Raw genomic sequence first — 288,358 nt, 5'->3', positions numbered from 1 at the left:
TGGCAAAGTTGTAGGGAAGCAGGTACTTTCCTCTATTTTTGTGGGTGAGAGGATCTGTATTGATTTTTCAGGAAAAAGCATTTCTATATCTCTTAAAATTAAAAATGTGCCATTACCATGGCCCAGCAGTGACATATTTAAATGTAAAGGAAAGTGACAGGTGTACAGGGAGAGCTTCAGGAGGTTCATTGCTGTCTTGTTTATAATAATGGAAAATATCAGACCCAATTTAAATGCCTCTTAACAGAATATTCATTCAATGGACTACCCATATCCATGTAACAGATAACCCTAACGAAATGGAGTAGGTAGATTTATATGCACTGACATACATGGATGTTAAAAACACATTGGAAAGTGAAAAGCCATTGCAAAGACCTATGCACAGTATAATATAATTTAGATCTGGAATCTTAACAAACAAAACTATATAATCCTCATGTACGTATATATATATAGGAGTAGAATTCTGTTAGGATGGGGAGTCAAGGAGGGCGTTTACTTTACTGGTATTGTTTGATTATTGCAAAATGACATTGCAATGTAACATTGGAGTAATTAAAAAATTAAGACATGACAAAAATAAAAAGGAGTTGGATCAATAAAAACCATGGTGGCAAGGACTTGCTGTTCTGTATGGCTGCACATTTTCATCAAAGCTTTGTCCATTGGATAAGCCCCAAATTCTCTTGTTCCTTTAGTGCTTTTTGTATTGATGTGAAAATCAGATATTTTTTCAGACAAAAGGCAGTAGAACATCTTTGAAATGCAAAGCAATGTAATAGTGCAGTACTTCAGGGTTTTATTCAACTGCAAGGTCAATATAAATCAACACTGTGATGAGGCTTCCAGCAAAGCTATCTTTATCATTAACTGAGTTAAAAGAGACGGAATGTTGAACAAGTGAAGAAGCAGCCTCTCTCTCCTCTATGCTACTCACACTCTACCTGGAGTGTTACATGTGGTGTGTGTGTACACTAACCGTTTAGGAGTGTACACTAACATTTGAAGCATGTGCAAGGAAAGAAAACACGGCTGTCAAAGGGCTTCAAATGATGTCCTGTGGGGAATATGAAATGAACGGGGAGTTATTTAACCAGGAGGAAAGAATACTCAAATGACAGCTGATGGTTGACTTTAAGTGTTTTAAGACTGCCATGCAGAGGACCACAGGGCCTCATTCTCTTTGCATGCAAGCTATAGAAAATGATAACTACTATTTCACAAAACACCAACATGTGCACCTCTTCTCAACCCTGTGAGTAATTTCTGTCCTATCCGACAGCTGCGGCAGAGACTAAAAATATTTGTCTTGCCCTTTTCTGTAGGGTTATCCCTGAGAAGTGGCTGCCAGCCAAGGACTAGGCTTCCCCACCCCAGCTGAAGTTAGATGTGGCCCTTTGACTGGGTGCTAATCAAAGGAACATTAGTGAAAGAATTGGTAGCCACTTCTACACGTGACTCATTTAAACACACACACACACATGCAGACACACGCAATCTCCTATGGACTTGCGTCCATGTGCTTTTCCCCTTCTGGTTAGCTACGATGAAGAAAAGTTGCAGCATAACCTTGGAAACCAATGCTAACTATGATGGAGCCTCCATCAACCTGGATCCTTGACTGACCACATGGAGAAGGGCTGCCCCACCAACTTGTTAACCCACCCTGTACGGTGATGTAGTAAGAATTCAACTGCTAATGCGTTTGTACCATTGTACACTTTGAAGTCTGTTGTTAAGGCAGTTAGCCTACCTCAATTTCCTTCAACAGACTCAGAAAGTGAAACTTAACAGATGAGTGTCGGGAATCCAATGACAATCAAATTATCAAGTGGTTCAATGGGACTGAAACTCAGGCCATCTCATTCTAAATCCACATCTTTTTCTCTTGTACCACCCTGCCCTGCAAACTAACTAGGATCAATGTTATGAATGAAAGGGACAGAGATTACAGCTGTCAAATGATAAAACTAAAACAGTTTAGTAATGAGTTTGGTGCCTTTTATTGAAGGGAAGACAATTCAGGGATCAGAGGGTGCACCACCTCACAAGCAGTGGAGCACTGTTCCTGCAGGATTTGGGGCAAGAGCAAGTTTTATAGAGTGTTAAGAGGTAACTGGTAAACAGGGCATGACTGGTGAGGAGCTCGGAGATTTCCTTATAAGACTCGCAGGTCCTATTTTCCATTTACCTTTCTATGGCAAGGTGGCTAGTTAAAGCTGAGCTGCAGGATTGTAATTGGTGTATGTCAGGTTTCTTTGACACATATTTCCCATAAGTACAGGCTAACTTAGGTTTAGATTTGTGATTAACTTAGATTTAGATGGTCAGCCAGGCTACTGGGGTGGCCTCCATTTTGTGGGTCTCAATATACAAATTAATTTTATCACAGCTCAACATAGAAGAGTTGTGTAACAGGCCTATTCTTACATTTCTTCAAGAGGTAGTGTGTGATCCCTCCCAAGAGGTGTTCAAAAGGAAACATTAGAGAGAGTAAAACAGTGGATGAGCATCGTAGCTTGATGATTTAATGTTTCTTCAACATGGGATTCCATGATTCAGTGCACACTTGAAGCACTCAAATGATATACATTATACAAACACTAGGCACTCGGCAGCAATTTGGGAACCCTATGATCTCCTTAACAAGATATAATGGGAACGCTAGGAACTGAGCCAGAAAAGAAATGAATAAGAACTTTCACTATGGCAAGTTTCAACAAATTTTTTCATTTGGAAGTTTGTAAGATTGAGATTGAATTAGAACTTTTTAACGAATATATGGATGATTCTTTGAACAAATAAAGTTCTTGGATAATTTGTGGACTATGGAAGAGCTTACACAAATATAAGAACCCATGCCTCTGACTATTTGTCTTGCTTACTGAGATGATGGTCTTATCCTGAGGATTATGAGTAAGGGGGTCAAATGTCAGAGCAGATCTCTATGGTCGGTAGGGGTGAGGTTGATACAGGGATGAGGGCTGTGGGAGGCAGCGAAGACTTCAAGTTTGAGTAAGTGGACCATAATAATGTCAACAGGCTCTTATAACACACCTTGGATTGGATTTGAGGCAAATTCATTTGTGCATGCAACCTCCCCTCCCCTAGCAAAGCTGAACAAGGCAGCTACCTGCCACCTTCTTCTCTAGAGGGAAAAAAAAGGAAATAAGAGGAAGCAAGGAGGGTGTTGAGGTAGGCATGAAATAGACTTTGCTCAAGGGCAAGTGACTACTCTAAAATTTTTGTCCTTAACAATTATTGGCACTTGTCCAGACCTCACCAATAAAGAGATAGGTGCAAAAATTTAGGTATTTATTCAGTACTTAGTATATAAAATTCTGAGGTGATTTATTCACTCAACGAATACTTTTTAAACCTCTACTATATCTTAGACATTAATCTAAGTACTGGGGAAGCAACAATAAACAAAAAAACCCCACAAAAATTGCTACACTTAAAAAGCTTAGCAGAGAAAGAGACACAATAAACTAAATAAAAGATGCAGTATGGGACCAGCCCAGTGGTATAGTGGTTAAGTTTGCACGCTCCACTTCAGCAGCCTGTGCTTTGCAGGCTTGAATCCCTGATGCGGACCTAGCACTGCCCATCAGGCCAGGCTGTGGCAGCATCCTGCATAAAAATAGAGGAAGATTGGCACAGATGTTAGCTCACAGCCAATGTTCCTCATAAAAAAAAGATGCATAGAGAGGAGTGCAAAAGAGGAACTTAAATCTGGACAAATTTTAGAAAAGGTAGTCAGGAAGCGCCTTGCTCAGACTGGAAGTTTTGAGCAAGTTGTGAAGGAGGTGAGGGATTGAGCCAGACAGATAGTTGGAGAAGCTCATTCCAAGTAGAGAGGACAAGTGCCACGGTCCTGAGCTGTGCTTGGCATCAAAGAGCTGTCATGGCTGTAGGAAGAAAGTAGAGGCATTAAGGAGAAAGGACTGTATGATAACAGTAGAAAGATAACGAGAGTCAGAACAAGTAGAACCTTGAGGGTCTTAGTAAGAACTTTTAGTCTGGTTGCATTGAGAACTCTGGAGGAGCTTAAGCAGAGGATTGACAGGATCTGACTTATGATTTAAGGAGATCACTCTAGCTACTGTGTCAAGTAGATCTGGCAAAGCTGGAAGCAGAAAGATCAATTAGATCACTGCAAGAATTTAGGCATAGCGGTTCAGTCCCTGATGGTTTGGTCCACTACTGTAGGAGCAATGAGAACGGGATGAATTCTGCATATGATCTTAAGTTAGAACTGAGAGGATTCACTGATAAGCTGAATATGGAACGGTAAGTGAAAGGGAAGAGTTCAGGAAGATATCTCAAGGTGTGAGGCTTGAACTGAAAGTATAGATGTTAACAAAGAAGAAGAAAACCTGCAGGAGAATTTCTGTCCTTGGGAAAAGGGAAAAGGGGATTGAGAAGACGAAATACTGAACTCAGTTTTAGTTACATTCAAATTGGGGTTACCTCTTAGACACTCAAGTGGAGATGACAATTAGACAGTTGGCTATACAAGTGCAGATTTCAGATGAGAAATTGTAGTGGAGATAGGAATTTAGGAGTCATCAGCATAGAGATAGGTATTTAAAGTGATGTTACCGGATGAGATCACCTAGGAGTGACTGTAAATAACAAAAACAGAAGACGCCCTAGGATTGAGCCCTGAGCTCCTACAACATGTAGAGGTTGGAAATGAAGAGGAAGCAGCCTAAGAGACTGAGAATAAGTGATTAGAAAATTAGAAGGCAAATTAGAAAATGAGATGTCTTGAAAGCAAAATAAAGAAACTTCTCCAGGAGAGAGATCAACTGTGACAAATGTTGCTGGAAGTTCAACAATACATATAGACAGACATGTGACCTTGGATTCAGTATCAGTGTGGTCATTGTTGATGTTCAGAAGGCCAGTTATGGTGGAGTGATGGGGTAAAAAACTGATTGGAGCAGTGTCAAGAGAGATGGATGTAGAATAACTGGTCACATGAAATGCAGATATCTTTTCAAGGTAAGAAAAGAAATCAGGTGATGGTTGCACGGGGAAGTGGGGCCAGGAGCGAGAATTTTCTTTAATATGGGATAAATGCACTGTATCTGTATGCTTATGGGAAAGATCCAGCAAATATTTTTTAAATTGTTTTCAAACTGAGAAGGGAGAATTGCCAGAGCAACCTGAGAGAGCTGGAAAGAAAGAAAAAGATCTAGATTTAGTGTGTAAATAGAACATTTGACATTGGCGAGGACCCTGAAGAGTCTATCCTTACTAATAGGAAATAAAGTAACTGGATGAGCCCAAGTGTAGCAAGGTGGGCAGATATGATGGGTACTGTTTATAGAATTTCTATTGTGATTGCCTCACTTTTCAAGTAAAGTAGGAAGCAAGGTCAACTGTTGAGAGTGATGTTGGGGAAATATGTAATGGAATTTTGAGAGAGGTAAAAAAGATTGGTAACCATCATTGGGTTCTTGCTTCTAAATGGGCCAGCAGCATTGGCATTATCCAGGAGCTTACTAGAAATACAAAATCTTAGCTTCCTCCACACATCTACAAAATTAGACTCTGCATCTTAATAAGAATCCCAGGTGATTTTATTTTTGCCCATTAAAGCTTGAAAGGCACTGACTAGAGGCTAAAAGAGGGGACTTAGGTATATAGGATGCTTTACAGGCAGCATTAAGGGCCAACTTGAGGTTGTTGATGAGTTTAAAATGAGATCCATCAGGATATTTGTGTGTTCTCCAGCCAATTGCAGCAGTGCTGGTGGAGGCATTGAGTACATGAAGCGGTGAATTTAACCAGGGATGTAGTTTTGCCAAGAGAGTAGGTGATGTATTTGCAAGAAAATGATTATAATAATATTATAATAATAGATAAATTGTAAAAGATAATAGTAACCGACCATGACATCTGAGTGGAAGATGGAGGGAAGAGAAGACTTGGGGAGGCAGTGAAGAACAATAAACAATTGGTGGGATCAATGCATTAGATATTCTGGATGGATTGGAATATTACTGGAGCTTAGGTACTACAGGGGAGGAGCTGAAAAGTAGAATGAAATGTCATACCATTATTGGTAAATAATGTGGTCGAGCATATGGCAGTGATATAGAGTGCCTGAGATAGAGAGTAAAACAAAACCACTGGAGCAGAGGAAGTCAGGAAATTAAGAGGAGGGTACTGGAAAGATCATCTGTGTGGCTACAGAAATTATCAAGAATTATGACATCAGAAGCCAGCCCTGGTGATCTAGTGGTTAAGATTCAGTGCTCTCCTCACCACAGCCCGGGTTCGTTTCCCAGTCAGGAAACCACACCACCCACCTGTTGGTTGTCATACCGTGGCTGCTGCGTGTTGCTGTGATGCTGAAAGCTATGCCACCAGTATTTCAAATACAAGCAGGGTCACCCATGGTGGACAGGGTTCAGCAGAGCTTCCAGACTAAGATGGATTAGGAAGAAAGACTTGGCCATCCACTGAAAAACTTGGTCATGAAAACTCTATGAATAGCCGTGGAGCATTGTCTGACACAGCACTGGAAGGTGAGAGGAGGGACCAAAAAGACTGGGCAAGGTTCTGCTCTGCTGTACACAGGGTAGCTAGGAGTTGCAATCAACTTGACAGCAATAACAACAACAAGTGATATCAGTACTGTTGAAGAAGGTGACATCACGCTAGGAGAAAACGTTTCCAAAGAAAGACAGAGGATAGCCTGAGGGCGGATGGCAAATAAGGAGAAATGTTGGGTTATAGAGTCTGATGAGATAAGATTCAAAGCTGACTGCTTAAGATTCAAGAGAAAATGGTCTGGAAGTGGCAGTGCAGAATAGTGGGTCATCTATCCTGCCTCCAGGTGCCATGACAGGAGACTTGTAGGAGAGCAAAGAGACACCCCTTGAAAGTGCTGCAGGGAAAGAAGTGCCATCAGAGGAGGGCAGATTTCAGTTTGAACAAGAAGAAGCGAATGTTTGCTGATGAGGCTGAGAATATGAATTTGCTGATGATTGACCCAGAGCTCCAGTGGGCTCCAGGAAAGGGTTTTAGGAGATGGAGAGGGAGGACAAGGGTCACAAAATACAACGGGGGCTAGAATCTGGTTTCTGGAGGATGAGTAACAATGTGGGAAACCTGGATGTCTAGTGATGCTCAACCTAAACCAGGCAAGAAGCATAGTGATAAACCCCAGGGGTCCCAAGGCAGAGGGATGAAGAGGCTGCTAAGGGGAAAGAGGGAAGAAGGGAGCTATTGCCAGAAGCAAGAAGAATTCTGGAGTTCCCACTTGACTTATGCCATTGGAGGCAAGATGTCCTGCAGAAGAACGGCCTTCCTTTGAGGTCTCAGGCACCTGCTTGGCCCCTGCTGAATGGAGCCATGCAGGGCATGGATTTCCTTCAGGTATGGACCGTCTCTGGACCTATGCATATAGCAGCCCACGAGGGGGATGCTTACAAAGTATAATTGGTTCAGTTAAACAAACTTTAGAACATCAGACAAAAAGCAGCGTATCAGAAAGAAAGAAATGTACCCAAATAAACTCATTACAGGGAAGAAAAAAATGCTTTAGTTGACAGGCGTGTTGGTACGCATGCCGAAAAGGAGTGAAAGAGTCAATTATAACAGTTTATTATATCCTGCTCGCTGCCCTGTTTTAGCCATTGGCCTACTTTTATTTTGACAACATTAATTAGCTGTTGTGACTCTGTTGATTCTGCTATTGAAATGGCCCTAAGCTTTCTGACTATAAAACCTTATGGGTTTTTTTCTTTGCCTCTTAGTTAATCCCAGACAGAAGCTGGACACTCTTGGGAAAGCTGGAGAGTTCCCAGGATCATGCAGAAAAAAAAAAACAAAAACATGACAAGCACTGCTCGGTGATGGAGGGGTAAATGAGAACCTGAAAACCTTTCTCCTTATTCTCCTTTTCTGAGGCCTGCAACACCATCTTTATGATCTTAAACATGATCCTATAGGTCAAAAAGCTTTCTAACTCCCTCCAATTATGCTTTTTTCAAACTGTCAGAACAGTGTGGATACTTGGAATTCAAACCCCAAAACCAAGCAAATAATTCCATCCTCTGTGTTTAAATCTCACTGGGACTTTATAGTTCCTTCCCTGAGAGAAAAATTCATGTTTTTAAAGTGCAGCTTACATTTCATGTTGAAAAATTGCAACAAACACAATGAAATTTTTTACGACCGTATAAAAAGTGTTTGATATAGTGTTTGATCATAACCTAAGGGAATCAATGCACCTTTAAAAAGTAACTCTTGGGGCTCTTCATGCAGCAAATTCAATCATTTGATAATCTACTCATCACGATTCTATTGTGCACTTACCATGTGCTGTGCTCATCTGACGGAACTAAAGAGGCTCTCAAAAGAGTGGTCTGCAGGAGCAAAACTTATTTCGTTTTGAAAAGACAATGTAAAAAAATAATACAACTCATGAACTATGTATTTCCCAGGTTTTTTTCAGGGCATCGTTATCACGTTAAAAAGACACAGTTATCAATTGTGCATCAAGATAATAATGCCATAAAAATGAGATGAAGAGATTCTCATTTGTTCATGGAAAATTTAGCAGACTACTATGTTAGAATTGCTATTTAGATGTTATCAGAAAGCCTGTTCAAACTAGTCTAAGTGAAAATAATGACATTAAAAAGTGAAAGAATATATTGGCTCACGGAACTGAGAAATCCAAGAGTAGGCATAGCTTGACCCAGAAACTTAGCACTCTTTCTCTCTTCTTAAACTTCTCAACCAGTATCACTGTTGTCTTATCCTTATTCTCCCTAACTATAGGTAGGTTTCTCCCAAGAGACCTTGTAAGAGAGCTTCTTGGAGCTCCTGGGTCATATCAACACAACTGAGGAACATCAAGGAAAAGGGGTAACTTCCCTCCCCTCCTACTCATCCCCATCATCTACATATCAATCCCAAGAGGGGTTCTAGCTTTACCTGTGTGAGGTATATTCTTAATATTAGGCCAGTTTCTTTTCCCAGGAGATGAAATATTAGTTCATTCAAGGTCACTGTAGCCAGGATGGGCAATGGACACTGACTGACATCTCTCCAGAATTAAGGGAGTGGTAGTGCTCCCAAAAGAAGTAATGCAGGGGAGGAAATAAAAGCAACATACATCCACTGCAAGCAACATGGCAAAAGGAATCGAAGCAACCTGGATATCCAACCTGGATAAAGTAATTATGGTACAGCTAAACAACAAAGCCCTATGCAGTTATTATAATTACATTGTCAAAGAATCTGTCATATCATAGAAAACATTCACAATGAATGATTATGTTTAAAAGGTAGTTTACTAAACAGTAAATATAATAAGATCCTAATTAGATAACATTTTGATGTTACATGATGAAAAATGTATATATTCTGCATCCAGAGAAACAAGACTGTAAGAAAACACACTAAAATATTAAATGCGGTCATATTTGAGAGACAAGGTTATAGAGATATTTCATTCTTAGTTTTGCATAATTGTATTAGCCACCTTTTTATAATAAAATGATTTACCTGTGAAGAAGTAAAAAGGGCTACCATTGTTAAAATGCAAACCTAGAAGTCTGGGTTTATTTCCAAAGGAAAATGTTGCTGTGATAGAATCCTTGCAATTTTTTTCACAGACACACAAGACGAGTGAGCGTGTGTCAGGTCCTTTTAAGGTGGGATCACAAAATATTCACTCATAGGCTCTGATCTGAACCCTGAAGAATCTTATTTTCAATTTGATTCCCCACATAGTTCAAAAGTGGCAGGATGAGATGAAAGCATGATTAGAGGCATGTCTAAAAGTTGGCTTTACTGGGGCTGGTTAGACCTTCTTGTGCCGGGATTCTCATTTTGAACTGCAAGACATTTTTCGGAGAACTACTCAACCACAGAAACAAAGATGTTCTTATTGTCACATTATAGCCTCAATTTCAGCAAAATCAGTGCATACAATAACAAATAGATGGAGGAAACAAAACAAAAAAAATCAGGGTAGGTCCTGCATTGATTAAAGCTTAATATTTTGTCTGGGGGTCTGAAATAATTTTTTCAGAGAAAATAATTGTCAAGACAACTGGTGTAAAACAATTTTTTTTATCATGTACAAGTTTTAGAGCTTCCCTATTGCTTGATGCTTAAAAATCCATACGCCAACAGAGATTTCAAAAGATGTATATACGTTAGTTCTGAATTGGTCCAAATTTTTTATAGAGGGATGTGACGATCAATATTTATGGGATGATCTTTTCTGTCCTTACAACTCTCCCCATATCTCTTTGTAATGCTGAAATATTTACTGGGTCCCTATGGCGTCACGGAGGTGGACACTATAGTATACCAATACAATATTGGGACGAGTCCTTCTTTACACATGAGATGGGGATATTAACATGTTTGAGTTGTTTCTCCACATGTGAAGTTTTGGAGAGAATGATATTTAAATAAAAAATTATTATGTAATGCAATGTAGCTAAGGCAATAATGCAAAAATAATGCACTATGTGAGCAGATTGGAGGGAGGAATCAGAAATGCATTTAGCTGTAAGTGACATGAAAATCAAACTACATTGGCTTAATCGATGAGCAGTTCATTTTTCTTCTATAATAAGAATTCCAGATGGGGTAGTTAGGGATTGGTTCAGTGGCCCAGTGCTGCCAGGGATGATGTCCTCACTTTTTCTTTGGCCTTTCCTTCAATCCGAGCTCTTCCAGCTCTCAAGATTAGTACTAGACATCATATCCTCCTTCAAGGCAGAGAGAAGACAGAAGGAAATGGGCAGAACCAGCTGTATCTATTCCCTTTATCAAGAAAGCAAGCATTTTCCCAGAAACTCCAGCAGACTATTGCTTACAGCTTACAGTAGGTCTTTGTTTCCTGTTTCAAATCTTTTGAGCCAATACTGCCACAACCAGCTTCACACAGTTGTGACCTAATAGGACCCATTTCAGCTGCACTATGTATCTAGCACTTTCTTCCTGGGCCTCATTAATACAGGACCTAGGAAACCTGTGGAAATCTGCCACACACTCATGTGCAAACTGAAACGAAGAATTAACAACCTATGAGAACAATCCTTGACCAATGGGACAGAAACCAATGGATAAATTCTCCCCGTTTCCATTCCTGGTAGACAATTCTGAGGTTTTTTCCATATAGTTCCCCAGATCATCACAGTGCGATGGGGCCCTAGTTGCCAAAAAACATGACTAACTTGAAAATTCACCATTGGGAGTCTTTCCATACTTCTGTTTCATTCTCCCATTTCCCTTACTCCTGATCTCTAGCATCAATTCTCAAATAAATTTGCTTCATGAAAACCTTTGTCTCAGGCTCTGATTTCTGGAGGAATCTAGGCTAAGACCCATCTCATTGGCCAGACCTTCTTTATATGACCATCCTTTACTCCAAGGGAAGCTGGCAGGGTGAATATTTAGTTGCAGACATTTATATCTAAACAGGAAGTAGGAAGTAGGAGCTATTGAGGGAAGATTTAATGGAGTAGATCATACTTAAATAGGTCCCTGTAGATTGAGTAGGAGTTTGCTAACAGTGAAGGGATAAAAATGATTTTTGTAACTGTCTACATGAAAAGATCAGTGTGAACATTGGAGAGGAGAAGATACAGAGCTTAAGTAGGAATTGGTAAGGGATCCATTTTGACTCAAACCATGGGCAGAAGAATATCGGCACCATGAGCACCAGTAAATGAGTCTGGAGAGATAACAGGCCTGCTTGGATGGGCATTGTGGCTATTCCATGGTCTTTCCCCTTTAGGCAAGAATGAATCTTCAAATCTTTATAAACAGGTGATCATTCACTTGACATGCATTTATTGGTTGCCTACAAAAAGACATGTCTTTATCTAGCCACCAAGAATATAGTAGTGACCAAAACCAAGGTCACTTTCCTCTTGGAGCTTACAGAATAAACACATCAAACAAATAATTCAGTAAATATGTAATGTAACATGAATTAGTGATAAATACTATAAATACCAAAAAATCAGTCTCTGGGAATAAAGAGTGAAAGAAGATAGATTTTAAATAAAGCAAGCAGGAAAGGACACTTTAAGGGTGTGGCATTTAGATGGCAACCTGAATTAAATGAAAGAATGAACTACATGAAAATCTGGAGGAAAAGCATTCCAGACAGAGGGAACATCAAGTCTAAAGGCCAAGAAGCCCAGGTGAGTGGAAAAGAATGATGGAGATAGTGTTCAGAAGAAAGCCAGAGACAGAACATGTAGGGTTCTGTATGCCGGTGGTAAGGATTTTGGATTTTATTCTAAGTGTATTGGGAAGACATTAGATGATATTGTGCAAGAAAGTGATGTGGTATAATTATATTTCAAAAGATTTCTCTGGCTGCTGGGTGGAGAACAAGGTGACATTGAAGGAACATAGAAGGGATGTAAAAAGGGTGCGGAAAGAACAATTGGGAGATTCAGTAGTTTAGGTGATAAATCCAGGTAGGTTAGTATAGGATGGTAACTGGAGATGCCAAGTAATAAATATTTTAAAGACAGACTTGAGAGAACTTACTGCCAAGCCACCTGTGGGGTATGAGGGAAAGAGGGTAAATGATAACTATTAAAATTTGAGTCTACAACCAAACAGGGTTCTAATTGCTCTACATATATTGACAGATACAATCCTCATGACGACCCTATGAGATATTACTATTAGCATCCTATTGTACAAATGAGGAATGTGAGGCAGAAGGAGGTTATGACTTCCTGAGGACACAGTGCTAGTATTTAGTAGAGGCAGGATTCAAAGCCAGGCACCTGACTCCAGAGTCATCATCCTACCTGCTGTGCTATTCTGAGATGCCTATTAAATCTCAAGGGCAATATGGAGTAAACAGTTTTACACAGGAATGTGGGGCTCAGGAAAGAGGTCAAGGTTGATGATATAAACTTATGACTCATTAGACACAGATAATAATTAAGCCATGGGACAGGATAAAATCTCCTGGGGCAGGAGTTGGCAAACTTAGTCTGTAAAGGGCCAGAGAGTAAATATTTTAGGCTTTCTGGATCATATTGCCTGTCACAGCTACTCTACTCTGCTTTTGTAGCTTGAAAGCAGCCATAGACAATGGTAAATGAATGTGCGTGACTATGTTCCAGTACAAGTCTCTCTACAAAAACAGGGAGCAGGGGCAGATTTGGTCCCTGGTCCTAGTTTGCCTGCATGGTCCTAGGGAGAAAGTGGCTAGAGAAGTGAAAGGGAGTTAGGACGTGCCTCATTAGTGAGAGGAGGAGCCTGCAAAGAGACCAGCAAAGGACACTGAAGAGGGGAGGTGATGGAGGTGGCAAGAAAACCTGAGGGCAGGGCAGGGGGGAGGTTCTCTGGAAGCCAAGGGAAGAAAGGACATCGATCACAAGAGGGCAAACGAGGGTGACCAGAGGCTAGAATCACAGAATGAGAGAGGCAGAAAGGACTGAAGTTATTCCTTCAAAGACCCTAATTTTTATAGATGAGAAAACTGAAGGTCAACGGGAGGAAATGATTTTCTCAAAGTCATTTCAGGATTACAAGACCTTTTCTAAGGCATTAACTTTAACAAATATTATGTAGTTTAGCTTCAGCTAAAATAAAAATTTTGCCAACAATAGCACCATCTTGAATGAGGACCACAGTTTGGTTCAACAAATATTTGCTGCATACCTTCTGTGTGTCTATAGGTGTATATGGCTCTGAAGACTGAATTATGTCCCTTGCCCAAATCCGTATGATGAAGCCCTAACTCTGCAATGTGATGGTATTTGAAAATGATGCCTTTGGTTAATTGGAGTTACCAGATTGAGTGGGGCCCTCATGATGAGATCAGCAGCTTTATAAGAACAGGAAGAGAGAGAGAGCACTCTCTCAGTAGTGAGGACACAGGGAGAAGGTGTCTGTCTGCAAGCCAGGAAGAGGCCTTTCACCAGGAATTGACTAGCACCTTGAATTTAGACTTTCTGCCTCCAGAACTGTGAGAAACAGATGTCTGTTGTTTAAGCCCCCCAGTCTGTGGTATTTTGTCATAGTTGCTCCGGCTGACTAATACACCACGTGTGCTCTGAGGACTTCGGCTAGCAGAACCTAACCTCATCTGGGCATCAGGGACAATTCGAGAAATAGCTTCTCCAGACTGTATTAGTGCCCCTCCAAATGTTTCTCCATTCTCTGGTCTGTTCTTCACCACATAAATACTCTCCTCTAAGTGGTGTGATTGTGTGTTTAGCCGTCCCCCAACCTCACCTTCTCACAAGGTCCTTGAAGCTGGGGTGCCACATTGTTCGTGGTCAACTTGGTTTGCCCTTCGCATAACAGAGTCATTACTCAGTAAATTCTAGTTCAATGAATGAATGACAGTATGAATAAATGACTCAATGATCAAATGAAGCATTAATTGGAGATACTTAGTCGAAGAAAGAATTTTAATACAGGCAAAGGCAACAGCTTGAGAAAAGGCATGAACGTAGGATGCAACATGGTGCATGCAGGAAAAAACAGGGAGACCGGAATGTCTGAGGCAGGAACTTGGGGTCTGAGAAAGATATTATGTATCAAGTAGTATTCCAGGTTATTTACCATATTAACTCCTTTAATGCTCATAACAAGCTTTTGAGATAAGCAGTATTATAACCTCATTTTACAGAAGAGGAAACTGAGACACAAAGTTGTTGAGAAACTTGCTCGAGTTTACACAATCCGTCAAGCTGTGCTAGGAACCCAGTCAGCCTCCAGGCTCCATTCTAGAGATGAGAGAGAGGAAATGACCACACTGCTCAGGCCCTATAAGACCATGCTAAGGAGCTTGAATTTTAGTATGTAGAGTATTGGAAGCCATTCAGTTTTGAGAGCCACTTGGTCAGCTTTCATTTAAAGAGATATTTGAAGGGAATAAGACCGAAGGTGCAATACTTCATTTAAGAAATGTTGGGAAGCCAGGAATTATAAATGAGGAGACTGATTTTGGAAATAGCTGTGGGGTAAAAATGACAGGGCTTTGTGCCCATGGAGAGTGAAGAGTGTAGAAATAGGATGAGTCAACGGTGATACTTGGAATGATAACTTAGATGACTGGGTGAAGGGTGAGGCCATTAAGTGAGACGGGGGATCCAGGAAGAGAAAGCATTAAGAGGAATATGATACATTTAGATTTGCCTGTGTTAATTTTGAGGTGCGTTGGGGCATTCACATGCAGATATCCAAAAGGCAGTTGAATATAGAAGTCTGAGACTCAGAGAAGAGGTCTCTTCTAGATTTAAAAAGTTGAGAGTCATCAGAACATAGGTGGTAGTTAGAACATGAGAGTAATGAAATTGTTATTGTCAAATTTGTGTGCATGAATATTACCTGTCAGTGCACATACAATTTTGGAAGCCCAATTATTAAATGCCTTCCACTGGGGCTTGCTCAGTTAGCTGAACCTGCAAAACATATCACAAGATGCTAAAGTAGCTCAATTGCTTTCAGCCTCTAAATGTGTCTCCAAAGGCCTCAATAGGAAATAAATAAGAGTCTGCCTATAGAAATGCCCCCAGAAAAGCAAAATGAAATAAAATAAAAAATAAATAAAACAACAATCTCTCCTGCTCTGCCAAACTTAAATTATGTCCAGATAGGGGTATAATTATGATGGTTTTCCAGTACTCTATTGCAGGACTTTTTTCTTCCATAAATGAATATAGGTTGCCTCAGTTTGCCTCAGCTCTATAGCTTTGATTGTCACCAATAAAAACTTTATATGTGGCATTAGGAGAGGGTTGTGAGGAATTTCTTACAAAGGCAGATTTAATTAACGTTTCCAGCTGTGTGGAACTTTCCAAACCCCAGGCAGTGAAGTTGGATATACTAAGTAGGAGACCAGGCTGTCTTCATCCTTTCAAACCTAACAGCTTTTGATCCCAGCTCAGGAAAGTGTTGAATTTGGGTAAAAGCAGAGCAATGTTTGAAGCCTTCGTCACTGTTCCATGACTCACTTCTTTTTCAGCCATCTTCAAAATTAGGTGTTCTAGTCAATTCTTGGGCACTATGCTCTGAACAAGACACATGTCTCACTGAGAACAGGGCGCTGTACCTGGTAAGGAGGATGTGGGAGTTTGCTTTCTATGTCATTAACCACATGGCTTTAATCCAGGAGCAAGATGGCTGAGGCAGCAGAAAGACTGGATCACAATAACAGACGTCTTCTCTGAGGTTTAATGTACTTTAAAAATCATCATACTCAGTTTCTAGAAGGGCTTCTCAGAGTAAAAGAACATGGAGGCTTGAAAACAAGAGATGTGTTTGAAGCCCAATGTAATGCTGACTTTTGTGATTTTAAGTAAACCGTTTAACCATTTAGGACTTCCATATTGTTTTTTAGTAAACCATGACCAGTTCTGTATTCCAGCCTTATGTACTATAGAAGCACTTAGCTATTGCTGCATAGCAACCATCCTCGGACTCAGAGGCTTAAAACAGTAATTATTTATTATTATAGTTTGTGCAATTGCAGGTCAGCTGAGGACTCTGCTTAAGTTTGACTTGGATGGGAGAGCTTTGCGGGACAGTTCTGCTCCATATGTCCCTCATCCATCCCCTGAAACCAACAGGCTAGCCTAGCAATGTCCTCCACATGGTGGTAGCTGAAGTACACGAGCACAGCAGAAACCTATGAGACCTCCTGAGGTCTGGACACAGATTAGGCACATAGTCATTCCAGCCTCATCCTAATGGCCAAAGCAAGTCACACGGCCCGAGTCAGAGCCACTGCAGGGTCATACAGCAAAGTGCATTCAGACTGGCAGGTATTCCAGAAGGGATGGAGAATTGGGACCATTCATGCCATCTGCCACATTTAGAATACTAGTTAAAATATAAAAGTTCTTCTCCAAGTTTGAAAGATTGTGTGAATATTGTATAGTATAATTAATCAAATTTCAAATAAGCATACTTAATCAGTTTTGTGTACTTATCTTTTACCCGAACTTTGAGAAAATAAAAAAATTCTAATTTTTATAATCTATAGTTTAATTATCTGTTCTGTTTCAGAAGCAGAATAAATGTTCTTTCATCATTATCATAACACTTTGAATTTATATAAAACAACAACAAAAGTCCTTGGTATTAAAACAAAAAGGTTTGTATTTTTTCAGTAGGCCGATACAGAATGTGCAAAGACAATCTCAATATCTCCTGTGTCTGTTAGTAAATTACCTGGCTGACACCTGCTGATGAAGAAACATCATCTTTCTTATTTTACCCACATTTTAAAGGGAGAGAATCATTGATACTTTTTTTCCCCAATCCAGATGTGACAGGTGAAATTCTCTCCACTTCAGTATCTCTGTGTCTTTCCATTGTGCATCTCTATGCACAAAATGCTTGTGAAAGGATAGGGCGTCATAGACAGAAGCAGGTCAGGCATTTGAAAAGATAGCTAGAAAGAGTTTAAGCAGCATTCAAATCTCTATCCCTATGCACAGCTTGCTTGTCCAGCTTCACAGTTAATTAAATGTTTTTCTAAAATTAAAGAAATGAGCAATGATCCAATCAGAGAATTTCTTTATTTTGGATTCTTATATCCCCTTCCTGCTCTCTCAGCCTGCCTTGCTCAGGGCTAAGGGATGGATATGGGTAGCTTAGCCACCCCCATACCATCTAATTCTACTTGAGGGTGGCCTTGGAAACCAGCCAGATTGCATTGTTATCCTTCTGTCAATTACAAATGTGCCAGACACCCAAAGCATTGGGGAGGAAGTGCAATTATTAGAAGCTACCCAAGAGAATATGCACAATGTCATCTCTGACTTGCCAAGTGACCTTTAGAAAATCAGATGTGTAAAAGAGGGATGATAAATTGTTCTCTAGGCCAAACATGCAAATGAGTAGAAACACCAAAGATGGAAAGAAATTAGAGCAAAGAGAATTCCAAAGAATCCAATTTTTGTTTATAAAAGAATTGTCTTCTAATACAAAGGAAATCCAATCCAAATAATGGCTAGAGTCCTTCCCCAGATATTGGTCATAATTTACCACCTATCCCTATTCATGTTTGCTAATCCCAAATGCCTTCCTCCTGCCAAAAACCCATGTCTCTAACACCCATTCTTCCATTGTTTTGGTGAAGCATTAATGGTTTCATCAAATAAGTTCTAAGATTCCTGATCCTGATGCCAGAAAAACATTTGTTTTCCCTTGGATGTAGGGTTGTGGGGATCAGAGTGAGAATAGAAATGAGAATGCAGACAAATCCATTTATACTATGTGTCTATGGTGATAACAAATCCTCTGGTCTGATTGGGGTCCTCCTCTGAGCGTACTATGTTTCCAGAGCAGGTATTAAAAAGGGGAATTTTCTTTTCATCAGCAGAGGACTTACCTTCTCAGAGTCTGTGCTAGTAAGCGATATTTTGAGCTATCAAAAGAATTGGATAATAAGAAAGCCAACACGAACTGACCGGTGTATTGTAGTATTGACCACTTTCTTTGGCACCTTACGTATGTATCATTTAATGAGCATCAAAATGACTTAGTAATTAAATTCAAACAAGATGTGAAGGGCACTGGTTATAACTCTCTACCATGGACAGAGCCAGTCTGAGCCTCACTGTACATTGTTCTCAAAGGATCTTGGTCAAATTTTTTTGAAAAAGCCTGTGAAATATTTGGTGTTACCCACAAGCATTATCTTAGAATTACATGTATCATTCGTGTTGCCAGACCCTTGTCCTTCACATATGTATACTGGAGTACTGCAATTCAATTCTGAAACTAACCAACAGGAGTTAGCATTAAACCACCACAGGTTAAAGGGCATGGTCCTCAATAAGAGTGCCCTCATTTAAGATGCCAGCAGTGAGTTTGGGGGTCCCCAGGCCAACTGTACTTCTGACCAATTGGCTATGGAATTGGGAAATTCCAACGACCACATTCATGTTCAATAATTAACTGTAAAGACTCACAGAACTCAGGAAAGTGCTGTGCTTACAATTACAGTTTCATTATAAAGAATGCAAATCAGGACCAGCCAACTTAAGAGACACACATAGGGAAGGTCTGGGAGAATCCCAAATGCAGAGCTTCCATGCCCACATCTAGTGGAATCAGGGTGGATCACTCTCTCAGCACATTGATGTATTTATCAACCAAGAAGCTCCACCAGGCTTTGGTGTCCAGGGCTTTTATTGGGGTTTCATTACATAGACAGGGTTGATGGAATCATCAGCCACCTGGTTGAACTCAATCTCCAGTCCCCCACTTCCACCCTTCCCTGGAGTCGGGCTGGCTCAAGGCCCCAATCCTCTATGCACATGGTTGGTATTTCTGGTGACCAGCCCCCATCCTGAGTGATCTCCTTAGCCTAAACTGAGGTGTGATCCAAGGGGCTCATGAATAACAAAGTCACTTATTGTTTGGGAAATTCCAAGGATGTGGAGCCTCCCAGTAAATAAGGACAAAAGTCAGTCAAATTCTTTATTATGAAACATACACAAAACATAAGTTTACATATATAAATAAGTTTAAATCTGTGCATGTGTGTGTGTGCTTTATATATCTATATATAAAACTGGACCCTGGTAGCAATTTAGAAGAAAGAACGAAGAAGAAAGCAATAGAGTTACCAAAGTAGAGTCAAGCTTAATTAGACAGATAAAAATGTAGACAAAAGTGTAGATAAAAATCATTACAATATTTCTATCAGCAGAAGCAAATCTTAGGCAGTGTTTCAACAGTCTTAGGCCAACTCAAGTTCAGTAATGTGATAGAAGCACCCAGAAGACCCAATAACAGATTATACTCATGGCTAAAGTTTATTCCAGCAAACTCTACAAAGCAAAATCAGTAGAAAAAAGCTATGCATTGGATGGAGTCCAGATATGTCAGGCATAGGCTTTGGCGTCCTTCCTATCACCATCCCAGGTTCTCTTGGAAACATGCAAGGAACAAACATCCAGACCTTCTGTGTTAACTCCTCAAAGGCAGTTACCGCAATTGAGACCTCTGAACTTGTGAATGTCATGGACAACCCCAAAATCCTAAAATTCTAAGCAGATGAGATTGGAAACGCAGCTTCCAATCTCAACTTAAATGCCATCTCTTCTGAGGAGTCTTTCCTTGACCACTCACTCAAAAACAGCACCCCCTAAGCTCTCACTTCATGCAAGTTTATGTCCTTCTTTACACTTATATTCATTTGACACTTTCTTACTTTATTTGTGTCTACTTATTTTCCGTTTTCCATGACTAAACTGTAAGCACTGTGTGAGCAGATATGTTACCTATGTTGCTCTCAGTTTAATCTCTATTGCTAGCATCTGGCTCATATTAGGTGCTCTGTGAATATAGGTTGAAATCGTAAATTAGAAGTCCTATAAAGGCTGATTTTAAAATTGATGGTAGATTTTCTATCCTTGAGCTACTGAGAACAGTTTAGAACATGCAGCAGTCCCATGCCATCCTCTGAGTCTTTCCAGGTACCATATTAAAATGATCAAATCAATGTGGCTAAACGGGTGGTCCATGGACCACTTACTTTGGAATTATCTGCTTATCTTGGTAAAAGCGTGGCTTCATGAATTCTACTTCCTGAAACTCTTATTTAGTGGATTGAACATTGCATTTTAACATGTTTTCCAGCAATTCTTCTGTCCACAAAAACAGAAGTCCTGCCTTAAATCCCATAGTGCTAATTGCCCAGAGGAATAGTGGCACAGGAACTGAACTATGCAGGTTGGAGAAAGTCTGCATATGCAATATTTATAGGTTCCAAGACAGAATATACATGAACTGAGTCATTTTTTTAAAGGGCATTACTTCAATTTGGAAGGTCATCGGGCACAGAGTGATCCTCCCTCTGACTCTTACTAGATGTAAAACGTTGAATTTTTAAGCATTCTGAACCCTAACTTCATCTTCTGTCTAGTGGGAATAGAAATGTCTAACTTGCAGCATATTTTAAAAGGTTAATGAGATAATGCATGCACAGCACTTGGCATAGGTTCTGGTAAAATGTAGCTTGTGAAATGGTAACTTAAAAACCACAGGGATTTGTTAGTGAGATTCCAGGAAATTAGAAGCCAAAACCAGTAGTCTGTGAGCTCAGGCCAAAACATTAAAATAAAGACAGACCAAAGCTGTCCCACCACTTGGAAAACACATCTGAGGGCTTGTATTCTTAGAGTACCATAGCTATTCAACTTTCCCATCTGTCTTTATTTTTGTCTGTCTTTCTGTCTTATTAGCTCCATCTTCTATTATTTTATGCTTATTCCCTGTGAAGACTAGCATCATCTGGGTCAAAGGCCACACCTTTGTACTTCGCATTTCATAATACTTATCACACTGTACTGCAGAATCTCTTTCTTTCCATTACCCTCTCTGAGCTTCCTGACACAGGGACATTGTCTATTCATGTTTATATCTCCACCACGTATTACAGTGTTTGACACATGCAGACATGGAATAAATATGTATTAAATGAATGAATAAATAAATTAAGAATGAGCGATGCTCTAAAGAACATATGGTCTGGAGTGTCTTCTGATTCGATTAGGGGGCTGAACTAGAAAGGCACATTCTCAGAGAAAGTAGGAATGAGAGGAGGTGTCCTTTCTCGTCTTATGAGATTTCACCCTTTCGGAACTAAACTTCTCCCAAGTTAAGAGTAATGATCTAAACCTGTGGTGAGAACTTGACATAATTCACTTCTTCCTACCCTAGAAATCAGCACTTTTAATTCAGAAGTCCACCAGACACTTTTCCATGTGCTGATAATACAATGATGGTGAATTAAATAGAAATCGCTGCCCATGTTGATCTATCACTCTAGAAACAAAAGAAACAAGACTATATATAGTCTTATATCCTGCTCATCCTTCTCTCTGCCTTAATCCCTACCTCTTCCTCTGTTTTTATAGTAGTTAAAAACCCTGATACGTGGGATAACTTTGTGTTTGCTAGTCATTCTCAATACTATCTGGAAATTGTCCATAAAAAACAAGTGCAGAAATAGTCATCATCAGAAGAGAAAATATTGAGTAGCCTTTGTTTAGATCTCCACAGAAGCCTCAGGTTTTATTGCAATATAAAAGCCACTGATGTAGTGCTTGTTTGGTTTGCTTAGCAGGAACACAGCATAAAAATTCCTTGAGCAGAGAAAACAGCTGGTTTGCCGAATCTGCACATTTGGCTGTACAACTGGCTCTATCAGTCGCTTCGGGCCAGCAATATTTTTTCCTGACAATTTACATGCTGCTCCAGCCCAAGGTGTCTGAAATGAAGCCTTTGCCTATACACAGTTAGAGAAGAACTTGGCTCCAGACCCTGGTCAGAACTCTGCTTTGAAAAGGGAATTCACACTGATCCATGGTAATGTGATAAGGTTGTGGCTTTTCAGCACAGATTTGTTATGCAAAGTCCATTGTTTTATCTGGCATTATGTAAAATATAATGTCAATAGTCCATATTGTCCCCCTTAATACTGTTATTCACGTTATAGTATTGTGCCCACCTTGGCCGATTTGTAATCCGGAACCCCACATGCACATTAAGACAGAGATAACTGTGGAGGAACATGATTGCATACAAATTGTGCTGCGCTGGCAGGGAGTCACTTCTCTGCTCCTTTGGAACAAAGCATTTCAATTCCTTGGGTTCGGTTTTGTTTTGTTTTAAAGAAAAAAAGTCAGGCAGGTCATTTTCTTAAATCTCCAAATTTCCAACTGCTTAGAAGGCAGATTTCATCAAACTAATTAAAATTTCTTTATGGCTAATCAGTTTAGGGGCTCAGTTAACTTCTGGAGAATACTTAAGTAGAATTTTAATTTTATCTGATTTCACTGTAAAATGGAATTAAGTAGGTGTATTTGAAACCAAATACGAGAATGGTATATGCTGTCATAAGGCTTGCATTTCGTTTTGTTAAACAATTGATTTTCCATATTATTCTTAGGTCCCAGGGTACAATGTGTAAATATATCACAGTGAAACATAAAATGAGCTAGAAAAATAATTGAATTTTATAGAAATTCTCTAGGGTGGTGAAGATTTATGACATCCGTTAAAATTCAGAGATTTTAAAAGCAATCAGGATTATTATAACTATCTTTAAATTGGGAGAATAACAAATTGTATTGTGAGAGACTCTCATACAAAAGATTTTATCATTTTTTAAAATTTGAAGTCTGTAATCACAGACTTACAGACAAATTGCAAATCTGTAACAACAGACTTACAAAAAAATTGCAAGTACAATAACAGAGAACTTTTTCCTGAACCATTTGATAGTAACTTGCAGACCCTACGCCATAGAACCAGCTAGTATCCCATAAACAAAGACATTCCCAAACATCACCACAATATAACCATCAAAAGCAGGAAATTAGAATTGATATATTCCTGCCATCTAATCCTCGGATCTCATTCAAATTTCACCAATTGTCAATAATGTTCTTTACAGCCAAAGGATCCACTTTGGAATCACAAACCAAATTTGGGTGTGATTATATATCCTTGATTTTCGAGCAGTCTGTCTATCTTTCCTTGAAGTCGTGACCTTGACCCTTTTGAAGATCACAGGCCAATTATTTTCTTTTTTGTATTTTTTCTCCCCAAAGCCCCAGTATATGGATGTATATCATAGTTGTAAGTCCTTCTAGTTCTTCTATGTGAGCCACTGCCACAGCATGGCAACTGACAGGTGGGTGGTATGGTTCAATGACGAGGAAACCAACCTGGGCCTCTGAAGTGATGAGAGTGTCAATCTTTAACCACTAGACCATCAGGGCTAGCTCAACACAAGCCAGTTACTGTCTAGACTGTCCCTCAGTTTGAGTCTGTGTGATGGCTCCTCATGATTAGACTCAGGTGATGCACCTTTAGCAGGAATATTACCAGAGTGATGCTGTGTTCTCACTGCATCCCTACGTAGCACATGATTTCTAATTCATCTCATTCAATTTGTTGATTTTAATCTCTTGATTAAGATGGTGTCTACCAGATTTCTCCAATGTAAAGTTATTGTTTCTCTTTATAATGAACAATTATTTTATTGGGAGGTACTTAGAAATCATATAAATAGTCTGTTTCCCATAAAACTTTCAATTAATTAATTCATTTATTTATATCTGTATGATGGACTCCTGGTTTCCAATGTTATCCAGTGGCTTACCATCTGTTATGTGTATTTGGTTTTGCTCTGTATTGTCTCATTTGGCCAATGAGAGTTCCTTCTAGCTGGCTTCTGCAACCTCTTGACATTTTTTGAGTGTTCCTTGTTTTCTGGCACAATGATATGTTTCAGGACCACGCTGTAGTTTCTTTTTCTCCTTCAGCACTGGAATCAGCCATTTCTTTACAAAGCCCCAGAATGATATTTAGAAGCCAAGATCTGGGTGCTAAGTGTTCTCATTGCTATTGGTGTGTCGCTGTTCCCAGGTCCTCTAATGAATAGAGCTAGGCAATATACATGTGTATACACAAAGTACATTCACATTTACATCTACATTTATTTCCGTATCTATCACATATGTTGAAAACCATGAGTTCACAGTAATACCTCCAATTTCAATGCAACACCATAGAGTTCAACTTAGTTCTCTTCTTTTTTTAATTTGTGTCTCCCTTTCCCTGACAGTGAGAAAACAGGCTCCTGTCATTTTTAATTTATTTATTTGATTGATCAATCTTCTTGTACCTCACTGATAACCTGTCTTGGCGAGCACTCTCTCCCCCATACAATTACCCTCTTCAACCCACTTGAACTGAAACACCCCATGCTTGGTGTCCCTTTATGTGAACACCCTCGTGACCCCAGTTGGACCCTAATACCCTCACCAGGCATTGATGCCTCACCTTTCTGCATTGATGCCCTCCTTACCCCAGCCAGGCTCCAACATGCTCCACAGAGTAGTGCTTCTATGTAGACATCCTGCTTGCCTTGACACCCTCCTCTGGGCCACTGTGGCCCCCTCCCACTTGTGGTACACAGGCTTATCTTGTTCTACTCTACTTAAGGCTTTAAGATTAAATTGTTCTAGAAGAGAAAGTAAAAAAAGAGGAGGAAAAACAAAAGGGAGAGAAAGAGAAAACGGAAGAGAAAGAGCTAAGATATCTTTTGAAGTTCCATTTATCTCTGAGGTCATATATTTACAATTTACAACACAATATCACATTGTATTCACATACCAAGTTTGTCATGTCTAAAACTTCTATAACCTTGGATATTCCCATATTTTCCTGGAAAAAATTGAATATGTCTTTCTTGAATTTGTGACATTAAGGAGTGTTCAGCTTACACAGTTTGCTCGTATTTTGCCAGCTCAGTGTCAAGAAGTTATTCAGATGGTAGAGATCAAGGTACATTTTAATAATAAACCATGAAAATATAGTGAAGAAGACTAGAGTAAGGCTAAGCTATTATTCAGAGACATGCCAATTTCCATAGTTCATGTTGATATCTAGCTCAGAAATATTAGGAAAAGGTCTTCATTTTCCAACATTGGTTGGTAGTCATATGCAAAAAGAAATAATAATAATTAAGAGCAAGCAGATACAGCCATAATTTACAGCAATCTGATTTATTTTTAATCCACACTAGCATGTTATAAAGCAATTTATCACGTCAAACAAAGCTGTACCGTTTCAGAATGGGTCATTTAGCATATTATATTATGGCATTTTACTTATTAGAGCTTTGAAACTATTAAGAAACCTTCTCAGCCAGCACTTTTTATTTTTGAAAGGTCCTTGTTTTTTTTTTTAATTTCCAGTGAAGTGAATCTATTTCAATATTTAATCACTGTCTGAATTTAGCAGGTATTGAAGATTTATGATCTTATCTCATTTCTTTATATTTACAGTGTTTTTTTCCTTCATGAGTGCCCAGGCGGAACAAAAAAGGAAGAATAATAAAATAGCTAAGTGGAGAGGTGCTATCTTCTATTTAATTTTTCTACAGTGTCGGGTTATTTTAGGAGGAAATTAAATTCTAATGTGATTAGTGTCAAGTTCATATCACCTAAAAAAGGTATTACATCAATTATAACTATTCTTCACAAAGTCAAGTTCTTGATTTATGATTTCACTTTATTGGGTTTGGAAACACTTCCTAAACATGTAATTGGAAGAGAAAAGCTCGAATCCCTAGGCCTTCTTACTACAGCAGTGTTTTCATTCCAGTTGAAACACAGCTCGCAAAAGATCTCTGTTTTTTCACAAATAAGGGGAAACAATGACTTTAGAGTCTATTGAAAATGTGTTCACAGAATTAAAATACTGGCAATTTTTTCCTCCCTCTCAATGCATGTCTGGCAAGTTTAAAGTATTACCCCAGTCATCGAGAGCATCCATCCGTCTCTGGCCCTCTGCTGTCCATGAAGTGGTAAAATAAGAATTGGCGAAGGTCGATATTTCTCCCCAGCCACTGAAACAATAGTCTCCATGCCTGTGCACATGTTTCCTGTACTCTTCCTTATTATTGTTCCACTTTGAAAGGTTGTCATTTTAAAGCTAAAGATGTAAAAGGCTTTTGTTTCTTTCAAATCTTCCAAACCCATGCAAAAAAAATTTAGCAACATAGCAGACTTCATTTGGTATTCGTATTGTTGATGGTATTGGTGCACAAGAGATGAAATACTATCTGAGAAAGTGCTTTGTAAGACAATAGGGCTTTGCTAATCTGCAGAAGTGGGTGAGGACTTGAAGTGAGTAAGATTGTGTTGTTGCGCATTTGGTGGACTTAAATTATGATCACCTCGTGCTAGGACATCCAAGGTCCTGATTCTTTCCCATTTCCGTGCTCTCTCACAGGACCTAGGGAGGGATTGGACCTTATTTCCAATCTTATCCCTTCCACCAAGTACTTGTTGAAATTCACTAATACTACGACCCGTTTTTGTGGAAGCCTCTTTTCTAAAACTACAGGCAGGTATTTCCTGGTGGTGTGTTAATGGATGTTAACAGATGAATGGATGCTACTCTATTAATGGAGTAAGGGGCAAAGTGACTCTGCCTTAGTGTAAGAAGGGACACTAATGGTGGACATTTCAAGTCATGTAGACTTAGAAGGCCAGCACTTAGAAAACAAGATGCTTCTGGTAGATTCAACTACTCTACTAGCAATGAATGCCAGTTCTAGTAGAAAATACCTTTTTACATACACACTAACAGTGTTCGGTTTTATCGTGGTAAAATACATGTAATATAAAACTTACTGTCTTAGCCATTTTTACATGTACAGCTCAGTGATAGTAAGTACATTCACATTGTTGTGCAAACATCACCTCCATCCATCTCCAGAACTCTCTTCATCTTGCGAAACTGAAACCAAACAACTAACAGTTTTCCTGGTCAACATGACATACAGTTGCATGCCCAGAGGAGGCAGTAGAGCCAGATTGCCTGAGTTCAAGTCCTGGCTCCCCACTTTTACTAGCTGAGTGACTTTGGACAAATCACTTAATCCTCTGTGCCTCAATTTCCACATCCACACGATGCAGAATCAACAAATAAAGTCATAAGGATAATATTAGGAACTATTATTTTTAGTGGCAGAGCAATACATTTGTTTAAAAAATAAGGAAAGGGGTAGGGATACACTGCAGCAAGATTTCTAGATCCAAATCTTGGTCCATCCACCACAATATGTGAAGTGTTAGTAAAGTTCCTGACCTCCTCACTGCTTCAGTTTCTTCATCTGTAAAACTAGGATTATTATTACACCTACTTCATAGGTTTACTAGAAGATTAAGGAAATACATATAAGAACACTTTAACATCATCTGGCCCATAGTAGGAGCTCATAAACATCACCTATAACAATAGAAACGTCTACATTCAAATAATAACACAATCATGCATCGCTTAATGACAAAGATATGTTCTGAGAAATGCATCATTAGACAATTTCGTCATCATGCAAACATCAAAAAGTGTGCTCATACAAACTTAGGTGGTATAGCCTAGTACACATGTGGGCTATATGTTATTAACTTTGTGGGACTGCTATCACATATGCAGTCTATTTTTGACTGAAACTTTGTTATTTGGCACATGACTGTGTATTAATCAATCTACCCAAGCCTGCATAAGGAAGAGAACAATAATAATGATTCCTACCTAATGCATTACATTGTCTGTTAGCCCATGCTTTTTACTTTATTTTTTTTAAAAGCAAAGATAAATCAAGTAAATAACTCTCTTTTTAATGTAAAAGGCCATTACAACAAAAGTACTACTGATGAAGAAAAATATAGATGAATTTCTTCAAAATACATTAATTTCAGAATTGATTTTGAAAGGGCTAATTGTAAGTTTCTTTCTACATGTGTTCTGTTCACAGGTCGTAAATGTGGCTCTAGTCAGAAAGGACCACATGCAAAGCACTATGGATTCTCTGCCAGAATGAGTTTGTATGGTCATAGTAGTAGCTGAAGCGTTAAGTTCTGTTAAAGTGTTTAAACAAGTAGACCATTAAACTGAGGTGGCTGTAATGCCTTAGTGACCAAACCTATGTAAGCCAACCAAACCCCAGCCAAAGTCAATGCACTTGAATTGAAGAAAATGAAACTTAAGAACAACTAATCACAAAGGGCCAGTTGCACATTCTCAAAGAGGGCAACCCACTTAAGCTGTAGCGAATCAAATAGTAGCTTTGCTTTGCTTCAGCGTCTTCTCTGTAAAATCTCGACCCTCACTCCTGTCGATGGAGTGCTCCTCACCACCTTTGGTTTGGCACTGTTCGATTCAAATCCATGTATGCTCAAATAAACTCTAGAAAATTTTAATGTGCCTCAGTTTACCTTTTAATAGTTCTTATACCTTGTTTGAAAGCAATGTTTCTCACAATTGATGGGCCAAAGGATATTTCTGTTTCTTGAAAGTAAATTATGACCCCTCAAAATAGGAATGTCAATGAAATATTTACCATTGATGTGAACTGAAATGTTATTTAGTTTTTAAGTTTATTTGAGTGACAGGGTGGAGAAAAAAAGGCAGAGACTTGTAATTTGAAGGATTTTGTCCACAGTGCGTATATATTATTTCCTGTTAGACTCAGAAAAATAAAATATAAACATTGTGGCTGCTGCTCTATGGAAACTACTCAGATTTCTTCTACGTAGTATTCATTAATCATTTATGAAGGATCAGATACAGTGTTAGAAACTTTACCTGTGTTAACTCATTTAATTATCAAAACAATGCTGTGATGTAGAATCCATTATTAGGTCCATTTTACAGATGAAGAAACTGAGGACTTGGATCCAAAGCTTTGAATACCCTTCCCAAGAGCCCTTATGGTACAAAATCAGGCAGTCTGTCTCCAGAGTGTTCTTACACTCTACTACTTCTCTATATTAAAGTTGGGGCATTTTGTGAGAATAAATTTTCTATTATCCTTAATGATTTTTTTTCTCTTATTTCTTCTAGCTGGGCAAATGCACTATACCTTCAAGAGTTATGTGCATATGTGTAGGTGTGTGAGTGTGAAATTTATAGCTGGAGACAATAATGTCGTCTATTTGCTGTTCAATGGTATGTGAAATCAGCTAGCTGTCTTGGTCTAGTGGCTAAGACACAGGTGCTCACATTACAAATAAACAGTGGCACAGATTTAATGGGCATTTAAGTTAGCAAGCACTGGGAAAAGGGGAAGAAAGGTAGGCACAGTATAAATTGAATACCTTCACCCTTAGCAGAGGTCTCTGTTATCTGGAGTCACGGGTTAGTAGAATAAGGTTGCTCCTCTGTTTGCTTTATGAAAGATTGCCTCTGTAAGTTTCTTTCTTTTTTTTTTTAAGACTTTATTTTTTAGAGCACTTTGAGGTTTATATCAAAATTGAGAGGGTGCTACAGAGACTTCCTATGTACTCTCTGCCCCCACACATGCATAGCTTCCCTTACTGTCAACATCACTCACCAGAATGGTACATGGTTTACCAACAATGAACCTTCATTGACACATCATAATCACCCAAAGTCCAGAGTTTACCTTAGACTTCGCTCCTAATGTTTATATTCTGTGGGTTTGGATAAATGTATAATGACATATATCCATCACTATAATATCATACAGAGTATTTGCACTGCCCTAAAAATCTGTGCTCTGACCATTCACCTCTCCCCTCCCCGCAAACTCCTGACAACCACTGATATTTTTACTATCTTCGTAGTTTTGCTTTTGCCATAATGACTTATAATTGAAATCACGCATGTAGCCTTTCAGATTGATGTCTTTCACTTAGTAATATGTATTTATGTTTCCTCCATCTGTTTTCATGGCTTGATAGCTTATTTCTTTTTAGAACTGATTAATACTCTATTGTCTGGATGTACCACTGTTTATCTAGCCATTCACCTACTGAAGGACATCTTGGTTGCTTCTAAGTTTTGGCGATTATGAATTGCCATGTTTACAGCTGCTATAAAGATCCATGTGCAGGTTTTTGGGTGGACATACTCCTTTGAGCCAATACTAAGGAATGTGATTGCTGGATTGTATGGTAAGAGTATGTTTAGTTTTGCAAAAAGCCTCCAAACTGTCTTCCATTCTGTATCTTTCTTGCTGTATGACTTTGTAATTGTACAAAATATGCAAAAATTTGTCCCCATCTCACAAATAGAAAGAGTGATAAGGTAGAGAGGGAGGATAGAAAAGTATCTCTTAGAAACTGTTAGTATATGGTTAGTCCTGAACAGAAATATTTGTGAGGTCGATCCTGTTGGTGACCAGTGTCTTTCTACACCCTCATGGCAATTGGTATGACTTTGATAGATTCAATAAAAAGACCTCTGGTTGACAAGGAAACTGAAGATGGTGAAGGCATTCTGGCAAGCTACACCATTTCAACCTAACGGGTTAATTCTGAAACCCTCTCAGCATCAATGCAAAATTTTTCTTCTATAAATTTCCACATACAAAGAAAGGCGAAAGGGAAGGAAACAGCCTTTTTAGTCAGAGTAATTTGTTAGCATTGCTCAAGACTGTGCAAGAATGTAAACTAGCACTTTTGTGAAACGTCTTCTTTAATATATTCAAATCAGTTCTTCCAAATCCTCATGTTCTTTCTGAGCTGATTTAGTTGCACATTGCTCCTGGGAAAGCACCAAGAGGAAGGATTGTGAACCACATACATCTGTAATCCACATGATAGCAATTTGGTGTGAAAGGTTTGACAAATATTGGCAGACTGATTATTTACCAAAAGCTATTACTGCTTTTGGATCAAAAGGGGACAATTTATTAATGAAATTGGAAGACAAAAGCTTCGTTACCCTGCTATTATTAAAATGCAAGAAACCACCTGTTTTCTTGCATTTTAATCTCATTCAGGGTTCTCATTAAGAATAACAAAAGCATGGTAATCAAGCTGCAACAAATGGGAATTGGCTAGTTCTATACATGCCCTATAAATTATCAAATAGTTAATATAATAGAAATGTGAAGGCTTAATTCATGATTGCTATTTACATACTTACATGCAAGAATTCATTAGTTTTTAAAAATTCTTTATTAATTTCCAAAAGCCATCATTTATCTCTATTTTTAATCCATTTTTACTAAATAGTACTATGAATATAGTTACTACTTATTAAGCACATAGGACATGTCGTGTAAATGCTTGATAAGAATAAATTCATTTAACCCTCAAAACAATTCTACTTGAAGAGTAATATTATTACCCCCACTTTTACAGATGATGAAACCGAGGCACAAGGTAATTAAGTAACTTGCCCTGGGTCATGCAGAGGTAATTATCACAAAAGGGGTTAGAAGCCTGCCAATCTTATTCTAAGCTTTCACCCTTGATTTCAAGCAAAATGCATTATGCATTCAACAAATATTTAAGGAGCTCAATTACTATTTTCTGAATATGGAATGGGGAATGACAATTGTTAAACTCATTGCTCAGGACTCTGTTTATACCTTTTCTGTCAACACCATAACTTGCTTTTTTAAACCATATAACTACATTTTTATTAGGTTATTTCCTATACAATGATCTCTCAAAGACATAACAAGGAAAACAGTTGAATTTTACAAAATACTTTGGTTTCACAAATATTTGGGGATAGTAGAGGGTGGATATTGGGCTAGCCAGTCTTACTGCTTTTATTTCTTAATAAATATCTTCATTTCTTAAGAAGACTTTGGTCTCCTTTAAGCAACCAACTAGAATATGACTCAAGAAAATTGTAGTGAAGCTCTATCAGCAGTCTTCTAAAGGAATCATATCATATCAGGAAAATACCTTGGAATGGAGCCATTCAGAATTTCCCTCATGCCGCATTTAATCTCTAATATCTTTGACAAACCCATCTAGCCAATGAGAGCACTTCTTCATAGTATAGCCCTTTCCTTCTTTGATTGGTTCTAAATGTTTTAATGTATCCCTTAAATGAAGTCAAACACCCGTTCTCCTAGTTTCCACCTGTGGTGGAGAAACTCTAAGAGGGTCCCCATGATCCCTTTCTTCTCCCCTTGAGTGTGGGTGGGACCTGTAACCTCTAACCAAGAGAATCTAGCAAAAGTGGTGGAATGCCCCTTCTGTGGCTATGTTATATAGGATTGTTACATCCATCTTCCTAGGAGATTCTCTCCCTTGCTGGTTTTGCTGGAGATGACCACATGCTGGCCTTTACCAAGAGCCCACAAGAAATCAAGGTCCTCAGTCCGACAGGCTGAAAGGAGCTGAATTTTGCCAACAAACACATGAACTTGGAAGCAAGTCCTTCCCCTTTGAGCCTTGAAAAGAGACCCCAGTCCTGGCCAGCACCTTCATTGCAGCTTGTGAGAGACCCTGAAGCAGAGGGTCCTGTTAAGCTGTGCCCTGATTCCTGACTCACAGAAACTATGAGATAATAAGTGCGTATGGTTTTTAGGCATTAAATTTGTGGTAATATTGTTATGCAGCAATAGATAACTAATAAACCACACATTGTGGTTTGAATGCTAATTCTCCTTAAAAAGATTCATGAAAAATGAGAAAATTATATTAGTATTACTGGTTTTACTACAATAACAATGGAATCTGCCGTTTACTGAGTACCTACCATGTGCCAGACATTTTCACGTCACTAGGTTCTTTACACAAATCATCTGCTTCACATTCATAACAACCTTATAAGGAAAGCATTATTATTTCTAGTTTAAGATTCTGAGGCTCAGAGGACATAAGTGAGTTGCCAAGATCACACAGCTAGCATGTAAGGGACCTGCATTCAAAGCCAAGAAGCACTCCTTATTTCACTGTGCCACCCTGCTTCCTTTTCATTTGGTTAAAAAGAAAAGTTATTTAGTGTTTATTAAAAATTTTCTCTATGGCAAACATAGTTCAAGGACTCATGGCTACTGGAGCATCACTGTCATGCAACAACACGACTTATTTGGATAGGATGGTTTACTTCTCACCTCTCCTATCCCCACCAAGTCTTAGCTACTAGAGACTAAACATTCCTCAGATGTCAACCACTTCTACCATTTCACACACAATGTGGTTTTGGGTTGTTTTTACTTTCCTTTGCCTTCCTCTCAATGTTTTCAAGTTTTTATCTTTTCATAACCCATTAACAATATGGTATCTTAACGAACACATAAAATTGAACTACTATCCGCAAAACTAATAGAAATAAAAGAACTTACCCAAATCACAACGAAAGTCATTTCCTTTTTAAAAATTGTCCTAAAGTTGACAATATAAGTGAGTAAAGAATGTGAATATGAGTAATATGATTGATAAGCTTTATAGGATTAATAGTTTTACCTAGACTTTTTTAACTCTAAAAAGAGATATAACATATTTTTAAATACGTGAACCACTAACAAAAAAAATACTTTTGTATTAAGTCAAAAATAAAAATCTCAATATAGCCTCCAAAGCAGAAATTATACAGCTTAAATAATTGAATCAAGAGATAATAAAGTTAGACGCTAAGGATTAAAGAATAGCCAAACATCATGCCTTGAAAAATTACACGTCCACACCTCTAAATGTTTTGAAAAGAAAAATTAAATATATATATATATATATACTTGCAAGTGATTTAGAAATATAAACTTGTAAGAGCACTACATTCTTCCTTGCAGAATGAAGCCAAGGTGGCAATGAGAGGAACGCGCATAACCTTAAGAGTAAACATAGATAATAGAAAAATTAAAAATAAATAAAGCAAGCATGCAGTTCAAGAAGGTAGGAGAACAACAAAGGAAAATCAAATGCAAGGAGGATGTTTTCATAAATGTAAAAGCATAAGTTAACTACACTTTACAAAATAAGACGCTCCAAAAAGAATATGAGACACCAGCTGCCTGGTGACAAGGACAAAATATTTCCATCCAGCTATTGAATTTGCTGGTGCCACTGGTTATATTTTTGTGGGGTTTCAGGCTATTGCTGTCCCATATCTTGCACACAGAAACAAGCACAGTGACTCCTCAATTGATATTTCTTGCCATATTTTAATATCAGTGTATGAGGAAAGCTTAGAAAACAAGTATGCTGTGTGTTAATGACTTTTAGACCCCAGGGATTTCAGTTGTTAAAGACCTTTCTTCATTATCAGCAAAGAAAATTGGCATTCAGAAAGAATTTTGAAAACCAATTATTCTTAATTTTGATAATTATAAACTGGAAAATAAATTTTTAAACATCATTGTTCCAAATATGTTCCCACAAAATACGCTGGCAATATATTCACGGATCTATTTCCTTTCTCAAAATGTCTTCCTTTGAGCCTTTTTTCCTAACGAAACATTTCACTTTAACATGAAAGTCATATCGTGTCTCATCTAGAATATTTGCAGACAATTGTCTGCATTTATCAGGAAGCACATATTTAAATAGTATGCAGCATTTCAGTTTTCTTTGTGAAGCAGAAGTATTCATCGTACTAGTTAAGGTTTATATTACCCTGCAGCAAAGCAATTTATCATCCTCCTACATCAGCAACTTCTTTGATTATTAAAATTCCCTTGCAGAGGTACACTTAGGAGCATACCAAGCTGCTATCTAATGAATTTTCTTTATTATTTGACCTGAAATGCAGGGAAACTATATATTAAGACACACGATTTGACAACAGTGATAGAGGATGCAGAACCAGATTAATTAAATTACTATCCAGAAATACCTTACCAGAATTTAACAGACTGCATATGTCATATAAACAGCCCTCAGGAAGCACTAGTGTGAATCATTTTTCCTTCTTTAGAAATGATTTTTTTTCCCCAAATTTAGGCTGCTCTAACATGGTAATTTTATGAAGTTCTAGAACCATCCATTCAATTTTGAATAATAATTATAATTAAGGGGCTATGTAATTGACTCAAGTCGCTAATGACCACTGTCTTCCCAGTTGTTCAACTGTATTTCGATGCATATTTGTTAAGCATTCTTCTGTCTGACATGTGCTAGCTTCTTTCAGAGACGTGGAAGACGTTTAAATGCGCTTCTGGCTTCAAGGAGTTTGCAATCTAGCCAGAGAAGGAAGATTTACCCAGGTAAACTAAAAGACAATCAGATAAGGAAGAAAGTAATGAAATAGCCAAATGTAATCTAATGGGAAGTCAAGAAAAGAATGATCAGAGAATGCAAAATATCCTCTGCTCATGGGCTCTGGCAAGTAACCTAAACAATGAAGCAAATATAGTCCTAGGGGGTGGTGTGTAGGGCAGGAGAGGAGATGAGGGTGGGGATTGGATGAGGGGGAACAGCTCATAAACTGAAGGCCACAAGTTCCATCTTAAGGAAATATCTAACAATTCTGCTTCACTCAATGTATTGCCTTTTGAGAGGGGATCAATGTTGCTATGACTTTGTGGTTTTTCGAGAACCACTGGCTATTCTGAGTTTCATGTGAAAATTCTCGATTTTAATATTCAACTAAAGCTTTTTTTTAATTCTAGGCAGTCAACAAAAAGTGAGTCTACAGACATCAAAGAGTAAATAATTTCTGATTTATGTGATAACCATAGGTAGAGAAAATTTATGCTCTTTGAGGGTGGTATTTAGCAAGCTCATCTAGAGGCCCCAGCCTTGCTCACATCAAGTATTATTTATCACAAGGAGGATCGGGATCTGTGGATATTTGTTAAAAATGGCTGTAAGTGTGTATCAGGCTAGCTCTTGGCCCAGTAGAGCCTCTCTCTCTCTTTTTTTGTTTAGGAAGATTAGCCCTGAGAGCTAACATCTGCTGCTAATCCTCCTCTTTTCCCTGAGGAAGACTGTCCCTGAGCTAAAATCTGTGCCCATCTTCCTCTACTTTATATGTGGGACGCCTACCACAGCACGGCTTGCCAAGCAGTGCCATGTCTGCACCCGGGATCCGAACCAGGGAACCCCGGGCCCATGAAGCAGATCCTGCCCACTTAACCGCTGCGCCACCGGGCTGGCCCCAGCCTAGTAGAGCTTCAGCTTTCTTTTCACTATCCTTTGCATGCATGGTGCTTCTACAACTAGATGGTTGTACAAATGGTTGTATATTTCCATATCAGCAAGAATATCTTATCATTTTAGAGCATCAGTCATCAACTTTTGCTGCATACTAGAATCACCTGGGAAGTTTGAAAAATTCTAACGACTAAGATGTACTCCTTATCAATTATATTAGAAACTTTGGGGTGAGGCCCAGTCATCAGTATTAAAAGCCTTTCCAGTTGATTCTAATATGCAACAAAGTGGAAGAACAGGTGGTTTCGACCAGTGGTACTCAAGCTTTGCTACACATTAAAATTACCCAGATAGCTTTTAAAACCCCAGAAGCTCAGGTCACACCCTGTATCAGTATCTGTTGCTGCATATCAAACCCATCCTATAACTTTGTGTCTTAAAATAAAAACCATATTTGTTTGCAATACGAGCTGGGCTCAGCCAGCTGGTTCTTCTGCTCCTCTCTCCTGGGGTCACTCATGTAGTCATCTGTCTGAATGACTGAATGTGGCCTCACTAACATGCCTGGTGGTGGCAAATCGTCAAACAAGGACACTTTGTTTCCTCTCCATGTGGCCTTGGATTTGTTCACAATATGATCTCAAGTTTCCAAAAGTAGCCAAAAAGAGCAAGCCCCAGTGTGCAGGTCTTTCCAAGTCACTGCTTGTATCATGTTTCCTAATAATCTATTGGACAAAACAAGCCACATGATGAATCTGGATTTTAAGGGGGGAGAAATAAATTCTACCCTGTCATGGGCAAGTGGCAAATGCTCCTGCATAGGGTGATAGGAGATTATTGCAGCCATCTTTGAGAACAATCTACCATACCTCTCATTCCAATTGAATTAGAATTTCGGGGGGTGGAGCGTAGATAGCGGTATTTTAAGAAACATTTTAGGTAACTCCGATGTGCAACTAATTTGCAGACCAGTGATTTTGACCAGTGCTGCTCGAACTTCAGTTTGCATCTGAATCACCCTGAAATCTTGTTAAACTACAGATTCGTGAACCACATTCCCAGAGTTACCGATTCAGTACCTCTGTAGTGGGGGCCAACACTGCCATTATAACAAGCTCCCAGGTGATGCTGATGCTTCAGGTCCTCTGTCTATATTTTGGATAGCATTAAATTAAACCATGGTGCAAAATTAACTATGTATATATAATGGTTTCTATTCATTTGGCTAGATCCCTGTTTCCAGTTTGTCAATTCTACTACAAGTTGGAACAGTTGAACTTTCCATGCTATACACTAGGACTCAACTTGCCCAACGGTAAGGGGAAGGATAAGAAGTCCAAAGTCAGTGGCTCAAAGTTGAGCATCAGGGAATCCTTGATATCATTCCTACTATAACCTTTCACCTTGTTGCTTGTAACTCACTGCCCAACTCCCCTCTCCTTTATCTCACTACTTGGGACCCTGCATTGAGGCTATCTTATTTCTAATATATCTGATCCTTACCTCTGTTCTCAGCTTGAGAACTTGGATCTTGCATTGTTCCCCAAGTTCATTCAAAGAACTAACCCTTCACTGTTACCCTTGGAATTCTTCCTGCTTTCTTCTACTAGAGTCACACTGCAACCTGCCACCTTCACATTGTATTTGCCTTCTGGATTTGGTTGTGCTTGTTGATGGTCACTCCCTTTTCTGGTTATTTTCCATTGGCTATCGTCAGACCCATACTCTGTCTTTCTCTGCTCTTTTTTTGTCTAGGGAGGCTGATCACTTGTGCACTGCATCACTTGGGCTCTCTGGCTGGCTGGCTTCCTGTACACCCATGGTTCCCAGAGTAGGGTCCCTAAACCAGCAGCTTCACCATCGCCTGGGAACTTTTTGGCTAGAACTTCACATTTTGTGGCCCCACCCCAAGACTTCTGGATCAGGAACTCTGGAGATGAGATCCAGAAATCTGTATTTCAAGAAGCCTTTCAGAAGATTCTGATGCACAGTAAAGTTAAAGAACCCTGGCCGTGTTGGCTGGTGGCAGACACTGGAAGGAAATCTACAGACAGACGAAGTAATAGGTTTCTTTCTTTCCATGATTGCTTCTTTCTCTGGGTCCATTTTCTCACAGGCTCTATGCCTCCATAATTACAGCTCTTGTCTTGTCCGGCATTGCTGCATGGTTATATCTTACTGTGGTCTCCAACAACATCATTTCCTCCTCTCCCCACTTCTAGCTTCAGCATGCTAATGGCATCCTACCATTGTTCAGCTCTAGACCTGAACATCCATTGTTGTTTCCTTAAACCCCATCTACACATTCATTGGTAAATAGTTCCTTCCTTGTATCATCTGACTGGACTCTGTTTCCTGCTGGAATTATTAGATAATGCTACCTATAGATTTCTCCTCCTTAGCCTTCCTCACCTTGAGCCATCCCGCCACAGCCTTAACCCAGACCATGATGGATGATGGAGTTGGGATAAATGTCATTTACTTAAAGGTTTAGTTTCTTACAAAGGCAATAGAAAGAGCAGAAAGGGATTACAACTCATGACACCAGGAAGACAGGGGCCTTCCTAGAGTTACTGACATCTCAATGTCTCAACATACAGGCAATTTCTCACCTAGTGAGCGCATGCACACAAAATTGTATATGTATATTTGTGAGTGCATGGTACAGTGCAGTGTATAGGTGTGCATCCCACCCCCCAAAAAAAAGGAAAGAAAAGAAAAAAAAAGCACTTCTGGCAAGATGAGAAATGAAACCCTGAAAATCTTCTGGAAGCTGCTTCGGATGTCAGAATACATTTTTCCGAGAAACAGTAGACTCTAGTTCTAAGAGCTCCTCTGTTTTGGGGGGGAGGAAGGTAAGATTTAGCAAGAATGTCAACTGGATCATAAACTCAACTGGATGTGAATACAGAGGATTTGCTCCCAAGTCCAGTGATCTTGCCTGGTCAGCAATGTTGCGCTTGATTTTGTTTGTTTGTATGTTGTTTGTGTCTTAGTCAATTAGGGATGCTATAACAAAATGCCACAGATTGGGTAGCTTATAAACAACAGAAATTTATTTCTCACACTTCTGGAGGCTGGAAGTCTGAGATCAAGGTGTCAGCATGGCTGGATGTGGACCCCCCCTTCCCCATAGGAGACTTCTGACTGTATCCTCGTGTGGTGGGAGGGGTGGGAACTGTCTGGGACCTCTTCTAAAGAGCACTAATCCCATGCATAAGGGCTCCACCTTCATGACCTAGTCACCTTTCAAAGACCCCACTTCCTAATACTATCTCCTTGGGCATTAGGTTTTCCATGTATGAGTTTTCAGAGGACACAAATATCCAATCTATAGCAGTTCGTTTGTCTTGTTTTCTTTCTCATCTTTTCCATATGAAAGCCCTCAGAGCTGGTCAAAGGTAATAAACCTCACACAGCAGATTATTTCTCCCAAGGCAGGTCATCAGGAAAGGAAACTTTTTTTCCTATAAGCACCACCAATACTTAAAATGATAGAGACCTATTTTCTCAAGAATATTGGGCAAAGTTGCTGCAATTATGAGTCTCATTTAGTAGATGAGGAATCTGAGAGCAGTCAAGGGAAATCCTAGCAGCAAACATATAGCAGGAAATGCAAAGCAAAAGAAATTATTATCATGGGGCTGGCCCAGTGGCGCAGCGGTTAAGTGTGTACATTCCACTTCGGCGGCCCAGGTTTTGCCAGTTCAGATCCCGGGTGCAGACATGGCACCACTCGACAAGCCCTGCTGTGGTAGGCATCCCACATATAAAGTAGAGGAAGATGGGCACAGATGTTAGCTCAGGGCCAGCCTTCCTCAGCAAAAAGAGGAGGATTGGCGGCAGTTAGCTCAGGGCTAATCTTCCTCAAAAAAAAAAAAAAAGAAAGAAAAATTATTATCAGAATATCAAGGAATCATATCTCTTATAGCATTGCACTCTTTTTTCCTGAAAAATCTATATGTTTTTGTTTTAATTTACCACTCTCATTATTTTAGTTTTACTCTGCCAATATTTCTTATGACAATGTTTCCTTTTTAAGAATTTTTAATTGTGGTAAAAAAACACAGAGTATAAAATTTACCATCTTAATCATTTTTTATGTACAGTTCAGCAATGTTAAGTATATTCAAATTGTTGTGCAACCAGTCTCCAAAACTGTTTTGTCTTACAAAATTGAAACTCTATACATGTTAAATGACTCTTCTTTTTTCCCTCTCCATATGTTTTTTTAAGCGCATATTGTGTGTTTTCCTTCTTTTGTTCCTATTTTATGCTCTTGAGTGTTTAACTTTATCACGTATTGCAAATAGCCCACCAGCATTAATGTGGATTTTAAATAAATATTTCTCTCTACTGAGATACATTTATTTTACAAATATTTTTTAAGCTTAGACTCTTCAAGACAGCATGTCTACAGTGGTGAGCAAAGCAGATGCATTTCTTCTCATGATAGGGCAAAATCTGAGAGGCAGTGCTGATAAGAACATCAGAGATAACGAAGACAATTACACTGACCAACAAAACAGTGTAAATAATAATGAGAAATAACAATACTGTACATCCCAGCGTTTGTCTTCTCAAGGGAATGTTATGAAATTCTGCCTCTTAAATCCACCCTTGAAATTCGTAATTGAACATATCAAGGATAGACTTTGTCCATCTACTTTAATAGTATTCTCACTTGCTCTGGAGACCTGGCCCTGCATGACTCTCTGATTTGTGCAATCAACGGCTGCCTCTGGCAGCTCCATTTTGCAAAGCTATAGAGTTTAACTTCTGCCTGGGGCCAGGAAGAGTTGAATTTTAGGCAGACATTATCTCTGCACAGGTATCTAATGCAGCCCAAGAATGTCAACACAATCCTGAAATGACTCAGCCCATTTACTACCATGGCTATCACCATGGGTAATTATCACCTTATTTCTCCAGACCCTATCTCATCTACCTATTAAAAAGAAAAAAGACAAACCAACAAATAACAACAAAGAAACCCAGTCTTTGAGATGCTTCAGAGCAAAATCCTGGAATGAGACCTCCAGGTTCCCATTCAGCTCTCACTCTTACTAATTGTGTGACCTTGAGCAAGTTATTTAACCTCAACTTCCCAATGTAGACTCAAGCTTGTTTATATATGTGAAGATCTTCAAATAATTCCTGGTCACTACCTAAGTCCTATAAGCACCGTATAAGTATTTGTACTAGAAGGTCAGTGATTTGGTGAATTAGAGAGCAATTTGCAGCCAATGCCCAGCTATAATTCACCATATTCCCTGACTCCAGTTCATGCCTGCCTACACTCTCTTCAGACCCTAAGTTTAGTTAGTTTTTCATTCCACTTAGACAAAACTGCACTAAGTAGAAAGAAAAAGTTCTTAGCCAGTAATAGTATTCTTGAGACCAAAGAATTCTAAGCAGAGAAGGCCAGATACCATCTTGAAGCCAGATCACCATCATAAGGAGGGCTTTGAGGCACAACCTGGTTACCAAGCTCGCAATGTCTTCATATCTATTCTTTTCCTATTTACACCAGGCCCCTAGCAAGAAAGTCCTTGCTGTAAAGTCCTTACAGTCCACTGTAATCACTTTCTATAGCTATGTCCACTGTATGACCACTGTCATGAGACAATTTCTTCTGGACCCAAGTATATCATTCATGATTCTCATCTACAATGGGTAATCTCCAAGATTTCTTCTAATTAAAGTTCCTTTAATTTTTCTAATTCTTTGTATAACAAAAGGCTGTCACAACACCCAAGACTTCTGTGTGGACATATTAATAACATTTCTGTCTTCAAATCTGAATTTGAAAGTCACATCCTCTAAAAAGCCTATGCTAACTCCCACCTTGGTTAGGTCTGGTTGGTATATGTTCCTATAGTAGCAACCTGTACCTCTTCTTTATTACGCTCAACATATTTGCGTTATTCATTGCACTTCTGTCCTCCCAATTAGACTCTAAGCTTCATGAGGGTATCAGGCTTGCCCGCTTTACTGACCTTTCTTGTGCTGAGAACAGCTCTAGCTTTGGTCATATTTGCCAGTATCTAAAGCATGCCTTGATTTTCATAAAATTTCAGTATTTTCAAGTTTCTACCAATTATTTTTCTTTTGATTTTTATTACTACTTGCTATTCATAACCTTTATCTCTAGATTAATTATGTAAGAGAGTCAAGATTGTGGTTAATTTTATGATCAAATATGAACTGAATTCAGGGAACTCTTACAGAATGTTACCTGTAAAAGCTCCAGTGGCTTTGCTATTACACTGTAATCTCAGTTAAACATCTTACTCTCCACCACGGGAATCTTGCTTTGGCAGGATCCAAACAGAATGACCATAAATCCTAATAAAATGTCTTCATGGGACTCATTAGTCCAGCTCCAGTGCCTCTCTTCAATATACAAGAACTGTTAATTCCTCCTAGGTTCTTCCACAGTTTTAAGGTATCTGTGGACTCTTACCTTAAACTGTTTATTCCATGTACTGCCTCCAAAATTCTTCAAAGTTTATGCCCTAGATGTAAACAGAACATTTTTACAAGACAATAATTTCTACAGAGATATGACTTTTTCAAACACTTTATCCTCCTCTTCTAAGAGCTTTCCAGAAAACTAGAAATAAGAGGATTATTAATATTGTTATCCTTGGGGAGCTAACTATGACATATTTGTTGACTGTTCTCTTTTGTTTATTAAAAACAAAGACATCAACAATTGTAACAATAGCAACTAACCTTTACTAAGCACTGACTAAATATCTAGGATGTACTTGAACTTTATGTTTTTTGATAAATCTGTATAACAATTCTGTAAAGTATATATTAGTATTCATATTTATGCATGAAGAAATTGAACTGCATACAAGTAGAATTCACTCACTATGAATTAGTTGGTAAATGAACAAATAATTCAAAACCAATTCTTTCTGAGTCCAGGGTCCATGTACTTTCAGTAAGTGCTACCTCAAGTGTGTAAAAATTATTTAAAGTTAAAAAGACAAACAAACTGCCTGAGGACTTTGTAAAAATTCACAGATTGCAATCACATAGTGACTTGATGTTAAGTAAGTAAGGACAGACTCACTCTGAGCACAGAAGTGGGACCAGATTATTCAAATGTGTCTTCTACGGTGTCTTCTCACAGAATGGAAGAAGACAAAAACAGCAGTTTTATGCTGTCCTTATGTGGTGCCTGATAGAGTCCTATAACTTGACATTTCTTTCCATTCCTATTCTAAACTTAGAGGGATAATAACATAGGCAAAAACAACTGTTATGAGAAGAGAACAGTTTCCCTTTCTCCAAAAATTGATGTGTTAAAATTAATAATAGGTGAAGAAAAGCAAAATTCTTGCTTACAATGAGATAAGGCAACAAGCAAGGAAAATAATAGGCAACAACCAATGATAAGTTAAGCATTTTGTTAAATGCAAAAAGAGAAACCATAATTAAATTAAGAAATGATGGGAAACAAAATATTTAGTTACATAGTTAATGTTAGAAATTGCAATAGTTAGGCATCTGCTCAGCTGCAAAAGCAGACAAACCAACTACAAATAGATTGAAGCAGTTATTCTAAAGCATGGCTGACATTGGAATTACCTGAGAGCACTTTAATGACTGATTCCTGGGCCCCAGCCCTCTCTGTTTCTAATGAAATTGATCCCTTTCAGTGCCATTGCATAGGTATTTTTCAAAAGCTCCCTTCAACATTTTAATGTCAGCTTGTATATCAGTTATCTATTGCTGCGTAACAAATTACTCCAAAAGCTGGCAACTGAAAACAACAAACATTTATTATCTTACATGTTTAGGTCAGGAATCTAGGTGCAGCCAAGCTAGGTACTTCTGGAGCAGAGTCTCTCTCAAGACTCTAATCAAGATGCCAGTTGAGACTGCAGTCATCTTGAGGCTCAACTGGGGAGGATCTGCTTCCAAGCCCACTCATGTGGTTGTTGGGTAGCCTCAGGTCCTGTGAACTGGGGACCAGAGGCCAGAACCTCTCCAAAGAGCAGCTCACAGTGTGACAGCTGGTTTCCCTTAGAGTAAGCAAGCAAGAGAGCAAGATAGGGTACCCCAAATGGAAGCCACCATCATGTGTAAGCTAATCTTAGAAGGGACATCCCATCACTTTTGATGTAGTCTATTCTTAAGAAGCAAACCAGTAGGTCTAACCCATCCTCTAGAGGAGGAGATTACACAAGGATGTAAATACCAGGAAATGGAGATTATTGGAGGACATCCTAGAGGTTGCCTACCACAGCCAGGAATGAGAATTGGCTTAAATAAAGAGAGGTTTATCTTTCTCACGTAACAAGAAGACAGAGAGAGTTTCAGTAGCTGAAAATTGTAAGGGCTGCCAAGAAAGGAGCAGAATGGTAGTCATCTGTTGGCCTTTGATAGGAAGAAGGGGAGAGAGGAGAAACAAGAGAGCCTAAAGTTTTGAGTATCCGTGAATGGTGTGTGTGCACAGTGCATACATTTCTTTGTATCTTACTCTTTACTTTGTAAATTAAAGTATGAATTAATGCTGGTAAAATAAATTTAATTTAAAAGCTAATCTGGAGAAAGTATTTCGCATACCTTCAAACTTGTCACAACATACTCAGGAATTGCAAACAACTTGGAGCAGCTGAAAGAGTTGTGAGCAAGTTCATGTAGTTAAATTTACAGAAAATCCCTCAGATTTTTATTTTCAGTTTTATTTATTCCTTTTTAATTCAAAATCCTAACAGGATTAATGAATAATTCATTCCACAGCTTGAAAAATACATTTGCCTCAATTTTTCCCCAAAAGGTAATGTCAACATTTTAGCATTTCATAAAAGAACCTTCATAATCTGGCCATAACCTTCCTCTATGGCCTTGCTCCCTTCCACTTCTATGCTGTCTTCTTTTCAGCAATTCACGTTTTCTGAGCACAACATCCTCTTCTCTGCCTCCCTGCTCCCTCTCTGCCTGCAGTGTCCTTCTCAACTCATCTTTCAAGGTCTGCATCACATCATACAATCTCAGATGCCTACAGGGACCAGGGAAATAATGTAAATGAGAGGAGTGTGCTGGTGGTTGCATATTAAACATAGAGAAATAACACTCGTAACAAGAGATATGCTCCATTTCATTTTTTCTTCATATTTTCTCCATTCTTGATCATTTCTTTGTCTTCTCATTTTGATAGGAACATAATGATAAGCATAGGCTCCTCGCCCCCATGAGGGACATGGCTACAGTACCGTCATATCTTCTATTTCCTCTTTAAAAATTTTTTCAAGAGTCATTAGAAATTCAGATTTTAATCTGAAGTTTCCCATTTTAAAATCATGGTTTATGTAAGTATGTATTCAGTTGTTTAATTGTTTTGATGGGGGAAGAGAACATTCTATTTGCCAAACTGAATACATCTGCAATCTGGAGCCAGCCTGAAGATGGCCAGTTTTCAAGCCTAGATCAAAATAATTTCCACTTTAGAGTCTTTCCTAAATGCCCAAACTAGGTAATTACTTCCTCCACTGTTCTCCAGGAGCAAAAGACCGACCTTCAAAGTGGCACTTTGTATACTGTTCTACACCTGTCATCTACATATAAGCCCTCGTCTGGACTGGGATATTTGAAAGCCGAGTCTACACATTTTGACTGTGTTACCAGCAAGCACCGGCGTTATCTCATAGTTGACGCCTTGTAAATGCTTGTTACATTAATGCATCTTGAATGAATAAATGAACCTAATAAAGAAATGTCACTGATGCGGAGAGGACATGATCTAATTAGAGAACAAATAGGTTTTGATTTAGTAACAAAAAACTTGAAGGAGAAATTTCCTGGTTGGACTCCTTAGAAGAAGCGTTGGACAGCTGCTCAAGAGTCATTCACTTCACAAGCATGTATTGAAAGCCTGTGACGCATCAAGCACTCTTCTAGACATGGGGAATTCAGAAAACAGCAAAACAGAAAAAGAAATCTTAGTGAGAGGGGACAGATCAGAAGTAAAAGCTGCAAATAGTCATATTTTCAATTGTTAATGTGTGTCCTGGAGAAAAAAATAGAATAGAACAGGGATGGAGATATATGTTAGTGAGAATGTGAGAAATGGGGGCATGTGCAAGTTTAAATAGGCTACTCATGTTAGGTCTCTGTGAGAAGAGAGCGTTTGAATAAAAACTTGAAAGAGATGAGGAAGCCTACCAACCAAGTGGATATCTCAGGGAAGAGTGCTCCAGCAGAAGGAACGACGGGTTCAAATCCCGAGGCAAACGTAAGTCTGTTCAAAAACCAGCAAGGTGGCAGGGGTGGCTGGAGAGAAGAGAGTGAGGGAGATGAGGAGGACATGAAGTCAGAGACACAATAGCAGGATAGGAGGAGGAGCATGTGAAGATCTCTTAGGGCCTCGTAAGCCATTTTGTGACAACTTTTTTACTCCAATTTGGATGGAAGCCATTGGAAGAGCAGAAGAGTGACATGATCTGGCATATTTTAATGGGATCATTCTGGCGATTCTATTGAGATTAGACTGAATGGGGACAAGAATGGAGCAGAATGACCACTTAGACAGTGACTGAGGTAATGCAGGCAAGATGACAGGGGCTTGAACCAGAGTTGTGGTCACAGAGATAAAGAGACTGATAGAGAATTTGGTTTCCAATCTCATTAGCTTACTAAAACAAATTAAGACTACATTCCTTGCAGAGCAGTTGGGTCACAACCTGATCTGTCAGCTGAGCCCAAGTATATCTTCTTTGTGATCCTTCTAATTTCAGTACAACCAAAAGGAGAATGAAATTGCCTAATCACTTTCTGTTTGCATTGCCAACCGTGAAGAGCACTGGGGATTTTTCTGATTTTCTCCTATAATCTATTCTCCACATGGAAGCCAGGATGAAATTTTCATAATGTGTATCTGAATATGCCTCCTCTGTGTAAAATTTTAATATTTTCCCATTTCATATAGGATAAAACAAAAGTCCATATTATGGCCCACAGGACTCTTTTTGATCTGAATTCTCACTATGACGCCAAATCTTCACAATCTGTGCTCCAGCAAACTGTCCCTTTGATACACCAAACCCCCGTCACACCAGGGGTTTATCCATCCTGTTCCTTCTGCCTGGGCTGCTTTCCTCTCTCTTCTTCACCTAGCTAATTTCTTCTCATCGTTTTATATCATCATGGTGCAGTGCTACTCCCTCTGGAACAATTTCTCTAAGACTCTTGATAGTGGTGTATTCTCTTACAGGCTCTGGTAACACCCGCACTTCTCCTTCCTCACATATGTCACAGTTGTCATTTTTTATACATTTGTCTGGTTATTTGATTAATATCTCTTCCTCTTCACATCCACCCTCCCCCAACTAGACTATAAGCTCCTTGAGAGTAGGGTCTGTGTCTCCTTTTCTTCACCACTTATTCCCAGCATTTAGCACAATGTCTAGCACATATATATTAGATGAATGGATGGATAGATGGATGAATAAATGCATAATCTGATTGACAGAACTTAAGCATTACCCATCTTGCTATTTCTCACCATTCAGTACGATTTGTATTCTTGGAGGCGTGAATAGAGAACAACTGCAAGTGTTGATTGTTACAAATGTGCTGCTGTAAAGCTGGGCTACAATGACAACCATTTTGTTCTGTCTGGGGATAAATAGGCATAGTTTGAGTAATGGCAATTAGAGCCAGAATTCATCTGGTGAATCACAGTGACCACCACTTGAGTAAACCGATGGGTTGTAATCATGTCTATTCCTCATTTGGAAGCCTGGGGACTAATACTTTTGTTTGCCTGTGTTTTCTCCCTGGCACAGTCTGTGAGCGCAGAATGAAAAGATGATTATCTTCAGCCAGCATCTCATACTCTTTGATTTTCATCAAGATTTTCTCATTTTCACATCCAGAAAGCTGAAAATGATTTATATCTAAGATTGATTCAATGACATTTTTGCAACTGGTTGCCTTTAAAAAAATTACATACCAGAGCTTTAAGAAAAAGTAAAATCTTGTAGTAATTTCATAAAGCAAAAAGGCATTAGTTCTTTCTCTTACAAAAACAAATTGATGCCATTGTACATATTTTAACTAAAATGATTTTACACACACTAAGATAAAATATGTTATCCAAAAGAGCTAAAGCAAAACTCCATTACAAATCTTATAACTTTAAAAATTCTATCAATATTTGATTACCCAATTGAAGAATGATGTCTTATTTTTAGGCATTCCTCATAAATCCTACCCCTTAATTTTCCTGTAAACATGTTGGTGTGTTTTGCTATGAAGCCAACTTTAATGTATATTTTTTATGGGACTTTGGGTCATTTTTGAAACCAGACTAATAAACAGCAAAAGCAATTGGTGCTGATAAAACTTAGAAGAATCAATGTGAGAACAAAGGGAGAAGAAAATAATGTGTATCTGCTGAAAGCAAAGATACTGGCGAATACTGATTAGGAAAGTGGTCTGGGAGTTGTTGTAGAAAACCTCTAAAGCATGCAGCTTAATGTGCAATTGCAGGCAAAGGGCACAGAGAATGCTAGATCATATGGCTGGGGAAAGACAATATAAATCAAATTTGGCATCATTAATCTAAGCTCGAGTGTTAATGTCACCTAAAGAATAGTTCTCTACTTTGCTCCTGGTCAAGAGAGGCACAAAAGAGTGCATTTGATGCTGAAATGGTGCAGTAAAGAGGCAGCGACAGCAATTTAGTGGTCTGAGGTTGGCAAGCAGGAAAAAAAGAAGATTCACAGCTCTGCTGGTAGCTGCAGACTCAGACGGGTGTCACTGCCCTTTCTTTTCAGATGGGCCGTTGGGAGTTAAATAAGCAAGAGATATCATTGAGTTCACATTAAACTGAACCCCAGGCCACTTGGGCCAGACTCGGCGGAGACTTCCACATTCCAGAAAACCCTCAGATTTCTACCCTGGCAGTTTAGCCAATCTTTCCCCAGAGGATGCTTTGCTATCTCCCTTGACAAGTATTTCTGTTTGTTTTCTTTCTCTCTTTTATCTGTGCCTTCTGTTATTGGTTTATTATAAGAACTAAACAGGATAGTAAATATAAAATAATTAACACAATTCCTGGTCTATACTAAATGCTCAATTATATGTATTACTATTCAAACAATTACCCATTCTTTTTACCATATCTCATTCCAGTCCATTTTGCTCTGGCCATTCTTCCAGCATATTGTATTATAAAAGCATAGATTTCAGAGCCAAGAAAAAGTACCTACTGAAAACCTCATTTACAGTTGTGGAAATTGAGTCTCAAGAGAAAACATAATGTGCCCAAGATCACACAGCTGGTGTTTCTACAAGGATGTCTCTTCCGTTTTCCCCAATGCCCAGCTTCAATCCTTAGCTCAGGTTTTGTATATAGGCGATAAAGACACCAGGTTCTCCCAACTCTGTCTTTGAGGTGTTTTTCCTATGCATCATGCATCCCATCCCCATCCCACCATCATGCTTGAATTATTGCAATTTCTTCCTAGCTCATTTCCCAGCTCCTCTCTCTTCTAATCCATCCTACTCACCATCGAAAGTCACACTTCTGGAGCCATTTCTGCTTTTGCTCAAATCCTTCATTGGTTCCCACATCTAAATTCACATAAATCTAAACTCCTTTGCCTCACTTTGAATACTCATCATCACTGAGTGTCTCTCTTTTTCCTACCACTCTTCTCCAACACATCCTTCAACTCTAGATGGCCAAGTGTTCTCAACATATAATAAATAAGCAAAATTATATGCATTTGTTAAAGTGTTACCACCACTATATTATATTATATGATACTATATTATGTAAATTATTATTATATTACATTTCTTTCTTCTCTAAATTCTATTCATTCTCAATCCAAGGTAATTTGGAATTGAAAAATTGAATGAAAATGCCAGAAAACTCCAGGAAGTGGTATGCATCCATATATACAAGCGTATATATTTTTTTCTGAATTAGTATTCCTAAAGTAATATCCTTCACCACTTTGTAAATAAAAACTTCATATGAGTGTAGATTCGAAACAAAACAAAAATCAAAGCAATTCTTATCTCTGAATTTTCTCTACTTGTGGAGTTAGTTCTTCGATATAAAAAAATAAATTGGATTTCTTTAGCTTGATTTGCTTTTGATAAATCATAATTGGCTGTTACCAACACCTTGATATTGTCTCTGTGTTTATAAACTGACTTCTTAAGGAATTGGTGCAAAACTTCTTTGAATCCTTCTGGTAACATTACTCTTTTCACCTTTGCAAATCTGAGTTGACAGTGCTCCAGGATGCTCCAGACAACAAGATGCAAAACCAAAGATTTCCCTGTTGGACTGGTTATCTTGTCCATACAGAGCCAGAACCATCAACAGGTCACAAATCTCCTTTTCTGGGGACTTTTAGCACACAAGCTCTTTCTAAAGTCTCCATGACTATGTTTACTGTTTGCAGATATTACACAAAATATCACAGTGCTGGATACATTAGTAGAGGACTCATTTGATATCAATGAAGCTAACACATATAGACAAATTTTAAATAATCTTTAAAATATTGATAATATTAAAGTCATTATTGACTTCTTCCTAAGCAAAGACAGAGGTAGTTTTACTCCACCTGAAAGCAAATTTTGAAGGTGTAATTTTTTAAGTTTGTAAAATCCTCAAGCAAGTGTTATAAAGCGTATTCTGGGATGGTGTGCTAACATAGCAGATTATTCAGTCTTTTAATCTGAACCAGACTGATTCTTGAAGTCTACTCCATGTGGTACTCTCTTTCCAAGTTCTTGCTTGCCAAGCAAATGACCTTGAATTGTTCCCAGCTCCAGCCTTGCAAAGCAAAAGCACTGATTCCAAATGAACACTGAGGCGATAAACTATAAGATACCTCTTCGAAAATTCAAAGGGAGGTTCTTAACATTTTCTCTGACATTAGAGGAGGTGTGCCACTGTCTGAAAGCCAACCTTTCAGTCTTTGAATGGGAGCTATGAAAAAAGATATATATATCATTCCTACCAATTTAGTAAAATGTATTTTTATTTTGAGATATGACAGTACTTTCTGGGTTGTATTTCACACTGGAGTGCAGCAATATCGCCTGGATTTTATTAATGTGTTTATTAATTTGATTTATAACTAATGCTATTCTGGGCTTCTATTTTGAATGCAAGGTAAAATACTAAAGAAATTTCTTTTTCTTTATGATATAACTTCAAATGTGCCTGTACGCTTTCTGGAATTAGAATTACAAATTTGCAGGACATTATTAAAGAATTATTTAAATATGTAAGACATAAAGAATCCTGATAGTTCAGAGTATATTTTTTACTGAATTAAATTAAATAAGTTCTATCCAAATCTTATTTTATTCAGGAATTAGAACCATCAGTGACAGAGCACTATCCAGTCTGGTGTCCTGGATGGAATCCAGGCTCAGTAATTCTGTAACCATGTTACCTTGAGTAAGTTATATATTCTCTCTCAGCCTCAGTTTCTTCTTCTGAAATATGTGTAACATCTGTTTACCACCTTGGTCAATTGTGTGCTGCACATAATAGGTCTCAATAAAATTAGCTACTATAACTGTTATAGTGTTATTTTTTCCGTTGCATGCACTCTCATCCTCTGTTAACCTTCATTTGCCCTTTGTTTCTACCCATTTTCTTATAATTCTGCATTTTTTTACTTGTTCTTCTCCTGTGTTTTTGTTTAGCTCCTCAAACATAGAGAACAAATTATATTCCTATTTTTGATGCCTCTGTACAATGTCTAAATTATGATAGTCAATGCTTATTTATTGAAGTCTAGATTAGCCATGAAATTTAGATGTGGATCACAACCTGAATCAAATGTTACCTGTAAGGGAATGGTAGTTTTAGCACACTTTCCTCTCTTCTTTGGAGAATGTTGCAGGAGATTATAAGGGCGCATTTTGAACTAGGTTGGGTTAGCTGTTATACAATTTTAGGTATAGATTTAGGTATAGATTGTGTCAAGAATAGGCACTCAGGCAAATCAGATCAATAGACATTTCCCAAATTTTCTAATCGACTCTGCAAAAAAAGTTTTCTCTTCCCTCATCTGTAAAAGATGAAGAATAATACACTTAGTTCACAAAATTCTTTTCATTAGTAAGTGAATATTAAAGAACTTAGAAATGTCCTGGCATAAAGTAAATTCTTAGTGAATATTGTAGCTGAACACTGGCTACTATTATTGTTATTATTACTGTTGGTATCATCTTTCTTCCAAGAATGCTAAAATAGTAGGTTAGGGGTTTGTAGCTGCAGAGGCCATCTTAAGAGCCCATTACACAGGGAATGTCTGAACAAAAAAATAAAGCTAAGCGAAACAAATCCTGGAGATTATAAAAGAGATAGTGACCAACGGATAGTGCTTGCGTCCATAAATCCAACGATTCCTGAAAGCCAGGATACAGTATTGCTATTCCCAACCAAATAAATGAGCTGATAAATTTCTTTTAAAACAAACAAACAACTAATGTGAGCTTTGTTTCTTTCATCGCCACCAAAATATTATTGAATGATCTCTTTACTAAACCACATAGCCATCAAATGGACAATTCTCTTGCAAATTTGATTGATTTGTAAGGCAAATTTGATATTCAAGACTGGATCTCTCTTTGTCTCCCTTTTCTCTCCCTCTTTCTCACATACACACATACAAGCACATGCAGGATTTCTCTCTCTCTCTTTTTTTGGTGAGGAAAATAGGCCCTGAGTTAACATCTGTGCCAGTCTCCCTGTATTTTGTATGTGGGTTGCTGCCTCAGCAGGGCTCGATGAGTGGTGTGTAGGTCCATGTCCAGGATCCAAAGCTGTGAACCCCAGGCCACTGAAGTGAAACACCAAATTTAATCACTATGTCACTGGGCTGGCCCCCTGCAGGATTTCTTTTGCCTGTATTATCCTGAATTTTTTTCAATTAAATACTTGACTTTATCTGCATAGCCATAACGCATTAACAATGTAAATGATCCTGATACAGAAGAACATTTAGAGTCATTACTACTGTTTCACCTAATTAGGAGACCCAGGATGACCCATGAGGATCCACAGTTACTATCATCAGGACTGGATATTCTGGATATTCACATTCAGTGTAAACAAAGGAAACAGGAACTCCTTAAAAGAACATGTGGAACTAAGAAAGATAAATCTGGTCTAAGCATGAGGAAGTAAGTGGTCTTTGGGCATGAAATTGTGATTTGTATCTTCTGCATATTGCATAGCTTGGATCATTAAGCAACTGAAAATAAACCTTCATCTTTCCCTTGGCTACTTGCAAATTTCAGAATAAATTAAGCTCAAATAAGCTATGTTCAGAAGATTCCTAAGTGAACAATGTTCTTAATAATTTCTACATGAATGTCACCGTATTTTAATTTGAATTTATCTTGGATTTATGTCCACTCAAGGTAAAAAAAGATGATTTGCCATTAAGTAATTTCCATGTTAACAATGCTCATTGTTTCAATGAACACCCACACACCTTACAAACCTTGCAATCAAAGGTAATGTTACCAGATAAATGAGAGATGTTTAGTAATATTTCTATTCTATACCTTTTCTCAATAATAATATTTTACTCAACACATATATTCATGTAATATAACAAATTTCTTCTTCGAACGTCTCTCTATATAATACTTGGACATAGTCTGTAATAGCCGATACTTGATATAATCTGTAACTACAATAATCTGTAATAGCCGATTCTGTGAAAAAAAGCTAATACTTCTCAAAACATGTCAGCTAAATTTTCTCCAAAATTACAAAGGATTTGAAAATCAGTATTATAAATTGACATACGAAGGAATTAAATAAATATAAATATTTATGTTATTATATTACTATTATTTATATTGTTATTAAGTAAATATACATATTTCCAAAGGTATGCATCTGACTAGAATTGTTTTAAATTTGTTATGAAATATCATCTTGAATTAATTCTTTCACATAACAAATCAGCACGAAGAATGTTTCAAATTGTTTGTGAAGAACTAGTCTGCATTTAGCTTGTGGATCCCAGGCCAGGACATTTCCCCAAAAGCAGGAGCTTTTGTTTTTCATTGCTTTCTTTCACTGATTCCCCTCTGTCTCCGTTTATGCTGTTCTCTCTCATTTCTGTTTTTTCCTCAGGTCGGTTGTCTCACTATATCGTTTTCTCTTAAGACAGTTGGTGGCATTTGAAGATGGGATTTAACTATTAGCACAATCTTGCCTTTGCATGGCTGCCTTTCCCCCAAGGACCTGGCTTTCCTTTGAAATTGGCTTTAGATCTGACAGGGCCTCTGCAGTTTCACATTACTGCTAGACCAATAGAGAAAAACAGCCAAGAAATTTGATCAGGTTATCCGACGGTAAGAGGAAAGGTTGGTTTGGGGAAATGCTTAATTTCTATGATCCAGCTGGGATTTAGAAGCTTGATTCTCTTGAGGAAATCAGAATCCGGTTTTCCATTTATCCATCCAGTTTTTCCGAATTACCAGCTCTCGGTGGTTTTAAAGATAAGGGAATGGAATGGATTCTGAATATTGAATTCAATTCCTGACATGAAGTTATCTTAAAACACCGGTCAAAACAGCAAGCCCCCACATTTCCCTGCCACAACCACCACCAAACGATCTATATCTTTCTGGGGTCTTTAGTAGATTTCCTCTAGAAAAAATCTTGGAAGAAACTTAAACACTTCAGAGTAAGGGACTATGTTAAGCAAAGGTCAGGAAGCAGACGGTAAGTTAACTGAGGAATGATTTTCAGAATTTTATATTCTTTTTATCTTATTTTTTCTTGTTTCACAGAGGGGAATGTTGGACAACAGGCTGCTTCTTTAAGCAAGAAGGAGAAAAGAAATCTGGCATCCTTTCCGTATATCGTTAAACAGAGGATGAAGTAATATGCACAGACTCTTGAGTGCTATTACGGCACGAGCCTTTGAAAGTGATCAACATCCACCACCATGCTTTTTCTGCTTTGTGTTTTTTAATGTTAAATATTTGATGAGTAATAGATTCAAGAGAAAATAGTTTAATTTTGTAAAGGTGTAATATGTGTTATGTTGCATCCATTGTCCAGCACCCTTATGACCTTTTAATACAAATTTAAGTTACACATGGGAAAATGGAGGCAACATCTCTTTCTTTATTTGCACAGAGCCAATTTAAATTTGTCATTCTCATTTCCTCATTGCAGAGAGAAGGAGCTGGCCTTATGAGGTTTAGCTTTGCATTACTCAGAATATAAAGGCGAATGTGGGGGTGTCACACCAAATGCAGGTGAAGAGGAGGATGCTAATTAGGAACCATCATTCAATGTCATTTCTACATTAGATTAAGAAAAATCCATTAGAACACTCTATCTTATTTTTCTCAAGAGGTCAAGATCCAAGCTACTAACCTCATCAAAACAAACAGCCATAATCACTCTTGATCCACTTCACCACAGTTCAAGCTAAATTTAAGACTCATTTGCCTTTCACCGACATGTTTTCTAAATGCTTTGTAAGCATTTCGTCATTTTGAAGAACTCACTAGCACAGCCCACATACATCTTTGCCCACACGCATTTTTGTCAAACTAAGACAGTTCATTAGAAATGTAAAGATCCTCTCTTTGGGCCCAGAGACTAGTTTTCCTTCTACACACTGCCCAGAATTCACTTGAGAAAAAGATATTTCATGAAGTGAGTCTTTAGCTCTTGCTAACTTTTAGTTTGCAGAGTTATGTGCAATGAGGTGGGAGAAAAGGGTAGCTAATTTGTTGTAGGATCTATTTCTATCAAGGTAATTTAGAAGAGTTTCTGAATTTGGTGATTTATTCTTAATAATATAAATATTTGCTGGAAATGCCAAAGGTCCAAGACAGGGGTTGAAAAATGTTTTCTGTATGGGGCTAGATAGTAAATATTTTAGGTTTTGGTTGCCATATGGTCTTCATTGAAACTACTCAACTCTGTCATTATAGCACAAAAGCATACACAGAAAATGCATAAACAAATGAGCATGACTATGTTCCGAAAAAACTTTATTTACAAAAACAGGTGGCAGGCCACATTTGCCCTATAGGCTGTGGTTTGGAAACCCTTCCTCTATCATATTAGGTAATTTGTCATTTTGCAAGAATTTCACTCTAGTGCTCAGATAATTGTGCATGAGCAGTGAGTATAGATGACTGCCCAGCAGTAACATCAAAATATGGCTTTGCTATGCTGTAATTTAGCTGGTCACACCACATGGAGTATCAATTGGAGTACAATAAGAACAAAGCTACCTTGTGAAAACTGACCTTGGAATAAAAGGTAACTGCTTTAGCTGGTTAAGAAAGTAAAAAGAAAGTGACAGGCCCAAGAAAGTGGTGAAATATGGGTAGAAGATATAACAGTTAATTTCTCTTACTTTGATTGTCTTAGAGGAAAGGGTTGGCCTTTCTTGCCTGTAAAGATAACCTTTCTTGATTTCACTATTTCTTAAATCCTGAGGAATCTTGTATTCACCCTTATTTTTAGCTACCATTTCCACTTTGCCCATCTCTACTGGCCAATCTCCTTTATATCATAAACGCTTTCTTTGGATATTCACCCTTATTTTTAGCTACCATTTCCACTTTGCCCATCGCTACTGGTCAATCTCCTTTATATCATAAACGCTTTCTTTGGATATTGCTATCTCTTCCAGTATGTTTTTCAGATCTGCCAAATTGTACAATAAAGCATGTGTGAATCAGACAGATCCAACTTCGAGTCCCTGATCTTTCACTCTCTAGCCCTGAGACCCAGCCATTCGCTTTGCCTTCCTCAGGCTCAATTCTTCATTCTTAAAGTTGGAATAATCACAGTATCAGACTCACAGGTTTGCTTGTTTTTGCGTAGATTAAATGAATTAATCTATATAGATTACTAAATTCAGTGTTTGGTACCTGGTAACAGCTTCAGAATAGTTGATTCATATTTAAATTTTTTTCAATAATCCCACCTTTAATGCAATATGATTTCTAGAACCATAATTCTACCAACATTTCACCAAAGTCAGCAATTACTTTGTTTTTTGTCCTAAAGCCTTTTATTCATTTGATATTGTTAAATACCATTTCCTTGACATAATTTTCTTCTGTAATATTCATGGCATTGTACTTTTCTGTTTATCTCTTACTTTATTGATACTTTATTCTTAGTATAATTTGATGGCGTTCTTCCTCTGACTCCTAAAGTGTGGTGGTAGACATGGTTTATTTCTGCACCTTTTCTCCCTGCACTCACACTCTTGAGGATCCTTTCATAACTGCAGCTCTCAACAACCCTGAAAACATGTGAAACAAAATCCTGAGGTGCAATGCTTCAAAATCCCACATCTGCGACTTTATGATTACCTGATATGTCCATGAGTATGTCTCAGCCATATCACAACATGTCCAAAACCACAATGTTGACATGGTCTTAAACTTGGTATATCTTTCTAACTTGCCACCATTGCTTCAATTTCTCAGGCTTAAAACTTTTAAGTCATTTTCTACTCTCCTGCTTCTTCTCCTCTTATACTCATTCAGCTCGCAAATCCTGACCTTCCCTCAAAATATCCTCCCTTCCCCATCTCCTTTAGAGGCACCTCAGATCTCATTTCTGAATTAATTTCTGCCCTGGTGTCTCTCCATGTGCCTGCCCATCTCCATTCATGCAATGATTCAATAATAATTAAGGCCCTACTACGGGCCACGTAGTGTGTGGTCTTCATTATGAGGCATACAGGAAATATCAATCCACTCCTGGCTTTTTAGAATGTATGCTTTCTTGGGGAACACTAGACCTTGATCGTAAGCATATACTATGGAATCAAACTGTCTTACTTGGATCTGTCACTTCTTGTAAACTTAGACAATTGACTTAATGTCTCCATGACTTATTTTCTCATGTGTAAAATGTGGATAGTAATAGTCCATACTTGATAGATGCTTTGTGAGTACGAATGAGGTGGTGGCACATGAAAGCCTTAGCACTGTGCCAAACATAGAATAAACCCTCAATAAACGTTAGCCCTTATTATTCTCACTATTATTATTAATTAAAAACTGAAAGGAAAATTGCTATGACAAGGCTATACATGTTAAGAGCCCAGATGAGTCATCTAAAGCTTGAGGAAAACTGGGGTGAGCTGAGGGCCTTCTGGAGCCAGCTTACTAAACACCTGATGCAAACACAGACCTTGTGTTTGTGAGTGGTGCTGTTAAGATTGAATAGGGTGGATGACGGCCTCAAGTAATAAGCCAAGATGGGTGGAATTTCTCCTGTTCACAATGTAGAGTCATTTTAGACTTTTGAGTAGAGGAATAATATTTGATGGGATCAATGTTTTAAAACAACTTAATAGCTTATAACAATCCTCTTATTCCTCCATTAAGGCCAATTATATATATTTTTCTCATTTATATATTGCATTGTCCCGAGTGAGATAAGAATGAACTATGTCTTATTTCCGGGTTCTTATTTTTGGGACATAATATGCATTCAGCAAATACTTGATCATTTATTGAAACATAGCTCCTTTGATTGAAGCAAATGTTTTCGGAATTTTTGTACCACTTCATTTTATGAAGATACGTTCATTTTGTCGTTTTATTCCATGCTTACATGCTGTACCAATAAATCAAGACTAATTTATGGTTAAAAATGCATGAGGTGCTTTGTTACAAGATGAAAAGCCTGCAGGTATCAGCCAAGTCATCTCCACTCCTGTAAAACTGAAGTACAAAATCAACTGATTACAACTCTGAGATACAGTCTTCGCAATGATTAAGAATTTGATTATTCTACTGAATTCTGCTTATATATGAACATCACCGCTGTTTTCTCCATCCTGAAAATAAATCACTTAATTTAAATGGAAACATCTTATTTGGCTCTACTTTGGTGGTTTTGTTGTGTTGATCAAAAACTATGATTATAAAGACCAAAGAGCTATTTAAAATAGTTTATGTCTTAGAATAAAATATATCGGCCAGCTGCTGTGCCAAGCTGGTATTTACTGAGGGCCTTAATGAAATGGGTATTTGGAAGAATTAGACTGTAACTGCATTGATCCATGAGGGAAGACAAATCAGCCTGAGGGAATGCATTTTACCTGGCATGGGTAGTGTGTACCTGTTCTAGGAAAGATCCCTTTGTCTTTGGAGTCTTAGCATTGGCCTGACAAAGAGGTGAGGATCCTGCCTGTGCTTTTCAGCTCATAGCAGTATGTTCCACTTCTAATCATTTCCTGAGTAGCCTGCAAGCAGTACTGTCATCAGAGCTACATTTGAGATGAAAAGGATTCCTAACATGGCACATAGTGAAAATCTCCACAGGGCACCACTTGGTAAGGATTAGGCTGTTCTGAAGGCAGTGAATCTCTCCAACTTTAGACACAGAAAGGAACTATTGCTTCCTTAAGGTATTAGTGATCTTTGCTATTCTCAGCTGTACTGCTTTAATCACAGAGGAAATTTCTAAAACATTTGAAAGCTCCATTTATTCCAAATATTAGAAAATTAATTATTCTGGTTCAAAGAGAGGCACCATATTTTATGTTTACCTATGCAGATTATGTAGGTATGTATGAATGTGTGATGTACATATATACTGGATGATGATTCAGGTGGCATTATGGGCAATTCCTTTCTCCTAAGATAATTTATATGAACAGTGGTATCATTGGTACAATTTCACCAGATCCTTCACTTGCAGGGCCCAAGAAATGCTTGCGGAGTCTAAGATTCACAAAATGTGTCTGATTGTCAACTGAGTGTGTGTGTTTGTTTTCCAATTCCCTTTTAAACTCTTAACGATCTTCTTTTCAGATTCACTTTAATGCTTTGACCCCAGAATACCACATATTTTATTGATAATGCTATTTATTTCTCAAGCAAGGTGAAAGAAAGGCATAGGAATTTGTTTTCTCGATGAAGCATTTTTTAGTATGCATTACACGACTTATTTCTTTTCTTTTTCTCTCTCCCCATTACTTTTGTTTATTTAGGGAAGCAATGTTTGCTAGTGTTTTAAGCTTGTTGTTTTTCTGGCTTTACTTTGCCCTTTTCTGATTTTAATATGTGTGTAGTTGCCCCATTTAACACTTTCTGTATCCTTCTACTGAAGTTCAGTCTCTTGGGAATCAAGAGCAAAAACAAAGTCATCCATCTTCAACAAATATACAAGATTACACCTACCAACAGTAGTAAGTACGAAATTGGTGATGCTCTCCACGATTAGAATTCCATTTAACTACCAGTTCCCAAGGAGTTTCATTCATTTGCCAAAGGATATGAACAAAACCATAGTCCTTAGAGAACATATGTTATTTTCCCTCTTTGAAATAATTCTAACAAAGGCCGTTTTACCTTACATCTTAGATCACATGATGGTGAGAAAACTCTATAACTTACAGGATAGGAGTTTATTATGGTAAGTATAAAATAGAACAAAACAGTTGGGCTTCTACAGCATTTTATGGGAAACCTCTTCTGACCCTTCAATAAACAATTCCTTTGGTAAAGTCCCCCATTTTACGTTGGTTTGCTCTGTCATCGGTGTAGAGTTATGGCTCGAATAAATTCTTGTTGAGGGTTTGAAGGTTGGCATGGGAATGCCTTTCTTTTCTTGATCTTATAATGGATGGGTGTAATTCATCAATGTGAAACATATGCCTTACTTTAGTCACAAACTTTTAAAGCAGTTAATTGCCAGTTATCGCCTTCAAATCTGGCACCAGAACTTGATATTTAAATAATTTGAGTACGAATTGGTCAGTAAGGCTTTGCAACTTACCCCTAGTAAATATATTAATTTATTATCAAAATGAAAACTATTTCGATAGCATTTGAAGTTTTTCAAAAGCCTATTGTCATGCTTCATTAGATATCTTGGTGAGCATTTTAGATTTTTACTATATCTAAATTTTGGAGTCTGTGTGTGGATTAAAGACATAACTAGGCTGCCAGATAATATCAGTTTATAAAAACTTTGCATTTTATTTGAGTAGCATTTAATGGAAAATTATCTTTTCTGCATGCACATTCGATTTGTGGTACTTTTATGTGTGTTAAAAAAGTAGTATTCTCCAAATATTGATTTCATAAAGAAAAAAGTTTAGGGATATAAAGCAAACTTACTTTTATTTATTCTGCCTTGTTTTCTCTTTTAACTGCACGGTCAACACTTAGCAATGCCTTGAAAACTAACAAAAATGCATTATGCATTATGCTTTTACAATTTCTGGTTATTAGGTCATTATGAAAAATGTAAAACATCACCTTGCTTCTACTCATGATATTCAACTGTTGTATGAAAGAACAGATATGACATGATATTGGATGAAATACCCTAAGAGAAACTTTTTCTTGGTTCATAATAATTGTGTCTGGTTCTCAAACAGTCTCCAAATAATTATCAGTCTAATTTTGAGAATCAAAAACAACCTGCTTGCAAATGTATCTTTCACTGGATAAAGCAAAGAAAACGTGTTGGACATACACGAATTGTTGTTGATCACCTTGTGTGTAAGATATCATCAATTAATCAGTCCTAGCTGTTTTCACTGCTGACGGTTTTCTCTTGGACATGCATAACAGAAAAAACACATTACACTGGGCACAGCGTTGTTTCGTACTTCCTCTTACGCAATTCATTCAAATTTAGATAAATTTTAAGTTCTTTTATTTTATTTTTAAGTAGACTAGCTATATTTATTTCACTTGGTTTTCAAATGCAAATCGTTGTCTTCTGCATTCTAATTAGTAAAGAGCCTTGTGACTAAATCATAATTTAATGATCTCTTCCTAGAGACATAATGATGCAAAATTTAGATCTGAAAAGAGGATTCTCATTTTTATCTAATTGGGCTGATCTTTCTGCAAAATCTCTGCAGGCTTCTATAGTTGTGCTAATAATAAAACACTGGATGAAATCGACATTATGAAGGATGCTATATTTTTATTCAGGAAATATAGATTATGGAAACATATCTTCATATAGGAAATGATATTTTTATTTACTTGTGATAATGTGCATTTTCTCTTGAGTTGGGGGAATTGTCCCAGTTTTATTGGAAGCAAGAGCTAGGCCTTTTTGGCTTAAATAGTCATATATTCTTTAAGAAAATTGAAAGAAAAATAGTCTTTTATATTTACTTACATATTTACCATTTCGAGCACTCTATTTCTTTCTAAAGATATGAGTTTCATCTGGTATTGCTTCCCTTCAGCCTTAAGAACTACTTTTAGCATTTCTTGTAGCACAGCTCTGATGGCAACAACGCTCTTTACTTTTCAGCTGTCTGGAACTATCTTTATTTGGTCTTCATACTTGAAGAATATTTTCATTGGATCTAGAATTCTAGGTTGATTCTTTTTTTCTTTCAGCACTTTAAACTTGTTATTGAATTGTATATAATGTGCTGTTTTTCCCTCTGTCTTCTTTCAAGGTTTTCTTTTTATCTTTGTTTTTTAGCAGGTTGATTAGTGTGCACGTACGTGGGGCTTTCTTTGTATTTATCCTGTGGAAGACTTGCTGACATCCTTGAATCTATGCATTTCTGACTTTCACCAAATTTGGTAGTTTTTCTGTCATTATTCTTTCAAATATATTTTTATGCTTCATCTTTCTCTCTTCTTTGGGGACTCCAATTACGTGCATGCTAAATATTTTGAGGCTGTATTCATTTTTTTCCCCCAATCTTTTGGCTCTCTGTTTTTCAGGTTGGAAAATTTCTATTGATCTAGCTTCAAGTTCACCCACTCTTTTCTCCAAACTGCTGCTAAGCTAATTGAATTTTTAAAAATTTCAGATATTACACTTTTTTCAAATCTAGAATGTCCTTTTGGTTCTTTTTTTAAAGATTCTATTTTTCCGTTTAGATTTCCTAGTTTTATATCCATTTTGAGAATATCTTCTTTTATTTCTTTGAGCATAATTATAATTGTGCCTTAAATTCTGTTTCCACCAAGTCCAATGCCTGGGACATCTCATGGCTGATCTCCATTTTCTTCTCTTTGAGCAAAGATCATGTATGTTAAATCATATACTGAGTCATCCTGGATTATTTTCTGGGGTTTGTAGAGATTCTGGATTCTGTTATGTTCTCCAAATAATGTTGATTTTGATTTTATTATCTGGCAGTAAATGTAGCTGAGGTCAAACTACAGTTTCCCTTACAGTGGATGGTTGAAATCTCAGTTCAGTTTCTTTTGGCCTCAGTGGAGCTTTTTGGAGGTTGTCCTACTAATGCATACTTCAGAGGGTCACCAGGGATAGGTGGTGTTTATATAGAACCTGAGGCTCCCTCTCTCTGGCTCTCTCCTTGATGGGATTTCTCCATCATTTTCTGGTTGGTCTGGTTGTGCAAACTGTTTCTTTAAGCCAGTAAGTCTGCAAGTTTTCTTTCCTTATTTTATCCAGTGAGCATGAACAGACTGAGTCCTGCCCTCCAGCTCAAAGCTGTGAAACCGGAAGCTCACCCAGTGCCAACCCCTTCTTCCAGGTGTACACCCTCTCTAGTATCTGCCTGTTCAGGGTCACTTGCCAGTGCTTTCATGTATTGCATTTTGTCTATATTTTATAGTTTTTATCTGCAGGAAGGTTGGTCCTGAAAGGAACCATTACAAGAAACTCATAACTTTACATTGAAAAGAAGTTCTCATGTTGTAAGTCTTTGAAAACATAATTTTGGACTGTTTCATCATAGGGTTAAGAACAATTTATTAGGTTGAACAGTGTGAAATTGCCATTTTTGCAGGTCAGAAGTGATCAAATAGTGACAATTTCATTTGATTCAAACTGATAACCATGTTCTTATGTGTCTATAATTTTATCATTGAATATCCATGGGCATATAGAGTTAGCAGTATTTCAGGTTATTTACATTATATAGAGTCTTAGAAGTGAAATGCCTGGGCTCAAATTTATGGACATCTTTAAACTTATTGAATATAATTCCTGATGCTATTATTTAACTTTAATATAATATATAATATATTCTTTTTCCCTAAAATGGTTGCATTCATTAACAGTGTCTAAAATGGCATCCATCCTAAAACTGGGTAATGCAATTATATTCGAGCTTTGCTATTTTTTCATTGGCAAAGAATATTATCAAGTTATTTAATTTGATTTGTTCTGTGTTCATTTATTAATACCTACATTGAATATATTCATTATGCTTGTTAACTTCTTCATTTCCTCATCGGATAACTGTATCAGAACATTTAAGACTTTCATCATCAAAATTTCTCATTTATTCATTAAAATCGACTTAATTTTAGGAAACTTTTAAGATGGCTTCTATATGCAAGATAGTAAATTTTGCAAACTTGTTTCATATTTATATTAGTGTAGATGGACTGAGCTAAAGGAAAAGGAATATGAGCCAATAGATTTTGCCTGTTTGGAGGAAACACTATATATGAGCAATATAAATGTTATGTAAAACTCATGCCTGATTATGTGCCCTTAAATATTTTCATATGAGCTGGCAATAAACTACCCGACTGAGAAGCACAAAAGATATAGCAGAAGATAGAGGAACTAATGCCTGTAAGATAGTGCAAATCTTTCTTGTCAATACAAGCAGCAGATTGGGAACCCTTGCTGTGGGCTTATTGTACTGTGGCATGGAGTTTTGAATGGCTTATTGGGTTTGTCTGTTTGCCATATTCTGAAAAACAACATGAAAAAATAGATTAATTTAACCCCTGAAAGAAAATAAATCCAGTGCAATGCCTGTAAATAATTGAGTTATGGTTTGTGTTAACACAGTATATCACATGCTAGCAATTTGTGATTCAAACGCATGTCTTGTAATTAACTTGTTTATTTTGCAGGAAAAAAGTCAATTGGAAGTGTGAATTATGGCCCCTAAACACTGCACGGAAAGGACTAATTTGTCCATGGCTCTTTCTAAAAACACTATAAATATGCCTCCCCCAAAAATGTGCCATTATATTATGATTTAAAAAATAAAATGCCCACACATGTCTAGATTTATGCCAAACTTTAAATTAAGAATGCCTCAAAATAAGGATGGCAAATACCTAGCATATGAGAATCATATTTTGTATAACATTAATAGATCACTTTGTCCTTTTCTACTGAACTCAGATTCAGGGTTGGAATCCTTTGGACACAGTATTTCACGGAGTCACTACCAATCATATGGGTTATCTCATGAAAGGAAGACTTTTTGACATGCACATCCCTTTTACTAGACAACATATCCCAATATAATAATCTTACTTAGGAATCTATAGTGAATAAAAGGAAACTGATTCAACTATTTTATGTTAAAATTCCTTTCCCTTACCTACCTACAGAGTCAGATGTATTCCAGTTTCAGCTTTTAATAAACAGATTACTTCCAGCTTATTTGAAGACCATAGGTTTTGAATAAGAGTGTCAAGTATCTGTCTTTCTCCTTTTCTTTTCCCTATGGTGGCTTTACTCTCAGGCATGCTCTTTCTAAGTGGTGACAAGAAGCAGCTAGCTTCTCCTAGCTTACATCATGACTGCTGAGCAATCCTCAGTTTTTTCCAGATGGCTTAAGCATAAGTCTACGGTAGGTCTCTCATTGGCTCCTTTTGAGTCTGATGCCTTTCATTGCTCTGATCACCATAGACAGAGAGAAGGAAAATATTGATTAGTCATGCCTGTGTCACATACCTGGACCAGAAGATAGATAGGGAGCATTAGAATTAGCCTCAACTTAGTCACATAAACATAGGAGATGTTATTCACTAGGATTGGCTGAGCTGTATGTATGTAGATAAATGCTGGGCAAACAAAAGAACAACAGGTATCCACTGTAGCTGGCACTTTTATTTTTCTTGACAATTCTGAAATGTTTTGATGTTAGGGATTATGGTTGTATTAATTAGGGGAAAGGTTAAACAACTATAATAGAGAGACCCAAAAAACATCAATTCAAAGAAAAGAGTTCAGTTCTTCACGGTAGTTAATGAGCTCTGATCCATAGAGTCATCCAGGGCCTCAGGCTGATGGGGCTTCTTTTGTTATCCTCAACATGAAGCTTTCGCCACTGTGGGCTAGTTATGAGCAAAAACGGGAGTGACTCTAGATTATCTTTAAATAGATGACCTGGAAGTTGCCAACAGCATTTCTCCTCATGTCCCTTTGGTGAGAACCTAGCCTTGGGGCCAAACTCGGTCACAAGGGAGACAGGGAAATATAGTTTTCAGGTAGGCATTCAGGAAGAAAAAAAAAGAACAGACTGGTGGGAGCACAGGGAGGGAGGGAGCAATCACTAGCCTGCCACAAGCTCTTATATTGAGGAAACCCACTAGGCCTCTCCTTTTTCTCTTAACATGTTTCCTTTATACTGAGATTGGGAAAACCTATTTCCAAAATCAGTTGGACAAAATAGAAGAAAAGGGTAAACTAAGACCTTCATTTTGTCTATTTGTCTCTAAAGTTCAGCCCTTATTCTTCTGGTATCACTCACCACCTCACTATTCAGCATTACTGTTTGCTGTAGCAGAACTGGAATAAATCAAATTATCTTCCAAGATGGCATTGGCCTGTCATATTTTAAAATGATGCACCATTAAGAATTAGGAGATTTTCAATGTATTCTAGGCCACTAACCAGTTGTGCAACCTTGAGAAAATTTCTAAACCTTTCCTTCCTCAAGTATAAAAAGAAGCTATAGGGGGGCTGGCCCCGTGGCCGAGTGGTTAAGTTCGCGCGCTCCGCTGCAGGCGGCCCAGTGTTTCGTTAGTTCGAATCCTGGGCGCGGACATGGCACTGCTCATCAGACCACGCTGAGGCAGCGTCCCACATGCCACAACTAGAAGAACCCACAACGAAGAATACACAACTATGTACCGGGGGGCTTTGGGGAGAAAAAGGAAAAAATAAAATCTTTAAAAAAAAAAAAAAAAAAGAAGCTATAGGAGAATATGTTATATGAAGTCCCTTCCAGATTGAAAAGATTTTGTATTACGTCGGAAATAGAGAGGTTAAGATGAAATTTCCATCCTCCAAAACCACCAGGACTTTTCCCAACAAATATGAATTCATACTGTAAACCAGTCCTCAGGTCTTTGAGAGATGACTTGGCTGCTCAGAACTTTGGAGCAAACCACCAATAGGAGAGTAAGCTAGCCACAATAGGCAGTTGGGCATTTCTATAGGTGGACGGGAAATCTTTAGGATCTCCACAAGTAATCAACAGATGCCTTAAAGCATGAGATTTGGTAACACTTAGTATTATCTCAGCCACATAAGCATAATATTATTAATGGCCATAAAATTACCTAGACTTTTTCAAATCCAGTGAAAGTATCTAGTTCCATGACTTCCTAAGGCAGAATCACATGTATTAATGATCCACGGCATGAAATACAAGATTTTACCTTTTTATTGGTCCAGAATTATTGCCCTTTGATTTTTGATGCATGTCCTTTTGTTCTTGTATTAAAGGACAAGTTAAAGGAGTATCGATTCTGTCAGTTTAACTCCACAGAGTTAATATGGTCTTCTTTAGCTTTCTTAATATCTAAGCTGAAGGTGGCCGCTTTGCACTTCCAAGCTTGCTTTGAGGGCCTATCCCTCAGCGGAACATCCTGCTTTCCTTTATTACAGCAGTTGGCCAGAAAAACTCTGTCGATGTGTGACTATTCGGAACTGCTAGACTGAAATGCCATTTCCCAAACTACAGCTCTTCTGCTAAACAATTTTTCTAGGAATGATGCCATATCACTAGCTGCTCAGCTTTGCCAAAAGGCAATACTCCTCCAATGGCCCCAGCTCTGGGAATAATACCAAATGATGGTTCAGGCTGGGGGTGGGCAAGAAATCAGGAGTCAAAGCTGAAAAATACCCCAGCTTTTAATACCTTTTCTCTTTTTTCCAGATGACTGGCCTATCTCTCTCACCTTCTGCTTCTATTCATGAAGGAACCCCTTTCTTCCCTTCATTTGTGGTTTGATAGTTGCATTTTTATTTTACACGACCTTCCTCAATTGTGAGAGATAAATTCACATCTTTCAAAGCTAATGCAATCCAATTTTCACGTGACTCATAAGAATCTAGTCTTTCTCCAGCACCCATGTGCAACTGCGTGATGCCTGATAGATGAGAGTTGTTTGTGGAACGGGAAATGGGCCTGAACAGAGTGTCAGACAGAGAACGAGGGCCAAGAGCGGGTTTCTGAGCAGCCGCAGAAGGTATCTTCAGCAAACATCCACTCTGGCTGAAGGCTGCCTTCTGGTCTCGGGTTCCCTCCTTCCTGGAAGCTGAGGCAGCAGAGCTGTAGCTTCCTTGGGCCAGGAAAGCCTAGATTTGTTGCCTGCCCTTGATAATGTATTTACTAAAAATCTGAACCTATCCTTGGAGATAACAGCTATGAGGTGTTTTTTGGATATGGAAATTTAAATCATCTTTTTTGCATTTCTTTAAAAAGATGTCCTTTAGTTGGCTAAAATACTTCCTATCTTTCTCTCAAATACTGTTTTCCTTTCTTCTTTCTTGGTTAATCATTTGTGCCACGCCCCCCAACCCCCTTTCTTTCCTTATCTACCTTTTTCCTCTCTCCCTCACTTCTTTCTCAAAATTAGTTGCCTGGGGTAAAGGGTACTTCTTTCGTGCTGACTTAATGGCTGTCCCTAGTAAGCTATGAGCTCACTATTGGGCTGTTATTTCCTCATTTATATGAAGTGTTAGAGGCTCAGAAATATGTTATTTCCCTTTCAAGAAAAATCCATATTTAACAACTGACCCTTCATCTTTTGTTTCAGGTAATGTGCCTTCGTATTCTCTAACATGTTTTTGGATATTTGATTTAAAAAGAAGCAACTGGCTTTGTATATTGAGTTTTCCACTGTACCCTAGTATCTAGAGTGACTGATAAATAGTAGATGTTCAATAATTATATATTTTAATAATGATCTTAACGTCAAGCAAATAAATCCTAGAGAAAAGGAGAGATAGATGTTTAAGAGGACTCCGTTGGTCTAGCCAGGATGGAGTTTTGTGTCTTTGCCCAGGGGATGTTTGCCCAGAAGGTGGTAAACTGAGACCAACTTGGCTTTGTGTCTCCTTGACCTTGGACATGTTTTCCTACTGGCACAGTATTTTCCCTGTTGGAATTTTATTCAATATTCCATCTTTGTTTCTACTTTAGAAAACACACCATGTGAATAATGATGCCTAAGGCAAAGAAATTACTCTAGCAGTACAATTTAAACTCAGGACAAACCCTGTCCTCACTTGCATTTGCAATTTGCAACGCACTCAGTAAGAACTGTGCCCACACATGAACTGACAGAATCGGGGCTGCAAGGTTAGCAATTATTAAAATTTAAAAGTCCACTTATTCATTTTCAAAATATTTTATTCAGCTGCTTCTGAAGCAGAAGCCTGAGTTGCTTTCCTTCTTGCCACTCACTACAGGGGCATCCAGCTCTGAGGGTAGCTCATAGCTCTAAATGTCCTCATTGTTCCACGCACTAGATGAGAACAAAACCAGACTGTACGGTCAACCTCACTGCCTTAGTGGAGTAAAAACTAGAAGTCAATGATTCTCTTACCATCAAAGAGGACTTAACTGCAACAGAATTTTTTTAAGTGGCATTGTGTGAAAATTTTGCAAAATAAGATCATGATGGGGAAAAAAAAGAAAGGGATATATAAATCACTTATACTGCAAAAGCCTGTAACGTTCCCATACTAATTTTGGAATCCTAAAATAAAATTCACATTTTTGTGTGGAACTGATAAGGCATCAGAAACGGCCCTTTGCCTTGGAAATAAGCATGCAGGGTTTTCTTCCATCCTATCATAGTGAATTAATACAAAATAAATAGGAAAAACGTTGGGGAACAATATGGTAAAATTATAGACCATAAGCATTTAGACAAAATTTTTAAAAATGGTAACAGTGGAAGGTGCTGAAATTTATGTATGTAATAATTTGGCAGCTTATAGTAGAAGCATCTTTTGTAAATTAAATAGCAAGCCCCACCGTGCCTCTAAATGAGGAAGGAAAGCAAAAAGAATATTTTTAATAGGTCCATGGCATCACATCCCTCCAACGTGCCGTAATGGGGGAAACCAGACTGGCGACTCGTGTCTGGAATATGTACAGAATGGAATCATCAGGAGGGGGAGGGGTGTCTTTAAAATCTCTCTTTTGCGGATAAAAGGGGTAGCGATTCCACCTCTTTTGAACATAAATGCTGAAAACGACCAGCAAAGTTTTGGCTTCGTCCCTTGTTTTTTACCATGAAATAAAAGTCTTCCGCCTGTAACTCTCCCTGTCCCACGGGAGTGTGCAAAGGGAGGGAAAACAAGCGGCGTGGGTGAGGGGTGGCGGAGCAGAACCGAGGAAGAGAGGAGAGGCGCGAGCCAGCCTCTGCCAGGAGGGCGTGGAGCCGAGCGCAAGCCAGAACAGGTCCTGCGTCCTCGCGGCCGGTGCCAGCGGCGGGCGGGGCGCGGCCGGTTCTCCTCGGAGCGACTCGCGTGCGGATCAGCCCGGAGCGCCGGCAAGAAACTCCCCTGGATCCGCGCGGTGCTGCCGGACCCTGCACGTCCTCCTCCTGCTCCAAGCCAGCTCAGGGGGAAGTTTCCCCTAGGGAAGGTACCGAACGGATCAGAAGCGACTCAGGTGTTTCAGAGGTAGGGGCGATTTGCATCTGTCTTGCTAGCTCTGGGGGGAAGAGCCAAGTCACCGATAGCCAACTCTTAGGGCGAGATGTAGGGAGGATTAAGGGTTTGCTCCTGGGAGGAGGGGATCAACCCCATTGTGGACAGGAAATGGTGCGCAATCAGGGCTCCATTCTTGCCCAAAGTGGGGTGGTGCAGGTCCCTCAGCTCTAACCCTGGAAGAGACACCCCCTCTCCCAGCCCCGCCCCCTGGTGGCTGAGGCTGGATTCAGACAGCTCCGGGTCAGTCGGATGGAGTAAAGGCGGTCCTCGAATCCTCCAGCTCCCACTTTCTCCTCCAGGTCACTGGTAGGTTAACCCTGTCATTCCTACAACCTCCCTTACCCCTACCCCGCCCTATTCTCTGAGGAGAATTCCACACCCTCCTGAAGGTTCCAGCCCTCTCTCGAGTGGGTGGTCGGAGGTCCAGCTGGGGTGGAGGTCAGTCCTGGCCTCATTCCTCCCTGCTCGAGACCTACTCTTGGGTCGTAGGGCTCAGTTCCTTCCCCTCTCCCCCCATCCCTATCTTGCTCCCACTCTCAGGAGAGGATTCCGGATCCCAATGGGGTTCCGTGCACGCAGCCAGCTTCATATGGGGGATCTGTGGACTGGTGGGTTGAGGGGGCGAGTAAACGGGGAGGGTTAGGAGCTCCACCTCCACAGACTGCCGTGGGGGCGAGAGGGCAGGCCAGGGTCCTGGTTGCCATGGCTCCCTGGTAGCCGAGCTGGGGGAGCTAGAGATGCCAGTCACGGATGGTCCCTGCTTCCTCTTTGTGCCTCTCTCTCTTTTTTTGAGTGAGAGTGTGCGTGGGGAGGGAGCAGGGAGAAAGTGATTAATTTGGAGAGCAGGGATTGGAGCCGGGAGGCTGGGGAAAGCCACCCCCTTCTTTCCCACTCCTCTTGCTCGCGGCGAGCCGCACTTTCTCAGTCAGGGGCAGGGCTGAGGAATTCCTGCAAAAAACCAGGGGTCGGAGAAGCCGCCGCCGCGCCGCCCAGGTACCCACGCCCGGAGCCGCGCCCTGGGGCGAGCGCGGGGTGGTGGCCGGGCTGTCAACCGGGAGGGCGGGCAGGGGAAGCGGTGGGAGGCAAGTGGCCGAGGGCAGGTTTGTAGTCGCACAGCAGGGCGGCGCAGCGCGGACGGAGCCGCCGGCTCAGCGCTCAGCGAGGGTCGCCGGCCTCAGCCCCGCCCGCGGAAGCCATGGAGAAGCCCCCAAGCCGGCCGGTGGCCACCCGGGCACGCGCGTGCGCTACTGCGCGCTCGCTGGAACGCCCCGGGCGGGAGTGGCGGGGGGCTGGGGGGATTGCGCGTGCGCGCGGAGGTGGGCAACTAGTGAGCCACCTGGACCCGCTCAAGGCAGAGTCTTTCTGGGTGCCCACGTGGGATGGAATTCCAGCTCCACCATCTCTGTGATGTGTGATTTCAGACGAGCCATTTAACTACTCCGTGCCTCAGTTCCCAGTTCCCCCTTTTAAAGAATAGGGATAATGTCACTACCCTTATTGAGTCGTTGCACGACTGGAATGAGATAATCCAAATAGACAGTTTAGCCCCTTGTCTGATGCGTAATAAACATTCAAAAGTTATAGTTGCTGATGGTGTTACTGTTATGAATTAATCCTCGGATTAATTAGATATGGTGGGTTCTTCATTCTCTGCATCGTTATTGAAGACAAAATAGTTTTTTCTAATTTTAGAAAATATCAATTAATATTAGTATTACTGGCCAGTCCAACTCCTGCAGAACTGTGGATTGCAGCAGATTGGAAGATACAAACTGACCAACTCCTGGTCAAGTTGGCTTGTCAGTATATTGATGAAGAGAGAAGCTTAGAAAGCTATTTGAAGAAACTTTTAGTGACAGGAAAAAAAAGAGTTTATTCTATGACTTTGTATGTAAGGCTTTGTGTTTCCTCTTTCACGTGCTGATGTTGCAGTTGGATTTGTCTTTTCAGTCTCTTTGTGGTAGACCACTCTATGGCTTTCATAATTTAATTTGATTCTAGAATCTAGCGTGTAAACCACCTTTCCATTTCATGGCCTTAAGTGCTGCTGTGGATTTACCTCCAGTAATGGCAGAGCATAGTGCATAATCATTCCTTGCAAGCTCCTGAATATTGTCCATGAATAAATGGAGACAAAAAGTTCTTTCTGGGCAGGTGTGAGTACTGGCTATGGCAGGTCATTAGAAATCTCTTTGGGGGCATGTTTGTATCCACTCCACTGAATGAGTGCAGGACTATGATGATTAATATATGCTTTCCAGGTTGTTCTCTGTTGCAAATATACTTATGGGTCCTTTTCTTTTTAAAGAAAAGGCTGTAGATGTCTATTGCTGCCTCGTGGTTATACAGATACTCCAATTTACCTGGTCATAAGCAAACTCACACCATGGAACTAACTGCAGGTCTGATAGGATTTGATATTGCATATAATATATTTGTTACCTTTAATTTACCCATTAAATGAACTGGTTTTCAATAAAAATTTAAAAACTCATTTGCTTATTAAAATATAGGCGTGTCTTGGTGGATCTGAAGCAAGTACAACCAGACACATGTCAGCATCACAAAGCTCCTTATAATTTTTACAAAATAGACCTCATCTAGGAAAATATTGGCTGGACAGAAGCTTGATTTTGTAGTGTTACTTCTGAAATCTTTGAGGATAGAACGCTGTTTGAGCCAGCATTGCTTTGTTGCAATAATTAGGCTGATTCATTTTTATGGAGAATTAAATAAGAGTAATGATGAAGACTGATTTCGGATTCTACTAGTCTTTATCTCATAAAGGAAAATTAAGTAATAGAGGGGCTAATGGCATCAGATTTGAAGGAATGAGCATCAGGAAGCCCTGTGAGTATCAATTCAGATAGCAGAGTATTGCTTCAAGTTTGACTTTTGCATGACAGCACCCCGTTCTTCACAGTGAATATGTCATCTTTAAAAGGTACCTTGAGGAATTAGCGTGACAGCTTGCCTGAAATTCCTGTAATCATTTACATATTGTCTCCCAGGAGCATTGGCATTAACTGTTTCATTTATTGGAAATTATTTTGCCCTTTGATTTATGACAGCCAACAGTGCCACAGAGTCTAATGTATTTTAGAAATGAAAATTTAGCTTTTCACTATTTTGTATTTTCCCTAAAAATCTAAGCAGTGATGCACATGGAAAGCTTAAGGTAGGCCAAAGACAAAGGGTGACAGAAGGAAACCGTGACAGATCGGGAGTGTTGAGTCTGAATTTGGGGAGCTAACTGACATGTAAAGGTATAATCTTGAGGACCCACTTGTCTCTATAGTAAGGCTGTTTGCAATGATGTGCTGTATTATCTGATTCAATCAGTGCTCCTTGTTATTTTTTCAAATCGAGACTGAGAATACTATATTTTCAATTATGAACATTTTGATTACAGCTTCATTCTAACTAACTAATTCAGTCTGAAGAGAATGCAATTATTATGGTGATTTACATACAATATGCTAAGTTAACACAGCTAATGAGTGAAAGCATAATATTCCTTCTCTTCATTCCTGAAAAAAATATTGTGCTAAGCGTTCTTTCAAAGAAAAGAGTACATTATTCCCCAGCATTTTATGTCTACCTACAAGTAGAATTGGCATTGAGCCATTTTCTCTGCTATTAAAATGACGTCTCTCACATTTTGGCGATCACATGCTTCTCACCCTTTTTAAGGGGGGATGGAAACAATTCTCAATTTAATTAGATATGGTGCTTTCTCCTTTCTCTTTATCTCTATTGGAGGAAAGATTCTGTATTTTTCTAATTTTGGAGGCTGGTTACCACCTTAAACATTACTAATTACTGCAGTTTATTTTATGTGTTTTGCAATGGTGTAGTTAGTTAATTATAGCTTTCTCATTAGCACCATGTAGAGAATAATGAATTAACACATCCCTTTGATAAAGAGAACATCCAAGTTTATCTTCCGAGAATAAAAGTGTTATTGTGTTACCGAAAGTCACTATAATTTTCCCAAGAAACAAATTGGTTGGAATTCTCTAGCACTGGGATAAGAAGCTTGATGAATGAGTTGGATTGATCACAAACAAGTGGGAGTAGAGCTGTGGTTGCTTGGCAACCTAACATTATTCTGCAATTTCTTCTGGTATATTTATCCAGTAAACTAGAAAATTCTGTTTTGTTAACGAATGTTTTTAGTCAGTGCACAAATAGACCATAACTAATTGAGATTTTATGTATTGTGGATAAAAAATGATCCTGCTTACCTTCCCATTGTGTTTAGATAATAAAAATACAAAGAGACAGCATATTCTGTTTTCAATTTTTTTATTTTCTGTAAAAAATGTTAATTTCATTTTCACATTAGTTTGTTCCTACCAAAAGATTACAGCTTGTTTATCTCTTTGGAAGTGAAATGATTAGGAGCGTGTGTGTGTGTGTGTATTTATTCACTATTTTTCAGTAAGAATCAGGAATAGAGTTCGAACTAAGATGAATTCTTCAAAAATCATGGTATGCTGGTTAAAGTGACAATTTGGTAAATTTAGGGAGGCATAAACATCCAATCCAAATGATGCTGGCAGATGATGATAAGAATAATAAATGTATTGAATTTGGCAAATATACAAATACACTCTATTCTTTGACCAGGGTTTCTTCTCCGGGTGGTGTTATATTCTCTCTTCCAATGTTTTGGTGCAGCTCGTTCCCCTGTAGTTTCAAAGGAGCTCAGCAAAGCCATTCGTTGCCTATCTTCTAAAATCACCTCTCCCTAACTCCAGGGACTACAATTTGTCATTTCCTATTCAGCCTATGAATTTTAGTATGCATCACAATCATAAAATTCTTGAGGGCACACGTTCCTTTTACTCATCTCGTAAATCCTTACAATGTCTGGCACAGTGGGAAACAAACTGGTGTGGTGGGTAATGCAGTGCTTGTAATAATTAGGTTGCCAGCGTTCTGAATCTAAGTCTGCTAAGTCCTGGCTTGTGGCCTTGGCTAAGTCATTTTAATCTCTTTAAGACTGATTTCTTCTATAGAAATGAGGGGTGATATCCATACCCAGCTCGTGTGCCTTATTGTGAGTGTTATATGGGGCAATCTTTGTAGACAGCTTAGTAGAACTTATTAAGCATTCAATAAGTTCTGGCATTTTACCATAATAGTTATTACTGTTCTGTTCCATACTCAGTGTATGGATGGATAAAGATAGAGATGTGTGTGTATCCCTATGTATGCGAATAAATGTGAACTGTGATTGATGATGCAATCAAATGGAAAACTGTTGATACCTACATCAGTTATAGACACATATACTAGCTGTGACTGTTTCACATCTCTGAAAGATCCTAAGAGTAGTAGTTCTCAGGCTTGGCTGAAATGAGGATCACCTGGAGAGCTTTTCAAAAGTACCAATCCTGATCACTGTCATCAGAATCCCTGGGATGGTGACCAGGCATGTGGATGTTTTAAAGCTTGTGGTGAGATTCTGAGGTACCGCCAGGGTTGAGAACCAGCACCTTAGATTTGGGTAGGTCTTCTATAAGATTCTGTTGGCCTGAGACATTGACTCATAGTTACCCTGGTGTCATGAAATGTGGCTTGAGAAGAAAAAAAGCTTTGGCAAACCTCTGAGATTTTTCTTACTAATCCCTTTGGTTTAAACAAGCACTTTATTCTCTGAAGAGCTCAAATGAGCTTTTCATTTACTGTGTATTATTTCATTTTTCAGCCAGATATCTCTGTGAAGATGGTAGGAAAGCAGTCATTATCCTGATTTTGCAGATGAATGGAGTGAACCATGCTGAAATTAAATGATTTGATTAGACTCATACATTTAGAATAGGCCCTAAGATATTAAAATTCCTGTGACTTTCGAGTTGTGGATGTTCCTGTGTTTTGCCTTGCGATTTCAAATGAGGGAGGGTGAATTATTGTTTTGGGACTAAATAATTGTGTAAGGAAGAGCTGTGTAGATGAGAATTTCTACCTTTCTTGTTATAATCATATATTGGAAAAAGGAAAAGCATTTATTTTTTCTAAAGAAGAGGAACCATAGTCTATTTAGGATCCAAACCAGTGTCAATTAGACCGAACCCAGCCTACATATGTGTTTTCTTTGGCCTAAGGAATATTTAAGAAATATTTCAGCCAGTGTTTAAAAACTGGAGATGTCACGTAAAAATTTGTATTTCTGACTTATCTTGAAAAACTTGATGTTCCTGCACTATTGGACCTGAATGCCCAGTGGCAGAGAATACCATAGGCTGGGACCGGGTACGTGTCCTCTTGGCAGTCTTAAAGGACCCAAAGTTTTGTGTGTTCTCTGGGTAAAACCTGACCTCCTCTTGCTTTCACTTTGATTTTTTCTTATATATAGGTCATACTCAAAGGGGCAATGGAAGGGAGTTTAAAGAAGGGGCCACATCTTTTTGGACAGGGCTGCGGGAAACCGACAAGAGCTGCTGAAGCAGTCCCGGAGCTGTTGCTGTCCCTTGTCCAATGTGACAATAGAAGGTGGTTACAGGAAGGAGAAGAGAGCTCTGAGGAAGGGCTACCAGACAGGACCTGTAGCTTTTGGTAGAAACATAGCCACTAAACATAGGAACATAGCCAACAAACATAGGAAAGTCACAGGACACTGCTTTCCCCCTGTCCTGAGATCTGCTGCTCCTTCCTCAGAATGGTCGAACCACCCAGGAGTCAGAGAGCAAGGGAGCCTGGTCCAAGTGTTCTGCAGAGGTCAGTTGCCTCTGCACAGAGCAGGACAGAGGAAAGTGGAGAATGGATCTGAATCTGGTGTTATAATGGTAATTCTTTTTTTTTTTTAAAGATTTTATTTTTTCCTTTTTCTCCCCAAAGCCCCCCGGTACATAGTTGTATGTTCTTCGTTGTGGGTTCTTCTAGTTGTGGCATGTGGGATGCTGCCTCAGCGTGGTCTGATGAGCAGTGCCATGTCCGCGCCCAGGATTCGAACCAACGAAACACTGGGCCGCCTGCTGCGGAGTGTGCGAACTTAACCACTCGGCCACGGGGCCAGCCCCCTATAATGGTAATTCTTAATGAAGAATATCCAGCACACCTTGAAAGCTTCAAATTTATGGAATGTGGGTAATGGGAAAGGACAAAGCTCAAATTGCCAAAGGGGCAAAATGGAGAATCATTAAATTTCCGTTCGGGGCCATCTTCTCCCATTTTCCTTTGTCATTTCTTTCTCTGCCCTGCTTCATTGCCCCAGGTGGGCATGTTCCTTCCCGGAGGTGGATTTCAGTTGCAGCCTCCAAACTTCAAAATAGATTTGTCCGTTCCCTTGCATTATTGCTGCTTTCCAAGATGAGAGCTGATGCAGCAGAGAGACTAATGCAAAAGGCATATTATGGCTTCTATGGTAACAATTTTGTATTTTTAGCAGAGGTTTCTGTCTAACAAAAGCTTTTGCTGAAAGTGGCGATTCTAATGCTAGGGATTGCAGGTAGATGCCTAGGTAATGGAGAGACCCTCCAATAGCAATCTGGCAGCCTAAAGTCACTGTAACCTGGACAATTGGATCTGTAGATGACATAGCGGTAGCAGGGCGAAGAGGATGGAGAAATAGATCAGGGATGCATTCGTAGCATCCTGACGTGAGGAATTTGTGTTTTCCGGGGCTAAGGAATGTTTCCCCCAGTGTAATAGAAGGTAAGTGTGTAAGAAGAATGTGGCAATTTTTGATCATTTGATCCTATTAGAGTTGATTGTGAATTCAGTTTGTTATTGCATTGAAGACCTTAGCTAAAAAATGTAAAGTGACAGAGTATCAGCTTATTATGGGATGTCTTATATATTGATGTGTTCGAAGGAAATAACATCTCATGTACAAAGGTTCAAGGTGAAGATAAATATTGACCTTTTCTGAGACTATGACACTCGATATTGCATTTCCATTGATTCAGAAGATTACTCTTGAAGATTTCTGTTTAAAAAACCATAATGTTTTGCATTATTTGGGTGCTTAAGCATTTTAGAGAGCTTTCCTGTATCATCTTATTTGACTTTTTACAATAACATGGTGAGCAAACAGAGACAGTCGTTAGCCCATTTTTTAGAGGAAAAAACTGAAGCAAGATCAAATAGCTGGCTAGGCAGTGGTAAAACCAAAATTAAAGCTCAGATATACTTATTCATAATGCAGTTCATAGTCTACTTTACTGCTTTTAGTGTTCTTTATTTGAAAGATTCACTGATGGTGAATCTTTTTTTAAAGCAAATTCAGAGTTTTTATTCTAGTTTAGTTTATTAAGCAAATAAACTGAGGGATGTAATGAGTCTAGGGAAAATATCGAAAACTTCACTGGTTATATGTCCAAGGTTGAATGTAGCCCTGCCCAAAGATCGGGAGATTAGATTTTCTACAGCTTCCTTAATTCTATGATGATTGATTGATTGTAGGTTGTGTGAGACATTAACAGTGACCAATCATTAAAAAAGCTTTTGTTGAATAACCCCTTTGTGCTATAGACGCGACTAAGGTTGTGCCAGGCAGATGCTTAAAAAGCTGCCTCTTAGTGAATGTTTATGATGTATTTTGTAATCTTTGCATCAGTGACTTGAGGAAAGTACTACTATTCTAATACCCATTTAAAGCTGGGTGACACAGACATAGGGGGGTCTGTGGCCAAAGTCACACAGTACGGCTTGGAAGTGGCAGAGCCAGAGTTCAAACTCAAGTATTTGATTCCCAGCCGCAAGCCCTGAACTGCTGTGCTGTGCTGCCTTTTAGTCCACCATACTCCTTCAGCACCATGTCTTAGTTTGGGCTGCTGTAACAAAGTACCATAGACTCAGTGGCTTATAAACAACAGAAATTTCTCATAGTTCTAGAGACTGGAAGTCTGAGGTCAGGGTGCCAGTTCAGTTCTTGTGAGAGTCTTCTTCCAGAATGTAGACTGCTAAGTTCTCATTGTATGGTCACAACAAGAATAGCAGAAAGAGCACGAGAGAGCTCTCTGGGCTTCATTTTATAAAGGCACTAATCCCGTTCATGAGGGCTCTACCCTCATGACCTAGTTACTTCCCAAAGGCTGCAACTCCAAATAACATCACATTAGGAGTAGAGTTTCAACGTAGGAATTTTGAAGGAGACACAAACATTCAGTCCATTGCACACCTTTTCTCTTCTCTCTCAGATTTCTCATGCAGTGTTCATCAGTGCCCCCTTGATGAGCAGGATTCTCTGATTATGGTCTTCACCAAGGGCTAGCACGCATCCCTGTTGTCCATACAGATCTACCTGTTCTGTGTCTCATTATCTCAGGTAAACAGGTGGAAAAAGAGACATAAAGGATTCCTCCTAAGGTATTACATAATAATGCATATTATCCAAGGAACAATGGCATTGAAAAAGAGGATTTAAAATCCTTAATGCAAAGGATTCATTGTGAGGGGCTTCCATGCGGGAGATATATTGAGAGAGGAGGACATTTGTGTTCTATCCAAAATCATGCCATAAAAGCCTTTGATGTCTGACTCTTCCTATAACAGGCCCTGGGCACCAGTATATGTAAAAATCAACCTTCACCCTCCCCAAAGCTTTTGCTTGCCCTCATTACCATTTCTTATTTCTTGGCAGAAATGTTTCTGATGCTCTACAATATCAATATGCATGGATTTCCCTCACATCTGGGTGTTATATGTAACCAATTATATTCCATGGTTGGCATTTCCACAAAGGTGTGAGTATCTGCCACTCCAGATTAGGATAGAAAAAGTTAGTAATGGCAGATACCATATCCCAGCCTGACTGTTGTTGAAAATGACACTTTATTAGCAGCTGTCACTTACGATAAGGCTTTGGAGGAAACAAAATTAACTCTATTCCAGGCATGGTCAGTATATTTGGAATTTTTGAGAGATATTTGGTTTTCTGGTTTGGGGTATTTAGCAGCAAATGTTAGGTTTTCTGTAATGTGCGAAATAGAAATAGCATTCTCAAATGCTGAGTGACTCCAAAAGACTTTTTTTGCGTAACAGTGGCAAAGATATGTTTGCTTTCTGCTTTGGCTAGACTGCAGATCCCATTTCCTTGGACTATATGGACTAGATTTGCTGTAAGTCTTTTGTTTGAGCCATGCCTGCTTGTCTAGAGTACAGCACTTGGCTTCTCGAGAAAGACGTTTATTTTTGTGTTATAAATTCAGAGACTTTGTAAACTTGTTCTGTAAAATGCATCTGCTGACACAGCGGAGAATTCATTTGTTAGCTTAGATTGCTTAAAGCATTATACAATGGCAAGAAATTGGACACACTGCCCACAATGGTAAGCAAAAAAACAAAAATAACAATTTTAACATGTATAGACTACACCAGAATTAGTAATAGACTGCTTTGGGTTATTTGTTATTGTTTACTAATTTGAGACATATACTATTAACCGTACAGGAGATCTGAGTGAATGGATGAAAACAGAAAGCCCAAATAAAGGTGTTTAAATTTGACCTTGACCCCATTGTAACCTCTAGCAATTCTCGGTGGAGTTAGATTTCAAAGGGTCTCAACAGACCGCTCTTTCTATGCATACAAGTTTCTGCATGTAATTGATTTGGGCTGAATAGATTTTGAACACAACTGATTTGCTTGAAATAATGCTAAAGGACCAGCATTGAGCAATTCAGGTGCAACTCATCTATGCTTCTGTGAGTCAAGTTCAAATAAATTGGATTTGACCTTAACCACTATCCCCTCAAAAAAGGGCTGGCAGTCATCAGTGTGAATGCCATCCAATTATGTATAAAAATTGATATCAGTTGTTTGAATTGGAAATTGACCTCCACACATAAAACCTCCTTTTGAAAACTTGCTTCCTACCTTCTGTTTTCCTGCTTCACCAGCTGTAAACTGAGGATAGAAACATTTACCGCTGCCTCCCAGTGGCAGTTGGAGGATTAATGAGCTAATATTTGTAAAGTGCTTTGAAGATAAAAGTGCCAGCTATTATTATTACTAATAAACCATTTTTCTCCAGTGTAATTTTGGACAGCAGCCATTAAAAACCCATTACTTTATTTAACAGTAAAACAATCTGCTACAGCCTAGTATTTACTGCCTCAATTAAGTGTGCATTCCACTTCCTTTGCCCCTCCAAATTCAGATGAGGAGGGACAGAAAGGTGTGTGTCATCATTTCCCAAGTTCATTTAAATAATGAGTTTAACAGACTGGGTGCTTATAGAGGAGAGTCTTTTGATTATCTGAAAACTAGACTGTGTCCTTAATGGCAGGTTAATTTGGCTGCACATTTGCTTCTGTGCCCTATGAAGGGAACGGAATGCTCAGGTATAGGTTTTTATTCAACTGGATTTACATTGCTTTTACTGTTTTGGAAGATTGCATTCCAATATCTTTTCGGTTATTTAAAACCGATTCCATGAACAAAACAAGTTTATGTGGGTGGTTGTATGTGTGTACGTGCATGGGGCGGGGGGGGGGGGCTTGCTGTATGCATTGCTCACAACTCATACTAAAATTGAAGTGGGAAGGAGTTATGCAGCTATTCCCAATCCACAGATATTAAAAAATAAAATCGTAGGTCTTGAATTATAAAGAGTTGTTTATTAATCTGTAATTAATATGTAGTATTAAATCTCCTTAATCCCAATGTATTTTGACCTATAGGTGTCCTAAAATATTCAATGATACAGGGTAATGTAACTATTTCTCACCTATTGCCAAAATAATGCTCATGTTCCCCTATGGTGTTTTACTACCACAACTAAGAGTAAAAATATAAAATAAATCATGACTATAATGATAACTATAACATTGGAGTTTTCTCACCAGTACCTCCATATTTAAATCCTAGGCCAATATCTAGAAGGTGAACAAAAGAGGCCTTGTAGCAACCAAAATCTCTATCTCTGCAAAAATTCACCAAAACACAAGCGTTTCATTATGGAAAGACCTTCCTCCTACACTGACTATTTACTCTTAATTTAGAAGCATTCTAATAAACATAATTGTCTGTTTTAATTTAGTGGATGACAGAGTATAAACTGCAAGTTAGAACAGATGAAGGAAATTTTGCAGATTCATTCACAGACAAAGGAAGTTACAGCTAGCTTCTCTTCAGCAAGAGAGGAGCACAGAAAGACTAGAAAGAGACAACTCAGAAATCATAATGACTATATGGGTGGTCCTGAGTCATTAACAAATTATGAATTATTTAAAAAAAATTGGTATATCACCTACAGACATACAGATTATTTATCTGAAAATCATGTGAAACCCTCTTTCCTAGTGATCTAGGAAATCAGATACAAAACAGCAATAATAAAATCCCCAAACCTTTTACAAGATGTCCTTCTAGAAGCAATGCACTAACTATCCAAGGTATTATTGTTTGCAGATAAGATTTTATATCACCCACTGCAAGTGTATCACAGTGTATTTTTTTTTTATTACTATCACTTAGGGAGACCATGCTTTGTAAATACTATCACCATTCCATTGACTTCTGAAATTGAGCTCATGCTATTTTCATCATTTATTTTGTTGAATTGTGTATGGGGAATTCACCATATGGCTTAAAACTGTTTAAGATCTCAGAAGGTATGTGTTTTGCATATGAGATTCTTGGGGAAATACGCAAGCTGCTTATCATTTGGAAGAAAAGTACCTGGACGCTTATGTGTAGCTAAAAGGGAAAATGATGAAAAATGATTCGAAAATGCGACCATGTAGCAATTTATGTAAAACGTAAAGGGACATTGTTCAGGTTATCTATGGCTACATGACAAACTAACCCATGATTTCAACAACAACTTAAAACAGCAACCATTTCATGAAAGCTCATGAGTTTGTGGTCAGGAATTCAGGCTGGGCTGGGTGATTTCTTCAGCCTTACCTGTTGACAGCTGGGGTCACATGCTAGTGTTCACATGGGGGCTGAGCTGGGCTGGTGGCCCCAAGTTGGCTTCCCTTGCATGTCTGGTGCTGTGGCAAAGAGGGCTGAGCTCATCTGGGCCCCTCTTCCTTTTCATGTCGTCACATGGCCTCCGCATAGGTCTCTCCAGCAGGTTATTGGACTTCTTACATGATGGCTCAGGGCTCCAAGGGCCCAACTTAGAAGATTGTCATTTCTCTTAGAGGCTGGGACTGGAACAGGTACAACATCCTTCCCACTGTAATCCATTGATAGAAGCTGTCAAAAATCAGTCCAGATTCAAGGCGAGCACTCAGGCAACTACCTTGCTGGAGGATTCTAGTAGATAGGGTAGGAAGAAATCAAAAGAAAGTCATGTTAATAAGCAGAATTACTAAACCCACTGTGACGCCATATACTCACCACATCGTTACTTACAAAGTGGAAAAAAACATGGAACAAGTAGAACCACCCACTGCTCTAAGGGGGAACTTCTTTCTCTTCCCCACTTCCAAGGATCCTAACGCCAGGAGAACACATGACTGAGAAAGGAGTGTGATGGGAGAGTGAACTTTGGCTAGCGAGAGGTGCCTGTGGGTTTGCCTGGAGAGAGAGGGTAGAAGTGAGAAGAAGAGGGTGACAAGTTGGCTGAGAATGCTTTTGGCTAAGATTCTTTAGCAGGATGGGCTTTTCTGATGCTTTATTCGTCTGATCCATTTACATTTATCCCTACTCTTTTCCATTTAGCTTGGAAGTGGCTTGGGCTTGGGAGAACCAGGAGTACCTCATGAGAGTGAGAAGGGCCATGTGAAACCCAAATGCAAGGAAATGGGGAGTTGACTACATAGAGTGTGTAAGGCACCAGGCTTGAGGAGGGAGAGAAAAAAGCTGCTCCATTTCCTTCTATTTATCCATTACAGCCACAGATAGCAAAGGATGCAGGCTTCTTACCCCGAGATGATGATTATGCATTTGGCTGTGGCCCTCCTTTGCCTCCGTCCAGAAGCATGACTATAATGAAGGGGTGCTCATAGATAGTGAGTACCAACATCGTTTTTATATCTTCCTGCAGTGCTATGAGAGCTCAGAGCAAGAAGCCGGTCAAGAATGTACAGCAGAGGAGCTTTCTTGGGCTCTTTCTTTCTCTCAGATGCTCGCTGATAATGGATGAAGAAAACTGCCGCCATGCCTGATACGGGTTCAACTTGTGTTCTCATTGCCTTTACTTCTTTATTTTCTCAAATCCTCCCCTCATAGTCTTCCTTCTATGGCATGTCCTTTTCTCTCGGCACTTGGGAGCCCTGCATGCTGTCACTCTCACATCACTGAAGCATTCTCCCACCCTCTGATACACGAGTAGATGTTTTTCTTTTGAAGTCTTGCCGAAAGCACTTGCAGAATATTGCACTATATTTTTCATATTTCAAAAACGATTTCAAAATGCAATATACATAATCCTAAAATGCTATGGTGAATTGAAATCTATACTGGTAATGCTGTAAATTGCTTTTGAATGAAAGATACAGTGAGTATATATCGTTTAATTTGATACTAATAACAACTGGCTATTTAAGCAAAGTGGGTGTTGTTAATCCTGTTCAGAGAGTTAAAGGAACTCATTTGTGTGAGAGTAAAGCTGGAACTCACTTAACTGATCTTAACGACAAATCATCTAGCCACTGATAAAAGCTTTCCTTATTCCAAAAATGCAAGTTTTCTGAACAAGTTTTGTTTTCAGATGAAATAACCTAAAGTCTTATAAATTTTCAATTCTGCTTTCTTAGATTTTAGGAAAAAAAGGTAAGAAATGGTAGAAATTGGTGATGGTAGTAAACTGAGGGTTCTGTAATGTGTTTGCATTAAAAAAACCCAAACTGTTGGGGCTATTGAAATACAAGCAATCCTCAATTTTTCCAGTTTTCTTTTGGCATAGCAAAATACATTTTTACTATACCAGAGAGCACCTTTCTGCCAGTCTTACTTTAGCAAATTGCCATTTTCTGCCCTCTATATCCTTTCTCCACTTTTAAACAACCACAAAGCCTGATTCAACTTTCTCTTGACACACTGAGATTTATTTCTCATGGGCTTTTCTGGAAAGTTCCTTATTCAGTCTTCTAATCACTAGACCACTGCAACCTTTTTCTCATTGGATTTCTGCCTTTTATAGTCACTCTTCTCCACTAAGACCGAAATGTCACTGTTAAAATCCCCTTTCTTGCTTGTCACTTTGACCATGATGTCACTTCCTGAAAATTTCCCCTGGCTCCCCACTGCTTTGTAGGCCAAGTAACTGTCACACTTGGTTTCCACATTCTGCTGGCTCAGCCTTCATTATCCCCCTCTACTTTCCTGTATCCTTAGAGACCCTCTTCTTTTACTCAACAACTTGCTGCTCCTGTCTTCTCAGAGCTCCTGGCTTCTCAGACAGATTTCCTGCTGTCCTTTCTTCTTAAAATAACTGATCACTCAATAATCTCTGATTCTCTAAGACCATACTCCCTGAAACACACCATCTTTACTATTTTTGTCATCCATGATTATGGTGCCATCTACTATAATTTACTTAAATTTTTAATTGACTTTAAAAAAATACATTGACTTAAAACGGAGATTTTATTTCACTACTCTCAGTGAAATACCAGTGTCAGTGGGAAACAAGGAAAGGTAACTACAAATATTAATACACTGAAAACAACCCTAAGTGGTTAAATTCTAGTTAGTGTTATTGCCTGCCAAAGGTTCTGGGCTTGAGTCATGCTCTTTCTTTATAAAATAGGGAGATTAGTAAAGTTAAAGTGCTGTTAATAATATATTAGAACCTGCCTGAGACTTTCAGAGTTTTATAGACAGAAGGATTAAAGGAGAATTCCGAGGGGAGGTTCACTTATGTCATGCCCAGAGCTCTTCTTCAGATCATCTCAGTACTGAGAATATTGCTCTAGCACATGCAGCCCCACTCAAGGAGGGTGAAGACACCCTGAAGAAAAACACTCCTCCTCTCTCTTTATCCTGTTATATTCCTACATTTAATCATTGAATGAAAATTTAGGAAGTTCTTGCTGTGCGAAAATCATGATGCTGAATAAGTGAATTCCAAAATAAATTAGACGTAGTTGTTGGCCTGAAGATGTTTACGGGTTACCACTGAATACTTGCTCATAAAATATTGTCAATATGAGCATATATGCATTTTTTGGAGACTGACAATCCTGAAATGTTACAAACCTTCAGTCTAATTAAAAAGCTTGGACATGTACTAGAATAAGTATAATGCAAAACAGAGGATCAAAAATGTCATAGAAATCAATGATCATTTCTTTGAAGCAAAATAGATGTTCAAGCCTATTGAACGAGCTCTTAACTTTTAGCAATATTTGTCACAGTTTAATCTAGTGCTGTTTGAGAAAACTTTCTGGTGTGATGCAATGTGATATGAATACCTTTCTTGAGTTCTAATAGGCCTTCTCACGTGTTATAAAATAAAAGCCCTCCCTAATTTTGAGTAGGCTTAGAGAAAGTCAAACATAGGTGGAAGATGGGTACCTTCACAGGAGCTGTGTTTAGGGAGCCAGCCTAATGCCTGCTTAATTGGCAGAGAGGTCAGGGGTGTGGACGTCCAGAGCCATCATAAGGATGTTTGGTACCAATGACCTTGTGAACTGCTTTTTAATTCGGGGATGACCAGGAAATCAGCTGCTCACAGCAGAAGAGCACAGCATCTTCCTTATTTTTCATTTGGGTTAATTTCTCCTCTCTGTTTCAGAGCACTGCTAACTCTGTGTTCTCTGGACAGATTCTCAGTCCTGGAATCTAAGATAATGTGGAAAAGGCCATTCTGTGGTTGGTTCTCTAGACATGATATGCATGTGAAGTGAGAAAAAGGGGAAAAAAAGGAAAGTAATCATAAAGACTTCAAATATTAGATCTGACTATGAAATATCAGGATTCTCTTAACTCTTGTTTACATTTGTGTAATCTTCTTACATTTTTCAAGTGAAAATATTTTGTGCATTGTCTAAAAGACACTGAAGCCATGTGCTGCATTGTTAATATTACCTTCTTATTAGCCATAGTAACACTTAAATAATTGACTTGTTGAATCCTTTATACAGTGTCTTTTAACTACATTTACAACTGTACATAATGTCACTTTTTGAAATAGGTATGGAAATGAATATCCACAGTATTGACTAGTGATGGATGTTCTTGCTTCTGATAGCACCTTGGATAATGCATCCCTTTCTTTGATTGCTGTAGATTTTTCATTTATACCTAGAAATGCAGAAACTATAACTTATTCAAAGTTCAATAGGAAGAAGTGCTTGTGTTATTAGAGTATATAAAGTAATAGTATAATAATATGAAATATTCCAACTTTATCTTCTGAAGTTACTCCTTGCAAACATTAATTACATACACCTAATAAGTAACAGGACAAGGCATAATTTAGAAACTATAAAGTTGAGAATTTGAATAGATAGCATGCATCTACACATATGTATGTATACATAACTGTTTTTTTTTGCAAATCTCCATAACCTCACTTATGTTGAATTCACTCTCTTAGGCTATGCTTTCTCATAAAAGCATTCATCATCAAACTGAAAAGCTCTTAAAATTATGATGGATTTGCTTATACCACTGTATGTTTATTAAGGGCAGAAAGTGACGTCTATTTTTTGGCCACATACTAGGTGATTAATTATAAAACTGTTCTGTGCATTGAAGCATTTCTCTCAAAAGCTTTACAACTTGGCTATTGACAAAGGTGCCATTGCCATCTATTGAAAGATTCAATAGTGAAATTTACTTTTGAGCTTACCGTTTTATGATTTCTGAATTTTTTCTAAGCATTTTTTCAGCATTTCTAAACATTTCTTATTTATTGGTTCCATAAATCGGTCAGTTTCATCAAATTTGTCAACTGCCAGCCTAAATCTTTGGAAATTGGTATAATGAATGTTCAGAGTGGAAATAAATGCCTTTAGAGATATTTTAAACCTAAGAAATCTTAGTTCCTTCTTAGGCATAAGATGCCATTGGCCACCCAACGAACATTGCTGGCGGTTGCTTTTGATACTGACGAAGTGGACCATAGATTTCAGGAAAGAGCTGCTACATATGGCCATTCATACCCAGATAACTAGCATTTTCCCATTTTCCAGCATTTTTCCCATTTAGCAGTGGTTTCTGGATGCCACACCCAGACTTTCCTTTTCAGCGATGTTAATTTATGGAAATGCCATGATAGAGGCTCAAAAGCTAACGCCAAATTCAGCAGTGCAGAAAGACTCCAAATCACATTCTTCTTCTTTGTCAATATTTTCACTAGGGCAATGTTAGATATTAAATCACCTGGAATTTGTTATGTGGCATTTCAGCAACCTTTTGCTCAATCTGCTACAAGCTGCTTATGCTGATTAGCAGTTTAAAAGTCTGCAGAGGAAGGAAAATTTTAGTAGCTTGATTTTTTTTCCTTTAGCCCTTCATGCGTCGGGGAAGAAATTTCCTTCTGCGCAACTCCTGAATAATTTGGTTTGACCAGATTCATGCTGGAAAAGAACAATATCAGAAAAAACTCTCTTATGGGTCTGTAGCTATGCTCTCAGATACGCAACGAAAGAAGGAACTGTATCTTCAAGTGAAGTGTGTGTGTGTGTTGTTCTGATTCCAAGGAGTCATTTATTCATGCATCAGATATTTATTGAGCTGTTTATAAATCCCAGGCACTGTGCTAAGCATTAGGATGAAGACAAATTCTCTGCCCTCCCAGAGTTTACCGTTACTGAAAATGTCAGCCAATAAATAAGCAAATAAAATCATTCCAAGAAAGAGACAAAGTATTGTGATAGAGAAAAATGAGAAGAGGAACTGACTTCAAAAAGGGCTCTCTGAGAAGGTGACTTTCAGCTGAGCCAGAAAAGGAAGGCAAAACAGGAAAAGAGCCAGAAGAGCAGAGTTCCAGGCAGAGGAGCAGCAAGTGGCAAGGCAGTGTGGAAGGCACGCAGTTGGCGTGGTCTGGAACTGACAGAAGGCCAGGACCTGGAGCGCAGTGAGCTGGGAAAGCTTGGCACAGGTCGGGTTAGGGCAGATCTTGGAAGGCCTTTTAGGTCATGGATGAGAATAAGGATTCTAAGTACAATATAGGAATTTCAAAGGAATCCAGGCAGTTAAGTAATTTGACCTGATTTATGTTTGTAAAAATACCACTTTTGCTGTTGCATCAAGAGTGAATTGCGATGGAGAGCAAGATCAGTTGGTATTCCACATGGGAGATGAGAACAACTTGGACTTGAATGAAGTAGTGAAAAAGGAGATTTTGTAAGTGAGACTGTTTATTGTATTTTTAATAAGATGATATGGGTGGTTTGGGGGTTATTGTAAGGAATGACATACAGACCCTGCAAGCAGGAAACCTACGTAGGAAACAACCAAAGACGAAGGAGTTGTGAGATGACAAGGTTTAAGATAATGTGTTTCCATGCTGCTTCGTGGCAGAGTGAGTTCGGTGAGCGCCAGGAGGGCGCAGGACTGGGGCAAGTGACATTTAGCGAGCTGCTGCTCTGAATGAGGGCATGTGATGCTGAAAGAACAGAGTTATACTGCACTGGGAGAACCTGCTCATTAATTCTTACAGTGGTTTCGTGTTAGGTTTAGAGATGAAAGACACTTTCCATTCAATTATTGATCATAAGCGTGATGTGTGTTGATTGAAATGGCAAGATAATTGTATCAAATAGAATTTGGATATCTTTTCCCTTGCTATATTTTAATGTATTGTATTTAAGTTTCCTCAAGTCAGTAGAGAACACATTACCCACCTCCCCCTTCCCAAAGAAAGAACCATTCTCTCATTTAAAGGTTTACTGGACAGAAAATAAATTATATTGATTTTAACCCAAATGCCTGCCCTAATTTTTGGCATGTATGATAGTCATGTCAAATTCTGCTAAATGTGTTCTTCTTCTAGGAAGATTAAAGTTTAGGCTTTGGATGTTCATTTTCTAATTTATGTGAAAAGATATAGTCTATTAGTTATGCAGAGAATGACATAAAGAACAAAGAATAATTTTTAAATTGACAAGAAGAAAAGACAACCCCATTTAAAAATGGGCAAAGAGAGAGAACACAGTTCAGAAAAAAGAAACTCAAATGGCCAAAAATATATGTAAAGATACTCAACCTTACAAATAATCAGGGCAATGGCAATTAAAATCACAATGAAAACAAATTATAGTTCATCCAAACCATGGAATACTACTCAGCAATCACAAAGAATGGCCTATGTGCAATAACATACGTGACACTCAAAAGCATTATGCTAAATGAAAAAAGTCAGATACAAAATATTAAACAATGTATGATTTCATTTATATGATATTCCAGAAAAGGCAAAACTGGAGGGACAGAAATAAGATCAGTGGTTTCAGGGATGGTGGGTAGGTGTTGGGTGTTGAGGTGATGGGAATATTTTATATCTTGATTGTGGTAATGTTTAAACAACTCCATACTTTTGTCAATACTCATTGAATTGTACGTTTAAATTTGGTAATTTTAATGTATGTGAATTATACCCCAATAAAGCTGATTTTAAAAAGTCACAATGAGAAACTGTTTAACATTTATTAGGCTACAACAATGAAAACATCTAGAACTGAATGTTGTGAAGTCGGGCAATAGAAGCATTCATGCTCTGCTGGTGTGAGTGAAAAGTGACATAACCCCCCTTTGGAGGAGGAATTCACAATATAGTTAGTAGAACTGAAAATATTTATACCCTGGGATGCCCCAGCCATTCTATTGCTACATAATTACACAAGAGAATTACTCACACATGTTCTCAAGAAGAAATATACAAATATGTTCCATGTAACCATTTGTAAGTGCAAAAAAGTAGAAACAACCTACATGTCTATCAAAAGGGATGAATAGTTTAAAATATATAAAATATTTAATATATACATGTTGACTTCTCTAGAACAGTTCAAATGAATGAACTAAATCTAAATGTAGATTTTGGAAAACAACAGTTTATGGGAAAAAAGTAAGTCTCAGATTGACACCTTGTGTATGATACTGTTGAAAAACAAAATTCAGCTGAGTACATTTTAAAGATCTTGTTGGCTATATTCAACAATTCATAAATCTTGCAGCATCCCATCCAGCAGATAGAAAGGAGCTATGAGGAGCTGTACAAAATGAAAGACTTTTATAGGCAAAAAGGAGCAGGACAAGAAAGTTACACTAGCAAAAAGTAGATTGGTTGTGGCAAGGTCACTTTTCCTTTTTTCTTTTTTGAGGAAGGTTGGCCCTGAGCGAACATCTGTGCCCATCTTCCTCTATTTTTTATGTGGGATGCTGCCAGAGCATGGCTTAATAAATGGTGCATAGGGCTGTGCCTGGAATCTGAACTGCCGAACCACAGGCTGCCAAAGCAGAGTAGGTGAATTTAACCGTTACACCACCGGGCCCCCCCCAAGGTCACTTTTCTTTAGAGGATGGCAGTGGTCTATCAGGCAGATTACCTCACTAGCACTGACCTAGTGATTACTGATTGACTAGTTTAAGATGTCATTTCTGGGAGAGGCCAAAACTATAATTAAGTCAAGTCTGGGTTTGATGACGTGTGGCTTAGCGTAAGTCATTCCATTTGGCGTCTGTTGTCTTGTTTGTAACAATACCAATTATGTGAATTACAAATCCTCATACATTATATCGTTTTTGTAGAAAAATAGAAAAAATGTATAGCTCACACACTAGATTAATTGTGTTGGTTTTTTTCTGAGAGTAAAGAGAAAATGGAATTCAGAAGGGAAGCTTAAGGGGCTTCAACTTAATTTCTTGAATTTTATTTTTTAAAAAGTGAGTTCAGAGACAAATATGACAAAATGTTAAAATTTGTTAATTCTAAGTGGCAATTATATAGGTATTTTTATATTATTTTTTCTGTATTTAAATTTCCTTATAAAATAAAAACACCTAAGCTACATTGCAAAATTGCAAATGAATTAGTTTTGAGTCCTCAACTGTGGAACCATTATCACTGAAGACTATGTATAACTTTGTTTCAGTTCCCAATTACCATGCTTATCTGTCAGAGTGTTGTCATGTAATTGACCCTAAACTTATTCAAAGGTTCATTGTGCTTAGATCTAAAAGAAAGCTCATGTCTTTCCATTTTTGATATCGTGGTAGTTGTGAAAGACTAGACAAAGAGTCATATCAATGTCTTCTTCACCAGAGTAGAGGGAATCCACATTTGTAACACTCCAGTACTCCAGACATTCATGCAAAGCGTTATACATTAGTAGTACTTAGTATATCATGTAATCTTCCCAATGTTCTTATCAGTTCTGTAAGTGTTCTTACCATTGGAATATAGATGAACACATTGTTGAAGAGAGAGTTTAAATTATTTGTTTACTATTAGGTTAAGGAGACTATCAATGCTATACTTAATTTATACAAGGTATTAATCCATTGTACCTTAATATTTATTGACTTAATTTATGAAAATATTTTATATGCTCAATAATAATATGACTGCATATATAACAAATCTTATTTAAAGACTTAAGTTTCTATGAGAAGCAGCATAATTTTAACTGAGGCTTATGAATAAAATAGTACTTCATCTCCTTGCAAAATAATTAGAATGAAGACAGCATATATTTTGTGTGAACCCAAAAGAAGTACCCAAAATTGGCCCCCCCAAATGGGAATATAAGCTCTTATCTACCACATTTCTGTATTATATGACCTGTATTAGTTTCCTGTTGTTGCTGCAAACAATTACTACCAATTTAGTGGCTGAAGACAACACATATTTGTTCTTGTACAGTTCTAGAGGTTAGAAGTCCTACCTGTGTCCCTCTGGAGCTTCTAGGGGAGACCCTGTTTCCTTGCCTTTTCTAGCTTCTGGAGTCCACCTGCATTCCCTGTCTCATGGTCTCATTCTTCATCTTCAAAGCCAGCAGTGTAGCATCTTCCAGTTTCTCTTTCTTTCCCTGCTCTGTTCTTATATCATCTTCTCTGACTTTCACCCTCCTGCCTTCTTCCTGTAAGGACCCTGTGATTATATTGGAGCCGTTCACATAATCCAGGATAATCTCTCCATCTCAAAATCCTTAATTTAATCACATCTGCAAAGTCCTGTTTACCATGTAAAGCAACATACTCACTGGTTGTAGGGATGAGGATGTGGATGTCTTTGGGAGTCATTATTCAGCCAACCACACCACTCTTCAAACTATTTTCTGGTTGAAATATCCTTAAAATTAAGTGAACTTGGTGAAAGCTTTCTGGTCCATCGCTATCACTATATGATATAAAACAGTGATACTTCAGGGAAGTGTTATGGGAACACAAATCTGTATTATGAAGTTAGTATTAGAAGGTAAATTTCCTCTAAGTATTGACACATAGAGTTAAAATAACTTTTGTGTGGGTCCTATTCCATCCTTTTTTTCTTTTAAGGAGTAATCTACTATTCAGACTGTGGTTATTTTTGTACTATCACTACTATTATTGTACTATTATTGTAAAGAATAGAACATATCTCAGAAGATTGTTGCAGTTACTAAAGTACTATTATTATTATTATTATTATTATTATTTTGCTTTATCTCCTCAAACCCCCCGTACATAGTTGTATATCTTAGTTGCAGGTCCTTCCCATTGTGGGATGTGGGACGCCGCCTCAACGTGGCCTGACGAGCAGTGCCATGTCCGCGCCCAGGATCCGAACCCTGGGCCGCCACAGCGGAGCACGCGAACTTAACCACTCCACCACGGAGCCGGCCCCTAAAGTATTATTTTTAAAACTGTTACAACAGTGACTGGCATGTAGCATCTGCTAAATACTTACTTTCTGCAATTGTTAATATTATTTGTCCATTGAAGTATCGAAAACCATATTGGCTACAGCAAATTGCAGAATATAGTGGGAGAGAAAAGTGCAAAAATTGATTATAACAACTGAAAAGGACTGTGTTAGGTACTAATTGACCAGAAGATTAGGTTTATAAACCTTTTATTCATTCAACAAGTAATACTGAGCAATGAGTATACACCAAGTTCTCTGTTAAGTTTAGGAACAATAGTGAGCAATTGGACCTACCCTCAGAGAGCCTTCGGTCTGGCTCAGTAGGTAAACGATTAATAGATGAATAATAAGCATAAGTTGTGCAGGGTACCAGACTGTCCTTTATTTTATCTTTAGAGTTAAACCAAATTGAACGTCTTTGAAGTCTGAAAATGAATATAAATTAGAGAGCCATCCAGTAAGATGGAGCCTGAATTAATTCTTAAAGCATATCTTTTTTTTCCTCTTTATAAGACAGCTCATAAAGCAAAAGTGAAACCTGGCTCAAACACAAAATAGTTCAATTACACACAAGCATACACACTGGTAGTCACACACTCACAAACACATACACATCCCACCATTGTCTAGGAACTAAACAACAATTGTGCTTCTCCAGATATCTAAAATCCAAAGTGAAATAGTGAAGAATTGGTAATGAGGGATGTGATTAGTGCTTGCTGCCTTCTTTTAAAGTGGAAATAGTTCTATGACTTAGAGAAAATTTTTTACCCTCTGGTTCTTATTATTTTTATGTTTTCCCTCATTTTCCAAGATGCTTCCTCCTCTCCCCAGTGCTTAGCAGATAATTCAGTAAAGAAACTTTCTGAGTAGACATCATATGGGAGAGTTTTGAAAACAGCATAAGAAGGGTGTCTTAGTCCTTGTCAAAATATTTTCCTGTTGAGAACAGGGAAAATTTTTGGTGAAAGCTGAAATGCATGTCAGGTTAATTCATGCCTATTATTTCAGGTAAATAATTTCACCAGGAGTCTTCATAGGTAAATTAATGTTTATGCTGTACAAGAAAGTAGCAAGTGTAGATATTACCAGGGTTTAAAAGGAGTGTAAATGTTACCCACCCATCTCCACCCCCTGCTCATCTCTCACTTTAAATAACTACGATCTGTGAATGCTCATCTCGTCAAACTAAGCAGGGAATCGTCTCGTAAACCGTTTTTCATATTTTTCTGTCTAACTGTTCTTATAGAAAAGCTACATGAGACGAAACGTAGGGAGACAGGAAATGATGTATTAATCCCTAGAAGGTAGACCTTCTGGGGTTGGGGTCTAGAATAGCACGATGTGCATGTGCAGTTTAGTAATGAAGCTGAAATATCAGTGCTAGTTCCTGGGGCTAAATGGGAGAGTATTGTGCTTCTGAGCTAAATGAGAAAAACTAACAACAAAAACCTTGTCTTTTCTCTAACATTCGTAATTACTGTTATATGAAAATAAAGGTGCAAAGGCTCATATCATCTTGAAAAACAGTAGGTGATATGTGTGTAGAGAGAGGATATGAAAGGCCAAAGTGGATAAAGGATAGAAATCGAAAGTGATCAGAAACAGACTGAATTCTGGAGATAACAGCATGTGAACACTTGCTATAGTTTTAGTGCCGACACAGCCCAGCAGAAATGTCAGCTGTCTTTACTGCTTAGGAGGCTTCCAGATTGTTCCAAATTGTTCTCCTTTATGCATCTGGGCCATTCTTTTCTGTTCCTGGATTTTCCTACTTTTGTCTCTTCCCACTTTTTCCTATCTTTCTGCTCCTTGAGATACTGACAGTCCTTGCTTTTGGCCTCCCATTGGTAATTTTGTTACAGTATTTGCACTTCTGCTATATTTCCAGCAGTGGAGCCAAAGCAAAGGAAACTAGCCAATACTTGTGCGCGTGGGTGTAGGTGTGGGTGTGGGTGGGTGCAGGGATTGTAACCGTAGGCTGGGTTCTCCAGGCTGTCCACACTGGCTTGAGGAAGATGATTGACAGCGTTTCTCTTTTTCTCTCTCATGCTTATTGCAATTAATGTCCTTGAGTATCTATCTGTTGATGGATCGATCGATTGATCCATACCTGAATCTGTTTGTTTTGGCATAGAGCTTTTCAATGGAGGCGAGCAAAACCTGAATGCATTTGATCTATAACAAGATTGTTGTCTGGATTAAAGAATCAGGACTCAGAAGAAGTTAAGACCACATGTAATGATGTTTTTGGAATGTATAGTTTTAACAGTAATATGTTTTCTTCTTCAAGGGAATTTCAATTTAATTAAGTATGTAATAAAAGCACAGAGGAGTGTTCGAAGAATCATTTAGTCTCAATTCAGGTGGTATTGCATTCAATCTAAGAGTTGAAAAAAGTCTCTTGAAGACTTACCCCAATCACCAGAACAATATTTGAACCATTGTTCTGCTTAATCTGTGCAAAATTGTCTATTTAGATGTTGAATGTTCAATGGGATACCTACGCATGACTGTAGACATCTTTTCATATACTCAGTTGTATGAATATATGTATCTGTGTAACGGGAAATATTTTAAAAATGATTATACCTAAGTGGTTACTTTATTTCTATTTGTTTTTGTAATGGAATAAGGCAGATTATAATTTACATAAATTGAATGCACACGGGACTACATATCTTCGCATGGTATATAGCGTGGTAATACAATTTTAGAATGGCTCATTAGCCCCTGTGAGAGCCCAGTGACATAGGATAGCAATAGATTGCTATCAAATTCAGGAAGATAAGGTGGCATCTTTTTCATGTAGATTTCTAAATCCTCTATTACTTTGAAATCAGCTCAATAGCATATTTTAGAATCAAGATAGGCTGTCTTCTGGTTCCCCATGATTGATTTAATGGTGGATTTGACCATATGTGTATCAGATATGGAAAGTAATGTCTGTTAAGTAGAATAAAAATGTTCTTTTAGGGAGAATAAAAAAGTGATTTAAATCTTTAGGTTCTCATGGGATCTCATTAAAGTTCTCTTTCTTTAATACATTGTGCAGCCTAACAGTTATCAGGAATCCTGCAGTGCTCATTGCTGATACGTTAGTTTACACAGGATTAATTGTGTAATTTTGCAAGCAACCAGCACAGTGAACATTGATTTTTGCATTAGCCCTGTGTGTTGTTTCTAAGGAAATTCTGCTTTCTATTTTAAGGTGGCGTTCCATTTCACTTTTTATTAATTATAATTTCTGCCAACATGGTTTATGCCCGATGCAATTTATTGAAAGCCTTTCCTAGTCTTTTCTTCTAATTGTTATGTCCTTTAGAAACTTCATTAATTTTGAGCACTGATGTGTAAAAAATGACAGGAGAAAATGCCATTCACAAAACGTTCTCTGACCAACCCGTTCCCCTATCGATAAGTGGCCACAAATCTTTCCTTCGAACACAGAAGCAAATTCAGTTGCATCCACTCCAGGTAGACTAAGTGAATAATTAAGGCAAGAAAGAACCTGAGAATGTTACAGTGCTCAAACCAAAACAACGCGAATGTCCAAAGGAGAGTTGACTATTCAGAACTGAGTCCATTTTCTAGAATATGTAGATCTCTAAAGCCTGGTATTTCCTGAAATATTTGTGGATATAGAAGGTTTAGAGTAAAGGATTTTTTGCTTGAAGTTTCCAGATAATTAGCTCAGCTCTCAGCTCCTAATTTGTTCACTCTTTGTTGGATTATAAATTGCCGTTTGAGATTCCAATGGGATTGGTTATCGCTGGGTTCAGATATACTTTGTAATCTTCTGTGTGGTTTTGAGAAAAAAAATAATGTTGACTGAATGCAATTTAGACTTTAGTCTTTACACTTTTCTCATTTTCAACTTGGAAATCAATTACGTGCCTGCACCCCTCCTCTTACCCCCACCCCGGACTTCATTAGATAAAATTTTCCTCTCTCCATTTCATTGGTCACTCCAAGGCAAGGAGCTGAACCCTTCTTAGTTTTTGTTGCTTTTGTTTTGTTTTGCTTTGGGTGAATCCTCCCCCACTCCCCACACACCCCAAGTTTCTGCAGTATTATAAAGATCCAATGAGGAGATGTACAAAGTGAATACTTTCAGTATGTGCTGACTGACCAACTGGCCTCTATTGGAAAAACCCTCTTAAACACTTTGTTACCAGAGCTTCAAAAAGGGGCTTGTGTCTGAAGGATCAAAGGATCTCTTGTATAATAAATTCGGACCATTCAGTATGTAATGAAGAAAATAAAACATGTCTTTTAAGCTCCTATATGATGCCCAGATTATGTGGAGAGACTAAGGAAGTGGTGGCTCTCTTTAGCTTTTGTGTCACTCACATTAAACAGAAATAGATGAAAGCAAAGGCTTAAAACTGGCAAGATACTAAGTAGGAAAGCTGTGCTGCACAGCTTGTTCACTGGTTCATAACAAACCACTGGCTGATGATTTGAAAAAATGTTTTCCTTTCACAGTAAAGGACTGCGTTTGTTTTGTGTCATTTTAAACTATCCACTTTCACAAAGTCTAAACCAGTTGTTTTTTAAAAAATTTTTATTGAGGTAACATTGATTTGTAACATTGTATAAATTTCAGATGTACATCATTATATTTTGAGTTCTGTGTACACTACATCACGTTTACCAGCAGAAGTCTAGGTTCTGTTGGCCACCGTACAAATGTGCTCCTTTTGCCCTCCCCTGAACCCCGTTCCCTTCTGGTAACCGTCAATCTGTTTTCTGTATCTAGGTATTTGTTCATCTCCCATATATGAGTGAAATCATATGGTATTTGTCTTTCTCTGTCTGACTTATTTTGCTTAGCATAATACCCTCAAGGTCCACCCACGTTGTCCCAAATGGAAAGATTTCCTCTTTTTTCTGGCTGAATAGTATTACATTGTGTATATATACCACGTCTTCTTTGTCTATTCATTCATTGATGGGCGCTTAGATTGTTTCCAAGTCTTGCTATTGTGAATCAATAGTGTTGCATATATCTTTTTGAATTAGTGTTTCTATGTTCTTTGGATAAATATCTAGCAGTGGAACAGCTGGATCATAGGGTAGTTCTCCTTTTAATTTTTTGAAGACTCTCCTTACTGTTTTCCATAGTGGCTGCACCAGTTTATATTCCCACAGCAGTGTACAAGGGTTCTCTTTTCTCCACATCCTCTCAAACACTTGCTATTTCTTGTCTTTTTAATAATAGCCATTGTGACGGGCATGAAGTGATACTTCATTGTGGTATTAATTTGCATTTCCCCAATAATTAAGTGATGTGAATATCTTTTCATGTGCCTGTTGGCCATCTGTCTATCTTCTTTGGAAAAATGTCTGTTCAGCTTCTCTGCCCATTTTTTAATTGGGGTTTTTTTTTTTTAAATGTTGAGTTGTATGAGTTTTCTTTATATATTTGGGATATTAACCCCTTATTGAATATGTAATTTGCAAATATCTTCTCCCACTTTGTATGTTGTCTTTTCATTTTGTTGATGGTTTCCTTTGCCATGCAAAAACTTTTTAGTTTGATGTAGTCCCATTTATTTTTTCTTTTGTTTTCCTTTCCTAAGGAGACATTCAAAAAGATATTACTAAGACCAATGTCAAAGAGTGTACTGCCTATGTTTTCCTCTAGGAGTTTTATGGTTCCAGGTCTTACATTCAAGTCTTTAATCCATTTTGAGTTAATTTTTTGTGTATGGTGTAAGATAGTGGTCTACTTTAATTTTTTTGTGTGTCCAGTTTCCCAACACCATTTGTTAAAGAAATTTTCCTTTCTCCATTGTATATTCTTGGCTCCTTTGTCAAAAATTAGCTCTCCATAGATGTGTGGGTTTATTTCTGGGCTCTCAGTTCTGTTCCATCCTCTGTATATCTCCTTTTGTGCCAGTACCATGCTGTTTTTATTACTATGGCTTTGTGGTATGTTTTCAAATCAAGGTGTGTGATACCTCTAGCTTTGTTCTCTTTTCTCAGGATTGCTTTGGCTATTTGGGGTCTTCTGTTCTCCCATATAAATTTTAGGATTCTTTTTTTGGTAGGGCTTGTGTTGAATCTGTAGATGGCTTTAGGTAATACGGACATTTTAACTATGTTAGTTCTCCCAATCCATGAGCACGGAATATCTTTCCATTTCTTTGTGTCTTCTTTAATTTCTTTCAACAATGCCTTATAGTTTTCAGTGTACAGGTCTTTCACTTCCTTAAACCACTTGTTTTTTTGACATAGAAATAGGGTTCTGACACTGTTGAGAAAGCACTAGAATTGGAATCACAATACTGGGTTCTACACTTGACTTTTGTCACATGCTATGTGTGACATTAAGGCGTAACTAACCCTCTAAATTTTCTTTTTCCTCATTTATTAATGAACCTAATAAAATTAACACACAAAGTTGTTTCAAAGATTAAATGAAAAAAAGAATCTTTGTCAGAGTGCTGTAAAACGTAAGATGTTATATTGTTCTAATATAGTCAGTTTGCAATAAAATTTGATTAAACAGTTACAACAGATTTATGTTCTCTGTTTTCAGGCTGAACATTCTCTTTTTACATTGAACTTTGTCTTGAGTAATTTTAATGACCCAAATCAGAGATGATTTTTGAAACCATTGTACTTGTGTCCTATATATCGTATGCATGAAGATGTGTGTATGTTTCTGGAGAAAGAATCCTTAGCTTTTTCCAGATTCCCAAATGTATTTGTGATCCTAATGGGGTTAAGAACTCCATAATTAGACATTCATCACCAATTTTCATTTCATATTAATTGGTAGTCCTACTACTGTAGTATTGGATACCTGAAGACTTAAATTAGGATATTGGTTTATACCTACTAAGTGCTTTTGTCTAACTGAAATTCTGTGAACCAGAATATCTCTCTTTCAGATTCCCTGGGGGAGAAAATCAATGCAGACTGGAGATCTGAATAACTTTCCCCAATATTTCTAAAAAGTAAAAAATTACCTTGGTGATTTCCCATAATTAAGGCAGATTTTTTTCTCTTTTCTCCTTCCTTTCCTCTCTTTTTTTTACGTTAACAACACCACCACCATCACTACCACCAACACCATCTTTTCCTCCTCTTTTGCTTGAAATGTATGGATAACTACGGATGCACAATTTCATGGAGAGCTGAAACAGGCCTGAGCCGTAGGTGAACTAAGTTTCAAATTTTGCAAAATAGAGTTGCATTAAATATAGTTCTTTTCCTAAATATTGACTTAATATCTAAAAAAGTTTCTATTAATTGAAATTTTCAACTAGGAGTATATCTTTAGACTTTATGTCCTATTCTCTATCACCCCAAATGGATCTCATGCTAAATGTGTTGGGGTGATCATCAACTATACTTTCAGCTTTCCTAGCCCAATGTAAATTTTATCATAATGAATACTTTTCAAAGCATCACTAATGATTTTCTACTCTGTTCATGTCAAAAATCTCTGGACCCACTCATATTTCTGATGGATTTGCTGATCAAGTTTCGGCAGAAGTGGAAGTCATGGCAACCATTGTTAGTTGATCAGAAAGTTATGCTTAGAATTCACATATTCATCTCTTTAACCGAGTGTTTGGGCATCTACCATGTACTGAACTCGTTGTGAGGAGGCACTGGGGAATATTGGTTTCAGTCTACAGATTGGCAGGCTGTTGCAAATTATTAATTTGGTCTTTTGAGTGACACAGTTATGTTTGTATATCATTCTGCTTGCACACAGTTCCCTGGAGCTCTTCATATAGAGTTATTTGATTTGGTTCTCATTAAAGATATTTTGAGCGTTGCCATTGAGTTTGCATATTTTGTTCCGTATTACAATTAATAAGAATTAGCATATCATAATAAATTAGAAGTTAAATAGTTAATATTTACAGTCTATCAATAGCTACAGTCTACTTCAATTTGTGAACATCTTATGATAGCTCTTTGTAGCAGTTTTAGATTTTCTTTCAGTTAGCAGAGTAACTTATTCATGCTCTGCGGATTTAACTATTTGTTTCTCACAGTTTTACAAGTTAGGTTTTTATGCTTAGGTATTTTTTACAGAACAAATCTTCCGTTTGCTAGTGAGCGTATATAAAATAATAATTATTATTATGTTAGACATTATCTCTGTTTTTTTAAGTCAAGGTATTGGGTTTTCTTCCAGCTTTATTGAGGTATAAATAAATAAATAAAATTGTATATATTTAAAGTATACAACATGATGATTTGATATACATGATATCCATTTGATATACATGATATCTGTATATCTATACATTTGGTAAAGATGACATTTTGATATAATTACCACAATTAAGAGAATTAACACATTCATTACCTCACATAGTTACTAATTTTTTTTGTGGTAAGAACACTTAAGATCTACTCTCTTGGCAAATTCCAAGTATATAATATGGTATTATTAACTACAGTCACCTTCCTGTACATTAGATCCCCAGAACTTATTCATTTTATAACTCAAACTTTGTACCCTTTGACCACATCTCCTACTTCCCTCTCCCGCAACCCATGGCAACCACCATTCTACATTCTGCTTCTGAGTTTGACTTTTTCTCATTCTGCATATAAGTGAGATCAAACAGTGTTTGTTCTTCAGTGTGTGACTTATTTCAATAGCATAATGTCTTCCACGTTCATCTATGTTGTTGCAAATGGCAAGATTTCCTTCTTTTTTATGGCTGAATAATGTTTCCTGGGTGGGTGGGTGTAGCACTGTTTCTTTATCTATTCATCCATTGACAGACACTTAGGTTGATTCCATAGCTTGGTTGTTGTGAATAATGCTGCAGTAAACATAGGAATGCAGTTTGCCTTGTGATACTGATTTCATTGACTTTATCTCTGTTACATGGTTTATCATTTATAAATTCTTATTGCCCTCTGTGAGGGAGGTGAGGCAGAAGTTGTTAACCCCAATTAAAAAAGTGAAGACGTAGAAGTTCAGAAAGGAACCAAGGAGCACTTAAAATTTTTCCTCTAAGGTAAGGGCTGAGCCTAAGCCATTCCAGACAAAATCAGTTTGGTCTCTTCTTTCCTCCCTTTTTTCTTTCATTCCTAATGAATCAAGACATCCAGTCTGCTTGAAACCTTGAGTTTATCTGAGAATACAGAGGTGTAAAACTGGAGTTATCTTCCTGACACATGAATCTGATCTTGTCATTTCCTACTAAAAACCCACAATGGGTCTTCTGTTGCAGGATGAAGTTTAATTATCTAAGCATGACCCCTGGGGCTCCTCACACTGTCATTGCAGTCCCACTTTTCAGCCTCATCTCTATTTTGTCTATTCTCTGCCCTCACCTTCAGCCTCCCTCAACTTCATATATCTTGTTGACTACGCCCCACTTTCTTAGGCTTCTGAGTTGCTTCTTTTGCTATTCCCACCTGCTACCCTCAAACTGGAATGCCATTCCTTTTTTTTCAGCTTGATAAACTGGGCCATGTATTTACTTAGTTCAAATAACTATGCAGCTTTTGGGAAAAAAAGTGTTTTTATTTCTTATCACGTTTATTTTGATTAAAAAAAATCATGATCATTAAAGAGCATATCTATTAAATTAGATCATCTTCAATCTCTCCTTACCCCTTTCTTTTCATAAGCAGTGCTAGCAATTTGATGCATTTTCTTCCAGTGGTATTTCCCAGGTAGATATAGATACGTAGGAATATTTTTGCAAAATTGAGCTCATGCTCCATATAAAATTTTGTAGTACTTTATTTCACCTAATATTATGACCTAAGAAATATTTCTTAGCAGTCAGTATTCTCTGAAAATACAATTTTTTAAAACTACAAAGTTTTTTAATACATAGTTGTATTCAGAATACTTAATTATTTCTCTATTACTGATCATTTAGGTTTTTACCCAAATTTCATTGTTATAAATTATACTGAGTAAACATGATTTTACGTTAATGTTTGAGCATATCTTAATATGCTTAATCTAAACTCAAGCTAGATTTCTATTTGTGTGAATATTGGGTCAAGCATAAGAGCATAAAATGGTGTGTGAGATTATTCAATAGGGCAAAATGTTCATAATGTTATGTAAAGATAAGCAGTGTATGAGTTTTACATATTTGTGTGTATATATACATATATATGTGTGTATGACTATAGCTCAATTAGTTGAATATTGATATATTAATTGGAGAAGGGCATGTACTAAAATGTTAGTAGCATTTATGTTTGACAGATGATTTTTATTTTATTATATATGTGTATATACATGTATATGTATGTATGTGTATATATATTCATATGTGTGTATGTACGTGTGTACATATATTTGTATTTTACCAAATCTCTACAGTGAACATTTATTACTTTCATAATAAAACAAAAATCTCCACACAGTTATCTACTTTAACCAACTGTCATCACCTACAAAGCCTTTCTAACATGAGTTCATGGATAGGAAATGAGTTTCTTGTGGGTGGAATAATAATACCACTTGAAAATTTTTGCAAATTTTCTCCTGAGGTTCACTGTGGCATGAGACCTTAAGTAGCTATCAAGACTAAAATAGAGACAGTGCTGAAAATGTGTATTGAAACTTAGTCTTATTTCAAGGGAAAGTCAGAAAGTATAGCTCTGGGAGTGCTTTTGGGAAGATAAGGGAGAAGCAGAAGTTTTGAGGCCCACAAGCCAATGGTACCAGAACTGGGGAGGCTGGGCAGGGGTTGAAAGCCGCTTGAGCAAATACTCTGACCAAAGCAGCAGGTGGAATGGTTCAAGCAGGAAATTGGGAATAATATCCTGGGATCAGATTTGTTAAGACAAGTTCCTATTTCGGGGACATAGGGCTCCCCATTCATGGGCGTGCCTCGACCACAGTGCCGGACACAGAGTAGTCAAGTAATAAATACTTGAATGAATAAACAAAGACCCCCTTGTACAATGCTTTGGGACAGAAAGTCCTAATAATAGCAATGTTAACTTCTTTTCATACCTAAATGTGCCTGAAAGATTTTCAGGCAGTTTTCATACATATTTCAGTGTGAGTTTTAATGATTTGTAATTCCATTCTTTAGTCATGATGAAAATATTTGCGTCACTAAGCTTGCAGCCACAGAGAACAAGAAGCTGCTTTAAAAGTGTTCTGATGCTGCGATCATACCTTTGGCAGTATTTAAGGCTATCCAAATGATAAAGCTGCAGTCTAGAAAAATGGTTTTGTAACTTTAGACAATATGTAAGCTCTTTGGACCTTAGTTTTCTCATCTTTAAAATGAGGACTTTAAAAAACAAAAAGTGTCTACCTCATAGGGTTGTAAGGATAAAATGAATTGATAAAATATAAAACACAGAACAGTTCCTGATATACAGCAAGCCCCACATAAATATATCCTATTATCATCACTAAATGAGACTGCCCTTGCCTTACCTTGTCCACAGTGAACTGATTTGATCAGGCTTTCGTCAGAGGGGACTTGCTTCTCTGATGTATGAGATTATTGTCACATACATTTTGGATGATATATAAAAGCAAAGTGCTCCTCGATCAATTATTTTCAGAATTGCTACTGCAGATTTGTAATGGACATTCCTACTTCCTGGGGGGACAATCTCCAATTGCAATCTCCAATTGCATTAGAAAGTAATATAAAATCAGAACTAGATCTTGTTTGAGATCCAAAAGATTATCTATTTGATTTATTCTTAACTTAAAACATTGACATTTTTGCTTATTGCTTTCAAACCTGATTTCCTTTGATACTCATACTACATTCCATAGTGCTGAGAAAACAAGGACTGCCCTGCCCATCATACTCCAAGGTGACAAACAAGGGAATAGCAGATCTAGAAGAGAGTCTCTGGTCTCTGGGCTGTGGGGCTTTTAAGTTGTATAGTTTGGAAAAGCATCAGCTCCTCCTCTGGTGACCTTGGGGCTGGAGTCCAAGCTTTGTGGTTTGGCTACATAATGTGGCTGAAACTTGGTCTCCAAGGTTGTTCTGCCACCTTAGCATTCATGGTTGGAAGACCGCAGCTGGTGTGATGAGGCGTCTGTGCCTGGTGAATGCGGCCTTGGCTTCAAGTCCTGCTTCACCACCTTGGAATTCTACTACAATAAAACTGCCCTAAACTCTTGGCTATAGCTGGTTTCCCAGGAACTTTGTCAGAAAACTTCCTCTCTGAGACTCTGATCTATAAGAGATTAATCATGAAGACTCTTACCTCTCAGGTAATCAATAGAGTAAATCATATCCACATTTGATTGTAGACAAAATAGGAGTTAAGTAATTTTCCCAGGGTGACACAGCTAGCAAGTGGCAGAGCTCATTCATTGAAGCAAATAGTTAGTGATTACCTACCGTGTGCTACAGGCTGATGCTGAGTCAAATCCCAAATTACCTGAGTGTAATTGATATCATTGGTCAGATCCAAGTCCTTCTAGGTCAGCCATCTATAGAGAAGGGAAGTGTTCTTGAGAAGGTATGCTAGTTCTCCATGATATTCTCAAATAGTGAGTTATAAATTCTCCTTTCTGCTAATAGACTGAGTCCACTCGCCAAAAATATGTCTCAACTTTTCTGGAAGCTATTTGTTTCTTTAACATATATGACCTGTCATAATAATAGAATTTTATTGTGTATGATTTGCCTCAATTTGTTTTGAGGTATCTCCCTTCTTCCAAGTTGTAACTGTCCAACGTTGTAGAAAACATGATTATATTCACCAATCCTGTATCCTTCAAGATTTTATTTATTTTGATCTGTTCTGTGTATTCATCTTTCCACACTGAAGATTTCTGATCTTCTTAGCCTTCCCCTGTATAAGAATTTCATAATCCTAGCCTTGTGAATATTTTGATTGCCATTCTCTGGATCAGGGACATTTTTTTCTTGTAATCAGACTTTTGAGGCAAAAATAAACTCTAAAAATCATTGTTAACTTTCTCATTTTGTAGATGAGGTTACTGAGCCCGAAACTGGTTAAGAAACTTGTTATTAATAGGCAGTGTTCATAATAGACCTAGGAATAAAATTCATTAGGTCTTGTCTTACCCTGGAATATTCTTGGCTGATTTCACCATATTATGTGATTAGCCTCCTTAAGACAGTTGAATGTATATCTTAAAACATAGTAGGAGATAGAGAAATAATTATTATAGACTCCTTTTCTCAAACTCATGGCACTTTACATGAATGATGCCATAGGGAAGGCAGGCTAGTGTAGATAAAGTCATGGGCTTGTAGTTGCATGGACTGGGTTCAAATCTTGGCTCTGACATTCATTCTTATTGTGACTTTGTACAGGCTACCTAACCTATTTGAATTCATTTCATCTTCCATGAAATCATGGTCAGTGGTACCTAACTTATAGGACAGTTGTGAGTGTTACATGGAATAATACATAAATTGCTTAACATAGCATCCAGCACATAGTATGTCTTCAATTGATTTTAGAAAAAAATTCACATATGATCCTTAGTACAGGGGTCAATAATTGTTTTTTAGTAAACAAATACTGAAACTAGTGATCACATTAGGGACTATTTTCTTTCAGAATATTCTTTCATGAGTATTTGTAGAAACAAATTCAACATCTAAATCTTACTTGTGTAAAGTTTTGCTTATAAATAATTTCTAAAAGCAAGCATTTACTGTTTATCATAGTTTTTCTGGTCCTCATTTTGTTGTACATCATTGTACGTTAGGGTGTTGAAGAATTTCTTTTGTGTGCTCATTTTTACTGTACAGCCACCTTATATTCTAGAGAGCATTGTGTACATCATATATCAATTTCCTTTTTAAAAGATACTATATTCATTCAGCAAAATTGAATTGAGCATCTGGGAACACATTTTGAGGGTATGGACCTCCACGATTTGAATCAAGAGCTTATTCCTCCCAAGTAAATGTTAGTTGATAACAGAAAAAGAGGTGTTTTCAATCCCAACTTGTTAAGAATATTGATCCAAATATTGACTAAAAGCTGAGATACTCTCAGTCTATTATTTAAATCACTAGAAAATCTCCAGTGTTTAAAGATTAATTGAGATTAGGTACAATTTTTCAAAGAAAAAACAAAGAGAAAGGAAAAAATAGACACTCTTGATTCCAAATACATACACACACATGCACACACACACACACACACACAGAATAGTCATTTTCATTCAATCTACATTTATTAAGCAACCAATATTTAACAATTTGACAGCCACTGTGCTTGGGTACTTAGGAGGCAAAAATTAATAAAACAGTTTTTTTTTTTTTTCCTGGCCTTGAGGAATTCATAAGCTTGCAAAAAACATTGTAAAGAAATCCTTTTCTGTCTTGTGAGGAGAAGGTATGTAGCTGCCCACACATGTGGCTTATACGGCAGCTGTCAAGGTTCCTATGTCACCATTTGGAGTAACATGTGGTTTCTTCCTGTTGGCTCAGTTTGAGTGGGGACTGGTCAAGTGTGCCTCCAGGCCTCATTGACTGCCTCTGGGTGATGATGGGGATCTGTGCTGCCCCTCTGGTCCGGCAACACCTTCTAGGTCCCAGCCTTGAGCTAAGCATTTTGTACACGGTAGTCATAGCCTTCAAACATGTCCTGCAAGGTAGATAGTATTATCCCTTATTTACCCATGAGACAGTTGAGTTCTGAAACAACAGCCCAAAGGCCCATTTTGCTTTAACACACTTCTAAATTCTTCAGATTCTCCTTTCAGCATTTGGTGGGTATATTGATTCATATCTCTTATGTAGCAGAAACTTAGAATTTTGAAAAAGAAACAAACTTTTCTCTAAGAATAGAAGATAAGATATTGGTATCACTATTGATGGTGGTGAAAGAAAGGGTAAAAGCTTACAGATTAAACAAATTCAAAGGCTTATATGTCTTGCTAAATATATAAAAGTAGAATGAGGAAGACATTTTGTTAGACTGCGGTAGTGTAATTTGTGTGTGCATATTTCTATCCTTATCATAATAATGTTTGCGCCAATACAGCCAATATATGTATATCCCAAATTATATAGTTATATAGTGTGCTAATCTTTACCATAAGAAAACAGAAAAGAAGACAGAAATTAAGAATAATGAGATAAAAATAATGTTTACACACATACGTGTACATAGATATTTTAATATCAATTATATATATGTTTAAGTATTATGTGTTGCATACCAAAAGATTGCCTGCCTACCCCGTTTTGGAGCTCATACACCTATAACATAAAGGAATAAAGGAGACCTAGTAATCCAGAGATAACTCTTCATGTATACCCACACCAAACACCCCCCTACCCCTCCACACACGTACACACGCAGTGATTGGATTACTAGCAAAGAGCTTATATCCATGATTAATGTGAGTGCCTTCCCAACCAAAGTTGAATGAAGCAGATGAGAGCTCAGCAGGCATATGCGGCTGCTGTGAGCATACAAATAAGTCAGATCAGTAGCTACAGTCTCAATGCTTAATGCCAAACAGCAATCTTGAAAATGCTAAGCGAGAGTGTGGATAATTCAGCACAGGCACTGATCCCTGTTGTCATGGATGTCGTTGATAGTGGTAAGAAGGTGGGACCCATTGGGAAGAGCCACCTGCAGTGGCTGTATACATGGATCAGTTTAGAGAGATTTAAGATTGGAACCATAAAAGTGGCTCCCTGGCTGTAGAATATACTCGATTTCTGACATTCTTTATCATTAGGATAAATGAAGGACATCCTATATTACATCACTTAACTTTAGCCTCAGTAATGGGGCAGGACAATCAGCAAATCGCATTTGGAATCAACATGTGCAAACATTTCATTTTTTTCTTTCCCCACTGAGTGACTATTGTAAAACATAGAGGATGCTAGACACAACAAAATGCTGGCGAGTTTCTGTATTCCTCTACTTAGGTAAAAAACTTCTATTAATCTGTAGAGCTCAATAAGCACAATATACTCAAGCAATATGTGTCATGGACCCACAGGTTAGGAGCCATATTAAATGCTGTTTGGCGCATTGTTAGTAGTCCATAAACAATTTTGTTATAATAATGCAAATAATAATGGTGCCAGAAGTAGGCCTAAAGGGATTGAAATGAGACCACTAAACAAAAGTATACAGGGCATAGTCCGAGCAGTGTGTCACTTGGTCAATTGGAAAGCAGTGGGGACTATTCTTATACTTGCCAGGGTGGAATTTTTCTTTTCAGTATATTGGTGTGTGGTTCTCACCAGAAGCATTGCAATCTGTTTATAACTCTTTGGCAACAGCTCCTGGAATAAGGCCAAAGAGACTGTCAAATAATGCACAGAAAGGAAGTGAGTTCCTTGAATATTTTAGCCAGACTTCTTTTTCTTAGGGCCAAAGATATTATAGTTTCATAAATCTCTTTAATTAGCAATTTCTACCAGACTGAGTTAGAATTACCAGATAGAACTTAGCTCTTTTGAATGATGCTCATTAAGTTAGGACAACTGGTATGCAAAAAAATCTTTGACTTATTTCATCTGTCCTTATGCTCACCAGAAAATCTTAGCTTTTCAAAGGTGTACTCGTGGGAGAACATCCAAAAAAACCTTGTAAGCAATCTTTTAGACGTTGGGAGCCAATCTTCACATCATGGGATTTAACAGCAAGAGCATTGTGTATATTGGTTGAAACACTTCCTTCATTTCACACATTGATGTTTTAAAAGATAGGAGGCTTGAAGATAACACACCTGGGTAAGAATTGGCCTCTTGAATTGAAGGCTTACACTAACTCTGTAGTTCATAGAGTTCTGATATTGGAGAGTGCTTCCTGTTAGAGCTCTCATCGTTTTAGTCTATACGGTTTTATTTTGGCAGATTGGTCACAGCATCAGACAAAAGCAAGTGGCTATCATGAAAAACAGTTCATGGAGGACCACCAATTCTTACAAATTGTGGTCTGTTGCAAAATACTTGAATTTGTGAGAGAGGACATGTCAATAATTCTTTCGATGAGAAGTGTAATTATATAGCTGTTTTCTGCATGTCTGCCCTCTCTGCTTCATTTATTCATAGACAGAAATCTACAAGATGCCTTTTTATAGCAACAGAGCAATGCTATTGTTTAGGTATTTGGGAATTTTTTTGAGGGGTAGGGAGAAAGAAAAATTAAATCAATGTTTTTTAACAGGGAAAAGGTAAAAATTAATTTAAAAGTGGTTCTTTAGATAGGAATTATCTCTAAAATTACAACTTTCAAATGTGTCTGTAGGTGCTGTAAACTGTAAACAATGACCCTGTCTTAATACTGCAGGCACATTGTAGTGGAATTAAGGGGAACAATTTACTGGTAAGAATATTTTCCTTAATTGGTCACTTTATACATTCTTGAATGCATTTAATTATTGCAATGCATGATAGAAGAGTAAAGCCAGAGGGAGTGACACAGAATATGAACCAGATATATAATAGACTGAGGGTTTGTTTGGTTTTTTTGGAGTTCCATTAAAATGCTGGCTTATTTTTGAAAGAGCAAAACACTTAACTAAAATTGTTCCTCTTGTTAGCTGACCTCTTGGCATATGTGAAAACTGCATCTCGATGATATTTATCTGTGTCATTTTTAATATAAAAATTAATTTCACCGTTAGTATCTCAGAAGGTCGGCTTCATAGGATGCTTGAAGTTTTAGTGATAAAACCTGTAGTTTCATCCATCAAAAAGAGCTCACCTCTTCATGGTCTCAAGGGCTTTCAGCTTCAGTAACTGTCCCTTGGATTTGGATCCATGTGAAATCTGATCTGAATCCTTCTTTGGAGTTTTTTCAAATTCTTTGTGCAGTACCAGGCTGAATGGTAACTAATTTCAAAGAGTTTGGAAGAGTGAGAAAAATTCTGCTTTCAAGGACCAGACACAGAACTATGTGGCTCGGGGGAAGCTATTTAGCCCTTTAAACCTCCATTTCGTAAGTCATGAAATTGGAATGATAGTTGTAATTGCCTGTAGGTTCAGATTAAATTAGATTATTTTGATAATGCTTATTAGCACTGTGTTTAGTCCATACTGTTGTTCAGTAAATGTCAACAATTAGTATCATTATTAATTTTTAAAAACAAAATGATTTGAGGAAAAATTGGTATGAATGAAAGAATAATATTATTACTTTCTCAAGACGATATTTTATTAATAACAGAATATGCACTCCTGAAGAATTAAGATACTATTTGGTACATGCATAATCTTTCTATATGCTAGCTGTTAACTGGGACCTTAGTGACTGTAAAATAATAAAGAGAAGGTGGAAAGAGATGGAACACTTTGACTTTATGACTTGTTGTTAGCATACCTACTGCCTGGTAACCAGGAGCAGCCTTCTAAATGAATCCGGTGGGAGGGCAAGAATAAGTCTATGAGCAAACTGTGTGTGTGCCTGGCATAACTTTTGCACTCTTAGTCTCATTCAATGGAGTGTTTTTGCCCCTTCACTATATTTAGACCCTCCCTTTGGAGCTTGCTTCAAGAGGGCTACTCTGCACAGCTTTCCAACTCCTGCAGTTAATCTGCAGGTCTGTTAGAAGATTAAAAGACATTTGAGATATATGCTTATATTCTTAGAGAAAACTCTTCCTGAAATCTGATTAATCAAATCCTTTGATGATGATTGGTTATGAAGGGTACATTTATCCCATTAGAACACTTTTATGATTTCATCCTAAATGAATTTCTAGTTCATAAGAAGCCTAGGTAAATCTTTTCAGAAATTAAAGAATGAAATATAATGTCCAGGGTATTAAATTTTTTTTCTTCCTCCCCAAAGCCCCAGTTCATAGTTGGATACTCTAGTTGTGAGTCCTAGTTCTTCTATGTGAGCCACCACCACAGTGTGCCTACTAACAGACGGCTGATGTGGTTCTGTGCCCTGGAACCGAAACTGGGCTGCCAAAGCAGAATGCATCAAAATTTAACCACTAGGCCATTAGGGCTGGCTCCAGGGTATTAAGTTTTAAAAAAGATGTTATCATCTACCTTGAGGAACCTTAATTGTGATTGTGTCAGATGATGTATTAATAGTTGTCTTTTGACATCATGAAAATGGTGGCAACCTGCAAAACAACTGCTCACTCATAACAATGCATTCTTTCCTTTATTTTATTGAATTATGTTTATTTTCTTGTGTTCCTCTTGATGATTGATCAAATTGTTATTTAATTCTACAAAATAAGTTCCCTTGCTATTGCTCTTCAATGGGGTGCTTGAGAAATTCAGCTGTGCAACTTCTCAGAAGTATTTATGGAATCATAGTCCTAGGACACACACACACACTTATGCATACTCACTCACACTCATATTTAAGCACTAATTTTCTTTTAAGAATCTTTCATTTGAAGGGATTTCCCACCAATGCAGTCTCTCAAGAATTAAAAAAATAGAGTGAAACAATCCCCAAGGCTCTGATTAGACTATAATATATGAATACTAATTTTGCTGTTATTTTTTTCAACACCTGAATTTATCTGAACTTGTTCACAGCACAGTCTACACTTTAAGTGTCAGAAATTTGATGAGCTTGAGTTTGTACATAGCAGAGTAATATAGATTTATCTTTACATTTCAATTGTTCCCACACATATGTATAATTTATCCAAAGATGATGTTATCCATACATCTTAACAGAAGGCTTAAGAAGTTGAGTGACAGAGACTATGTTTTTGTAGTAGAAGGTCACAGAGAAAATATGTGCTCTGTTAAATATAGTGAGTCACCTTGGGTCATGCACTGAGACTGGTTGATGGTGCTTATCTCTACACACGGCTCCTCCTACTGATTTATGGATTTGGGTGGGTTCTTTTATATCAAAGACTAGGCTGCATGTCTTGAGAGGAGATAAGAGAGAGTAGTATTTTCATTTAAGTCTTTGTAAAGTGCTACCATGTGAGAGAAGACTGTAGCTGCCTTCCCTTGCTGGTCTGTGAAGTTTTCATAATGGTATTGATTATTTTCCAATGACATCCACATTCACTGTCAGAGAACACTCACATGCTTAGTTACATCAGAGCATGGCCCCAATACTCTGGGAAGGGCAACATGAAACAGCCCCTCCTTTTTGAAATGTTCTCAGTGCAATGTACTACATATGATGGTTAATATATTTTTTTTCTTTTGAGGAAGATTAGCCCTTAGCTAACATCCACCGTCAATCCTCCTCTTTTTGCTGAGGAAGATTGGCCCTGAGCTAACATCTGTACCCATCTTCCCTCCAATTTACATGTGGGATGCCTGCCACAGCATGGCTTGATAAGGGACATGCAGGTCCATGCCCGGGATCCAAACCGGTGAACCCTGGAACGGAAGCGGAGCGCATGAACTTAGCTGCTGTGCCACCCACCCAGCCCCTGTGATGGTGAATTTTATATGTCAACTTGACTGTGCTAAGGGGTGCTCAGATAGCTGATAAAACATTATTTCTGGGTGTGTTTGTGAGGGTGTCTCCACAAGATATTAGCATTTGAATTGGTAGATTGAGTAAAAAAGATTGCCCTCACAAATTCAAGTAGGCATCATCCAATCCAGTGAGGGCCTGACTAGAATGAAAAGGCAGAGGAAGGGTGAATTTGTTCTTTGTTTCAGTTGGGACCCCATCTTCTCCTGTGCTCAGATATCAGGGCTCTTGGTTCTCTGTCCTTTGGATGGTGTACTGAATTCACACTATCAGGCTTTGCCAGGTCTCCAGCTTGCAGACATCAGATCGTGGGACTTTTTGGCCTTCATAATGGTGCAAGCCAATTCCTATAACAAATCTCTCTTTATATAGATATATGTCCTATTCGTTCTGTTTCTCTGGAGAACACTGTGCACACGGAACTCGCTTGGCTGATCCTGCCTCTGTCTTGTTCTAACTCTGTTTACATGCCCTACATTCAGTTTCAAGTAATTATTTACACATTTGTCTCCTGAATATGTGTTTGAGGGCAGGGTCCATGTCAAATATATATTTGCATTGTTACCACTGAACAAGAACCTGAGGCACACTAGATGCTTTATAAGGATGAGGGGTTAGTGGGAGGAAGAAAGAAAAGGAAGAACGGGGGAAGGGAAAGATTGTCTTGATAGATCGCTTGTTGGGCACCTGTGCTAAATCTTGGATTGCTTTTCTGGGTTTTGTAATCTAGGCAATCTTGCTAGGGGTTTTTAGTCTCAATTAAACTTGGTTTCTGAGGAACTTTATTGTTGCCTTAACTCTCCTCTCTCTGATATCCCCACCTGGCTAAGTGGGTCCTGGTCTTGTTGTTGGTGTTGGCCTATGGTTCATTAAATTTAGGACCATTAGGAAGTAAAAGCATGAAGTACTGCCGAATGAGTATTATGCAAAATGAAAATCACTCCTCAAGAAATCCTAAGTGGAAGCCAAGTAAAATTGGTCTCCTAGGAAAGAAGTTCCCCTCTCTTAAATAATTGTATTAACTTTTCAGCATCTCTTGAAATGGGACATTCAGAGACAATAAGATTCCATAGAATGCCGGAATATTTTGAATGAATAATTAATGTTTCATATTTCAAAATGATGCTACTAAACAGTATCCTTTTACTCTTTCTCTTCCAGGATATAAGTACATCAGAACTAGCTCCATGCCCTTGTCCCAGAATTAATCATCCCTCTCCCTATTTGATGTTTACACCTTTTCAATATTTATGGGCTGTTATGTTCCTTTATTGGTGTTTACCCACTCTAGGGACCTTCAGAAGCCTTGCATCCCTTCCTTAGCCAAGCCCTCCACTCCCTTCATCATTCTCGGCTGTTCTTTGGATTGCCTCCAACTTGCATACATAATTTTGGTATTGAGGTGCCAAAAATATGTTTGTTTCAACTGGAGTGTTATTGAAGTTGCTTTCACTCAAATCACGTATACAAATAAATGCAATCTCCAAGGCATGAAAATTAATGAGGGATCCAACGGGAAGCTGAGATGTACAAATATGTTGTTAAAATGCTACAGGTAGATTTTAAATTACTAGGGAAATGGCATCTCAAAATCAAAAGATTATAGAATGAGCGCTGTGTGAAGAATTATTTTTTAAACCTAGGTCTTTGATCATTTTGCAGATTTTTCCTGTTACTGCCAGTCTGTTGGTTTTTAAGATTTTAATAGGGTTGGGTTCAGTCTTCATATCCATTTTCTAATTTTTTATTTACTTTTTCTTTCTTTGCAATTTCAGAAGACAGAGTTCTTTATCAATAGGAAAGCAGTTGCTATTGCATTGCAGAGAAAAGACAAGTAAAATGACCATTAAAATATTGAAGATGAAGAGACTGAAACCCAGTAAAACTTGGGTGATGTTTTTAATAAATGGACACTTTTATCTTATATTGATATTTAAAAGGACTTTTTAAGTAGTAACGTGACATAGTGCGCCAATAAAAGATCCATGAAAATATGTAGCACAACCAAACAAATGACTGAGAGTAAATCCAATGAAGAGAGAAAATTGTGTTTCCTCAACAAAATGCCATTTTTGCCCGAAGGCAATCCACGTTGGGTAAAAATGCCATGTATAACATTGACACAAATCATAGGCATCTCCCCTAAACCGCAGATTTTATTGAACTGCACACGTGCACAGATTTGAGGCCTTGGGCAGGAAGCACAGCAATGAAATACATCACTGCTATCAACAGCTGAACTGGGGAGGGCAACAGGAGCAGACGTATCTCAGAGCCTAGTGATGAAGCAGGGAATTAAGAAGTAAATCAAAGCTTCTGATCAAAGGCTAATTTAGCCTGTCATAAATGATGCTGCAGTGGAAGGAAGCCTTATGCCCAAAGATCAAAGATTAGTGCCTCCACATATACCACATATTCCTACCTCACGGAGGAAAAAAGAAAGAGAAGGGGAGAAGAAGAAAAAATACGTCAAAGCTTACTAAGAACCCTGTGTATTATAATCTCCTTTCTTAAGGACAGCATGCACTATTAGAAAAATGAAAATGAATCATTTTTTTAAATAATATGTGTGAGTTCTACTTTTGTGAAATAGTCAGTCACTGGCACTGTTGACTTAAGTCACTTATTTGCAAAGAGACCTTAGGCAGTGCTTTTACTCTGCGGTTGCTTCCCCTTGTGTGTAGCCGTTCCATGGCTGTGTTAAGATTCTTTTCACAACTGTGAACAGCAGGTAAATAATTTTCCATTTGAGAAATTGTTTATTAAATTTAGGTTTGGTCAGAGACTTCAGTCCATGTTATCATGCTAATTGTTAACTTCTCCTTACCCAGTTGATCAACCCTTAGGTGATTTTTGATGTTTCAGTACATATTGAAAGTGTAGCCAGTTCCTTAACTGTGTACAATATCCCTTTACATGATATTCTCCTTTCATCCATACTTTATATATTTTATAACATTTTAAACTTGTGCCGTGTGTAAAATAACAGTGAAAGTAAAATAAATGTTCTAAATAGCTTTCCAGTTATCTAATATAGGATGCTTTTTCATTTGTAGGAATTACACAGTTCTTTTTTTAAAAAATCATTTATTCTACAATTATTTTTGTTTAATTTGTAAGATCTGGTCAGTCGAGGATACAGCAGCAAAATAAAACAGAGACAGTTTTTATGCTCCTGAAGCTTATAATCTATTAGGGTAGACACATATTAATCAGATTACTGTGCAAACAAATGTAGAATTGCCATTCTGATAAGTGATGGAAAGGAGAGTTAAATGGGGATTTGACCTGTGGAGGTCAGAGAAGGCTTCTCTGAATTGATGGCTGATCAGAGATAGGAAGTAAATTGGACAAGAGGGGAAGGTAAGAAGGATCCGTTTGATGAGAGAACTTTCTTACTATGCTTTCATTTTTCTTGGGAGCGGCAGAGGTGGAAAATCAGTCCAGCTACAGGGCAGAGAACAGTGCCATAGATAGTACACTGATTAAGAGAATGGATTTCAGCACCAGAAAAATCTGAGTTCCAGGCCTAATTTGACAACTTCTCAGTTGAGCATTTTGGGCAAATTAGTCAATCTTTCTGACCCTTACTTAAGATGCTGATCATAATCCTTATCTCAAAGAATTCTCTCGATAAATGCTAGCTATCATCATCATCACCATCATCTTGGGGTGCCTTACTGATTTGTACTATGATTTTAGGCATACCATTTCATTACTTTGAGTTTCACCTTCATACTTGTATAAAATGGGAGGTGTTGGATTAAATGATTTCAGGATTCCTTCTTGCTCTAACTTTCTGTGATTTCCCCTGCAAATTTGATGCTGGAAATTTCAATCCAGAGACGGGAAGCCTGTGTGCTGGCAGGTTAGGGAAAGTTTCGCTTTGGGAAGGTAGACTTTGAGAAGAGGCACAGTTCGGCTTTTTATCCACTTTACTTATATTTCTTTAATCCACATTTTAGAAGTTTCTATTGTCTTAGATTAAAAATTTTTAGCGCGTATTTTTTCTGCTAAAAGCCTTTAAGGTATTTCGATGAGACGTTTAATTTCTTGTTATCATTGGTTTCTCAAATCATTCCCTGTGTAATTGTCACATTTTTACAGTCTTATTTAAAATGAATTTAGTTTTCCAACTAAAAATAACAAACTGAGCTGGAAATTGAAATCCAAGGCCTGTAAAATCAAATAATAAAAAATGAGGCCTCTGGCCAAAATTTTCAACCACCACAACATCTAGAAAGACCACTAGAAAATTGTTTTCTTTCTTGAATGTAAAATACATAGGAGTACTTCTAAGATTCTTTTGGTCAAAATAAAGTTTTATAACATTTGTAAACATAGAAAAGGGAAAATGATTTATACCTATTTATTTAAATACTTAAATATTTGGTTTGATTGGAGCATCTTCCTTAATCTGTTTATGCTTTACTTAAATTACTATTGTTTCAGCTTTACCGTTTACTTTTGACTAAATTATGTTAGACATTTAATCTTTTTTTGATAGTGCCACAGATATAAAGAAGAATACGGATATATATATATATTTTTTTTCTATTTGATATTTTAAAACCTCACCCTCATGTTTTGCACGATAAATACTGTAAGTGCTTTCTTATTTGTCCTTATTTTTACCCTTAGGGAATACATATTAAACATGCTAAATAGGTAGCACAGGTGCTACTGTTTCTAAACTATAGGTTAGAAAACTGAGATGTTGACTCACTGAAGGTCAACTGCATATTTATTGAACGAGAGCTAGATATCTCCTGTCTTCTAGACTAGTATGCATTTCCCAGGGCCTCACTGATTTTCCAATGTAGTATAGACCCCACCCAACTGAATGGAAGCATGCAAACCCCTGATGTGAATTAGATCTGGTTAAATTGGTCAGTCGTTGTCTGATTGGCCCGAACAATTACAGCATTAAATGGTATTTCATGTTGATTTCCCTTGCTTTCTTTTTCTTATAATATTTCCCATTTTGTCGGCCTCTGTATGGTTATGCTTTTCATTTGTGAATGTCTAATTATCATGCCTTCATGTTAGATGGAAGACCGATTAGCATGGATTAATTAAGGTAATGAAATAATTATACTTACTATAACACAACTATATAGTAACCATCATTAGCATGGCCTAATTATCTAGTGGTTATGAGCATGTGCTTTGGAGATCTGATTGAAGTGGGTTTGAATATGACCTTCAGTACTTACTAATAATGTGTGCTTTTGCAAGTTACTTAATCTCTTTGAGCCTTAGTTTTCACAACAATAAAGAGGAGATAATAGTCCTTACAGAGTTTATTTTTTACCAGGTAAAATTAAATGTGTATTTTGCAATCATGCATTGCTTAATGATGGAAATGCATTCTGAGCAGTGCATTGTTAGGCTTGTTCATCATGCAAACATCATAGAGTGTACTTGCACAAACTTAGATGGTATAGAATACTATACACCTAGGCTGTACAGTACTAATTTTATGGGACCACCATTCTATATGCAGTCCCTTGTTGACCAAAATGTTGTTATGTGGCTCATGACTTTATTTTATACATGGTAAAAGCTACATAATTATTATTATTGCTTTTATTACCCTGGCCACAATGGTGTGTACATATCAAATTATGAGCTAGTCATGCTCCCTTAGTACCATCGTCTTAGAGGATGGGGCAGGTAACGAAGTTTGATCATTTTGGTCCTTCCCTGGGGATTTATTGAACTCAGGCTGAATAACAGAGCTGAACTTAGAGAATGATGCTTCAAACAAGACTAAGCAAGATAGCCATGATGGTGTTCGGGATACAGAATCCAGAGGTCTCTGGAGCTGGTTCTCCCTCTGCCTTCCTATAGTTTTTATTTGTGGGTTAATAAATTTCCCTTAATTGCGTTAGTTTGATTTGGGTTTCTGTGATTCACTAATGAAATCCAATAATGCAATATCTTAAGAAACACATTTTTTCATCCTTTAGTTAACATTTATTACTCCCAGCAGTGTCCTATTACTTATTTATTTACATAGTTATTTTCTTCCTTCCTATTACTAAAATGTAAGCTCCTTTTGGACAAGAACTTGCAACCTTTTTCCTTTTGGTATTTGAAAATCTCTACCACCTGGTAGGTACTCAGTAAATATTGGGTGAGTAAATGGATCAAAGGAGAAGGAAGGAATAGTCCTTTAAAAAAATCCTCCCTAATCAAAATTGCATCCATATCCTTTCCAGAATAGAGTTGCTAAGACAAAAATTTAACATTTGTTGAGAACTTAATGTTGAGCCAGTCATTGTGTTAGGTATTGTATACCTTTTGAGGTCATTAGTATTATCCTCATCTTACAAATGAGAAAATGAAGGGGCGGTGAGATAAACTCATGGTGGATGCTGTAATGCCGTGTCCACATCAGCCATTGAGAACTAGCTGCTGCCACTGCTACTTGGAGTGCTGCCAGCAACCAGCACTCACATGTCCCCCACCCCAACCCCAGGTGAAGAGAGTACCCCCTTGCTCAAGGCCATGTCTCCTTTCCAGGGCAGCCCACATCTAATGCCTGATGTGGAGGGATAAAAGTTCTGCACCCTCAGCCCAACTCAGGATAGCTCTAAGGGTCATGCCCACTTCAGAACTCCCTGTAGGGTAGGCTGAGGCCTCTCTTTACACTCGATCACAGCTCAGCTTCTCCCTTTGTCCAGTTCAGCTTCCTTCCTCTCCCTTCCCCATGTACTGATCTCAGATCCCTCATTAATAGACCAGTCTGCTTCCCAGGGGAACTGACCTGCGATGGTAACTTCTGAAGATCCCTGCCCCGGCTAGTGACGAGGCCTCTGAGGCGGCAAAGTGGGCTGAGACTCATCGGAGCTGGGAAAGGTAAAGCTCTGAAGTCTGAGCAGAGAAAGAGCTAGGCGCTTTCTATGGTCTGGTCTTAAAGATAACCATTGTAGCTGGAACACAGGGAGCTAGGAGGAGAGACGCTTGAGAGGGCGGCAGACACCAGACCATGCAGGGCCTTATAAGCCATGCAAAGAAGCTAGACTTCTATTTTCAATTGTTTCTAGAACCCTTCTTTCCATTCATGAACCAGAATTTGCCTTCCAATGTCTTGGCTACAATGGTTCTGCCCTTTGGGGCCCCTTTCTGCCCTATGAAATCGTATTTGAATTCAATTTTTCTTTCAGAATGCTATTCATAGACCGTTTCATTCTTAACCTTCTCACTGGCTTCCTACTATAATTATAGGCTCAAAAAGCAGTTGTTTTCTGGGAAAAGGATGTTTTGAGCTATTGGATGTGACTTAGTCAATTGTTAAAAAAAAAAAAAATCTCTTTATCTATTAAAATGGCTAGAGTTCCAGTTGCTATGATTCAAAGGGAATGGGGAAGATTTCTTAGAGTTGAGAGAGCAGACTTCAGAATCAGGAATTCAACTGGTCACAACATCTCTTTAGAATTTAATTGTTTAGGTTTCAGTCTATTTCTTTTTAGGTAAAGTGGTGCTGATTTCCCATTTAGAGTAGTGAAAGAATCTGTTATCTTAAGAAAATTTAAATCTAAATAGAAAAGCAGGTCAATTAGAAATAAGTGCAAGTGATGCACAGATATGAAAAAAATCATGAATGTGTCATTTGAATGGATTGAGAAACAGTGAATTTGTTTATTTTATTACTATTTTATTTCACTTTGAAGAAGATAGAACCTGGGGGAAGGCCAGCAGGGGTGGTTCGGAAAGAGGCAGCATGTTTGGGGATGTGGTTATTCATCTGGGGAGGCCATTTGGGAGATGATGATGGATGCTGGGGGCGGGGGGAGGGGAAGCCCTGAAAGGACGTGTGGTGCTCTTTTTAAAGGCCAAGTGTATCAACTTAAAATGTGCACTTCCGCCCACATGGCTGTCTGTCCAGGCTGCACTGTGAGAGTAAGAGGGCGTATTGTTTCATGGGGAAATCAATCATGCTATTATGAGTCATGGAATTACGAATCATGCGTCATAGGTTCTCTCAGTCAGTAGGACCACAGCGGTCCTTTAATTTAATCATCCCTTTGGGTCTTGAAGGCCTTTGTGCTACCATGCCAATACGTGGTCATCCACCTCTACTTTATTCGTCTAACAAGATGTCTCCTTCCTGAAGCTTCCAAGTCCATATCTGTATAACTCAAAACCTGGAGTTATGTTTGTATAAGCCTCAAATCTCTCTCCCAGGAATTTTCATTTGTTTTTCCCAATTCTGCCCTTTGGGACCATAGAAAACAAAATCTAATCCCTTTTCTATGACCTTAGATGTTATATCTCACTTGAGTTGTCTCTTTTCCAGGGAAACATGCCCAGTTCCTTCAACTTTTCTTTCCATGAGAGAGTGTCAGTCTCCCCTCTCATCTGGGAGCGCCCCTCTGAATAAACTCAGTTTGTCTGAATCAATTTAAATTGAAGCACATAGACCTAGATAAAATTTTCCAGGTGTTCCAGGTGTTGAGTGGAATAAAGTGAGACAATCACATCCTTTATTCTAGATATTATACTTCTTTACTATACCCTTCAATTACCAAGTTTTTGACAATTTCATCACATTGTTCTTTAACTAAGTCTGTTTTTAAAAAATTCAACAATTAAACCACACCTGCTTTATTTTAAACTTATGCCAACCTCTTTCTAACCAAAATATGTAAGATGTGCCTGTTGTGTGTTTGTGGGTGGTGGAGGGGATAGGAATTGTAGGGAAATATGAATAAACTGTTAATACTAAGAGAAACTGGAAATTTGAAGACATATGAAATACCTGACACCAAGTTCAAGCTGAAAAGCAAGGCATCAGTTTTACTTTTCCTTAGTCTGCTTAAAGGGAGTATTTCTCCAAGTTTGGTTCCTGAGCCATTTATGTCAGCAACATCTTATCAGAGAGGCCTGGCCTGAATATCTCGCATCTTGGTATCACATCCACCATTGCTTGCTATTGCTTTGCCCTCTTCAATTTCTATTCATAGTTCTTATCACTACCAAGCATTTTATATATTTTTCTTTGTGTATTAAAATGCTTTATGAAAGCAGAGACTTTGGTTTTTCACCACTGTATAGCACTGTGGTACTTAGCACAGAGCATAATATTGGTCACAATAAACAATTGTTAAATGAATAATTGAAAAATAAGTAAAAGAGTGACTTGGGCTGTTAATACATATGCAGATCCCTGGGTCCCACTCTGGACCTGCTGAATTAGAATTTCTGGCAGCAGGGCCCAGGACTTTACTGATTCGTCTACATTCTAAAATTTTAGCATGACTGTTTTTTCATAAGTACACACAATGTTCAATACAACAAAAGTTCAAAATGAAGTATAAAGAGTAAACGTTTGAAAAATCAAAAAATGGCCACCCTGCTTGTCATTCTTAAAAGAAGATATAAGTCTGCATCAAAGCATTAGAATAGAATCATTTCCATCTTAGATTTTTAGTCATTTTCATATTACTGATCACTTGGGGATCACTACCTCCCAAACCATAACATTTGCTGTAACTCAGGTTTGTTATTGAAAGAGATAAAAGTAACTTAATAAGGGGCTGGCCCCGTGGCCGAGTGGTTAAGTTCGCGCGTTCCGCTGCAGGCAGCCCAGTGTTTCGTTGGTTCGAATCCTGGGCGCGGACATGGCACTGCTCATCAGATCACGCTGAGGCAGCGTCCCACATACCACAACTAGAAGGACCCACAACGAAGAACATACAACTATGTACCGGGGGGGCTTTGGGGAGAAAAAGGAAAAAATAAAATCTTTAAAAAAAAAAAAAAAGTAACTTAATAAAATCCTGTTTTGACTGTGATGCCGCCATAGCCTGAGGATTCATTCCCCTTCTAGATCACATTCCCAGGACAGTATGACAGCAAAGATCTGTACATGTATGGGTACTTGCAGACCACTGGAACTTACCAAACAAGACCCAGGCAGATCATTTTTAAAAGTTACTTCATTGACACAGCAAGGTTGTAGTTTGTGAAACTTGTTCAAATTGCTCATCTAAGAAATTAAATAGTTAGGGATGGTGGAAAGAAAAGATCTACATCAAGGCTTTCCACAGAAGGAGAAATTCTTATTTTCCTATACACTTCATTACTAATAAAATAAGAGAGAAGAGCAATAAGAAACAAATAGGATTAGGAAAGCCAGATGGTTTTTAAATGGAATTATTTTTCTCAGACTTTTCCACAGGCGTCAGCAGCTCTGCAGCCACCGGCTTGCTGGGAATCAGCCTGGTTTTTGGCAGTTTGAGAAGCCATACTGTCTGGTCCATTTTTTACTTATTAAATTAATCGCACTTAATTTGTTTTTCAGAAGTAAATGAGAATCTTATGAATGATGAGCTAAGCTGTTAAATCCCACAATGGTTTGGTCACTCAGTTCTACATCCCAGCTAGCTGGACGGGACACACCCCAGGTTCCTACTTTTGATCATCGTACAAAAAGAAGGTCCAGGGCCTGGTTCAGGGGCTGGCCCCGTGGCTGAGTGGTTAAGTTGATGTGCTCCGCTTTGGTGGCCTGGGGTTTGCTGGTTTGGATCCTGGGCGCAGACCTACACACTGCTCATCAAGCCATGCTGTGGCAGCATCCCACATAGAAGAAGTAGAATGACTTACAACTAGGATACACAACTATGCACTGGGGATTTGGGCAGAAAAAAAAAGGGGGGAAGATTGGCAAAAAAAGGTCCAATATTGCATAATACAAACATAAGGAAACAAAATTGCACACAAAAATTAGTCATGCAGCTACCCACTGACAGATTATCTGCTTAGCGTGATGTTTATTTAATTTTTACCTCCAAGTAAATGTTTGGATCTTATAAAAGGAAGGAAGGTGGAAGGGAGGGAGGGGAAAGGAAGGAGGGAAAGAAAAAGGGAGAGAAGAGAAGGATAGAGAGAGAAAGAGGAAGGAAAAAACTTCTCATATTCAGAAAATGGTGTTATTTTTCCCTCATGAAGCATCATGGAATAGGTACGGCCAGTTGCTACAAAAATTGAGCATTGAACCGAGGTTAAGAAATCATATTCCATCCTTGAATTTCATATTCACTGCCTTGTGCCCTCAAACAATCACAAATTTATTAAGATTTCTTACTTGTAAAATATATGAATTGGAGCTGAATTATAACAAAGCAACATTTCAGCCTTAAAAACTGTATGGGTCTGATTTTTAATATATCTGTCAAATTTGAAACACAAAGAATAGAATGTGTCAAAAAATAGAAGCCACAAAATTAAAGATTGGCTCTAAAAGGGCTAAATCAGTATTTATTAGAATAAATAAATTTTGAATAAAATAATAATTGTGAAGTACAATTATTGCTGGACTATAATTAAGTCTTTCATATTTAAATAAAAAGAAATTGAACAATATCTATTCTCATTAACTTCTTTAAGTCAGTAATTTAGTTTGAGAGTTTTAATAGCTTGAGTATTTTCAGGGCCAAGATCTACAGTAGTTAGAAAGCAGGAATCACATATTTAAATGCTAAAGGGTGAGGTATCTGGAGAGATAGGAGACAATAGGGAGTAGTGGGGACTTGTGCACTGAAGGATACAGCCTGTTCTAAAACTAGAAAGCTCTGCTCAGCTCTGAAAGAACATTGACATGTGCCAAAGCAAGACTAGACTTGTCAGACTTTCTATGTTTTTAAAGAAAGGACAGAAATCTAAATTTTAATGTTAAAACTCCTAATGTTTGAGAAATGGAAGCTAACTCAAGCCTTCAAAAAAGTCGCTGTGCAAGCTAAACAAAACACCTGTGAGCAGCGTTTGTCCCCTTTGATTCTAGGATTTCTGGAGTTGCCTTCTACCCATTCACCTACCAGGTGAACTGCTATCAGTTGTCAATCCTTACTGACAGTGTTTTAATGATCTCCTTTAGATATTTAAAGAATATCCTTCCATGTGGAATTCAGAATGGCCCTGAAACATGAAGACCATATAATATTCAGTCCAAAATGCTGTGCAAAGTGAAGCAAACTTAGAGAGTAGATTCTTCTGTAGATTTCTCTGCTAAATGAGCTGCACTCAAGTAGAATCCAGATGCCCAGCTCCTAAGCTCTTCTGGAATGGGAACAAGCTGCTCCACTGACCCGCTTCTGTCCACTCTAGTGCCCCGAGACCAGTGATGATTCATCACATGAACTCTTCTCCTTCAGGAAGAGCTAATTCAGTCTCATCCCCAGGGTGGTATGGATGCGTTAAGAGGTCATGGCTCTCGGAGTAGTTAATGAAAAGAAAATGCAATGGATTTGCTGAGCATTTTACTGAAAATTTCTCATTTATACCATGATGGTTCTGAATTTTGCCAATTCCTTCTTTGTACTATTGTGGCAGGTTTCTTGCTTGTTATTTTGTTTTCTTTCAAGGAGGAATAGTGTTAGAGAAAGGAAATGTTCATTTGTTACTGGAAACTTACAGTGATGGGATGTGCTACACAAGACATCTAAGAGGTCCCTTGTTTCCACTTGAATTTGTCATTGCTCCAAATCACTCTTGTCTATATGTCTGTTTCTGTATCTACCTAAGATTTCTTCAAATAATTGATTTATTGAGTCAGTTTTCTCAAGACAAGAATTATATTTTTGATTTACGCATGTCTTTGCTTTTGTATATCTTACTTTTAGATTTTTATGATTCTTGAACATAGAGAACATTCACCACATCTGTGTTGGCTTAGTGGATGTTGAAAGAGTGATTTTTGTGATGCCATATATTTTTACATTGTTCTTAGCCACTCTACAATTGTGTAAGCTATGCTTTTTGAATATATCCATGTGCAGAGCCAAATGGTGGTAGTGCAAAGTGCTAATATTGACTTGAAAAGAATGACCTTTTCTTGTGTGTTCCTGTCCAGTGATCAGCTTATCTAAGATGGATAGTATCAATAGGCTGCACGGTCAGTGTCTTAGGATGGATTTGCGGAAATTCCCTGTAGTTTTTTGTTGTAGTTTCTTTCTCCCTTGGGTGTTTTGCTCTGGCTCTCTCATTCAGACCTTACTATAAGGATAACCAATTAGTAGTTAAATGAATTGAATGGGTCTTTTTATGTACTCCATTCAAATGACACTAAACTCATTGCCACATGAATAGAACAAGTGAGTGATTTCTTTATGCACTTTTAAAACAAGCCCACACCGTAAATGATACCATTCATAACCCCTGCCTTTATTGCTCTTTCCTACACCTAGGGAATCATTTTGCAAATGAACTTCTAGAGCTCCTGGTTGCATTCCAGTAGAAATAAGAACTCAGTAGTAATAAGAATGTATAGTTTTTCGAATAAACAACTAACTTAGAAAGGGAGAAGTAGTTTTGGAAAACAACGAATGAGCAACAGTGACAATATTTGCTGGCAATTTGCATCTGTAATAACTCAGGACTGTCAAACTAGCAACATGCCCCTGACCTGTATCATTTATGCCTGCTACGGATGTATATCGGGGATGTACTATGTGCTATACATTAAGATTGCAGAGGTAAATTCTCACTTCCTGTCTTTGAGACACTCAGAATTTGGGGGTATTTGGGAAGCTCAAAGTCAATGCTCAGTATCTAATGCTCACAATGAATGATCCTTGGTCTTTTAACAAAGGACATTCTGATTAATAAAACAGCTTTGGGGTTGTAGGGAAACTATGTCATTCTGGAAAACAAAGACTTCTGCCTTTTTAAATAATGGACTGTTTGCATAGAAGACTAGAGTGCTAAGTGAATTAGACATCTAGAACTCTGTGTAAATGTTCTTTTCCAGTCGCTGCTTCCTGGTTCATAATCCTAACCATTTTGAAAGGCCTTTAGTTTGGGTATTAGGAAAGAATTACAAGTGAGGTACAGCCTTCAGTAGTAGTTATTTTGTAAATTTGCTTGTAATGACATTGTACCATGTGACGGAAGCATCATGTCTATCTAATGTTCACTGCTGCTACTGCTGCTGCTATACTGCTACTGTGACAACCGTTTACTCGGCACATTTACCATGTACCAGGCATTGTGTTTCTCTCTCATTTGCATAATATACCTTATTTAACTGAGGGGTGGTTTGGCAAAGTAGCTAGGAGATTGGGCCCTGGGAACAAACTGCTGAGGTTCATGTTCTGGCTGCCGTACTTGCTAGCTGTGTAAACTTGGCCAAATTGCTTAACATTTCTGTTTCCCAATTACCTCCTCTGTAAAATGGAGACAATAGGCTATTGTAAATAATGCTGCGATGAACATAGGGGTGCAACAGACTCTTGAGATATCTGATATCAGGTTCTTAGGATAGATACCCAGTAATGGGATGGCTGGGTCATAGGGTATTTCTATTTTTAACTTTTTGAGAAATCTCCATACTGTTTTCCATAGTGGCTGTACCAGTTTGCATTCCCACCAACAGTGTATGAGGGTTCCTCTTTCTCCACAACCTCTCCAACATTTGTCGTTCTTGGTTTTGGATGTTTTTGCCAATCTAACGGGGGTAAGGTGATATCTTAGTGTAGTTTTGATTTGCATTTCCCTGATGATCAGCGTGGAACCAGCCTACATGCCCAGAAACTGATGATTGGATAAGGAAGATGTGGTATATATACACAATGGAATACTACTCAGCCAAAAAAAAAGACGAAATTGGCCCATTCACAACAACGTGGATGGACCTCGAGGGCATTATGTTAAGCGAAATAAGTCAGTCAGAGAAAGACGAACTCTATATGACTCCACTCATAGGTGGAAATTAGTATATTGAGAAGGAGATCTGATCGGTGGTTACCAGGGAAAAGGGGGGGTGGGGGGAGGGTACGGAGGGGGAAGTGGTGTACCCACAACATGACTAACAAAAATGTACAACTGAAATCTCACAAGGTTGTAATCTATCATAACATTAATAAAAAAAAAAAATGGAGACAATAGGAATATTGGCCTGATGGATTGTTATGAGATTAAGTCAGGTAATATACACTAAGTGCTTGGAACACATAGTAAGCGTTCAATAAAAGTTTGTTATCACATTTTTATAATATCACTCAATAATTCCCATGATATCTTTATATCACTTACTAATCACCGTAACTCAAAAGAATGATGCTTTCTCATTATCTTCACTTTATAGATAAAGAATTGAGGTTCATACTAACTTCTTTAGTCAAAAACTACTGAGTTTCTTGGGCCAGTGGGTTGGTGCAGTGGTTAAGTTCATGTGCTCCGCTTTGTCAGACCAGGATTTACATGTTCAAATCCTGGGCATGTACGTACACCACTCATCAAGCCATGCTGTGGTGGCATCCCACATACAAAATAGTGGAAGATGGGTACAGTTATTAGCTCAGAGCTGGTCTTCCTCAAGCAAAAAGAGGAAGATTGGCAACAGGTGTTAGCTCAGGGCCAATTTTCCTCACCAAAAAAACCAAACCAAACCAAACCAAAAAACCCACTGAGTTTCTGAGTTGAAATGCAGACTCCGATTGATCTGATCCAAAAGCGTAGGCAAAGGATGAAATGTGGAGGGAAGAAGATAGGCCTGCACCTGAAATGTTTCTAGAATTCCATACAATAGTATGTTATCCTCACATTCATTCAAAACTTGTGTGTGGGAGGTGTGGGGAATATAATGCTGGAATCTTTTGAGAATTCACAGTGAAGCACAAGATTTAATGAGGTGGAATTTTAAAGTTTTTTAAACTTGATGATTTCTATAAGGTGGGAGTGGAATGGAAAATGAAGTGGTAAATTTGGATAAACAGTCTAGGAATCTTCTGGAATGGAAGAGATTTCTCCTCAGTGTTCAAAGTTCTGGAAACCTCTTGAACCTTGGTGAAAATAGCAAGCCTTCTAAGGAAAATAAACAAACAACAAGGAATTCCATGCAGAGAGAAAGAAATGGTACCAGTGGATCTGTGAAAGGAGGTGGTGTTTCTCGGTCTGTGCAACTTGTCTCCTAGGAGTAGATCATATTCTTAGGGGCAGTTGTTAAAAGGTCTGTAAAATGTAGTAAAGTTAGTAACCATGGCCAACTTTGTTGTGCAGTATCTTCAGTTAACCATAAATGCTTAGGGAAAGATCCCTTTTTCTTTCATTTTGAAGAATTATGTAGCTTAGTCCGGTCTTGGTTCCAGGAGCCGTGACAGCAACAGGAGCAGCAGACTTAGCTCAGGCCTCCATTTCTTTGGGTCTATAGGGGGCACTGATAGGCACCTACAGCAGTGGCACCAGTGAATGGCAAATGAAGATATGTCTTTACCAGGGGCAACTCCAGAATTTCTACATAGGAGAGGTTCAATATCAGCAATCTGGTGAGAAGGGGGCTAGGGGCTGACCTTGAAGCTCTAGCTATAGCACAGCTGGCATGCTATTTTTACTTAGATTATAAGTTTCTTTGGGATGTCTTGGAGTTGGTGGAAATTATAGGGGAATCAACCCCTTTCCCTGAGGTACAGGTTGGCACCACAGCCTCTCTTTCTTTATTCGTGAAAACGTTAAGCTCTGGCTTTGGTGCCAGAGCTTATATACCATCCTGAGATAAAGAGGAGGGAGTAGGGGTCCGGGGTTTCAAAGAGGAGGATGACAATTTACAGGAAGATGAAAAGAGCAAATGTTTGGTAAACAGATATTTGCCCTGCCATACAGATAATTCTTTTTCTGATATAAAAAGTTACCTCTAATAATAGTTCTCTCTTCCTTATACAGGCCCCCTATCTAAATTCTTTTAGGCAGTTAACAGAGAAGCAAAAAGCTTTTGTGAGTCCTCTGGGTCTTAATTGCCTTCAACTCAAAACAATTTACATGCCAAGGTGGGGCATTTTGGGGTGGCGTATGGTGCTCCCCCTCAGTAGCAACCTATCTGATAGAGATTATGTAGTTTTCCTTCAACAAGAAGTTAGGATGAGGGGGCCAGCCCATGGCCGACTGGTTAAGTTTGTGCTCTCTGCTTTGGCAACCCAGGGTTTCAGTGGTTCGGATCCTGGGCATGGACATGGCACTGCTCATCAGGTCATGTTGAGGCATCATCCCACATAGCACAACCAGAGGCACTCACAAGTAGAACATACAACCATGTACCTGAGGGCTTTGGAGAGAAGAAAAAAAAAGAAGTTAGGATGAGATAAAGTTTGATTTTCATTTAGAACAAATAAGGTAAGAGCAAATGGGCAAATGGCATAGTCTGTGAACAGATGTGAGCACAGCGTGTATCCTTGAACGTAGCAGGAGTGGGAATGGAGGTTCTCTAAATCAGCAAGGCAACACTCGCAGAGTTTTACTTTAAGACACTCTAAGATGCAGTCGTTTATACTTCATATCATAACAACAAAATTTATTAAAACAATAGTTACTTATCATAATTTTTCCCTGATTATCTTAGGGTCCAGTGCTATAAAATGAATATTTGTGTCTCCCCAAAAATTCATATGTTGAACCTTAATCCCCAATGTGGTGGTATTGGGAAGCGGGGCCTTTGGGAGGTGATTTGGTCATGAGGGTGGAGCCCTCATGAATGAGATTAGTGCCTTTATAAAAGAAATGCCAGAGAGCTCCCTCACTCCTTCTGCCATATGAGGACACAGGAAGAAGACAGCTGTCTATGAACCAGGAAGTGGGTTCTCGCCGGACACCTAATATGCCAGCACCTTGATCTTGGATTTCCCAGTTTTGAGAACTGTGAGAAATAAATTTCTGTTGTTTATAAGCCACCCGGTCTATGGTGCTCTGTTATAGCAGCCCAAACAGACTGAGACATCCAGGAAATCATCTCACCCTCCCCCTACTTGAAATTCTAAGAATTAAGTCCACTGGAAGCTGTCTAATCACAAATCATGTGTCAGCACCTCCACAGCATTTACCTGTATAATCTGTCCTCATTACTTTTCATATTGGTGAATCTGATTCCTTGTTATTTCCAGTATGTATTTCATATTTCACAGCGGTAAGGACCCTATGCTCTATTTACTTTGTGCGTCTTCACTGTATACAGTGGGATTTAAATAAATGCCTATTGAATAATTGAACAAATAAGCGATACCATTTTTATTAAGGCAGGTTTACTTGGCAGCAAGATCTCTTTTCAAAATTATGCTAAGAAGAAGCATCTTGCCATCATTTCCCTGTGGCACGGAATGTAATGAGAATTTGTTTCCTTGCCCTGGTAGCAACTTCCTTTGCATAAGATTGAAGTTAATGACCATGAGGTGATTTAGGCCTTAGGTTGGGATTATTCAGTTTCCTCTATTTTATGTTCATATTTTAGTTCCTATTTACTTCTCCTTAATTTCATTAACTTCCTAAGAAATTTCAGTATTGATAAGTTTCTAGTGACTTATGTTACCTTAAAATTATGAGCTTTTTCATTTTTTGTTATTTTGCAAGAAGCAAAGAAGCATAATCTGTAAAATTTCTTCTTTTGAGGCCCTAAAATCACCTTATACATTATATTTCATGATTTTCACTGATTTAATATTAATACCTAATTAAACCCTTGTGTGTATCTCAAAGCCAAGGCAAGATTCATGTGGATTTTCTCCATTAAATGGCTGTATACACCTCAAGAAAAATGCTAAGTATTGTATAGCTTTTTGGACACAAATATCCTCCCTATGATTTAAGAAGTAGTTTGTTAATAAAATAGATTTAAAATGTGAACTATTTCCAAGAAAAAATTAAAAGCAAATTGAGTACATTTTCTTGAAGGAGAAAATGTAACAATTATCATAGAAATGCATTTGCCTTGATATTGTCATATTTAGCAGTGAGTTTGATCAAAATGGTGTGTCTTTCCTATGGAAAACCTTTCATTGGTTTTATATCACAGCTGGTAGTTTATTAATGCATATTTGTTGTCATTATCACGTTTTCTGTTTATTCTTGCTCAGAACGTGTTTTGCCCCAACAAATGTTCAGTAGATACAATACTTTGCATGGAGAAGACAGTAGATTTCTCAAGCTTCTCTATAACAGTTGGTTCAAACAGGGAGTAAAAATAATTTGGAATAGTAAAGTATAAGATTTTCTAGAAGTTATAGCAGTGACATGGAAAATATATTCAGAAATGATGACTAGCTTGTATTCTCAGGACTTGTTTTGAATTTAATTCCATAATTAATGGGATTGTTAGTACACCTTCCTTTTCTTTTACCCAAGATTACTATACACACCATAAATACAGGTTGCCAAATTTATTAATTATGTACTCAGAAGCAGCTATAAATCTTACAGTTTTACTAAGCACACAGAAAACAATTATAAAAATCTTTGGACTTAGACAGATTAGGATTTAAATCCTGTGTCCATTATTAGGAGTTAGTTTTAGGAAACAATTCACTCAACCCCTCTTCTGATGTTCTAGAACATAGGGTATAAAGAGAAAGCTGTTTCAGATGGTGCTCAAAATATTAGCTTAAGTTAGACTTCTCGAGTAATGTTGAGTGTGAAAAGGATGTCGAGTGAGACTTTGTATTTTTGTTGTTGTTACTTCCAAATTGGTAATTAGAGGGGCTGGCCCCGTGGCCGAGTGGTTAAGTCTGTGCGCTCCGCTGCAGGCGGCCCAGTGTTTCGTTGGTTCGAATCCTGGGTGCGGACATGGCACTGCTCATCAAGCCACGCTGAGGCGGCATCCCACATGCTACAACTAGAAGGACCCACAACGAAGAATATACAACTATATACTGGGGGGCTTTGGGGAGAAAAAGGAAAAAATAAAATCTTTAAAAAAAAATGGTAATTAGAGCACAAAGTTGAAAACAGAGATTAATTTAGTGTATTGCTTATTAAAGAAAGAAATAGAATCTTAGGGCCAGAATCCTTTCTCAGAGGCTTCCTAAGCGTTAAAAGAAGCAGCCAGATTTGCCCAACCATTACCCCAGTTTGCCGGCTTGTGCACAGAAAGATGAGGGCAGGAAGGTGAGAGCGGCTTTTTGAAATCTTTTAGGCTTATGGAACATGCATTGTTTGTGATAAGAGGGGATTCCTTTTATAGCCCTTTTCCCTTCACAAAGTCAAGTGAAGGGGTCCAATTTAATCATTTGTACAGACTGATGTGCCTGAAGGATGAGAGACAGGTGGTATGTTCCCTGTTTGGTTATCTGAATCAATGATGGACTTCCTGATCTGTTCCTGTGCCAGTGTGAGCAAGGCAGGAGAAAAATGGGGAGAGATGGTAGAATGGGCCAGTAGAGCAGACTACACTTTCACCATTGGGTCAAGCAGGAGTGAATGAATGTTCCAAAGGTCAAATAGACCTGGTATGAAGTAGCCGGGCTTGAGCTGTCTTGCTGGTACTTCATTTAAGGGAGTACCTTAAGGGGCTGCCACTGCTAAGAGCACAATGACACCAGTAGCAGGAGGCTCTGGGATCTGCAGTTAGGAATGGAAGCTGGGTGGAGGTAGAAGTGCCTGCGACTTGAGCAAGAGCTGACCCAACAGAATATCCAGGTTAGAAGAGATGGTTATAATTTCAAGATGCTAGAGAGAGAGGAGGAGTATAAGACGAGACCACATTCCTCTCCTCAGCTATATTCCAGCTATAGTTCTGGCCAGATGTGAGGAAGGAGAGGGCATTTTGAATGAGCCTGAGTTTTAATCATAAAAAGTGACTTGAGGCTTTGGAATGACAAGATATCATAGAATGATGGGAAAGGAGAATTTGGCAAAATAGTATTGAAAGTAGTGTTTGAGGAAAATAATGAAGTCACTTCAGGCTGATGTTCCAACTGAGGTGAGGATCCTCAATAAACCAATTACAGCTGGATTGGAGGACTCCACGAGGCCTCCTATTTTATTTTCTTGAATGTAGACCCTTGTGCCCATGGATTATTTCTAGCCACTCATAGGCAGAGAGGTTGACAGGAGATTGCAGAAACCTGCTTGATATATTTCCCACAAGGGAAATTCTCATGAGATGAAATGAAGGGATTTTGTGAGGGTGGAGAAAAACTGCCAGAAATTTTTAATTTTGAATGGATATGGGCATAAATAGAGAGCCAGGGATGCAGAGCTGCAAAGGCTGATATTTTCATGCTAAGCTGTGGAAATCGGGAAATATGTGATATGCTTATCTGACAAATAGATTCAGAGGAGCAATAGAGAAAGGAAAGGAAAATCAAAGAGAACATTGATGAATGTGAGTAAGAGTATTGTGTGTGAGGAAGCATCGTAGTCTTCCTTTTAATACGCATGCTGTGTTTGAAACAGTCTTATGAAAAGTCATCTTTCATGTTAAGTGGAGATCATGTTTTCGTGGCATTTCTATTTGGTAGTCATATCTCTAGCTATTAAAAATCACATTGTGATAAAGCACTGGTTTGATATGTGCTGACTGTGAAGTCATATGGTAGACATTTTTTGCAATGTAGCAGGATTTCAACAGAACTGGATAAATGAAATTTTTATATTCCTAAATAACATGCATACAAATAATTTTACCAGTTGCTATGAATACAGGGAATTCTTATATCCATTAATTACTTTAAAATTTTCATTGTTTTTGTGCCTTACCATAATATTGCTACTGTTATTTAAAACATATTTCATTTATACAAACACATGTAGCCATGCCAAAAATATTGGGGGAATTATTTATTCTTTTGAAAATCTCAGGGTGTATGTATGTTTTGGTTGTTGTAGTTGTTTTATTTCTCTCATTACCTTGTTCTTTGTGAGATTTGCACACTCTCTTGTTCTCTTTTAAGTCTTAGGGGTAGTGACAGACATGTTTCCAATTCACATTTTGTTCGTTTTTATTCCTATCAATACACTGTTCATTTCTGAATGAACTTTGTGTTCTTCTTCCATGTCTTAGATGTAGTAATAGATATATTTCTGATTCATAAATTTCAAGCCTTCTTTCCTTTCCCTTTTCCTCTTTCTCAGAAGCATTTCAAGAACAAGCTCCATTCATTACAAGATACTATGTTTTGGTTCTATGGAAATAGGAAGATGAATTAGACATAGGTTCTTCCCTCAGGTAGCTTATATTGTAAGTTAGTGCATTAGCCATGACACTTGCAATTGCAAGAAGCCTAAGACAAAAGAGAATTTTAAGTCTCATAACTAGAAAGACGATGGAGTTGTTCAATTGTGGAGAAGAATTTAGAAGATCAGGGAAGAGGTTATATTTAAATAGTTCAAAGCAGCAATCAACACATTTTGTGGTTTTAGGTCCAAAGATGATCCCAAAGATCATCCCAAAGTTGACTGACTGCTCAACTTGTACTCCCAACTTGATTCATCCTCTCATTCATTCATTCATTCATTTACTCCCTACTTATTGAACTCCTATAATTGCCAGGCATTTGGTGCTGGAGATATAGAGAGGAATAAGACAAAGTTCTGCCTTTATAGGTGTTATAATCTAATCTAGGGAAATAACAAACACCAAACCAATAAAGAGGCAGTAAAACGTCAGGTGGTGATATTTCCTATTAAGAAAAGTAAAAGTGGGGACATGGGCCACTATGAAATAGAAATGCCAAGGAAGGCCTCTCTGGAGTGGTGACGCTGGAGCAGAGACTTGAATGAAGTGTTAACTCTGCGAGTATCTGGGAAGGAGCCATCCAAATGAAGAGAACAGCAGGTGCAAGGACTCTAGGAAAGAGACAGCTTGGCAGATATCCTAGGAACGGCGAGGAAGTTGCAGTAAGTTAGATACTTAATGGAAGTTTTGTGCATTTTTCAGTCTTTTGGGCATCGCTGAGTGTACAATAGCTAGAATTTGCTCCGTGGATTTTTCATGACCAAGAAGAGTTTGCGCCTCCTGTGACCACGTTATTACCCTCTGAAAGTGGTTAGTTTGCCTGTCCCTGGTGAAGAGAGAGTTCCTCATCTGGAAACCTGAATCAATATGTTTTAGTTTAGCAGTCTTGTTTCCACAAGTATTTAAACTCTTTAATTTCTTAGAGATAATAATCACTCCCAAACTTAATTATTTTCCCTTAGCCTCTGTTATCTCCTTTAATCTTATTCAGGAGCTAGGTCCTCTGGACCTTTATTGTTTTGCCATTAAGCCTCATCAATATTGGCTTGGAGCTAAATTCAGTATACTCACATTCTTTCTTGTCTCTTCCCTCTCCCACTTTCTTCTGTAGATGGACAAAATCATATATGTTAGGAAATTATCAGATCCGTGAGTTTGATGTCAAGTTCATGCTTTCTATCATAACTTCTTTCAAAAAATTTAGCCCTATTGATCTGAATACTTCTTGTCTTTATATTATAATCTGCCTGACTATATTTAAACTAGAGGTAGCAGGATGGTAATATGTGTAGGTTTGTAGCCTAACTACTTTTATGTACTCTTGCCTATGTAGTAGTTCCCCATACTGTACCCAGAGATTCTTTCTGAAATACAAATTGATCATACCACCTTTCAGCTTAAGATTACTCTCCATTCCTCATTGAGTAAAGACAAGCTCTTTATATGGTTTACAGAGCTTCAGTAATAAGGACCCAAGTAACTTGCAGGCTCAACTCTGACCAAATGCCCCCTCTCTTCACCAGCTCCCATCCACTGACCTTCTTTTCCTCCCTCATATTCTCCGTGCCCTGCCCCTCACCGCAGAGCCTTTGCATGTGCTCATCTATCTGTGTCCACTACACTTCTTTCCCTCTTTGCCCAACTAGCTCCTGCACATCCTCCTCTATCTCAAGTCATGGTCACTTCATCAGAGTCCTCTTCCTAGGCAGATGGATCTCCCCCCTCTAAAATAGCACCCCTTGCCTCTCTCTCTTAGCATTTATCATATTTTCAGTTTTATCTTTATTTGTGTGATTATGTAGTGAATGTCTGTTTACCCCATGTGAGTGTAAGCTCCATGGCAACTGGAACAGTATCTATATTTGCTTACCGTTGTGTCCCAGGGCTTAGCACATAACAGGTACTTAAGAAATATTTGGTGTGAAGAAACAAAAATGAGTGAGTAAGAATGAATGTATGAATGAAAAATAAATGGATAAATGTCCACACCAGATCTGCTCAATAGAACTTCCTTCAGTGATGGAAATGTTCCATATCTGCACTGTTCAATAGGGAAGCCTCTAGCCATATGTGGTTGTTGAGCACTTGAAGTGTAACTAGTGGGACTGAGAAACTAAATTTTCAATTATATTTGATTTTAATTAATTTAAATTTAAATAGCTACCTGTGGCTAGTGGCTACCATGTTGTAAAGAGCAAATCTAGACAGTACTGTGCCACATGCAATTCCTGATTCCTGTAAAACTTTGTGCACTCACGCACACACATTTTGGGTGATATTCAGACATATTACTATTTCAATATAAATGTGTTTACCTAAGTTAAACCATGCTCAAATTAGAACATTCAAAACTGTTAAGCCAACTTTAAATAAGCAGAATATGCCCACTATCCAGATAAGTTAAATGAGGGAAGAACTAATTTTCAAGCTCATCAATCTTCTAAACTCAGATACTGCTCTAGAACTTTCCGGTGCAATCATCATTTGGTTTAATATTTTACTCTAGTGCAAGGTAGGCTGACACTTATGTTACTAATAGCTCCCTTTCATTGTAAGCAGTGCATGGTTTGGTTTTGAAATCCCCGAACATTGATTTTCAAAATTTAAATAGAATAATTTTGACTGTTTTCAGGAGCACCTAAGACATCTGCAATTGGAAAATTTCTGGCCACAGTTTGTGAAGTATAAGGTATATTCTGCCTCAATCAATGCACAGTTTTCTCTTTGTGTTTTTTTATTTACATGAGGATTTACCAAATTGCTGATGTGCAACAAACATTATTGATGCTTTATTGAACTCCTTATGCTTTCGATGTAAACCACTGTGATCTTTCTAGTATCTTCATTTATCATTCTAGTGGACCATATAACTTATCCTCAGCATTTTTGTGAGACAAGAAGCAATATTGGGGCTGGCCCCATGGCCGAGTGACTAAGTTCACGTGCTCTGCTTCGGCAGCCTGGGGTTTCACAAGTTCAGATCCTGGGCATGGACCTAGCTCTGCTCAAGCCATGCTGAGGCAGCATCCCACATAGCACAACAAGAAGGACCTACAACTAGAATATACAACTATGTACTGGGGGGCTTTGGGGAGGAGGAGAAGAAGAAGAAGAAGAAAAGATTGGCAGCAGATGTTAGCTCAGGTGCCAATCTTGAAAAAAAAGAAAAAGCAGCAGTATTTCCCTATTCTAAGTACTTTAGGCAGTAAGTTCCGTCAGCATGGACTCCAGTCTGGTCCTGCTCACCACTGTATCTTCAATGCCTAGCATAGCACCAAGCACAAAGTAGGTGCTTAATTCTTGCAACAACCTGTAGGTTGGGCTTATTTGACCCATTTACTAATAATGAAACTGCTCCTTAGAAGGGGGGGATCAGCGATCACCGCAGTTTACATAGCTGTTGCGTGATAGGGCTGGGCCGGGTTCTCAATCACTGCCTGATTCATTATCTAGTATCATGTTAACATTCTATCAATGTATTTTGCTATATTAAAACAAATTGTTATTTAAACTTCCTATTCATTGGCCAGATTTCCATTGTCAGATAGAGAAAATAAATTAATCATTTGCAGGACAGAAGCAAATATCCTATTTGCTTTCCAGTTATATGTGGGTGTTTTTAACTTTGATAATATTACTTTCTTGTTTCTGTTGGTGTATTTTGATGGCAAGAGTGGGTCCAGGTTTGCCTCATCTCTCTGGAAAAAAAAAGCATACCTTTTGAATTGTGTTAGTTGCTATGTAGAATGACACAATTTTGTCAACTGTAGTGAAACATTTAGTAGTTTGCTGCAGAGAGAGCTAGCAGATGGTTTATATGATGTCATAGACAAGGAACAATGAACATTAGGGACCAGGTGTTTTGCTTTTTTTCCAGTAGTCTAATTTTGTATGTATTCATAAGAATGTTGAATGGGGAATTTAATAAACTTATTATTGTTCTATAATGAGAAATCTTTGTTTGCTGAAATAGAAACAAGGCCATTACTACTTTCAAAAGGATACTTCTTATTCCAAAAAGAATACTTGTGTAAAGATAAACTTACATAAAAGGCAGCTTGTGTAAAATGTAAACATTATTAGCAATAATATAAAGATACTATTAACTGAATATGTATATATATAAAAAACTTGCCAAGCAATTTTCTAAGCATTTTATATTTTAGTTCATTTAATCCTTAAAACACTGTTATTTCCTCTCAATAGATGAAAAAACTGAGAATTTGAAGGTTTAAGGAAATAACTCGTGTTCTAAAAAGGAGTAATCAGAGGAGTTGGGGTTGAAGACCTATTGGACTCCAAAGTCTAAATCATCTGTTTATACCATTCTTTTAAAAATAAATAATTATATATTCATTGTCATGATTACTTTTATATTTTCCCCAACAATATAAAATGTCGTGAAGGTAAAGATTATGTCTGTTTAATTCATCACTCTATTTAATGCATGCAGAGTCATGCATCCTTTGACAGGGCTGTGTTCTGAGAACTGCGTCATTAGGTAATTTCGTTGTTGTGTGCACATCATAGAGTGCACTTAGTCAAAGCTACATGGGATAGCCTACTACACACCAAGGCTCTATGGTACTATTGTTATTGGACCACTGTTGTATATGTGGTCTGTCAATGACCAGAACGTTATGCAGAGCATGGCTGTAATATATATGATGTAGATACATTGTAGATCCTCAATAAAATATGTTGAATGATTCATCTTGAGTTATGAAGGCTGGAGTCGTTAAAACATTAAGATTGCCATAGCCTTCTTTCAGAGAAGTTTTGGAGGGTTGAGGATGGGAAAGGGCAGAGTTTAGCATACTTGGGAAAAGTTGGTGTTTTATAAATTTGGCGGTATAATTATACCTAATGGAATCCAATGACTCCATTGTCTTTTACCATGAGGTTTAAATAGGAGGCAATAGCAAGAAGAACTTAAGTCCCAGGGAAAACTTCATGACTGGAAAATTTGTCATACATTGATTTGGAAAGGAATGCCACAGCATCACAGTGTGAGGTTGAGTATGGACTCTGCTGCAAATCCAGAGTATTTTACTTAATAGCTGCTGACTTGTTAAAATGACTTATCTTCGCTGTACCTATGTTATCTTATCCTAAAGTTGGAAATAATAATAGTACCTACCTCACAGGGTTGTTATTATTAAGATTAAGCGAATTACTTGTAAAGTTCTTAGAACAGTGCCTGGCGCATAGTATGTGTTATAGTGTTTGTTACATATATAGTCATTTCAGGAAGTCATTTGTAATATTTGCTAAGTGCTTACTGATCTTAAAAAATGTATTGAGCATCTGCTTGGAAATTGAAGGATATTATTTGGTAATTAAGGTATTCCCAGTCCTAGAATTAAATGATAATGTCCACATGCTAGGATCATAAAGGAATTCTGGAGAAAATTTGTGTTTAAAAAAGCAAAATAAAGAACCAAGAATTAACTAGTGCACAGATTGTGAAACTAGAGTTTAATGGTCTATATCTGTATGCACATGTAACATTAATACACTTAATTTCCTTATTGGCAGAAGAACATAGCATTGAATCCTGTGTAATTTCTCATTCTCTACTCTATCACATTCATATTCACATATTACTCTTATCCTTTTCAGGACCAAAGATTGCTTGCATTTCAAACTATAATTACTGTACTTATGATTTATTTCTCTTACCTTGTAGTGTGAAAATTATGCTAAAAATGGCATTCAGAACTTACATGTTGTTTTTATATTAGGAATTCAAAGAAAATAAAAACCTTGTTTATGTGACTTTATTTCTAAATGCTAAATTTGCTTATTCTTCCTTTTCCCTGTTTGCCCATTTCCTCGTGTTTTCTTTGATGTGACATTTGGAATTGGTGCAGGAAAGAGAATTGACTCGGAAGTCAGTAAAGGAAGCCTCTGACACATTCATTTATTATATGATGCAAATGTTTTGCTTTGCTCTTTTAACATCTTTCTTTTCTATAATGAGGAATTTTACAGTTACTGTTTACAAATTTTACATTTGTGCACGTTATACAATTATATAATTTAGTTACCGTGTGGGCATTTGTGTTTTATTTCATGTGGCAGAGACATGGTGTGTGCGTGTGTGTGTGTTGAGAGGAAGCATGGTTGCTGTAGTACTTTCTCAATTCATGACTGAACTCTTGTTCTAATTCAAGGAAGAAATAAAGAGCTCTTTAAAATTATAATACTGAATACTTTATTCACCTTCTCTGTGGAAATTAGTCCAGGAAGCAAATTAACATGACAAGACTATCCAAACAGAATTATTTTCCTTAATTTCTATGTATTTCACCACTACCTTCTATGATTTTAACCTCTCTAGATATTCTCTCTGGGGATGATTTTCCTTATTGCCCAGAGGAGATCCCACTGAAATCATTTACTAGATGTTGCAATTCTTCCCACAATCCCCACTGCGCTAAGTGGCAACTGATCTGGGAGCTGTCATGTTTGGAAAATACCATGATGCCACGAGTTAATTTCATACCTGTCATGAGATCTTTGCATGAGATCCCAGGGGGCCTTTCAGTGTGTCACAGTACTGCAAGCCATTCGTTAGTTCCTTTCAAAGCAATGACCCATGGCCAAGAGATCTTGTTGCAACATATGGCGACACCTGTCACCAAGTTTCGTGATTGGCATAAAATTAACCTGTTTCCTCTTTGATTTGCTGCCTTGTTTTTACAATATACATAAAAAGGATGAGAAGAAATTGTACTTGGAAGCAATTTACTGTCACTTTCAAGAAGCGTAATGGTAGATTTGGGACACTATGGGGACCTAATGATTTTGGGACCTAATGAACAGACCATGTCCTTGCAGAGGTATGCACACAGTTATTCAATAAAGGTGGTATTTTATGACGTTCTGAATGGCAGTCTGCAAATTTCTGATAGTAAGTAATGTTTTAGTATCTGAACTCCCTTAAGGATAGGAACAAAGCAAGAATGATGTTATTTTGAGTCTTGTTGTGGAAGAAAAATCCAGAAAGTCTGAGTTCCAGATATGAGTTTGCCCTTGACTTTCAAATGGTTTCAAGTAACCAGAGATTCTTCTGACTTCTCTCGATATTTCTGATGCCCAGAACTTAGTGTTCTTACAGTGACATGCATAAAATGAGCCAATAGAATAACAACATTCAGAATTATGACATATCTGAGAAAAATAGATTAATGATGTTTACCCTTTAGATCTTTAGCAATTTATCAGTTACTTTTAAGGATAAGGACAGAGAAGAAAACAGTCAACCACTTGTCTGTGGATATCCACCTTAGTAAAACAGGAAAAATGTTTTGGGTAATGATTTATCTATGAAGGAATTATCTGGTTCCTTGCATCACCATATGGTTTTTGATCATCTTCCATATCTTTTTATATGCCTTAAGCTTCTTAAAATGTTTATTTTAATTGAGGGGGACTTATTTTCTATAGCTCTTCTCTTTTTCTCTTCTTGATTCAGTTAAATGCTTCTTAAGTTCTGTGAGTTTTAATATTCAAATATAATAAAGAACAAAGATGGATTTAGTCATATTTTTCCTTTTTTCTCTCTGCTGGTTAGTTCTGAGGATGAAATGCTGTTGTTCCTCTCCAATTTGGACTAGTTTTTCTGAATTCCAGAGTAATCAATTTTTCCTGGCATTTCTTAAATGGTCTTTATTATTCGGTGAATTCCCTTTGAAAGCATAAACATTAGTCCTTGTTGTATGGTCTCAGAAATTGATGGCTGCTATTGTCAAAGGATGGTAGAGTTGGGATGATTGAGGGAGTAGAGCAAAGAGCTGAGTTAAAACAATGGAGGCAGGAGAAGATACTACTGGAGACAAAGAGAGAAGAGGGTAGCAATTGTGAAATAATCTGAAGGAGGGACTGAGGATTTAAAGGCTGCTTAAACTTGATTAATAGATGCTGTAAAAATGAAATGCTGAGCCAAGGGAAAAAATTGCGCTTGAGAAGTCCCTTGAAAATGTGTTAATACCTTTACTTGCCAAGCATTTTTTTTTTCCATACTGAGTATAGAACAATTACATGAGAATATAGGCCTATTTTTCTACATTTTTTTTAAACTGCTAATTATGGTTATATTGGGATAAAATCAGGTTTCCACTTGCCAAAGAGAAAAGAAAAGAAAAAGAAGTAAAAAGAGGTCTATAACTGATACTATATTGGTCTTACGGAATATTTTTGCTAAGTTAGCATCAAGACAAAATTTAAAAATAAAACATATTTAAAACTATTATTTTAATGCCAGTAACAGTGATGACAATATGTATCTAAAAGAATGGGAGATTGTGCAGGGTTTTTCAAGACCCTGTGGTGTTGAAATGGATGGTATATCAACCATTTTCTAACAAAATATGTTAAGGAAGTCGAAAATCAGTCTTCTTAAAAAAAGCAAACAATCTTTGGCAAATCATTTTATTATTAAAAACAAACTGAGGACCTGCAAAATAATTTAGATGGCAGTGAAAATGCTGAAACATTTTTATTACTGGTAAAGCCAATTCACATCTGCTTCTGGTATTTTTACTACCTGTGAACAGGGTCTTACATGTGAGAAAGACAATCTGAATCTGTTTAAAGATAAGCATTCAAGAATGGACACAAGAGGCAAGAGTCAGAGGTTCCACCAATTTCAACCATTGCTTGGACCAAAGTTAACTAAATTGATTTTTCTATGAGTCAGTGAAGGGTAAAGAGATGAACTAGAAGAAATTTGATTTGTTGGTTGAATGGTTAGTTTAATAAATACCCTTATCTCATGGGTAATTAGAATGGAAATCTTTCCTCCCTGGTTTTAGGAGTTAACTATTAGTAAGTGCCCCTATTAACACACAGACACACACACTCACTCACACACACACACACACAAACACATGTGCACACACACCCTATAAAACTGTTGACTTGAATTTTCCAATTAAGAGTATTACATTCTCTAAGCCAGTGGTTCTCAACTGGGGTCATTTTGCCCCTCAGGGAACATCTGACAATGTCCGGAGACATTTTTGATTGTCTCAACTTGGGGCAAGGAGTGCTACTGGCCTCTCCTGGGTGGAGGTCAATGATTCTTCTGAAAATCCTGCAATGCATAAGGTGTCTTCCTACAACAAAAAATTATTCAGTCCAAAATTTCAGTAGTGTTCATGTTGAGAAACCCTGCAACCATTTTAGGTAACTTAGTCTCCCTAGTAATTGTTCAGTACTTTTTCTTCTCTATTTCTACTTGCCAAGAAATTACCTGGGAACCTGGGAATTTACATCACTTCAAGAGTGCAATACAAAGGGGGTTCATATCCAAGTATTCAGGCCTGAGCTATCTTCTGGTTCCTTCCTTGCCTTCACCACCATGCTCTTCTATTAGACTTTAATGTTAAAGTCACCCAGTCATGACCACCATCCCAGCCCCTTGTAAATTACAAGATTGGTAAAATTGTGAACAGGTTGGTTCTCCTGACTACCAGGGCACAGAAATCCTCCACTTTTGATTGTCTACCTCAGATCTTGCTACTGCTGCTAGGCCCTTCGGAGTCTTGGTCACATCAACTATCCAATTCAGTAATGGTGTCCTGTGATGGTTAATTTTATGTGTCAACTTTGCTAGGCCACAGTCATCAGATATTTTGTCAAAACTGATTCTAACTGTTTTTGCGAAGGTATTTTTGGATGAGATTAGCTTTTAAATTGATGGACATTGAGAAAAGCAGATTACCCCCTGTGATATGGGTGGGCCTCATCCAATCATTTGAAGGCCTTAATAGAACAGAGTCTGCCCTTTCCAGAGGAAGAAGAGGAAGGAAATATTCCAGCAGATTGTCTTTGGACTTGAATTGCCTTCTTCCCTGATTCTCCAGCCTGCTGGCCTACCTTGCAGATTTTAGATTTAACAAGCCTCGACAATTGCGTGAGAGAATTCCTTAAAATAATTCTCTCTCTTTCTCTCCCTCTCTCTACACCTGCAGTTGGTGCTATTTCTCTGGAGAACTCTTACCAGTGCATATCTGCTCCATCTTGGTGTAGTGGCTCTGTAGCTTTTTATTCGGCTATGCCTGTGTCCTCCCACAAAAGTTCATGGAAACTTCTAGATCTCTCCAAGTCTTCCGTTTCCTTGTTGGTGTTTTGCTTAGTTGTTTTATCCATTATTGAAAATGAAGTATTTACATCTCCTACTATTATTGTTGAATTGTCTATTTCTCCCTTCAATTCTGTCAGTTTTTGCCTAGTGTATTTTAGGGATTATATTTTTAAGTACATTTATGTCTATAACCGTTATATCTTCCTGATGGATTGCCTTTTTATCATTAAAAAATGTCCCTCTTTGTTTCTAGTAACAATTTTCTTAACGTCTATTTTGCCTAATGGTAGTTTAGCCACCCAGGATCTGTTTTGGTTACTTTTTCCAAGGTATATTTTTTTTCTATCATTTTACTTTTAGCCTAGAAACATCTTGAACCTGAAGTTTTTCACTTCTAGACACATAAAGTTAGATCAGTTTTTTTAAACTATACTTCCTGTCTCCACGTTGAATTAGAATGTTCAAGCCATTTACATTTAACATAATTGCTGATACAGTAGGATTGATGTCTGGTATTTTGCTATTTTTTTCTATCTATCTATCTATCTATCTATCTATCTATCTATCTATCTATCTATCTATCTATCTATTTTGAGGAAGATTAGCCCTGAGCTAACTACTGCCAGTCCTCCTCTTTTTGCTGAGGAAGCCTGGCCCTGAGCTAACATCTGTGCCCATCTTCCTCTACTTTATATGTGGGACGCCTGCCACAGCATGGCGTGCCAAGCCGTGCCACGTCTGCACCCGGCATCCGAACTGGCGAACCCCGGGCCGCTAAAACGTGGAACGTGCGAACTTAATCACTGCGCCACCGGGCTGGTCCCCCTATATACCTATATTTTCGTTTTTCCATTCCTCCATTACTGCCTTCTTTTGTGTTAAATAAATATTTTCTAGTGTATTATTTTACTTCCCATGTTATTTTTTTCTGCATTTAAAAATTATTTTCTTAGTGGTTGCCCAGAGGATTACAATTAGCACCTTACCTAAAACAATCTAGTTTAGATTAATACTAAGTTAATTGAATAGTATTCAGAAACTTTACTCAAATTTATCTCTGTTACTTCCTCTCTCCTTTGTGCTGTTACTGTCATCTAAATTATATCTTTATACAGTGTAAGCCCAACGATACAGTTTTATAATGATTGCTTTATAGCATTGTCATTTAATCAGATAGGAGAATAAGAGAGTCACCAAAAACACATATGTGATGTCTTATTTTTCTTTTTTATCAGTGCTCTTTATTTCTTTGTGTAGATTTAGGTTAACGTTTAGTGTCTTTTCATTTCAGCTTGAAGAATTTACTTTAAACTTTCTTGTAGGGCAGATCTGCTAGCAACAAATTCAGTTTTTGTTTATCTGAGAATGTCTTAATTTTTCCTTAATTTTGAAAGACAGTTTTGCTGGACGTATAATTCTTGTTTGACCATCAGCACTTTGAATATGTCATCCTGCTGAAAAACATGGAAGACTTTATAAACTTGCCTGTTGTCCTTACACAGGGGCCATGATATTCTTCTCTGTATCACTTCAATTTTAGTATATGTGCTGTCAAAGAAAACGTTCTGGGTCCCTCCAAACTACAAAAGAAATAAGGAAGACTTGTGGGAGGCAACCTCTGCCTCTTTCTTTATGTACATCCTGCCTTTGCTATTTTTAATTTATGGAACATGCTATGTAGAATGCCTCACCTCTTCAAGGTAACAAAATATTTTTACTTCCTGTTCAATGACCTAAATATAAGCCCTACTATTTGGGCATTTGATTGTTTTTAACAGCTTCTGCTCCAACTCTTTGCCTGGATTCCAGTTTTCTATCTTATCACATACAGAACCATTTCATCTACACAGGTAGCACACCTCTCACTTGACACAGTGATTTTCATTTATGGGAAAGGGATGCATGCCTTTTATTTGGAAAAGACATTATTATATTTATTTCATGGGGCTCTTAACTAAAAACTGGTGATCAGTTCCTACTTATAGCCATTCTGTTCACAAATATCATTAGCATTTGATGCCAAAATTACCTTACAGTCTCTCACCAACGTTCATTGTGTTTTTTTTTATGCAGTCCAATAGTTTACTCTTTAAAAGAGAAGATGTATAAATTTCCTGCAATTAGCAATCACAAATGGTTTATTTTAGTCCACACAGAGTGTTGTGACTGCTATCTTTCTATTTATGTATGCATATGTCTATCTATGAATTACCCATTCATCTATCCATCCATCAATTCATCCTTCCATCCATCAATCTAGCCAGCCAACCATCTATTAGTAAATCTGTTTACAATCTGTCTATAACATGTCTTTTCTTCACAGGAACTCAATTTGATGTTAGCATATGGTAATTGTCTAATAAGTATGTGTTAAATTTATATGAGGAATAGAGATGAGTATAAAACATTGGCATTATTGAAATTCTGGGTTGGATAATTCTTTTTTGTAGGAGACTATCCTGTGCAATGGTGGCTACTTAGCAGCCATCCAATAGATGCCCGTCTTACCCTCCCAGTTGTGACAACCAAAAAACATCTGCAGATGTTGTAAAATATCTTGTGGAGGGAAAATCCCTCCCTCCCCCAACCCAATTGAAAAACACTGGTATAAAGGAATTCTTTCCTTCTTTTATCATAATATGCATGCTCTTTAAAATCAGTATTTAATAATGACTAATGATGGGAATATTTATTGGATGAATGGCTATATCTACATAGGTGTTTTCCAAGTATTCACTCTCTTGCTCTTTGATTCATGCACTCACATATCATTCAGCAAACACTTATTGTGTACCTATTATGTGCCAAGTAATGTGCTAGGTGGTAGGATATATATATATGTCCCTGCTCTTATGGGGTTTACCAGGTTTGATTAGAACCAGAAAAAAATGAACAAATAACTACACAAAAGATATAACTGATCAGTGCTTTGTTGATAACAAAGCAGGAAGTTTTGAGGGAATGATTGGCTTATATTACATTAGCGGACTAGGAAGGACTCTTTGAGGTGACATTTAAAGTGAAACATGAGTAGTAAAAGGACAGCAACCAGAGATGTGAATGAATTATTCATATTTGTTGACTTATTTCTTATGGCACACAAGGTTTATGTTAGGAGTGTAAAGAGATGATCTTTTGGGAGTGTATTGATTTATCTATCTATACGTTTGAACAATCCTGGAGTGTTTGTGTGGAAACCATTTCCAAAGTAATTGGAAAGTCTGGCTACTTATTTTGTTTTTGTTTTGGGGACGATTAGGCCTGAGCTAACATCCTCCACCAATCCTCCTCTTTTTGCTGAGGAAGATTGGCCCTGAGCTAACATCTGTGCCCATCTTCCTCTATTTTACATGTGGGACTCCTGCCACAGCATGGCTTGATAATCGGTTCTAGGTCCAGATCCGGGGTCCGAACTGGTGAACCCCAGGCGGAGCGTGTGAACTTAACCACTTTGCCAATGGGCCGGCCCCCTCGCTATTTTTTTAATGAGAGTGTAGAGCCCTACTAATGTAAAGGGATTCACTCTTGTGACAATGCCATGAAAACTGGACCATTAAGAAGCAAATGTGACATATGCAGACCTTGAAATATCCTATGTGACAAGAACTAGGAATTATTCTGAAGTAGAAAAAATATGATTTTTACCTTCATGACGTTATATACCACTGGGGAGATGGGAGTCACCAGAGGAAACTGTCAGTTTTCCAAAAGGAAATTGCTGAAAGAAAAATCCTGGCCTGATATATTTAAAAGAAAGCAGAGAAATAATATTTATCTTGAGAACAGCTTCTCTCTCTAACTTTATTAAATCCAAAGATATTAATTAGACCTTGCTAATTTTTCTATAAATTTGAATAGGATTGAGATACCCGTTTTAAGGTAGGCATAAGTGTGAATAAATTGGTTTGTATTTTGGATAATTATATGTAGTGTTGGCAATATAAAACAACTATAAACTTCTGAGTATATAGATTCATTTATAATTCCATTAGTAGTAGATAATGAAATTAAGTATAAAATGTTGTAGAATCTATTCTATCACTCTTTGACCAATCACAATAATATAGTCTGATTTTTATGCTCATGAATGTTTTCTGTATAAATGGAAATCCTAGATAAACCATTTGGCATATGCTTGCCTTTTAAAAACAGGTTTGTCTACTGGAAGTAAAAGGCTGTTTGCAAACTTGATTGAAATATTAATTAGAATAATGGTTTCAGTATCACATTATCTTTACCTTTTATGCTAGATGCTGGATCAAGTCAAAACTGGAGCCACAAGTTAAGCATCTTGATAAAATGCATTATTCTATAATGAAAAGAGATGAATTACAAAATAAGATAGTTCTTATTTGAGGAAGACATCATTACAGCTGGATCACTTGGGCATTTCAGTGAAACCTAATGAAGTCCCTCCCACCATTTTCTCTGTAAATATCATTGGCATTTAAAAGTAATGTCACCAGAGAAGCCAAAGTATATTTTTATACTGCAATTAAGTAATTGAGTACAAAATTCAGTACAGTCAGTGGGAACGTGATCAGAGGAAGAAAGGGAGCCAGACAAGATAATCATTTCAATTCTTTCCTTAATTTTGCTTTCCAGCATAGTAGTTAAAAATCACAGACTGACAGGTCCCACTGTGCGTGGGAGTATAAACCCGACTCTTCCACAGCTGTGTAATCTCAGACAAATTGTTTAGACTCTCCCTCATTTTCTCAGCTGCAAAATATGGGTAATAACACTTCCGGTCTTTTGGGTTGTGTGAGGATTAAATGAAATACTATATATAACATGCATATCATGTAGCTAATGCTTGATAAACAATAGCTTTAGTATTCACGATGTTTATCTCCTCCAAAAGTGACTTAACGACAACAACAACAATGATAGAAACCCCAGGATTTTTCTTTGCTTTTGTAGTCACAGCTCATTGTGCCCTGCCTTGGTGCTTGAGGTAAGAAAGAAAAATGGTTCCAATGAGAGGAAGCAGTGTTTCCAGTCTTGTGATGACTTTTATTCAATTTTCCCCATTACGTTTCTCTCTGGAAGTTTTTTTTCTCTTCCTACTTTCATAATTGAACATAAGTATAATAATGAAAAATAAATGAACAAAATTCATAAAGTTCATTAACCCCTTTTTCACAATTCTGGTTCCAAGTTAGAAATCCCTTTCTACGGAAGACCTCCTTTAAGCCCCTGTCTAAGATGCTCATGCCTACCCTATTCTCCATTACAGGACCCATTTTGTCTCCTGCATGACACTTACCACAACCACTCATTTTTTCATTTGTATTTTCTTTTGGCCATCATTAGAATATAAATTCCAATAGGTCAGTAATGAAGTCTGTCTTGTTCATCACTGTCCTTGGGTAGTAGCTCTGTGCCAGGCACATATAGCCACTCAGTATATATTAACTGTGAAAGATCTTTTCTTTTCCTTCAAATCACAATTGGCGCTTGGTAGATTGTACCTTGAATTGTCTTCTTATCTTCTCTTGTATAAACGTGTGCTGAGACACTGCAAGCAAGGGACTTTGTAGTTATTTGTTGCAATGGAAACGTGCTTTGGGGAAGATGAGGGAAATGCCTCTTTGTAATCTTAGAGTCTATTTTAAAATGTCTTCTACAGAGATTATAAATGCCAATCTTTGATTTGGTATAGTAAACCCTTTAGGCTATATTTACAATACCTGGACCTGACTGGATTTAATAAGCAACTGTTTAATTTACTGATAGCATCCTATTTATTAGTATGTGCCTCCAAGTGCCAGACATACTGAAAAAAGATCATTTTTGTCCTGGTACTATAGTACATAGATATACTCTCTACTGGTATCCTTTAGCTAGTTTTATTTTACTTGAGTTCTGACTGAACTTTCTTCTCTTCACGATACAGGAGAAAGCAAAGCTAAATTGGGGTGACCAAGTCAATACACTTCATGAAATTAGTGTATTTTCCACCAGAAAGTTGGTCACTACTTAAAGATTTTACCTTTATTTCCCATTAGAGGACGTTGGTTAATCTGGTATCTCCTTTCCCAAACTCCAATCATCATATTAAATTCTTGCATATTTTAGGTGCCAGACACATAGAGAATTTACATGCATACATACACAATTTACATACATGCACAATTTACAATATAGCCATAAGGCAATTAGCAATTGGTTACAGTTTGCTGCTAATGAGGTCAATGTTACAGATTTACTATTCCTCTGAGTCTATTTTTTGGCCCGGTTCCACTGCCACAGATTCTACCCCGTCCCCTGGGCTACTGTTCCACAAATGCTGTTTGTCACCGGAGGGAGCCATGTAGGAGGATGTGAGTGGTTCCCTGCCAACCCCCCGCCTCTACTGGTCAAGGGTCTCAGCATTTTCCTGACAACGGCAGGTCTGGCGTGTGTTCCATCTTTGCATTCTCTAGATGTCAGGCTTTGTCCACATGATGGACAATAAAGGTTTCTTAAATCATCAGGACCATCTTATAGAGAGAAGACAGCTTCTTATTAAACAGTTTGGGACAAGCTTAATTGTGGAACTGAAAAGTATTTTAGAAAATATTTGGAACTTCATTCGGTCTCATCTTACTGGATGAAGACTTTTCATTTTTTTAAAAGAAATCAAGTCTTTTCTGGTTTTGTTAGCCTCCTTTTTGCTTCTATTTCCCTATTCCATTCTTTTGAATACCTTTAATCAATATCTCTTCCTTTGGAAAACAGATCAAATGACACTGTGAAGTGTGATCTAGGAGAAAATGTGTGAACTAGAAGCATAGAATTCAAGCCAAAAAAATAATATCTTGACATCATACTTTGCTTTAATTTCTTGGTCTTTTTTCTTTAAAAGAAACCCCACTTTTTCATATAAAAGGGAGTTATGAAACAAATGTTTATATAATACTTTGGGGATTAATAATGCACTTGTCGCCAAGTTAATTTCTTTTTACCTTAAGGACATAAAAATTTTATATCATCTTTAGTTTTGTGAATGTACTTATTGATAATATCTTACTTAATCCTTGGGTTTTCTTGCTAATTTTCTATTATGGATTAGGACAAGTGGCTTTATTCTGAAACTTATTCACAAATATGAGAGAAGTTATAAAACCTAACTAAAAGCAAAAGCATTTATAATGGCTTCTCATTATTCATGGTAGTTATGTTCTATAACGTTGCTGCCAGCACTGAATTAGTGAATACTGAAACTTGCTCCTAGAGGAAATACAGGGTGAGGTTCCTGCAAGCCTCTGGTTACAACATTTTCATCAACCGATCAATATATAACCTTGTTTTATTTGTGTTTTTGTTTAAAGACATCTTATTTAACACATAGAGTATATATTGATTATTTATTAACATTGAACTCAAGGCCTACAGCACTATAACTCATTCCATGAATGAAACTTCTCTTTTATAAGTGTTTTCCCTGTGAAGTGCATCATAGCCTTCTTACTTAGGAACACTAGACAGCACTTCAGCACTACACTTTTAAACAGTGAGCCATTTTAAGTAGCAACATCACCAACGAGAGACATAAAACAAGGAAAATTAAGTAGGCCATGAAAAGAACACTGATTTACAGTATGAGAACTGAAACAAAGAGGCAGAGAATCACCTTCTTCGACCTCAGCTGGAAACACGTGTGTCAGGTGACTCAAATTTTTCAAGGCTCTGTACAATGTTTGTGAATGACCGCAGAAGTGCTGTGAGTGTTGATTTTGGGGCTACAAATAAATTTTGCAACTAGGTGAATTTGCAAATGTGGAATATGCAAATAATAATGGCTGACTGTATATAAATTTTAGTTTAGAAAAGAGAAAACTTGTTCTTCTTAGTCACTTAATGAGCCCATGAAAGACCTTGGTTTAATACTTCTTTCCATCTCTTGGTTCCTTATTTGCTTAATTGAGTGACAAATTCTATTAGTCATGCCTGACTAATGTAATTTAGGAAGGAGGCACATCTTCATCACTCTCTGCTTCCAACCCCTGGCCCTATACCTAGAGTATAGTAGGCATTCAGTTAACGCTTGTTGAAGGAACGTACAGATCCCTACCCTCGTTTGTAAGAGGAACTTTATGAATTTGTGTGAGCATCAAATGCTAATAAGGTGAATCTAGCTCAAAAAAATGTCTAACTGCACAAAAAATGCTAGCTATGATGACAATTTTAATTATCTTAAATAATGCAGTAATTGGCAATTTGATTAATTTATAAATGATATATGGTTTAACACATTAACATAGGACTTTTTTCTGCTTTAAAAGAGGGACTGCCTGTTTAAGGCATGTGTTTAAACAGAAGTAATGAACTAGTGACTTCTTAATGCAAGGGCAGAAAGAAAGATCGGTTAACAAAAGGAACTGTGTTAATTTTGTAGTTAACAAAGAGGAAAGACTTTTGTATCTATTTATCCCCTGGAAACACAAAATGTAAACTTATAACAGATACTATCAGAAACATCACCCTAGTTCTATTTTCTTATTTTTATAAATATGTTCTACCTGGGTCTTTTCACTTTTGTGGTCACTTGCAAAACAAATTGGATAAGTAAACTACAGAGGTTTCCTCATGTTGACTTTGGGTTTATTTTTCACTGTTTCTTCCTCAGAGGGAATTAAGTATCCATCAGTACAAAGAAGCCCTTTTCCTCTGACCATACACTGGACTTTCCTGTAGCAGTGTTTTTATTCGACCACTGATATCAATTTACAGAATAAATAATTTGGTTCATATAAATAATCAGTCAAGTAGGAAAATCTTCTGATTATTGCTATTTTCAATCAATAACATACTACTATGCTTTAAATAAGAGATTCTTCAAGGACACTTGTTTTCTTTTTTGAGATATTGACTGCTCCATATTTGCACAGGCTGCCTTAGAGGTGTTTGGCCTATGCTTTTTCAAAATACTTGTCAGCAAATGTAATGAGCCTTGGTCCAGTCCAGCAGCTTTGCTAACATATGTCTGCAGAAGGATTTTTAACAACCTGCTGACTCGACTGGTCCTGTTGAGCCTCACAGCTGGAAAATTGTCTCTAGCAGCTCAGCTTATGAACATAACCTTTGCATGTTTGGAAAAACTCCTTCTGAGGCAGGATTTATACTTACCCGTGAATCTAAGTGCTTATTTGGGTATCAGTATTAAAGAGGAGGAAGAAAAGCTGACAATGATTTGTCTTGCACTTTTCCTAATATTAAAACTATCTGTTATTTGTATCTCATTCTTTATTGCATTTTCTGCTATGTATAAGCTCTGGAAATAATAAAAGGTGTTCCTCACAAATTCACACTTCAGAAATACTGACTCTGTATTTTAAATCCTATAAACATATCTAAGTGGCAAGACATATGATTTTCATTAAAGATGCTTTAAGTCAGGACTGTAAAAGGCTGTGTTGTTACTGCAAATAGGGCAACTGTTGCTTGAATGGGGCCCGATGTTTTAGACACTGAGGGGCTATCAGTAATATGTGCACATATTTAATCCTAAAGTTTTGTTTGCCTCTATCATATACTCACTTATTGCTGTTTTACTTATGGGAATCAAGAATTAGCTTTTATAGTCATTCAGTCCATCTTTTTAAAATAATACTTTTGTAAATACAAAATTATTATATTGGAAACATTGTCTATAGCCCCATAGTGGAAATTAATATAGCTAACATAATTAGTAAGTTTGTTTCACCACACCACAGGAGGTAAATCTTGTTAGGCGGAAAAAGATTGATATTCTCACCTAAATGAAGTGCCAATGCTTTTTAATGATTTTTATCAACCTGACTTATGGGTTTATAGTAAGACCAAATAAATGTTTATTGGTTGGTCATTTGGATGTAAATACATAGATATATCACACTGCTTTTGGTTAGTTTGTAAAATAAATGTTGTCCTCCTTTTAAATAATGAGCTATTTATGCATTTATTAAAGTTTAGAAATGCTGAGGCAGAAACTATAAAGGAAAACTTGCTCAGCTAAAAAAGAAATAGCTTGAATTCTAAACTAGCTGGATCTTTCCCCATCTTTTCTTGAAAAAAGAGGCAAATGTAAAAGAAACAAAAACCAATAATTAGGGAATATTCATTCAGAAATCAAAGGTCAGGTGGGATATGTCCTAATGTTTGGTGGGATACTGTCTAATCCGCTGCATCGTTCACCTCTGTGCTCTTGTCAAAGATTCCAAAGGATGCTTCCGAGTGCTGTGACTTGAAGATATTGTCAGATACATTGATGTGCGTTACATTGTGCTTCCTACTGCTATTATGGGGAAAGGTTGTGGAAGATTTTAACAATAAAGGTTAGAATCAAGTAAGTTATTTTTGAGTCCACTGAATTAACCAGAAAAAATTAATCAGACCCATATTACCCTTGAAATATTTACTGCATGTGCTTAGAAAAACAAACAAATTAGGATTACATTTTGACTGATATTCTAAAATCAATGACCACAAACAAATTACACCAAGATTCCTCATTATATATTTGGCAACTAAGAAAAACCCTTTTAGCCAGTCTGGTGATGTAATAGTTAATTTTGCACCCTCTGCTTCAGCAGCCTGGGGTTCGCAGGTTCAGGTCCTGGATGTGGACCCACACACATGGCTCATCAAGCCATGTTGTGGCAGCATCCCACATACAAAATAGACGAAGATTGGCAACAGATGTTAGCTCAGGGCCAATCTTCCTTACCAAAAAATGAAAGAAAAACCCTTTTATTTTCTTTCTTTTTTTCCCGTTCACTATCGTTACTGGATTTTGAAAGGTAGTCATTCCCTAAATCTTTTAAAAATAATTCTTATTTTTATGAGTATGAAACCATTATGTTAGTAACAGTACACCACAATGGAAACTAGTATAGTCAACATAATTAATAAGTTTGATTTACCACATCCCAGGTTGAAACACATCTTGACCTTCAGGAGTGAGGTTGAACAGAATTCAGCTTTCAAACTACTCATCAGTGAAAATGGATGACAGTATATACCTAATTGGCATAGAGTTACATGCCATTAATTTCTTCCTTTTTATTGATTCAATAAACATTTATGGAATGCTTACGGTGTGACAGGCACTATAATGCTGTTCTGAGATATTTTAAATTACTTATTATTATTATTATTGTAATTGTAGTTTTTAAAATGAGATTTTATAGATAGATGAAACTTTGGCTGTTTTTTCCTTTCTCTCTCCATTCCTCCCTCCCTTCATTCCTTGGTCACTCCATCTCTTCACCCCTACTTTCTTCACCCCCCTTGCTTCCTTTTTTTCTTCCTTTCTTGTGTGCTGTAGTCATAAATATGATTCCACTGAGTCATTTGTGTTTGTAAGGCAAAATTCGCCTTCTGATCCCCATGCCTAATTTAACAGGGTTAAGAGAGAAAGTTGGACTTTGCATTTCATGGGAGGGCCTATTTGAGTGATAAGGAGCTAAAGGTCCAGCAGAATGACTTCTGTTATGTAAAGTGTTACCATTGTAGGGGAGGAAGACTTTTCCTCTACCTAATGTGGGTTCGTCTTGCCGGAGAATGAATTAAATTCACATGAGACAGAATAGCAGGAGAAAATTAAACAAAGCTTTATGAGGACCATGGCCCGGGGCCTTTCTTCCCAAAGGAAGAAAGGGCACCGAAGAAGTGGGGTGCACAGAGTGGTTATATACCCCCAAACAGGATGTTTCACATGATTGAAATGTTCCTCCCACAATAGTCACAAGATTGCCCTGTCGGCACAGCACTTGATGGACACAGCAGGTAGTGGGTCTGCTATCTTGGAGGGCATAGCAGGAAGCAAGTCATTGTCTTGAGCTGGGTGGTCACAGGTGAGCGTAGTAATCAGTTCCTAGCCTAAGGAAAGATGCTTAATCCTTAAAGAAATGCCAACGTTGGGGAGGGGGAGTCAGTTACAAGAGGTTACCAGACAAGCACAATAAACAAATGCAGATTTAAGTCCTTGACTTCCCCATTGATTAAGAGTTTCTAGAGAGAAGGTCATCCTTGCTTCTTTCTCGCACAGAGAGGGAGGCACCTTTACCAGATAGAGATTTCCTTTACAATGTAAATGTATCCTAACAAAGGGCAAGTAAGTTCCACCATCAGAACCTCCTTCCCTGTCCCAGTTTATCAAAAGCAACCAGCCCAATAATCCTCATGCCAAAGAGACATATCTTGGTGTGGCCAAGACCAGTCCCCCAAACCATATCAAAAAGTCTAGGGAAGAAGTCGAAGAGCACACAGTATTTAACTGTGCGGGGGTTTCTAGTTCCCCAAAGCCACAGAAGCAGCAGCTGCTTAAACATTACTTGCCCTTTGATGAATGGGCAAAAGTGCCGAATAGGGGAACAGAAAGTGACTTACTTGTATAAGACTTAAACAAAAGTAATGCCACCAACACCAGCAAAAAGCATGTTAAAAAGTAGCGTGAAGTCATAAGAATGAGGTCATGGATGCAGAATTATCAGATGTTTTGTTCTTTGAAAGTGTGGAAGAGGAAAAATAATTTTCCCTCTACCCTTCTAGGTTCTTGGCTGAAAATCTCCTATAATAAAAGACGGATTAACAGGAGAAAAAGAAACAGACGCTTAATAACATGTGTACCTCCTGTGTACATGAGAGAGACCCAGGAAAACTGAGGAACTTCCCCAAATGGCGCAAACCACCACTTTAAATACCATCTCCAACTAAAGACAAAAGAAGATGTTAGGGATGGCAAGTCAGTTATGGGAGGTGACCAAGAAAAGCACTGTAAACAAGGGTAAGGTTGTTATGCAGATTTAAAACCTTGCCTTCTCCATTGATAAGAATTTCTAGATGGGGCCGGCCCCTGGCCGAGTGCTTAAGTTCACGCTCTGCTTCAGCGGCCCAGGGTTTCGCCCATTGGAATCCTGGGCACAGATATAGCACTGCTCATCAGGCCCTGCTGAGCTCGCATCCCACATGCCACAACTAGAAGGACCCACAACTAAAAAAATACACAACTATGTCCTGGAGGGCTTTGTGGAGAAAAAGGAAAAATAAAATCATTCAAAAACAAACAAACAAACAAAAAGAATTTCTAGAGATATGGAGTCATCCTTCCCTTCCTGGTACCTAGAAGGAGACACATTTACAAATGGATATTTCCCTTATAAATGTAAATGTCTTACAAAAGGGTAACTTCTACCCAATTTTCTGAGCTTCTCTGGTGTCTGTGCTTTCTTAAAAATAATTGGCCTAAAATGATCTTTATGCCAAAGAGGTATATTTTGGGGTGGCAAGTACTGCTCCCCTCAAAAGTAAGTATTTTTTTGTTTGTTTTGAATTATCTGTCTCTATCAGGATCCCTAAATAAAAACATAAAGGAAGATGTTAGCCCTACTCTAAAACAGTGAAAAATCACTTCTCTGCCTTTAGATATGCAGTTTCAACTGGAAGTATTATAACGTCAATTAAACACAATTTGCTAAGCAAATGAAAAAGGCTGATAAAGTGAAGCAATGACTGTGGCTTTTCTTTTGTGCTTCTTTTACTAGTAACTACTTGCTACTTAGCAAATGTCAGACTGCTTATCTAGTGAACAGGTGTGCTCTGTTTCACTGATCCCAGGCTGACATTTTGAGCAATGATTGTCAGTAGATCTGTGCAGTCATCTGCTAACTCTAAGTCTATTTCATTTGGTTTGAGTTTAGAAGATGGAGCCTCCTTCCTGAGGGAGGGTGGGAATTAGAATCACACCACGACTCTCTCCAAAGAAATACTCCTAATTCCCATCCAACTCTTCATCTTTTTCTATCTTTGATGTGGGGAGGAGTTTAGGCCCCTTCTTAGTGAATGCTGTGATTTATCTAGCACATTCTTTGGAATGTATTTCTTGAGTCTCTTGGTGTCTCAGCTGAAATTTCTACTTTAACATCCTATTATGCACTTCATTACTTAATTAATAGACACTTATTTGGTTTTTTTCTAAATTAGAAATTACTCCTGGCATTGTCATTGAGTTAGAGTTGTACTCCAATATAAAGTTTTTAAAAAATTTATTTAAAGTAAAAATCCCCACCAAAAACAGTTCCCCATTTCTCCCATCCCTCTGGCAACCACCAATCTGTTCTCTGTATCTACAACCTTGGTTTTCATTTTAATTAATTTGTTTTAATTTTTAGATTCTGCATATAAGAGAAATTATATAGTATTTGTCTTTCTCTGTCTGACTTATTTCACTTAGCATAAAGCCCTCAAGGTTCATCCATGTTATTGCAAATGGCAAGATTTCATTCTTTTTTATGGCTAAATAATATTCCATTATACATACCACATTTCTTTATCTGTTCATTGATCCATGGACACTTAGGTTTTTCCATATCTTGGATGTTGTAAATAATGCTACAATTAACATGGGGTGCATATATCTTTTTGAATTAGTGTTTTCGTTTTCTTCAGATAAATACCTAGAAGTGAAATTGCTGGATCATATGGTAATTCTATTTTTAATCTTTTAATTAACCTCCATACTGTTTTCCGTAGTGGTTGCACCAATTTACATTTCCACCAAAAGTGTACAAAGGTTCCCTATTTCCCACATCCTTACCAATACTTGCTATTTCTTATTTTTGTTGTTGTTGTTATTGAGGAAGATTTGCTGTGAGCTAACATCTGTTGCCAATGTTCCTCTTTTTCTGCTTGATGAAGATTCACCCTGAGCTAACATCTATGCCAATCTTCCTCTATTTTGTATGTGAGCTGCCACCACAGCATGGCCACCAATGAGTGGTGTATGTCCGTGTCCAGGAATTGAACCTGGGTCACTGAAGTGGAGTGTGCTGAACTTAACCACTAGGCCACAGGGCTGGCCTCTATTCTAACTCCAATATATACATTTTTATTTTATACCTTTTGTAGATATGTTGCAAGTGATGAAAACTGAGCTCAAGCTATTTAATGCAAACAATGAAATTTATTATTTCATATATGAAAACTGTGAAGAAATGGTTGGACTTGGCCTTAGAGATAACTGGTCCTAGGACTTGATTGCTTTCACCTCTCTCTCATTCCCTTCTCTGCTCTCTTTGTGTATGTTTCTTTCTTTTTTTTTATTGACGTTCCATGAGTTTAGAACCATGATCCTTGGCAGTTTCTGACTCATGCTTTCATAGTTTAATGCCCACAGAGGAAAAGAAGCTTTGGAAATTCTCAGGGACTCATTTTGATCACCCACACTAGGGTCACACATTCATCTCTTGGACCTATCACAGTGACCTGGAGAGGTTAAATGTTGTGGATGCTGCAACTTACACCATGAGCCCATTCCTGGGACAAAATGAATGGGAAGTCATCAGAAAAAGAAAAAATGGGAAGAAGGGGGAGGCAGACAGAAATAATAGTTGTTCACCATATCGTGAACAAAACACAGTAAGGGAAAATATAGACTTAAATTAGAGCAGAATAGTTAAACCAATGTACATATGATTTCTTTTTAGGTTTGTGAAATATACATGCATATAGTTATGTCAGTAAAGTACATAGTGAGGTCTAGGGGATAGAGGGAAATGATAAGAAGTGTGGGAATGAAAGACCATGCATTACAGAAGACAGAAGTGTGGGGAATCTGGAAGTCAGTAGGTAAGGGCAGCATCGATGGGAGATGCACCAAGTGAAGGCAGGAGAAGAGAAACCTGGTTAAAGGATGGGAGATAAATATGAGGGAGAGAGACAGAGATAATGAGAGAAAGGGAACAGAGTATGACACAGGTACAATAATAAGGGAAGAGAAAGTATCAGAAAAGTGTAATTTGTGGTGAGAAAATTCAAGTGGTTATTATTGTTATTAATTATTATTATTATTATTATTGTCTTTTCGTTTTTTCTTTTTTGCCACGTGAAACATTTTGGCATTAATAGGAGGTATACTTTGAGAATTGTGGGTAAAATTGATTTCAGATATATAAATGCCTTTCAATATGGTATGAACAAATATAATAATAACCATTCTCAAAGAATAGTGCTATTTTTAATCAACGGAAGACACAACATCATATTTTTTAAAATCATCCAATACTTCAAATGCTGTGACGAGAGAACAAAACTGTATCCAGTAATGCGTGAATGGTGTGTATTGTAGAAGTACTTGTTCTGATAGAACGCTTCTAATACTATTTGGCTGCTACTTCTTCCTAGGTTTGCTTTGTATCCCATGGAGATGATCTGACCTTAAGCTTTTGTTAGCTTCAAAGAGAGCTCCATTCTTGCCTCATCTCTGCAGGACTAAAGAAACAGACCCTCAGACCCTTGGTTAACAACAGGAAACCAAATTGATTTTAATACTGTGAATTCTCTACTCTGATGCAGGAAATGTTATCTTGGCCATCTCAGTGGGGTAGTGATCATGGAGCTGGATTAGTCTTCAAAATACAACCTGACTCCATAGGTCTGGTATAGTTGTAAGGTCCAGAGGTAGATGGTATTAGGTGGCCCACTTGATAATCATCTGTGACTATGTTAATCGACTCCTGAGTGGACTTGCTATTTCCATCTGAGTGCATACAATCAATTTTCTTCACTGTTTTCAGTAGTTGTAACTCCAGAAGGAGACAATATGGCAGCATATGAATGTTGGTTAGATATATTCAGTGAGATCTCGCTCAGAATTTCCGCCCATTTTGTTAAATAGGCATAGAAATGTGTTCTTTTAGGAAATATCTGTTGGAGACAAGATAATACAATGGGTCAAATTGTTACCAACAGACACCCATGAATCATGGATCTGACCCAGCATCCAGTTTTACTATTAATTTTAAGGATACAGATAACCACGAGGCACAGGGCCCACGCGAATCTCCCAGCTTTGCCTGTGCCTTGTGATTACCTGAGGGAGAAGTCCTTGAACCCAGTGAAATCCTCAGTTCTGTCTTACTGCGTCAGAGCATGCATTGGGCCCACTTTTATGTACAAGGTCTCTAAGTGATATGTGTCATTATTTGTACAAAGAGTAGGTCATAAAAAATCCCCATTTTCTATTCAGATAATTGCATAGCTTTTTCCAATAGACAATGTCCTATAAACCACAGAGTACAAATTTGTTTACCATGGGCAATGCTAGACAATAAGCATTTCACAGCTAAAGACTCTCTCACTAATCACTGCCATTAACATACTTGCCAGTAAGTCTGTCATTGTCGTGTTCAACTGTAGATTTGACTAGATCACCTTTTTTATTTTTAGGGGAGTGGTCCCTTGGTAAAGGGAGAGAATGAATGGCAGACCTGCTGCCTAGCCATATGCTTCCTAAATACCTTCTTGGTGACACAGAGATTAGTAAAACAGCCCCTGTCTTCAAATATTTTTACAATCTAAGGAGAGTAACACAAAACCGGATGGTCATATTAAAAAAAAGAAATAGCATTAACAGTGCAATGGTAAAGTGCTGTAACATGGTTGAATATTACGAGGTGGGTAAAGTCTTAATAGATATTGTAATTGGTACAAGTTTCAGGTTTATTCACTCTGCTGACACTTACTGAGTAATTTTCCATGTGCTACACACTATATGAGGATAAATATGACAGAATTCCTGGTTCCCATGAGCTTTGAGTCTTGGAGGAGATACAGCCAGGTAAATAAATAATTAAAACACGTGGCATCATACTACGTGAAATAAGTCAGAGAAGGATGAATACTGTTCTCACTTATATGGATTATGTTCTCACTTACATGTAGAGCCTCAAAAAGCTGAACTCAGAAATAGAGAGTAGAATGGTGGTTACAAGGGGCTGGGGGTGGGAACAATGGAGAGATATTGGTCAAAGGGCCCCAACTTCCAGTTATAAAGTGAATAAGCTCTGGGGACCTAATGTACAGCATGGTGACAATAGTTAACAATACCGTATTACATACTTGAAGTTTGTTAAAAGAGTGCATCTTAAATGTTGGCACCACATATAAAGAATAAGGTAATTATGAGAGGCAATGGAGAGGTTTAAAAAAATGCATATTATGATAAGCATACTTAAAAAAAATCTAATGGTTAACTTCAGGAGATCAGCAAACTTGACCTCTTGAAATGCAAGTGTCATCATTGTACAGGTTAAATCTTGAGGGATGAATGAGCACTTACTGAGTAAAGAAGGAAGATGACAGGCTTTTCAGGAGAAGGGAGTGAGATGGGCAAAGTCATAAGGGAACATAATGGGCATGGGAGCTGTGAATACTCACCATTGGTTCCCTTTTGGGTGATTATGAGAGAAAGTGCTAGAAAAGTAGACTGGGGTCAGATGATAAATGATGCCAATAGGAATGAGCTATAATAAAAGATAACATTGCTACCAATTTTTGAGAAATTGCTATGTTCCAGGTACAATCTTAGATACAAATATGGTGTCATTGAATGCTCATAACATACTAGGAAGTCATAATATTTTGATTTTATAAATGACAATCTAGTCCAACAGCTGATTAGATATGATGTCAGGCTTTGCATCCAGAAGTTACTGAAAACCCATTTTCTCCCCATGGCACTATGTTAGCTCTGTTGGCTTGGAGGTTTGCTCATTGTACTAACCTGATAGGAAAGCAATGATACCACATCAGCAACAATGGATGGCTTCAGGAGGATGATTAGTTACCTGTCTACATTTACGTGCCTCTGCAAACACCCACAGTAACAACAATTAAAAAATACCCCTAAGAATAGTGAACTTGCTTGGAAATATGATATCAAAACAAGTCTGCTACTGCTTCCCTCTCTATTCCATCCAGGTTGAAGCTCCTGGCCCTTTAACACACAGTCTCTAACTATCTCTTCCTTGAAGGTTTCAGTAGGGGAATAAGAAGATCATTACTGGGTTTCAGAAAGATAAACTGATTAAGAATTTGAAGAAAAATGGAAGATTAGAGAATCTGTGGTTAGAGAAAATTGTTAGATGCCTGCAGTAGTGTTCCAGAAATGAGGTAATAAGAGAGAATCTGGAGAGGCAATCATAGATCAATTGATAGAAAGTAAAACTGATAAGACTTCTGAGTGCATTGACTGGACTCAAGCTTTCAGCCGAGATCACTGTTTGGCAGGCAGGTAGTGATGCTGCTGAGATAGAAATTGCCATAAGGAAATAAACACATCTTTGGATTTGCTGAGTTAAAAGAGTCTGAATGTTGAGGTTTGTGTGTTTCAGATGGAAATAACCTATAGGCAAGCAGAAATTTCATGTGAAGCAAACATAGGTGCTGGGGGGAAGACATGGATTTCAGTGACATGGTTCAGTTGACTTTGTGGGAGTGAATGGGAGAGCACGTTCAATAGCAAGAACTTGTAGCACATATTCTTGGGATATCTACTAATGCATGGCCATGTCTTTGGCAATGCCAACATGATGGTGAGCAAAGATTGAACAGCCCTTGCTCTCATTAGTTTATAGTCTAGTGAGGGAGATAAGTATTGTCAGATTTCATGCTAATGAGTGTATTGTTCCAAACTGAGATAAATGTTCTGTTGACTGTAATAGACAGCCAGTTATTTCTCAAGAAAAAATGAGTTTATTTGAGATCAGCAAAAAATTGCAATTCGGGGTCTGCACACATGTTAAGCCATGTGCAAGTCCTCCCCAGCAAGGGGAGGAGAAACTCTTTTATAGAGGGGAAGAGGAAGTTATGAGGGCTGTTGTTAACAAGGAATTCCATGTGTAGTATCTTTTCGTTGGCAGAGTTGTGACAGTCTTTCATTGGCTGAGCTTCTTGCCGATCAAGAAGAGGAGGTCTTTCTTCTTGTTCGGCTCTGCTTTTGATGTAGGGTGTGAGAGCTCCCCCTTTTGGCCTCCTGACTCCAATTTAATGAAATTTTTGTTTATTAATTTCTGCATTTTCCCACTTTCGATCAAGATCTTTTGCTGAAAGTATTGCTCATCAAGAGCCAGGTTTGTCTGGTTTCAGCAGCCTTTTGTCCCTTGATGACAGGAACAACCTTTGCTAGGTGTCATGTCCCACATCAGATGGAAAGTGAACAGACTGGAAACCTACTGTGGTCACATTTGAGTAGCAAGGAGGGATAGAAAGGAGAACTCTCAGGCAATTTCCTCTTCTAAAGTCCATATGTTATCAAGATCATAGGCATTGGAGATCATCTGAAGTGTTATGTCATCATCAAAGGTGTGGCAGGCAAACTTCCAACAGGCCTGGTCCAAAACACCTTGGAAAAGCTGTCTCACCAGATGTCGTCTGCTTTAATTCCAGGAAATTTTTACTTTTAAGTCACCAGATGATGTGCAGGTCCAGTGAAGGTTTGGTGCTTTCTTAAATTATTTCACATGAATCCAAGAGTCTGTTGCCTGGAGTGTTGTGGCACAAGAGTTAGTTAACAGCACCTGATAGGGGCCTCTCCAGCAAGGTTGAAGAGAGTCCTTCTGGAGATGCCTTTTCCAATAGACAGAATGTCCAGGGTGCAAAGTGTGATGCTTAAGGTCTCTGTCTCCCTGGGGCGCACTGTGAAAGACTGCCTTACCCAAACATGGTTATTTTTCATAGAGGCAATTAGGCCTTTGCAGTATTGAAGTTTATGTCCTTTTATCAGCTTGGGTTGAAAGAGGCAGGAGACACATGCACTGGGCATCCTGTGGCTATCTCAAAGAGTGAGAGCCTATGAGTTCCAAAGGGGACGGCTCTGAGATTTAGAAGGACCAAGAACCATGCTTTTGGCCAAGGCATTTGGAGGGTTTCTACCAATTTCTGCCAATTGAATTTTAATAATATCGTAGTGCGTTCGACTAAAATAGAGGATTGAAGGTGGTAAGTGCAGTGAAAGTGTTGTAAAACTGGCCAAACAGCACAGACTTGTCAAAGTATCTGGCTGGTAAAATGGGTTGCTCAAACACTGCGAAGCTTGAGAGGAATTCCCAAGGTGGGGATAATCCTTTCCAAAGGACTAGCCACAGAGGAGGAGTGACTTGTTTGCAAGGGAAGCCTTCAGTCCAGTGAGAAAACATACAAACCATGACAAAAACATATTTATATCCATGCATGGGGGAAGTTTTATGAAATCCTTTCACCAAAACTTAGATGGTTCATTAGGCAATTTAAAATGTCCAGGAGAACAAACTTCCCTATGTTGTATCTTGGACCAGTGGGACAAGTGAGGTAGGCACTTTTTGCAGCCTTATTAATATTTCTCCACCAAGATTGATTCATGAATACTATCATTTTCTCAACAGACCAATGATTTAATGCATGTACAGTGGTTAGGTGTGGGAATTTTAGAGTCTCCAGTAAGACTGGGTTATTATGTGGCCCAAACCTGAGGTTTCTCTTTCTATCAACCTAACAATGTTGAATTTATAATCTTATTTTTCCTTTTCTGAGGCAAATTATTGGGCTTGTCTAGCCAGTTTTTCAAAGTTATCATTTGGGGAGCTATCCCTTAGGACCATGACAGAGGCTTGGCTGCTGTTTGTCCCTTTAAGGGCTGCATTCCTTGTGGAAATGTCACCAAGGTGATTTCCTTTAGCTTTCAGAGAGTCAAGTTTAGAATGCCGTTGGATCTTAGTGATAGCTAAAGTGGGAAGTAAAAGTATAGCATCTAATAATTCCTGATCAGAGGGGCCATTTTTAATTTTATTTCTACTGGAAGTAAGGAAGCCACCTTGCTTCCACAACATTCCAAAATCATGAGCTATGCCAAAAGCATATCTACTGGCATTATAAATATTGGCAGTTTTGCCCTTGGCTAAAGTACAAGCCCATGTAAGAGCATATAATTCAGCCTCTTGGGCCGAAGTAGCCATAGGTAAATGTGCTGCCTCAGCCATATCAAAAGGAGTTGCAAGAGCATACCCAACACTGTATTTGCCATTTTGAGTAAGAACCATCAGAAACCATGAGAAATTGGCATCACCCAAAGGAATTACCTGCACATCATCAAAAGGAGTCAGAAGGTGATCGATCAGCATTAGGCAGTTGTGAGGGACTTCGTAGGTAATGGAGGGAGGAAGAGTAGCAGGGGTAAGGTTATTACAATGTACAAGAGTTCCATGAGGAGCAGTGAACAAAAAGATTTCATTGGAGGTGAGGCAGCTGACTGTAAAATGTTGAGTGTGATGAGAATTCAGGAGGGCTCCTGCTGCGTGAGGTACAAAAAGGGTTAAAGGGATTCCACAATGATTTTCTCAGTGGCCTTAACTACAAAGGTCAGTGATAGTAAGGTCTTTAAGGCAAGGGGGGCATCTCTGTTCCACAGGCTCCAGTTCCTGGCTATAATACCCTATGGTTCAATGATGGTACTTGAGTTTTGGGGTGAGTACCCCAAGAGCATTCCCTTCCTTTTCATTTACAAAAAGGAAAGAGAGAATCTGATTATTGGGATGTCCAAGGGCAGGTAGGTTCATCAAACTCTCCTTTAAGTCTTTGAAGCCTATGTCATTCCGTTCTTCCCATAAAATTGGGTTGAGTTTGTTGTTCTTTAAAAAAACATACAGAGGTTTGGCCATAAGGGAGAAATTTGAAATCCAATTTCAGCAATAACCAACTAGCCCGAGAAAACTTTGAAGTTGGCACTGAGTTTTGGGTTTTGGGTAATTTAGGACACCATGAAGCCTATTTGGATTTGGGTGTAGCCTTTGTTTTGAATATAAGATGCCCTAAGAATCAAACCTGGGTTTGGGCAAACTGCAGTTTTCTCCTGGCAACCTTGTGTCCCTTTAAGGCTAAAAGCTTTAGCAAGTGGATGCTGTCTTCCTGTGAAGAGGCTTGGGAAGGCGAGCAAGGAAGCAAATCATCCACGTATGCCAACAAAGTAGAACCCCACGGAACTTTATATCATCCAGATCAACCTTCAGTATTTGTGAGAAATAAGAAGGGCTCTCAGTAAATCCCTGAGGCACTACTGTCCAGGCAAATTATTTTCCTTCCTGGGTGAAGGCAGAAAGGTGTTGGCTAGCTTCATCAATTGCAAAGCTAAAGAATGTGCTGCACAAATCAGTTACTGGAGAGAATTTGCTTCCAATGGGGATGGGTGTTAGTAGCATATAAGGGTTAGGAAGAATAGAGTGTTGAGGGATAACAATGTTGTTTATTGCTTGGAGGTCCCAGACAAACCTCCTTGGGTAAAAAAGAACTCTTACAGGGCCTGTTACTGAACCAAAAGGGGGTTTGCCTCCTGGTGAGTTAAAATCAGACTCCTGACCAGAAGTAGCTGTCTCACAAAGTACAACTTATTTGCAGCAAATAGGAGGCCACGTGGAATCATTTTCAAATTTGTGGCTGTCCCTGAACACAGGAAAGAAGGGGCCTTTTATTTCGGATGGGGAATGAATATTCAAAAAGGAGAGGTGGGCATTTGCTTGCGCAGGCTCAGTTGGAAAACATGCTTCCATATGCACTGCCAATTATGGTAATAAAGCCTAAGCTCCTCCCAGAGAGGAGACTTTATCATTAAAAGTGACAAATGACGCAAAGGTCAGAGGTGTTGCTCTTGTGGTGGGCCTTGGTCTGGTTCAGGGTGATTGGTGATTGCAGCTCTTAAACAGTTAAATGCTTCCAAACCCACCCTGGAGTTCCTCGGGCAATTAATCAGTGGCAGGACTAGTACAAGAATAATCAGGCCTTGAGCCTTGTAATCCTCTATTATGGGCTTTCTACCTTGAAGGGCTTCTTTACTTAGAGGATACTGATTAATTCTGAGAAGAGGTTTTGAGGCATCCATTGGAATCTTGAATTTTACTAATATTGGTTGAAGATTTTGCCCAAAATTAGGATGGTAGCTGATTCAATAGGGACAAATGATCAGTGCTTCCAGAATCAGCTCTAGTACCATCAGAGACAGAGCAAATAAAAGATGTTGAAGGGTAATTTAATTTACCTGGTTGGCTGTTTTGTTGAGGCTACTGTCAAACTCTAGAATTAGTTTCATCTTTTGGGAGAAAGAAATTCCAGTGTGATGCTTTTCCAAGAAGTCTCGGCCTAATAAATGAATAGGAGCAGAGGAACTAAGGAGAAAAGGGTGTATCTCTCAAAGGGCCTAACAAAAGCGAATAGGGTCAGGGAAGGAACCTTTTGAGTTTTATTAGAAATCTCCGCTCTTTGAGCTGTTTTAGTACTCTGAGGCAGGGGCTGCTTGATAATAGTGGGGTTGAGTACCAAGAATGTGGCTTCTCTGTCAGTTAGGACAGAAAGCAATTCGTCTCCAATCTGGAGAAATGTTTCTCCAAACTAATTAAGAGGGAAGATTGGGAAGAGCCCCTGTATTTCCTTGGAGCCCCCATCACTGAGAATTTGGAGGACATTGGAAAGGCTAGTGAGAGGGCTGAAGGGGCGTGAAGCACTTAAATTTATAACCATCATGTTTCCAATGTCCTAGCTCTTTGCACTAATAATGGAAACTTGGAGGTTTTTTTGTTTCATTTAGGGGATTTCATCTGCTGGAGTTGAAGACTGAGAATTTTAGTGATCTTTCTTTTAGAAAGATCGAGAGTATGAAAGAAGTGGTTTGCAAGATTAAATCTGGAGTGGACATAGTTGCCCCTTTCGTCCTAGACCTTTTACTAGTAGGGAAAGGTCCCAGTTCAGCCCATTAATAAACAGAGTTAAAAGCTACCTAGGTGGAACCAACATCTGAAGGGAGACCAGAATTTTCTTTAAAAAGAATCTGAAGTCAACTGTAATAGTCATGAATATGTTTATCAGGTGTTTGTGCACAAGCCTGAATTTTGTTCCAATCAACATTCTTTGGAAAAGCCCTCAGAATTGCTGAGGAAGTCATCTAGAGATTGCCTGAGGCTTTTTATACAACAGTCAGTGGGTTGGACTCTCTGTTGTAATTCTAGAGACCTTTTAGGAGTTTCCCAATTAGCGGTTTTTGTCCATTGCTGGGTCTGGCCTTCAGTGACAAGCATATGAACTAGCTGACAGAAGTCAGAGAAGCTAGGTTGAGAGGTTTGAATGACTACGTTAAATTCCTCAGCAAATCTGTGAGCATCTTCAGTTATTTTGGGAAAATCTTTCACTATGCCTTGCAGTTCAGATTGAGTCCAGGGAATATAAAAAATTAAGGGTTTAGCCTTTGGATCTTCAGAAGGCTTAATTTTAAAGGGACAGGTTCTCATAGGTTCAAAGGCAGAGGGAGTGGGAAGAGGTTCAGGGAAAAGGAGAAGTTCAGAGAGAGAGTTGTCATGGGGGAGCTGAGGGTGTAGAGGAGGTGTAGATGGTATAGAAGGGAAGGAGGAAGATGGTGCTGGAGGCAGGGCTTTGAGCATGAGGAGTCAGGGTGTAGGGGGAAGAATGCACTGATGGCGCTGATGGCGCCAGAGGCGGAGCCTGAGACGAAGACGCCAGGGAAGAGGGACATGAGGCTCTGGAAGCCATTTTCTCCTTCTGTTATCAGTTGTTTGCCTCAGTCAACCTTAGAGTTTTATTTTGTAAAGAGGCAATTTTAGACTCCTGATAACATTTGGAAGCCTCAAAATACCAATCAAAACAGGGGTTCCATTCAGTTTTGGAAATTACAGAGCTGCGGTAGTCCAATTTGGTTTTAACATAAATAAGTTTGGGGAGTTGAAAAGTTCCTCACAATGGCCACTGGTATTCTAACTTACTTTTGGCTAAATCGGTCCATTTAGTTAGAAATGCACATGAGGAATGACCTCGGTTTTTAAATGTAAATCAGTGGGAGTCCCTGCGGTGTGGGGAAGGGCACCCTCAAAATATTTAGATAAGTGGAATCCCATTTCTTAGAGGTTTTTCTCTACAGCAAAGGAATAATTCTCAAATAGCCTAAATAGCTCAAACAGCTTGAACAGCTCAAACAGCCTGCAGGCTTCATACCAGCCAGTTCCAATAGAACTGTCTGATTTCAGTAAGGTGGACTAAAGGTCAGATCAACGCACTTTCAAGGAACAGTCTGGTTCCAAAGGGAGTTGGATCGAAGATTGATCAAGGCAGTTCTAAGGAACAGTCTGCTCCCAAGGGAATCAGGCCAAAGGCTTGATCAGCACTGTTCCAATGAAACAGTTTGAAAGGTTAGTGCAGTTTCAGTAGAAACTCTCCAGTTCCGAAAGGAATTAGACTGAAGGCTAGCGCAGTTCCAAGGAACAGCCTGATTCAAAGAGTTACTCCAAAGTCCCCCCTGAGAACTCACAGACAAACAAGGCCTTAACCAGAAAAGGATGAAGCCCTAAAATTGCAAAGAACTGGAAGCTCAGATCCAAGAGAAAGACTTACCCTCAAACTTTAGGGTTGGCAAGAAAAGCAGTGAGCTCAATGGGCTTTGTTATAGGTACCACACCTGTGTGCTTACCAGCCTCAGAGACATTGGGATCCTCTCTGGATCCCAGCACAGGGGACTAAGTGTTGATCTTAAACAAATAGATAGTGAGTTATCTCTCCAGGAAAAATGATTTTTTTGGGGATCAGCAAGAATTCCACTTTGAGGTCTGCAACCATGGTGAGCCATGTGCAAGTCTCTCCCAGCAACAGGAGGACAAATTCTTTTATAGAAGGGAAGAGGAAGTTGGGAGGGCCATTGGAAACAAAGACTTGCTGTGTGGTGGCTTTTCATTGGCTGGATTGTGACAGTCTTTCATTGGCTGAGCTTCTTGCCTACTAAGAAGAGGAGGACTTTCTTCTTCCTGTTGGGCTCTGCTATCCATGTAGGGCTTGGCTTCCCAATTCCAATTTAAAGAGGTTTCTGTTTATTAATTTTCACAGTTTTGATAGGAAAAGTCTTGTTTCTAGGAAAAAATAAATAAGCAAACAATGTAACTAAAGCCCTGTGATATTGGAAGGCTTCCTAAGAAAGTTAAGCCAGGTTGAGACCTGAAAGATAAGGAGTTGTCTAGGCAAAAGGTGATGGAAGTGAAAAGTGCTCCAGACTAAGGGACAAGCATGTGGCAAGAGAGAGTTTGGAGTATTTGGGAAGTTATGAGCAAGAGGGAGAGTGCTGAGAGATGTGTGCAGGATCCAGACCATTCAGAACTTGTGGAACAGAGTAAGCCATTTTATTTGTGTTGTAAGAGTGAGATGTCATTAAAGGTTTTCCTTTTAAAAAATCATTGACATAGATCTTCTTTACCCTGATCATACAGTTCAGATGGGGAGGGCTGAGGAACCAGAGCAAAAATAAGAGAGGTTCATCATCTCCTCAGAAGGTTTGCATTGAGAATGGGCTGAACATCATGAAGCTGTTGCCACAGCTTTTCTGCATGCACAAATATGCACTGTTGGCTTAGACTGCAGACCACTTTGTTATATCATCTAGGGCTTCAGATGGCAGATGACACATCTCTGGAGAAACTAGATTGTTCTGGCTGTACAAAAAGAAAAAAACAAATCAGGAGAATGCAAAAGGACACTGTTTTTGCTGATTAAGAGAATTCATTGCCAGGCTCTTACTGGCAATTCTAAGTCAATAAGTAAGCAAAAGTGACTTGAGGGAGCCAGCAGTTATCTTTTTTTTTTTATTAATGTTTTTTTTTATTAATGTTATGGTAGATTACAACCTTGTGAGATTTCAGTTGTACATTATTGTTAGTCATGTTGTGGGTACACCCTTCCCCCTTTGTGCCCTCCCCCCACCCCCCTTTTCCCTGGTAACCACCGATCAGATCTCCTTGTCAATATATTAACTTCCACCTATGAGTGGAGTCATATAGAGTTCGTCTTTCTCTGACTGGCTTATTTCGCTTAACATAATACCCTCGAGGTCCATCCACGTTGCTGCGAATGGGCCAATTTTGTCTTTTTTTATGGCTGAGTAGTATTCCATTGTGTATATATACCATATCTTCTTTATCCAATCATCAGTTTCTGGGCATGTAGGTTGGTTCCACGTCTTGGCTATTGTAAATAATGCTGCGATGAACATAGGGGTGCAAGGGACTCTTGGGATTTCTGATCTCAGGTTCTTAGGATAGATACCCAGTAATGGGATGGCTAGGTCATAGGGTATTTCTATTTTTAACTTTTTGAGAAATCTCCATACTGTTTTCCATAGTGGCTGTACCAGTTTGCATTCCCACCAACAGTGTATGAGGGTTCCTTTTTCTCCACAACCTCTCCAACATTTGTCATTCTTGGTTTTGGATGTTTTTGCCAATCTAACGGGTGTAAGGTGATATCTTAATGTAGTTTTGATTTGCATTTCCCTGATGATTAGCGATGATGAACATCTTTTCATGTGTCTATTGGCCATATTCATATCTTCTTTTGAGAAATGTCTGTTCATGTCCTCTGCCCATTTTTTGATCGGATTGTTTGTTTTTTTGTTGTTAAGCCGTGTGAGTTCTTTGTATATTATGGAGATTAACCCTTTGTCGGATAAGTGGCTTGTAAATATTTTTTCCCAATTAGTGAGCTGTTTTTTTGTTTCAATCCTGTTTTCCCTTGCCTTAAAGAAGCTCTTTAGTCTGATGAAGTCCCATTTGTTTATTCTTTCTATTGTTTCCCTCAACTGAGGAGTTATAGTGTCCAAAAAGATTGTTTTGAAACTGATGTCAAAGAGTGTACTGCCTATATTCTCTTCCAGAAGACTTATTGTTTCAGGCCTAATCTTTAGGTCTTTGATCCATTTTGAGTTTATTTTGGTGTGTGGTGAAAAAGAATGGTCAATTTTCAATCTTTTGCATGTGGCTGTCCAGTTTTCCCAGCACCATTTATTGAAGAGACTTTCTTTTCTCCATTGTAGGCCCTCTGCTCCTTTGTCGAAGATTAGCTGTCCATAGATGTGTGGTTTTATCTCTGGGCTTTCAATTCTGTTCCATTGATCTGTGGACCTGTTTTTGTACCAGTACCATGCTGTTTTGATCACTGTAGCTTTGTAGTATGTTTTGAAATCGGGGATTGTGATTCCGCCGGCTTTGTTTTTCTTGCTCAGGATTGCTTTAGCAATTCGCGGTCTTTTGTTGCCCCATATGAATTTTAGGATTCTTTGTTCAATTTCTGTGAAGAATGTTCTTGGGATTCTGATTGGGATAGCATTGAATCTGTAGATTGCTTTAGGTAGTATGGACATTTTAACTATGTTTATTCTTCCAATCCATGTGCATGGAATGTCCTTCCATCTCTTTATGTCGTCGTCAATTTCTTTCAAGAAAGTCTTGTAGTTTTCATTGTATAGATCCTTCACTTCCTTGGTTAAGTTTATCCCAAGGTATTTTATTCTTTTCGTTGCAATTGTGAATGGGATTGAGTTCTTGACTTCTTTTTCTGTTAGTTCATTGTTAGTGTATAGAAATGCTACTGATTTATGTATGTTGATTTTATACCCTGCTACTTTGCTGTAGTTGTTGATTATTTCTAATAGTTTTTCTATGGATTCTTTGGGGTTTTCTATATATAAGATCATGTCGTCTGCAAACAGCGAGAGTTTTACTTCTTCATTCCCTGTTTGGATTCCTTTTATTTCTTTTTCCTGCCGAATTGCTCTGGCCAACACCTCCAGTACTATGTCGAATAGGAGTGGTGAAAGTGGGCCCCCTTGTAGCAGTTATCTTTTGAGTACCATCGTCCTCCATTGAATGGAGGTGAGTTTTGGCTGCTCAGAGGAAGATCTTTTTGCAATGATGTGGCTCTTTGCTGAGACTCAGCATTGTCTAGTTAAAAGTATAAAGAACAAAATGTAGAATTCGATCTGTAAAAATCACTGTTTCTAAGGAAATGCATCATTGCCATATAGTAGTAACCATTATTAGGCAATTACTATATGGAAATTGGCTCCTTGCCTGGAGCTCTTCTTCCAAAAGGAAATCACTCTGGGTGACTGGATGGGAGCTTTTATTTATCAGTTACTCTCTAATAAATTACACTGTAGTTATACCTGATCATGGATACATTTTACTTCCTATTTGACCGTTAGCTATGTTGAATTCAGAATCCATGACAAACCACAATATTTATGAAAACAGAATATCTCTAGAGCTATTTACTAATGCTATGTTATTAATCTTATGTTAGTGGCAAAGAATGAAAGTTTGAGTTCTCTCATTCAAAAGAAAGATCTCTATAACAAGGAGGAAATTAACATGGCTAAAATCACTTAGTTCATATCAAGTTTCATCGAAAGATTTACGTAAAACTTTTGTCACTGTCACTTGCTATGACTCAGGATATTTCAATGGATATAGTATTATCTTTGGAGTTATAAAATATAATGTGAAAGGAAATTCTTCTGGATTAGAGTGAATGTTCTTTGTACCTAGAAATATCCAATGAATGAATTAATGTTAGGAATGTTGAAAAATTTAAGAACATTCATAATACTGGCAGTGATCTCTATCCTAATGATAATTTTATAGCCAGAGAAGTTTATCTTTCACAGGTTTCCTTCAATTATTCTTTTCCTGAAATGGAATTATAAGAACTAATAACTTGTGACTTTCCCAGGAAGGGCCCCATGGTCCTTACCTGTAGTTCTGTAAATATCACTCTATAACTTGCCTTTTTCTCTTAACAGAATACCATAGATATATGATAACATTTATGTAACAATAGATAAATTATATGCTGTGTTATTTATTTCTATGTAAAAATGTCTGACAGTGTTCATGCCTTAAGTGTTACCTGGGGATGGGGAGGGAGAGGGGAGATGTGTAATCTTTAACCTAATTATTAACTATTAATCTAATTATTATATTTAATATTTTATATCTTAATATCTTTATTTTCGTTTTGAATTTTATGGGGATATATTTTTATTGTAAAATAAATAAAAACTAATTAAAAGTGGTATGTGATATGGGGCCTGACCCCATGGCACAGCAGATAAGTTTGTGCACTCTGCTTCAGCGGCCTGGGGTTCACCAGTTCAGATCTAGGGTACAGACCTACACACCACTTATCAAGCCATGCTGTGGCAGGCGTCTCACATATAAAATAGAGGAAGATGGGCAGAGATGTTAGCTCAGGGCCAATCTTCCTCAGCAAAAAGAGGAGGATTGGCAGTGGATGTTAGTTCAGCTAATCTTCCTCAAAAAAACAAATGGTATGTGATAAAAACTGAGTATGGTTTAAAAAATATTGTTGATATTGGAATCAAAGGCATAAGATTATTTTATCTTGTAAACATATGTATTTAAGTAAGCTGCATAACTCTACCCTAGAAAATTGTATCTAACTGGTTATTATACAAATAAAAGAAGGAAATCAGTTCAGAATGCCATACAAGCTGATACTGCTTTCCTCTTATTATTTCTTATTCATGGAAAGTGAGTACAAGATGTGAAGTATTTAGAAATCTAGGTCATCAGCCCAGGATTCTGCATTAATTCTTCTCATAAAAGTACAAAGGATGATCAATCAACTTTGTCAGCTCTAATGTCATCATCAGAGTGATGATGAACCAAAGGAGATTATAAGCTATTTATAAATTTCTCTTAAGTACCAAGAAATCATACATTGTATAATATAACTTGAATAGAATAGCATTGCTTTTTAGGATTTGTACAGTGGCAAACTTAAAATATCTGACATACCTAGGCATTCATACATCTATTAGACTATTTGTAACACAAATATCTATACCTTTTTTATGAATTTGACTAAAGAAATCCCACTTTGATAACTTCTAGACTGTGCTTATGCATAAATATTATTTCCTTAATATGCCCAGATCTCACTGATCACTGTTGGTTTGCTTTATTATGTTTCACCTGAAAATTTTGAATTGACAAGAAGTATATTTTTATGAACTACAAATTTGAAGAGAAAATAAGTCTAAGGTTTTAGTATTACTATATGACCATTAGCATTTTTAACCAATAAATTGCCTTGGATGCTTTTGCCTCAGGGAATAGAAAAATAAATGTGGAGACAAAACAGAAAAGATGAAAAAATAACAAAAAGTGTTAAATAGTGTAGGCAGAAAATCAGAAGTGAGATACCCTAGACTATGGACTAATTATCTACATCATAGTCTTGTCTTCCCTGAAAGAATCTATTAGTGTCTTGTTCATGTGCTTGATATTCACTAGCAGTTGATTGTGATGTTGACCCTCCTAGCCACAATAAAATCCTTAAGTGCCTTTGGATGATTAAAAATAAACCATACTCAAGTGCCAATTGTTGAAATTCAGTCCTTAAAGCCTTTGAAATGACTTTAGGTTAAGGTTAATGGTGTATAACTTAGATTTATAAAAATATCTTTTTTGACAATGCCTCTGCATAGAAAGTTTACAGCATGTAATCATTTCTTGATATTTACATCCTGACTTAATCCAATTTGTTCATTTTTTTCATCATTTGGTTCTTTTTGTGTTTATTGGTAGTTTCCAAGACTTAGAGCAAGATGAGAGTTTTAGTTCTCTCTTATAGCCTGGCTACCAGGTGCTATGTGACAAGGACAGTCTTAGGCTGAAGTTTCCCAGGTTAAAACACGTTTATTAACCATCAAATGTATACATGTGGTCAGACAGATGTGCTCACACACGTGCACACACTATACACAAGGTTGTACCCTGTATTCTGTCAGTTTGATGGAGTCCCAACTGTTAAACCATTCAGGCATTGTGAGAGAACTCTGCAGGAAAGCTTCCCTAGAGGCAGATGAGATGATGTTCTAGCTGCTGGATTCAGCTACCCTTCCAACCGGAGTCAGGAAAAAAGCTCTCACTATGCGGGAATCAGTGGAATCCTAAGTCTAGAGTGCAATGAAATTTTCTATAGGCTGTAAGCCTTGCTTGATTTTTATACCATATTTATGCAAGGCTGTGCATGTCTGGACGAACATTTCTAGCAAATCCATCTGCTTCCTGAACATCACTTGTTTTACTATGTAAGATTTTTCTAACTTCTGTTATGGTGATTAACAAGCCATCTGATATTTTTAAAAAGAAACATAGCTGAAGTACTTGTAGTAGCCAATTCTGCTACATTTGATTAGAAATTAGAAATTTGGAAGAGTTTTGATTAAAACCTTTCAAATATTACCTAACTTCACTACAGAATAGATTAAAATTGTCACATCTGTGTAACTATCACAGTCTATGCTGAAGTATTCTAAAGTAAATTTTAGAAAATGTAATATTTTGCTTCTGTTGGCACTTGTCAGAACCACTAAAAGCTCTGAATAAAGTTGGCCTCGAGTAGATACTAACAAAATTAATCACATTCATTGAAAGTTCTACTTCTATTAACCTTTATTATTGCCACAGGCCTAGCAATGTTTAGATCAATGGTTTACATATTCAAATCCATATTTACTTTAATAAGTAATTCAGAAAATTTAATTTCTGATTTGTTGTTGGATGAATGGGAAAAAAAGAATTTTGAGTTGTATTGACATTCTACATTTATGCAGAATATATTCTTTTATGGGCATATGTATGAAATTCATTCATTCATTCAGAAAGATTTATTGAGTGTCATCCACATTTTAGATAGGCACAATAACTATGAATAGGATCTGGTGCCTGCCAGGAGGCATACTACCTCCTACAAATATGTACATAAGGCAGGTGCAAAAGCAAGACACAAGTCCTTGTTTTAGTTTTATAAGTAGGATGTGTTCATTGAAAACATTGGATTAATACAAAGTAGAAAAACAGATGAAAACCATCCCAAACTTAGGCATATTTTAAAAATCAGTTTTCTACTTATTTAAAAATGTGATCACTAGTTATAATAAAACATTTTATAGATAATTTGCCTTCCTTTTTAAAAAATTCCAAATTTCTTGCTTATGGTTGATTTTTATCATTGGTTTCTAGACTCAATGAGTGCTATTTTCACATGTTTTTTATGTCATTGGTCTATTAATGAGAAATAAGGAAGAGAACTTTTAACTTACCTGGAAGTACCCTATTTCCTTTCAAAAATTTCTTTCTTGATACTGGGCAAAGTTGAAATATATCAGGAATAAGTAAAGAGGGAATAAAGACAGGGGATAGTATTTAATGACACGAGAAAAGTATAGAAGGAGAAAAGAAATTCTAAAAATTGAGCTTTGATCTAATTGCCAGCTGGATATCAATAGTTTATTTGTTAAAGGCTGTTAGCATTCTTTTGTAATTTTAAGTACTATGAAATAGGGCTGGGAGACGGGAAAAAGAAAAAAAGAATTATGAGGGTGCTTTCTTTAAGAACTTATTTCCTGAAATTGATCATTGGTTATAGTTCAGAGCTCTCATATAATTTCTTTCTTACACTATGGAAATTCTTAAATTTTAGAAAGTTTATTGTTTGATTATTTTACATGAGAATATAATCCACAAATGTTTAGACTCAAATTAGAAGTGATGCAAATTTCTTGGTGAGACAATTTTGAATGATATAAAGTTCTCGATTATCTACTTGCAGATAACCTTTTTTCCTTGAAGAAAATGCTCTGTTAGTGTATTTTGGCCAATTTTTTTTGAGGAAGATTTGTCCTGAGCTAACATCTGCTGCCAGTCTTCCTCTTTTTGCTGAGGAAAATTGGCCCTGAGGTAACATCCATGCCCATCTTCCTCTACTTTATATGTGAGATGCCTGCCACAGCATGGCTTGATAAACGGTGCATAGGTCCGCACCCAAGATTCAAACCAGCAAACCCTAGGCCAGTGAAGCAGAGCGTGTGAACTTAACTGCTGAGCCACCGGTCCAGCACCATGACCAATTTTTCTAGGAGATTTTAGTCAAGAACTGACGGAATTAATCAGTAGGAAACTTTTGTAGTTGCTCCATATATTTCTTACTTGATTAATTTGATGTGTTTTATTCTAATAGTAAGTAAACATCTTTAAATTTTTAAGATTATTATTACCAAATGGTTGTAGGTATAGTTAAGGACAATAGTTCTAGAAACATATTCCTTTGGTTTTAACTTCAACTCAACATTTTGTTGTAAGATTTGGGGCATTCAGTATTTCAGTTTTATTATATATAAAATGGATATTGTGTAGAAGGAAAAATAATTTTCCCTCTACCCTTCTAGGTTCTAGATTAACAAGAGAAAAACAAACAGATGTTTAATAACATGTATACCTTCTGTATACTGGGAGATACCCAGGAAAATTGAGTGATTCTCTGAAGTGGCCCAGGCCACCACCTTAAATATCATTTCCAGCTGAAGACAAAAGATGTTGGGGAAGGGGTGGCAGTTATTGGAGGTGACCAGGAAAAGCACAGTAAACAAGAGTAAAGTTGTTATGCAGACCTAAGTCTTTACATTTTCCTTTTATAAGAGTTTCTAGCAATTGAGTTATCCTCTTCCTGTTACAGAGAAGGAGACACCCTTATGAATGGAGATTTCCCTTAGCAAATGTAAATGTCTTTTATGTAGGGTAATTTCTACTTAGTTTTCAGAGCTTTTCTTATGACTACTGTTTCTTAAAAGTAATCAGCTCAAAATAATCCTTATGCAAAAGAGGCATATTTTGGGGTGCCATATTCTGCTCCCCTTCAGTCCTGTCTTTGAAACTTCAAATAAGTTTTACAGTCCAAAAGCTGAGTTGATAGATTGCTCTGTATCTCCTTGAACCAGTCTCTTAGTCCTGAGAATAGGTCTGTTCAGTTCAACAGTTGTGCCTCATTGAGATGCAGGTAGGCTCCCAAAGTTAGGTCTATGTTGTGCAAGCAGTCAGGTTATTTAATAAGAGACATTTCTATGGAAACAAAAGAAAAGCAATGGTTAAAGATTTGAGCAAATTATAAACCAGTCTGAATCCTGAGAGCAGCCAGTCTAGATGTGAGGGTTGAAGCATATTTTGCAGTTTGAATGTCTCTGATGATGTCATAGGTGTTTGGACAAACTTTCTGAATGGCTCATACAGTGATAGGCATGAAGATTGTCTAAACATGAGCTATTGTGGTGATTTCTCTGAAGTTCATATCAAGTCTTTCACACTCAGTTTGTGAAAGACTTCACAGAACAGCAGTTTTAGTTTTCAGTGATTCCGTGTCAAAAAGATGGGAGAAATTTGGAAACATTAGTTTGGAGATTTGTAGCCAGATATGAGGAAACTAGAAAAATTTAGGATCCAGTCCAGTTTACAGTTAGAAAACAAAACCTCAAAGACAATTAACAGCACTAGAATCTAATATCCACAAGCTATATTATAGTTTCTACTGAAACATAATTTTTCTCTCTGCAGTCACCCATTTCTATCAAAAATAATAATAATCAGACTAATTTGTTTGCAAAATAAGTCTAGTCTTATTAAACTTGGCCAGATTATTTACATAAGTGCAGCAAGAATAGTGGCTGGCCATATAGGCTCTTTTAAATCTGCTGTCCTGGAACTTTTCATAAGGAATCTCAGATTGAACTTTTAAAAGCTTCTCAAGGCTAGGAAGACAAGCCAAGGACTTGCCACCAGACATCACCTGCAATACCTATAGGTTGAGAGAATTCCTCTCTTCTCAAGGTCCTCAAGCTCCTTCTGAGGTTCCTGTAGCTGCCTGGAAGTGACCTTCCTTACTCACCTGGTAAGGCTATGAGGAACCATGTAAGCAAGTTACCAGGCTGATTTTTCTAAAGGCCTTTATTGACTCCATGAAGTCAACTTTAGTTTTTTAATCTGTTTGGTCATGTCTTGTTTTATGCACATCATTCTCAAATATGACATTCTGGTCCAACCCTTGATAATATAACCAATGTTTCCAATTGTATCCTGTTACAAAGAGAACAGATTCCTGTTGAACTTATGCAAATAACTATGTTGCCATAAAGAATACTCTTTAAGTTTCCAAATTCTGGGGGGATCAGGTAGGGAGAAAAAGTAATTATTTCATCTTTGTTCACCTAGGTATATTTTACCAAATTACTGTAAGTCATAGGTGGCTGAAGAGAAAAGAGAAAAGATTTTGCTTAAATCTGGAAAAATAAAATATTAAAGAATCAGCAATATTTTAAAGAAAAGCTCATAAAAAATTATAATCATCCTCATTATTTCATTTATCCCATGTAATTAATTCTTTTTCTGCTTGAATTCAGTTTTTCCATTAGTTCTTGAAATTCTTACCCAGTTCAGTGTTGTATCTTAAAGTTATCAGAAAACTTTATTTGTCAGAGAGCTCAGAGTCCTTTCCATGAATCTCCTTGAAGATGAAGCAATTTTGCAAAAGCATCAGAGTAAAACAATAACTGTAGATAACAAAAGATTTTAAAATGACCATGGTTAAAGATCTGATGAAGTGTCATTACAGTGCTATTGACAAGGAAATTTGGTTATTTCTGTGACATACATTTTAAGATAATAACTAGAATTCCAAGTGATAATGTTTTACCAGGGCATGTCAGATTTCTAGGAATTTCATACAATTTTGGGAACACAAGTGAATAACATATACGCACACAAATATAAACTAGGAAGATTTAGCATCACTTATTTGACAATGCTTCCCGTGTAATTTAACATATCAAATAAACCTAATTATTTTAACATTTCACCCCTTTTTTTTTCTTTGGATAAAGAGAGAGAACAGATATTTTGAGATGTTCCAGGAGCCCTGTGGAAAAGCCCAAGTTACAGTCAGGTCAAAAAGACATCATTTAGGATTTGATTTGGGGAAGTTTCTCAAAAATATCAGAAAGTTTTGGACACTTGACTAAAAAGGATCATAGATCATTATGAAACAAAACTTATTTACTTAGCCAAAGTGACAAAATATTTTAAAGGCAAATATAAAAGTTACATAGTTGTGAGCAAAACATAACTTTTAATATTGAAAATACTCAGTTTCTTTACATATTCAAAGCTCTAAAAAAGACAACATGAAACACAGGATTGTTTTCTTTTTCATTTTCTAAGGAAGATTAGCCCTGAGCTAACATCTATGCCAATCTTCCTCTACTTTATATGTGCGTCACCACCACAGCATGTCTGACAAGTGCTGTAGGTCTGCACCCAGGATCTGCTCCTGCAATTCCGGGCTTCTGAAGCAGAGCATGCTGAACTTAACCACCATGTCATAGGGCTGGCCCCAAGGAAATTATTTTGATAAAACACAAAATCTTTGCCTACTAGGCAGATTTCTTAAAAGGTAAAGAAAAGCCTTTTACAATCTGTTGTAAGAGTAGACCGATAGACCAAGAAAGAAAATTGTTTCAGTTTTATGTACATATACTTTTGATATTAAAGCTTATTTAATTAATTAATTTATTTTTACTGAGGAAGATTCACCATGACTTAACATCTGTTGCCAATCTTCCTCTATTTTGAATGTGAGCCACTGCCACAGCATGGCCACTGATGAATGGTGTAGGTCTGTGCCCAGGAACCAAACCTGGGCCTCTGAGGTGTAGCATGCTGAATTTAGTCACTAGGCCACCGGGGCTGACCCTTAAATCTTATTTTTTAAACCCTTATAATAACAATTCAATGTTAGCCAGCTTGACCACACAGGTAAGATTCTCTCTTCCCAACTTTCTATACCATTTTCCCTTTATTCTTCTCTTTCCAGTTCCGAGTAACCAGTTTTATGTTAGGTCAAATTTGTTAAATTTACTTTCTTTTTCTTTAACAAAAATGTATTTCCATACCTCACACATTTTCTTAGCCAAAAACACTTCCTAGTTTCCTTGCGTACTGAGTTGTTTCCCTTATTATTTCTAGTAGTTTTAATTACAATATTACTTAGAATTCTTAACCCTTAGAACCCTTAATTTCTAGTGAAAACTGATAAGCAATTGTGAACTGGATGTTACAATAACATTCTTTAGATTGGGAAATTTATGAATACATAATTTCTAGAAATGTATGTTTCTTCATAGGACAGTCTTTCACTGTGGAACAGGGCATGTTTACTCACAGATCCAAATATCTTTAGTTCTTTTATGCTAAGAAGACAAATGTAGATAAATCTATGGACAATAATTAATGTTTAAGAATTTTATCTTATTTGGAAATAATCTAGATAATCAATAAATTTCCATCATTTACCTTAATTGAGCAAGATTCTAAGGGTGGAAGTAAAGATTTTTAAAGCTATTTTTTAAGTACCCATAACATAAAACATGATTATTGCTGAAAAGTTCATGTAAAAACTCTTACTTACTTGTTTCTAAATCACTTATTCTCAACAATTATGTTTAGACTACCCACAAAAATTTCGTGAAACATGAGACAAAGTCAGCCATCATCCCAAGCTGTTTTCCTTGCTGACAAATTTTGTAACAGAGATAAAAGAAGTTATTTGACTAATAATCCTAGATAAAATCAAAGCCATATGTCTGCCATGTATTTAGTGCTGATAACTCTGAAAACGTATGTTTTAATTAAACCAACAAATTTAACCTGGCTATTAGTTACCAAAGATTATCTCAGATCATGTTAACTTGGAAAGCATTTGGATTCGTTTCTGTATTTCTGAGTTTAGAAATACTTAATTCCTGTAAGCACTTATTTTAAGTCAATTAAATAGAGCTCTTTTACAAATTAATTTTGGAAATACCATCTGGAGGTTGAAAAATGTCACACATCTACAAGATACATATATAGACACCTGTGAGCATACGGACAGATGCAAACAGAGACCTTATAGCTGTCATCATAAAAGTTTAGCCATGAGTCAAGTACGATAATATAAAACCCACTAGTTTATAAAAGATCAGGTGGATACAAATTTTATTTCTGGCAGTTGCAAAAAGTTAAGTGTACCTGCTCAGATGGCTAAAGTTTTTTTTAATAATAATTGTGGAGAAGATACTTAAGGTTTCTCTTGCCCAATTTCCAAGTAGCTTTTTTTGTTATTCCTGATGAGAGTCATTGTCCTAAAGTTTGAATTTTGAAAAATGGCTCTTAGTTCCTAGAGAAGATGACTTAGCAAATCTATATCACAAAAGAAGAGAAAGTGTCTAAGTTTTCTTCAAGGAGTTTTGGAATATGTTTGTCTAATATCAGAGGCCTAGGGTACTTACTACTTAACTTTTTCTTTCTTTTCCTTAATTGTAGGACAGCTTGATTTCCAATGTCTCAATCTTTTACCATATCTACAAGCATTTTGAGATGAATAGTGGGGGCTTGGAGATGGTAAAAGGGATAGGTGATGGACTTTAAATTGATTGTGGAGCTGCAAGTCTGGTTTTACCAAGATTTGCAAGAAAAAGGTAGTTATTTCCCATTCCCCAAAGAACTGGATTGCAACCTGAACATCAAGGAGCTGACCTGTCCATACAACCAAATTTGCTTCTTTATATCAGGGAGAAGATTTCCATTCTAACCAATAAGAAAATCAAAAGATTCTTATGTTTTAGAGCTCTAGGTTTTATTTCTTTTTTAGTGAGGAAGATTGGTCCTAAGCTAACATCTGTGGCCAATCTTCTTTTTCTTTTTCTTTTTTCTTTTCTCCTCAGAGCCCCAGTACATAGTTGTATATCCTAGTTGTAGGTCATTCTAGTTCTTCTATGTGGGATGCCACCCCAGCATGGCTTGATAAGCAGTGCATAAGCCTGCATCCAGGATCAGAGCTGGCGAACCTCAGGCTGCCAAAGCAGAGCATGCAAACTTAACCACTCGGGCATGGGACCTGCCTCTAGAGCTTTAGGTTTTAATGCAGCATGCCTTTAAACAGTCTGTATGAGGCTTTCAACAAAGGCCTTTGAATGCACTTCTTTGAGTGCACAATTCAAACTTAGACCAATTCACCTTAGGGAGAAAGCCTCTATTACTGCTTCTATTAGCCTCTGAATATCAGCTGCCAGCTGATCCATTTCCTGATCATCTTTTGAAAAGCCTGGGAGAAATTCTGGTAATCTGTTTTCTCTATGAAGGGGGGCATTTTCCACAGGGGTCATCTGTCTTGTCTGTTAACTACAGTATAATTATGTGTGGGAGGAATATCCCTCAGCAGCCAGTCAAGGTCTCTGTGAGTGGGGTTGTGAATGTTTCCTGTTCTTTCTAATTCTTTCCTAAATTTGATATGATCTTCTGAAACTGGAGGTAAAAAGAGTTTTATAATTTCATTTTGGTAAAGGAGCCCTGAAGGCTAGCCACCATACTCCTCTTTTCCATTTAATCTCTCCATATGTGCCAGTAAGAAAATTATTTACGATTAGAGCTCTCTGAAAAAGTTTTTTTCAAATATAGATGTTTTTCCAGTTCAAAGGATCCATCATCTGGCCATTGACAAGTAGGATATTATATTAATCTCAATAGCAACTCAAACCAATAAGCCTTTTATGGCTTAATCGTGGACACCAGGGGCCTCCCCAAAGAGAATGCAAAACATGTAGCCTTCAAAAGATCCAGAAAGTTCACTCTCAAGGTTAGCCTAAGAAAGTAAAGACCTTCATTGTTACAGGTGGTAAGAATGATGTAGTGAATATGGTGTCTCTGGTTTCCCATGAGAACCTGAGACGCCTCCAGTCACAGACCTGCTAATCTGTGACATGGGGCAGGAACTACTGGAATGGGACTTTTCTAGCAAGAATGACACAATGAAGGTTGAAACGACAAAGGCTTCTTATGAACTGGGAGCACTTATGACAAACTCCCCTGAAAGCTGGCATAGTCAGACAAAGTGAATACTTCATCTTGGATCCACAGCCTGTTTGTTTGCCAGATGCATGTCAGTACATGCATCCTCTGGCTGGCAGAGACCAGAGAGAATATTCCCACTAGTCACAAAGCCAAGCCGCCAAGACACAGAACAAGATGAAAGGAAGACCTCATCAGACCTGTGTTTTTCCTTTTATAACAAATGACACAAAACACAGAGACAAAAGAAAACAATGACCATCTCTGGGAGGAAGAGGATCAACAGAAAACAGGAGTATTCATAACAAAAATCGTTACCAAAGTTGCCATACCTAAGCAACTAATTTTCACACACTTATTTTCTCCTGCTAATCTAAATTTGGAAAGGAGGAGACATGGTGAAATTTTTACCTTCCTTTCTTGGTGGGGCATTACAGAGTGGGATCCAGGAGAGCTGAGTGGTAAGAATTCTTACCCTTCGCCACTTCTGCCAGTTTTCCAGGATCCCATCTGGGGCTCTAGAGTGAATATGGTGTCTTAGCAGGTCCAGTTGCCAAACTGTGGGGGAGGAAAAATAATTTTCCCTTTACCTTCTAGGTTCTTGATCGAGACCCTCTTGTAATAAAAAAGACAGATTAACAAGGGAAAAGCAAAAGTTTAGTAACATGTATAACTCCTGTGTACATGAGAGATATACAGGAAAACTGAGTAACTCCTGAAATGGCCCAAGCCACCACCTTAAATAACATCTCCAGCTAAAGACAGAAGAAGATATTAGGGGAGGGGTGGCAGTTATGGGCAGTGACTGGGAAAAGCACAGTAAACAAAGTAAGGTTTTTAGGCAGATTTAAGTCATTGCCTTCTCTACTGATGAGCATTTTTAGCATTTGAGTCATACTTCTCTTCCTGGAACAGAGAGGGAGACATCCATACAAATGGAAATTTTCTGTAGTGAATGTAAATGTCTCTTACAGAGGGTAACTTCTACTAAGTTTTCAAAGCTTTTCCTGTGTCTCTGTTTCTTAAATATAATCAGCTCAGAATAAACCTTATGCCAAAGAGGCATATATTGGGGTGGCATATTGTCTTCCCCTTCCACATCATTATTGTAATATTATATCTACATCATGAAGATGTTATGAGAATTAAGTGAGTTGTTTATATGGAAAAGCAATTATGACACATAAAAATTGTTCAATAAAGGTTACAGGCTGATAGCTATTATTAGTATTGATATCTTTTTGTTAGCAGTTATCATTTGTTGGTGATGGTTCATAAAGCAGTTTCTTCCATGTGTGGATTTTGATAAAAATTATACACACAGAGATACACAGATTTTCATAGTCAAGTAAGTTTGTGAAGTCCTAGATTAAGCAAAATCAGATTATTAGCCTTTATATGCTAATGTGCATTGAAAATTTTCAGAGGTACATATAGCAGTGCATATAGCATGTCCCCAGTTCATTGACCACATAACCTTCTTTTCACCAAGCACGCTAAACACCAGTGTATCTCACAGTGAAGGTAGGGGCACTTTTCAGGCAGGGTAATTTTTCATTGTGCAGGACTGTGTTGAGCACTGCAGGTCATTTAGGATCCATGATTCCTACACACTAAATGCCAATAGCTCTCCCCAGTCATTGTGACATCCAAAACTGACCCCCACATAATACAAACATCCCCCAGGGGAGAGATACCAGCCTGGTTGGAATCCAGTAGGCTAGAGGAATACAAACAAGTTTTGCTCTCTTTTGAATGGCCATCTAAAATCCTCTAGGAAAGAAGATAGTGGAATGCTTTTGGTGACTAAAACTCTTTAATGGTTTGAGAAGTGGTTATATGGATTTATACTTATGTAAAAATTCACTGAACTACACAGCTAAGTTTTGTGTATTTTAGTACATCTATGTACCTCGATTTAAAAGAAAATCCCCAAGATGATCATCACTGGTATTTAAGGTGTTTTGTGAGAAATTACTCAGAATGACTTATGTGTTGGGATGTAAGATCATTTTCTCCATCCCTGCAGTAAAATGATCTTGATTTTTGGTACTTTTTCTTCCTTTTCCTCTATTATGAAAGTATTTGAATTAGATGTCTTTATAGCATACTACTTGGTAAGAATTTTGGATGCACAGGTAAACAAAGGGGAAAACCAAAACAAAAGGAAGATTGATTAAGTTATATTCCTGTCAGAGCTCAACCACAGTATATTGCTATTTAATTAATAAATGGTATATTAATGATATTAGTTTAGCCAACATAATTATTAATTAAAGCTGACATTTTTCCAATAAAATCAATTTGCTTATAATAAAATTTACATTTCTTTGATCTTCTGCTGGGAGGATGAATTAACACTCTAAGCAATTCTTTTGTCTTGTCACTTCAGTGACATGAAAGAGTTTGAATGGAGATGGCCATAATGTACAATACTGCTTTTGTTTTCAGAGTGAAAAGCCATTAACAGTTATTTCAGGATTACCGTGATTATGATACTTGTAAATTGATTTATGGTCTTAGCTAAGCAGGCGAGTGAACAAGGCTTTTAATTTTCTTTGTGTTTATCCTTTCCCAGTTTCAAGGTGTTAAGTGATTCAGATCATACTTCAGGCTTATGGAAATATGGAAATATGCTGGACTTCTTCCCCTTAAGACCTAATTCCTGAATCAGGGGAATAGCCTGACAGTTGCATAAAAAGGAATTTCATAAAGGGACACTTGAGGTCAGAAGGAAGTGAAGGTGACATCCAACTCATCATGAAAATGTCAAATGGCCTTATGAAAGACACTTGCTTGTTGCAGCTCACTGATTCTTAAGCCCTTATTGTGTGGAAAAAAACATAAAATTTCCACAATTCCAACTTATATCACTGTCCCAGACTGTTATACAAATCCACTGAGTTATTTTTAAAACTACAATTTGGACGCCAGTGTTATAGTATCTCCATTCCTGCTGACGATAATAAAAGTTGCTGATCTATTTCAAGCTTCCTGAGTAGAAAAATGTTGTTTAATGATTATCATGCTCGAAGTTAATTCTGATCTCTAGAATTCATGGCGGCTGAGACAACTTAATGCTGTTTCTTAGTGAAGAGGAATGTCAACACAGCACTTTTTTTAGCTGTTTACATTCCGTGCAGGACAATTAGAGAACCTTAGTGTCAAAGGTTTTGAGTAAATACGACACCATTACTGTTAAGTATAAAAAAAAGTGGTTATTAGGGAATGTTTATTGTTCAGAATGTATTAATAGCTGGAGACCTTTAAACTGATTTTAAAATGCTTTGTGTTTCTGTTCAGTTTAGAAGGGTAGGATATATATGCATAATAGTCCAAAGTGACAATGTAATTTTAACCCATTTTATCCCTTTTTGCCTTTCTGTACTTTATTATTGAAATTTAAAGCGGACTCCAATGGAAACGTAATGCAAAATTGGTGAATTAAGGATCAAAGCATGAAAGAACTATCAAAAGACATCCAGAGGATATACTATCAGCTACTCAGAATTAAATAATTACTATAAATTGGGCTTATATTTTACTTATTTGGACCTATAAAGCAATAAGGGGCAAACATTGTGTTAAATTAAATGCTTGTTTTAGTGAATACATACATTTATGTTCCAAGGGACCCCAAATTTTCTGAATCTGGTTCACACAGAAGAGGCTGGATAACACAGTAGCCATAAGGGAGTCTTTCTGTCCTTTTTGTTTGTTTTAAAAGTATGCCAATAGGTATTCTCATGACTTTGCCCACCTTTTGCCTAACGGAATCTCCTTACTGCTGTTGGAATATTTTAGGCTTGTTTTTTATTTCCATACACTGAATAGACATTAAACATGTCTGCATTACGGAAATGTTAAATTATACCCTAAAATAGATTAGTGTAAAGAACCTCCATATATATATATTGATTGCACAGCTTCAACAATTATCAATATTTTATCAATTGTTTTATTCTATACCTCTCTGCATCAATTGGTTATTTCTGCTTTGCAAACAACACCAAAACAGATTGATTTAATACAGGAAACATTTACTATTATCCCTAATTCTACTGTTTCTTCAGACGTGCAGGGGAGGGAAAAATATCTTTTTTCCTTCTACCCTTCTAGGCTGGGTCTCTGTAACAAACAGCAGATTACCAGGAGAAAAGCTTGGAAATTTATTTGATGTAAGTTTTATGTGATACAGGAGCCTTCATAAAGAAATGAAAACCTGAAGCATTTTTATGCTAGGTTTGATGAGGAGTGGAAAGTCATGGAAAAATGCAGTAGAACAAAAGGGGTCTGAGCTAAGTGTAGTAACCCGTGAGAAGCTAGGCAAGGTCTATTTGCTTAGATTCTGTAAATTGTCCCTCCATCTTCGCAGTTAAGGAAGCTCCTCTTCGTGCATGGATAGGAGGAAAACCTCTTACATGAGCGTTTTATGACCTGCTTCAGGGGAAGATCAAAGAGTTTTTCCCACATCTGCCATTTGTAAAATTCCTTCGCCTTAAAATATTCAATATGCCAAGGTGCTGTATTTTTTTTTAATTTTTATGGAGTTTATGGTAGTTTACAACCTTGGGAAATTTCAGTTGTACATTATTGTTTGTCAGTCATGTTCTAAGTGCACCACTTCACCCTTTGTGCGCCCCCTCACCCCCCCTTTCCCCTGGTAGCCACTATTCTGTTCTCTTTGTCTACATGTTTAACTTCCACATGTGAGTGGCGTTGTACAGAGATTGTCTTTCTCTATCTGGCTTATTTCACTTAGCATAATTCCTTCAAGGTCCATCCATGTTGTTGCGAATGGGATGATTTAGTTCTTTTTTTATGACTGAGTAGTATTCCATTGTAATATATATACCATATCTTCTTTATCCAATCATCAGTTGATGGGCACTTAGGTTGCTTCCACGTCTTGGCTATTGTAATTAATGCTGCAATGAACATAGGGGTGCGTGGGACTTTTGGAATTGCTGACTTCAAGTTCTTTGGATAGATACCCAGCAGTGGGATGGCTGGGTCATATGGTATCTCTACTTTTAGTTTTTTGAAAAATCTCCATACTGTTTTCCATAGTGGCTGCACCAGTTTGCGTTCCCACCGGCAGTGTATAAGGGTTCCTTTTTCTCCATAACCTCTCCAACATTTGTTACTTTTTGTTTTGGTTATTTTTGCCATTCTAATGGGTATAAGGTGATATCTTAGTGTAGTTTTGATTTGCATTTCCCTGATGATCAGTGATGATGAGTATCTTTTCATGTGCCTATTGGCCATCCGTATATCTTCTTTGGAGAAAGAAGATTCTTTCTTTCTTTGAACATGTCTGTTCATGTCTCCTGCCCATTTTTTGATGGGGTTGTTTGATTTTTTTGTTGTTGAGTTCTGTGAGTTCTTTACATATTATGAAGATTAACCCTTTGTTGGATATATGACTTACAAATATTTTTTTCCCAATTAGTGGGTTGTTTTTTTGTTTCAATCCTGTTTTCCCTTGCCTTGAAGAAGCTCTTTAGTCTGATGAAGTCCCATTCATTTATTCTTTCTATTGTTTCCCCAAGGTGCTGTATTTTGAGGTAGTATGTGCTGAACTCCGTCAGGTGATTCTACTGACCTTAGCCAGTCCGGACTGCTGCTGACCAGGCTGGCTCATGCATCTGTGTTCAGCAGGCAGGTCTTCTGGGGCTGGCTCGTCTAGGATGGTGACCTCTCACATTTGGTGGCTGGCTGGCTGTTGACCAAGATTACAGAGGGTGACGTGACATTGTTTCTCATCTTCTAGCAGGCTAGTGCCCTCTAGACTTGCACAGGGTTTCAAAAGAGAGAATAAAAACCTGCAAGTCTAATTGAGTCCTAAGCTCAAACTCATTCTATTGATCAAAGACTGGCCAGATTCAAGACGTGAGGAAATAGCTTCTCGTTGGGAGGACCTGTAAAGTCATACTGCAAAGCATGTGGATACGAGGGAAGAGGAATTGAAGACTTTCTGTGAACAATCTACCACACCCCCCCCACCCCACCTTTTTTTCTTTTTTAGAGTATTTTAATCAATTAATACAATTTTACTACTAAGTACTTTAGTGAATAGTCTTTTATTTATTAAGTTGTAACAATTTAGTAACTCTAGTAGAAGCCATACAAGTTAACCATACTCTTTTGATCAGAATATTATTACTAGAGGCTATACCCTAATTACCACTAACAACAAAAGTACTACCATCACTGTCACTATAGTAGTAAATTTCATTTGTTATTCTGTGTCAAACATACATTACCTCACTTAACCCTCATAAGTGTGCTATAGGGCAGCAACTCTTACATTCATTTGTAGAGATGAGTGAGAGGTTGGATAGTTAGTAAGTGATGACTTTGAGCTCATTATATACTGACTCCATCTTCCATAATCTTATGCAGTATGCATCACTCTCTTCTGTTAACTGGTCAGCAGGCCACAATAGCTTTGCATTTATTTGGGAAGTCAGGTAGAATGGACAAAGGTTAAGCCAACTCTCTTTTCCATTTCTTAAAGCAGAAGATGAATTTAAGTGAAGAGAGTAAGTTGTTTCTAGATTTACCACAGTAGAACCAAGTTAAGAACATCAGAGGGATCTATGAGGTCAATTTATAATATTGATGATGTGTGTATGTTAGAGGCTATTGTTTTAGAGAAACAAAGAGGTTTATTTGCTTATTGTTGTATTAGGAGTAGTCCCATGTGGTATGCACACCTGTCCATTTTTCTCTTTCTGTCTCGAAGCCAGTGTGTTATTAATCCATATCACACTGTTCGTACTAGAGAAGCTGAGGTACTCAGGAAGCCTCAATTGTTAATGACACTAAGACATCTATTTACTTTTGAGTTAGATGTCAAGGAGGATTTTCTTTCCAAGGATGAGCTAGGATAGTAGGAAGAGTTAACCCAGTTTGTCCTGATCATGAAAATTCACTGATTCTCTTTTGGGTTTGAAGTATGTCATTAGCATTAAGCAATCAGACATCAGCCTTATGTGACTAGGCCTCAAAAATATGTTAGTATATTTTCTTCTTGTCTTAGTGTCAGCTCCATCCTGAATTTCAATAAGTGCTTATATCTTTGAGGTCTGGTGTGAGGCATTAAACTCATATTCTTTGAAGAAAGATAAATGGGAATATGATTTTATTGCTATCTTTCTATTGCAAAACATAATTACTAAACAGTATGCCCTTTATACATTCTGACAATGAAATTATGACTGACTTACCCTTTTCAATCTGAAAGCTATTTTCCGTCTGTCGTCATCATGTAATGGAGTCTTGCTTGCAGGGGTTCACATTTTAACTTCCAATAACTTTTATGTAACAGCCTCTTAACGTATAAGTCTCAGGTAAATTGAAGTTAATTTCTGCAGGAGAAAAGGTCAGCAGTAGAATTAACCATTATTCATATTTTGTAAACTGATGGTATCATCAGTGTTTGTTATATCTCTTAATTTATAGTCTCATTTTCAGCCAGGGTTCAATGTGGCATCCTTTGATGGGTGAGAATTTCTTGGATCAAGACTCTGTAGTTAAAACTATTAAAGTTCCAAAAGTCAGATCATCACTATTGAACAATTAGTATCTACGAGGTATTTTACTATGACAATTAGGGACTACTAAGCTGACTAGCCTAAATCAGGAGATTAACTGAAATTGAGCCTGTTCTCACTTATTCAACTGTCTAGTACTTTTATTCGCTATATCAGGGTAGGATGATAGATTAATCTGGAAATGTGGTCTCCTAACAGCATCATGGTTTTGAAAGCGTTTCTCCTTACAAATAGAGGACAGCTCATTAAACAGATACATGAGATACCCTTAAAGAAATCATCACTGCATATTAATGGAACAGAATATTAAATAATAGATTGCAGATAAAGAGTAACATATAACTATAGATAATGAATTTAGATTATTATCAAAGTGTTTCAGAAGAGAGAAAGAAAAGGAAAATTCAAAGGACAAGGCATTAATATTTTCTCCTAACTTTACATCTTATAAATAGCTAAATGGTTCAGTGTCCCCCAACTTTGTACAAATATGTAGAACTCAGTTTTTATAGTTAGGCAATGTTCTGCTTTTTATAATGAAAGCAATTTTTTCCACATTTTATTTTGTTGCTTGGAATAATTCATTAGATCAGGAAGGTGGGTGTCAATTAGCATAATGTCACATTTGAAAATATTTTTAATTACCAATGTAAGTTACTTGTCATTTTAGGAAATATTCTGAACCACACAAGGATAATTTCTTTCCAATTCCCATTTTACAGACAGATCAATTGAGATCACAGTAGAGTAATGTCATTACTCTGATTCAAGAACAAAGATTCACAACCTATTTTGGAGACAGGAATGGGATTATTTTTCTTTATGATCACTATAACTTTTTTCAAATTAAAATATAAATAGGATTACTGTCTCTTCAGGCTTTCAAAATTATAAAATAAAACAGCAGTGTTAGTTATTACTTTAAAATTGACCTGCTTGTATACATATGTGAAAGAAGCCCGTCCTTAATCTCTTCTGATGCAACTTGAGTTGAAATAAGTAAAGCCAAAATACTTGGCATTAAATATAAATTTAATGGCATGTCTGACTCTATACTAATTAATTTTTTTTCGCTAGTTCTAAGTGAATAAATAGAGTAATTGATTTTTATGGAAAAAGAAAATCATGTACCTGAAAAACTAATTATCACATTTGGGAGCAAATTCATTTTTAAGAATACATTATAAACAATATTTCAGTCTAGTATCACAGTGTTTCAGAAAAAAAATGGAAGCTTAAGAGAAAGTAAAGTAAAATCGACATTTTAATTTTTATTCTACTTCTGCAAACTTTGGTGTGAATAAACCTGTTTAAGTGGAAAGCGACTGATGCCGTTATTTTCTGCTTAGTTAAAGTGGCTGGTCCTTATTCATTTGTTCTTCATTCTTCTACTCCTTATAGCTCATATTTACCTTCTATTAGTGTGAAAACTTTGAACATGAAAAGTTATTTTGCCAGAAAAATCAAAGATTAAATTCGTGATGCTTAGTAAATGACTCAAATGGGGTTAGATATCTGATATAAAGAGTTGATTGAAAAAGAGCCACCTTTTGAATGAAATGGACTAAATGAAGTTATTCTCATCGCCACTGACACTCATTAGCGTGTACTAGAGTGCCATCGAGTAAAAGTTGCTCTGACTGAAACATAACGATTCATTGGAATGGTTTATGGTTTATAAGATGTCATATATCAACTGTGCCTTAAAAATAAAGAGAAAAAACTAGTTACATTTATGTGGAGTTATTAGAGAATAGTTTCATAAAGAGGAAAATTAATGCCAACAGAAAAACGTATTTAATTTTCATTATGTTGGTATTTTTTAGAATATATAAACTTAGAGTATGTTATTCTGTTTGTTTTTTGAGTTTCCAGGTTAACCACGTTCTCCTCAACTTGAAACCAAAAGTACAACGAGATTTTAAATTTTCATTCTTTCTGGATTGCCTCCTTCTTGAAGAACAATGGAGATGCTATTAAATGGAAGAGGTTTAATCGTATCTCTAATTTTCTTCCTGTTAAAATTCTCCACAGCCATTGAAATACCACTTTCAGGTAAAGTGACAGCATTCAATACCTACTTTATGGAATTTCATATTTGCATTTTAATTTTTAAGTAGAATACTTGTAGATTGAGAATGTGATTTTTCTATCATATTTCCATATATTTTCCAGCAATCTGTCATCAGAATTCATCTCTGCCTCTTTCCGTTTTTGGATGGCTTATATTTGGCTGTTTGCTATAATTATTTTGCAGCTCAATCTTTCTGCCTCTCATGCAAACTTGGCACATAATCTATAGACCAGGTGGTATTTTGCCATGTAAGATAGTCTGCAATATTACCAACAGCTATTACTTTTGCATACTCAGGTTAGTTTATTTTAAGGAGAATTGTGATTCAGAAATTACTGGTATTCAATAAATAATGACAAAAAGAAAGTGAATAATCTTTGTATTCTTTTTCAAAATGATTACATATTTAAGAATGAAAACAATGAATTAGAAAAATATTTTAGAAACATTGTTATAGTACACAACTGAAAGTATAAGATGATATCTACTGAAAATCCAGAGCATTCTTTAGTGGGAATTCATATCAAGAGGTTAGTCAGTGGTTTTATGGAAATATATATCTTAGCATCTGTTGGTAAAAATGGATAAAGACTTTTAACTATAGTAAATCAGTTTGAATAAGTTACAGTAATTAAAAGTTCAAAATATAAGACATCTGCAAACACAGTTTCTGTAATAGTGTATCAACTATGTCATGTTGAGGTTTGGGGAATTTCTCTTGTGTTATAAGTACATGAGATCTAAAAGACCCTTGAGAGATTATTTAGATATTTTTATCCATATAGTTCAAATATTGTCCCTACCATCTTTTCCATATATAATTTAGAGAGTTATAATACAAGAGGCATTTGTTATTAGAATTTTAGCATTGGAAATAATCTTTTCAGATCATCTATATTCTAGATAGTTAGTCATGACCTCAGAAGGTTGAGTAAACATTAAAGAAGTGCTAACGCTGAACTGAAATTTTCTTCTGACGTACTCAGACAGTCTGAATGTGAATAGAAAGGGAAGTAACCCTCTTACTGTATAATATAATGTGTCTTCTGAGGGCTGCCTTAAATTACTTGATGTGGCAGTTCCACATCACACACTTTGGGCAACCTTGCACTAGTAGTTCAACCCCAAGTTAAGAATTCCTTCTCTACCATCCTTGACAGAGGCTCAAGTCTCTGTCTCAATATTCCCACTTCTTCAGGATTTCTGCTTCCTTGTTCTACAGATGTACAGATTGAAAGTTCTCTGTATATCAAGCTGAACTCTGTTAGCCTACACACAATATATAGCAGCCTAGTTATCGAAATTCTGGCCAAGACCCTGAAATAATTCATCTTTAATAGATTTTTTTGGTTTGAGTATGCAATGCCAAATTAAGAGCAAGTTTCTTGGTGATCCTTGCGAAAAGGGGTTAACAATTTTACCTTTTTTTCCCTAGTAGCAACAAAGATGCACTGAGATTCCTGACCACATTCTCTTAGAATCTTAGAATATACATTTTCTCTCCGTCTTTTCTTATTTAGTTCATCAATGGTGAAGGGTGTGAAATTGTGTATTAATCCATAGCAGACATTTTTATTCTGGTTGTCTCAGTTACTCATGCATTTTCATGCAGTAATGTCCTTAGACAACAATTGTTATAAAATATTAATGACATGTTTTCAGAACAACTGAATATTATCCATTTATTTCAGTACTCTAGAGCACACACTAGCAAATGCAACTAAGGCAGGTATCCAATTTGAATGTCAACGAGGCTAGTGTCTCTGTAATTGGCCTAATTATGGAAGAAGGGATTTATAATGTAGAATATATGTTCTTATAAACACCCAAAGGTTATTAGCTCCATCCCCTGAACAATTAGCTATTGCTGAGACTTTACAACCTTAGCAAATTTCAGAAAGAATAATGTTCTAATAAACAAGTTGTTCACAAGTTATTAGCTGATATCTTAGGGACTGTTGCTATTGTGCATCATCCCTCACCATTTATAACTGTAGTAAAATTTAAATAATATCAATTTACAGTAAGCTTAAGACCTGATCTACTTAGAAATAGTAGTAATCAGAAACAAGGTAAATGTCAATGAAGATCGGAGTGTTTTTGCATGTTGTTAAAATGTTTATGAATATCCAAGGGATAAAGACTGAACTTGGGCTAATGTCCCTAAGCTAGTAAAATTCAATTATCAGATGAAAGGTAAAGAAAATTGAATTTTAAAATTGACAATGGCATGTAGTTATTATTCTAGGCTGGCCGTCAATGCTCAAAATGTGATTTGTGGCCCTCTCAGGGTCCCAGAGACTCATTCAGGCAGTCTAAGACATCGAACATTTCATAATAATACTATGATGCCATTTTTGTCTTTCACTGGATTGACATTTGCACTGATGTCACAAAAACAATGGTGGGAAAGCTCTTGTTGTCCCAGCTCAGATCAAGACATTGGTACCAAAATGTACCAGTACTCAAGGTATTTTCCACGGACATATACTCACAGTGAAAAAGAAACAAAAGTAAAAACAGAATAGCTTTGCTTAAGATTACCCTTGTTGAAGCAGTTAAACCTTATTGATTTTCTTACATATCCATCCTTCAGTATATTTTTCTTAACGTACGTTCTGTGGGATGAACTGGGAAATATACATAAAGTAATTCTGCTGTGTGACAAAGTCCTGTGATAGTCTCTGTTCCCTGATTGTGTCATTGTTTGAGCACCAAGCTGAATGCCATTTTTACTTAAAAGTACAACTGACAGACAGATTTTGGTTACTCTGACAGGTTTATGGCAGATATTTTCCCCAAAATGAACCAAGTGAGCCTGTCACTTCAAGGGAAACAACTGGCAATATGTGTTGTCAATGATAAAATTTGAGTGTTTAAGTAAAAATTAGAATTGTGGAGAACTTGTATTCTCCACTCTGAGCTTCACAGCTTCCCCACATTTAAGACTTTTCTGGTTATATCAGTGAAGATACTAACAAATGTGAATTTTTGATATTATATAATGAAATGCGTCAGTATTTGGAAGATCTGCATAACTCAAAGAACCAATATTTGATGATTATTGTGTGATGTTACAAAATCATGTACGAATTAAAAAGAACCCATGGATAAAACATTTTACTATAGCAGAATATGAAAAGTTTATTAAAATGGTTTTAGATTCCATATTGCAAAAAATGTTTAAGAAACTACCACTTGTTGAGTTTTGTTGTAGTATCCAACAACAATATCCACAGTCATCAGAAATGACTATAAAATATCTCAGCCGTTTTCAAGCTGAGGCTGGCCCCTCGCCTGTAATTTTTAAGAATGTAAAGGGATCCTCAGGCCAAAAAGTCTAAGAGCAATTTATATAGCCTGAATCCCTAATGTTACAAATGAGAAAACAGAGTGGTTCAGGGCCTGGCTCGGTGTCTCGGGGTTCAGGGTCCTATTCATAACTCCACTGTGGAATATTACTCATGTAAGTTAGGCTCACTGCATTGCTCCAAATTGCTTTTCTCAAAACATCTTTGCCAAAGTCAGGCTTGTGCTTCTCAACCATTTGGACTTCCTTATGAATTCAGTCCTGTCCCCTTAGTTGTAAGAACTGTACTAAAATGGGAAGGTATCAATTTGAAAACTATTGAGCGCTCATTGACAGGAGATCTTTGTATATATCATGATCTGTGCCCTATTTCAAACTTAATCCAAATTTGTGTCTCCAGCATTAGTACACTTACTTAATAGTCACAGTTCTCACAAATTCCATCGAGGTGCCTGACTTCATGAGAGATGAAGTCATCTCCACTTTTCAAATTGGTCTTGAAGTTTACTTGTCAAATACTAGCTAAGTTTATCACAAGGTGAGGAGGTATTTGAATATGTAGAATCCTTTATTAAAATGCCATTATTTATTAGCTATTATTTTTATATTAATGTTTATTAGTGTTAAATTCTATAAGGGGGGAAGAAACTTAACCTCAAGTCCCCAGTGGTTAAATGGGAAAAAGATATGAAAGAGAAATTTATAAATGAGAAATGACAAGTAATAAACTCAGGGAAAAACATTTATTAACAAATGCCATAAATGGAAATAAAATAAAAATAAAGAGAATGAGGAGGTTATATTTTCCTTTGTAATAATTAGTAAAATATTTTATCATTTTTATTTTTATTTTTATTTTTTGTAAGGAAGATTGGCCCTGAGTTAACATCTGTTGCCAATTGTCCTCTTTTTGCTTGAGGAAGATTATTGCTGAGCTAACATCTGTGCCAATCTTCCTCTATTTTCTATGTGGGATGCTGCCATAGTTTGGCTTGATGAGCAGTGTGTAGGTCTGCTCCCAGGATCCAAACCCACGAACCCCAGGCCACTGAAGCAGAGCATGTGAACTTAACCACTATGCCACTGGGCTGGCCCCTCATTTTTAAATACTAGTGTTCATTGGTGACAAGAATGTGGGAAACCACTGTACTGTACATATCTTGTTTCTGGTAAATACCCCCGTGAAATGATATTAACATTTATCCAGAGTGATTACCATTTGTGTCCATTCCTGGATATTTATTGTAAGTCACTACGTCAATAAAGGAAAAATATATATGCTGGAGGATGTCTATTGAAGTACATGTTACCTGGAAGGAGAAAAATGTAAAAAAAAATCTCTGTCCAATAATAAGATAATTATTAAATAAGTTATCACATATCAATGGAAGGAAATAATCGAATAGCAATAAATTAATTATAATGTCTTATAAAACTATAAAGAAAAAAAGAACTATCAAAATAACTGAGCTAAGTAAAAATGCATATACTCATCAACATAGACTAAATGTCAATAATTTAAAAATAGATATTTTAAAGTTGACATGGAAATTTTTATTCTGCTTCAAAAATTGTCACATTTTTCTGGGGTTAAATAAAATAAACATATATGGCAACATGAAATGATGTCAGTGAAGTGTATTAGAATTAAATACATTTTGCAATGAAGTCAGATTTGTTCTATAATTTTTACTCTTTTACGGTTCTTTTACTTATCGATATAGAAAGTATATTTAGTATTTATGTTATAGCTAAATTAACCTCACTCAGTTTTTGAAGAGCATTTTCTTTAAATACATATTTTAATATTTAGTTCAACAGGTTCCAACCATCATAAAACAGTCAAAAGTGCAAGTGGCCTTTCCCTTCGATGAATATTTTCAAATTGAATGTGAAGCTAAAGGAAATCCAGAACCTACGTGAGTAATCCATCAAAAATATAGTGGTTTAAATGTATAGAGTCTTTTTGCTTCTTTTTCGCTCTGACCATTATATACTTGTTGGTCTATAAATCTATACACAATTAAAGGTAAACGTTACCAAATGAGTGGTAGCCATGTCTATAAAAATAAAGTTTGGTTATTTTTCATATGTTCTTCTGCCAGTCAAAATTATTTTTACCATAAAATAAATTCTTATGTTAAATATTTAGCATAGGCTTCGGCACTGTGGAAATATTCAATTCCTTACCTTACAAGTGAACAAGGTGGCTAAAAAACAGGAGATCCTTTATTCTACTTAGTGAAAGGTAGCAATTATTAAGCCAAAAGTTAATACGTTTATAAACGGTATTTTATACATATTTATTATTGCATGTCCTTAAATGTGACGCATATCTTATTCAGTGAATAAGTTGTTACTTTACCTTTTTTAAGTTGTTATAGAAATATTTGGTCATCCCGGATGGCAGAATACTATCTACGTGGTATATTAATTACTATCCAGTGTTTTTAAATTAAATAATTGTTACTCTAGGTGATCCTAATCAGTGATGAAGTTCTTTCAAAGTACCTCCTGTGTTTTGGAAGGGAGAAAGAAATGTGTGTTTATTAAGAGTGACGAGGGAGAAGCTGTGGGGAGAATTTCAGATTTTAAAGTTCCGGGTGATTCTAAAATGGGCAGCAAAGCTACGTAATTTTATTGATTTGCTTAATTATTTTATATCCATTAAGAACATACATATTTAATGAAAATTGACTATTTGAAATTGTATTGTGACTAACATTATTATTGCCTGATGATTTGATATTTTAAAAATCATTCTTAGTGTATCATTAACATGCTATATTATCATTATTTCTGTATTTTACCAAATAGAATATATTCTATCAGTGTATGTAAATATGGATAGAATTATACAGAATGAAGAAGAATTTAGTCAATCAATGTGAATATAGATCAATATTATGGTTTATATTAATATTAATTAACCAAATTATTATATCAAAAGATAAAATCATACAATCACCAGAGATGATTAATGATTAAATGTATTTATCATGTCAATATCCAGCATCGAGTTTAATTGTGAAATACTACTAGCATGTACTAACATGTCTAATAAATTCAGAAATAAGAATGGAGTATCTGCTATTAACACCATTATTTATTTTTCTAGAGTCATGTCCAATACAATTGTGTAAGAAAATAAAATAAAGACTATAAATATTAAGAAAATATGATTAATAATATTATATTATTATTAATTTGATATTCTATCTGAAAGTCCAAGAAAATACATTGGACAAAAACAAGCTTTTGTAAATACGAAGTGTTGCATTAAGTGGTCAATTATAAATAAATCTTTTTTAGAAAAGCTTAATTAGATGCTACACAAAGCAGTTAGAAAATAATTAGAAAACAAGAAGAGAAACATATCCATCACAATAGCAAAAGGAACAGATTGAGCGATGTCAACAGTGACAGCAATATCAAGAAAGACAATATCTAAAACTATGTAACAAGAGCTATGTAGGATCTCAACTGGGGGAGGTGTCCATAAAATTCTGTCTAGGATCACAAAAGAAGATTGGAATGAATGAAAAGGCGATGTAACATATTGTCAAATGGAAGTGTTTAATTCTGTATATGTGAAGTGATCCCAGTCAACATAGAGGAATTTAAAAGAATAGATTCTATATATCCTTTTGGAAGGAAAACATAAAACATAGAGAGAGAGAAGTGAAAGAAGTTGCTGGTGGAGAAGGCAGGCATACTCCTAACAAAAATATATGTCCCAGGGGCCGGCCCCGTGGCCGAGCGGTTAAGTTTGTGCGCTCTGCTTCGGAAGCCCAGGGTTTTGCGGGTTGAGATCCTGGGCGCCGACATGGCACCACTCATCAGGCCATGTTGAGGCGGCATCCCACATGCCATAGCTGGAAGGACAGACAACTAAAAGTATACACCTATCTACTGGGGGGGATTTGGGGAGAAAAAGGAAAAAAAAGGGGTTGGCAAATTGTTAGCTCAGGTGCCAATATTTGAGGAAAAAAAAAAAAGATTGGCAACAGAGGTTGGCTCAGGGATATACCTGTATCCCATGGAGGTTTGTTATTCCTGTTGAAAGAATCATCAGATACATCAGCGTAAGAATTGGTGTCCTGAAACATACCCAAATTTACATGGGTCACACTTGTATATAAAATGCTGAATAAAATCAAACTGGGAAGTCGTTATTTGTCTGTTAGATTGATAAAGATTAAAAAAAGCTTTTTACAGCCTTGTCAATCCATAAATATGACAGTGTCACATGCTGGAGTGGGAATTTAACTGTGTATATTTTTTCCAGAAAACAATTCTGCAGCATTTATAAAAGCTATAAAAATTTTCTTATGTTATTGGTTTATTGATCTCACTTTTAAGGAATTGGCCTGAAGAACTGTTTGGACCTAGAGAATTATTTGGACAAGCACCAAAAAACAAATATGTGGGACTGTTTACCATAGTATTGCTTATAAAAGGGAAAAAATGAAAATAGTTAAGCAACTTAAATAGTAACCATATGACAGAAGATAATATAGTCATAAAAACTGTCTTTACTAGCATTGTAATAACTGGAAAAACTCCATTGTTGAAATTATATATTCATGTGGTCTCAAATATGTGGCAAATATATCTAAAAATATTGATGGAAATGTGATTGAATTTAATAGTACTTGTGTGTTTTTGAATTTTGAGTGTGATCTTTATACATACACACACATTACATATTTATATTTATTATAGTCTCCAGAATATTAGTAAAAGTCCTACATTATCTTTCTAATTGGAAAAATTAAAAAATAACTTTAATTTAAAAATAGAACAAAGCCTGCCTTCAACTTATATTCTCCCAGTTTGTAATAGCTTTCTTTTTTTTTTGAGGGAGTTTGGTCCTGACCTGACATCCGTGGCCAATCCTCCTCTTTTTGCTGAGGAAGATTGGCCCTGAGCCAACATCCATGCCCATCTCCCTCTATTTTATATGTGGGATGCCTTCTACAGCATGGCTTGCCAAGCGGTGCATAGTTCCACGCCCGGGAGCCGAAAGGGTGAACCCCGGGCCGCAGAAGTGGAGTGCACGAACTTAACCAGCACGCCACCAGGCTGGCCCCTGTAACAGCTTTTTTATGGCTTGTGTTTTAGTCCATTCAGGCTGCAATAAGAAAAATACCACAGGCTAGGTGCTTTAACAATGAATATTCATTTCTCACTGTTCTGGAGGGTGGGAAATGCAAGATCAAGGCACCAGCAGAGTTGGTGTCTGGTGAAGGCTGCTTCCTGGTTCATAGCACGTGGAGGAAGACAGTAAGAGTGCTCTCTTTTCTAAGGACACTAATCCCATTCATGCGGACTCCACCTCATGACTTAATCACCTTCCAAAGGCCCCACCTCCTAATCCCATTACACTGGAGGTTAGGCTTCAACATATGAATTTTAGTGGAACGTGAAGTTTCAGTTAACAGGAGCTGGTAAGATTTCTCAGATTCTTCTGAGGCCCTTATTTGTATTTTATTATATTCTATTAAATATATGTGGGTTTTTTTTTTTTTTTTACCATAAACTGTCTTGGTTTTGTCATTTCTATACATTTTTTTAATCAATACTTTAAGAAATATATTACGATTTTTCAAGATTATTAAGTTTCATTTTATCTTACAGATTTACGTGGACTAAGGATGACAAGCCTTTTAACCTCTCTGATCCTCGAATAATTGTATCTAACAACTCAGGAACATTCAAGATCCCAAATGAGGGGCACATATCTCACTTTCAAGGGAAATACCGCTGCTTTGCCTCTAATAAACTCGGAGTCGCTGTGTCAGAAGAAATAGAATTTATAGTTCCAAGTAAGTATTACAATGGAGATTTTGTTTTACAAACATTTTTGTGAAGTGTTAAGTAGGAATTATACTGGGCTCTAACGAAATGACACATTGTCAATTTAGTCAGCTTATGTGTGCCTTAAATTTTATTTGTAAGAGAAATTCTCTTCCAGGTCTTGATACTTAGAAGTGGATGACCTTGAAAGTGAGGTAATTTTGTCGTGTTTCAGTAACTTTATATCTCACATGGGGAAAAATAATATCCACTTTGCCTGATAGGATAGGAATTAAGTTACATACATTATCAGTCAGCTTCAGCTAAGTTTTACTGTAGCAATAAGTAATCTCCAAGCCCCTGTGTTAACACAAGCTTATTCCTTGATTGTGGGATTAACTGTGGGTCTGACAGCTCTTCAGGGCAGCTATTCTCCAGGCAGGTTCCTCGGTGATCCAAGCTGATGGAGATACCATTATCCTGTGACTGTATCATATGAAATTCATGTCACCATGGCCAAGAATCTGAGGCAAACAGCATGGAAAATTGCTTCCAATGAGAAGTTACACTGGCAACTTCTTTCAAAGTTTTGTTAGGTAGGGCAAAGCAAGTCACACAGCCTCACCTAACTTCAGTATTATGAGTGCCCATTAGGAGAGGAGAACCAGTAATTGATATATATTGATAATGTCTTCTGTACAGAATAATCGTGGAAAACTGTAAACTACTTTAATATTAAGGGTGTTATTTATCAATAATTGTCACCAAGAGTAAGTGACTTCAACATTACCATATTCGGCCTATGTGCATGGGATCTCTGATGACCAATTTCCATATTTGGTCATTTATTTTTCCTGGTCTTAAGCTGGCTAGCATTACATGATTCTAACTGAAGTCTTGACAGAATAAATTCCTATGTATAAGACTGTCATTAGCTTCTATTTGGAAATTTCTTCTTGCAGAGTTCTAGACATTGAAGGAAGTCAAAGTCATAGATGTTGCAGGATGTGAATACTTTATGCTGGGGGACAGAATGTACACAAACTTCAGAAAAACAAACAATAAAAAGCACATGTGCCTTATCCTTACAGTTGGGGCAGGAGACTGGATTTAAATTAGAATACAGATCAAATTTAGACTCTTCCAAGTAAAGTATACATCTTAAAGTTATAGAGTAATTATACTAAAAGTAAAAAAAAATGTGAATGATTATCAACCTATGTGGTGAGAGGAAAAGGAAGAAAAAATAAGAAAGGAGAGAAAAAGAAAGAAAGGCGAGATAAGCAGAAAGGAAAAAATGTAGAAATAAATCCAAATATATATCATTAATTCATGATGAATGTGAGTAGACTAAATGCTCCAAACTAAAAAAAAATCTGTAGACTATTTGCAATGTAACACACCTAAATCATAAGGATATAGAATTTTTGAAGCTAAAAAGATGGAAAAGATATCCCAGAAAAATACTATTTAAAAGAAAGTAAGTATGGCTATCTTAATATCAGTCAAAATAGACTTTATTTTAAAAAGGCTTCCTGGAGATTAAGTCACGAGACATATATTATATTCAAATGTATGAAGCAAAAATAGAGCTACCAGAAGAAATAGACAAATTTATCATAATAACAAGAGATAGTAACGTCTCTCTTTCATTATTTGGTAGCTCAGGCAGAGAAAAACATCAGTAAGCATGTAGAAAATTTAAAGAACCCTATTACAAGCTCCAGCTAATGAACATGTATAGCATATTGTACCTAAAACTGCAGAATACATTTTTTTCAATATTTGATGATGTATTAGCTTTGAAGAAAATATGACCAAAATGCAATTAAGTTGAAATCAGTACTAAAAAGAAAACCAGAAAAGTCATATCTTTGAAAATTAATAAACGTATTTCTAACTAACACATAGGTCAAATAAGAAATGGCAAAGTAGAATAGAATATATTTTGAAGTGACAATAGTAGAAATTCTACATAGCAAGACATGCTTGAGGCACCTAAAGTATTATGTAGAGGGATAATTTCATCTTAAAAACATATTAGACAAGAAGCAAGGATGAACATTAATATCTAAGCTTATTAGGTAACATAATTTTAGATGAAAATGAATGAGCTCACTTAAGGTAACAAAATAAACTCAAAAGAAATACAGTGAAGGGAGAAAATAATCTAGGAGCAAAAAACAAGTCCAGCAAAGAGGTGTGAAAACTTTGTAGTTGAAAAATATACATATTTATGGAAAAACAAAATTGTCTCAATAAATGGGAGAATATCATTTTCATGGACTGGAGGACTCAGGAATGCTAACATGTCATTCTCCATGAATTGATAGATAGAATAATTGAAATCAAAATGTCTATAGTTTGTTTTTTGTTTGTCTGTCTGTTTGTGGAGTGTGACTAACTGATTCACAGGTATATTTGAGGAATAAAGGGCAAAGCTTGGTAGAAACTCTTGGAGAATAAAAACAAGTCAGTGGAATTAGGCTTTATCAGATAACAAAACTCAATGTAAATCTCCAGTAATTAAGCAAGTCTGGCTGTGTGCAGGGTTAGACACACAGGCCAGTGGAACAGCACAGAGAACTTGGAAACAAGCCCTCATATCTGAAAATGTCGGAAAGAGCTAGCATGGATTTTCTTTCTTTTTTTCAAACTAAGTGATGTGGAACAACTGATTATCCACATAGGGAAACATTTGTTTGGAGTCCTACCTCACCTCATATAAAAGATTAATTCCAGGGGGATTAAAGACTTAACTGTGAAAGGGAAAACTATTTTTAAAAATTAGAGGGGGCCACCCTGGTGGTATAGTGGTTAAGTTTGTGTGCTCAGCTTTGGTGACCCGGGGTTCAAGGATTCAGATCCCGGGCATGTACCTGGCACCACTTGTGAAGCCACGCTGTGGCAGAGTCCCACATATGATAGAGGAGGATTGGCACAGATGTTAGCTCAAGCAAAAACAGGAACATGGGCAAAGGTTGTTAGCTCAGGGCCGATCTTCCTCACAAAAAAAAAATACAAACCAAAAATTAGGAAATGATTTGGACAATGTATTGATGACCTTGAAGTAGGGAAGATTTTTTAAACAAGACATATTAAAGCTCTATGGAGGAAATCATTAAGGATACATTTGACTTCATTTGATCTTTAGATCCTCTTTTCATTGAAAGACCTCAAGAAGAAAGTGAAATGTAAGACACAAGCCAGAAAAATCATTGTCAATGAATATAAATAAAAATAATAATGGGTATTTGTAAATAATTTTACCAACCTCTAAGAAGAAATCAGAAAATGAAGTGGAAAAAGACATAAACTTCCACCTCTGACTGGAATGGCCAATAAGTATATGAAAATGTGCTAAGTATCGTTAGTAATCAGAAATGGATCAGTTGTAACCCAGGTAATAACAGCGTTTGAGCCCACAAAATTAGGAAATATAGCAAAGTCTGAGACTAACAATTTTAGGTGGGAATTTCCAGCCGTCATAACACATATCCACACTGATGAGAGTATAGTTTACTGCTTGGTCTGTGGGACACATTTTGTCATTGCCTCCTTAGTTGAAGATGCTCTTATGACCCAGCAATTCCATTTCATTGCCCATATGCATGTACCCCTTGTCCATGTGCATCAGGAATATTTGTGGTAGCATTGTTTATATTAAAAAATATACTGGAAAAAACATGAGTCCACCCATAGTAGAGTGAATAAATGAGTTGTGGTATATTCATACAAAAACACTACTCACCAGTGAAAACTGATGAACCTTAGGATTACATTGAACCATAAAAACAAATTTTAGAAGAAGAAATATAGTGTGATTTTATTTACATAATTTGAAAATATGTAAAAATAAATAAAATATTGTTTAGGAGTATACTTTTATGTGGGAAAATTATAGTGAAAAACAAGAGAAGGATAAAAACAGAGTTCAGGATTCTAGTTACCTCTAGTAGAATGGGGAGGGAATAACATCTACACCAGCCAGAAAGATAATGGTGATGTTACATTTTTGTGTAATCATTGGTGGGTAAAAGTCTTAGTTGTATTTCTTTCATTTTTTATTCTTTACTTTTATTTTATAAATACTGTTTTTATATACACAAAATTAGTAAGGATGTAGCATACTGACTTGTCTGAATTAGATGTACTGGATTATTAAATAAGATATGATAGCATAGTAATGGACAGAGCAGCGACATGTAAGCTTGGAAATTGGTCACAGGAGTTTGGATTTGACATGACTTTTAATAGGAAATGCTCATGAATTCTGGATCAGAAAGTATTACCGTGAAAATTGTGGTTGGGAATAATAAAACGACATTATCTATCTGTCTGTTTGTCTATTTATCTATCTGAAATAAGTTAACTGAAATAAGATATGAGAGAGAGAGCGAGAGAGAGAGATTAAAAACCTGTTGTAGCAGACAAGGCGTTAGAATGATCCCCAATCTGCCTTCTAATGGTTGCTATGGAGACACAAAGGAAAAGGTGGTAGCTAGACCTATTGCAGAGAAGGAAGCGGCACAATTTAGTAGAGGATTCTGCAATTAAAGGATTTAAAGAAATATTTTCTCTTGTTATCGAAGCAGACCAAAAGTGAAGACATGAACAATATAAGGATAATTCTGGCCAGAATCTGCTAGTATTGTAGCTAAGAGATAAAAGCTGGATCTGAGCTGTGTGGTGGCTGTTTCATTTTTCTGCTGCTGTAGGAAAGAGAAAAATAAATTAGGTTTCTTATGCATCATTTCCAGTCTCTCCGGAAGTTACTTCATAATATAACAGCTTTCTGTAATCATTTATATTTTGAATAGGACCACCACCCTGGTTCTTAGGAGTTTGTACATCAGAGATCATTTAAAGCTTCGTACAACCTTGACCAATTGATTCTTCTCTCAAGCTGTAGAGAATTGATTTTTCTTTTATATTGATGGAAACTTTGTGATTCAAGTTTTGGAGTTTATATCTCTTATTTCTTAAAGTTTTCATTAGACTAATCTTAAAGGCTTTAGCCACTTAAGTTTCTGCATGAGTACAGTAGCTGAAAATTTATTATTATTACTCCCTACAAACAGAAACCTTCATACACAATGTTCAGTTTTCTGCTTTCAACAATTTTGTAGTTGAGTTTTCTAGGGAGAGAAAGAGTGAAAGGAAAGAGAAATAAACAATCAAACACAGCGTACTGTTTTCAAACACAGGAAAAATTGTTTAACTAAATGGATTTCTAAGATGTGGCATGGAGAGTTAGTGAATTATTCAACAAATCTTAAGTTCCCTTGATGTGCCAGCTACTTTCTAGTAGTTTGAGATAGGGCAGTGAACAAAACAAAGACACTCCTTACTTAGATCCTGTGGATGTGGTGAGTGGATCTGGGAGAAGGTAAGCTGCTTTCTAGCCTTCATTATGACAACAGTCAGTAGTGTTGAAATGATGATATAAATAATTCCATTTTGGCTACTCAATACTACCCATCCTTCAGGGCAGAGATTATCCTTCTCCACCTAGCATTCCCAGTCTATCTCAGCCTGTACTGATTTTTCTTTTCTCTGATTTTTTAGACAATTTTTTGAGCTATTATTTATACATTGTAAATTTTGCCTATAGTAAGTGCACAATCAGTGACTTTTTCATAAAATTTTCAGTATAGCCATCATCATAACCCAATATAACATTTCTGTCATCCCCAAAAGATTCCTTGTACCCATTTGTAGATACTCTCTCTTCCCACTTCCAGCCCCAGGCAATCACTAATCTACTTTCTGCCTCTGTAAATTTATTTTCTGAATTATTTCCTATAAATGGAATCATACAATATATGATCTTTTCCATCTAGCTTCTTCCACTTAGCATGTTTTTGTGGTTTATTCACATTGTAGCATATATCAGTAGTTCATTCCTGTTTATTGTTGAATAATATTCCATTATGTGGATATACTACATTTTGTTTACCCATTCGCCAGTTGATGGCCATTTGGATTATTTCCAATTTTGTGCTATTCCAAATAGTTCTGTTAGGAATATCCACTTGTAAATTCTCTGGAGTTTTAAAGGGATTTAGTCATATTCTGTTTAGGAGAGTCTTTTGATTGTTGTATGTATCAATTCGCATCCTTAAAAATGAGAAAGATGTCATGCTATCCTATTTTTCCTCTACTCTATTGTCTTGTAGATACCACATAAATGCGTATTATCAATGATTGATTTATTGCCTCATAGGTTGAGGAATAAAAGAATGAATAAAAATAAAAATGCAATTTCCACACACTATTAAAGTACCTTAGAAATGGCAGACTTAGGGATAAAAATCCTCTATATACTCTTTTAACGACAACCAATTGGAATTACTAGCCTGCTGGGTTTCTACATTTGTATAGCTTCCTCAGATTCCTGAAGACAATTTCCTTAAAACATACACCAAATCTTTACTACTCTGATTTGGGTGGGATAGCATAGCAAAAGCAGGGTCCAGTAGTATATGCTAATTTCTTCTGCTGACATATGCAAACCAACCAAAGAAGATCAGTTTATTCAGTTGAGAGTGCAACTTTGAGTTTTAAAGGTTTAATTAAGGCTGAGGATTTTGCTCTCATCCGTCAGAGTATGTGAATGACTAGAATGAAATGGGCTGATTTGGGCATCCTTGCTTAGTGTGAATTCATTATGAGCTCATGGACTGAAAGGCAATGTTATTTCTCTGTTGTCCTAAGTGGATTAATGGAGTACTCTACAGGAAATGGGAATCAATTAAATCTCTTTACAGACGGAAACGAGTTAGGGGTGATACAGCATGTGAGCTCAGTAGCATGCATTCATGATAATGATGCCAGACTGTAAGCAATTTGCCAAGTACATTCAAGGGAAATGTAAGGCGCTTTAAAGCTCACCAGGCCAGTCCTGTAAACAGAGCGAGAAGTCAAAACAGATAAAGCTCCTTGACATAGGAAGGTTAACCTAATGAAGAGGGGAGGGGGAAATAATTCATTAAACAAATGATAGGTTCTACACGAAATACATAATATTTCTTCCTCTCTGACCCCGTGCCTACCTCCTCTTGAAAAAGTTAATTCCAAATATTTGCATAAAATTAGAGTTGTTTTGATATAGTTGTTAGAATAGAGGCTACAGGGAAAATCACAAACAGCGGTAGAAGAAAACTCTGTCCTTTTGCCCATCTCATCTCTGTACCATGTGGCTGGATGTATCATGCCAAGTGAAAATATTTGAATAGTAGCCAATATATAGTGAGTGATGGTTAAGTGCCTGGCACTATTTTAATTGATTTATATGAAATGGTTTATTTAAACTTTGACACAAATCAATGAATTAGGTGTTATTACAGTTTCCATTTTATGAAAGAGGAAACTGAAGCCGTTAAGTAATAGATGCAGGTCACATAGTAGGTGATGAAGCCAGGATTTAGCCCCAAGCGGCTGGCTCCAGAGATCACATGTATAACTATACAGTGTTGCCTATGCTTTGATCATTCAGGTAACATCATCTAGATGAGCTGAAAGGCAGATGAGCTGAAACGCATTGTACTTCTCTGTCAAAAATGCCTTGTCAGTAGAGTATGAGACTCAGTAGAGTATTAGATAGGTAGGGGAACATAGGGAGACTTGATTTTATTCCTTGAGTGCCAGAGAAAGATAATCTGTAGAGTTACATAACTTGGTAGTCGTTATGTTGTCAGTACATTTTTTATTGAAGTGGTTAGTGAGCATGATCTATATTTATTTAAATTACCCTGATGCCATTTCCTTATTAGTCTTCACTATTAAGCTTGTTGGTGTGCTGGGATTATACAGCTTACATTTTATAGTATCCCTTCCCTTAAGAAGCTTCTAACCCAGTGAGACTTTTGAGGAGCCCGGAGAGATAAGTTCAAAGGATTCTAGGATGCCAGAGCAAAGTAAAAGGGGCACAGAAAGATAAAGATATCAGTCTGAAGCTACATAGCCAGTTGGTTATTTTTAGGTTCTGGGCTACAACTCAGTTAATCCTATAGATAAAAAATCTTTTCTCAGAAGTCTTCTATATTTCAAATATGACGACATTATTTTTTCAGTATATTAGATTGAAAGAATTGAGATGATGTGTTTCAGAACTCATTGCCAACACCTCAAGTTGTAGAGCTCCTGAAGATTTGAGATTTGTAGGTTTGCTGTGTGTTGATAGTTCCAGTAAGAAGGCTGGTGTGCAGCCAACTTGTCTCTAGGGAAGTTTTTTCATGCTGGATTCCAACTGGGGAAGTTTTCAGGAGCCTATACCCTTGGAGTTGTTACCGGAAATTTATCTGCTACCCTGAAAAATAATTGTGGAAGCCTGTTGGAGAATAGTAAAGAGATGGCTGCTGTGATATGCTTTATTTCCTGAGGCAGATGGACTGGTAGTGACGTTATATAGAAAGGAAATTGGCTTCATCTAGACTTGGTTATGGTGGGATTTCCAAACATTCTTAAAGTCCTGCTTGAGTAGATGCTGATGTACAGGTAAGATTCTGATCCCTTTACAGAGAGGTTATTCCATGGTCAAGCTGAGTCTCACTGAAACACTATTAAGCTGTTTTTGGTGTTGATGGGGTACTCATTTGAAATAAGTTGGCCAGCTAAAGCAGTGTAGTTGCCTCAAAAATGAAAAATGCTTGTTTACAATTTACTTTTAAGCATATTGTGTCTGTCCAAACTCAACAATGCTAATGTTTATCACCAGAGAAACACAATTATGAAAAGTCATTGGTTGAAGTTATTTTTAAGTGGAGTCATTTCTTTGTTCGGATTAAGGAAGACTTCATGCCTGCTGTTGAGTTACAGTAATTAAATTTCACATTTACCTGTGGATGTTAAAATGTTCATTTTCTAGCATGGCATCAGACTCACTAAATAGTTTCAAAGTCAAAGAGTAAGGCCTAAAAAAATCTGACAAATTAATGTCCTTCGCAATATCTATTCTCAGACATTAAATTATTAAATATATAAATATTCTTCCCTATTTCCAGATATTAATTTCATCTTTGGTTAAAAGCTGTTCCAAAGATTTATGGCAGTGATAAAGGGTTTGGTAGACCTATAAATTTAATTTTTTTAATTATTGATGGCTTAGAAGCCAGTTGAATTACATATTTACATTTTCAGAATTAGAATTTTATAGTCTAGATTTAATTAATGCAGGATGGTAGTGCTTCACTGGCAATGTTATCTGTTTGAATCGTTAGATTTTTCTGAATGCTCTGAGAGGGCAGCTCTGCAATGCGAACTTTATACATCTTATTAGTAGCTGCTTTACGATAGAGCTCATCCGGGGAACTATGTATTTATATTGGACACTGTAAAGTTTGTTTGTTATAGAACAGGATTGCATGCTGTTTCTATTTTCTCATCTGTTTCCCTTCTTGTGTTGGCCCTTGTATCTGAGTGTAAACAGATACATTAACCACTCAACAACACTGTTAACTTCAATGCCTATGAACACTGGGCTTTAGTTATAATAAGTTACACTAAACAAGTGATTTGAATTTGGAGTTTTGGGTACATAATGGTTTTGTAAGTTACTGCACTTTACTTGGATAAGGTATACTTTCTACAAAATGACTTGCATAATAACTTGCTCTCAGTCAAAGCTAAGGCTTTCTCAAATAGATGACATTGATATTTTATCTACAAGATCTTAACGTAGTGAATGTACTAAACATGTTTTCCTGCCTTTTGATGGAAATTTCAAGCTGCCTAGAGCAAAAGCATGATTCCAAGACAGTGGCCATCTCAAATGTGTTTCCAGACTTGCGGGGGAAATCTCCAGGAATGAAAAGACCAAAAGGGGATCCACTGAGGACTGTCACATGACTGAATGTGTACAGAGCACTGAAGCCTGCCTTCTGAACTTGCGAAGGCACTATAATAACCATGCTGTCCCCTGCAATGTTAAGCCTTCAAAGGTCCTTGAATTTAAACAAAAAGCAATTCATTGTAACCAGCTGGTACATTGATAAGAGAAAGGGCAGCAAATTCTCTCAACCACTAAGGAATTGGAGTGGGGATTGAGGGGCGAGGAAACAAATATATAGGAAATTCACAAAGCTGCTCAAGAAGAAATTTTACAATAAATGAGTATATCTTTAGATTTCTAAGAATAATGATAATCTTTTGTGAACCACAGTTTAAGAATGAAATGCAGATATGGAATAACCCCTAATAAATTCCATCAAGTCAGGAATATTGTAAATACCTTTTTAATGGTCTTCTCTTCCATAAGAGCCTGTGTGATTCTATAATGCAAATTCCCCGAACAAAGTTGAAAGATACCAATGTAATGTTCAGGCAGAGTACATTTCGAATATTCTTAAAACTATTTTATAAATAATTTCATAAAAATATCCAATATTACTGCTGGATTTCAAATTCTGCACAATTCCAACTTTTATTACCATTGTAACTGAGTTGCTCTTTTAGGAAACTGAATCCAGCACGGGAAAGAAACAATACCTTGAAATATCGCGCAGTCTCCTCTCCTACATCAGTTCCATTTCATTTGCAATTTCAGTGGGCCGGCCCCATGACCAAGTGGTTAAAGTTCCATGCCCTCTGCTTCGGAGGCTCAGGTTCACGGTTCGGATCTTGGGCATGGACCTACTCCACTCATCAGTCATGCTATGGAGGCACCCCACGTACAAAGTGGAGGAAGATCAGCACAGATGTTATCTCAGGGCTAATCTTCCTCAAGCAAAGAAAAAAAAAGAAGAACAAGATTGAAACAGATTATAGCTCAGGGTGAATCTTCCTCTCCCCCCGCCCCCCGCCAAAGGAAAAAAGAAAATACCTTACAATTTTATTTACTGGGAGTGATTTCAATGTGGATGGCTCTCTTCACAATTTCAAGTGTTCATGTTTGGCTTTTTGTATACATACCATTTTCCCCACATGGGCTTTGAATTTTTTTATTTAGGTTGGTTAATGCTCCGAATGGAATATTTGCCAATCCCATTCAACGGCTTCATAATAAAACAAGAGACAGAGAAATGTCTCTGCCTAAAAACAAATCACAGTGTTTGGAGAACAAAGATTTCACATCTATCAAAACTTCAAATGAACAAATCCTGTGACTCAGGGCTTACCTCTCTGCATAGAAATATGCACAAGCATATTGTTCCCTTATTGATGTCACATAGCGAAAATATTTGTTGTCCACATTACAAAATGCAGAAGTATTTTTAAAGTTATGTAAGGATGGACTCCAGATTCTTACCAGTATTTACCTGTGTAGGGGAGATAAGGGAACCAAGATTTGGGGTGTTGAATTTATTAAAATGCTCTGATTTTTAAAAAGAGGAATGCATTAAGATATTACTTATGACAATAAAAGTTAACTTTAAAATAACGTCTTAAAATGATTTTTATACCAGATGTTCCAAAATTCCCCAAAGAAAAAATTGAGCCTCTGGAAGTGGAGGAGGGGGATGCAATTGTCCTCCCGTGCAACCCTCCCAAAGGCCTCCCACCTTTACACATTTACTGGATGAATATTGGTAAGTAACATTCGCTTCCATCAATAGCGGGACATTTTAATTTCCTGCATCATGTCAGATAGCATACTAAAACCAAAGATAAAAAATTAATACAAGGTTATCAATGTGGAATCAAATAGATTTTAAAAATTAAATCCATCAATAGTCTCCTCTAAGTCCTGAATATATACTTAAGCGTGTACATGAAAACCCTAGAAAATCACTAAATATATCTCTTGATTTTATCATATCTGAAAAGAGTAGAGGCTATTGATATGATAAAGTATGCCCATGAAGAAAATACTTTCTATAATCCAAACAGCTCACTTACCTTTGAGATATTTTGCATGTTAAACTTGAGGATGGCTTGTGTATGTGTTGCTATCTTTATATTTCTATTTTAATAATGTTCCACCCGCTACACACAGTGACCCACAGAGAAATTAGTATTAAGCTTTGTGTTTAATTTGCTAAAAATTTTTACTAACTTTCAAGTTGAAATTCCAGCTTCTTGTAAAGCCCACTTCTGGCATGTTCCTTAATAGTGCTCCCTAAATATTTTCTCATTGTGGCTCAGACAGAAAAATGATAATATTTGTACAGTACTCAGAAGCAAGAAAAAGAAGCTATTCTTGGCTGCAGCCAAATGTTCCAGACTCCATTTACCCTAGAACTTTCCAGGCTGCATCCAGAAAAGAGAGATTAATATATCATATACAACTTTTGGGGAGATATGTTTTAAAGAAATACGATTGTAAGAAAATAAAAGTAATAATTAGGCCATTATTTGAATTGGACCAATTTTCAAATAAGCCAGTACACACCCATTGAGCAGAAGTAGAGTCCTAGATAGTAAAGAGAGCTAGAATGCACAGACTGGTTGTCCACCAGTAGACTTGTTTGGTTGATGGTGAAAAGCTTTCTCCCAGGAGTTTTGTTGTTGTTTGTTTTTTACTTCTTGCACACTCATTGCTCCTATAGTAAGACCAAACTTGAGAAGAACAGGAAGAACAGACATGAAAAATAAAATAAAATGAAATAATATAAAAGAAATGAAAATGAAAAAGGGAGATGAGGCACAATAAGGAACAACTACCCCTTTTAATGACAAGATATTTCTTTCCAGAATTAGAACACATTGAACAAGATGAAAGAGTATACATGAGCCAAAAGGGAGATTTGTACTTCGCAAATGTGGAAGAAAAAGACAGTCGAAATGATTACTGTTGCTTTGCTGCATTTCCAAGATTAAGGACTATTGTGCAGAAAATGCCAATGAAACTAACAGTTAACAGTTGTAAGTCCAAATAATTTATTGTTTCATCACGAATGCTGAATACAAATGTGTCTATAATTTCATTCTGGCCAAAGCCAGTTAGAGCTGGGTTGGTATTCTCCACCATTGTTTAGTTCAACTCTAGAGAATTCATTCAGATGAAAGAGACATCTGCAGCTACAGATCTACAGTAGCTCTGTCTCTCACAGCCAGAAAATCAAATCTCAATTCACAGTACAAATGTATTTCATTTGACGTCTGCAGGATCTAGTCATTTTCGGTGGGTGAAATACACAACAAAATTCCAGAGTTTTCTAAGCAGATCTCAGGCTTTGATTCACTGTGATCTTGGATAAATCAGCAGGCTGAAAATGTGGGAGAAAATAACAGTCAAAAGTAAAAAGACACAACATTACAATTTTTATCACACCATGCGTTTTTGTCCTCAAATTGGCACAGTTGTTTGAATTGCTTCTCTTCCCTACTTGATTCTGCAGACGCCAGTCTGGGTTCCCAAATGTGAAAAAGTCGTTAGTGGGAGAAAGAACCATAAGTTTCAAAGGGCAGAGATAATCCCCAACAGTTCATTGACTGAATAATTGGCTCTCCTAGAGTCAAAAGTTGGCATTACCATTCCATTGTCTAATTTGGTTTGTGATTTTTTTTCATTGTTATGTGTAGCTACACCATGCCAGGGCTTCACTATAGCATCCTTTCAGCAGCCTCAATTCTCTTTAATGGAGCTATAATTTGTATCCTCTCCACCTGGAATTATCTGTGGTAGTTCCAAATTAAGCTCATTATAATTATTTTTTCAACTGTATCCCCAAAGATGATGTTCTAGTGAAGCATGGTTATACCTCATTTGTAATTTTCCTAAGAGAAAAATATGACTTTCATTCTTTATTGGTATTAGCATCTACCATTATGTTTGTGAGTTTTTTTCTTCCATTTTTTTTTATTTCAGTAAAGCATGTTAATGACTCCAGTTCATCCACAGAAATTGGTTCCAAGGGTAAGTTGATCACATATAGAGTGTTGGCATTTATTTTCACCATTAGTAGCTCATTGTCATCTCAGAATTTGAATTTTTTCTTTAATACCTTCATGAGTTTATTAAAATACTATTATTTTGGTTAAGGAAAACCCCTTAGCATATAGGGTTACATTGCCTCCCTCCCTCTTAAACATATGCAAAATGAGTGATATTTATAAATAGATAACTATATAATGTAACTTTATATTTATATATGATATAATTAACATATATAATAGACACACATATATGTAATATATACCTATATATCTTTACTGAAGTAATTATTTTGGGTTTTCCAAAATGTCTCTGATGGTTGGTAAACATTTTGGATGATAGTTGTTACACAAAGAAAGGAAAAAGAAATGGTTGTGTGTCAACAGAAGTTGAGAAAGCACTGGGCTTAAGAAAGTTAAAATTTTTTCTTGTAAGTTTCTCAGAATACTTAATATGCAGTTGTCCATTGTGATTCTCTGAGAAAAAAATATAGTTTGCAGCATTTTCCAAACTCATCTGTTATGAAATCTTTTAAATTTTTTCCCATAGAACATCCACCAGAGCTAGTATTCTGTGGAAGATGGCTGAGTAAACCTGAATGATATAATAGGCTGTTTCTCTGTAGTGAGAAGAATCATTTACATGAGTGCAACAAATATCCCTTCTATCATTGGGACCAATGACCTATCTTAGATATCTAATACACTCACAACATCACAGGACTGGATGGCAACTCCTCTTGGTGCACCCTCAGTTTGAAGGTGGACTGATTAAGCATACGTCCTCAACATTATTTTGAGGTCAATAGCTCAAACATATATATTGTATCTTCACAGCACTCAATAAACGTCATTGCGCATAGTGCATGTTCAAAAATTACCTTTCAATAAATGAACACTTGTAAGGAAGCTATAGCAAGGGATACTCTGCTACTTGCATCCTTTCATTCCCCTACTCTTATAACAGAATGTCAGCTGTTTACTCTTTTCATATCATGTCCAATCACATTGACATTGGATGCAGAAAACAATTTTGTGAACATTTGGAAATGAAATCAGAATGTGCATTGAAAATGAAAGTCTCCTAATTTGCCCTTGTGTTTGAAAAGTATTCTTAAAAACACAAGAAATGGGACATTTCCATATGCAGTTAGTGGCTGTGCTTGCTGATCATCCCCTACAAGAGTGATTATCTTTGAGGGGCTGAGACTTTAAGTAGAGTCACCTGAAGAGCTTGATAAGTTCGTAGATGGTTGATGTCCACCAGAGGCTTCCTGAATCAGAATTTCTGGGTTCAGGGCCCAGGAAGCTGTATTGTAAAAAGAATATTATCAAATATTTAGGCATATTAAATTAAATAAAAGTACACAGCCATCAAACATGACCAGGTATGACTAAAGGATAGAATATAAAATCATAGGCTATCAATTAACTTAGGGGCTTTCATCAAGAAATTAATTATCTTGAACCATGTTTGAGCTTCTGAATTTGAAGATGTGGTTTAAATCATAACCTTCATAAAACTTGGTGCTACCCTTAGTTAATGAATCTGAGGGACAATCCATGCTTCATAGCAAGAGGGGAGTCTATTTAAATGGAAATGTATTAAAATGTGTGAAGTGTGTGTGTGTATATATAAATACATACATATACACAGATATATATATATATATATATAAATATACACATACTCATAGATACATATGTTTAAGTATGTTTTAAGAGAGATTTAGTGCCAAAGAATTTTAACTCTTTTAGTTTGAAAAAATATGAGTTTTTGTGTTCTGTTTTATAGCAAATTCAATCAAGCAAAGAAAGCCCAGACTGCTGTTGCCTCCTCCTGAGAGTGGCGGTGAATCTTCACTTACCATCCTCAAAGGAGAAACCCTACTGCTTGAGTGTTTTGCCGAAGGCCTGTGAGTAACTTGACCCCTGTGCCTGACTTTGTCCAGCCAGTTCTATAAAGAATAAGGTGTAACATAAGCATGTGCTTGCAGACACGTTTTAAAATGATTTCTTAAAAAAAATATCCTGTTACTACATTTCTGGAGGAAGCAATTTGCACTTCACTCTACAGATTTCAGGCTGTGACTGAGACTGATGTATAATTAGATCGCTCTGTCAATTTGTGGTAGTGTGAATGGAGGTGACAATGACAACATTCTCCTTAGCTGAGTCAATAGGGGGATGCTATCCTTAGAGCATGAGGTTGTTAGTAGTCAGCCTTTTGCTATTGGTGCCGGGTTTTTATGTCTCTGATGCTTGTCCCACTCCTGCTTGTTATGCTATGAGCTCTGCTCCTTTTTCAGGTTCCAAGGAGCTCTATTTATCTATTATTTCACCCTGCTGCCTTTGCACACAAGGAGGTCCAGACCATGTAATTTAAGAGAATTTCCCATCAAAATATAATTAACTGAACTTTTTCACATCTGAAAAAGCAATGCACATTTCCACATCCTCCAGAGAAACCCTAAGGAAACTTCACTTGGTCACCTCTTAAAATTGCTACATTTATTGAATAACTCTCATAAGTCTATGTAAACAAGAACCATTTTATTTAATACTTGGTCATACAAGTTGGCCTTTTTCCTACCCCCATCCCTCCTTGCTTACCATCAAATGTGGATTCCTACTGTTGGGAATACCATGGGAAAATACCTCGCACATTCCCAGTACCTGAGTTTGCATAATCAGTTTGTAAGCCTGATTACAGTGATCAGGCTGATCAGTTTGAAGGGTTTGCAAATTCTAAGCCACTAACCAAACTCCATATGGCTAGGAGTCTGGTTGGAGGACTTGCATCTGAAATTTGAAAAATTGTGTTCATTAGTAGTTCAGTATATATTCCTAATGAGTAGTTTTAAACCGAATTATGAAGAAAAGGAGCAGATTTTAATGGATTTACAACCCCTAAGCTTTGTAAATTTCTCCTTCAAGCAAAATTTCTCTTTCACCAGCAAAAATATTCAGGGTGCATATCCGCCAAAGTGTATTCACATAAATTAGATGTGCTGTGACATGGCCTCTGTTTGGGAAGTCCGGTCTCTGAATTATGTGAGAAGATGAAAGCCGCAGGGTTGGTTTGAATCATGATGGTAACCACCTGCTCTATTGTTCTTCTTCATATGTGTTTACAGTGGTACAAATTAGATTCTTTCAGGATTCATCAGTGTTCTTGGTTGACTCTTTGGGCATGGCGAGCATTTCAGTAATTCTCTTTTCTTGTTCCCCATACATGCCATAATTTCTCTCTTGAGTTGGCTGGCAGCTGCCTGGCTTGTCTTCAAAATAGTAGAAATGCTCTCATGTGCTTTTTAGAAGATGCCATGTCATGAAGCAGTATATAAAAAGACAGTGGAGATAACTATCTGTTGTCCTTGGGACATGAAGATTCCTGGTGCATTGTCAGAAGGGTTTTCACCTGAGATGGTTTCTTCTTACTCCTACTGGGTTTGTGTTGGGCAATCCTATCTGATCTGGTCCTCTTTCAGATGAAGGTGATACATTGCCAAATTTTTAGAATACTTTAAAAAAATTTTCTAACAAATTCTTAAACCATAAACATTCTGCAGTAACAAAAATAATTATAACTGAGACATTGCACTCTTTATTATGTGTCAGATACTATGTTTTGCACTTTCTGTACATTAGCTCATTTTGTCCTCACCACATTTCATGGCTATTACTAGTCTCATCTGCAAATTAGGTAAATGAAGCCAGGGGTTTGAATTCACTTCTCCAAGCTTAGTGTGAAGTGGAGCTGGGAATCCATCCTGTCTGTCTCCAGAACCTTAGGCGACCTCTAATTTAACTTACCTCAGCATGTTTCAACCGAAGGAACTGTGCTGTTCAGTTACAGGGGAGGGACAAAGTATGGCAATTTCTCTGAATCTGAAGAACTGGCGTATAGTAGATATTTCAGTAAATGCTTAGTAATAATGAAAATGTTGATACTATTAATTAAAACAGGAAACTTGCACAGCGAAACTACTGTCGAGGAGTTTAGATTCTATGGCTTCTGTAACTGAGGTAGAAGTTGTGAATCGTTGAAACGATATTGTGAATCTTGTTCAGAAGAGAAAGGTGTTCGTTCTCTGGAAGAAGTGCAGACAGTTAGTTCCTCAGTGGAAAGAGTGTTTGTGAACCAGTTCACACTTTGTGAAAGCTTCGTTAAGATGAAAGAGGATATGGTGCCTTCCCTCTGCTGACTGCTTTCTCTCTGTTTTGTAAATTCATGATTTTAAGCTAGGTATCATTCTATTGCAAGATACTACATTGTAGGCAAGGGAAGTATAGGCATAAAAGTTGGCTGGACAGGACCTGAACAGAAGTTTGAGATTATGAGATAGTGTATATTTGTGTATAAAAATGGATTAAATGGTATATTTTCCCTCAAGGTTTCATTGCTCAAATGCTTAGTAAATGTTCCTTGAATTAAGAAAAAAGAGGAAAAAAATGTGGCAAGACTATAGCTAGACATTCTTGCAATGGTACAGCTATGTCTTTAAATAAATTATGTCTCATGTTCACCTGATGCTTATAGATAATCATTGTATTCTCTTCTTCTAAAGGATAGGTAGTAGGGGATTAGACTAGTTTTTGAGGACTGACAAAAATAAATCTTGCAAAAATGAGTTGCTTGCACTATTAAAGCATAGACTCATGAAAAACTCCTGTTTGGGAGCAAGTAAGGTCCAGAGCAGCCTGTAATTTGGCAAATTGCCGTTTTGACAGATGGAATGAAAGGCAAGCGGTTAGGAGACTTGGGTTATGCATTCTGTTAGGTGGTGCCCTCAGGAAGCTAATAGCTAATACCCTCTCATAACTGCATGTCTGAGCATCATTACTATTTCCTACCGAAGTGTGCCGTGTGCTCTAAGCCTGGTAAAATATAAGGTAGTGGTTCCGGATTCTGAGGCAGGCACGCACTTGGGCCTTGAGAGCAGGGGAAGAGAGTGGATGTGTGTAAATTAATGGACCTTCATCTTTACCTCCAACATTTTTTTTGCATAATAACTGACTTTTTTTAACCACTACCTATCAATACAAACAATTTGAGATAATTGACTCAAACAATATGAGGTAATTGTTCAATTATTAACTCATAACTAATTAATTTGGCTACAAGCATATATTCCAAGAATACACAGTTAAGAAGGAAAAATAGGATGGAAAAGGTACAAATATAATAGAACACATTGACAAAAAGAACAAGTTTAGAGACAAATTTAATTCTTAGTATATCATTTATTACCCCAGTGATCTTAAGCAAATTAACTAACTTCTTGGAGCTTCAGAATTCTCACTGGTAAAATGATAATAATGCCCAGTTTTGGAACATACTCAATAACTTACAACTATTAATAATAAGAAATATGATGAGAAAGAAAAAGCGGCATCAATAAAAATAGCGAAATTAAGTTTCTTCCACTCAATCATATGACCCAACTAGAGAGGAGAAAAAAACATCATTCATCAATTAAAATCAGTCCTCACTGCCTTCCACATAATCTTTAAATCACAAGATTTAAATCATAGAAAGCACTACTTCTCCACTTGTCTGCTTTCATGGGACAGGATTTTTCTTAAACCCAGCTGGCTTGATTCCTCACTCGTTTTTGTCCCTACTAAGGCGGAGAAAGTTATCCTCTTGGTGTATGACAGGTTATCGGTTTGGCTTTTGTTTTGTTTTTGCTTTTTTCATTTGTTTGTTCTGATTGGGTGATCGCATCTTTCTAAGCAAGGGAGATACGGTGCATTCCTTTTTCTTCTGTTTCTCAATAGAATGAGAAGCCGCCTGGGCAGCAATGTCTGTGCTGCAGAGCCCCCTTGCCCTAAAATACTCTGTTTCTAGGTCCAGCCAACATATTTGACTCCATTCTGCAATATCAGCTTCACTGGGATTAAAAGGGGATCTCACAGCTTCCCTCTGCTGACTGTTGTGTCTGACTTTATCGTATTTTTCAAACTCATATGGGGAAGAGGGCTGTTATTTCTGGCCACTTCGAACCACCCACAGGGAGATTTCCCACTTGAAAAATATCTTCTATGTTTCTATGGGTCCAATTATCCACCCTTCATCTAGCCACAGCTATTCAGCACTTACTTGTAGTTAGCCCTCTTAATAGAGGAAATAGAAGATTTCCGAGGAAGCAGACTATTAAAGGAGCTTGCAATGAAAGGGACTTGATCCTGATGTTCGCCACTGATGGTGCTGTGCAGGTCTGTGCACTGGGAAGGCTGACGCTATTCAGAGGAAGTCCGAGTGCGTACGTAAAAGCAACATGATAAGGGATGTGTCCTGTGGGTTTCTTTACGTTTTATTTTGTAACTTAAAAAATGTTTATCATTTATTTATTGTCTTGCAGACCAACTCCACAGGTTGATTGGAACAAATTGGGTGGTGATTTACCAAAGGGAAGAGAAACAAAAGAAAATTATGGCAAGACTTTGAAGATAGAGAATGTCTCCTACCAGGACAAAGGAATTTATCGCTGCACAGCCAACAATTTCTTGGGTTCAGCGACTCATGATTTTCATATTACAGTAGAAGGTACATTCCCCATGTTGCTTTACTTTTCTTCTACTTAAAAAAAAAGTGAATACATACGTATAGTGGATCTTTGCCTCTAAAGCATATGTATTAAAACAAGTAAGCCCTTTCAACTTTTAATTGAAGAATGGGCACTGACTGGGTTATATTACAATTCAACTAATCAGGTTTCTCATTTACCTTACAAAACCACATGGAACGGACAAAGGAGGAGAAATGATCGTGTTAAGGATGACTTCAATGACTTGTTCGAATAGTCATTCAACCTAGTCTCCTATATCATCGTATTGTGAGATAATTTTTATTGTAACATATGTATGACACTGTATAATATTAAATCATAAAAGAAGCAGGCATTATGATGGAAGAAAGTATTACGATGGGCCTGGAAGAAAGCTTGGACTTTGTTTCCCAGTTCTGTCATTAACTTGCTGTGTCCCTGATCAATATACTTCACTTTTCTGTACGTCAGTTTCTTCAGCAATGAAATGAAGGAGTCAGACAAATTGTTGTCTTAACGCTTTCCTAGACACGTTTTTTTTTGTCCATATCTTAGGTTCAGATGACGTTCAATATGTTACTTATGGGGAAAGAACAGACTGTAGGATATAAATATTAATTCTCTATCAAAAGATGCAAAAGACATTATCTTCAAGTCATCTCTCTGTAAACCCAAGCCTTTTGATCAATAGAGGTTTGGCTATTGTTTGTTGTATTTATAGAAATAAGTAGACAATGATGTCATCATTTGAAAAAAATGGGAGCCGCAAAATGTAGATATTGGGGCTGGGCCTGCTTGGCAGAAGTAAAGGTTACCTAGTCATTCTGTGAATTTGATTGATGCAGACCATTTTCTCTGGGTGTGATCACACTGAGGTCTCCTATGTCTGGTTTGGTTGACTGTATTGATCAAATTAATGGAATGATTACTGCATTTGTGCTTATTTAGTGCTATGTAGACTTAACTATTGAAAGGAATTGTCTCTTTCCTGGCTCCATGCAGTGAACTGGTGCTGTAGAGCTCCCATTCATATTCCAATAGAGTTCACCTCTTAAAGCTTCAATTCACACGAGGAGCTCCTAAGTAGGGCCCACTATTTTAATCAATGGAGAAAAAATGAAGACTCTGACACAAATTCCACTTACAGGTAAATGTTAAGATAATTGTTTTAGTCATGCTGTGTCCAAGACCTTTCCCACAATGTGCATGATTAGTTAAGTTAGGACGAATAGAAAACCAAAGATGAAAATATCATTTTCCTTGGTTTAACAAAGGCAAAACTTACATAGAAGAAAGTCCAATATTATGCATAAATATCAACGTCTGCCAACAGTGATATATTCCTCTGACATGAAATTATTTACAAAGAAATTCAGAGAAGAGGAGTTTGAGAGATTTATTTTATCTTTATTTTTAGTTATCATTTTGTGCTTCTATGTAATTTGGCTATGCTGTGCAACAGGGATGTTTTTTTGACCCCCCTGCCCCCACCCCAGCACAGACACAAACCCACGAACCAGACATGTCTAATTGTTAGCTGCCCCTACCTCAAGTTGCTGACTATCAGAAATCCTTCCAGATGGCTGGAGCATTGCTACGGGAGCTGAATATTTTAACAATCTGGCCACAGTCTTCTTGACTATAAGACTGAAGCCTTCAAAAGAATTGCAAGGATTGCAAAAGTAAAAAATCAAGGATGTAAAATTAATTATGCAATTTAAAATGTTGACTATAGGACTCCAAAGGAATATAGATTTCCTGAAGAAATTGCCCTCACTATTCATAAAACAGCTATTAGCACTATTGAGATGTAAATAATGTTTTTATGAGGAACATTTAATCCTTTCCCCTTAATGAGAAACTACTAAATGTGCCCTCAATTGTATATTTTAGGAGTTTCTCTTCACACAGACAAGTGAAAAGCACATTGAGCTCAAAAAGTCTTTTTTTTTAAGTGTGAAAGCAGTAAATATAGCCTTCATTAATCATGTGGATGGATGAGTTCACTTTTATTCAGTTGTCTTCTGCCTTCTTGCACCTTCTTTCCCTTTTTTTGTTTCTTTCTTAGAAACTCAAATTAAATAACAAGGATTAGTCATACGGGAAAAGAGCAGTGTTACTGTGAACTTTGAAAATCTAGTCTGTTCTGAAAACACTGTTGTGCTTAAGTAAAAGCATCTATTCTATTGTATTCTCTCTTTATGTGATATTTATTCTTTATTACTCAACAAAATCAAATTCTGTGATTTAAGCAAACAACATCCTAAATATGAAAACAAGCTACATCTTCAAATCCTATAATATGTATAAGCGAAAATAGCCAGGATGTCTTGACTAAGCACAACTATCCTTTCTAAGTGTCCATGATATAAATATTACACATTAAGTATAAAGAGATTTATAAAATGGCATATAAAATATTGTAAATCCAGAAATCAAATATGACCACAATCACATTTCAACTGATTAAAAATAAACTCCCACCAACAGTGTTCATGTGTGAAATTTTTTTAATACTTTAAGCCTTTTGAATTTTAGTAAGTGGAATAGGAAAGTATTTATACATAGTTATATACCCATAATTGTTTTGCATTTTAAAAGGATGTCATGAACTGAGATGTAATATACTTAAGAAAACCTCATTTTCAAATAACAAATCTATTTCTAAGAAGTTACAATTATGTCTAAGCTTGGTGAACCTAACCATTTTTGATTTATTAGCATATAGATATTTAATAGGAATCTCTTACTAAGAAAATAACCTCTGTGTTGCATGTTTTATAGGCGCTAAATTTCCTCTTTTATTTTGTTTTCCTTCTAGTGATAAACATGTCTACTTAGCTTGTTTTAATATATTCTAAATGTTCAGATATTTGCATCTCAGTTTTCAGCAGCGTGAGAAATTTATCATCTTATTTTTAAGTTTACAATTATGACCAAATGAGTAAACTTTCAACGTAAGTAGTTTTCATCTGTTACCATATATCTTAGGATAATAGATGAAAGAATTGGATTCAGTGATGGTGTTTTCTCTCAGAATTTTTCATTTGAACCATTCCTTCCTCTCTCTTGAGCTTTTTTTCCAACCTTTCAGCTAGATCTTAACCTTCAGGAATAGCGTTGGAAAGCATCTGTTTGTTCTCTGTCCCTGGAAGCCTCTACTCTAACTTCAACCACCAAAAATTTCCTGTTCCATAGTCCATGACTTCAGGCTCACTATGCATTCTTCTGTGGACAAAGTTAACCACTAGCCAGATATGTTCAATTAAGACATGAAATTATGAGATGCTGAACGACTAGAAGTCGGTGATTCCCTCCCATCCAAGGTCACTTCGTTCCTCCCTACGCATTTTTCACTGGAGTCTTTGGGGACCAATCATTTTAATTCCACTCAAAATTACTCCACATGTGTCTGTTCTCATCGTGCCAAGCAGAGGAAGACTAAGATTCTGCCCTGGCTCTTTAGAGATCACTAATCTAGGAGCTCTCACTACAGACCCCATAGTGGGCTAGAAGTAAGGGCAGCATCATGGTAGACCCAAGAATAAGATATTTCTGAGTAAAACAGGCTTGAAGTCTCTCTCAAGTTGCATGTCAAAGTCTGCCTTTGCTCAGAACCAGCTTACTTCTCTAGGAGAAAAGGGATGAGAAGCATAAAAACAAATGTCCAAATGTTTATAAAGAAAGCTTACGAAAAAGGGTTAAGGTAAATTTAGTGATGATTCCTAGTGAATACACAAAACCTTTTGAGTCACTTAATAGATATTGAAGGAGCTTGGATTTGGAAGTACAAGGTGGAAGTTGGTAAAGCGATTTGTCCTCGGATCCTGTTTGTGGCCCACATTAACAAAATAGTAATGAATTAGAAATAACACCATATTTACTTTGAAGCCTCAGTGCTGCTCACCCTATAGATTGGCAGATCCAGTCAGTGGCAAAAACAGGAAATGGGGCTTCTTTTCCTGGTGACTCTGGACAAGTTAGAGAATGTTTCCAAACCTCAGCCCTCCATTTGCAAGGTGAAAGGGTTGAATAAGGTGATAACTTAACAGTGATAGATCTAATACAGACACCAAGGGACTAATGAAATTTGTAAGATGAGAATAGAAATAGAAATCATGATTTTATTATGCATGAAGATTTAGAGAATTAGAAATCTTGATTTTATTATGCATGAAGATTTAGAGAAATGTCATCATTACATGATCTCCTTTATTTTATTATTTTTTATTGAAATATAATTGACATGTAACATATTAATTTCAATTGTACAACATAATGATTTGATATTTATGTATATTGCAAAATGATCACCACCATCCATCTAGTTAACATCCATCACCACACATAGTTCCAGTTTTTTTTCTCGTGATGAAAACTTTTAAGATCTACTCTCTTAGCAGGTTTGTACAATATACAATACAGTATTATTAACTATAGCCACTGTGCTGTACATTACATCCCATGATCTCCCTTATTTTTACATGCTTCCACAGCAATAGTCTTAGTTTTCTATTGTAAATACGATAATTTTCATGTTTGTGGAACTTTTTCTCTAACTTAAATGTTTAATTTTATTTGGTTATATGAAAAGCCAAAAAATGTAACGATAATATCAAAATGTACACACACACCCCACACACAAAACAAAACCCTTTGCCTCAGAGAGTGATATGCAGTTTGCAATTTGAGCTATTGCATTCAAACTAAATATTTACAGACTGTAGATTATGAATACAAATATTTAACTTGGTTTTTAACAATTAAGTCCATACCCTATGAAATAATTACAAAGGCCCTTCTCTGCTAGGACTTGAACTTGCTGGGGTCATTTGTGTATTTTTGTTTTCCTTGGTGAATTTATAGGCATTTTCTTTTCACATTATCCCTTTTCTTTAAGAAAATGGTTTAAATTAAATTTTTTATTTTACACATATATGTATCTTAAAAGACTTTCCTTTCTGACTAAAAATGGAAATCCAAAAATGTCTTCAGGGAAATAACCCAGCAACATTTGACAGGAATTACTACCTGCAGGTATTGTGCAATTTTCTCTGAAATCAAATTATCCAAACCATCCACACTTTAATCTAAATCTTTTATTCGCTTCTGACATAGTAATATACTTAGGGTGACAAAATGTGACAGTAATGTTTGCACTAAAGAAAAATGTCTCATTCTGTACTGAAACACCACTTAGAATTATAATATTAGAGCATTAGGGCATAGAAAATGCAATTATTTTAAATATATCTTTTCCTCCATTGTTTTGAGGGCAATAACCTAATTGCTTTTAGACTTCCCTCCCTCTCTCACTACAAAAAAAAATCTCTGGGAAATAACATTTCCCAAATTCTTTAGCTAGATAAAAAGATAGATATAGATATGGATATATAAATGCTATCAAGTCATTAATTAAGAAATATTTAAAATAAGTGCTGAACATTTTAATATCATTTAAAAATTCTCAAAATATATTTTTAAGTATCAGCATTTTTAGGTGCCTTGCTGCTGCTTGAAAATAAGCTGTAGCCAGCACTAAATAAACTTAAATCTGCATATTCCTCCTTCATTTTCTGCTAATGAGATAGATACTTGTATAGGAAAACAGTGATTGTAGATAACTATTTTTAGTATCCTGATTTTGTTATACAGGCTAAGAGTCCAAATTAGAACATACACACACACACACACACACACACACAAGACACCCAGCTTACCTTTACAGAACATTTACCAAAAAGAGCTTCTGTGAAACACTTTGTTGTGGCTGCCATCTGCCGGTGCATAGAAGAAATACAAGCCTTAACATTTTGGGATGTTCTGAGACACATAAAATTGCTGATGAGCTCTTCGCTTTATTTCCAGAGCCCCCTCACTGGACAAAGAAGCCTCAGAGTGGCGTGTATAGCACGGGGAGCAGTGGTATCTTGTTATGTGAGGCTGAAGGAGAACCTGAACCCACAATCAAGTGGAGAGTCAATGGCTCCCCAATTGAGAGTGAGTGAAAATACAATTGTGATGCAATGCTGAAGACAATGGTTTGCTGGGAAGCTTAATGGTCAGACACCCTGGATAGGTGTAAAACAGTTGAGAAGTGACTAGATTAGCAAGACAGACCTGACCATAAAATCCGAAATTATGTCTTTCTAAGCAATTTAATTTATGGAAAAGCCATAAATAATATTTGTACTCGTTTGGCTGTTACATTAATTATACATAAAAAGAAGTTTAAAAAAATAAGGCAACTCATGGGAAAGAGGATGCATCCAAGGACGAAGAGGAATTGCTGTCCCTCTCCCTGAGAAGAAATAACTACAGCGCCCTAGTAGTTGAGAGCATGGGTCAGAAGTCAGGACTTCCCTTAGACTCAGGCAACAGAGACCTCTGCCCTGGGCTCGGCTGTGTTCAGGGGCCTGCTCTGGCCATCCTCCCATCATGCCGATCTCCATGATTTGAGAAATGCACAAATCCAAACAGGCATGCCAAGCCTTAACCTGTGCCCCTTACTCTGCCTCCCTGCATGCTCTCGACCAAGCTCTAGTACCCAAGACCAGAAAATACCCCTGTTCAGTCAGCTCTGAGCCCTCCCCAGATGGGCTGGGCCTGGAAAGGTGGGGATGGACCATGGCCGAAGGCCCATGCTCACAACTCTACCATGTAGCAGCCTAGAACTCCAAGAAGTTCAAAAATCCCCAATTTGGGCTGGCCTGGTGGTGTAGTGGCTAAGTTCCTGTGCTCTGCTTCGGCGGCCTGGAGTTTGGGCCGTGGCAGTGTCCCACATATAAAATAGAGGAAGATGGGCACAGATGTTAGCTCAGGGCTAATCTTCTGCAAAAAGAAAAAAAAAAAACCCTCAATTTGAACGTAGAGCTCTGGTCATTTCGGATGTCTTTGTTAAAGTAGGAGGATAGGACAAATTTTATTCATCAGTCGATTAGCTTGATTTAGAACATTTGCAGTGTTGAGACATATGTATTTTGCTTCCACTAGACCCACACATGTTGCCCTAGACCCACACATGTAGGTGTCCCGGTGGTCCATAGAGCTGGGGTCCCATGGAGGCTGTGCGCTTTCCTATCTGTAGGATCTTGAGCTGTTTGCAGAATCTCCCCTAGCTTTAGTTTTTTTTAACTATAAAATAGAGCTAATGGTAGTTGGTTGAGATAAATACATTTATCCACCAAGGATAGTGGCTTATCTGTAGAATATTGGGGTAGTTTATAAGCTCTGGGGCCAGACTGGTAATGTTTGCATCCAGGCTCTACCATTTACTAGCTGTATGGTTGGGCATATTAATGACTCTTAAAACCTCTTTCTTTATCAGTAAAATGGGGAAGAAAATAGTACCAACTCCTGGGTTCTTTCATGTATTAAAGGAAACACCACACAGAGAATGCTCAGCAGAGGGACACTCTTAAAGTATTGTTTACTATTATTGTTTTCACATAGCAAGCACTCAGGAAACCTTAGCCCTCATTATTAATATCCTCAAATATTTGAGACTTTTTCATCTCTTTGGAGAACAGAAAAAGAAATGAAAAATGAGGCTTCAGGTAAATCAGCAGGAAATGAAAACTGTTTTTGTTTGAAGAATGTTAAAGATGTTAGAATAAGGAATGTAGATTGTCTGGAACATAAAATCATAAAATTGCATATTTGAATGACATTTGACTATTTTTGAGGGGTATTCACATATTGCTTTGAATCTCCAAATGAACCTTTTTAAATGAGATACAATTATTCATATTTAACAGGTTGATTCCTTCATTCAGTAATATTTATTGAATGCCTTCTTTGTGCCAGGCACTGGCCTTATTGCTTGGGAGATACCAATGAATAAAATGAGCAGCACCTCCTCTCATGAATCTGACTTTGTAGTGGAGAGAGACAGTCAATAGACAAATAAGTACATAAATGTGTGCTGCAGTGTGGTAAAGTGAAAAATAGCTGGTTAAGGGGTGAGTGTAACAGAAGTTCAGAACCTAGAGTTGCTATTTTATTTTAAAATAATCCTAGGAAGACTCTGTGGTAATTTACCTTAGACATTTGGTCCATGCCAAAAGGTCCTTTAATTTGGTCCTGTCCAAAAGCATTTGGAGTGGCCTTAATATGCTCATGGATGTTTTGGACAGGACCAAATGTCTGCTAATCGTGCTAGGAGATAGGATCAGTCAGGAGGTGCAGGGGCCACATGATCTGTAAAGGTGAAAGCCTGAGTAAGGACTTGGGATTTTATTGTGAATAAGATAGGCAGCTTTTGGAGGATTTTGAGCAGAAGAGTGACATAAACAACTTATTAACAAAGGATTTTTCTGGCCTCTGAATGGAGAATCAACTGTATGACTGTTCTGGTTAGGAGCTGCCTGAAAGACACCGGGGTCTAGTGCTGGGTTGGCAGTAGTAACGGTTACGTTCTGGATTTATTCCCAAAGTAGAGCCAACAGGTTTGTGGATGGATGAGGAGGTAAAGGCTGAAAATAAACTTATGCAAGATAGCACAGTTGAATAATGGCAGACCTACAAGCAAAGCCACATCTTTGGGAACCAAGCTCAGTGCAGTTTCCACAGCTCTTGACCATAGCTGTCCCTTGCTTCCCTGCAAACAGTTCTTAACCACTTATAGATGGGGATGTTCGATAACAGTGGGCTGACTAAAGGATTTGGAATCTCTTTGAGCTTGTAGTTCTAGCAATTACATATCCTTCATACGTAATATTTCAAAATCAAAATGATTACCATTATTGATGACAGGCCTAACCTTTTTCAAATGTTTTGCATCCAATATTTCTGAGCATTCTAACAAGCCCTATGAAAGAGAATTTTTTATTCTACAGTTTGCAGATGTGGCAACTGCAAGGTTACATTCCTTGTTTAAGGACACAATCCAAGTAAATCTAAAGCTAGAAATGGAACCCAGAAATGATTAAGTCGAGAGCTGAAGTTTCTCCCGCTATATTGCATTATTGCTCATTGAGCTGACCAAAGAAAACTTATGTAAGGACTAGTGTGTTTTGTTTGATATTGATAAAGAACTTGGCTTTCCTGAATCCTGGGAGCTCCTGTAAGTGCAGCAATACTTTGCAATTTTCCTTCCTACCCCAGAGGCAGCTTTGAGCAATGTTTAATTGTATTTCATCTCAAACTTGAGGCCATAATTTCACTTCTTCCTTTTGTAATGTGCTGTTAATTTAGAGTTTACCATGAGACAGATGATATAAGAAGAACTAAAGGGGATGAGGAGGCTAACTCTGAAATTTTTGGAACTCAATGCAGAGTATATGAGTACAGAATCAGATCAGAGACTCAGTCCATTGCAGCATTCTTTAAGAGTTCAGCTAGCTTGAGGAACTTGGAAGAGCTATTTATCTTGCTAATTCTCAACAGATAAGCAATAAATTGTCCTACAGTATTGTATAGTCATGTGCTGCATAACGACATTTTAGTCAATGATGGAGCACATGTATGATGGTGGTCCCATAAGATTAGTACCATATAACTTAGGTATATAGTAAGCTGTACCATCTAGGTTTGTGTGAGTACACTCGATGGTGTTCACACAATGATGAAATTGCCTAGCCATGCATTTCTCAGAACGTATCCCCATCATTAAGTGACCCATGACTATATTAGTTTTCTATTGTTGCTATAACAAATTCCCACAGAGTTACTGGCTTAAACAGTATGCGTTTATTATTTTACAATCGTATAAGTTAGAAGTCTAACACAAGTCTCACTGGGCTAAAATGAAAGTGTCAGCAGTGCTGTGTTCTTTTCTGGAGGCACTAGGAAAGAATCGCTTTTCTTGTCTTTTCCAGCTCCTAGAGGGTTACCTGCATTCCTTGCCTCATGGCTCCCTTCTTCCATCTTCAAACCCAGCAACATTGCATCTCTCTTCTTTCTGATCACTCTTCCATAACCACATCTCCCTTTGGCTGGCCACAGCCAGGAAAGGTTCTGTGACATTAAGGAGCCTTGTAATTACATTGGGCCCACTTGGATAATCCAGGGTAATCTCCTTATCTCAGGGTCCTTAACCTTAATCATGTCTGTATAGTCCCTTTTACCATGTAAGATAAAATATTCACAAGTTGTAGAGGTTAGAACATGGACATCTTTTAAGGACTATTACTCTGCCTACCACAGGGATCTTCCAGGAATAAAATACCTTCCCACATAAATGTTTTTCAGTCACTCTAGGAAATATTTACTGACTGCCTCCTTTATGATAGCTGCTTTTCAGGCACTGGGGACCCAGTGCACAACACACAGAGAAAGTCCAGCTCCCGTGGAGCTCATAGTCAAGTATAAAAATGTATTCATTTCTGACTCCCAGAGGGAAAGATGTATGAGAAAACTCTTCTATTTTAATATGTAGTATTCAATGTTTTCTATAACCCCAAATTTATTATGGTCACTATTTTATATAATGGAGGCACAATAAAAAAAAGAAATTAGGTTTATTTGTAATCTTGTAATGTCATTTAAACTAAAAATTTTAACATTTTTGCCCCTCACTCAACATTCCTGGTGAATATGTTTTCCTTTCCACTGCTTGGTTGTAGTGTCAGCAAGGGCATGAGATTTGGGGTCAGAAATGTGGCCAATGCTATGGGCCATGTCATTTACCTCCTCTGAAATCCCTCACCTCCACAATGGCCATATTAGTGCTGATCTTGCAGGTTCTGAGCAGAACTAATGAGATGACGCGTGTGCCACATTCAACAGACTTCTTTTGCTCTTAATAAATGCACCAGAAGTGTTAAGTCTTCTCATTTCCAAAAGATATTTCCAGAATTATACCTGGATCAGGAGTGGGGAAGGATTTATTGCCAAAAAGTAGGAAACCTGGCCCCTGCTCTCAAGAAGGGTTTAGTTTTACTGGAAAAATGAAATATATGAATTATGTACCTGAAGTGGTTAAATAGCAAAACAAGACAATTGAAATGAATTGTATGTCTGAAAATTGCAGAAGGGCAGAGAAGTGAAAGAGAGGAACAAAAGTGCCAAGGGGGAAAACAGCAGCCAGTGTTGATGGGTTAGGGGATCAGACTGTGTTGACATTGTGATTTATGTTGGGTGGTACCAGGACCTAAATTTACAAGAGTAGGAGATGTTCAGTTCATAATGGGACCTAAATGCTAAACAGAAAATCTGGAATCTTACTTATGGGTATGGGTATGGAGAAGCAATAAGCTAGAGATCAACAAATATTTTGACAATAAATATTAATTTGCGGGAAAATTGAAACTGCAGAAGAGTCTGGAAAGAAAAAGCCATGGTGGATGTTAAGAAATTCTAAAGAATTGGCTTCAATGAACTATTATTCATCCTAAACTGGTCTTAAAATATAAATACTGTGTGACATGTTTAATAAATGGTGTATAAATATTTTATGTCCTATTTTTTATCAAACTGACATTCTTTAATCTCTTGCAGAAAATCCATTTGCTGGTGATGTCGTCTCCTCCAGGGAAATCAGTTTTACCAACCTACAACCAAATCACACTGCTGTGTACCAGTGTGAAGCCTCGAATGCCCATGGAACTATCCTTGCCAATGCCAATATCGATGTTGTAGGTAAGCATACCTGGGAGCAGATGGTTACTTGCTATTTTCTAAAGGAAACTATTCAAGGTCATACTCACAAGTAGATTAAATTCTCCACACATAAAACATGGGCAAAAATCAAAGTACGTTCCAACTTACATTTGGGCATTAGACTTCATACTAAAATTGTACTTTCAAAAATATATTAAATTTGAATACTTTTCTAATTCAAGCATATGTACTATAATATTCAGCTGTTTTGATTCTTATAACATTAATATGGCTAGGATATGGAAAAACTTAATTTGCTCGTATTATTTCTTACATGAAAGTTTAAAACTGTATTTATGCCATTTTCACATAGATGTTCGTCCATTGATACAAACTGAAGATGAAGAAAACTATGCTACGGTGGTTGGGTACAGTGCTTTCTTATATTGTGAGTTCTTTTCTTCACCGGAGGCAATAGTGTCCTGGTAAGCTGGTACACGGTTTTCTTAAGAGAATGTCAGTTGTAAATTTCGCCTGTTTCTTCATCCATCATTTGACAGGCTGCATTGCATCCATGTTGTTACATGGACCCAATGCCTCTGAGAAATAAGGTAGAAAACTTCATCACCGACCTCTCCTGGACCCATTGACTAAATTTGTAGGATTCTCTCACATGGGGAAATATGGAGAGCTGTTTCTGCTCCCAAAGGAAAGCAAAGACTTGAAGTGATGACCAAGACAATTTTTCAGATAGATTTAGTTTTTCATTATGGTCACGTATTACTCTAAGATCATATACCACTTTCTTGTTATTGTTTTGGATATAATCTACATAGTTATCAAAGTCCACATTTCGTTTCAAATACGTATGCTTAAAACTTTTCCAAGATGTATTTTGCATTTAATTTCAATATATTGATTGGTATAATCAGTTCAAACACATTGTCATATGGATCTACCATATTTGTTACTTCACTAGAAAAGCTTGGTTAAATTCTTCTTAATTTTGTCATTAGAGTGAGGTGAGCGAGGCAGGGTCATGCAAAGGCAGAGTCAGATTCTGTCTTTGTTTAAAATTTGGGTGTTTTTTTCATTGTGGGTATTTTTGCATTAATTTTGATTTTTAAAAATACGCCATTAAAATGTTATTTATCTTGATTACTGAGAATCTTTTCGGCACACCCTTAAATTTTGCCTCTGAGGCAAATGCTTCACTTGCCTGGCCCTAGATGTGACCCTGTGAAGTCCTGTTTGGACAGCAGCCAGAGTTTGGCCTTTGGGTTTTTTAGCTCGGGCAGTCTCTTATTGCGTAACGTGCAGGGTAAATCAAGCTGTGGCAGCTGACGCTTGGAAAATGGATGAATGTAGGAGAAAATGACTCTGGGTTGATAAGGGTAAGTGTAATCCATGTCCACAGCACAGGGAGGACTTCCTGGCCTCTGATATTTCCAAATGACCAATGTTCTCCCAGGACAGCAGGAGGTTCATTATCTCTTGCAATTACTGGCTTTCCCATTTAGTACCCTGAAGCAAACATTAACTAAAGAGTTCACCATCAATAAGCCAGAAAATATTTATTAAGCTCTGAGAACAGTTACAAAACAGTACTGATAGCTATTAAAAATACAGCAGAAGCATAGAGCTTGGACCCAGATTTCCTCCAGCCACAGTCTACTTGGGCAGGTAAAATGTACACCTATCACTCATTTTGGGAAAAATGTAAACCCCAGTGGAACATTTCCTAAGGTCTGCTAAGCTCTTCTTTTTTTCTTTTTGGAAAGATTGGTCCTGAGCTAACATCTGTGCCAATCTTTCTTCTTTCTTCTTCTTCTTCTCCCCAAAGCCCCCCAGTACATAGTTGTATATTCTAGTTGTAGGTCCTTCTAGTTCTGCTATGTGGGACACCACCTCAGCATGGCTTGATGAGCAGTGCTATGTCCGTGCCCAGAATCTGAACTGGCGAAACCCTGGGCCACCGAAGCAGAGAGTGTGAACTTAACTACTCAGCCACAGGGCCGGCCCAAGGTCTACTAAGCTCTTAGGGGATAAGCTTGAATAACATCAGTGACCAGTTTCAAAAAGAGTATACAATTCTGTCACATCCCACATTGACTTGTGCTTTCTATGTCCGTAGGCAGAAGGTAGAAGAAGCGAAACCCCTTGAAGGCAGACGGTACCACATCTATGAGAATGGCACATTACAGATCAACAAAACCACAGAAGAAGATGCTGGCTCATACTCTTGTTGGGTAGAAAATGCTAAAGGAAAAACTGCAGTCACAGCCAATTTGGATATTAGAAGTAATTTTTTGCTTTTGCTTTGCATGAATTCTCACGTGGGTTCAGTTTGTCTTCATTTTCCCAAATGAAACAATACAGTTGAAGTTCGAGCACCTGTTAAATTTCTTTAGTCAATTTCAAAACGCCTAGATTGTGTTTCAACAAAAGGTCATCACAGGATTATAGGATATGCCAATGATGTGCACACGGCTTTATAGAATTTTAAGAGGGAGCTAGGTGTTGTTGGAGATGAATGACCAGCAGTATTTAAAGATGGTCCATTTTGGTGTATTTCTGTATCTGTATTTTATTACAATAACCAACTCAGTGTAATGTCACCAGTAATCAACTCTTCGAGGTAAAAATTTCACAAATAAACTCATAAAAGCTCAGTCTCATAAAGACTGGGGCATGACAGGGTGAAGAGGGTTTTTGTCCTCTTTTTGAATCATCGTCACTGTTGTATTTCTTCTTTCTTCAGAATAAAATCCTGAGAAGCCATTAATAGTCTCTTGGGTTTCACTAATATTCTGATTTTAAAATTGTTCAGAGAATACTTTTCAGGAAAACACAAAGAATGGAGAGGTCCTGTGGTGATTGTAGGGAGCATTTGCGTTTATTGTGACATGTCAATGTCACGGCCTAGTACTTAGATGACAGAGCACATATTCGTTTAATCGTCTGTTTTCACTGGTTTCTTAACATTTCTTTCTGTCTCTCCCCGCACACACATACCCTTTCTTCCTTCTTTCATTCCTTCCTTCCTTCTCTGCTGTCTTATATTCTTTTTTCTTTCACAGTATTTGTTTCTTTCTATATCCTAAAGTTATCCAACATGCCAAGCCCATGGACTATATTTTTTAAGCACATAAGTATTCTCGTACAGTGTCTACTTACGTCTGATGTCTCTCTGCATTTTCAAGTGTCATGTACAATTTTCAAAATACCCATATGACGTCAATGAAGATGATTCTTTGTATACTTTATAAAGCCAACCTATATCAAAGTTAAGCAACTGAGCCAGGTTAAAGGCAATGAGAGTGAAGCCTGGAATCCAAATGAACCTTCATATTACTGCTGCTCAACACAGTGCTTGGCCCAAAGTGGACCTCAAAACTACTAGCAGCCAGAGAGACGGACAAGTTCATAAACTTTTGGTCTATTCTAATGTCCATTTTATATATAAGGGATATATAGGAATCATATTAATGAAGGATTAAGGACATAACTTTTGCATATAAAAGAGGAATGTCAAGAATGGAGTTGAATAAGGGGCAATATAGCATAATGATTGAAAGCATGAGCTTGGGTCTCTGCCATACTTGAGTTCAACTCCCAGCTCAGCCCCTTACCAGGAAGGAAACTTTAGTATCATTATTTAATTTCATTTTAACCTTAATCTTTTCTGGAAAGTAGATATTAATATTCATAGAATTGTTATAAAAGGTTACAATGAATGTGAGCTTCTTAGAAGAGTCTTAGTAAATAGAATTAGTGCTTATTAAATGGTATCTATTATTAGTAAATGGCTTTCTGTCTTAAATTTAGAATTAGGAGTAGGATGTTTAATGATTCACTCAAAATTAATTCAATTTAATAATGTCTTCAGGTTTCATGCCTAGAATACTAAATAATCAATTTTACTAACACTTTAAGTTTTTAATCAGTTTCTTGTAAAGTTTCTTCAGTTTCCGTAATGTAGTTAGCGAGTATTAGAACATGATTGTGGACCTGGAGGTCAGCTCATGAGATTTGGCCTCTGAGAGGGTTACCAAGTGCCACACTGGGATAAAGTATCCTGCCTTTAATATGTCCTTTAAGAATAAGGATTACATTTTGAAACAGTCATCATGAAACAAACATTTTTCAAGATACCCGTAGTACCAATGTTTGAGCTTCGTATTGTTCATACTACTAATTTATTTTCAAAATATCACTCACCATAACTCATTCAGCAAGTATGTATTGAGTGCCCACTGTATACAGGCTCTCTTCTGTGCTCTGGGGCTACTTGAATGTAACACAAGAGGTGCAGCTCCGACCTTCATGGAGCTGAAGTTCCAATTCCCCACCTTCATGTTGTTAGTTAATCTATGCATGGGCTTCACTATTTAACCTCAGGTTTGAATTAGTAATAAACACTTTAACAGAAAATTAATTGATTTTCTTTTTGGTGCTTGGATCACATGTCCAGAAGCACTAAAAGGAGAATTTATATTATTTTCAACATCTAGAGACATTTCCTTGCTCACATTTTCCTCACTCCCTATTTCCAGGAAGTAGTAAGGGAAATTTTTATTAATTAATACTTCCACTCAAGTTTTGTCTGATACCCAGACCTGAATGGAAAGAAAATAGTAATGATATATGATGTTAGGCAATTACAGTGTGACAAACATTGCATGAGGATTTGACTATTATATTGACCATTTTGGTTATTAAATTCCAGACACTTGATAACAAAGTAAGCTGTGCTCTGTAGTTCTGACTAGTATGTTTGTTTGGTACAAACAGATGCTACAAAACTTAGAATTTCTCCGAAGAATCCTCGTGTCCCCAGATCACATACACTTGAATTACATTGTGAAAGCACATGTGACTCATATTTGAAACACAGTTTGAAGTTGTCCTGGAGTAAGGATGGAGAAGCCTTTGAAATTAATGGTACAGAGGATGGCAGGTAGGTAAACTATTATAAGTCGTAATATTTGCTTGGGATTAAACCTTGCATTTGAAAAAACTAGTTGCAAAAATATTCACACTGAATTAAAATACAAAAACCGATTAATAAATTTTAGTTTTCAAGACAATATTTAAAAGCTCATACAATGTCCTTGTTTCATGTTTCTCTCACATTTTTGTCTTCGTGTTTTTGCTACTGACTTTTCACATAATGTGTACCATCCTGTTAGTGCATGAAACAGAAACCACTCCAAGTAATTGAGGCATATTTGTTGCATGGGCTTGGGTGCTCACAAAACTATTGGAAAGATGAGAAGATAGGCCTAAAGGAAACTGCTTGCTAAACTTTTGGGTTCTTCGTCACATGGCACTACAGCTGCAATCCATATGTCTGGAAATTGCTGCTGTCTTCACTGCCATCTCGCCCCATTATTGCTGCTAGGGAGTCCAGCCACTGAGAGCTCTTATGTCTGCCAAAGTCACTGTCTGCTCATATGGCCCCAGAGGAGACAGTGCCCATTTCCCGTCTCTCTCCCATCTCACATGAATCTGGCAGAACCTAAATCTAATGGAATCCTTCCCATTAGAAAGTATTGGCAAGCACGTTTTTGAGCCTTCCAGCCACTATAGAGAGAATATAGAAAAAATAAAGAAGAAAGTGTGAGTAGATGCTGAATAGCACTAGACATTAAGTACATCAAGTAAGAGAAAAAAATTAGTGTTTACTGAATGCCTACACTGTCTTTTGAAAGCATGCAGAGGTCAGCTCTCCTTCCTTTTGAAGTTTTACTAAGTAGGATTAAAAATTGACCATCCTAGAGCCAAATCTCACCTGCAGTTATGTTTTGTTGTTTATCACTCTGTAAAAAGTACAACCAAAGATTTGTAGATAGGACCTGCGTTCCTTGGTAAGACAGCAGCAGTGTCGTGGGCTCTGGAGGCCATTGGTCTGGGTTTGAATCCCAACTCTGTGATCTTTTGGGTCTAAGACCTTAGACAAGATGCTTAACTTCTCTGTGCCTTAGTTTTACATTTTATAACATAGTTCAGTTAAAAAAAACTTTTTAAAGGCACTTTGTCATAGGGTTATTGTGGCTTAACATGCCAAGCTCTTAGAAAATACTAAGAACTCAGTCTAATTTAGCTATTGTGATTTGTGCTACTTAATTTATCTGGTGGGATTGTCTCATTTCTGTTACCTTCTTGGCTTCTATTGGTATTTGTGTGTGTGTGTGCCACCTCTAGGCAAAGACATTGGTCTCAGCCTTGGTACTTAATTTATTTCATCTCACCCCTCATGTATATGTAAAGGTTTGTGGAAAGTGTATATATTGCAACCAGTTGTCATTGAAACAAGAGGAGATTAATTATTGATACCTAAAAGGCTGCACATCGCAATAGAGATATGAAGCCCTGTGTTAGTTCTCAGTTGATTTGTTAACTGCTCAGAGCTCCCCAAATTCTCCCTCTTTTCTCACTACTGTCTAGTTATTTGAGGTCTTCCATATGACACCTGGGCTACAGTCAAGAAAGGAAGCAGAGACTCAGACCTTGTTGGTAATGTGACCTGCATATTTAGTCTCTGACCCCAGAAACTCCAACCAGATTCTTTGTGGCACTCTGTTTTATAGTTTCTGCTATGCTGGGGCTGACACTCAAATAAGCCCAGGGCTATCTAAGAGAACTAAGCAAGTGACACAGATGCTGTTCCTAAACAAGGGGTGGGGGTGAGGAACAGGAGCCTTAGCTCAGAAGAGATCTCCAGAGTCGGGAAGGCAAGGAGGGACTGTTACTGGCTGATCTTGACTGGAGCCAGGAGCAGGCGCGGAAATAGAGCAGGGATAAGAAATTACAGGTATCTGCTGAATTTTAGAGAACCCTTATTAACTTCCCATTTCTCACCTTCTGCTGGGACACCTTCTCCTTATTACTAGCCTGGGGACCAGAAGCTTTTACCTAGAAAGAGGTTAAATTTCTGATCAAAAGGAAATAGAGAATAATGAGAGGTGAAATTCCTTCTTCTTTTACCCCCTGTCCCCTGTCATGTGTAGGGGTATGATAAGGCTGGAAACTGCCTCTCTGGCCCATTATACCCACTGACACACTTTCCTTTGTTAATTCTCACAGCAAGCCTATAAAGAAGGCTGGAATAACCTCACACAGTTTTCTGTGGCTGTCTGCAGGTTGCTCTAGACCCCACACTATTGTTATCAAAAATGAAAAGGAGGATGGATGTGATATCAAACCATTTTCAAAATTTGGCCTGTGCTTAAGAAATGTAATGGGCACTGTTCTTGACCGTAGGCACAGCCAAGGACCCAGTCCTGCAGGAGAGACTGGAGTGGCAAGTGAGAGAGGGATATTCAGTATATGGATGTGTCTGTGAATAGGATGTGAGAGAAAAGGGTGTCAAGAGCACAAGAGAGAGGGCTCTATCTTTGGTATCAAGGAAGGGCTATATTCATCCTCAGAAAGGGCAGCAAATGAAGGTGGCAGAGCACAGCGGGTAGGGGAGAGGAATAAGGATGCAGAGATTATAAGGCATTAGTATAGGTAGAGATTATAAGGATGGAAGAGTCCCTCTCTAACGAATCAGCAAGTAAGGTAATCAGTTCAAGCAGAGAGGCAACAGAGGCAGGAGTTGGGGATCATAAGAAATATGATTAGTTACAAGCCAGCAAGGAATAAAATCAATTTAATTAACATTACTAACACCCTATTAACACATACTATGCTACGCTTTATACACTAGTTATTTTATGTGTTGTACTTCATTTACTTCTCCTGGGGAGAAAAAACATACTGTTATCCCCATTTTTTAGTTAAGGCAAATTAGGCTCAAAGTTTGGTTTAAGATTACAGAAGTCATAATTAGTAGAACTAAGCTGCGAACGCAGGTGTCCAAAGAGAGAATGACTTTGTCATATTGCCTTCAGCGATACGTGGTTATTACACAGATGGAATGGAATAAGACAGCAGCAGAGGTTAACATGGGTTGGGAACTAGCAAGCTGGATATTGCAGGTGAAAGAGGTGAGAGGTTGTAGGGTGATATAGCAGGTTATTCAGGTGAGATAAGCAGGTAAAAACAGAGGAAAGGACTGGGAGGAATAGAGATGAAGATGAAGCTGGAGAGCAGCTTCTATGAGAGTAGAAACCATTTTTAAAATTTATACCGTGCTTAACAAATGTAATAATAGGGCTTCTTCAAGATTCTATTCTTCTTCAGGATCCAGTTGACCTATGATGGAAACATAATGTAAGAGAGGAATAAATGATTATTGTCTTAGGCATTGAGAATTTGGAGTTGTTTGTTACTGCAGCGTAACAGAGTGTCTCCTTGCTAACACAAATAGTTGTCAGATATTGACGTGAGCCAGAATTACCTATGAATCATGTTCAAAAACAATGGCCCTTGCCCTTCCTCTCCAAAGTTTCTGATTTGGAAGATGGACTGAGGCCAAGACATGAATGTTTTTAATAAGCTCCCTAGGGACAACATACCTACCAAATTTTAAGGATCAGTGGGTCGTTCTACTTTGATAAATTTGAGGGCACCTGAGGCACATTTGTAAGATTAAAAAAGAGACCTCCTCTGGGATAATGAGTTACTAAAAAGTTACCCTTTCTTTCTGGCCTAAAGCAGCACCATGCCAGAGTATAAATCTTGGCAAGAAGACTGTAGGCTAGGTTGCAGCTCTCAGGAACCCTTGTGGATGAGTAGCTTTGTGCAAGGCACAAACAACCCTGATGAAGTGGTTATTAAATTGCATTTCTTCATCTAAGAAGGTAAAATTTTCAAACATTGTCGGTATATGCAATATTCTTATATTGTACCAAATGGACACATAACTAACATGAACTGAGAAGCTAATTTATGTCAAAACTTTATCATATTTAGAATTACAGTGAGATTTGTTTTTTACTTTTTGTTGTTATATTTTTTTATTGAAGTAAGTTGACATACTATATTAGTTTCAGGTGTACAACATAGTGATTTGACATTTATATATATTGTGAAATGATCACTGAGACAAGTCTAGGAACTATCAGTCAGCATTTAAAGTTGTTATAATATCATTGACTGTGTTCCCTATGCTGTACGTCACATCCTCATAACTGACTTATTTTATAACTGGATGTTTGTACCTCTTGATCCTCTTCATCTATTTTTCCCATCCCCCTACCTCCCTACCCTCTGGCAACCAACAGTTTGTTCTTTGTATCTATAAGTTTGTTTCTGGTTTGTTTTGTTTTGAATATTCCACATGTAAGTGAAATCATATGGTTTTTGTCTTTCTGTCTGACTTATTTCGCTTAGCATAATGCCCTTGGCTCTGTGGCAAATGGCAAGATTTTATTCTTTTTATGGCTGAGTAATATTCTGTTGTATGTACCAAATCTTTTTTATCCATTCATCTATCAGTGGACACAGGTTGTTTCCAGTCTTGGTTATTGTAATAATGCTGTAATGAACATAGGGTTACACATATCTTTTTGAATTAGTGTTTTCGTTTTCTGCAGATAAATACTCAGAGGTGAAATTGCAAGATGGTATGCATGTTATGGTAGTTCTATTTTTAATTTTTTGAGGAGGCTCCATAGTGTTTTCCCTAATGGCTGCACCAATTTACATTCCCACCAACAGTACACGAGAGTTCCCTTTTCTCCACAGCCTTGTCAACACTTGCTATTTCTTGTCTTTTTGACAATAGTCATTGTGACAGGTGTCAGCTGATATCTCATTGTGGTTTTGATTTGCATTTCCCCGATGGTTAGTGATCTCGAGCATCTTTTCATTTGTCTGTTGGCCACCTGTATGTCTTCTTGGGAAAAATGTCTATTAATGTCCTTTGCCCAGTTTTTAATCAGATTATTTGTTTTTTGGTATTGAGTTGTATGAGTTTTCTATATATTTTGGATATTAACCCCTTATCAGATAGATCATTTGCAAATATATTCTCCTATTCAGTAGATAGCCTCTTTGTTTTGCTGATGGTTTCTTTTGCTGTGCAAAAGCTTTTTAGTTTGATGTAGTCCCATATGTTTATTTTTGCTTTGGTTGCCTTTGCCTGAGGAGAATATCCAAGAAAATTTTGGTAAGACTGATGTCAAAGAGCTTACTGCCTATGTTTTCTTCTTGGAGTTTTATGGTTTCAGTTCTTACTGTCTTCAAACTGTCTTTCAAGTCTTTAATGTATTTTGAGTTTATTTTTGTAATTGGTGTAAGAAAGTGATCTACTTTCATTCTTTTTCATGAAGCTGTCCAGTTTTCCAAACACCATTTATTAAAGAGACTGCCTTTTCTCCATTGTATATTCCTGTCTCCTTTGTCATATATTAATTGACCATATATGCCTGGGTTTATTTCTGGGCTATCTATTCTGTTCTATTAATCTATGTGTATATTTTTGTGCCAGAGCCATTCAGTTTTTATTACTGTAGCTTTGTAGTATAGTGTGAAATCATGGAGCATGATACCTCCAACTTTGTTCTCTTTCTCAAGATTGCTTTGGCTGTTTAGGGTCTTTTGTGGTTTCATACAAATTTTAGGATTATTTGTCCTAGTTCTATGAAAAATGCCTTTGGTATTTTGATAGAGATTGCCGTGAATCTGTAGATCGCTTTGGGTGGTATGGACATTTTAACAATATTAATCCTTCCAATCCATGAGCATGGTATATCTTTTCTTTTATTTGTGTCTTCTTCAATTTCTTTCATACTGTCTTATAGTTTTCAGAGTACAGGTCTTTTATTTTGTTAAATTTATTCCTAAGTATTTTATTATTTTTAATGCATTGCAAATAAAATTATTTTCTCAATTTCTTTTTCTGATTGTTTGTTGTTAGTGTATAGAAACACAATAGATTTCTGTATATTGATTTTGTATCCTGCAACTTTACTGAATTCACTTATTAGTTCTGATAGTCTTTTGGTGGAGTCTTTAGAGTTTTCTGTATATAATTTCATGTTATCTGCAAATAGTGACAGTTTTACTTCTTCCTTTCCAATTTGGATGCCTTTTATTTCTTTTTCTTGTCTGATTGCTGGGGTTAGGACTTCCAATGCCATGTTGAATGAAAGTGGCAAGAGTGGGCATCCTTTTTTTGTTCCTGATCTTAGCGGAAATGCTTTTAGCTCTTCACCACTGAATATGTTAGCTGTGGGTTCGTCATATATGGCCTTTATTATGTTGAGAGCTGTTTCCTCTATACCCACTTTGTTGAGAGTTTTTATCATAAGTGGATGTTGAATTTTGTCAAATGCTTTTTCTGCATCTATTGAGATGATCATATGATTTTTCTCCTTCTTTTTGTTAATATGGTGTATCACATTCATTGATTTGCAGATACTGTCCCATCCTTGCATCCCTGGAATAAATCTCACTTGATCATGGTGTATGACTCTTTTAATGTATTGTTCAATTAGATTTGCTAGTATTTTGTTGAGGATTTTTGCATTTATGTTCATCAGGGATATTGGCCTGTAATTTTATTTTTTTGTGGTATCCTTATCTGGTTTTGATAAGGATAATACTGGCCTCATAAAATGATTTTGGAAGCCTTCACTCCTCTGCAATTTTTTGGAAGAGTTTGAGAAGAATGAGTATTAAATATTCTTTGAATGTGTGATAGAATTCACCAGTGAAGCTGACTGGTCCTGGTCTTTTGTTTGTTGGGAGTTTTTTGATGACTGATTCAGTTTCATTACTAGTAATTGATCTGTTTGGATTTTCTTTGATTCTTTTTTTTTTTTTTAAGATATACTTTTTGGTGAGAAAGATTGGCCCTGAGCTAACATCTGTTGTCAATCTTCCTCTTTTTTTTTTTTTTTTTTTTACCCCCTAAAGCCCCAGCACATAGTTGTACATCCTAGTTGTAAGTGATTCTAGTTCTTCTATGTGGGATGCCACCATAGCATGGCTTGATGAGTGGTGTGTAAGTTTGCACCCAGGATCTGAACCAGTGAACCCCAGGCTGCTGAACCAGAGTGTGCGAACTTAATCACTCTGCATGGGCCCAGCCCCTGGTCTGTTTAGCTTTCTATTTCTCCCTGATTCAGTCTTGGAAGAGTGTATGTTTCTAGGAATCTATCCATTTCTTCCAGGTTGTCCAATTTGTTGGTATATAATTGTTTTAATAATCTTTTATGATCCTTTGTATTTCTGTGGTGTTTGCTGTAACATTGCCTCTTTCATTTCTGATTTTATTTAGTTGAGCCCTCTTTCTTTTTTCCTTGATGATTCTGGCTATAGGTTTATTAATTTTGTTTATTTTTTTCAAAGGACCAGCTCTTAGTTTCATTGATCTTTTCTATTGTTTTTTAGTCTATATTTCACTTATTTCCACTCCAATCTTTATTATTTCCTTCCTTTTACTACCTTTGCTCTTTGTTTTTCTTCTTTCTCCAGTTCATTTAGGGGTAAGTTTACATTATTTACTTGAGATTTTTCTTGTTTCCTCAGTTAGGCCTGTATCACTATGAACTTCTCTCTTAGAATTGCTTTTAATGTGTCCCATGCATTTTGGAATGTGTTTCCATTTTCATTTATCTCAAGGTATTTTTTTATCTCCTCTTTGATTTCTTCATTGACCCATTGGTTGTTTAGTAGCATGTTATTTAGCTTCCATGTGTTTGTGTCTTGTCCAGTTTTCTTCTTATAATTGGTTTTTAGTTTCATACTGTTGTGGTCAGAAAAGATGCTTGATATGATTTCAATCTTCTTAAATTTATTGAGACTTGTTTTGTGGCTTAATATGTGATCTATCCTGGAGAATGTTCCATGTACATTTGAAAATAATGTGTATTTTGCTGTTTTTGGAAGGAATGTTACATATATATCTATTAAGTTCATCTGGTCTAATATGTCATTTAAGGCAATGTTTCCTTGTTGATTTTCTGTCAGGATCATCTATCCATTGACGTAAGTCGGGTGTGAATGTCCCCTACTGTTACTGTATCACTGTCCATTTCTTCCTTTATGTCTGTTAATATTTGCTTTATGTATTTAGGGGCTCCTATGTTGGGTGCATAGATATTGCAAGCATTATATCCTCTGCTGGATTGATCTCTTTATCATTATGTAATGCCCTTCTTTGTCTCTTGTTACAGTCTTTGTTTTAAAGTCTAATTTGTCTGTGCTATAAGTCTTGCTACCCCAGCTTTCTTTTCCCTTCCATTTGCCTAGAATATCTTTTTCCATCCCTTCACTTTCAGTCTGTGTATGTCTTTAGATCTGAAATGAGTCTCTTGTAGGCAGCATATAGATGGGTCTTGTTTTGTTTTATCCATTCAGCCACCCTATGTCTTTTGATTGGGACATTTAGTCCGTTTACATTTAAAGTAATTATTGATAGGTATGTTCTTATTGCCATTTTGTTAATTGTTTTCTGGCTGTTTTTGTAGTTCTTCTCTTTTCTTTTCTTTTTCTCTTGCTGTCTTCCCTTGTGATTTGATGACTGTCTTTTTAGTGTTATGTTTGTATTCCTTTCTATTTATTTTTTTGTGTATCTATATAGGCTTTTGGTTGGTAATTGCTATGAGATTCATATATAATGACCTATGTATCTAGCAGTCTATTTTAAGTTGATTGTTGCTTAAGTTTGAGTGCATTCTAAAAGCAGTACATTTTTACTTCCTCCCACGTTTTGTTTTTGACATCATATTTTACATCTTTTATGAGATTCTTGACTTGCAATACTAAGTCATATCAATTGGAAAGTTGTTTAGTTATTGGTGTAGGAATGAGAGGTTGACTTTGTCTATAATCAAATTGTAGACCCTGTTTGATTTTACTACAATTTTAAGTAGTTTTCTATAATTCAAACTTTCCAGCAGTTTATATGAGTTTTACTTGAAAACTTCAATTATATAAGAGTTTCTCTCCCTCCCTACAAGAATGACACTATTTATTTCAACTAAATAGCAAACTGCTGTGAATATATCTTGGATGTAATGGCCCTTTAGTTTTTAAAAAATACTTGAATAATTGTGTTAACAATACATGTGTATAGGGTAAAAGGTATAATTATTGAAAATTGTGTTAACAATACATAGGTGTAGGGTAAAAGGTATAATTATTGAAAAAGAATTTTCATGTACAAACTCAATTACAAATCAGCAAAAATAGAACAAATGATAAAAAGCTAGTTGTAAATGATCTGTGAAAAGAAGTACTTGTCTGCCATCTACTGTTCAAATAAGTCACAAAGCTTCATTGTTATAGATCTTAGTATGCGTTTTACTTGGGAGGTGGAATTGTGGAAAAAAGGGAAGCTTGTCAAAAATAGAGATTTTTAGACTCCATCTCAGATATTCTGGCTCTGTAGAACTGAAGTATGATTCAGAAATCTGCCTTTGTAAGAAGCACTCTAATTGATCCTGTGTGGGCAGTTCCCTTTCATACCTTAAGATTTGTGCAGATGTATCTCAGCTCTTGTGAAGTATGGGGCACTCTTCAGACACACCAGGCAACACAGTTCCATCACTGCCCCATGCATCACAGATGGTTGGATATGGTAATTTAAAACAAAAAGAGATAAAACTGATCCCTTTCATGGCTGTGTAGAAATTTGCATATGCTTGAGTAATGCTTTATCTTCAGTTTTCCACTTTGGTATCCTCTAATAAAATTTGCATTATGTGAAGTTTTTTTTGTTTTGTTTTGTTTTTACTCTTCCTTGAATTGTTTCCTATGGGAAACATGTATTTTCGAAAGGATTATGTTTCTGTTCTTTTCATCCTCATCATAACACTCACTTTTTTTCCTGGTAGGATAATTATTGATGGAGCTAATCTGACTATATCTAATGTCACCTTAGAGGACAAAGGTATTTACTCCTGTTCAGCTCAAACTGCTCTAGATAGCGTTGCTGATATAACTCAAGTAACCATCCTTGGTAAGTGCACTAACTAATGAGAAATCTCTGTTCATTTCTTCTCCATTACTGATTAAATTTCACTGTTCTTTGGCAATTAAACCAATGATTATTTGAGCCCCTGCACATATATTGTTAGTTTGAATTTTTCACTTAAATAGTGACCCCGCTTTCAAATGCTTTCTCCTCTTCTGGTTTTAAAGAAATTAATGCTAAATTGCTTTTCCCTACATGGGTAATGTTGCTGAAAGGAGTGGGAGGTAGGCAATGCTATCAGCAGGAAGAAAGCTAAAGCATGCTTGAGTTTCCAGAGCTCTTGTGTGCAAAGAAATGGGCTGAGGAATGGAGATGAGTTGGTGTAGAGGAATCAGAATGGGGGTCCAGAGGGGGTTGCGCAGTGGTCATGCTCTAAACTAAAGGCATAGACTGAGCTTCCAGGCCTACAGGAAGGATGGGGAGAGACTTCAAGGGTTCTGCAAAGGAATGCCTTTGATTTTTTTTTTTTTAATGATAATGCTAATTGGAAAACAATGTGCACACTTCACTAGTGTAATCAATGTAATTACCCGTGCAATCACCCATGTTTAAAGCTCTTAGACCATCTGCTGGATGTCTCGTCCAGTTTCCCTTCCAGATTCACTCTCCACCAGCTTTCTGATCTGGAAATCTAACCTGTATGGACAATATCAACAAACCCTTAACCTCAAGCTTTCATTTGGTTTGAAATGAAACCTGGGGACCTCTGGCAGTAGAGGCGGGTGGGTGGGTGTGTTTGTTCTCCATACTCCCTCCCTGCAGGCTGGCTGTGTCCCATTGCCAAAATCAGTGATTCTCCCTAGGAGGCGCTCTCCACCCAGTTTTCTCTAAGGGGATTCTAGTAACTGTTCCCCTCACCCTGACCCTGGATATCCTGCCCATATCTTTTTTTTTTTTCTTTTTGGGGAAGACTAGCCCTGAGCTAACATCTGCCACCAATCCTCCTCTTTTTGCTGAGGAAGACTGGCCCTGAGCTAACAGCCATGCCCATCTTCCTCTACTTTATATGTGGAATGCCTGCCACAACATGGCTTGATGAGCAGTGCGTTGGTCCACAGCTGGGATCCAGGGAACCCCAGGCCACTGAAGTGGAATGTGTGACCTTAACCACTGCGCCACCGGGTGGACCCCCTCCTGCCCATATCTTTTGAAAGAGTCTTTATTAAAAGCTCTTTGAACTATCCTAAAATGTGTGAACTATTTGTTTTCTACTTGACCCCTGACTGATATAGACAATTTTACAGTTTTGTCTTATAATTCTGTTTTAGTGAGCATCATTTAGTTTTTCCTTTAATTTGCTGATATTCCTTAAAAGTATTTGGTTTTGCCTAAACTCCTTTATCGTATGTCTAGATTAATCATTGTCATTAACAGGCATTTGTATCTTTAGCACTCTGGTTGCTGGGATCCACAGGAAGGTTGCTAATGAGGGGGAGGTGGTACAGACTGAGAGGAAACAATTCAGTCTGCTTTGATGTAGACTGGTGAAAAATGAATAAACAGGATGGATCTCTTCAAGTGAAGCAAATGGCCACTGTATTTCAAGTGAAATAAATGGCCACTATGTTTCAAGTAAAGCAGATGGCCAATATGTCTCAGGTAAAGGAAATGGCCACCAGGTTGGGTTCTACCAAAAAAAACAAAAATAAGATAAAGAAGAAAAAAGAACAGTCCCCAGGTGGTAGAAGGTATGGACTTGGTTCAATAGAATTGTACCTTTAGGCAAGATGTTTGGCCATAGGAGTTTCAGCTACTTCAGGGACTATAAGCAGAAATGTTAAATCCTCTAGTAATTATTCCAACAGTAATTCACCAGATAAAATAGTTTAGCTTTAGGTAATCTTGAATTTATCTCAAGCACCACAAGTGTAGGAGGGTAAGTGTCAGGATTCATGGACTTTCCCCCTACTTGGTACACACTGTCTTAATTGCCCTGTAAAATTTAATATTTCAGTCATATGCTTAGGCTGTCTTCTTCCAGAACCATTAAATTTTGATAATTTAACGTAAATCATGGCTATTATTATATGTATTATTTATATATGAAATAATTACCAATTATTTTTAGAGTGAAAATAAAATTTTTAGAAAAAATATTCGATGAGATAGGCTGCATTTTCTTAACCACTTCTTAGAGTTTACATTCTAGTTTTTTAGGCCCATCTCTGATTTTAAGAAGCATATCTCAGTAACTGACAGTAACAAGTGACAGATCCATGTGTAGATTCTAAAAGACTCTTTTCCATGGAAGACAATTTTTAAAAGCATATGCTTGACTGATTTCAATCAGAAGTTACTTTCAAAAGCCTTGACATAAACGTCTTTTAAGAGTATCACTCTTTTAAGTCTCAACTGTAATCCATCAATTCTAGCTCCACATGATTCTCAGAAAGAGCAGATTTTGGTGTCGGATGCAACATGCCGTATTGATTTCTTCAGGAAAAGTTCAGATATGAGTAGGCTCTTAGTAAGTGCTGAAGAGAAATATCAGTTCTCTGAGCTCAGAGATTCGGAAACCTGTTGATGAAATAATTTCTTATTTAAGGCCCTAAAGTTTGGACAGTCACTGATCACATTTGAAAAGTAAACATGTTCTCTTCTGAATTGAAAGCAATATTTTTTGTCCGTGTAACATTACCAGCAATTGGCAAATACTCAGCAGTGTCAATAGATGCTACTTTTAGATGTTATTTCATTGTCTCCTCTGAGAAAAATAAATTTCCTCAAATAAATGTGAGAATTGAACCCAAATTTTGGAAATAAAAATCACTAGGGGTAAGATTTCTTTTTACTGATGCTTTTATTTTAAAAGTACTAGAAATTTCCTTGGACTTTAACACTCTTAAAATTTGTCATCACCTACTCAATTTTCTAGTTTCTGTCACAACATTTATCAGTGCCAGATCTTACTCTTCCAATATAAACTGACTCCCTACTCTTTTTCATAACTCTATGCCAAGATAATATAAAAGTTGCTATAATATACTGAGAATTCATTGTTATAAATTACAATAAAAATCCAAAGCAGTTGCAGGGAAAAAAAAGCCTGAGTTCATGTTTCTCTATCTTTTTTCCTACAGTGATAGGACCTAATTTCTATTGCTCTAGTATGATAATTATATTCATGATTGAAGTGATAATATAGTTTGTGCTTACTCGTTTAATCATAAAACATTTATGTGCAAGGCACTGTGGGTGATGCAAAGATTAGTAAAATATGATCCCTATTCTTGAAGATCTGTTTAGTCACGTACAGGCAATGAATCAGGCATATAAATAAGTATATAAGCTGGAGGATACTGATTCACTTCAGATCAGTCATGTTTCTCAATCTTGAGTGTGCATAATTATCACCCAAGGAACTTGTTTAGAAATACAGATTCCTGGGCCCAGCTCCTTCAGTAAGCCGGAGGGGTGGGGCCCAGAAATCTTCATCATTATTAAGTGATCCTAAAAAAATTCTGATGCCCATGGGCAAGGATGGCCCTTTGAGAACCGTAATTAGAGTAGAGGGAGATAATACGTCCAATAGGGAATAGATGTGACAGAAGCTGCCTTTGAATAGAACCTGAAGGGCTGGTGAGGTGTGGACAATTGAGAGTATAGACATGGACCCAGAGAGGAAGGGGGCTGGCAATGTGCTTGAGTGAAGAAATTTGGGAAAGAAAGGCAATGATCTGCATTCTCCTTACCTTTATTTTTTGTTATTAATTAGATGTTCCAGATCCACCAGAAAACCTTCATTTGTCTGAAAGGCAGAACAGGAGTGTTCGGCTGACCTGGGAGGCTGGAGATGACCACAATAGCAATATTAGCGGTAGGGAAGACCTGGGATAACTATGTTTCTTACACTGCAGAGTCAAAATTAATATTAAAGCCATTTTTCACCACAGTTGATGGATTGTTCTTCTTAAAACATCCTTTAAAACTTTTAATACTTTATATGAATCTTAGTATAACAATTCAGTTTGTTCTGATTTTTTTTCTATGTTCCTACTGCCAGAGTATATTGTAGAATTTGAAGGAAACAAAGAGGAACCTGGAAGATGGGAGGAATTGACTAGAGTCCAAGGAAAGGAAACAACAGTCTTGTTATCTTTGGCTCCATATGTGAGATACCAGTTCAGGGTCATAGCCGTGAATGAAGTGGGGAGAAGCCAACCAAGCCAGCCATCAGACCATCATGAGACACCTCCAGCAGGTATGTAGGTTCTCAAGTCAGGTTTCTAACACAATAGTTTAGATTTGCCCCAACTTTGAACATCTAAAAAAAAAATGGACTGATAGCATGGTATAAGATTTTAGATTTCTCCCAATAGAGCGCTTGAAAAGTTCTGAAACCAACCACACACAAAATATTCAAACTATAGCAGTCTCATAAGTAGTATATAAATGTTTGATAGCAGGAAATCATGGGGAGGTATTTGAGCAAACATTACTCTGAGTAATTTCTGATAGCTAAATATCTTGTTAAAACCAGATATAGTAAAGTAAGTTCTAAACTGACATCCAGTATGTATAGAGAAAGTCAACTTTCTCGCTTTTCTCTTTATTTCAACTTTCTGAAATAAAACTTTTTGACTCATTATAGGCACCTTATTAAATTTTCAATGTATCTAATGTCATTAATTTTATGCATTTAGTGTATTTTTTGTATCTCAGTATCTAAATAGATACATATTTAATATCTATCTCAATTCCCAAGATGCTTATTTTTTTAATTTCAAGAATGATAGTACAAAAATTTGTGTAACTGAATTGGCATAAGTTATCAATATGGTCATAGCCTGGTATTATTTTTTTTTTCCTGGGTGAAATAAATATGCTAGGTTATAATTCCTTTTTGCATTGAGAAAAAGCAAGCAGAGGTAATAACTGAATCAGATACTTGCGTGATTTTAATATAAGTTGAACTTGGCACTAAACTCCCTACTTAGCCCTTCCGTATAAACTGGATCCATCTGAATATGTTTCATGGGCACATTACCTGCTATTTCCTATGTATTGACCCTGACACTGGGCTGTTGATAAAATGATATTTAATTTTATTCACTTAGAAGCAAATATTGACAACATACATTTCTAACAATAATTCTAATAGAAAAGGTAAAGCAGGTTTAAAATTAAAATATACATTTAGAAAGTGGGTTTAGGATTTTAAAAAGCAAGTCTAAAAATTTAAAAAGCAGGTTTAAAATGAAGACATGTAGCGGCTGGCCCCGTGGCTGAGTGGTTAAGTCCACACACTCCGCTTTCATGGCCCAGGGTTTCGCTGGTTCAGATCCTGGGCGTGGACATGGCACTGCTCATGAAGCCATGCTGAGCTGCCGTCCCACAGAGCACAACCAGAAGGACCTACAACTAGAATATACAACTATGTACTGGGGAGCTTTGGGGAGAAGAAGAAGAAGAAAAGGTTGGCAGCAGATGTTAGCTAAGGTGCCAATCTTTAAAAAAAAAATAAATAAATGTAATGAAGATATATAAAGTAAATCATTTGTTTTCATTGGATAGTAATCATATCACTCCAAAAACACGATTTTACTCCTTAAAGAAATAGATATATTTAAAAGCGGCCTTATGTGAGGTGATGGATGTGTTAGCTACCCTTACTATGGTCATTATTTAACAACTTATATGTATAAATATAAAATGTGTGTATATATATGTATGTTTGATATATATACATGTATAAAACCATTACATTGTACACCTTAAACTTAAACACCATGTTACGTGTCAATTATGTCTCAATAAAGCTGGAAAAAAACCAGCCTTAAATCTTTTTACAAACTGAGTCAGAGAGAAATAGACAAATATAAATCAAAGTTATTTAAAAATCTGGTTTTTGAGGGAGAAGGCACTATTTAATAATTTACCTATGGACCATACAATAGAAAAGAATAATTTTAATGCTTGTAATTTTTCAGCTCCAGACAAGAATCCACAAAATATAAGAGTTCAAGCCTCTCAACCCAAGGAAATGATTATAAAATGGGAGGTGTGTATTCTTTCATATGTTTTGTATTACTTTGTGTTCTTTTTTTCTTTCTGTTAGGTCTGCATGCTAAGTGTAACGATAGATCAATATTTTTTAAGAATAAAGGGATAAGATTTGTACATTTGATTATATTTTAGAAATATATTTTATTTGTATATTTTAAAGATCATTGTGATTAGAATGTTGTGAAATAGAGTTTAACAGTGGTAAATAATTTAAGGAAGATTATACAGGTTGATTTAATGGAAATCTATTACCAAAAGTTTCAGCTTTCTAATATTTTTATTACCAATGTTCTAAATCCTCTCCCATTCAAAAGATACTGAAAATCTTTTGCTAAATTTTAGTAGACATTCTAATAAGCATTATGCTTATCAAAAAATGACTTCAATAATAGTCACCACTTATTAGGCACTATTAGGCATTTTGTATACTCACTTCTGATTCTGAGAACAGCCCTATCAAGAGAGCATCATTAACACCTTCTTTTGGATGTCGAAACTGAGGTCCAGAGTTATTGGCAGTCTTGCCCGTAACCATACAACCAGAAATCAACAAAAACAGGATTTAATCATGGATATTTTTGGACTTCAAACTCCACTATTTCCCACTTTGTAGATCTCAGTTAAAAGTGATTAAATAGACTTTCTTCTTTGAACTTGGCATAAAATTTTATATCTGCTCAGATGGTTTTAATTTTTTTGATTGTCATTTCTAAATTTGTTTTATAACAATGGAGAACATTTTTCACCCCTCTACTATTTGGACATATTTTATTAACTAGTACATTAACTCACTTGAAACTAGTTTATCATTCAACCATTCTGATTAATAATGGGCTTCCAAAGTTGCATTAATTGAATTTTACATAAATACAGAACATTTTTGAATGTATGCTGGAATATACTAAGTTATTTCCAAACCTCATTCCAAGTATGATTTTTGGAATAGTTTTAGGGTATATAAAGTTTGGTTCGATTTTTTTTTCCTTCATATGTTGGGTCTTAGTACTGATTACATAATCACATGGCCCATACCTGCAAAGTATTTAGTAAATGTTTTTGTATCAACACTAACTCTTTATTCCATTTCAGAGAAATTGTTTTGCAAATTTAAAATTTTAAAAACATTATTAATACACAGAAACTAAATATATTCAAGAATATTATTCTTTCCTTGAATTTGTCACCATAAATGGTTGCTACCAAATTATCTTGATAATTACTTAATTTATAATCTGAAATTATGTTAGTATCTTATTCTTTTAGAATATCTGTTTTATCCTCTTTTAAGTTCCATAGAAGTTTTCATATGATAGATGAAATAACTGGTTAGATGAAAATAATAGTATGTAATTTTCGGGTCAGTTCCTTAGAGAAGCACACCATGTTCTGCTAACATTAGCTCATTAATCCTCACCACTCCTCTGCGAGGGCTATTGTAGTTCAATGGTATCAGCTTTACATTTCATACAGAGAAGCTGGGACTCAGTTAAATGACCTTATCCAGATGCCATGCGCAAAGTGAGTAATGAAAAGAGGGCAGGAATCTTCAGTCCTTACTGTTCATCTTACTCATAAGTCACTCTTTTTTTCCCTCAAAGATACATGCACAAGACTAATTACTAATGCTCTCTTCTTGTACAAATGGGATTACACCAAGAAAGTGTTTATAATTTGTCTTTGAAGAGTAAATGACAGGTAATTTAGTGATTAATTGACTAGAGAAAGGAAGTAGAGAGATTTGGAACTACATTGACTTTTGCATTCATAATATGTTCCATTGTGTTTCACATTATTTTGAAATGTCAGAGATCTAAAACTATAGGCACACAGTGAAGTTTAAGAACATTTATTCATTGGTTATTATTTTGCATGGATTATTCTATAAAAAGGAGTTAAATGTCAGATATTTCCCAAGTTGACAAACAGACGCTATGAATGAATTACCAAACCCCCTCCAGAGACTGACTTACAAAATAATTTCTGTCTACAAGATAATGATCAGAGAGAAGCAATTTGTTTTTTAAAAAAGTTCATTTTTCACAAAAGGATTAACAACACCAATAAACACTAAGAACAGACTAGATGTCCCTAATTTTTATTTGTTTTATGTTTTTATTTTAGTATTAAACACTATTCAATTAAAATTAATGAATTATGAGGAACTTGGTTTATATATGGCAGTAAAAAAAAAGTCTTTGCTCACCTGGAATGGATATTTTAGTTGGAAGGACAGGAAATAAGCAAATACATTAGAAGTAAAATAATATGTCATTTAATGGAAAATCTTGTGGAGGAAAATAAGATACAGAGCCTTATAGATAGGTTATTAATAAATCTGCATTTACTAACGGAATGGGTGAACCTCATATTACAGTCAAAAATAAATTTTTCTTTATCTTATTGAGCTCATGTTCTTTTGTGTGTGAATTTTCTTTATAAATTTGTCACTGAATATTAAGGACACAAATTTTTTTAACACTAATGTATTTATTAATGTTAAATTATAGCTCAGTGATAGAACTAGTCTTTTTAGTTAGCATTATCTTATAAAATTCACTTTTCATATATTAGGGTGGTCATGACTCACTCATATGTTTTAAGTATTAAAAAATGATAATGTCCTATCCCTCAAAACAGGAAAAAAAGAGCCCACTGCAACCTGGCCAGTTAAATAATTATATCAGGATGATTTTTCCTTAACATTTCCCTTTGTTCTTAAGTGTGAGTATATTTATGTTAAATTTGAACTTCAATAAAATAGCAATTGTCTAATCTCAAGGACATCAAAAAAACAAAACAAAACAAAAAACCCAAATCTACTAATGTCTGGAAAATAGGAACTTCTTCAGTTACCTGGTTATATGATCACAGCTCAGTTGTTTCACTTTTAAAGGACCTAAACTTTATTATTTCTACTACAAATATAATAAAACCTACCAGCTTTAAAATGGAATGACAGCAGTACGGCAATCTGTCCAGTTTCTAGATCAGTCATTATAACCTTGCTTTGTTCGTAGATCTCTTTGAAAACATGACAGAAGTATAGATTTTTTCTAGAAAGTTATTCACAGAAGGTTTTCCTAACTAGTTCATAGCTTCTCAGATCCTCTGAAGGGCATCGTGGACCCCATCTAGCCATCCCTAGAGCCCAAGTGAAGAACCTCTTTTCTAGAGATTCCTTCCGAATGAGCTTCATGAGAGGGGAAGACTTGTGGTCTACTTCACCCCCAGCCTCGCTTCCACCTCCCCACCTCACCCCCACCCCAGCTCTGCTCTTGCTCCTCTGGTTTCCAGCTTTGTCGGGGGTCTATCTGAGAATTGGCTGAGGTTTTGTTGTCCATTGTCTGAAAGCCAAATACTACAAACTATTCGTGCTGTTTATTTAGGAGTCTAGGCACCAAAGAGGCTGGCAATTTAGATAATATTTTTCTTAAAAGTGTTACCCACGGTGGCACAGTTTGTTCAAAATTTTCCAGAGAGCTTTATCAAATGTAACTGTTTTCCTTGGAGCAAAACATATGCAAATTGAATAATACTATTTGTACACATTTATTGTCAGGAGGGGCTGAAGGAAAATGTAATTCCAGATTGCACTGTGGAATTAAAAGCTTATGGCCTGATTCATCTGGGCAATGCCAAAAGCTTGGGCAAATTTATATCCATATGATAGTAAAAATTATCTTGGGGGAAAACTTTGAATGCAAACTAGAAACAGAGACCAGAAAATCTTGTCTTGCTTTGATTTTTTCCCCCAGCTAATTTAAGTATTCATCTTGGAATAAGCATAGACTTGAAATTATTTTGCTGATAGAACCCTATGCTTTTAACTTAATTCCAGACAATCTCTCTAAGTATTTTAACAAATTAGGCTGAGTCAAGAAGCCCTGGAAATTCTGTAAGAATACTACATATGACATTATTCAATCACGTGCATATGCAGAGAAAATTACTGTTTATATAAGTGAATCTTATAATCTAGGACTAAAATCACACTTTTAATGTATTTTATTTAACTTATTCATTTAAATGCACATTCTCATGTCTGTGAAATGAAGCAGGTCGTTTAAATCACATGAATTTTTTTTTGAATCAAAATATTACTCAATTAAAAACCAAAGCAGAAATAACCAATTTCCTATACTGGAAATTCCTCCACTAAATATTCCTATACAGCAAAATAAAGTGGAGTCAGGGGGTACTTTATCTTGAAGAAACAGAAACAGATTGTCCAAGGAGCTGGAGAATTATATTATTATATTGCATTATATTATATATTATATTATTATTGCGAGGGGCTACATCTTCTGATGTATAAGCATGCATATTCTTCAAAAGTAAAAATTTACTCAATCTCTCTCTTCTTGGAAGGAAGATAGAGAAGGATGGGTAGAGTCAGGTGGAAGAAAGTATTCTGACTGAAAAGCCATGGGAAAATCCCATTCACAAGTGTGGAATTCGAGGCCATGTCTTTTTTATTCCTGTCACTTCTTTGGGAGTGAAAAAGTGGAATATAGATGAAAAAGGTAAACAAAAGCTTAAACCCATATGAAACTTCTTAGTCAATTCTTTCATATATGAAAAGTTAGACTTAGCCCCAAGGGCATATTCCAGGCATCTAAATTGTGAGTTTCTTACTATGTGGGAAGCTGAGGGACTAACTTTCAAAATAAACTTACAGAATGACAAAAATGTCCACAAGTCTTTCCAGACCACAAAGGGGATTTAAGATCTCCCAAGAAATGATCCATCTATAGCAGCACTTCTCACGCCACTTAGGATGGCTTACCACCATCTCTAAGTCAACATATTTGTGATCACACTGGATGAGTCCTGCCTTCTGTTTTAGCCTTTGAAATCCATGGAGCAGAATGGACCAGGACTGGAATACAGAGTGACCTGGAAGCCACAGGGAGCCCCAGTGGAATGGGAAGAAGAAACAGTCACAAATCACACCTTGCGGGTGATGACGCCTACTGTCTATGCTCCTTATGATGTCCAAGTCCAAGCCGTCAATCACCTCGGCTCTGGCCCTGAGCCTCAGTCAGTGGTTCTCTATTCTGGAGAAGACTGTAAGTGATGCAGCTGAAACTCCCAAGCACTCAACAGCAGTTTCTCTCAAGTATATTGCATTTCTGTCGATGAACATTTTTGCAGCAACTACTGCGTGCAAAGAGGTTGTACTAGCTGTGGGAGATAAAATGAAACAGAACACATGGTTCCTACTTTAGGGTTGACTGCAGGACAGTTGATCAGTATAGAGTGGTTAGGATGTACCTTGAAAGTTTTAATTATATTCAGTTTCCCAATAAAGTTATTTCTATATTGAAAATCAAAGACCTGGAATCATCATTGCAATCAGTTAGGCAGCATAACTGTCATAAGGTTTTCAATTACATTTGCCCTTCCTTGTCAAGGCCCTCCTGGCAGCCACCTGCTGCTGTGCCACCGACTCAGTGACATGTCTGGAGCCTTCCTCACACAGAGGAGATACAGACCCAGACTGTGTATAGAATTAAACACACACACAGATACACAAACAGTTTTGAGGTACTGGTGATATGAGATATGATCTTACTATTAAATACTTATACCTTAATAACTCCTGCAAATAGGTTATTGGAAAAAGGAATGACACAGCATTCCATATCACTACACGTTAGGAGTTATTCTCATTGTTCTTCCAGTATCCAAAGTAATATTTTGATCTAAGAGTAGAAGCTTGGAAATGTGAAATGAAAACTCCTTATTCACCTGCTATCTAAATTCTACACAAATGAAACTACACATCACCGTGTACCAAGATATTAGTCTTGGCAGCTCTTCATGTGTTTAGCTCCCCTGTAGGTTGAGCATAACGTGTCTACTTTATAGAGTGTTCTAAGGATGATGTGCGCCAATCCAGGTAAGGCCCTTTGAATGGTGCCTGACACATAGTGCATGCTCAAATAAGGTTAGCTGTTGTTATTAATATGAATCAAACTCCCAAGTAATTTTAGTTATGTTATAGTTCACCTTCCAAAGGCAAAATGCCCACTGAGTATTTCCCTGGGCATTGTTTTAAGTTTCCAGTTACATTGCCCACTTGTATCCATTTGGAGAGTGACCTTTCTCAGTGTGGAACAGGCTATCCTCTTCCCCTGGAAACCTGTGTGGGCTGAGAAACTCCTCTGTAATGAGAAACTCTCTTGGTTCCATTTGGAATTGATTTCACAAAAGTGCTTTCCTCAGAATAAACAATATGAAAAATCACCTTTTGAAAACGCTCCTAATAATCACATTTGGAGATTATTGAAAGCTAATCATTCTTATGTGCTTAACAGATCCTGATACGGCTCCAGTGATCCATGGGGTGGACGTTATAAACAGCACATTAGTTAAAGTTACCTGGTCATCGATTCCAAAGGAGAGAGTACATGGACATCTGAAAGGATATCAGGTTTTTATCTTAGATTTTCTTCTCATTGTTGAGTTAATATCTTCTTGCAAATAAGAACTGATTTCAGAAGAAGCCAAAAGAGAATCTGCCACTGTGGCCACATGGCTGATAAGTTACAGGGTTCCTATTTTCATTGCAGATAAATTGGTGGAAAACAAAAAGTCTGTTGGATGGAAGAACTCATCCCAAAGAAGTAAACATTCTGAGATTTTCAGGACAAAGAAGCTATGGAATGGTTCCTTCCCTAGATGCCTTTAGTGAATTTCACTTAACAGTCTTAGCCTATAATTCAAAGGGAGCTGGTCCAGAAAGTGAGCCTTATACATTTCAAACACCAGAAGGAGGTGAGAGAATAACAATGTATTATAATGTCAACATAGGAATTGTCCAATGAACAAATTAAACATTCCTCTCTTATTAGTAGTTAATTAATATGTACTTCAAATATGAGCTAACTTCTCAATTTCTCTGAAAAATTATAATCTAATGGTTTTGGGTTTTTTTTAGAAATTTACCAATTCATGAGTGTCTCTTCTTGGTCTTGTGTTTTCTAGTACCTGAACAGCCAACTTTTCTCAAGGTCATCAAAGTTGATAAAGACACTGCCACTTTATCCTGGGGACTACCTAAAAAATTGAATGGAAACTTAACTGGCTATCTATTACAGTACCAGATAAGTAAGTAAAAATTTGAATCGGATTAACCTATTGTTGTTTCATTTTTTGGTTGAGTATTTGGTTTGTTATGCTGAGCATCTGATGATCATGGTTTATAGGCCGGCATACTTCTTTATAGCACAGGGGCCTGTAAGCTGGCTTGCAGCCAAACCCAGCCCACTACCTGTTTTTATGAGGAAAGTTTTATTGGAACACAGCCATATGCACCCATTTAAGTTTTTCTCACTATAATGGCAAAGTTGAGTAGCAGTGATAGAGATTGAATGGCCCACAAAATCTAAATTATTCACAGTCTAGCTTTTTCAGAAAGGTTTGCCAAACCCTGTTACAGAAGAAAAGCAATATGCCAATGAGTACCAGAAAACATGTGTTTGATATTTGTATATGAGAGGCCTTAAGAATTAAGAAACATGCCAAAGAAAAGAGTTAGTAAATGATGTAATGCAGATTCAAAGCACAGGTAACTTCCACACTGCACTCTCTCTTCTGTCTCCAATGTATGTTTCCAGTCTCAACCCTAAATATACTTATATTTGTGGAGTCCTTTATTGATAGCCTATTGGGACAGGCAGGAAATATCGAGAAAACTAAAGAGTTGGTTTTCAACTATTACTCAAAATAGGCTAAACCCAGATGCTGCTCTGCCATTGGGTTGAAAAGAACATGTTTAGAGGAAATCATGTCATTCTTAATCATAGCCCCTCCCACTCTAATAGTCTTCACATCTAAGCATCATCTCAAAATGGAAATGAGGGGACTGAGATCATAGAAGATTTTAGACTTTGAGGACATACATTCCTAAAAAAACCAAAACACTGGGGCTGGCCCCGTGGCCGAGTGGTTAAGTTCTCGCGCTCCACTGCAGGCGGCCCAGTGTTTCGTTGGTTCGAATCCTGGGCGCGAACATGGCACTGCTCATCAGACCACGCTGAGGCAGCATCCCACGTGCCACAACTAGAAGGACCCACAACGAAATATACAACTATGTACCGGGGGGCTTTGGGGAGAAAAAGGAGAAAAATAAAATCTTTAAAAAAAATTTAAAAAAAAAAGAAAAAAAAAAAAAAACACTAGGACTACAGAAACCCAGTCTACACTGCTTGGAAAAACTAACTTGATCATAGCCCTGATGTGCCACTCTGCCATCAATTCAAGTCTTGCAGCAGTCCAGGTCAGGTGCCGTCTTTAGCTTCTGATGGCCTGCTCTGAGGTGGGCTCGTATCACTGTAATCCCAACAGATCAAGGATATTGATCTAATTTTAGCATTTTTGAGTGACTGTTTGTAGCAGGATCAGTAATGAGTATTCTCCTTGCATTTCTTCATTAAAATAGGAAATCTATAAGGTCTGTATTGTCACTATTTTATGGATAAGAGAATTGAGGCGTATATAATATACTTACCTAGAGTCATGCAGTAAAATAAGTGTTAAGCAAGGGTTCAAACCCAGATCAATCTTATTCTAGGTCTTGAGCTCTTAAGCCTACACAATTCTGTGAACTGGTTTTCAAAAATGTGGAAGGCACTGAAGAAATATTGAAGACTTTTTAAATGTCAATTTGTTTGGTAAAGATATGCCTTATCTTTATCCTAACAATAAAGAAACTTAACATGAATTAAATTCCAACCTTAATGTTGATCTGTATTTAAGATTTAAATTTACTTTAGAAACAAGTTCTTGGAATATATAGAGAAAAAGCTGAAATAGTAACAATTTCTGGGATTATTGTACTGTTTGATATGTGGATTTTTAAATTAAATGATTTAATTGTATACTTATTTTGTTTTTAAATTAAATGATTTAATTGTATACTTATTTTGTTTTGCATTAATAGCAAGTTATCAAAGTATTTTAGTTTATCTTTTTTATTGCTATTATATGTTCTAAATAGTTGCTGATTATGTATATGAGATCTCTGTGTATACTTTCCTGAATTCTTACATTGTTTGTGGTAGTTTTTAAATTGACTTTGTGATATTTTACAGCAATATTCTCAGATAATTCATAAAGTTTGATAATGTTACTTTCTTCTTTCCAATATTTGGATCTTTAGTTTGTTTTTCGTTTTTCTTGATCTAATGCATTATACAGAACAAGGAAGGCATTTTTATGTCAAAGAAAATACTTTTATTTTGTTTTCGTATGTGGTATCTTGGACTGAGAGTCAGGAGGGTTTATTCTAATCCTTTTCCTGCCGCTAGTGGTTGCATGATCTTAGATGTGCCATTTCATCTCTTGGACTATTCTTATTGGTAATCCCACAGCATTTTGTGCTCTTGCACAAATCTCATGTCTTTGTTGGATTACAAATTCTTTGAAAGAAGCTATTAAATTCATCATTTTCCCTTTAGCACTTTACATAGTGCTTAGTACACAGTAGATATTTAAAATATTTAATTTATTAATTAGTTTATTGATGCTACATATAGTGAGTACTTATTTGGTGCCACATATTAAACTCGAAACCATAGAAAACAAATAGATCGTTGTCCAAATTATTCCCCCCAAAGGAGGTTAAACGTGCTTAAGTCAAAGACACAGTGAAAATATGATAATGGAGAAGAGTCTCTCATTTTGATAGGTACGATGGAGGTGGAATGATTGACTTTAGTATGGCAAGTGATTGAGAACATGGACTCTGGAGTCAAAAGGCTATGGTTTGTATTCAAATAAATCCCAGTCTGCCAATTACTGGCCTAGATCTAGGCAAGGTGTTTATTCTTGCCAAACCTCAGTTTTACAATGTATGGTATAGTCATACTAATTGTTTCTACCTCATAGAATTAAATGAATTGACGGCTATGAATAATTAAGATAATGCCTTGCATATCACAAGCGTTCACAGAAGGGAAAACAAGAGGCAACCTAACTTGAATTATTAAGACTATGAAATTTGAAGTGTTATTGTTCATGTTTATTTCTCTAGTAAATGACACCTATGAGGTTGGAGAACTAAATGATATCAACATTACAACTCCATCACAGCCTAGCTGGCATCTCAGAAACCTCAATGCAGCTACCAAGTACAAATTCTACTTGAGGGCTTGCACCTCAAAGGGCTGTGGAAAACCAATCACTGAGGAAAGTACCACACTAGGAGAAGGGAGTAAGTACCAGAGGCTTCTGCATGCAGTTTTTTAAACAACTACACTGAAAAGAATGTTCTACGTTTGTCATTGTAAATTAGAAATGATTGCGATCTCAATCTGTCTGACCTTTTGTTTTTCACTGACATATATACAGAATTTATTTATCTTGTTTGTAAAGTTCACATTGACTCAATTTATGGATTTCTATGTAACAGCATCAAACTATAGCCTTGGTGTATTTAAGGTCAGGAACTATAATTTTACTTAATCAAAATAGGGGGACATAAGGTCATAAAGTTATTCATAAGGTTAGTAGAGGGATATTTTTCTTTTGGAAATGTTTCCAAACAGAAAAATATATGTCTCTTGCCCTCATAGACGTTTTGCAACACTAATCTAATACATTTCACTTCTGTGTCTTGACTCATATATACATTGAATCATGCATCAATTTTATTTTACTGTCTACTGGTTGATGCCAAATAACTGCCTTGAAAGCAGCCCGTAAATCTGTAGTTTCATTTGGAAAATCCTCCTAATTCAATTGCACTTTTCTATTTTTTTTCCAACTCAGAACTATTTCCTTTACCAAATTATTTCTCCAGTTATGATTTTATCATTGTTTCTGCTAAGCTTTCTGTGATATCAACAGGGCATCAGGAAAGAAATAAGAAGGTGGAGTAAGAAAGGGAAATGAATCACAGGAAATCCAAATTTTAGATTAGAAAAAAGGTAGAATCAATGGGAAAAGAGAAAATAGTAATGAAGAAAATTAAATTGCCATTTATAAAAGATCTACATTAAAATATGTTCAAGTTTGCGAATCACTGGAAATCAACGTGTTTGTGTGAATGGTTATGCTCTGATCTTTATTGTCAGTTTAGTTGTTTCTCCCTCTTATTATTCTTGCTGCATCTAGATAACGAAGGGCTTATGTTTTCCTCAGATGCCCCACATACTCAAAACTCTCTTTTATGGGAAAAGTATATATATTCACATAATTTCTCCCAAGAGACCCACAAATTATTTCCAAGGATGAATTACACACCAAGTGAAGTGAGGAACTCATTTACCTACTCATAAAAGTTAGATTTAAAAATGATGTTTGAAAACTTTCTGGTAACTAAAAGGATCTTATTTCTCAAGTGTTCAAACTGGCGTTGAGAGTTCATTACAAAGAAAAGAAGTCAGAATAGTAGTAATCTAAATATGCAACTTCTGTATTTTTAAAAACAGGGTTTGAAGGCATGGAGAGGGTTTCTGTTTCGTTAGAACTATGACTATAATATGCGTGAGAAATGCTAATCCCATTCTTGCAGATTTGCAGCATGTGAGAAAAAAATATTCTCAAAATGGCCTACACAATTTTGTAGTAGTTACACATTCTAATATATGTCGAAATATTTGGAAAATTTGGGCTTGATTGTGTTCATGAAACAATTCAAAAATTGCTTTTAGAGGATGGAAAATGCTGTTGATATGATTTTATAAATGATGCTACATCTCTTCAGCCAATTAAAGATGTAACTAATGTGCTTGAGTGTCTGACAGCAAATGTCTTCACTGTCTTATGTGTCAGTAATTTGCAAATGTTTCTTACTACTATGTTTGTGCTCTTTTTCAGGAATCTGCATTTTCAGTATTCCTGCTACTGCCCCTTTCCTAGTTGACACTGATTTCTCTTCCGTAGGCATATCTTGCCATATTTACAGGAAAGAAACTGTAATCTCTTTTCCCACTGGATTTCAGCATAATCTTTGCAAAAAAGAAAAATATATATATTTCCACTGAGGAGACACATCTTGTTATCACTAAACACTCTAAAAATGATAACTTTTGGCCAAATTGGAATCTGTTTCTGTGTATCTTTCTTCTCCTTGCTTTGCCTCGATAGCACAGTTTAAGGTCATCTGACAATTATTCAGAGAATGGGATTTGCTACACAACCTTTTTTAAAATTATTTTCAGGCTGTCATTCCAATTTTCAGGTGGCTCCCATTCCATAATCTAAGATGGGGAAAAAGAGGGAGATAATCAGAAATATTCTTTTTTGTGTCATTACTGGTTTGAATAAGAAACACTTGCTTTGCTCTGTTTTTCAAAAGCTTGTTCTACTTAATGTTATACTAATACTTCTGTTTTTCAAAGTCAAAATTAATTGCATTCTGTTTCAATGGTGCTCAGTCTTAAAGGCTTTGCTCAACTAATATAAGTGGCCTGATTTCTCCCATAGTACCATTTTTTAATGAAGCCCTTTTGTTATCAGTAATTATTTGGTCAATTTCTATTCTAAAGTGAAAAGTTATAACTAAATTTTAACATGTAACATATATCCATTTAAAACAGAGTTTCAAAACCCCCAATATTCTCAACATGGAATGTATTTTATTTTCAGTATAAATTGTTAATATTTTCTGGTTAGCAAAATTATCAATAAAATTCAAAAATATTTTAGATATCTTGTTGCAAGATCAGAAATTAAATATATATTTAATTGACTCATTTTTATCTGCTGCTATGAGATTCTACAATTAATATATTGACATATTCATGTTTCTTTTTTGAAAAATGTTAATTTCTCAAACGCTTTCAAAATCTCATTGCATTTCATTTAAATGTACCTATAAACCTGCACTTTATGTACCTTAAATTTCTACCAATTTTAAATATTTAATATATGACCATATTATCCTACTATTCTATCAATATTTATGGAGAAGATCAAGGCAAAAAGAAGTAATACATAGTAAGGATTATAATGTCATATACTTCCAATTATAAGCCAAAATGGTCATATTCCTTTTTCTGCTAGATTTGTGAAAGTCCAATTGCACAAAATTACCTTGTGTGAGTTTTGAAGTCCGTGTTTGGTTTTGAACCATTCACTTGACTGGGCAGATTTATAGTACCATTTCATCAACCAGTACATCATCTTAAAAGGACATGAATTAAGTTCATTTCATTTCTTCAATTTCAGTATGTTCAAAAAGAAAATCTTGAAATGTTGATTTTCTTGATCACCTGATAATTCAAAAACTACCTGAGAAAACAAAATGCTACAAATGGCTTTTTTATTCATCTCAAATAACAATATTTTTTCACCTTTCACGTCCTGCTTTTAAATGATTAAACAATTCGTTTGATTTAACTGTGTGCATTTCTTAGGTAAAAGTATCGGGAAGATATCAGAAGGAGTAAATCTTACTCAAAAGATTCACCCCGTAGAGGTATTTGAGCCGGGAGCTGAACATGTAGTTCGTCTATTGACTAAGAATTGGGTTGATAACAATAGCATTTTTGAAGATGTAATTGACACAAGAGGGAGAGGTGAGAAACGAGATTATATTTGGGGCAGTATTAGACAGTAGATCTGTGTTCTGTAGATTATTTCATTTTACATTCTTCCTATATTAAAGATAAAAATATGGAGTCCATTAGCTATAAAAAAGAGTTTCAATTTGTTTTGGCGTAGTATTTTAAAATCATCAAAATGAAAAATGTTCTACCCAGGTCCAATTTATCCCTTACTGTTTTTACCAGAGTACTTGCCTAAAAATATCTCCTCCTGATTAACACATGTTAATAACAAAACTAAAAAGAAAACCACAACAAAATAAAAACACAGAAGCTCCATGACAACCTGCATATAACCAAGGCGGCTTGTGCTTTTGCTTGCTTGTGGCTGCTGCTGTATGTAACTTCGTCTGCCTCCACTTTCCTCTTTGGTTTTTATCCTCAGAACCAAATGCAACTTGAGAGGACCCTTTCTAAATCAAGAATGAAGGATTTATCAGTATTCTCCCCGGGAAATGTCCTTCAAATCACATTCCCTCTACGGTCGCTCAAAGGAAATTAATATTGATGCTATTTTGTATGTTTAAAAATGATGTTTAATTTTCCCCCAAGGGGCATAATCCCAGAGCCTTTCTAGCATTCACTGTGTGACTTCTCTTTGTACAACAGAATATGCTGGTTTATACGATGACATCTCCACTCAAGGCTGGTTTATTGGATTGATGTGTGCGATTGCTCTTCTCACGCTAATATTGTTAACTGTTTGCTTTGTGAAGAGGAACAAAGGTGGAAAGTACTCAGGTAAAAGTGTTTCTTTTTATGACTTTCAATTTATTAAGTAGTATTTTCTAGGAGGTGTTCTTCAGAGACTTATTTTTTTAAGTTAAGTCAAATTTACATTAGCAGATTAGATATACAGTGTACTGAAAGGAAAAGAAATCCCTATATTAACTGACCAAAGGGACTATGTGTAGTCTAGAATATTATCTCCAGATGGTAACTTGTTTTCTAGTTTCTAGTGCTTGAAATAGGCTCTAATGAGGCTATATTTCCAAGCTTCTATTTTCTATTGTAAAATATCAGAGATGTTGAGATGTTGCGAAGACATATTATGAAGTCACACTCATATATTTTCATGTCTCAAGAAGAAAGGACCTATTTAAAGATTGGCACCTGAGCCACCATCTGTTGCCAATCTTCTTTTTTGTTTTCTTTTTATTCTTCTCTCCAAAGCCTCCCAGTGCATAGCTGCATATTCTAGTTGTGAGTGTCTCTGGTTGTGGTATGTGGGACACCACCTCAGCATGGCCTGATGAGCGGTGTGGTGTCCGCACCCAGGATCCAAACCAGTGAAACCCTGGCTGCCGAAGTGGAGTGTCTGAATTTAACCACTTGGCCATGGGGCCGGCCCCATGGACCTATTTATAGTATATCTCTATACATTCATCACTCAGAGAGTTTTTGCACTAGTGCGTTCTAATAGTATTGGCTCCACTAGTCAACTTTGTTAGAGTTAACCATTGCTGGGAATGCATTTCTTATTACCATGATATATATTGGATACACTGCCTCCTGAATTAATGGTACACAAAACATAAATAAAAACCATCCTAGCTAATATAATGGTTGGCTTTAATTTTATTCAACTTTCAAATTTATTTTATCTTTTATATATATATAGTTGTTGCTATTATTATTTTTGCTTACTAGTCATGGTGTTTTTATATAGGGAGAATGATTTAGATCCTACTGCTATTAGTTTGATGATGTTCAGATTAGTGAGAAGTTCTTTACTGGCTTATGGTTCGTCCAGCAAATATTTATTGGGAGCCTATTATGTATATTGAACAGTCAAAGAAACAAACAAGAGCATAATTTATGATATTTTGTAAAATGACTTGGAAAATTTATGCAATGATAGATCTCATTTTTTTTTCCTGTGAAGACTCAATTATTATGAATTCGATTTTCAATGACTAATGAATGTTCTAGGTCATTAATTGGAAACTTTAAAAAGATATAGCATTTCCTTTTGAGTATCCCCAACAAATACTCATTTGTGAAGTGTGGCTCTAAATTCTAAAGAAGCTTTCTCAAATGGTGCTCTTAAAGGAAAAATAAGTCAGCACTTCACATTTTAGGACAACTGAGAGAATCTTCTAGATCCTTGCAAGCAGTAGTAAAAGGTGCTGCGAAGAAGGACTTTGTTTGTTTTCCTATTAAAGTGAAGCAAGAACTTCCTTGTTCTATATCCCACTATTTAGAATGTCTAATTTAAAATGTCACTACAGACCTAAATATTCTGAATATTGAGGCAATTTTGAGTAAGAGAAAGAGCAGAACAACCATAATCAACTCTTCTATTCACTTTAGCTTAGAGGCAGAGATCTGATATGAGCCTATGACATCTTCAAAAAGTTTAGGATAACAAAATGAATATTTAGTAATTTGCTCTTCATTAAGAGGCCATAACTAAATTTGACTCTTCCAGTAAGATTTATTGCCCATATAATATCAAATTGTCACATGAAAATCTACAACATTCTGTAACTCTGATGACAAATAAGGAGAACCCAGAAAATCCTTTTTCTTTTTTATTTAAGTGAAGGATAACTGATGAGTTGTAGATACAACCACAAAAAACTTGACTTAGGTGGCTGGCCCCATGGCGTGGTGCTTAAGTTCAGCACGCTCCACTTTGGTGGCCCAGGTTTGCAGGTTTGGATCCCTGGCATGGACCGACACCACTCATCATCCATGCTGTGGCAGCAACCCATATACAAAATATAAGAAGATAGGCACAGATGTCAGCTCAGGATGAATCTGCCTCAGCAAAAAAAAAAAAAAAAAAACAAGAAAAAACACCCCAACTTGATTTATTAGGATCAAAAAATTTGAGCAATACTATTCTTATTGATTATTCATCTTTCAACAGCATTGCTAATATGTCTGTAAAATTTATTTGTATTACTTTCTCCTCTATTTTTTTTAGTGAAAGAAAAGGAAGATTTGCATCCAGATCCAGAAGTTCAGTCAGTAAAAGATGAAACTTTTGGTGAATACAGGTAAACGTAATGTTCTATTTTAAAACGTATCAAAACACATATTCATCAGGTTATAAGCTTAAAAATACAAAAAGAAGTGTTTATTATTAAAATGAAGCTTATAGGACTATATTGTAATGCCCCTATAGAGAACAATTTGTAAAAATAGGGCCTACCTAAGTGATAGCAGCTGAATTTCTGTGTGCAGGCGTGGGGTTGTAACTGCAAACTAGGGAGAAGTGGTGCCAAGAAACTTTCTTGATGCTCTATGTGCTATGCAAAGGACACTATTTTTATTTAGACTGAATATCTATTTGGGGCAGCTAAAATATATGAAGTCACTCTTCAGCATGGCCATTATGAACCCAGGTTGTATTCAGTTTACATCCATAAATATATATTCTGTGCACCTACTGGGTGTACCTGCAAAGGTGAGTGAGTTACAAACCTTGTCCTCAAGACGAACCTAGTCTGCAGAGGAAAAAACTTTTCTATTCCAATAGCTGTATTTAATTAAATAGAATAAGAGAGCAAAAAAGAGAGCAACTATTTCTGCCTAGGATGGGTTTTGGAAAGGGATCATTTGAAAGAAATAAGCTAGGCTTTAAAGGATGAAAAAGATTGTTACTGTTAGCTGCTGAGCAGAGCATGACCAAATATGTGAGGATATAAAAGTGTGTCGCCATACATGGGAGAAATTGCAAGAAATCTGGTATGAGGCGGCTAGCTCTTGAGGGTGTGTTGTTCTTCCCACTCTCCTGTTGTCTCTCTCCATCTTCCCCTTTCCACCCTCTCCATTCCTTAGCTCTTCTTCTTTGGGATGCTATTGTTTTCTGTCACGTCCTCTGTATATTGCAGCCAAGAGAGCTATTGCAATTTCCAGGCTTATATGGCCTTTAGCACGCGTGAGACCAGGATCCATATCAAATAAGAGACCTGATTGGCCCAGATTGGGCCATGCCTGCATCCATTGCTATAATCAGGGATAAAGAGTACTCTGATTAGCTATCTTGCATTAACTGATATACATCTGAGCCTCATCATAGGCTCTACTTTGCTCTATACTTACCTTTCTTTCTCCTGCTTGGTAAATACTCTCTTTATGTTTTTCTATTTCTTGATAAATCACTTTAAGTTCTTTCCAGAATAAGGAGCATTAAAGAGGGAAGAAGCAAGGAAGAAAGGAAGGGAAGGAGGGAGGAAAAGAGAGAGAGAGAAAGAAAAACTTGAAACTTTACAAATTTATAAATTGTGGCTCAAATTCCACAAGGCAAGGATCACAGGGGACCAATGTCAACTGTTTGAAGACAGTTGGAAACAGTTTAAAGACTGTTTGAAAGACAGGTATTACTAGTTCAATTTTACAGGCAAGAAAACTAGGACAGTGCCTTGTCAAAAAACTAATTTCTCCATGCTCTGCTGCTTCTTTAAAGAGACAGAGAGAATCACCCCCTAAACGATTTCACCTGGCATCCCATCAGAGTTAAGATGTGTTCCATCCTCTTTCCCTAAAACTACATGTTCATCAGGAACATTATTTAGTCTCCAAGTTATCCCAGAAGACAATTTCCTGGATGTTGTGCCCTTGTATAACATGAATTCTTATCATTCCAGCTTCTGGAAATAGTTTCTTAACTACTCATTGCCTGGCCCCCAAGCCAATGCTATATCTTGCTTTTGTTTGTTGGTTTTGTTTTTGTAACTGTAGAATCCCAATTCTGGAGCCAGTTATTGTATGAGTCAGGATAGGCTGGGTAATGCTGCTGTGAAAAACAATGCCAAAATATTTTTCTTTTCATTTTTTTTATGCTTTATTGGTAAGGAAGATTGGCCCTGAGCTAACAACTGTTGCCAATCTTCCTCTTCCCCCACCCTCCCCCCCCCCCGCTGCAAAGCCCCAGTACATAGTTATAGATCCTAGTTGTAAGTCATTCTACTTCTTCTATGTGGGATGCTGCTACAGCATGGCCTGATGAGCAGTGTGTAGGTCCATGTCCAGGATCCGAACTGGCGAACCCTGGGCCGCCAAAGTGGAACAAGTAAACTTAACCACTTGGCCACAGGGCTGGCCCCCAAACTTTTTTTCTTTCTCAAGTTGTGTGTCCAATGCAGATGGCTCTGGTCATCTTGGTCACTTAGGAGTGATTGGCTGGTGGGTGAACATCCAGGGTCACCACGGCAGTGGGATAGAACATGGCAAATTGAGGACTGGCTGTAAAGTGACCCATGTCACCTTTGCTCACTTTTCTTTGGCCAAAGCAAGTCACATGCAAAGAAGTACCGTCCTACCATATTTCCAGACAGCTGAGAGCTGGACCTATTTGATGAGGAGCACTGGTGACGACCACAAATTATGAAGTGCTAATCACATTCTTATTATATTTTTTCCAAATTCTTATTTTTAAAATTGTATAAAAATCATTTAATTTGGTATATAACTTTACAGTGTGACAGTAGTCAGTACTTAAAAGAAATCTTCATCAGAAATTTAGAAAAAGGTATCATTTTATAGACATTTTACTAATTCAGAGTTGCTTTTGTTGAAGAATAAAACCCAGACCAAAAATATAGGATACTTGTAGTTTTTATGTTCTAAAAATGCCGGCTATTTTTTTTCATTTAACAAACCTGAGTTTTAAACTATATTAAAGAAAGTTCCTTTGTTATAAGAAACAGAATTTGATTGATTAACCTAAACAAAAGAGAAATTTTTGCAAGGATTCGAGGGAATGTACAGGATCAAAGGTAAAGACAGAAGATCAAAACTTGCTGACGACGAGTTCCGAAAGTTCATGAAAGCAAGGGAGACAGCGTCTGTCCTATATGTATGTTGACAGATTGAAGCTCTGCGTTTCCCACAAAGGCTCCCAATATTGAAGAGAAGCGGAAGTGTTATGAATAATAAAAATCGTTTCCCAGTTACTCACAATGACGTGAATTGGTTATGACTTTTTAAACATTTATTTGTGGAAGTGTCATTTGTGGGTTTATTTCTCCATCTTCAATGATAATGTGAATATCCTGAAAATTATGAGACCGATTAGCCCTGCTGCGTGAGGTTTGCTTTATGGCAATATCTTATCTTAGGTTTTGTTGAACTATTCTTTTTGTTTTCTAGTGACAGTGATGAAAAACCTCTCAAGGGAAGTCTTCGGTCCCTCAACAGGGATATGCAGGCAACAGAAAGTGCTGACAGCTTAGTTGAGTATGGAGAAGGCGACCATGGCCTATTCAATGAAGATGGATCATTTATTGGCGCTTATACTGGGTCTAAGGAGAAAGGATCTGTTGAAAGCAATGGCAGTTCTACAGCAACATTTCCCCTCCGAGCATAAACACAGCGCATGTAAACAACATCAGTGGTTCATACCAAGCTTCCATATTTATCTGTTCAAATGGGCTAGAACTTTCACATAGGAATAGAAATGTATTGGCAGAAGATTTCATCTAGAATTCGAACATCCTGCTATCATGTTGAGAACAATAGCGCTGCCTTGAAAAAATAAAATACCTACACTACAGACCTATGTTGTTGTTTCTGTTCAGGTGCTCAAAATGCAGAACACAAAACAAATCTTGTATTTAGTTTCACCTCAACTGAATCCAAAGTATCCACTCCCTGTCCTCCGTATTTGCCTGGTTTTACTATTCACTGTGTTTGCATAGATGTTGCTACCTTGTGGGTTTTTCATGTATGCACATGTGTATTCAGTCTCTGAGAACTGTCTTAAAAGATGGTAAGCAAACTGGTTATTTAAAATGTAAAGAGGAATATGAATGTCATATTAAAACAGTTCATTGAATATATACAGTCTAAAGTTATTTAAATTTTTAGTAGTAGAAGTCTTAGGCGAACAATCAACTAGTATTTATTGAGCTCCTAACTATTTGCCCAGAGATGGTCATGTTTAAAGAGAATTCTAACTTTGTCAGTTTCAATAGGAATTTGTTATCTCTATCAGTTATCACATCTGCCAACATCTTTGTTTTTGTTTTTTTCTTGAACTAAATTCAGCTGCAACGGAAGCAGTGGTCAGAAGGCTATCTTATGAAAGAACAGGCACGAGGTGTCCATGATGCTGGAGTCTAATAACTGTATCTTTTAAATATCTCCATTTCTAAATTGACTGCTTTTACCTTTGTTCTATGTTTATATAATGGTATGCTTGCATATGTTTCATGAATGCATTGTACATATTATGTTAATATTTACACAATTTAAAATATAGATGTGTTTTATTTTGAAGTGAGAAGAAGAGCATTAACAGGCATGTCTGTATAGCTAGAGTTATATAGTAAGATACAATTTTTCATCATTTCAGAGCTACAACCTATAACATGAGGTTTCAAAACTGAAGATTTTGTATAAAGCATTTGGGTTTTGTTCTTATATTGCTTTTTCCAACAGTCTCAAAATAAAATGTCATATAAATATTGAGGGAGATGTTTTCATATTTTTCAAAATAAATTTTTGTTGTCAAGTGTTTTCCTACCCCAGCCCCCCAAAAGAAAAACTGTTTACAGTAGAAATTCCTATACATATGTTTGCCTATATCATATTTTAAACATCTTCAGGGGGGAGTCTTTTTCTATGTTCTCCTTCTGTCAAAGTCAGTACAAATTCAGGGAATTTATTTCCTGATGTGGGCTACTAATCCTTCTAAGATTGTACATTCAAATGGTTTAGAAACAGTATGAAGGACTGTGCATGCATGTCAGTAAAATTCAAGGTTCAACTCCTCATTTTCTGGAAGCATTTTTTTTTAACCTTACTATGAAATTCTTAATTATGCTTAACTGAAATTGACTCAGAGATTTTATTTTTTGAATTGTAGCTATGGGCATATATTGTTAATTCCTTAACTTTGATTTATGTAGCCCACTATATTTCTTGTGGACCAAAATTAGGGATGTTTATAATGGTCCATGCAATAATCCACTCGGAATATCTAATTCTCGTTTTAAACCTGTGTGTCCTCCAAAATGCATGGGAGGCAAAAGAATGTCTTATTTAAAACAATACTTCATGGGCTCAGGATTTGACCACACTCCCCAAATAAGAATTTCCAAAGAGGGAAGGCATCTTGGTCCTCACCTTCTGTGAGTATGAGGATCCACACATCCATCAGTTCACCTTGAGCTTTATCCCCATCTGATTTTTAAGGCACATCTTTTCTGGAGGAGGCATCATCAGGTTTTGACTTATCTGGGAGGAATTTCTGGTACTCAGCTACTGATGAGGCCCAGGGTGGGACTTATGAGTTTAGTTCTACCATTATTCTAGTTCTTTTCTTTGCCATTAGCCAAAAAGATTTTAAGAGAATCATGTAGGTTGGAGGTAATCTGAAAAAAGCATTAGAAGTAGATTTTTTAAAGACTTAACAACTTTAAGTTAGAAGTTCACACAAATAATGAAATGTTTTCTTTGCCTAGATCTTAAAGTTCTCCTTTAGTTGAGCAATAAGACTGTTCCTGCTTATATTTTCTGAATGGCCAAAACTTATGGATATGAAAAATGAGGTTGCATTATGACTTCCTTTTGCTATCACTCTCTATTACCTTTTCTCGATACCATTTGGCTTCTACTGGGAATCTTCAGCACAGAAGGAATAGGTCCCTGACTGACTTTCTCTAGTCTACTGTCAATATTATTTTAATGTCATAGATTGTGTATCATCTCAAGGATTGTTGGTGGGGGTGAGTCCCTAGGGAGCTGTCCAAGAGTTGGGAAAACCCAAGTTCTCTTCCTGGTTCCAGCACTGATTTTGTACATAAATAGGCAAGTTGCTTGACCCCTTTGCTTCAAACTGGCTCAGCTATAAAGTGCTAATGATGATCTCAGTTACCTTATCTTTGTCACAGGGTGTTTTTTTAATGAAAAGAAATTGAAAATGATAAAAGCTAAGATGCCTTTTAACTTCATAAACAAACCTTTAATCTAATGATGTATTGGAAAGTCACCCCATGCATACCAATTCAACTTTTTTCCTGTGAGCACATAAATATATTTTTATAGAAAAACAAATCTACAGGAAATAAAATAAGTCTACTGTTCAATGAGCAGTGGGATTTGCATATGCCATCAGAAGTGATTAATCAGAAGAAAGTTAAGCAGGGTCTTTGCTATACAAAAGTGTTTTTCACTAATTTTGCATGTGTATTTATAAGAAAATGTGAATTTGGTGGATTTATTCTATTGGTATAAAGGCATCTGATATTTTAGATGTACCCATATTTATAAAAGTGTAAAGCACAATGAAATTATGCTGGAAGTCTCAAATAATATTTTTTTCCTATTTTATATTCATGGAAGAGATGAGCTAAAGAGAGAACAATAATGAGAAATGTTGGTGTGTTTTTCTAAGCATTTAAAACATAATTGCCAATTGAAACCCTAAGTATGTTTACATGCCATTAAGATATGATTCTTGTAACAATTTTAAATTGATTATAAAGGGATTGGGTTTGTAATCTGTGGTAGTATATATCCTAGTGTTCCCATAGTGAAATGAGTAGGGTTGAGCCAAAGTTTACTTTGTTTTGTATCTTAAATTGTTTGATTACATCATCAAAAGAGATAAAAGGTATGTAGAACTGGTTTACCTGATGACTTTTTTTTGGCTTAGAGAATATTCATAGTAGAACTTTATTAAAATGTGTTTGTATTGTAGGTGGTGTTTGTATTATGCTTACGAATATGTATGGTTTAAAAATATTTTCATTATACATGAAATTCAACTTTCCAAATAAAAGTTTGACTTCATGTACTCTAAAAATGTTTGTATCCTTTTCTATCCAGATGAGAAGAATAAGAATTTACATATCAACTTTATCTTCAATTGCCTCTGATCCCGGAATATCTATAAATGTAGAACAAATTAATAAATTACAAATGAGGCATGAAGTGATTTTGATTTGAATGACTATATTTACAAATAGACCATTTAATATCATCAACATCTACAAAATGTAACATGCCAATAAATTCTACACTTATGATAAATGCAGAATTAAGATGAATGTATATTCATTTGATTATTTTTAAGACAATGTAGAAATGTCACTGTTCAAGAAAATGTCCAATATGCCATACTTTCAAATAAGGCTAGTTGGTAATTGGGACACCCAATCTGGCTCAGCAGATAACCTATTGAAAAGTTTGATTTTTAAAAAGTGTTTTATGTGTACTAAGTACATATATTGTCACACTAAACCTCTAAAACAATCCTCTGTTTGTAGAATTAAGGCACAAGATGGGTAAATAACTTGATGAGTGTAACCAGCGTGGTCTAGAGCTAGAAATTAAACCCAGGGCTGTCTGACTCCAAAACGCAGGCTCATAATCCTTATACTCTAGTATATTGTTTTATTCCTTCGTTCCTCCACATTCTCTTAGAAATGCTAAAAGAAAGGTGTTTGAGTTTAAAGCTAACTTATTGATCATGTTTAGAAACTTCTTTTTAAGCTATGTGGTCAAAACATACAATAGGGGTAAACAGTCAATACAATATGTGTAAAACAGTTGAATGTGTGCAATCTAAAAAACAGTCATTGAAATAGGTTGATAAATTTGCTGCATTGCAATTCTCCGGGAGGAAAATATGGTATCCAAACTTGTTGGACCTTGGAGTTCTTGCAGACTCAATCTTGCGTCTCTTTCCCACTCTGTTGTCTCCCTAACATGTCTCATCCATCCAAGGGTTTGATTGTCATGTGCAGACAGATGACTTCAAGGTAGTATTAGCCCAGAATTCTCCTTACATCTGTGGCTTTTATATATGACTTCCCACTTGACATCTCCTCTCTGATGTCTGAAAGATATTTCAAACTTAATGTTTCAAAGGTGAATGCATAGTTTTCCCCTTCCAGCCCTGTTCAACACCCACCCCCAACTGTACAGTTCAGTGATTTTCAGCAGTGGTATCCATCCAAGTACTCAAGCCATAAACCTAGGCACCATCCTCCATACCAAGCTTTCTCCCTTCATCCATGCTCAATCCTTCACTAAATCCTGTTGATGTCATTGCCTATGTATCTCCTGGATCCACCCACTGCTCTGCACTGTGACCATTTTGACTGGACCACTTTCATGCCAACTGGTCTTTCTTTGTCCATTGGCTCCCCCTCCAATCTGTTCTCTACTATACAGGCAGGGTGATATTTAAAGTGCAGATCTGTTCTTGCTGTTTCCCTGCTTTAACTCCCCAAAATGGCTTTCCATTACTCCTAAGATAATAATAAAAAGCTTCAGTTTGTCTTCAATGTCCTGCATGGTCAGACCCCTGCTAAGCTCCCAAGTCCCATCATTTACCATTCTTCCCTTCCTCTCTCCATTCCTGTCATAGTGATTGCGTCAAATACCTCTTATGCCCTGCTTCAGAGTCTCTAGACCGTGTCTGTCTCATACCAGCCACTGGTGGAGTGAGCAGCTTGGCATGGACTGTGATTGACTAAATGCAGGTGGAAATTAATAGTAGTGCTCATGATGCACCTCTTGCCAGGGGCTTTTCCCTAGCCACTATGGCATGAGATGCCATGAGACCCCACCAGGTGCCCACTCCTGCTTAAGTTGGAAGCATAGAGAAATTAACAACCTATGGGGCAAAGTTTTGTCCAAAGAGAGAAGGGAGCTGGTGAGTAAATTTCAAACTTCTCTCTTCTCCCACGTCCCCTCCCCTCTCTATTGTACATGATAGTCCCATGGATTAGTGCAATCATTTGCATTTAACAGTGGCCAATTCACTAGTGCACCTTCTATTGGTTCTCTGTCTTTCCCTGCCTCGCTCTCCCTTTCCCTCATACCTAATACCGGTCTATTAGGATTGCACTCCCTAGTAAATTAGCAGCAGCCTATACACTGATTGCTGCAGCCTCTGCTATCAAGGAATCCAGGCTAAGGCTCTTGTCTTTCATCAGCTCCAAGTATTTGGAAAATTCCTTCCTATCATGAGGCCCTTGAATCTCTTATTTCTCCTTCACAGAATCACCGATTTGCTTTCAAGTTTAATGTCATTTCTTTAGGAAAACTTCCCACGGCTTCCATAAGTAAGTCAAATCACTATATTTTGATGTATGATAATATTATGTATCTCTCATGTTTTGCACTAATCACTGTTGCAGTTTTACTTTTATGGTATGTGTATTTGATTACCATCTTTATTTCTCTGAATAGTCTAGAGCTTCTATAAGGGCAGAGAATGCATCTTCATTTTTATTGGAAATATCAACCATCTAGCATAGCGCCTGGCATCTGATGCTCATTTATTAAATATTTGTTAAATAAATGAATGAGAGTCACAAGGAGCAGATATGCCAAATAATGAATGCATTTGAGAAAATGCTAACCAGATGCATGAAGGAAGTCTCCGTTTGCACTCCTAACTCCTTTTACCATCTCAATAAATGACCCCACCATCCATCCAAGTAGTCAAGCCAAATACTTAGAATCATTCTTGGGTCACTCTTTTCTTCATTGTACTCCATCACCTCCTATCAGTTCCAACTCTGAAATATATTTCAAATCCATTCATGTTTCTGTACCACTCTTACTACTGCCCTAAACCAAGGCAAAGGCATTTCTTTCCTACGACTGGTCTTCTTGTTTAATTTTGGCCCTTCTTTCCAAGCTGTAAAACAATCCCAGTGAACTTTCTAAAGTATAAATCTGATTTTACTAACGTTTCTTAGTAAATGTAGCCGATATCCAAATTCCTAACCACAGGACCATATATGAGCTAGCCCCTGCCTACCTCACTGACTCTCTCTCTTATATTCTTCCCCCAAAGCTATGCTCTGGCCACTCTGACCTTCTCTGTGTTTCTAGAACCCAGTCAAACTCATTCATGCCTAAGGACATTTGCAATTGCTGTTTTTCCTGTCTGGAATTTTCTTCTCCCAAATCTTGTGTAAACTGGCTTATAGTCTGTTTAAAGGTCACTTCTTCAGAGAAGACTTTTCTAGTTATTGATTCTAAAGTGATCAGGCCCTGTTGCATTATTCTTTTTATTTCTTCATAGCAGTCATTACTATATTAATCTGTATTTTTTTTTTTTTTTGAGCAAGATTAGCCCTGAGCTAACATCTGCCGCCAATCCTCCTCTTTTTGCTGAGGAAGACTGGCACCAACCTGACATCCGTGCCCATCTTCCTCTGCTTTATATGTGGGACACCTGCCACAGCATGGCTTGCCAAGTGGTGCATAGGTCCGCACCCAGGATCCGGGCTGGTGAACCCTGGGCTGCCGAAGCGGAATGTGCAAACTTAACCACTGCACCACTGGGCCAGCACCTATTAATCTGTATTCTTACATGATTTTTTTTTCCTTCTCTGCCCTTATTACAGTGTAAGCTACACAAGTATAGCAACTTTGTCTTATTCATTCCTCTACAACCGAAATCAGCCCTAGCATAAGAGATCCAAAATAAATATCTGCAGGGTAAATGAACGAGCTAAAGCACCAAATGGGAAACCATGAAATAAACAATAGTAAGAAAAACACCTACTTAATCTGCTTATCAAAATCTATTGAATTGAGTTTTATATTTTAAAAATATGCATGTATCTAGAATATACTAGACATTGTGAACATTTCACAATATACACTAATATAGAATCATTATATTGTACAGCTGAAACTAATATAATGTATGAAAATTATACCTCAATTATATACAAGAGACTATAAAGCAGCCTAAACAAAAACACGAAACTGCACAGCAGACCTGATCACAGAAGAAAAAAAGTGTTTTTCAAAGCTGATACCAAGCCTTCCCTTGTGCTTTTAGGAAAGCAAGTCGTTTTTAATGTTTTGTAAAACAACTATGTAACTCAGTAAGTAACTCAGTATTTGCAGTTATAAGAATCAGTGCACATTTTGGGGGGGGTAAACTTCAGTAAGTTGCATACAAAGAAGTTAACTGCGGTACAACATGTATCAGAATGATTATGATGATTACAATGTTTATGATGTATGTTTATAATTCCACAGGGAAAATGTTTATATTATAAAACAATAAATTCCTACATGGAGTTGAGAATCAACTATGTTTTAAAGTGAATTTTAAAAAATACAACACATGCTTCTTTGATGAATTTAAACAGTAGAATCACCTTATAATGAAGTGTACCGTTTTAATAAAAGATGTAATTAAAAGACTCAACCACTAGATGGAGCCGTTTCAAAGTGATACAAACCGCACATAGAAAGTATCCTATAGTCAAGGTCTTTTTTCCTTTGAAGGCAGTTTTCAAGATTTAAGCTTGTGTTACGTAGGTATTACTTATGGATTTATTTACGTTTCTTATTTACTTCTAAATTGTGATCTCATAATAGTTATTAACTTTCATTAATTCAGGTTTTGTGAAGTATATAAATCTTTTCTAATTTTGAAGGGATCAGTAATTTTCAAATCCTAACACAGTATGATGAAAATATCCTGTTATAATACTTAGGACATGAAAAAATTAGCTTTATATATTTAACCTTTTCCTATCTAGTAGAAATACGTGGAAGTGATCTCTGAATTATTTATATTATTATCTATTTGCAAACAAATTGATATTTCTTAGTTTTTTCCTTGGTATATGAATAACACAGGCACAATGGTAAAATATTTTCTGATGAATATATGCGTACCTAAATATAATAGTAGTGCTAGTATCACAGGACTGTTGTAAAGATAAAAAGGGAGTTCAAATAATGTAAGTACCTCAGCCACATGCATGCTAATTACACACTATGACATAATAATTAAACATTTTTATAAAAGT

General features: G+C 37.1%; 1 protein-coding gene and 1 non-coding gene across 22 annotated transcripts; one reads left to right on the top strand and one right to left on the bottom strand.

The window, feature by feature from the left end:
- The first annotated feature begins 70,596 nt into the window (after window positions 1–70,596).
- On the top strand, window positions 70,597–281,023 carry CHL1 (cell adhesion molecule L1 like). Of its 21 annotated transcripts, none has more exons than XM_070492621.1 (27): window positions 70,597–71,046; window positions 197,951–198,130; window positions 203,273–203,378; window positions 207,100–207,287; window positions 218,664–218,786; window positions 219,892–220,062; window positions 221,009–221,056; window positions 222,869–222,989; window positions 227,442–227,626; window positions 233,496–233,627; window positions 239,067–239,207; window positions 239,542–239,653; window positions 241,303–241,469; window positions 243,963–244,128; window positions 253,904–254,028; window positions 257,759–257,860; window positions 258,047–258,244; window positions 259,974–260,044; window positions 264,896–265,118; window positions 266,370–266,485; window positions 266,625–266,829; window positions 267,040–267,162; window positions 270,089–270,268; window positions 273,417–273,578; window positions 274,215–274,346; window positions 276,538–276,610; window positions 279,708–281,023. In XM_070492621.1, the coding sequence occupies exons 2-27, from the start codon at window positions 198,040–198,042 to the stop codon at window positions 279,922–279,924; spliced, it is 3,678 nt and encodes a 1,225-aa protein (XP_070348722.1). In that variant the 5' UTR covers window positions 70,597–71,046; window positions 197,951–198,039; the 3' UTR covers window positions 279,925–281,023. The 21 variants fall into 21 exon arrangements, with proteins under 21 accessions (XP_070348722.1, XP_070348727.1, XP_070348733.1 ...); XM_070492620.1 differs by having other exon boundaries at window positions 70,733–71,046; window positions 197,944–198,130; XM_070492622.1 differs by lacking the exon at window positions 70,597–71,046 and adding an exon at window positions 71,246–71,382 and having other exon boundaries at window positions 197,944–198,130.
- LOC123279740 (U6 spliceosomal RNA) lies at window positions 148,641–148,745 on the bottom strand. The gene has a single exon (XR_006518003.1). It is a non-coding gene; the product is annotated as a U6 spliceosomal RNA (small nuclear RNA).
- Window positions 281,024–288,358: the final 7,335 nt, after the last annotated feature.

The sequence above is a fragment of the Equus asinus genome, chromosome 21 (genome assembly GCF_041296235.1).
Source record: "Equus asinus isolate D_3611 breed Donkey chromosome 21, EquAss-T2T_v2, whole genome shotgun sequence".
Taxonomy (NCBI): domain Eukaryota; kingdom Metazoa; phylum Chordata; class Mammalia; order Perissodactyla; family Equidae; genus Equus; species Equus asinus.
Note: the sequence above shows the minus strand (reverse complement) of the source record. Positions and strands in the feature narration are given on the sequence as shown.

Bases quoted from the DNA above. Each gene is read 5' to 3' on its own strand.
- CHL1 (XM_070492621.1), top strand. From the start codon at position 198,040: ATGGAGATGCTATTAAATGGAAGAGGTTTAATCGTATCTCTAATTTTC. The intron at 203,379-207,099 runs GTGAGTAATCCA...TTTATCTTACAG, and splicing joins AAAGGAAATCCAGAACCTAC to ATTTACGTGGACTAAGGATG. The intron at 266,486-266,624 runs GTTTTTATCTTA...TTTTCATTGCAG, and splicing joins GACATCTGAAAGGATATCAG to ATAAATTGGTGGAAAACAAA.